Source organism: Oncorhynchus mykiss, chromosome 17, assembly GCF_013265735.2.
Source record: "Oncorhynchus mykiss isolate Arlee chromosome 17, USDA_OmykA_1.1, whole genome shotgun sequence".
Lineage (NCBI taxonomy): Eukaryota > Metazoa > Chordata > Actinopteri > Salmoniformes > Salmonidae > Oncorhynchus > Oncorhynchus mykiss.
In genome coordinates, this window is record NC_048581.1 from 53,672,574 (window position 1) to 53,960,931 (window position 288,358).

The 288,358-nt window shown below is 42.5% G+C and overlaps 5 protein-coding genes across 10 annotated transcripts in view; 3 read left to right on the top strand and 2 right to left on the bottom strand.

Annotated features, from left to right (window-relative positions):
- Positions 1-5,592, top strand: part of LOC110494086 (double-stranded RNA-binding protein Staufen homolog 1) — a 7,857-nt gene extending 2,265 nt beyond the window's left edge. The window contains exons 5-16 of one of the 2 annotated variants that reach the window (XM_036950125.1): positions 162-318; positions 397-571; positions 1,095-1,187; positions 1,349-1,567; positions 1,877-2,020; positions 2,255-2,401; positions 2,577-2,655; positions 2,934-3,091; positions 3,605-3,772; positions 3,883-4,005; positions 4,236-4,330; positions 4,516-5,592. In XM_036950125.1, coding sequence (XP_036806020.1) covers positions 162-318; positions 397-571; positions 1,095-1,187; positions 1,349-1,567; positions 1,877-2,020; positions 2,255-2,401; positions 2,577-2,655; positions 2,934-3,091; positions 3,605-3,772; positions 3,883-4,005; positions 4,236-4,330; positions 4,516-4,612 — 1,655 coding nt within the window. In that variant the 3' untranslated portion in view covers positions 4,613-5,592. The remainder of the gene's footprint in view (positions 1-161; positions 319-396; positions 572-1,094; positions 1,188-1,348; positions 1,568-1,876; positions 2,021-2,254; positions 2,402-2,576; positions 2,656-2,933; positions 3,092-3,604; positions 3,773-3,882; positions 4,006-4,235; positions 4,331-4,515) is intronic. The other variant, XM_036950126.1, reaches the window with a different exon arrangement.
- A 7,994-nt stretch (positions 5,593-13,586) lies between these two features.
- Positions 13,587-23,915, top strand: si:dkey-7k24.5 (somatomedin-B and thrombospondin type-1 domain-containing protein). The gene is made up of 5 exons (XM_021568797.2): positions 13,587-14,070; positions 19,214-19,405; positions 20,590-20,668; positions 22,391-22,573; positions 22,802-23,915. The coding sequence occupies exons 1-5, from the start codon at positions 13,830-13,832 to the stop codon at positions 22,920-22,922; spliced, it is 816 nt and encodes a 271-aa protein (XP_021424472.2). The 5' UTR covers positions 13,587-13,829; the 3' UTR covers positions 22,923-23,915.
- kcnb1 (potassium voltage-gated channel, Shab-related subfamily, member 1) lies at positions 23,329-98,498 on the bottom strand. Its single transcript, XM_021568795.2, has 4 exons — positions 98,178-98,498; positions 95,053-95,711; positions 30,250-30,460; positions 23,329-30,090 (listed from the first exon to the last, which is right to left on the bottom strand). Exons 2-4 carry the CDS (start codon positions 95,626-95,628, stop codon positions 28,250-28,252), a joined length of 2,628 nt encoding a protein of 875 aa, XP_021424470.1. The 5' UTR covers positions 95,629-95,711; positions 98,178-98,498; the 3' UTR covers positions 23,329-28,249.
- A 338-nt stretch (positions 98,499-98,836) lies between these two features.
- Positions 98,837-116,150, bottom strand: ptgis (prostaglandin I2 (prostacyclin) synthase). Its single transcript, XM_021568798.2, has 10 exons — positions 115,952-116,150; positions 114,940-115,063; positions 112,815-112,990; positions 112,396-112,542; positions 112,037-112,164; positions 111,359-111,546; positions 108,429-108,594; positions 104,193-104,374; positions 100,565-100,716; positions 98,837-99,293 (listed from the first exon to the last, which is right to left on the bottom strand). Exons 1-10 carry the CDS (start codon positions 116,020-116,022, stop codon positions 99,143-99,145), a joined length of 1,485 nt encoding a protein of 494 aa, XP_021424473.2. The 5' UTR covers positions 116,023-116,150; the 3' UTR covers positions 98,837-99,142.
- A 5,294-nt stretch (positions 116,151-121,444) lies between these two features.
- LOC110493210 (SLIT-ROBO Rho GTPase-activating protein 3) lies at positions 121,445-188,563 on the top strand. Of its 5 annotated transcripts, none has more exons than XM_036950127.1 (21): positions 121,445-121,949; positions 143,128-143,323; positions 149,519-149,681; positions 151,698-151,760; positions 155,297-155,482; positions 155,815-155,943; positions 156,606-156,827; positions 158,900-159,001; positions 160,732-160,929; positions 163,052-163,136; positions 174,850-174,877; positions 176,246-176,348; positions 178,680-178,740; positions 179,070-179,147; positions 179,685-179,819; positions 179,989-180,121; positions 182,385-182,612; positions 182,854-183,108; positions 186,023-186,196; positions 186,460-186,775; positions 187,774-188,563. In XM_036950127.1, exons 1-21 carry the CDS (start codon positions 121,883-121,885, stop codon positions 188,269-188,271), a joined length of 3,420 nt encoding a protein of 1,139 aa, XP_036806022.1. In that variant the 5' UTR covers positions 121,445-121,882; the 3' UTR covers positions 188,272-188,563. The 5 variants fall into 5 exon arrangements, 4 of the variants coding, with proteins under 4 accessions (XP_036806022.1, XP_036806023.1, XP_036806024.1 ...); XM_036950128.1 differs by having other exon boundaries at positions 180,016-180,121; XM_036950129.1 differs by lacking the exon at positions 176,246-176,348 and adding an exon at positions 177,300-177,330.
- The last annotated feature ends 99,795 nt before the right edge of the window (positions 188,564-288,358 follow it).

A 288,358-nucleotide genomic window follows, 5' to 3' on the forward strand; every position in this document is an offset into this window, starting at 1 on the left:
ATGAAATTGTCATGATTGGGGAAACATTGATAGTCAGTGGCATTAAGTAGTCTACATTCAAAAGAGTTTGATCACCAGGTGTATTAAAGTTTTGGTCCCTATTGTTCTGTAATGTTTGTTTTCTGTTTTGTCTGTGTGTGTGTGTGTGTCCCCTACCACAGTAGATTGCATGACACACACGGTGGAGCTGAATGCCTTCTGTATGAAGCTAGGGGTGAAGCCTATGTACAAGCCCATAGACCCCTACCCTGGGATGAGACCATCCAACTTCAACTACAACATCAGGGCCCCGGGGCCTTACCAACGCTCCATGCAACAGTATGTCCACTCTGGGTGGGGGGTGTCATCTCAGTAAAAGCTATACCTGAGCGTATCCTGTCTTCTCTGTGTGGTCAGGTACTACTACCCGTTTCCCCCGGTGGGGCCGGTGTTGTACCACATGGAGCTGAACATCGGGGGCCAGCAGTTCCACGGGAAGGGGCGCACGCGGCAGCTTGCCAAACATGACGCCGCTGCCAAGGCACTGAAGACTCTACAGAAAGAGCCCATACTGCTGCAGCAGCTGCCTGAGGTCAGAGCTGCCTGGGGTCAGAGCTGCCTGGGGTCAGAGCTGCCTGGGGTCAGAGCTGCCTGGGGTCAGAGCTGCCTGGGGTCAGAGCGGCCTGGGGTCAGAGCGGCCTGGGGTCAGAGCGGCCTGGGGTCAGAGCGGCCTGGGGTCAGAGCGGCCTGGGGTCAGAGCGGCCTGGGGTCAGAGCGGCCTGGGGTCAGCGCTAGGGTTGGAATATTCTGGTAACTTTTCCAAAGTTCCAGGGTTTTTCCAGAAATCCTGGTTGGAAGAGTCCCATTTCTAGGATTCCTTCCTTGCTTATTCCCTTCTGATTTTGTGAATCCTCCAACAGGAATTTTTGGGAAAAATTGGGTGGAACTTTGGGAAAATGTACAGTATTTTACCCATAAGGCAACACCTGCTACATGGATCACTACACCTGTCTGCTTCACAACGTGAAGGAAGGGCACATATGTGACTCAATACTGCCATACAAAGCAACTCCGCTGTAAGACAAATGTTTTGACACAAACTTTGTTGATTTCAGACGAATGGAGAAGACACAGAGAACTTCAATAAATCAGAAATCAGCCAGGTGTTTGAGATCGCACTGAAGAGGAACATGCCTGTCAACTTTGAGGTAGTTAGGCTATAGTCCCGCATTGGCTTAACAGTCATTTAGATTGATCAAGTCCAGTTTGAACAAATCATTTGTCCTCTCAATGACCTACCTTTCCATTGATACGCCTATTTCTAATTTGTTTTGTCTTTCTCTAACGTCGTTCCTCCTCCGACCCACAGGTTCTGAAGGAGGCAGGCCCGCCTCACATGAAGAGCTTCATGGTGTGTGTGGCGGTGGGCGAGTTCTGTGGCGAGGGCGAGGGCAAGAGTAAGAAGATCGCTAAAAAGCTGGCAGCTACAGCCGTGCTGGAGGAACTGAGGAGACTGCCCCAGCTGTCCCCCAGCGTGGAGAAGATTCAGCCAGCACGCATTAAGAAGAAAACCAAGTCCATTATTAAGGTGAAAGGACCAGGGGGATTAGGTCAGGGAGTGTAGAGAGCAGTAAAGCATCTTTGTTATCCCAGATGGTAAATTTGCTAGCTAACAGTGAGTAAAGGTACTGTACATCATAAAAAAAAAGAACAAGTGCTTCTAAGATATTCATTTTTAAAGGGACGTGCAACAGGAGGGAAAGGAGGGGTGATGAGGAAAGCTTTTGTAGAGTTGGAAAATTGTTTCTAAGGAATCTTTGTTCTTGTGTGTAATGCGAAATATCCCTCTTTTTCGCGCTCTCTTTTTCTCCTGGCTCCCCCCCCCCCCCCCCCCCAGCTGCAGACCAGTCCAGAGTATGGGCAGGGCATGAACCCCATCAGCAGACTGGCTCAGATCCAGCAGGCTAAGAAAGAGAAGGAGCCAGAGTATAGCATGATGACGGAGAGGGGGCTGCCCAGACGCAGGGAGTTCGTCATGCAGGTAAAACAGGAGGCTCAAATAGCCTAGCCTGCTCTTGACCAAATCAACCCCATAGTGCCTATTCTCTAGGCCTAGAGCACTAGTGGAGGTCTGAGGGGATTGGACAGGTGTGAACAAATATGGCAAACAAGACACCCATCCTATCAGAGGGCAATTTAGCGCCATATTGCGTATGTCTATCTAGGCTTGGGGGCCAATTTAAATTTTCATTCTGACCTGTTTTGTGGTCATCAGGTGACTGTGTGTGGCCATTGTGCGGAGGGCTTAGGCCCCAGTAAGAAGGTAGCGAAGAGGAACGCAGCAGAGAAGATGCTTGAGCTTCTAGGTTTCAAAGTGCCACCGCCTCAGCCCCACAAACCTGCGCTCAAAACGGACGAAAAGGTACAGTATGTCCCCAAGAGCCACCGGAGGCATACCAGCCAGGCAACTGGTTTAGTTAGACCCTACTCATGTGCTCATCTAGCCAGCAGTACACAGCAGAGTAGTTTGTGTTGACTAGATTGACTGTTGAGCAGCCAACTGACGTGTGCTTTTTCTGTTGATCATGTAACCCAAGGTCCTGCAGAAGAAAAATGGAGACGGGAGGAAAGTGACCTTCTTCGAGCCGGGCTCTGTAGAAGAGAGCCAGTCGCTGGGTGAGTTGACCAGGGGCAGGGTTGGAACTACACATGCTTTGATATGTTCTCAGATTTATGTAGTAGACTTTTCTTTTGGATTTGACTTACTTGACTTAAACCCTTTTGTCTCTTTATGGAGCATAGGTCATTCACAATCTTCTTCCAGCGGGCTTGGTGTTGTGCGGGACGACAGATTTAGGATTTTTTTTTTTAATCAGGGAAGCTTTTACATGGGTGTTCCATTCTCCTTCCCAGTGTTTTACATGTCTGTCTCTCTGTCGCCCCCTATCTCTCAGGCTCCAAGGCAGAGAACTACCGCCAGCCCTACCTCAGCCACCAGCAGCTCCCAGCAGGCATCCTGCCAATGGTGGCAGAGGTGGCCCAGGCTATAGGGGCCAGCCCCAGTCTGGGGCACCAGAACAAGGGTTACGGCCCCCGGACCAACCCTGCCAAGGTGTGTGTGTCAGTGTCTAGTGTGCGTTTTAGTTATCGACGTTATCCTTGATGTTATTTTAGTTCGGTTTCCTTTGTATATATATTTTTTGTCCTTTGATGTTCTGTTTTATGTAAATGTGTCTTGGTATAAAGATACGCAGTATGCAAATAAACATTATTGTTAAAGCTGCAGTATAACGTTTTGGGCAACTTGACCAAATTCACATATAAATTAGTTATAGATCTGTCATTCTTATTGACAGTAAGTGTAAGAAGCAATAGATCTGTTCTATGTTCTCTTTTTCTATATGTCCTGTTAAGTTTAGTTTTTGCGTCTTTTACTTTTGGCTTCAAACAGCTGAAAATACAATGTTTTTGGTTATTTAAAAGATTTCACAGCAGTTTTGATGGTACAATGATTCTCTACACTTGCTTGTTTTGAAAGTAGTAGGCATACTATTAGAATTTTAGCAAGCAGGAAATGGTGGAGAGATCTCTGCTTATTGCACCTTTTTAATGTTATTATATTAAGGCCACCCTGACGGCCATGATCGCCAACGAGCTGCTGTACGCTGGTACCTCCCTGACTGCCGATACCATCCTGAAGAGTCAGAACAGTATGGCTCATCTAGTACCTCACGGACCCCTGACCAGACCCTCCGAACAGCTCAGCTACCTAGCCAACGTACAAGGTCTACAGGTAAACAGACGCAGAGGCGCGCAAGCATGTGCGGACAAACACACCCAGACACAACTTTTTATTCATGTATTTTAGGGTGTTAGTATTAAAAACCCTTTTTTTCTTTGCAGGTGGATTACAAAGACTTCCCCAAAAACAACAAGAATGAATTTGTATCGCTGATCAACTGCTCCTCCCAGCCGCCTCTTATCAGCCACGGCATTGGCAAGGACGTGGAGTCCTGTCACGACATGGTGAGATGCTCTGATGGTTAGACCAGAATCTTGTCCATTAGGACACACCGTAGCTAAACATTTTCATAGATTGGGGGGGGTAGGCATATTGGACATGTTCAGAATATACTTCCCTTTTTCACTTGTACCCTCTGAACACGACCCGGATGCTTTAAATCAGACATATATTGGCACAAGCACTAGGGAAATTATGATCTAGGCTATATCAAATGTTCCAATCCCGTCCACAGGCGGCCTTGAGTGTCCTGAAATTACTGTCAGAGCTGGACCAGCAGCAGCACCAGCAGCAGACCAATGACAGGACAGGGAGCGGACCAACCTCTGGGTAAGACCACGCGTCTGATGTGGACCAGTACGAGAACACTATTACGGTTGAATAATACATTTTTTTTCATAGGGTTGCAAATCTGGAAACCTTTAAAAAGTTTCAGAAATCCTTGTTTCCCTCCAACTGGAGAATTTGGTCTGTATGACTTGGTAATGCTGATCTGTCTTGTGTTGCTTCTGTAGGTGTGGCAAACAGGACATGGACGGCTGCGACTCTCTCATCATCAAACAGGCTAACTCAAGCAACTTGGGACAACAGACTCTGGATGGCACTGTGTAGACAGACGCACACCATTGGTTGTTTGCAAGAAGCACTAAAAGAAAACTCTGACACTGTGTTGTGATAGGCTGTTTTAGAATTCTACAGGAAGCTCAGGGCAACTGTAGGCTCTAAAGCATCACTAGTGTTTATATTAAATGTTCTGAAATGTTAACAGTTAAACAAGATTAATAGAAGAAATTGTTTTAATTTAATTTCCTCCTCCTTAATGTTGTTTAATTGTACACATTTATGATTTTGTTTTGTTGCTTAGTAGAAAAATGTAGCTGCATCGTATCCGATATAATGGCAGTCCGCTCTGTTGAGATGGAATGGGATAATGTTAACTGTGAAAAGAAGCTTTGTTTTTGAGTAGAAGCGTTTTCTCTCTTTTTTTCCCCTTTAATGTTAACAACTTTCTTTCTCTCATTTTTAAATGTTTTATTGTTCTTTAACCCGGGGCCTTGGAATTCCTGGAGGGTTGTTCACAAACATGGCTTCAAAAACATTTCAAATATTTTCAGCGTTTGCTTTAGTCTGACTGGCGTGCCAGATGGACTGGTTTGCAGTTTTGCCACTATTCCATTGGTTCCATTGTGCCAGTCAAGCTCAATCAATCCCAGCTAAAGTATTTGTAATTATTTCAAATGGCTTTTGAACCCAGGTCTACTGTAGTTGTTACAATAGTGTTTACTTGTGAAGTATGTTACCCCATAGAAGGATAGGATGCAGCTAGCAAACCACTGTTGATTTTCCTAGAGTGCTTTATAACAACAACCACCACAAGTGAACAGTGTTTATTTACATTACCATGTAGGACTGGGAAGGTTTTGAGACTAATTGTAGCGTTCGTGCGTGTGATGTTGTCTATCCCCACTGAAAGATGGTGGGGCAGTATAAGTCTGTGTTGATCCCCCCCCCCCTCCCTCGGTGTCAAACCACCTCTCTGCTCCCCATGGAATGTAAGTAAAACTTGTGTGCTGTAAAGCACAAAACCACCAGTTTGTTCATCTTGTGCACATGTGTTCCAAGAGAAAATGGTATGAGGATAGAGGAAGGTAGATACTTTTTGGTTTGTTGTACTCTCTCGACAGACGTGTGTGTTTCTGGTAAAGCATATCTAGCCCTATAGGGCTGTAATATCAGTGACGGAAAAACAAACCCAGTCACTCAGTGTTTTTACTGTGACGGCAGTGGATGTTTAAGCCAAACGAACGGCTGACTTATTATTAATGACCTGTCAAACACATGGTACAACCACCCTGTCCTGCAAGACTTCATTGCTGACCATTACTTCCATTCCATCACATGTAATCAGAGGACCACCAATCACAGGTGTCACACATATAACCTTTTCACACTATTGTGCAGACTCAAGGCATACTGTGCTGGCTCAGATGTTTTCTTTTCACATTGTCCTCCGGGGTTGCTTAAAGCGAGCTGAACAGGACCGATGGCGCCAGCCTGCTTTTAAACCAGTCAAGGGGAATGGTTGGCGATGCCCTTAGTTATTCCCAGGTGGTTTAAGTGTTACAAAAGCAGACTGACCTTATGTTGGGGCCATACTCACAGGAAGGCCAACCGTCACAGTATTACAGTTGGGGTCGGCAGAATAGTTTGGGAGAAGAAGTGTGGTCATTTTATTTCCCCATTATATAGTTGTTATCCCATTTAAGTATTTGTCTATATCCACTCAAGGTTTGTTCCCCGGACACAGTTTAAGCTTCTTCCTGGAATTAAAAAAACATGCTCAATGGAGAATTTTAGTCCAGGACTAGGCTTAATATGTGTGTGAAACTGGCTCTTAGATTTCATCTGTAGAGACTGAATTGACAGGGAGAGTTAGTTAGCGGCAATCAGGGTAGGTCCTCCATTGGTCAGCTTGTTCTTCTTGCTCTTAATGAAGGGGTACATGCATTTGTCTGACCCCATGAACCGATAGGTCACCACGGCAACAGTGCCGGAAGAGGAAGTGTGCAGTATCATGCCGGGGTGTCCTGTACAAACACTACGTTTGATGTGAAGTTGGTAACATGAGCGCAGTCTCGCTTTATTAGCTGGGTGCTCTGCCATATATGACAATAACTTCAAATGAAATCTCAAATTTAAAAACACTGAAATGGTGGCGCTCCAAAATCAAAAAAGAAAAACACGTCACCTCATTTCATCTTTTTATTTTGGGGCTGGCAGGCTAACGCGTTTCGGCAGTTATGCCTTCATCAGAGCACCTGAGCGTGCTGCTGGTGAAAAATCAGCTTTCGGCTCTGGGGATCAATCAATGGTCCGACCAACTGAATTACAACCTGGCCCAGAAGAGGTTGTGGAGAGACAGATGTCGAGACCCTGCACCGCTCCAAGGAGCTGTCGAAGTGAGTGGGTGATCAATAAAGTTTATTCAATCAATATGTGTACTCACACTCGGGAGGTGACAGGCAGGTAGGTGAGGCATGGGATGCAGACCAGGGACTGGTCGATCAGGATGGCGTTCATGGCCTGCTCCACACAGTACTCAGGCTCCAGCGGTGCCAGGAACAGTGCTACCTCATTCCTGAGGGATGCAGCAGAGAGCATAGAGTTTTACAGCATCACATTGTTAAATGTACAACTACAACATTCTGAAACATACTGTAGTAAGCCTATGTTCAGTGTCAAATGATGAACCACTACTGTGTACTATTGTATGAAGTAGGCTTACACCTGCAATGGCAGTCTGATTAACCCAGAACAAAGTAGCCCTTATTCCCTCTTTAGTGCCGCCCTTTCTCCAGCCCATACTTTCTCTCACCGGATCTTGCACCCGTCAAACATGCCCCGTGTCGACAATATGAGGACACACAAGAGTGGTCTTGACTCCATCAAATTCCTCAGCAACTTGTGGGCCAGGGACTCGTGGAAGCCCACCGCCGCAAACTTACTGGCTCAATAATCCTGGTTAGAACAGAAACACCACTGAAACGTCAGGGCCCATATTCATTAAGTGTCAGAGGAAGAGTGCTGATCTAGGATCATGTCCATCCTGTCCATGTAATCTTGTTCAGTATTATCTAAAAGGTTGCATATCAGGGACTCGACTCTGAGATGCTGTGTGAATATGGGTCCAGAACACATTTAGAACATCACAGTAACACATACTGTACATACAGTAGGCTACGTTACAGAGGCTAAGATACTCTACACTTTACCATAGGCTACCCTTTTACCTACAATATGTCACTACACCGTACTAACTGTAGTAATACCATTCTTACGGTAAATAATATTTACGGTAATAGCATTCTCTCTTAGGTGATGTGTCCTCCCTGGTTCACCTCCACACAGGTAGTGCTGAAGAGACCCGGGACGCTTGCGACAGTGATGATGTGTCCATGGTTCTGCTCTTTCATCTGGGGAATGAAGGCCTTTGTCATCTGTGACACACACATATAGGCAGGTCCAAACGCACGCACAGACAGGTACACACACATGCATGCAAGGACAAAACATGGACAGACATGTACACACTAGCGGTTCTGGGGGGGGGGGCAGTGCCCCTGTGACAACAATTTTGGGCCCCCTTGTGGCCCCCCTAAATGTGGGCTATGAAATTATTTTCACATAACACATTTTTGCTATCGTTCTTTTTTTTTTTTTTACATACGTTATTAGACAGAAAAAACAAATCAATTGTTGAATGAATATGAACATGGTATTTTGCCTGCTAATGCCTGCAATGCAGTGAAGAAAAAAATACGACAACAATAACGTCTAATGTAACTGGCCAGTACAGCTGGCCCCAGCTTGGCCCCCCCAGTTGAAATGGTCTAGAACCGCCACTGCTTGTACACACACAGACAGGCAGGCACACACAGGCACGCAAGAACACACAGAGAGACAACACACACGCAGGCATGCAGGGACACAACCAGATGGACAAACACACGCAAACAAAGAGACTGTTATTCGATGAACACAATTACTGACTATCAGGAGTCGCAATAATGAGATTAATATCGAAGTAGTCCATGAACATTTTGAATGAGCAAAATGAGGCAGTATTATTGTACTGCAGTTCTGATTGGAGTTCTGCCTCGCTAAGCTTCTTAAAAAAGTTGCTTAATGTGAAGCAGGCTTACTGTTCCCCACTGTAAGAGGATCAGGGAGGGAATCCCCTAGCCATTTAATTGGCTGTGTGTGTGTGTCACATTAATAGGGTCACTGTATGGGGTGTTGTCGCTCAGCTAAGGGGATAAGAACTTATTAAAGTTGTACATTTCACACGTGTCATGTGGTGCATTAAGAACAATAAACTGCACTGTATACGTCCGACTATAGCTGAGGTATAGGGAGGGATAAAACGGACGCACACAGGGATAAAACGGCTTGGAATTTCTCTTTCGCAATGCAAAGATTTAAGAGTAAAACCTAAACCCTTCATATTTTCCGAGTTACAGTCTGATAGTCTGTTTTCACATACCAGTAGGTTTGTCTTCTTCATGTTACCCATATAGCCCTTGTAACACTATGGCTGCATTTGCACAGGCAGCCCAATTCTGACATTTTTCCCAATTATTGGAAAAATATCTGAAATATCTGATTGGTCAAAAGAAAAATATCAGAATTGGGTTGCCTGTGTAAATGCAGTCTGTAGGATCCTGCTCTGAGAAACATGTGTACATAAAACCTATTACTATTACTAACCTATAACCTATTACTAACTTGACATTGCATATCAAACTTGTGCAAAATGATGCTATTTGCTGGTGATGGGAGCTTGTATATTTATAGATTCCAATAATCCGTCTGATTATCATCAATAACAATCAATCATGGAAACCTCAAGCCCACATCCTAAAGCCTGACTGATAACAGAACTATATGGTACTATATGGACAGAATTAAACATTCCTCATCCCTACAGTGTATCACAGGGTGATTAGTCTCTTGTGACAGACTGTTAAGATGTACAGTATGTCAAACTGAGTAGCTGGCCAGCAAACACCAGATTTGCTTCTGGGTTCTGAGACTACAGTTGGATGATAGCTGCATGCCACCCTCTCCCTAAACCAGCTGATAAGAGTCCCAAGGCCCCGTTCTATAAAGTGTTATCTGGCCCACAGAGTAACAACGGTAGCAGCAGCAGTTTTACCCAGAAGAGGGCGTGACAGTTGACCTTCATGGTCCTCTCCACCAGCTAATCCGGACAGTCCATCAGCCGTTCCCTGCCAACCACCCCGGCGTTGTTCACCAGCATGGTGACATTATGGCCCAGGTCCGTCCCCACCTCGTCCGCCGTGCGGTACACCTCCACCCGGTAGGTCACGTCCACCCTGTAGGGCTGCGCCTTGCCCCCCGCTTCCCTCACTAACCTGACAGTCTACTCGTTGTCGTTAGCGTCGACGTCCCATAGCACCACCTCTGCCCCGTGTTTGGTGAACTCCAGGGCGAAGAGACGTCCCAAGGCGCCCCCTGACCCTGTGATGAGGACAAGCTCAGCCGTCGATGGGCTTGGTGAGCGGCCGGAAGACAATCCGCACGGATCCACGCAGGATAAAGTAGATCACATCCCGGAGCATCATCTGGAGGTACATCAGAAAGATGATCTTCTCTGGTGGTCCTGGGGGATTGATGTCCTGACTGTACAGAGTGTGTGTTATGTTCAAGTATGAAAGCAGCTAGCTAAGGTCTGTTGTGCTCAGATGCAAGGACTTTGTTCTGAACTGTCTCGTTAAATAAAAGGTAGAAAATAAAAGTGTATCTGAGAGTCTACGGAGTATTCTAACTGAGAACGCTAAAGGTGTAGACAGCCAAACGGGCGCATGTTACCCTCTGCTCTACTCTGTGACTCCAGCCTGCCTTCTCACTTTATTTAACCACTCCTTCAGGATTAGGTTAAAAGGAATTATAAATTGGGTGATTCGAGCCCTGAATGCTGATTGGCTGAGAGCCGTGGTAAATCAGACGGTACACCACGGGTTAGACAAAATAGTTATTTTTACTTCTCTAATTACATTGGTAACCAGTTTATAATAGCAATAAGGCACCTCAGGGGTTTGTGGTATATGGCCAATATACAACGGCTAAAGGCTGTATATTCAGCACTCCACGTTGGGTCGTGCTTATGAACAGCCCTTTGCTGTGGTATATTGGCCATATACCACACCCCCTCGGGCCTTATTGCTTAAATACCTCCTTGAGCCCCCTATAAAAAAAACATGTTTGTTGAGAGGGACACCATGTACTGCATATTAATTATTACTTTAGAAAATTGGGCTGAGGAATTCTCAGCCCAATTTTCTTATGTGCAAATAAGAAACACGTTTATTTCACCAGGCAGTTAAGAACATTTTTTTTTTTTTTTAATAAAGGTACCAACACTATTGATTTTGTCAATAAGAAATCATTCAAATAGATATCTGCCATTATGTCTAATAGTTTTATAATGCTTACAGTATCAACATGCACATACACTTTCAACCACATTTGACCCTATCGTCACACACACTTGCAAGATATGACAGCAAATGGCAGGCTTACTGGACTCGTTCAAGGTTATATATTAACAAAAAATATTCTCAATTTATTCTCAACTATTTATCTTCTCACGGTGTTGAGTACTGCAGTATTAGTGTTGAGTACTGTAGTCACTAGCCAGAATGTATGAAATGTGAATGTCATAAGAAGATTATGCAATCATGAACTGTAAACCTTATTATAGATGCTTACATCCTGTCTGCTTACATATGTTTCTAGAAAGTTCCTGCATTGTTTAGGTGAACACTACCTCCATTGTTTAACCTTAAATCTCCTAAGCATCTAACATGAAGTTAAGGTTACAGATACGCATCGACTGACTGAACAAATGGAAATACAAGACACAAACGCAAGCACGTGAATCAGGGTCGGGCAATCTGAATGTAAAGACTGAAGGCTATTTAAGGTAATTACTTTGCAGAGGGTTATGGGAGGGGAACTAGCCTGACAGACGCAACCCACATGACTACACAGTGAAGAGTAAGAGATGGTGTTAGCCAGACTATTCAACAAGGTGTGGTTGAACAAAAGCGAAGGATCATGTCTGAAGTAAACACCTTGAACGACAACTGGCTGGCCCAGTCAGAGAAATAATCATTAACAGACACAGGCCTTCACTTACAGTACTGGAACCAGGTCAACTTTATATGAAACTACAGATTGGCTGGTGTGGCCTGACATCTGTTGGGATAGACTTGAAAACGATGAAAATAACTTATCAAAGCCTCCATTTGCCATAGGTCTAAATCTTGGCTTGTAAATCAGGTGATTTGAATCCAAGGCTCAGGCTGCCTTGTTGGCAAGTAGTGCTGCCTGATGGTGTGCCAACCAGCCAAGTCCTCCTCAGGCCAGTGGGATAGCAGGATAGGCCCTAAAAGCCTGAGTCAGCATTTAATCATTACATATTGCTACATGTGGGGATAATCAAATCAAACCCAGTTTTCCTCAATGCTGTAATCTTGATTTAGGTTTTGTAGTTGATATGTTTTTATATTGTGAGTCAGGATAAGGACTATGATAATACTTTATAATGCAACATGCTTTTAAGAAGCTGGACTATGTAAACATGAGATAATGTAGTATATTACCTAAAAGGAATAGTCAACATACTTGTCAGTCATTAAATGAGGCGAGAGGTGCCCTTAAAAAGAAACCTCTGATACAAACCGCTGATCAACTTACATTATACATTTGGGCCCATATTCGTAAAGTATCTCGGAGAAGGAATGCAGATCTAGGATCAGGTACTCTTATTCATTATGACATAAAAGGCTAAATTGATCCTAGATTGTGTGGTGGGGGTTTCGGCTGGATGGGTGGTGGCGTCTGATTCACCTCCAGGTGTTAATGGTTAACGAGAGAGATCTGATAAGATGCTCGATACAGAAACATGGAGACAAGAACAGAAGTAGTTTGAGAGCGAGTAATTGCAGCTACGCAGATTTCAGAAAAACATACTCTAAGCCACTTTCAGATTGTAAACATTATCCAAGTGTTGATCCAAATAACTTACTTGTGGTTAATTTAACATGTACAACTATCCAGAATACAAATCCTTTAACAGGTACCATGTAGAAACGGACCATTGGATGAGTTTACTATGTGCCATGCTTATCTGAAATGGGGGGACTCCCCAAGTAACATTTGATTGGACTATGAATTGTTTCTGTGGATTGTCTATGACAGTTAGAGCTGATCTGTGTTTATTAGAGCGGTAAATGCAGAGGTTCCCAGACTACACCAGGACAGGGCCCCTCTACGGGGCCGCACTCTAGCTCTGTGTGTGTGTGTGTGTGTGTGTGTGTGTTTTTGTGTGTTTTTGTGTGTCTGTGGAGAGAGGCACTGCAGACAGGTCAATGCCTGGGAAACTGCCCCGCCACGCCCACACGTCCTCAAGCACACACTCAGTACTGAGTAGCTGGGAAATATGTATTTGAGTGGAAGACCCATGCTGCTGCACTGTCCACAGTGTTGTTATTGTTCTGCATGAATGGTCCTGGCCTTAGGAATTTGATCAATCCATTATTTTCACATGTTGAGGCACAAGCGGCCAGGAAAGCTGGCAGCTTCAGCCAACAGGGGTAGAAAGAATGGGCAGTGCAAAGCAAACAAGTTACTCATGCCTCCCACTAATTAATCCAGGGAAAATGGACATGAGGCCACATACTGTCACTGTAGCCTATTTATCATAATAAAACCTTATGGGTTTAAGTAAAGATTCTCGTGACCATTCATTAACATTGTTAAACGCACATCCACATATCATGCAATTATAAAATCACCATATAATAAACAGTAGCCTGCTATTTTAATAACCATGGTATTTTACATTAAGAGCCCCGCAGAAGAGGATATATGCAAATTATGAAAAATATGAACAAGAAGCCTTACTTCGCAGCTGCACTGTTTTCTTTAATTTAGTTTTGAGGCAAATGAGCTTCCTTGTAGGGAGCGCTGTGGTCAGAGAAACGAACTGTCCCTTTAAGAGAGCGAAAGCCATTGCAGTATATTTCCCGATGGCACTTAGAATCCCATTATGGGGATAGTTGCTGAACAAACTCTGTGTCAAAACAATTCAGAATGATAGCCTATCTTTTCTAAAAATCGAAATACTGAGATAAACGAAATCCCCTGGTATCAACTTTGGCGTGTGAACACAGCTCTGCGATTTTACAGGTGTTAGCCGCGGCGCTAAGTCCCACAGAAATACTAGTCTAGGCCAATAGTCATGCACCAGTTCAGTTATACTGTTACCGGCCGCTGGCTCTACTCCTGTGTCGTGCTGCTAGTTTTCCTGGTCGTCCCGAACGAGGCAGGGTGTCAGGACACGGGTTTTTGCTGCACTGGGCACGACCGGTCGTGCGTCAGTAAGGGATGGAGAGCTGACCGTTCGTATGGCACCTGCTATTGCGACCAGGCTTGTACCTCTACTATGGACTGCTGTCATGATTATGAATTCGCCTGTCCAGGTAAGTTTCCCATACACTATACAAAAGTATGTGGACACCCATCAAATGAATCATGCTTCACCATCTGGCAGTCTGACAGACGATTCTTGGTTTGGCAGATGCCAGGAGAACACTACCTGCCCCAATGCATAGTGCCAACTGTCAAGTTTGGTGAAGGAGGAATAATGGTCTGGGGTTGTTTTTCTTGGTTCTGTCTAGGCCCCTTAGTTCCAGTGAAGGGAATATTAATTCTACAGCATACAATGACATTCTAGATGAATCTGTGTTTCCAACTTTGTGGCAACAGTTTGGGGAAGGCAGAGCCGGTCCTGACCTCCCCGGGCCCTAAGAAACATTTACCTGACCCGTGAGCCATGTAAACCATTGCCTCACAGTCACACCTGACACCCCAGTGCTCCCACTACAATCCTCCCTCCTTTAAAACAGTTGGCTCCATCTGTCGGTCTAAGAATAAGTAGACCTTTACCGAACGAGGTATAAACAAAAAATATTTATTGAATATAATCTTTTCTATAGAATCTTAAGATAAGTGAATTATAACATAAATAAGAAATTCTAGAAAATATAAATGTAGAAAATAATCAAATATATTACTGAGCTTTGGCTCAGATGCCTGGTCATTAGTCCAGTCCCCACAATATTATACAATTAGCTTTGTCTATACAATGTAAACATAACCCTGTAGGCTATGACTGCAGCTATATGTCTCAAAATAGTCAAATAAAACTTATACAGCTGTGTGATTAACTTTGGTTCCCTCTACAGCCTGGGCATTTTCAGCACCAGTCTATCTGGACTGTCTGGAAGAAGTTGAGAAAGTATGTCACATAGTTAAGCAGTCACTTACACAAATGCACTTCTGCCATACAATCTTAAATGTTACTAAGTGTGTAAACATTTGAATGTTTGAATTAAAAACTTACCATCAAAATATTCCTCCTCTGCACCTTGAGGCAAAATCATCAATGATGTCATCATAGGACATGTGTTTCCCCACGTCATGATTTATGCTCATGATGGCCAGACCACTCCTACGTTCCTGTGACATGTTTCCCCACGTCATGATTTATGCTCATGTTGGCCAGAACACTCCTACGTTCCTGTGACATGGAAGACCTACGGTAGCTTTTGATGAGCTTTCATTCTGACGATGCTACTGTTACTGGTAGGGTGACTGTAGTTCTTAGGGTCGTCCAAAGGTTAGGATAGAGTTCCTCCAGTGTTTTCTCACAGAGAAAGGAAAGCAGCTCAAAGGCAGTCATCTTATCTGATGGCAGATCTGGTCAATTCTGAATCTCGTGTGCCAGATCCATTCCACTGAGGTCACAGTCTGAAGGTTAGAGTGTTTTCAACTTCCATGCAGTGAGCCTTTAAAGATTCACTGGACATCTGAGAGGCAGTGCTGAAGGTCAGCAGCACTCCATATTTGGTTTTCACCTGGTTGAGTATTTCAAATCTCTCATCCATGGATGTCACAGCAGTCGACCACAATGTTGAAGTAGTTGACTTCAAGGTTTTTCAGTGCCTCAGTCACTGGTTCGTCAGAAGCCTCATAGCTGAAATGCCTCTTGCAGTTTCTCAGGCTCTTCTCTATCAGAACAGCCTCCACATTTATTTCTTCACAAATGTGTTTGGCTGTTGTCTGTCCCTCAGAATACAGTTTGCCAGTATGTAGTGAGGGAGGCCTTTGCATTTGAGATTAAATTCACTACGATATCCAACTGCATTGGGGTGGATTGGAGGAGCTTGTTCACCTTGTTTGTCATTGTCAGTATCTCACACCATATGACACAGCAAATCAAGAAGCGGTAGGACTCAACATCCTCTGCAAGTGCTTGTGCCTCCACTGTCTGGCTTCCAGTAATTCCTCCCGCACCTCCGACGCCAGAAACCGGATTGCATGAACACTTTGGAGCCTACTCTCCCATCTTGTGTCACTCCATGACTTCACAGTTACGTGTTTCTTCAAAACACTCCATCTTTGTGTGCCAGCTGAAAAGGTGAAGAGATTCTACACACGCCCAACACAAAAACAACTGCATCTTTTAAAGATTTGGCAGCATCTGTAATGACAAGGTTTAGTGTATGTGCTCCACGTGGGACGAACACGGCTCTGGGATTTTTTTTGGAGCAGTCTGGTTTGTACTCCTTGCCCTTCATGTTGGCCCCATTATCATAAGCTTGCCCTCTGCCCTCTGCAATCTTCAAATGGGATCTTCAGCTCATTCGGCTTATCTAAGATGACAGTGGACAGATTCAAGCCTGTTGTAAACTCAACAAACTCAACATCAAGCCGAGGAAGTGCTCCTTGATCTCTGACTTTCACTTTAAAAGCCACGCTTCTCAGAATAATGGACATTTGCTCCAGGTGTACAGTCCAAGATAAAGGAGAAGTACTTTGAGTCTCTTACTTGAGTCTCTTACTTGAGTCACTGTTTCTTCCAGAATCTTGTCAATCCCAATCTGTGTCAGCTCATTCTGTGTGCGCTTTTTCAAGGTAATGAGCATGTGTCTCTCCATCTTTAATTTTGCTGAGATGATTTTCCCTAACGGGGTCAAATTTCGCCAGTAATTCAACCTCTTTTAGGAAGTTTCCATTATCTGGTTGGAAGAGTTTGTCTGATGAATCTCTGAATGCTAGGTGATACTTATTAAACATGTAAGGACATCTCTTTCTTTCAGCCTCCAAAAATTGTCATTGGTATCTGGTCAAGAGTCTGTTCGCGACTTAGGTGCAGATCAAGGTCTCTGCACTTAATGACATTGTTTGTGTGTTCAGGACTACACTCATGGGGTTTCAGAATGGCGTTGATATTTGACCTGTCATTCACTCCTTCCTTTATTATTTTGTGGTCTTTTGTAGAAAAGAGCTTACAGCTAAAACAATACACTGTGTTGTTTTTTGATTGGTTATGAAAGCCAGCTCCTGGTAATCTTTTCCCCCATTTGACAGCTGTCTCTGTAATAAGCCTGAATGGAAACCTCCTCTAGACTTGTCTTTAGGGTTTGAAAAATCCATTCCTGGTTTGAATGGACCTCTGCACACTAACTCGGTCCTCATAAAGTCTGTTAAAGACTGGGGGCCAATCTGCTGGGTCATTTGGTGGAGCAGCAACTGTTCTATTAGGGTCTGAGCTGCTTGTATCTGATGCTGGCTGTACACCTCTGGTTGTGCTAGTACTGGCTGAGGCTGCCTGTGCTTCACCTGGGTCTGTGTTAGTACTTGCTGAAGACGGTTATACTATGTCTGTGTTAGTACTTGCTGGAGACAGCTGTACTGGGTCTATGTTAGTACTGGCTGGATGTGGACCAACTGAGTCTGTGCTTGTACTGGCTGATGATCCAGCATATCCTCTACTGACAAACTTAAGCATAGCACCAGTAAATTATAGATAACAATACTATTATACATTTTATCAGCTGCATCAGGCCCATTCAAACTGGCTCCCCCAGATTTATTTTTATACATTTTCAAATCTAAAATACTATTTATACTATGGCTTGGCTGAATACTTGATGGTTATTATTTACTGAGAGATGTGCATCAATATGATTATGCCCAGCTAATCAACATTTAAAATTCAATATATACAGTGGGGCAAAAAAGTATTTAGTCAGCCACCAATTGTGCAAGTTCTCCCACTTAAAAAGATGAGAGGCCTGTAATTTTCATCATAGGTACACTTCAACTATGACAGACAAAATAAGGGGAAAAAAATCCAGAAAATCACATTGTAGGATTTTTAATGAATTTATTTGCAAATTATGGTAAAGAATAAGTTTTTGGTCACCTACAAACAAGCAAGATTTCTGGCTCTCACAGACCTGTAACTTCTTCTTTAAGAGGCTCCTCTGTCCTCCACTCGTTACCTGTGTTAATGGCACCTGTTTGAACTTATCAGTATAAAAGACACCTGTCCACAACCTCAAACAGTCACACTCCAAACTCCACTATGGCCAAGACCAAAGAGCTGTTAAAGGACACCAGAAACAGAATTGTAGACCTGCACCAGGCTGGGAAGACTGTGGGAGCAATTATTAGGAAATGGAAGACATACAAGACCACTGATAATCTCCCTCGATCTGGGGCTCCATGCAAGATCTCACCCCGTGGGGTCAAAATGATCACAAGAACGGTGAGGGGGGGGGCAAACTCCATATTAAGGCCCATGATTTTGTGATGAGATGTTCGACGAGCAGGTGTCCACATACCTTTGGTCATGTAGTGTATAATATGTTACCCAAAGGGTGTCAATTTCTGCAATTTCTGCAACACAAAAAGGCCTGTGTTTGACAACACTGGATATGGTCGTTTTGCCCCAGTTTGGTGCAAAAGTCATTGAGATTCTCCTGAAAGTGTGATGATTAATTGTCATGTGAGCCATATCATTTGTTTGTAATTCATAGAGTATATACCTTGCTTGTAGTTGTATACCAATTTACTTTTTATTTAGCTGTCTAAAAATGCTAAATGCTTTTTCAGTAGCAAATGCATACCGTAGAGGGCACTCTACCATTAGAGTCGTGCTTGTACTTGCTTTCATTTACCCCTGCCATGTTCTCATGCTATCCTGTCCTCAGGGCCCGCTCTAGTCTTTTGGGGTCCCTATGTGAGAGTTAGTAGAAAATTCTACACATTTTGTCACGATTTATGCCATGTTAAAATTATATCTGAGTGAGATTGACTAACAAAATCAATGGGGGCCCCCTCGAGGTCAGAGCCATTACATTTCAGGCATTTAGCAGAAGCTAATAGCCAGAGCGACTTACAGAAGCAATTAGGGTTAAGTACCTTGCTCAAGGGCATGTCAGATTTTTCACCTAGGCAGCACGGGGTTTCAAACCAGTGACCTTTTCGGCTACTGGCCCAATGCTCATAACCTCTAGGGTACCTACAGCTGGCCCCTGGGCATGCTGACTAGACTAACTTACCAATCACATTTTTTGGGGGGGAATGATAATTGGGTGACTTTCATTGACTGACATAACAAAAGCAAAAGTGATGATGCACAACCAAATTTCAAAACTACACCTTGTGTATCCTACTATTCTAACTCTCAACAGTAAGTTGAGAGTTCCAAAAAAAGAATGTATGTTGCTTATGCCTGGAGCTGGCCTTGCCTGTCCTCCCCATCCCTCCTAGTGGTGTCCTGTGTGCTGAGTGAGTGGACTGCGTGGTCTGGCTGTGGTGAGCCCTGCAGGGCCACAGTTCGGATAAGGAGCAGGGAAGTCCTGCAGGAGCCCCGAAATGGGGGGAAACCCTGTCCACACGTGGAGGAGCACGCCGGCTGTGCAGAGTACAGAGAACACCACCGACAGTGCAGCAAATCACTAGGTAAGCACCACAGCCATATACTGAGTGTACCAAACATTTAGAACACCTTCCTTGTATTGAGTTGCACTCCCTTCTACACATTTTGTCGTGACTTATGCCATGTTAAAATTATATCTGAGTGAGATTGACTAACAAAATCAATGGGGGCCCCCTAGAGGTCAGAGCCATTACATTTCAGTCATTTAGCAGAAGCTAATAGCCAGAGCGACTTACAGAAGCAATTAGGGTTAAGTACCTTGCTCAAGGGCATGTCAGATTTTTCACCTAGGCAGCACGGGGTTTCAAACCAGTGACCTTTTCGGTTACTGGCCCAATGCTCTTAACCACTAGGGTACCTACAGCTGGCCCCTGGGCACACTGACTAGACTAACTTACCAATCAAATGTTTTGGGGGGGAATGGTAATTGAGTGACTTTCATTGACTGACATAGCAAAAGTGATGATGCACAACCAAATTTCAAAACTACACCTTGTGTATTCTACTATTCACTCAGATATAATAGAATAGCCTCAATTTGTTGGGCATGGACTACAAGGTGTCAAGCATTTCACAGGGATGCTTCACACAGTTGTGTCAAGTTTCCCGGATGTCCTTTGGGTGGTGGACCATTCTTAATACACACGGGAAACAGTTGAGCTTAACCCAGCAGCGTTGCAGTTCTTGACACACAAACAGGTGCACCGGTCATCAATTACCATACTCTGTTCAAAGTCACTGACATCTTTTGTCTTGCCCGTTCACCCTCTGAATGGCACACATACACAATCCATGTCTCAATTATCTCAAGGCTTAAAAATCCTTCTTTAACCTGTCTCCTCCCCTTCATCTACAATGATTTGAAGTGGATTTAACAGGTGACATCAGTAAGGGCTCATAGCTTTCACCTGGTCAGTCATGGAAAGAGCCGGTGTTCTTAATGTTTTGTACACTCAGTGTATATTGCCTAAGACTATATATCTAAATGCTCTGGTAAGGACCTTAACCCATATGTCTTTAATGCCTCTCGTCTCTGTCGGATATCCCTCTGTCTTCAAGCAAAGGATACATTCCCAGGTCTCCCTTGCAGAATAGGTCTTCTGACCTCAATGGGCCTACCTGGTTAAACAAAAGAATGTGTGTGCGGGGGGGCTAAAGCTATGCTATTTTTGTCATGGTTTTGTCCTTATGGATATTGTCTTTGCAGTCCCGGCTCTCATCACTACCGGTGGCTATGGCAATGCCAGGAAGAAGAGGGATATCCCTGATAACAGTGATGTCAAAGGGTGAGATATCCGGTCTATGTTTTTGTCTTCTTCCATAGTATTCCTGTCGTGTTTTCTGACCACTGTGTGTATATGAATGTGTGTGTACTGCACAGGAGGTTGGTGGCACCTTAAATTGGGGAGGACAGGCTCATGGTAATGACTGGAGTGGAATTGGTGGAATGGTATCAAATACAGCAAACGCATGGTTTGATGCCATTCCATTTGCTCCGTTCCAGCCAGTATTATGAGCTGTCCTCCCCTCAGCAGCCTCCACTGTACTTTGTGTGAGGGTGTACAGTGGCAAGAAAAAGTATGTGAACCCTTTGGAAAAACCTAGATTTCTGCATAAATTGGTCAAAAAATTTGATCTGATCTTCATCTAGGTCACAACAATAGACACACAATTTGCTTAAACTAATAAAACACAAGCAATTATATGTTTTCATGTCTTTATTGAACACACTGTGTAAACATTCACAGTGCAGGGTGGAAAAAATATTCTTGATGTCTGGTGTGAACTGCTCTCCTGAGGTCATGCCACAGCATCTCAATCTGGTTGAGGTCAGGACTCTGACTGGGCCACTCCTTAAGGCATATTTTCTTCTGTTGAAGCCATTCTGTTGTTGATTTACTTCTGTGTTTTGGGTCGTTGTCCTGTTGCATCACCCTACTTCTGTTGAGCTTCAATTGGCGGTCAGATAGCCTTACATTCTTCAGCAAAATGTCTTTATAAACTTGGGAATTCATTTTTCCGTCGATGATGGCAAGCTGTCTACGGCCTGAGGCAGCAAAGCAGCCCCAAACCATGATTCTCCCTCCACCATACTTTACAGTTGTGATGAGGTTTTGATGTTGGTGTGCAGTGCAATTTTTTTGTCCACACAGGGTGTTGTGTGTTCCTTCCAAACAACTCAACTGTAGTTGCACCTGTCCACAGAATATTTTGCGCTGTGGAACATCCAGGTGCTATTTTGCAGCAATGTATTTTTTGGACAGCAGTGGCTTCTTCCGTGGTGTCCTCCCCTGAACACCATTATTTTTTAGTGTTTTAAGTATCGTAGACTCGTCAACAAAGATGAGATTTCTGTAAGTCTTTAGCTGACACTTCTTACCCTCATTGAGCATTCTACGCTGTGCTCTTGCAGTCATCTTTGCAGGACGGCCACTCCTAGGGAGAGTAGCAACAGTGCTGAACTTTCCATTTATAGACCATTTGTCTTACCGTGGATTGATGAACATCAAGGCTTTTAGAGATACTTTTGTAACCCTTTTCAGCTTTATGCAAGTCAACAATTCTTAATCTTAGGTCTTCTGAGATCTCTTTAGTTCGAGGCATGGTCAGGCAATGCCTCTTGTGAATAGCAAACTCAAATTTTGTGATTTTTTTTTATAGGGCAAGGCAGCTCTAACCAACATCTCCAATCTCGTCTCATTGATTGGACTCCAGGTTAGCTGACTCCTGACTCCAATTAGCTTTTGGAGAAGTCATTAGCCTAGGGGTTCGCATACTTTTTCCAAACTACACTGTGGATGTTTAAATTATGTATTCAATATCGACAAGGAAAATACAATCATTTGTATGTTATTAGTTTAAACACATCATTTTTTTGTCTATTGTTGTGACTTAGGTGAAGATCAGATCAAATTTGATGACCAATTTATGTAGAAATCCAGGTAATTCCAAAGGGTTCACATACATTTTCTTGCCACTGTGTGTCTGTAATGTGTATACTTATCCAGGTACTGTGTGCAGTTCCAGCTGACCTCCCTGACCCCTGGGTGCCAGCGTAGTGTGGGGCCACACACCCGCTGGATGCAGTACCTGAGGGAGGGACACCAAGTTTGTGTGGAGTGCCAGCCTCCAGCCCTCGCTGCCGGGCAGACACACTGCTCTGGAGATGGAGATAAGGAGGAGGAGGAGAGGTAAGACATGCAGGGCCCACGAGCAAAGGAGGGGAGGGGAGAGAAGAAAGCTTGAGGCTATACATATGTGGTAAAGATATTAGGACATTCCGTTTAAATCGTGTTTACATTCTAACCCAATGTTGCCATTCTTGTTTGAAGAGTAAGATTTCAGCCACTAGGTGGCAGTCTTAGTCTAGACTAGATAAGTCAACGGCAGTCTTTCTTTGTCCCTCCCCCCTCTTTCAGTGGCAGGCAGTCTCTGCAGTGGCAGGCGGTGGGTAACCCCAGGTGTCGTGGCGTGTGGAGGCGTGTCAGGAGACTAGAATCCTGTTCCTGTCCCACCATCCACAGCTTCCTCTTCATATAACCCTGGGTTACTGTCTAGTCTATAGACCTGAGTCTACAACTTCTTCATGACCATACAGACAGACCGGACAGCACATGGATCAGGCATAATCAAAAGACAACACCGACAGGGCTGCGTGCATCCGTATGGACCTGATCATACCAGTGTCTAACATAACAATTGATATGAAACCTCTGGCAACAATTTAATCGTGTTTATGCGGCTGATTCGGGTCATTTTGTTCTTTGGTTGGCCAGAATATTTCTTCTGAAAAAATACTATTGTAGATTATTTTCTAAGTGTATGTAACTGTCAGTCCAGTTTTTCTTTGTATTAGCGAAAGCCTTCAATAATGCCTGTAACACATGTCAATAACCAAACCTTCAATAATGCCTGTAACACATGTCAATAACCAAAACTCAACCCATTCATTAATTAGACTTTTATTGAATTTTCAGTCATCCAAGGGGAATGTTGCCTTTTTAAAAGAAATAGAAAGATCTTGGGACATTGAGACACTTTTTACAGGACAGTTAAACTGGCGTTGTGCATGTTTCACACCCAGTCACGGCTCCAAAGTTACGACATGCATCGATTGAACAACAGAACATTTATACAGCAACAACTTACAGCATTAGAAAGTCGACAGGTAAAAATATTACAAAACAAACAGTAGCCTGGAGACCTACAAAAACAACAGTAGAAGAAGAGGTGGGGATAGTCTGAAAGTCTGTCAAATCTTTTTTTTCCCCCCTTCAGTTCCCTGGAATTTCTGTATGTTACAATGACTGGTTGGGAATGACTCATTGGGATCTCTTTCAAATCTATTCAATTTCCAAATCCAATTCTCGAATTGAATTCCAATTTACCAAGCATTTCAAATGGACCCTAACCCTGAAATCCCAACATCAATTTCAATGGCATTTGTCTACTTCCTAAATTGTATGTTATTCATATCTTATCAAAATATGATAAATAAAAGGAGTCACTTGATTGTGCTTTCTCATTAAAACATAACACTTACAAATCCTTTGACATCAGAAACCCTTTTGTTCAGGACTACAGTAAAAGTTAAAGCTCTTGTACGCTACAGGACGTTTCGATGTTGGGTGACTCACTCAGAGATGGAGAGAGACTGATGTATAAAGTGCCCTTTAAGAAGAAAAAAAAATACAAAGACTAGCAGCAAATTTACATAAACTTTTTTTAAACACATTGGTCAGTGGTCACAGTATAGCAGTAAACACATTTCACCTTGTCAGAACATTGTCCAGAATCATTCTACCAAAACAAATATGTAAAGGCGATCAGTGGCTATTTCCTTTCTGTAAGTGTCCATGATGTGTTTTCCAGTTAGTCTTTCCAACCGAATACTCTCCACAGGATCATCTCATAGCAATGCTACACTGTATATCATGTCTATTCATGAAGAATTGATTGTCATCTTTCTTTTAAAGAGATATTTTACGTGACAAATCTGTCCCTGACTCCCACTATGTATTCTTGCAGTGAGAGCATAACATGATGCCTGGTTATGTGAAACATGGGACAGCAACACAGCTCCGTATTAGACAGTGCACAAGAAGCCAACGCTATACAGATGACAGCCAATTTAACGAGATGGATTTGAAGTGCGTTGTGAAAATAATGAACATAAAACAGTAACATTGTATGTCCACTCTACAGTTCTAATCATCCATCCCACTGGCACCGACGTCAATTCAACGTCTATTCCACGTTGGTTCAACAAGGTGGGATGTTAACATTAACCAAGTTTCCAGATAAATTTAAAGTACATGTCGGATTTAAAAAAATGTCATGACAGGCCTGATGGAAACAGAAAATGTGTCGGTAAACTTTACAAATGTTGACAAAACAGAATATGCCAGACAAGGTGGGATCTTTTTGTGTTGGTAAAATGAATTATGCAAGAATTGGTTGTGGAAACACTTTATCCTCAAATATTAATAATAACCATAAGATCGAAGTAAATTTAGTCATGCGATATGTTGTGTGGTCCTCCGGTTATGACTCGGGAACGCATGCAGTTTATTAGGCTACGGATGAAATGAATCATGGTGAACTTCACAGGGTTGTGAAGGTGCACGGTGGTGAGCTTCCTTCTTTCCAATACATTTCAAGGGTCTCATTCTGTTGACATGACGATCGATGCTTGGCTGCCGTTTGACAAATAAAAATAATATCGCTCTTATCCATAATATACTCATCATGCAGGTAGGTAGCCTATTGACTAGAGCGCATATGCCAAAACCATAGTGGGCACACTTGCTATTTAACGCAACATTTCGTGTGACAAAGCCATCAGTAGATTTGAAAATGCGATGGAAACCCATTAAACATAGATTTTGTTATTTTTATATTATTATATTATTTATTTTATATTATATATTTATAATATTATTTTTTTGTATGTTCCCTAGGCCTAAATCATCACGCACATGCCTTTATCCGCAACAAGTCAATTTGATGGAAACACATCTCTGGTGGGAAAATGCGCATATTGTTGTTATGTGGATTTTAGAATATTCGTATGAAAATCTGTCGCCAGTTGGCTAGAAACCTAGTTAATGTCTAACAAAGTGGAAGCCTTCGGCTCAGCATCAGTCCCTTTAAACATGACAATAACACACACACATACACAGTGTTTCAGAGGTTATGCCCTTTCTACAGTCATTACTATTCTTTTCACATAGCTCCCCTCGCTCGGATCCAGCTCAGACAGGAATGGGTGCGAAAAATGCGTCTCTGGAGATGCGATGTTCTCACCTTTTCACACGGACTTTTCTCAGAAAGAGGAAGAGAGCCAAGGACGAACACATGGACATGTATGTGGACAGTGTTGTGGGTCTGTCTTTTTTTTTTATAAGCATCTTCAGTGATATCTATGCACTGTGACGTCTATTCTTCAGAATGCATTATCATGCATTTATTCAAAACTATGCAGGGGGGAATGGGTGGTTACAGGATGTTTCTTTGTCTACGTGCACTCCTGTGTAACAACTACTGTATGTTTGAGTGTGCAAACTGTGTGAACCTAAAGAATGCATGCATTTTGATACAATTAGACATTCCCACCCCAATTAGCAGAGCTATGCAGCTCTGGTATCAGCCTTGCCAGGATGGAGCTTGTTACTATGGAAACTGGGCAGGCCTGGAGCTATCTTGTAGATATTGTATACCTGTGTATGGGCTGTCCTTTCAATATGTCTGTATGTCTGTGTGTGGATGAATGCAGATGCACTCAAAAAGACTAGACATGCTATTCAATCAAAACCTGTAACTAGGTTTCCTGGATAAGTGAGAAGTAACACTCTTCCCTCTTTTGAATTAATATGCTGTTCAGACTTATACTGCAACCTAAGGAGTACTGTATGGGGGATCTTTCTCTTTCTCTCGCTCATTCCAACTACAGTTCAAAATGGACCAGTCTTTGGCTCTATGTTGTTGAAAGGAAAATTATGATGATGCATGTTATGGCAGCTTTATCAATGTTTCACTTTAAATCTGAACATATATCATAAATGTTTGCTTGGATTTGGAAATATAGGTTCATAAATCTGTTCACCACATTCTTTATAAAGTACCATAAAAATAAACAGGTCATTTTTCTTTTACACATCTCAGCACATCAGCTGAAGTGACTCTTTTGAACTCTGGGCTCTATTTAATATCTATTGCTTGAAGCGTTAATGAAAGCGCACTTGAAATGTAAATGTAATTTCCTATTGAGCTGACACTTGCAGCGTTTACCATGAATGCATTGTCTGCTAACGCGGAAACATTGCTTTTCAGTTTCAATAACGCAGTTACGCTGAGTTTCCCCGATATGGATTGAATGGAGCCCCTTGTGTCTTGGTGGTATGACTGGGAGGAAGAGGCAGGCTGTTTGGTACATGCATGTCTTGGAGGAGAGCTCTCCTAAATGTGTGTTTGATGCAAAAAAATCTTCAGGGATATTTATGATTCCTGACTTTAATACCAAAAAGATTAGGTTTCTTTCAACTATTCCCCTCTGACTCAAACCCAATGCAATAAAAATAAAACGACACACAATCACGACATTCACAGACAGAAATGTCAGATCAAATGTGGTCCTCTACTCTTACTATGTGATAAAGAAACGGTACCAAGAAGAACAAGACTCTTTTTGACAGACTGTGGTTTTCCCTAAGATGAGTCTGGATTGTAAAACCTACAGCAACTGTAACTTGTCTAGAAATATGTCATACAGAATTACTCAAACAGTTATGGTCATGACACAACAGACTAGCAAATCACAAATGTCTATAGGTAACCTACTTTATTTATATAAAAATAAATATCAGGTGAGACAATCTAAAAGTGTGGATATCTTTTAAACATGTACACGCCAACTCACTCACACACACACACACTCACATATGACTAAGGCCAGGTTTGGGTCTAGGGGGGCACTAGTAAGTAGCTTATTGGCGTCTACCGTAACTCCTCCCTACACTCTTAGAAAAAAAGGTGCTATCTAGAACCTAAAAGGTTGGTTCCAGGTAGAACCCTTCTGTTTCAAAACATAACCATTTTGGGTTCCATGTAGAACCCTTTTCACAGATGGTTCTACATGGAATCCAAACGGTTCTACTTGGAACAAAAAAGGTTTTTATCTGAAGATAAAAATGGTTCTCTTATGGGGACAGCCAAAGAACCCCTTTGGAAAACCTTTTTCTAAGAGTGTAGTTTTCTACAGTGTGAGCTGGGCTGGGGCGGAATGGGACAGTGGTCAGCTGATATATATAGACCTGTGGGAGAATATAGGGGATGACTGTCTTGCTGTTTCCCACCTCACCCCTCATCCTGCCTCTTACCCCATAGCCACTGAAATGGACCACCACAGCCTCAACCAACCAACAGACCATGTCCCTTCCCAGCATGCTCTGCTTTGACCTGCTCCCACGTCTCCCTGTGGGGCCCCTGCTCAGTTGGGTTTGTGGGAGTTTTCTGCCCAGTTCTGTGGTAGCTTGTGTACCGTGGCTAACAGGAAGGGGGGGGAGAAGAGGGAGAGTGTTCTTTATCTGTCCTGCAAGTCTTTTCCCATAGTATTGAACACCACACCACAGCCCAAACGCTGCCCTGAATCGCTCTCCCTTCATGGCCCTTTCTGTCAGTTTGTAAAGGGATTCTGCACAGTGTGTCTCTTTCCTTCACTCTCTTACTTTCTCTTTCTCTATCACTTTCTCTGCCTTCCACACAGTACCTTGTCTGTGTTTCTCTGGATGTCCCTGACATAAGTCTTCCTTGCTCCAGCGCCCTTAACGCTGGCTGTGCTATCCTCTGCTCTGCCCTATAACTGTAGCTCAGAGACTCTTGTCCATGGTACTAGACCTTCCTCTGTCCCCTTTGGACCTGCGGGGCAGCTCTGGAACCACATGGTTCTCCGTGTGGCCCCCGCTCCCCCGCGTCCCCCCATCCAAGCCAGGGAATAGGCAGTTCTGCCCCAGCATCCGCTGGGTGGTGCTTGGTGCCAGGTGGTTGATGCCTCTCTGGTTGTAGCCGCTGTTGATGTTCCTGCTGTGTTTGGGGGGACTGGAGCCGGCCAGCAGGCGCTCCGAGGGGCTGGTGGCCTCCGACATGTCCCGCAGGTGCTCGTCTTCGTCTGTGTCGGCGTCAATGTACTTACTGATGGAGGAGTCGTGGAAAGTGAAAACGGCCGGTGTGGAGGTCAGGGCTGTGGTTAGGGTGGAGCTGTCAGGGGACTTGGTCGGTGTCCTGCTGCTGGCCGTGGTGTAGATGGACGTCTCTGGGCTGAGCAGGGAGCGGTCAGACAGGACGGAACTGTCTGAGAGAGGACCACCGCTGCTGGGGGAAGGGCCTGGGCCTGGTCCTGGCACTGACTCCCCTCCACTGCTCCGGTAGTTCACCTTGTAGGAAAGGCCACCACCCTTTAGAGGGTTGTTAAAGTTACGAGTGTTGCCAGAACCTGCAGGCTTCACAGCAGAGAGTGGATCCAGCAAGGGCTCATGCTCCAGGGTGGTCTGGAGGCCAGGGTTGGTGCTGACCCGCCCAGAGAGGGCCGTGACTGGGTTGATGTGGGAGAAGCGGCTGGTCTCCTGGGCCAGGAGGGCCAGGCCGTAGGCTGGACTATGGGCGTAGACACCACGTGGATTCTCTTGGAAGTCTGCAGCACAGCTGATGTAGCTGTCAATACTAGACAGGCTCTTCATGTCCCCCACCCCCTCTCGACCCCCTAGCATAGGGTCCCCTGGATCCCCAGGGATGGTCCCCAGCTCTATCTCATCCCTATCCCTCTGCCTGCCAGCCCTCGAGCTCTTGTCTTTGGCGTTGAGGTTGGGCTGTGACTGGGTCTTTGCCATTTGGTTATACATCTCCTCCAGCTTCTGTGGGTTGAGCCCCTGAGGACTGGAGGCCCTGGCCTTGCTGGGGGAACCCGTCTGCGACTCCACAGGGTTGAAGGAGTGGGCCGAGCTGGTCTCGGAGGCGGTGGTGGCCCGCTTAGGTGTCCACTTCCAGTGGCTGGGTGACAGGTGGTTGTCTTGCGTCAGCGGCCTCTCACTCTTCTCCACCACCACGTCCATCAGCTCGGCACTGCGGGCAAACGCCTCCTTCATGTTCATGGAGACGATGCTCCCATTGCGTTTCGCCCTCTCCAGTGCTTCCCGCCGCTTCACAGCTTTCTCCTGGCGCTTCTGCTCCTTGTAGAACTCAGAGAAGTTGTTGACAATGATGGGAATGGGCAAGGCTATCACCAGCACCCCTGCGATGCAACAGAGACCACCCACAATCTTACCCAGCAGAGTCTTAGGGTAAATGTCCCCATAACCCACCGTTGTCATAGTAATGGTAGCCCACCAGAAGGAGGCCGGGATGCTTTTGAATTTCGTGTCATCCTCGTCCTTCTCTGCGAAGAAGACGAGGCTGGAGAAGATCATGATGCCCATGGCCAGGAAGAGGATGAGTAGACCCAGCTCATTGTAACTCCTCTTCAGTGTGAAACCTAGAGACTGCAGCCCTGTGGAGTGACGCGCCAACTTCAGAATCCTAAGGATACGCATGATCCGGAAGATCTGCACCACCCTCCGGACGTTCTGGAACTGTAGAACACTCTTGTTGGACTCGGTCAGGAAGATTGTGACGTAGTAAGGAAGGATGGCCAGCAGGTCGATCACGTTCAAGGGACCTTACAGATAAGTTAAGACGGTAGTTTATTCATCCTTATAAGGGGACATTTACTTGCACCAGCTAAAACATACAACACCAATAAATACTGTACATTACAATGGACACAGACACTAAAAGTAGCACATCATGAATGCATGTTAAGAACAAAAGTGTTCACCTTTGATGAACTTCCATTTGGTGGGCGATGAGAGGAAGCGAAGGAGGTACTCCATAGTAAACCAGGCGATGCAGACGGCCTCTACGTGGGCCAGCTGGGGGTTGTCTGAGGCATGTCCAAATTCGTCTGTGTCCTGCAGCTCAGGCAGGGTGTTGAGGGACAGGGCGATGGTGGACAGCCCGATAAACAGGATGGAGATGATGGCTAGGATCTGGAGAAAAAAGAGAGATGTTGTCATTGAGGAGGATCTGCGACACAAAGGCTGAGTTTACACAGGCAGCCCAATTCTAAAATTGTTTCCACTAGTCTTTTAATCAATCACATCAGATCTTTTCACATCAGCTATTTTTCAGAGCTGATCTGATTGGTCAAAAGTCAGCCAGAGACATTGTCTGTGTCCCAAATGTCACCCAATACCTTATACAGAATAGTGCACTGCTTTTGACACTGGCCCATAGGGTGCCAATTGGGAGTATGGGACTCAGTGTCATTATTAAATAGATTATCAGTATCATAATCAGGGCTCTATAGTGCTAATATTTTGCAATGCAAACATTTGTTTTATTTTGGGAGTACTGGACATCTCTGAAAAAAATCTCCCAGTTAATAATTGTTTTGATAATAAGGCTTCGCTGTACCGTTGTTGCCGACTGCAGATTCATTAATGTAAAGGTTTCGCCATTACTGCGGCGAAAACGGCTTGCATCTAACCCAAACAGTTCAAAAGATCTGGGACCTCATCTATAACCGCTGCATACATTTTACACTAAATATCTGCCTGCGCCATTTCTGAAAAGACTGCGCACGCACAAAAATATTGATACATTAACTTGACGTACGCAATGCATACGCATCTTTCCCGTTATAAATCAGACCTATCCTAAAACTGTGTGCGTGTGAACGAGCATTATAACTCCGCCTGAAAAACCATCACCTGTAAACAGATCTTTTGAATTCAATACTGTTTTGCATTTACTTTTTCCCGAACCAATATGCTGCCCTGCATGAAAATTATTCTCGGCATTCTATAAGGTGTCGGAAACGTTCCACAGGGATGTTGGTCCATGCTGATGCGATGGCATCACACAGTTGCTATAGATTGGAAGGCAGAACCTTCTAAAGATGCTCCATTGGGTTGAGGTCTGGGGACTACGCAAACCACGCAGTGAACTGAACTCGTTGTCATGTTCCTGGCAATATTTTTCCACTACTCAATTGTCCAGTGTTGGAAATCATCAAAGTAAGAAAAGGTCAGGAATATATTACGCAATGATCATGGAAATAATAGGAAATTAAATGCCAAAAATTAGATGCCAAATTATTTTAGAATGCAAAGATAAAATAAACCGATTTTCGCGCCTCTGACTAACGGCAAATGATTGAATCTTGTTATTATAGTAAGCTACCTGTTTTTTTTGTTACGAATAAGAGTGTCATCATATATTCCCCATTTGCACAAGTCTACTACTTTTGGCTTCTTTCAATGCAACACTTTAACCACTAGAAACTGTGCGTAGGCCTACGTATGGTCTAAACTGAAGTTGGCAGGAGGTTAAGCACATTCTCAAGTCAAGCTGGCGCATGCATGTTTTTGGTCATATTTTGTGCAAATGCAATGTTTATAAATGAGGCCCCTGACCCATATTACTGGTAGAACAGTTGTATCTTCCTATAGCAGATCACCGGGACTCTCATTTTACATTCAGAAACCATGTCGTGCATAGCTGCTGGAAGTAGGGTTGCCCTGATAAAAAAATAAGTACAAAATAAGTACAAAATAAATAAATAGGCCTTTATTACACATGTATTAGCAGCGAAAAATACTCCTGTTGATTGTGGCATGTGGAATGTTTTCCCAATCCTCTTCAATGGCTGTGCGAAGTGGCTGGAGATCGGTGGGAACTGGAACACGCTGTCGTATATGTCAATCCAGAGCATCCAAAACTTGCTCAATGGGTGACATTTCTGGTGAGTATTGCAGGTCATCGAAGAACTGACATTTTCAGCTTCTAGGAATTGTGTACAGATCCTTGCGACATGGGGCCGTGCATTAACATGCTGAAACATGAGGTGATGGCGGTCGATGAATGGCACAACAATGGGCCTCAGGATCTCGTTACTGTATCTCTGTGCATTCAAATATCATCAATAAAATGCAATTGTGTTCGTTGTCCATAGCTTATGCCTGTCCATACCATAACCCCACCGCCACCATGGGGCACTCTATACACAACGTTGACATCAGCAAACCGCTCACCACAAGACGCCATACACGTGGTCTGCTGTTATGAGGCTGGTTGGATATACTGCCAAAGAGAAATTAACATTACATTCTCTGGCAACCGATCTGGTGGACATTCCTGCACTTAGCATGCCAAATGCACTATCCTTCAAAACTTGAGACATCTGTGGCATGGTGTTATGTGACAAAACTGCACATTTTAAAGGTTTATTTTATTGTCCACAGCACAAGGTTCACCTGTGTAATGAACATGCTGTTTAATCAGCTTCTTGATATGCCACACCTGTCAGATTATGCAAGAGTATGCAAAGCTGTCATCAAGGTAAAGGGTGGCTAAAATATATCTAAATATGTCTATAATATAATATATCTAAAATATATTTGTATTTGTTTAATACTTTTGGTTACTACGTGATTCCATATGTGTTATTTAATAGTTTTGATGTCTTCACTATTATTCTACAATGTAGAAAATAGTAAAAAAAAACTTTTGACTGGTACTGTAAATCAGCTATATGCTGTTTAGCCAACGGTTTCATCCAAAGGGACTTACTGTTAAGTTCAGTGAGTGCATTTCTGAGTGCATTATCAGAAAAAGTATCAGAGCCGAGACAGGTTATGTCAGCACTTTGCATGGCAAAACAACAAACAACTTTATGGTCCAATGTGAATTGGAAAGTTTTCTTTTTCTGTTGTGTGTCTACACATTGTCACATATTTAATTTTCATGTATGATTTATTGATTAGGGAAAAAAATACAACTTCACCCTGCATAGTCAATGTATGTCCAGTGCAAAAAATGCATGCTGTCTTGAAGCCAGTGTGCTGGTTCCAATCAACCACCCCACAATAAAAAGCTGACAAGTCTTTGTGTGTGTTTGGTTGGAAGCTCAGCCTAATGCAGGGGGACTGACTTGGAACAGTTATTAACTCATGACCCACTTATCGGACTACAATTGCCTGCTAGCTATGAGTGAGCGTTAGAGTGTGAGATAATGCTTAGCCAGCAGAATGGCAACAATCTGACAGTTCAACCAAAATACAAAATAGAAAAAGGTCAAACAATGGATGGAAACAGCTTTTAGAGCACAAGGAAGCCCGAAAGTAGAAAAGTCATATTGTTAAATGTAAATTCATGCAAATTATTTTTGGCTTTATAAATGTCATAAGTCTATGTTTAATTTTCTATCTAAAAAGGTTGAATACAAAACCTTTTTTAGAACAAACAAGCCATACGTAACAGTTGCTTTATTCAGAAGTATTCCGACTGTATTCAAATACAAATTAATTCCAATGGTATGATATATATCCCAAGATAGGTCCCAAGGTTACTGTTGTCTTATCTTGATATTATCCAACAACGGTAGTGCTTTAACCTGGGGTTAACTGTAGTAACATTGGATATAATCCATCTCTCCAGAGCATGTATGGAACATGTGTGTATACCAGTGGAGGCTCCTCAGAGGTGGAAGGGGAGGACCGTCCTTCATAAAAAATAGTGAAACATTTAAAAAGCTATCCTTTTTAGATAAAACTATACTAAATATATTCACGTCACCAAATAATTGATGAAAACACACTGTTTTGCAATGAAGGTCTACAGTAGCATCTATAGCACTCTGTAGGGTAGCACCATGGTGTAGCCGGAGTACAGCTAGCCTCCGTCCTCCTCTGGGTACATTGACTTCAACACAAACCCTAGGAGGCTCATTGTTCTCACCCGCTGCCATAGACATACACAGCAATTATGACAACTTCTGGAGGACATCCTCCAACCTATCAGAGCTCTTGCAGCATGAACTGACATGTTGTACACATAATCAAAGAATCAGAGAATGAATATAGTACTGAAATAATAAGATGCAGCTAGCTAGCAATGCAGTGCATAAAATGTGGTGAGTAGTTGGCTCAGAGAGAGGAAGACAATAGCTGAATCGTTTTGAACAAATGTATGTATTCAATGAAAGGAATGAAGAAGAAGCTATAAAATGCAGCTAGCTAGTTTAGCCTACTCAAACACCCGGCTCAAACAAAGGGATGCTATGTTAGATAGCTCGCTATGGCTATCCAACACAACACTGGAACTCTTCCAAGTCAAGGTACATTTTTGGTTTAACCAATTTATATTACCACCGGGGCCCGGCGGTGTAGCTGCTAAACTGCTTACTCACTGTACAATGTACTGCATGATTGTTTACTAACGCGTTAGTTCTATTAGCCACGTTGATTATGATGTTACTTTAGCTAATATGGTGAGAATGATGTAGGCTGTGTGTAGAGGTATGACATGGTTTGGCTTGAAAAGTTTATTTTGCCTGGTCACATACAGATGGAGTGTTGTGCATTGAAGTACACAAGCGAAGGGTTAAGGTGAGAGGAGGAGAGTGCGTAGATACTTCTGTCTCAAACGGAACGAAACGGGGATAAACATACCTGAATTTGTCCAATCGAAACTCTTGCTTGCAACTGTTGGACTAATGATTACACCCTAGATCAGCCAAATGCAGGTAAGAGTGTGCAAGGTGGTATTGAATGTGTAAATGTCTGTCACCTGAAATCTTTCTCTCGACCTGTGTGCACCTTCGTTGTAAACCTTAATGTGGCAACCTCATGATAGGTATAGGGAAAATTAGAGTATCATGTAGTAGCCTAAACCTATTGATGTTACATTGAACTGGCCGAATGGAATATGAATGAGTCATCCAATATGCTGTAATAGAAATATGGACATGCTCATGAAAAACAATTATCGTCCTTCCTCATCTTAAATGGTGTACACTGGTGTATACGGTGTGTGTGTGTGTATGAAACGTTAACTGAAAGTTAGCCTCAGGCTCAGTGTGGCTAGTCCAGTGTGACAGGTCTAAAAAGCTGAGTCTCCCACATCACACACACACACACACACACACACACACACACACACACACACACACACACACACACACACACACACACACACACACACACACACACACACACACACACACACACACACAATGGGGAACACTTTCCGGTCTGTCTGCCTGGCTGACCATTACTCACAGTGACTTATCCATGTTTCCCTCTAGCTGACCATTCAGGATATCACTCTAGCTGGCCCTTCAGTCCTTTTCCATTGACACAAGTATTAGGAGGAGATGATGGAATCAGCACTTCTAAATCCCATAGCCTGAGAGACACAAATCGAGCAGATGCTTCCTCTACATGATCTCCCAGAGCCAGCCCAGACATTACAATACAATAGGCCTCTGTAGTGACTTGACTTAGAAATAATGATTCAGAGAAGCATAAACTGACATGTATGTGCTTTAATACATAGATTTAGATCTATTATAATGATACCATGCTGCTGCTTCTGTTCCAACCACTGTGTGTTTGTTATGATGGGTAATTGCTGTTTGTTTTTAATTTGCTCCCAAGTGTGTGTGTGTGTGTGTGTGTTTGTTTATGTGTGTGTGTGTGCGTTTGTTTGTGTCTCGTAAAACACACACACACACACAACTGTCCCGCCTGCTGTTCAGTCCCGTATAGTCCAGTCCAGGTAGTCCAGAAAATTCCAGCCAATCCAGTCCTATAGTTTCTCGAGTCAGACGACTTGCTTCAGCAATATTTGAATGCCTATAGGCGATGATGAGGAGATGTGATTGGAAGAATAAGTTAAATAAAAAAATAAAAAATGTATTGTAATGTCTGGGCTGGCTCTGGGAGATCATGTAGAGGAAGCATCTGCTCGATTTGTGCCTCTCAGGCTATGGGATTGAGAAGTGCTGATTCCATCATCATCTCCTTTTCTAAAGTCCAGATTTACACCTGTCTCTCTTCTCTCTCACACACTCGGATTAGGCAACAGCTACTCTATGGCCTACTACTCATCAGTAGATTAGGCTACTAGCCAACAAGTCAGCGTTCATTATCCTTAACTCACCCTGACAACATGTCAACTCATCTTTATATTTTTCTATTACCATTTTCTCATTATTTTATTTCACTTACTCTTCCAATTACACCTGCAACCCTGCACATGTGAATATTAAACACTGAATCTGAATCTGAGTCTTACTGAAGACTCATCTCTTCAGTGGGTCATATGATTGAGTGTTATCTGGCCCAGGAGTGGGAAGGTGAACGGAAAGGCTCTGGAGCAACGAACCGCCCTTGCTGTCTCTGCCTGGCCGGTTCCCCTCTTTCCACTGGGATTCTCTGCCTCTAACCCTATTACAGGGGCTTTCATACCGTCCCTGGGGGGGGGGGGGGGGGGGGGGGGGGGGGTGCGTCACTCAATTTGAGTCACTGATGTGATCTTCCTGTCTGGGTTGCCCCCCCCCTCCCCCCCCCCTCCCCTTCCTGTTTGGCCCTGTCCGGGGGTGTCCTCGGATGGGGCCACAGTGTCTCCTGACCCCTCCTGTCTCAGCCTCCAGTATTTATGCTGCAGTAGTTTATGTGTCGGGGGGCTAGGGTCAGTTTGTTATATCTGGAGTACTTCTCCTGTCCTATTCGGTGTCCTGATTTAATTTAAGTGTGCTCTCTCTAATTCTCTCTTTCTTTCTCTCTCTCGGAGGACCTGAGCCCTAGGACCATGCCTCAGGACTACCTGACATGATGATTCCTTGCTGTCCCCAGTCCACCTGGCCGTGCTGCTGCTCCAGTTTCAACTGTTCTGCCTTATTATTATTGGGCTATGCTGGTCATTTATGAACATTTGAACATCTTGGCCATGTTCTGTTATAATCTCCACCCGGCACAGCCAGAAGAGGACTGGCCACCCCACATAGCCTGGTTCCTCTCTAGGTTTCTTCCTAGGTTTTGGCCTTTCTAGGGAGTTTTTCCTAGCCACCGTGCTTCTACACCTGCATTGCTTGCTGTTTGGGGTTTTAGGCTGGGTTTCTGTACAGCACTTTGAGATATCAGCACAGGGGCGTAGCCACGGGTGGGCCTGGGTGGGCTCAGGCCCAACCACTGAGGAGCCAGGCCCCCCCAATCAGATTGAGCAACATACTTGTCAGTGTTCCAAACAGGACATTATTTGTATTTTCCTTTAACACAGTACTTGACTTGGGCAGGAGCTCACCGTAACCAAACTGAACTTTTCTTCTGCTTGAGTTCCTGCATGTCCTATAGAATATTAGGTCAAAAGTATTGAGGAGTTCCTGCACCTAAATATAAACTGTACCGGCATCCATAATGAATACCAACACCTAGTCAGGCCTAAACATGCATACACCATCCAGATTTCATTTAGGCCTGTAATGTAATGAATTTGAATTCTGCTTCATTATTTATCCCCTCCAAAAACAAAACATCTGCTTATCAAGCAAGGTTAATCTGTGTAGGTTTCTCACCATTAACTAGCTAGCTAAGACTCACTAGCCAACGTGGCAAGCAAAAACAAGTAAAATGGCCAAACAAAGCTCACTGTAAAAAAAATTAAAGAGACTGTGCATTTGTCAAGTTATTTGAAATCAGTGATTTTGCCACGAAGGGTCTCCAGTCCCCCTCTATGTAAATCGCTGAATGCATTGAGTGGGGGGGGGGGGCAGATTCTGTTAAGCTAACATACGAAATTGTTTAATAATGTAGACCCCATTAAGGTATCCCCCAAAAATATTTTTGAAAGTATTTGTTGGAACATTGAATTTGGCCATACTGCACCTTAAAATGGTGCTGGAAGAAATTGCTGCAGTTTTACGGGCGCCCAACCAATTGTGCTATTATGTGTTTTTTTTCCGTTATTTGTAACTTATTTTGTACATAATGTTTCTGCAACCGTATCTTAATGCAAAAAAGAGCTTCTGGATATCAGGACAGCGATCACACACCTCGGATTAGACAAATACTTTTTCAACAACAAGCAAAACTCACATGATATTCTCCAAACACCCGGCAGGGCCGACATCCCAGTTATTCGCAAGAGGAAACGAAGCAGGTACAGAGGACGAAGAGCCGGATGCCTCGTCAGGACCCGCAGAAGGCGAGTAGGAAAGCTGCCGTTACCGTCAATATTACTTGCCAACGTGCAATCATTGGACAATAAATTAGACTAGGTACGATCACGAATATCCTACCAATGGGATATCAAAAACTGTAATACCCTATGTTTCACGGAATCGTGGCTGAATGACGACATGGATATTCAGCTAGCGGGATATACTGTACGCTGCACCGGCAGGATAGAACAGCACACTCTGGTAAGACGAGGGGGGGGGGGGGGGGGTCTGTGCATATTTGTAAACAACAACTGAAATCTAAGGAAGTCTCCAGATTTTGCTCGCCTGAAGTAGAGTATATTGTGATAAATTTCAGGCCACAGTACTTGCCTAGACAGTTCTCAGCAATACTTTTCGTGGCTGTTTATTTACCACCACAAACAGATGCTGGCACTAAGACCGCACTTAGGGCCAGACGGATTACCAGGATGTGTGCTCCGGGCATGTGCTGACCATGTCCCTGATTGAGTCTGTAATACCAACATGTTTCAAGCAGACCACCATAGTCCCTGTGCCAAAGAACACAAAGGCAACCTGCCTAAATGACGACAGACCCGTAGCACTCACGTCCGTAGCCATTAAGTGCTTTGAAAGGCTGATAATGGCTCACATCAACACCATTATCCCAGAAACCCTAAACCCACTCCAATTTGCATACCGCCCAAACAGATCCACAGATGATGCCATCTCTATTGCACTCCACACTGCCCTTTCCCACCTGGACAAAAGGAACACCTATGTGAGAAAGCTTTTCATTGACTAAAGCTCAGCGTTCAACACCATAGTTCCCTCAAAGATCATCACTAAGCTAAGGAACCTGGGACTAAACACCTCCCTCTGCAACTGGATCCTGGACTTCTTGACGGGCCGCCCCCAGGTGGTGAGGGTAGGTAGCAACACATCTGCCACGTTGATCCTCAACACTGGAGCTCCCCAGGGGTGCGTGCTCAGTCCCCTCCTCTACTCCCTGTTCACCCACGGCTGCATGGTCAGGCACGACTCCAACACCATCATTACGTTTGCCGACAACACAACAGCCTGATCACCGACAACTACGAGACAGCCTATAGGGAGGAAGTCAAAGAACTGGCCGGGTGGTGCCAGAATAACAACCTATCCCTCAATGTTACCAAGACTAAGGAGAGGATTGTGGACTACAGGAAAAGGAGCTCCGTGCACGCCCCCATTCTCATTGACTGGGCTGTAGTTGAGCAGGTTGAGAGCTTCAAGTTCCTTGGTGTCCACATTAACAACAAACTAGAATGGTCCAAACACACCAAGACAGTCGTGAAGAGGGCACGACAAAGCCTATTCCCCCTCAGGAAACTAAAAAGATTTTGCATGGGTCCTGAGATCCTCAAAAGGTTCTACAGCTGCAACATCGAGAGCATCCTGACCGGTTGCATCACCGCCTGGTACGGCAATTGCTCGGCCTCCGACCGCAAGGCACTTCAGAGGGTTGTGCATACGGCCCAGTACATCACTGGGGCAAATCTGCCTGCCATCCAGGACTTCTACACCAGGCGGTGTCAGAGGAAGGCCCTAACAATTGTCAAAATCCCCAGCCACCCCAGTCATAGACTGTTCTCTCTACTACTGCATGGCAAGCGATACCGGAGTGCCAAGTCTAGGACAAAAAGGCTTCTCAACAGTTTTTACCCCCAAGCCATAAGACTCCTGAACAGGTAACCAGATGGTTACCCGGACTATTTGCATTGTGTGTCCCCCCCACCCCTCTTTTACGCTGCTGCTACTCTCTGTTTTATCATATATGCATAGTCACTTTAACCATACCTACATGTACATACTACCTCAATCAGCCTGACTAACTGGTGTCTGTATATAGCCTTGCTACTGTTATTTTCAAATGTATTTTTACTGTTGTTTTATTTCTTTAATTACCCCCCCCCCCCCACACACACACACACACACACACATCCTTTTTTCACACTATTGGCTAGAGCCTGTAAGTAAGCATTTCACTGTAAGGGTGCACCTGTTGTATTTGGCGCACGTGACAAATAAACTTTGATTTGATTTGCTATGAGCCCATAGAAGCACATTTAATAACAGCTCATACATGGATATACAGATAGTCAACAAAGATTCTAAAGGAAGTTTGTTCTGAAGTGCCTATCCTATATCTGCAAGATATAAGAAAGATCAAGACATTTTTCTTTCTTTCTTTTTACATGTATTTTAACCCTTATTTTAGGCACTAAACTACTTCCATATACAGTGCCTTGCGAAAGTATTCGGCCCCCTTGAACTTTGCGACCTTTTGCCACATTTCAGGCTTCAAACATAAAGATATAAAACTGTATTTTTTTGTGAAGAATCAACAACAAGTGGGACACAATCATGAAGTGGAACGACATTTATTGGATTTTTCAAACTTTTTTAACAAATCAAAAACTGAAAAATTGGGCGTGCAAAATTATTCAGCACCCTTAAGTTAATACTTTGTAGCGCCACCTTTTACTGCGATTGCAGCTGTAAGTCGCTTGGGGTATGTCTCTATCAGTTTTGCACATCGAGAGACTGACATTTTTTCCCATTCCTCCTTGCAAAACAGCTCGAGCTCAGTGAGGTTGGATGGAGAGCATTTGTGAACCGCAGTTTTCAGTTCTTTCCACAGATTCTCGATTGGATTCAGGTCTGGACTTTGACTTGGCCATTCTAACACCTGGATATGTTTATTTTTGAACCATTCCATTGTAGATTTTGCTTTATGTTTTGGATCATTGTCTTGTTGGAAGACAAATCTCGTTCCCAGTCTCAGTTCTTTTGCAGACTCCATCAGGTTTTCTTCCAGAATGGTCCTATATTTGGCTCCATCCATCTTCCCATCAATTTTAACCATCTTCCCTGTCCCTGCTGGAGAAAAGCAGGCCCAAACCATGATGCTGCCACCACCATGTTTGACAGTGGGGATGGTGTGTTGCTTTTACGCCAAACATAACGTTTTGCATTGTTGCCAAAAAGTTCAATTTTGGTTTCATCTGACCAGAGCACCTTCTTCCACATGTTTGGTGTGTCTCCCAGGTGGCTTGTGGCAAACTTTAAACAACACTTTTTATGGATATCTTTAAGAAATGGCTTTCTTCTTGCCACTCTTCCATAAAGGCCAGATTTGTGCAATATACGACTGATTGTTGTCCTATGGACAGAGTCTCCCACCTCAGCTGTAGATCTCTGCAGTTCATCCAGAGTGATCATGGGCCTCTTGGCTGCATCTCTGATCAGTCTTCTCCTTGTATGAGCTGAAAGTTTAGAGGGACGGCCAGGTCTTGGTAGATTTGCAGTGGTCTGATACTCCTTCCATTTCAATATTATCGCTTGCACAGTGCTCCTTGGGATGTTTAAAGCTTGGGAAATATTTTTGTATCCAAATCCGGCATTAAACTTCTTCACAACAGTATCTCGGACCTGCCTGGTGTGTTCCTTGTTCTTCATGATGCTCTCTGCGCTTTTAACGGACCTCTGAGACTATCACAGTGCAGGTGCATTTATACGGAGACTTGATTACACACAGCTGGATTGTATTTATCATCATTAGTCATTTAGGTCAACATTGGATCATTCAGAGATCCTCACTGAACTTCTGGAGAGAGTTTGCTGCACTGAAAGTAAAGGGGCTGAATAATTTTGCACGGCCAATTTTTCAGTTTTTGATTTGTTAAAAAAGTTTGAAATATCCAATAAATGTCGTTCCACTTCATGATTGTGTCCCACTTGTTGTTGATTCTTCACAAAAAAATACAGTTTTATATCTTTATGTTTGAAGCCTGAAATGTGGCAAAAGGTCGCAAAGTTCAAGGGGGCCGAATACTTTCGCAAGGTACTGTATACTTCCATTAATTTTAAAACTTGTACAGGGTTACCTTCAGACAAATCATGTGAGTCTTTGGAGGAAAATGATCCGAACGTGACTACCATACCCTGTTCAAAGGCACTTACATTTTTTGTCTTACCCATTCACCCTCTGAATGGCACACATACACAATCCATGTTTCAATTGTATCAAAGCTTAACAATCCTTCTTTAACCTGTCTCATTCCATTCATCTACATAAATTGAAGTGGATTAGTGACATCAATAAGGGATCATAGCATTCACCTGGTCAGTCTTTATCATGGAAAGAGCAGGTGTTCTTAATGTTTTGTATAATCAGTGTACGTTATTTATAATAAGAGGTAGGCGTACGTGAAGAAAATCAGACCTCTCTTATTATATATAAAAATAGGCAAATGCATGAAACAACATTTATTTCCGGTCAATGTAAATAGCCTATCATTTAAGAATTTAATGTAATTGGAAATAGAACTTTGCCCTGTGCTTCTCTGCCCATGCATTATAGTTAGGCTCTATAGGCTATTGATCATCTTATTGATATCACACAATACAATGTAGGCGAAATTGATCTCCCGCGCCCAGCAGAGAATTGCACTCCGCTTGCATTTTGACTCATAAAGTGATCTCAACTAATCAAAGGTTGGTGTTATACTGTTATGTTCTTAAGTTATGTTGGATCCCACTGCTATGGGCTATTATTATGTGTAATAAAATACTGTTAGGCTATAATTACAATTTCCTTTGATGGTGTTTTATATGCAGCTTGTAACCTAATGCAAACCTGATCTACGATGATATGCTTCCGCGCCAGTGTTTAACACTAGACATGCCTCATTGGACCCCCCTTCGGGCCTGTCACACCATGATCAGTTTCACCTGTCCTCGTTATTGTCTCCACCCCCTCCAGGGGTCGCTTGTTTTTCCCAGTGTATTTATCCCTGTGTTTCCTGTCTCTCTGTACCAGTGTATTTACCCCCGTGTTTCCTGTCTCTCTGTACCACTGTATGTATCCCTCTGTTTCCTGTCTCTCTGTGCCAGTTCGTCTTGTATGTTTCCAAGTCAACCAGCGTATTTCCCGTTCTCCTGCTTTTTGCATTCTCTTTTTTCTAGTCCTCACGGTTTTGACCCTTGCCTGTTTCTGGACTTTGTACCTGCCTACCTGACCATTCTGCCTGCCTTGACCAAGAGCCTGTCTGCCACTCTGTACCTCCTCGACTCTGATCTGGTTTTGACCTTTTTGCCTGTCCACGACCATTCTCTTGCCCACCCCTTTGGATTAATAAACATTGTAAGACTCCAACCATCTGCCTCCTGTGTCTGCATTTGGGTCTCGCCTTGTGCCTTGATAGGGCCAACGACGTGTCTTTTGAAAGTCAACAGGTCTAATAAAAACATTTTATTTATGCTATCGGAACAATAATCATTTGGTTGTGCTTATGAAGGTCTTAGGCAACATTAAAATATGAAAGAAAATGCATTTCAAGGAACACAACAGCATTGTCATTAGTTTGTGTAACACTAGGCTATATGTACAAAATAAAGATAATTAAAACAACACAATTCAAGTGTTACAATCCATTAAAAAACACCACAACTCAGATCATTCATTATTCTTTTGTTATGGTCAGTTATTACGCAATGCATTCATGAATTTAAGACAATGACTTTCAAAAGAACGGAATGGAATATTTTAAGTCTAAATAACACTCTGGTTTGAGTGTTGCGAGAGCACACGGGGAGCGCATGTAATAGCAGTAATTCTGTCAATTGTTATATTTTGAAATAAAGCTTTAAGAGTTGTTTGGCAAGGTTATGTGATTTTGAAACTGCAGAATCTGCTTTTTCTGATACATTATGACCTGTTTGTGACTCGAGGAGAATTTGTCAAAGTCACTTTTTTGGCACTCACTCATCAGAATTTGGTTAATTTAATGTCTTTTATGCTAACCCTATTATGTGTGAAATTAGTTTTGATATACATAGTTTTGATGTATTTCAAACATTAGGAAGATCTTCCTAATATTGAGTTGCCCACACCCTCCTTTTGCCCTCGGAACATCCTCAATTCTTCAGGGCATAGACTCTACAAGGTGTCGAAAGCGTTACATAAGGACTGAAAGAGAGCGCCACCATGTGGTGGTCACCGATAGAGGTGCTGGTTTAGATATAGGTGCAACTGTCCCAGCGTCCCTGTAATAGGATGGAAATGACCAGTAGGAGACAGGGATACAATTCACACTTCATTGCCACACTCAAGACAGGCACACACACACACAGCAGACAGGAAGTTACTATATACTATACTATACTATACTATAGTATACTAATACTGATGGTATTGAATAGTGATTGTGGTTGTCTACAAGAACAGACAAGAGAACAGCATGTATAAATGCGGAAGACACATTTCAGTTGAAGGCATTCAGTTGTACACCGGACTAGGTATCCCCCTTTCCCTTTCCCTTTCCCTTTATTACGTAAGCATTCAGACCCTTTGCTATGAGACTTGAAATTGAGTTCAGGTGCATCCTGTTTCCATTGATTATCCTTGAGATGTTTCCTCAACTTGATTGGAGTCCACCTGTGGTAAATTCATTTGATTGGACATGATTTGGAAAGGCACACACCTGTCTATATAAGGTCCCACAGTTAACAGTGCATATCAGAGCAAAAACCAAGCCATAGGTCGAAGAAATTGTCTGAGACAGGATTGTGTCGAGGCACAGATCTGGGGAAGGGTACCAAAATATTTCTGCAGCATTGAAGGTCCCCAAGAACACAGCGACCTCCATCATTCTTAAATGGAAGAAGTTTGGAACCAAGACTCTTCCTAGAGCTGGCCACCCGGCCAAACTGAGCAATAAGAAGCCTTGGTCAGTGAGGTGACCAAGAACCCGACTCTGATAGAGCTCCAGTGTTCCTTTGTGGAGATGGGAGAAGCTTCCAGAAGGACAACCATCTCTGCAGCACTCCACCGATCAGGCCTTCATGGAGAGTGGCCAGACGGAAGCCACTCCTCAGTAAATGGCACATGACAGCCTGCTTGGAGTTTGTCAAAAGGCACCTAGACTCTCAGACCATGAGAAACAAGATTATCTGTTCTGATGAAACCAAGGTTGAACTCTTTGGCCTGAATGCCAAGCGTCACATCTAGAGGAAATTTGGCACCATCCCTACGGTGAAGCATGGTGGTGGCCGCATCATGCTGTGGGGATGTTTTTCAGTGGCAGGGACTGGGAGACTAGTCAGGATCGAGGGAAAGATGAACGCAGCAAAGTACAGAGAGATCCTCAGACTGGGGAGAAGGGTCTCTTTCCAACAGCACAACGACCCTAAGCACACAGCCAAGACAACGCAGGCTTTGGGACAAGTCTCTGAATGTCCTTGATTGGCCTAGCCAGAGCCCGGACTTGAACCCGATCAAACATCTCTGGAGAGACCTGAAATATATGTGTAGCGATGCTGCCCATCCAACCTGATAAAGCTTGAGAGAATGCAGAGAAGAATGGGAAAAACTCCCCAAATACTGGTGTGCCATGCTTGTAGCGTCACACCCAAGAAGACTCAAGGCTGTAATCACTGCCAAAGGTGCGTCAACAAAGTACTGAGTAAAGGGTCTGAATATTTATGTAAATGTCATTATTTCGTAAAAAGAAAAGCTGTTTTGCTTTGTCATTCTGGGGTATTTCGGGTGTAGATTGATGAGGGGAAAAACGATTTAATACATTTTAGAATAAGGCTGTAACGTAACAAAATGTGGAAAAAGTCAAGGGGTTTGAATACTTTCCGAATGCACTGTAAAGTTAGGCTAGCATAGCATAGGGTAATACACAGGATACAATTAGTGACTAGCATGATTAACAAGGTATAAAAAATAAACTAGCATGATATGCTAGCAGGGCACAGGCTTTGGGTAGTAGCCCAATTGTAAAATGGCGCCTACAGATTGGGCAGCCGTGCTTCTAGCTCCTAGGCAACTTTGCAGTATTTGTTTTTTATGTGTTATTTCTTACATTATTAGCCCAGGAAATTTGTTGTGTTATTACAAACAGCTGGGAAGAACTTTTGGATATCAGAGTGGCACCAACTCACCAGTATTACCAGCATTACGACCAGGAATACAACTTTCTCGAATCGGATCCAGGGCAATTCAACTGATTCCAGAGGCTGATTCAAAACACCTCCGGCAGAGAAGATGTATTCAGATTGGACTTCTAGTCTGACTAAGGAGGTGCGCACCACCCACCGCTTATGAGTATATTATCCGCTAATGTTCAGTCTTTGGATAATAAAGTTGACGAACTCAGGGCGAGGATCTTCTTCCAGAGAGACATCAGGGATTGTAACATACTTTGTTTCATGGAAAACATGGCTCTATCGGGATATACTCATACTCAGTCCGTACAGCAGTTAGGTTCTCAGTTCATCGCTCAGACAGGAAGAAGAAGGGCAGGGGTGTATGTTTCATGATTATCTACTCATGTTGTGACTGTGATAACATACAGGAACTCAAGTCCTTTTGTTCACCCAACCTAGAATACCTCACAATCAAATGCCACTGTATTGCCTCCCAAGATAATTCTCTTCGGTTATGGTCAGAGCCGTGTATATTCCCTCTCAAGCCGATACCACGACGGCCCTCAAAGAATTTCACTGGACTTTATGCAAACTGGAAACCACATATCCTGAGGCCGCATTTATTGTACCTGGGGATTTTAACAAAGCAAATTTGAGGAAAACGCTACTGAAGTTCTATCAACACATTTACTGTAGTACTCACGCTGCTAAAACACTCTACCACTGCTACTCCATCTTCCGCGATGCCTACAAGCTCCTCCCCTGCCCCCCTTCTGCAAATCTGGTCATGACTCCATTTTTCTCCTCCCTTCCTATAGGCAGAAACTCAAACAGGAAGAAACCGTGCTAAGGACTATTCAATGCTGGTCTGACCAATCGGAATCCACGCTTCAAGATTGTTTTGATCACACTGACTGGGATATGTCCCGGGAAGCCTCTATGAATAACATTGACGAATACACTGATACAGTGACTGAGTTTATCAGGACGTGTATAGGAGATGTTGTACCCACTATGACTACTAAAACCTACCCTAACCAGAAACCATGGATAGATGGCAGCATTCGCACAAAACTGAAAGCGTGAAGCACCCATTTAACCATTGCAAGGTGACTGGGAATATGGTCGAATGTAGTTATTCCCTCCATAAGGCAATCAAACAGTCAAAACGTTAGTATAGAAAATGGAGTTGCAATTCAACTGCTCAGACACAAGATGTATTTGGCAGGGCCTACAGACAATCACAGACTACAAAGGGAAAACGAGCCACGTCGCGTACACCAACGTCTTGCTTCCGGACAAGCTAAACACCTTCTTCGACCGCTTTTAAGATAACACAGTGTCACTGACGCGGCCCTCTACCAAGGACTGTGGGATCTCCTTCTCCATGGCTGACGTGAGTAACACATTTAAACGTGTAGACCCTCGCAAGGCTGCCGTCCTCAGAGCATGCGCAGACCAGCTAACTGGAGTGTTTTTCGGACATATTCAATCTCTCCTGATCCCAGTCTGCTGTCCCCACATGTTTCAAGATGTCCACCATTGTTCTTGTACCAAAAAAAGCAAAGGTAACTGAACTAAATGACTATCGCCCAGTAGCAATCACTTCTGTCATCATGAAGTGCTTTGAGAGACTAGTCAAGGATCAAATCACCTCTACCTTACCTTACCTGACACCCTACACCCACTTCAATTTGCTTACCGCCCCAATAGATACACAGACGATACAATCGCTATAGCACTGCACACTGCCCTATCCCATCTGCACAAGAGGAATACCTATGTAAGAATGCTGATCACTAACTATAGCTCAGAATTCAACACTATAGTAACCTCCAAGCTCATCATTAAGCTTTGGGTCCTGGGTCTGAACCCGGCTCTGTGCAATTGGGTCCTGGACTTCCTGATGGGCCGCCCCCAGGTGGTGAAGGTAGGAAACAACACTTCCACTTTGCTGATCCTCAACACAGGGGCTCCACAAGGGTGCGTGCTCAGCCCCTTCCTGTACTCCCTGTTCACCCATGACTGCGTGGCCACACACACCTCCAACTCAATCATCAAGTTTGCAGTCGACACAACAGTACGAGACAGCCTACAGAGAAGAGGTGAGAGCCCTGGGAGTGTGTTGCCAGGAAAACAACCTCTTACTCAACATCAACAAAACAAAGGAGCTTATCGTGGACTTCAGGAAACAGCCGAAGGAGCACCTCCCTATCCACATAGACGGGACCACAGTGGAGAAGGTGGAAAGCTTCAATGGTCCACCCACACAGAGTATGAAGAAATTTGGCTTGGCACCAAAAACATTCACATACTTTTAGAGATTTACTGTTGAGAGCATCCTGTCGGGCTGTATCACCACCTGGTCCGGCAACAGCACCGCCCGCAACCGCAGGGCTCTCCAGAGGGTGGTGCGGTCTGCCCAATGCATCACCAGGAGCAAACTACCTGCCCTCCAGGACACCTACAGCACCCGATGTCACAGGAAGGCCAAAAAGATCATCAAGGACAACAACCACCCGAGCCACTGCCTGTTCACCCCGCCATTATCCAGAAGGCGAGGTCAGTACAGGTGCATCGAAGCCGAGAGATTGAAAAACAGCTTCTATCTCAAATAGATAAATCAGACTGTTGAATAGCCATCACTGGCACCTTAGAGGCTGCTGCCCTATATACATAGACTTGAAATCACTGGTCACTTTAATAATGGAACACTAGTCACTTTAATAATGCATACATATTTTCATTACTAATTTCATATGTATATACTGTATTCTATTCTACTGTATCTTAGTCTATGCTGCTCCGACATTGCTTATTTATATATTTTTAATTCCATTCCTTTACTTTAGATTTGTGTGAATTGTTTGTATTGTCGTGACATTTCTAGATATTACTTGTTAGATATCACTGCACTGTTGGAGCTCGAAACACAAGCATTTCGCTACACCCGCAATAACATGTGCTAAACACGTGTATGTGACCAATAAAATGTGATTTGATTTGATTTAATTTTGATTTGAAAGTGTATGTACAGTGGAGGCTAGCACGCTAGGGTAGTAGTCTCAGGCTATAGGTAATAGCATACATTATATACAGTGCAATAGATACCAGAAAACTAAGCTAGTAGGCCAGGGCTGTAGGCCAGCATGGAGAGCTGTGTAAACCCCATGTGAAATACAGTTAGCGGCTAGTGGGGCTAATTGTTAGCGATAGCATGCTCAGATGCTAAGATGTAAACTGGCCAAAGTTAAGTGGCCATTTTGGATGGAGCTAGGAAGTGACTGAGACGTGATGACATCATAGACAAGCCATTTTGGGTGAGTGTGACCAATGACTGGCTAGCAGCCATTTTGACCCATAGGTGCTAGAGGCGTCACTACAGACCTGGTTCAATTCCAGGCTCTATCACAACCGGCAGTGATTTGGAGTCCCATAGGGCGGCGCATAATTGTCCGGGTTAGGGTTTGGGCGGGGTAGGCCGTCATTATAAATAAAAATTTGTTCTCAACTGACTTGCCTAGTTAAATGAAGGTAAAATAAACTAATCGGGAGAGATTTTACCACATGAACTGAATAGCTAAGACACACAAACTATGCCATGAGGGCATAAACATGGGACAATAACATGTCTAGTACCTAGGCATGAATACCAACATACTAACATCAATAAGGCATGTATACTATGGAGCTTATAACGTACAGACATATTAAACATACATATGAATCATAGCATGTTAGTGACACACTAACACACAGGTAGTAGGTCCAGGATGTAGGGTTGTCCAGGAAGAAAGGTCCAGCTGATGAGTTGGTGTGGAGCCAGGTTTAGAGGATGTGCTCAACCTGGGCTCCAAAATGCAACTGAAGAGTGCAAAGATTGTGTTGTGGGTTCTCCTGGCTAGGCCACTGATTGGCTGGCCAGGTCACATGACACAGGTCAGGAGAGAGTTGCCCCTAGCAACAGAGTTCCCATGGGCCAGAGTTGTGATACTGGGGGATACTAGCCTCTGCTGGGCTGGTGAGTTTCTCTCTCAAGTTTGTGCCTCTGTGTCTTAGGGCCAGAGAGAGGGTTTCCGACAGTACAGCAATATGTAACATGTAATCTAACAATTCTATAACAACTACCTAATACACACAAATCTAAGTAAAGGATTAGAATAAGAATATATACATATAAATATGTGGATGAGCAATGTCAGAGCGGCATTGACAAGGTGTAATAGATGGTAGAAAACGCAGTATATAAATATATGGGATGACAAGATATGTAAACATTATTCAAGTGTCATTATTAAAGTGACTAGTGATCCATTTATTAAAGTGGCCAATTATTTAAAGTCTGTATGTAGGCAGTAGCCTCTCTGCCTCTCTGTGTTAGTGATGGCTGTTTAACAGCCATAACAAGAACCAAATAAACTTCAGTTAGTGCTAAACACGGCTGCTAGAATCTTTAACATTTCTTTATCATATTAATCCAGTGCTAGCCTCTCTACACTGGCTTCCAGATTTCAAGGTTTTACTGCTAAACTACAAAGCATTACATGGGCTTGCTCCTACCTATCTCTCTGATTTGGTCCTACCGCACAACCCTACACGCACGCTATGGTCACAAGACGCAGGTCTCCTTACTGTCCCTATAATTTCTAAGCAAACAGCTGGAGGCAGGGCTTTCTCCTATCGAGCTCCATTTTTATGGAAGGGCCTGCCTATCCATGTGAGAGACGCAAACTCGGTCTCAACCTTTAAGTTTTTATTGAAGACTCATCTCTTCAGTAGGTCCTATGATTGAGTGTAGTCTGGCCCAGGAGTGTGAAGGTGAACAGAAAGGCACTGGAGCAACTAACAGCCCTTGCTGTCTCTGCCTGGCTGGTTCCGCTCTCCACCGGGATTTTCTGCCTCTAACCCTATTATGGGGGCTGAGTCACTGGCTTCCTGGTGCTCTTCCATGCCGTCTCTAGGAGGGGTGCTCCCTTGAGTGGGTTGAGTCACTGGCGTGTCCGGGTTGGCGCCTCCCTCGGGTTCGTGCCATCGGAGAGATCTTCGTGGGCTATACTCAGCCTTGTCTCAGGGTAGTAAGCTGGAGGTTTGAAGACATCCCTCTAGTGATGTGGGGGCTGTGCTTTGGCAAAGTGGGTGGGGTTATATCCTGTCTGGTTGGCCCTGTCCGGGGGTTTCGTTGGACGGGGCCACAGTGTCTCCCGACCTCTCCTGTCTCAGCCTCCAGTATTTATGCTGTAACTGTAACTTTTCATATAGTGAAGGAGAGTCGGACCAAACTGCAGCGTGTCGATTGCGATCCATGTTTATTTAAACAAACGTAAACACGAACACTACAAAACAATAAACGAAACGAAAACCGAAAACAGCCTATACTTGTGTCAACTAACATCAAACAAGGACATCAAGACACTCAGGACAATCACCCACGACAAACTCAAAGAATATGGCTGCCTAAATATGGTTCCCAATCAGAGACAACGATAAACACCTGCCTCTGATTGAGAACCACTCCAGACAGCCATTGACTTTGCTAGATAACCCCACTAGCTACAATCCCAATACATACACACCAAAACCCCAAGACAAAACACACCAGAATACAAAAACCCGATGCCACACCCTGGCCTGACCCAATACATGAAGAAAAACACAAAATACTTAGACCAGGGCGTGACAGTAACAGTTTATGTGTCGGGGGCTAGGGTCAGTCTGTTATATCTGGAGTATTTATCCTGTCTTATCCAGTGTTCTGTGTGAATTTAAGTATGCTCCCTCTAATACTCTCACCCTCCCCTCCCCTCCCGGAGGACCTGAGCCCTGGGACCTTGCCTCAGGACTACCTGACCTCATGACTCCTTGTTGTCCCCAGTCCATCTGGTCATGCTGCAGCTCCGGTTTTAACTGTTCTACCTGCGGCTATGAAACCCTGACCTGTTCACTGGACGTGCTACCTTGTCCCGGACCTGCTGTTTTCGACTCACTCTCTCTACCGCACCTGTTGTCTCTAACTCCGAATGCTCAGCTATGAAAAGCCAACTGACATTTGTGACCCGATTCAGGAAACTAGGCGTATGTCGCAAGTCACGATGTGTTTTTTGGCAGAAATGCCTTCTCGAACATGTGCTTTAATATCAAACTGTAAAGATTAATCCAATTGCTAAATTACGAGCCTAGTTGGTTTAGCCACAGTAAAAGGGAGCAACCTTCCCGCTAGCCATGATTGGCTGAGATAATGAGTGGGCTGGACAAGCCGAGAGACGAGTCAGCATGTTTAGGTAATCGTGTCGAAGGTAACTTTATAAAAAATATTTATTGCGTAGTAAAACTGCATAAACCTAATGTCAAGTTAAAGTGTACTGTTAGCTAGCTGGCTAAACTAGCTAACGTTATGTGTATGCTCTCCACTTTCTGGAGGACCAAGTTTTGAAATCAGTGTAATTTGAGTATGATAGCTAAGGAGATGGAGAAAACACAAGTCTGGATTACATTGTCAAACTAAGGCAACCATGCATGGCATCAGACAGGAGAAGTGTCCAACCGTGATGAATACTGGAAAGATTTTCAGATATTACATGTTTCTAATTTTGACAGAAAGTGGTTTAATTTCAAGTGTACTGTTAGCTAGCTAATGTTAGCTGGCTGGGTCACTAGCTAAAGTTATGTGTATGATCTCATTCTTCGTATCTCAGACACATTTGCTTGACTAGTTATAGCCATAGAACCTGGTTGGTTAGCAGATTCATGCAGGGTAGTAACGTCATGAGTTGTGATTATGGTCCATTGTTTAGCTAGCTAACTACATGTCTTAACAAAAGACCACTCTAAATTTGACAAAGTATTTTCATATCAAGCTAAAGTGTACTGTTAGCTAGCTAGCTAATGTTAGCTGGCTGGCTCGCTAACTAACGTTATGTCATGCATTGGGATTCATTGTTTACCTAGCTAGCTATCTAGCTACATTTCTTAACAAAGGACTTTCGTTGTAGTGTGCCAGAGCACAAAAATATGTTAATGCGAGTGTAGCGAAATGCTTGTGCTTCTAGTTCCGACAGTGCAGTAATATCTAACAAGTAATCTAACAATTCCCCAACAACTACCTAATACACACAAATCTAAAGGGGTTAATGATAATATTTAAATGTAAGTACATGGATGAGCGATGGCCGAGCGGCATAGGCAAGGTGCAATAGATGGTATAAAATACAGTATATACATGTGATATGAGTAATGTAAGATATGTAAACATTATTAAAGTGGCATTATTTAGAGTGTATTGTATAAAGTGACTAGTGGTCCATTTATTAAAGTGGCCAGTAATTGGGTCTCAATGTAGGCAGCAGCCTCTCTGATTGCTGTTTAGCAGTCTGATGGCCTTGAGATAGACTGAAAAACAGCTTCTTGGTCCCAGCTTTGATGCAAAGCATTGAGTGATACGGGCAGTAGTCATTTAGTTCAGTTATCTTTGCCTTCTTGTGTACAGGAACAATGGTAGGCATCTTGAAGCATGTGGGGACAACAGACTGGGATAGGGAGCGATTGAATATGTCCGTAAACACACCAGCCAGTTGGTCTGTGCATGCTTTGAGGACGCGGCTAGGGATGCCGTCTGGGCCAGCAGCCTTGTGAGGGTTAACATGTTAAACTTTTTTACTCACATCAGCCACGGAGAACGGTGCAGTCCTTGTTAACAGTGTATTATCCTCAAAGCGGGCAAAGAAGGTGTTTAGTTTGTCTGGAAGCATGACGTCGGTGTCCGTGACATGGCTGGATTTCTTTTTGTAGTCCGTGATTTCTTGTAGACCCTGCCACATACATACACATACACATACACATACATACACACATTGTGCCATTGAATTGCGACCGCGCCTTGTCCCTGTACTGGCATTTTGCTTGTTTGATTTCCTTGCGGAGGGAATAGCTATACTGTTTGTATTCAGACATATTCCCAGACCTCCTTTCATGGTTAAATGCGGTGGATCGCGTTTTCAGTTCTGCGCGAATGCCAGCATCTATCCACGTTTTTTTGGTTAGGGTAGGTTTTAATAGTCACAGTGGGTACAACATCTCCAATGCACTTATTTATGAATGCACTCACCGAGTCAGCGTATAGGTCGATGTTGTTCTCTGAGGCTGACCGGAACATGTTCCAGTCCGCATAATCAAAACAATCTTGAAGCGTGGCTTCCGATTGGTTGGACCAGCGTTGAATGGTTCTCGTCACTGGTGCATCCTGTTTGAGTTTCTGCCTATAAGCTGGAAGGATCAAGATGGCGTCGTGGTCGGATTTGTAGAAGGGAGGGTGAGGGAGGGCTTTGTATGCATCGCAGAAGTTAGAGTAGCAGTGGTCGAGGGTATTGTGCATGCGCGTAGATCAATCAATATGCTCATAGAATTTAGGTAGCCTTGTTCTCAAATTGGCTTTGTTAAAATCGGCAGTTCCAATAAATGCAGCCTCAGGATGTATGATTTCCAGTTTGCATATAGTCCAGTGAAGTTCCTTGATGGCCATACTGGGGGGGAATGTACACAGCTGTGACTATAACTGACGAGAATTCTCTTGGTAGGTAAAATGGCCGGCACTTGATTGTAAGGAATTATAGATTGTGTGTGCAGAAGGACTTTAGTTCCTGTATGTTGTTATGATTACACCATGAGTCGTTAATCATAAAGCATACACCCGTGGCCCTTCCTTTTCCTAGAGAGGTGTTTATCTCTGTTGACGGATGAACTTAGAATCCAGATGGCTGGACCGACTCCGACAGTATATCCCGTGAGAGCCATGTTTCTGTGAAAGAGTATGTTACAATCCCTGATGTCTCTCTGGAAAGAAACCCTTGCCCTGATCTCGTCAACTTTGTTATCCAGGGACTGAACATCAGTTAGTAATATACTCGGAAGCGGTGGGTGGTGTGTGCGCCTCCTAAGTTGGACTAGAAGACCCCTCCAATTCCCTCTTTTCCACCGCCGTTGTTTTGGGACTGCCTCTGGAATCAGTTAAATTGCTTTGGGTGGTGCGAACAAAGAATTTGCTTCTGGAAAGTCTTATTCCTGGTTGTAATGCTGGTAATGCTGGTGAGTTACCGGGGCTCTGATATCCAATAGTTCTTCCCGGCTGTATGTAAAAACACAAAACATTTTCTGGGCTAACAATGTAAGAAATAATAAAAACAAAATACTGCAAAGTTTCCTAAGAACTAGAAACGAGGCAGCCCACCTCTGTCGGCGCCATCTAAATTATGACTGACTGGCTGTGTAAGATTATACAGTAGTGTCCATTATAAACTGTATGTTGCACATATGTTATTGTGTCTATTACTGTAAAAGTGTGTGTAGGTATGGAGAATGACGATAAAAGAGATCAAAATGACATCCTTGCGTCATGTGTCCACTTAAATATACAATGTGTGTGTTGCATGTGTGTGTTTGTGTCTGTGTGTGTGCATGTGTGTTTGTGTGTGTGTGTGTGTGGGTCCCCTGGAGCGTGACTGTGTGTGTGTGTCTATGCATGTGTGTGTGTGTGGCCCCCGGGAGTGTGGCCTGTGGGGAAGAGGTGTCCGTGTAGGACAAGAAAGGATAGAGCTAATAGGATTGGGAGGCTGCTATAAAAAGGTTGCTAAGACAAGGAGTTTAATGTTGGCACATTGCTGCCTCTGCTGCTGTTGTGGCTATGAGGTCACGTTCCACTATAGGAGGAAAGCCAGTGTTGTGTTGTGTTCCCTCTGGTACCTCCTGCCCTTGTTGCCAACTAACGGGAATTCCCTCTACACATGATGCTCTTTACCTTTCTGTTTTGCTTGGTCTCCTCTCTCTCGCTCTCTCGCTTGCTCTCTCGCTTGCTCTCTCACTCGCTCTCGCTCTCTCTGTCTCTCTGCTCTTGCCCTCTCTCCTCTCTCCTCTCTCTCTCTCTCTCTCTCTTTCTCTTCCTCCTCCTGTCTCTCTCCCTGTCTCTCTCCCTCTCTCTCTCTTTCTCTCTAGGGTGAGGGCCGTGGGTAGTTAGTAATCCCACTGTAATAGACAAACATGACAAAGTCGGGAAGTAAACAACTGCTTCAAGCGGCAAAGCACACACACGCACGCACACACACACACACACACACACACACACACACACACACACACACACACACACACACACACACACACACACACACACACAGAAAGTCATTGGCTGTACTACTGTTTGTGACAGCAGACAGTAAACAACAAGGCAGACTGGTGATATGCACTAACTCTGGACCCTAAGGCAACATGCATGATGAAACTGTCTGTCTAAAAATAGCGGCTATGTAGCCCCAGGTGATCTGTCTAAAATGAGTAAGCGTGAGCCGAGCGCACCAATATTTGTTGCTGTTTGTTTATACTGTATGTATTATGCTGTCTGTGTGTCAATGGGCTATGTGAGTGAATATTGACGAGAGAGAGCGAGAGAGATGGAGGGAGAGAGAGACAGAGCTGAGAGCCAGGGGTTTGGATATGGCTGGCTGTGACACACCAGATTGAAAGCACCTGCAACTCAGAGACTACACACACCCGGAGCCCTCTCGTCAACTGTCATATATCCACCACACCAGGCCCACCACAGCACTCTCATCACACAGTATAGTAGACAGAATGTTCTGTTAGTTCTGTTCCCCAGACATTGTTGGTGGGCGTATCAGTCCAGATAAGCAGACAACACAACACCAAACAGCTCTGAAGGAAGGGGTAGTCTGCCTGCATACAGCCATTAATAGTCACAAATATTGTACTGGTGTACTAAAGCAATGTAATATACTATGTATTATTGTGTCATTGACAAGATGTGCACTTGAGTGATGTTTCCTCGAAACAATGATGACCTAAGCCAAAGGAAATGGGGTGGCAGGTAGCCTAGTGGTTAAAGCGTTGAGCCAGTAACCGAATGGTTTCTAGATCGAATCTCCGAGCTGACAAGGTAAAGATCTGTCATTCTGCTCCGGAACAAGGCAGTTAACCCGCTGTTCCTAGGCCGTTGTTGTAAATAAGAATTTGTTCTTAACTGACTTGCCTAGGTAAATAAAGGTTAAATAAAAAAATGAAATGGAAGCTCATTGAAAGTGTTATTCATGAAACCCTGAAGATCTTTTATGATGATAAGATTCACAGGGTCCCAAATGGAACCCTATTCCCCACATAGTGCACTACTTTCGATCAGAGCCCCATGAGCCCTGATGCACTACATAGGAAACAGGGTGCCAAAATTGTCAAAGACTCCAGTCACCCAAGTCATAGACTGTTCTCTCTGCTACCACACGGCAAGCGGTACCGGAACGCCAAGTCTAGAACCAAAAGCCTCCTTAACAGCTTCGACCCCCAAGCCATAAGACTGCTGAGCAATTAATCAAATGGCCACCCGGTCTATTTACATTGACCCCCCCCCCCCCCCTTTTGTTTTTACACTGCTGCTACTCGCCGTTTGTTATCTAAGCATAGTCACTTTACAAATTCCCTCGACTGACCTGTCACAGTAAGGTCTACACCTGTTGTATTCGGTGCATGTGACAATTTGTTTTTACATTTGATTTGATTGGGGATGCAAACAGAGTTTTCTGTACAGGATGCTCCACTTTGATTGTCTCTAAAAGGCTTCACAGTATAATGGTTCTACAGTGTATTATTACAGGATGTGTACCACTTAACACAACAACTACTTCCTCCTCCAAGATGCTCCTGCATTACACAGAAAAGTAAGCATGCAAACCCTTTTAAAATGAGCTCTTTCTCCCCTGTTAATTCACTCCTTGAGTTCCTGACAACAGTTCGGTTTTCAGTTGCTTCTCTGTTTCTCTCATACAGACTGTGTACTCCCCTCACTCAGGAGATGCCATGCTTGTCGAGTCCCAGTAGCTATGATTCATCCTCTGCTCTATGTGCGTGCGTGTCTGCCTGTACGTGCGTTATTCAGGGTCAGGTGCCTGACTGTCTCTGTCTGCATGTCTCACACACCTCTGAACCACAGCTTTATTGAACTTTGAACCTTGAACCTGGAATATAGAGCTCAAAGTCCTGCTTGTGTGCATTTGTGTGTTTTGAGTGTGCTACAGCTCAGACTGTTCTGATGTACACTCCTGTGTTATACAGGAGTGTACATCCTGGGAAATGTTTTGCCGTCCCAGAGGGCCATGCAACAGGAAGAAACTCCCAGTGCTCAGACTGGCATCCCTCTCATTAGCAGGCCCAGCTGAGTGCTATACGTGTGTGCGTTGTGCTCTAACCAGGCTGTTCCTGAGAATCCCTCCTCCGTCATCGTCACTAAACTCACAGTACACAACAAGGAGCTGTGAGACTACCCAGGGATATCGCTCATGTTGTTTCTCTTTCTGTCTCCCCCTCTCTCTTTCTCTCATGTAGCCTATGGGGCAGAGAGAGTAAAAGAGGAGAAAAAAAACAAGATACTAAGGTTGAGATCAAAATATATTTCCCCCCTTTTTCCCTCTGGTCGACCCCTGACCTCCAGTTTCCCATCATTCCCTAGGCCAGGGATGGCTATGTCGGCCATGGGTACATCATGCCATGCTCTCAGAGGCTGGGGGTCCGGGCTGCCTTCGCCATGACAGCCCCCTTGATGCTCGACAGGAGGTAGCTACTTGGAGCTGATGGTGAAAAGCAAGTTTGACAGTCTCACACACACATACACACGCAAGCATTATCTCTCTCTCTCTCTCTCTCTCTCTCTCTCTCTCTCTCTCTCTCTCTCTCTCTCGCTGCCTTCAGCTCTCTCCTCGCTCTTTCCATTTCACTGCTTTCTCTCTACTCTGTCTTTCTTTGACCTTTCTATTTCCCCCTCTCATTATTTCATTCCTTTCTCAGCTGACACATAAACTAGAGACTCTTTGTTGTTATGGTTACTGTTTAGAAACCTAGAAGGTTAGAAAGTCAGTCAACCTGAACTGGTCTGCGACTGCAAGTTCGATTGAAACAGTTGTATTGATCGTGCCAGTGATATGTTTAGCTGGAGGAACTATCCATCCATGCTCTTCTCCAGACAACAACCCCTCTGAGAGCTCACTGTACAGAGAACTGCCAGCAGCACATGACTCACAAGATTTTTGCAAGCTGCTCCGTGTTTGAACGTCTCATTGTAAAATCACAGCATATGCATTGGGATATGATGATTCATTGCAAATGGCATACTATTCTCATCCAGGTTGCTAGAAGCCATGCAGCGGTTGGCAACATCCGAGTGATACTGTGTAATACTGTTGAGCGTTAGATAATGTGGCGTAATACAACCTCCTAATTGTGAATAGCAGTTTAGGCCTCTCTCTTTCTCCTCCTCCCTTCCTCCCTCCCTTCCTGCCTTTCTGAAAGGGACAGGGTTACCATGGATACGGGAGGAGATCGGGTCTTCCACATTTCCCACAGCGTGATGGCTTGAACGACACACACAGCAACACACACCCAACCACACTCACAAACACACACACACGCAAGCAGACACACACACACACAAATGCATAAACACAGGCACAAACGCACAAGCCAGCCAAGAAGACCAAATACCAGCCAAGACTGGGGCATTGTTGATACAGCTGTGGCCAAATCGCCCCGGACACTACAGGGATAGAATGCAGCTGTGATCACCAAATAATCTGCGTAGGACTCTCACACACATACACACCCACCCTCCAGACTCTCTTTCTCATTCTCCCTCTCTGACACACACCCAGCACAGTATCAGTCAGTATGTCACTAATCAGTGTGTGCGACTGGATAGAAAGCCACTCTGCCTGAACCATTCGTCTCCATCTCCTGAACCATTCATCTCCATCTCCTGAACCATTCCCATTCCATCTCCTTTCTCCTCTCAATTATTCATGCCTGGCAAGATGAGGAGGAGAGTCAAGACGCAGCAGAGGTCTATATTTATACCATTCACGGACTCCCAGCCTGTCACACACACACACACACACACACAAACACGGCGCAAGCCCAGGGGAGTCCTATAAATAGAAGCAGCAGGCAGAGGATCTGGTCCTCTGGTCCTCGCTCCCCCGCTGTGGGTCTGGTCCTCTGGTCCTTGCTCCCCCGGCTGTGGGTCTGGTCCTCTGGTCCTCTGGTCCTTGCTCCCCCCGCTGAAGGTCTGAAGGAGACTGATGTGATCCCATCAGGAAGAGGATGTAGTTAGAACCGTGTGTGTAGGGAGTGGGTGGCGGGGGAGGGGGTTGTGTGTGTGTGTGTGTGTGTGTGTGTGTGTGTGTGTGTGTGTGTGTGTGTGTGTGTGTGTGTGTGTGTGTGTGTGTGTGTGTGTGTACATTCAGCCCCTCCTGCTCCCGCTGATGCTGCTGCTTCTAGGCTGCCTTTAGTAGAAGATCTAAAGTATGAGCTCAAATGTGTTTTTATATGATGCACAACTGATATCCTGACATCATCTCCTTTCTGGCATGGGCCCAAAAATCCCTGTGAATTCACTTACCATGACATGGTAGAGTGGCTTATACAGTGGAGTTGTCGAGCGGAGCTGAAACACTGGGAAATGGATGACTGCTGATGTTTGGCAGATCTACCAACATTTGCTTTAGACCAAAAGTGGGTGACCAACACTAGTTAGGTTTCATGTTAGATTTTTCCAACATTGATATGTTTCCATCAAACTGACTGTGTGTGATGACGTAGTGCACATAAAAAGTACTTTCCCTTGTACTGAAAAACTATACACGTTAAATGGGTTTCCATCGCATTTTCAACTCTACCGATGGTTTCTTCAACAACAACAAAAATTGCGTTATTATAGCAAATATGCCCACTCTGACTTTAGCCAACAGATCGCATATACAGTGCAGGTAGGATAGTCTACATGATGAGATTATTATGGATGAGAGCAAGATTACTTTTATTTGTCAAACAGCAGTCAAGCATTGATCATCATGTCACCAGAATAAGACCCTCAATATTTATTGGAAAGGAGGTTCAAGCTCATCACCGTGCATCTTCACCACCTTGTGAACTTCATCCTACTTGATTTCATCTGTAGCCTAATTACCTGAAATGCATTGCCCAGTCATAGTGGGAGGACCACTACTTAGACATGATGGTTATTATATCAATATTTGCGCATGAAGGCATTTCCATCTGCATTCCTCGCATAATTCCTTTTACAGACACTAAAAGGTTGAACAAACGAATTGTCTGTGGACATTGAAGAAATTGTACCGACATTTCCATTTTCCGTCATTACGTTTTTCATCCACATGAAATGGTTGGATGGAAACCTAGTTAGTGATGGTCCTCCCCTGTTTGGTGAGGATTTCAACTTCCAGGCCAGCTGGCTACAGAGCTTTTCTGCTCTGTCCAACTCTGTCCACCACAAGCAAACCCACACTGGCCAAATCTACCCTCCTATCATACAGTCCAGCTCAGTTGCTTAGAGATCAGTGATAGTCCTCGTGTTTGGTCAGCTGAGGCGTACACCAAAGTTCCTCTGTAGGCCACACTGGCTCCAAACAGGCTGAAATGGAAAATCCCTCTAGCCTAGTCCCAGATCCATTTGCGTAGGAGTGGGTCAGCACAAACAGATCTGTGTCCATGTTACCATCTCCTATCATCCAGTCAGTCATTCAGCTCTCTGTGGAGCTCTGATCATCACCTGCGTGGAGTGTGTGAGTGTGATGTTGGCACACGTCTGACACCTCAAAACAGATTTTGAGATTCAGCCAGGATGTGTGAAGTGATAATGAGTTTTACAGAATCAATGTGACCCTTAGAGACAGATACTGTCTCTAAGACATGTAGAAGAGGTTACTGGCAGATTCTAAACCATAACAAAGACAACCAGAAACGACCAGAGACAAGCTTTATCAACGATATAGACAAACAAAGACGACTGACAGACAGACATATACCTAGACAGACAGGCAGACACACACGCACACGTACACGCACACACACACACACACACACACACACACACACACACACACACACACACACACACACACACACACACACCACACACAGCCGATCCTCAGGTAAGAGGATCGGTAAGAGGATGTGAGTTCAAGCATGGCAGAATCCGACATTTGTCCATAAACTTTAAAGGTTAAGTTTAGGGGTTCATTCTGAATGGTTAAGGTAAGGGTTAAGGTTTGGGATAGGATTAAAACAAAAACAACTTGACGGTTAAGTGAAGGCATTACTTCTGAAAGGTTAAGGTAAGGGTTAGCACTGGGATTAAACAAGCAAATCTCGGAGCCGGCTTGATGGTAATAGTGCTCACTGTTGCCCCTATTGGCCGGTTTTGAAGTAATCTCCTGGGTACCTGGACGGACGTGGAATTTTGCCTTGGATCTTGAGCAACCTGGCTGTGACAGTTGCTATGGGGAGAGTGGTGGAAGGCTTTTTAGCATTGCAGAGATGGCACAGAAAAGGGTGAATGCTGAAGGGGGGGGGGGGGCATTCACAAAAACAAAAGCACAACAAACAAAAGAGGAGATAACCACCTCTACAACTGATGAAACAGAGATGGTTACTCAATCTTTTCACTGACAGGGACCAAAGGCAGCAGAACGTATTAGCTTAAGCACACACAAGTGCACAAATAGAAGCAGTTGGAACAATGCTGAATATGCCTTTGCAATATAAAGATGGAGCTGAGAGTGCTTATGCTCTACATGTTTGACCTGTTGTGTGACAAAGAGGCCATTACAGGATGAAGGAAAAAGGAAACCGCACACTGCTCTTGAGAGGCCATTAAAGAGGCCATTACAGGAAAGCGTGGACATGTCCCATGATGTATAGAATGCTCACATCACATGTAGCATGAGTGATGTACAGAACAGTGTGTTGTGAGCGTAATTCCAGAAACATCCTCCCAGTAAGGGACATTCCCTGATTCCCTGGCAGTTTTCCCTAATCCCATTGAGACAGTAAGGAACACTAAGAGTGTTCAGAGTTTCTGGCACATCCTCCATGATGTTGTAATGTTGTGCAGATGATGTTCAGTGAGGAGCTTCTGTGTCTGTGTTAAAATGATCACAACTCAAACTGCTTCCTGGCTTCAAGTGTTTTGTCATTGACTCCTCACCCTGGCTTGAGTCCTCACCCTGGCCTGAGTCCTCACCCTGGCTTGAGTCCTCACCCTGGCCTCAGTCGCAGCACTGACTGACACTGTGACATTACACTGGCTCTCTGGCGAGCCAATTTATCGGGCCGATAGCCCCTCTACATAACAAAGCTGCTTCTATGTCAGCCGCCACTCACCGCCTGAGCCACTGCACGATGTAGAGGAATGCATTGAGAGCTTCAAGTTCCTTGGCGTCCACATCACCAACAAACCAACAGGGTCCAAGCACACCAAGACAGTCGTGAAGAGGGCACGACAAAACCTATTCCCCCTCAGGAGACTGAAAAGATTTGGCATGGGTCCTCAGATCCTCAAAAGGTTCTACAGCTGCACCATCGAGAGCATCCTGACTGTTTGCATCACTGCCTGGTATGGTAACTGCTCGGCCTCCGACCGCAAAGCACTACAGAGGGTAGTGCGAATGGCCCAGGACATCACAGGGGCCAAGCTTCCTGCCATCCAGGACCTCAGACGAAGGCTCTAAAAATTGTCAAAGACTCCAGCCACCCTAGTCATATACTGTTCTCTCTGCTACCGCATGGCAAGCAGTACCGGAGTGCCAAGTCTATGTCCAAGAGCCTTCTAAACAACTTCAACCCCCAAGCCCTAAGACTCCTGAACACCTAGTCAAATGGCTACCCAGACTATTGCCCCCCCCCCCCCCTTCCCCTCTTTACATCACTGCTACTCACTGTTGTCATCTATGCATAGTCACTTTAATAACTCTTACCTACATGTACATACTACCTCAACTAACCGGTGCCCCCGCACATTGACTCTGTATCGGTACCCCTCGTATATAGTCTCGCTATTGTTATTTTTACTGCTGCTGTTTAATTACTTGTTACTTTTATCTCTTATTCTTATCCATCATTTTGGGAAACTGCATCGTTGCTTTAGGGGCTCGTAAGTAAGTCTTTACTACAGGTCTACGGCTGTATTCGATGCGCATGTGACTAATAACATTTGATTTGATTTGAATGTCTTGCTCGGAAAATCAGCAGCAAGCAAGCAGCTAGCAAGCAGCAAGCTAGCTCATTCTCCAACAGAATAGTGCAGTATTGAGACTGATACAGTGACCAAAATAAAGGTCCTTTTGCAAATATTAGTTTAGTTAATTCACTAGTAATAAGGCTTGAGTCGACCTGCCCGGACATGCTAGCTAGCAAGCTAGCTTACCAGATAACTATGTGACCTGTTAGCAAATATTTTGATAACTTAACCCTTTCATCTGTGGCGTTAGCTCTACTATGCTAGCTAGCTGGCTAGATTAACATGGTGATAAGATATCAGATAGGAGCTCATAGCCAACATAGCTAGCTAACGTTAGCTGGTTATCATTTTGACCTTGCACAATTTTCGTCAGTGAGCCATCTGACTTGCGGTGTAACTTTAGCTATTACTGGTGTGCTGATCTGACCAACCGCAATGGCATCTGTAAATTGACAGTTGATAGTCGAATTAGATGATTGTCGTAATAGGGAGAGAATTAAGTGTTTTAAAATGTCTAAATAAAGGTTGGCAATAGGATTAGCTACCTAAAGCTCTTCCTGCAAGTTTATGGACCAAGAAAACTGTAGATCAATATGCAGGTGTGTGCGTTCTTACTTCTCGAATTATGGGCAGATTTGAGTGATTGACACAGAACATACATCGTTTTTTCAGCTTTTTACCCACCCTTGCTCCCCTTGTTAGATATTATGCATATTTATAGCTTGGTAGGAAATGTCTCCAAATGTCTCCATTGAGAAATGTCTCCATTGAGCTTGTTCTCATATTATCCTTAAACTGCGGCAAGTGATATTGCGCAATGGAGAGACATGCGAGGAGATGTGAAAGAGATCGGAATTACAGCCTCACTCTACCCAATTGTAGCAGTAGGATGAAGTTACAACCTGCCCATTTCTTGACAGATAGCCGAACTAACCAATTGAGTTGTTAACTAATTTCGTCCTGGTAGCTGAGTTGTTTAGAGATGCGTCTTGACAGCTGAAAAACGTTTTTTTTTCTCCCAATCACAGAAAAGGACTACAATTTCATAATCATCCATGATCACAAATCATGACGTTATGTTGGATTCATTTGCATTGAATAGATGTTATTTTATATTCTCAAACTAACAGCAGTGCCTATATCGGGGCTGCCGCAGGATTCCAACATAGGCACAACACCTGACTAACTGAGCTAATTGATCAGTTCAGTGATTGCCTAAATTCAACACACCTGGTCTTTCAGGTCTGTATAATCAAAAACATGAAGTGTCTGCGGCACTCCAGGACTACGGTTTCCTAACCTTGGCCTGTAGGATGTCCTTCCATGCAGGCGTGACATGCTGGAGTGATGGTTCTATGCAAATATGTTGATCAGTAGGCTAATTAAGTCCCAAATGGAAGGTAAACAGATTGTTGGTCATCTGTAGCACCATAGACTCCACTGATCAGCCCAAAAAAGCAAAAAAAAACTCATGGCATGCACACACTCCTATTGAATATGCATTCACCTATATTGTGAGTTGGTCTATGCCATCTTGATTTACCCAGTTTATCAAGAGATTTACCATTCAAATACAAGTATTACCATTATGTTGTCATGTAGTTATTATTGGTAAAAACAAAGTCAAATGTATTGTTTGATTTGAAAATTGATGCATTGATGAATACATGGCTGTCTGGGAAAGTTTGACACCAACATCGGCCTCCTTGACCCCCCAAAATCGTTATTGTTATCGGACCTAAAAATATCCATATCGGTGGTTCTCTAACCAGCTTTACAAGTGTATTAACACAGGAATACAATTACTAGTGCAGCTTGTCTTCAAGGTATCTGTTTTGCTTGACAAAATGATTATTTACTGAAGTATGAATTTATGTTCTGTGTGCCTAGTGTGTGTGTGTGTGTGTGTGTATGCTTGTGTGTGTATGCTTGTGTGTGTATGCTTGTGTGTGTATGCTTGTGTGTGTATGCTTGTGTGTGTGTCACAGGAGGCTGGTGGCACCTTAACTGGGGAGAACAGGCTCATGGTAATGGTTGGAGTGGAATAGTTGGAATGGGTTCAAATACCTCGAACACATGGTTTCCAGGTGTTTGATGCCGTTCTATGCCGTTCCAGACACTATTGTGAGCCGTCCTTCCCTCAGCAGCCTCCACTGGTGTGTGTGTACGTGCATGTCTACCTAGCTGTGTGTGTGTGTGTGCAAGTCTGTGTGTGTGTGTGCTCAAGTCATCCAGTCTGAGTAGCGTTTTGGCAAGGTGGAACTGGGTCTTTGGCAAAAGTCCTCTAGCTCTAACAGTCAAGGCCCCTCTCGATTTTCTCCCCAATCAGACATTTGTTCTCTGGCTTGATGGAGGTTTTCTTCTGGCATCTATTTCTGCCCTGTTTGCCTTCTCTCTTTCCTTAAAGTCATTCATCCACCAATCACGTCTCTAGAACAGCTGCTACCACAAGGATTCCACCAATGAACGAGGCCGTCACACCAAGAAGAGCAGGATTGCTTCCCAAATGGCACCCTATTCCCCATACAGTGCACTACCTTTGACCAGGGCCAATAGGGCTCTGGCCAAATGTAGTGGGCTATATAGGGCAGAGATGAGAACTCCAGTCCTCAGGAGCCTGAATGGTGTCACACTTTTCCCTCAGCCCTATAGCTAACACACCTGATGAAACTAATTGCATTCTAAACTGAAGACAATGATTAGTTGAATGTTGGAGTCAGATGTGTTAGCTGGGGCTGGGGCTGGGGCTGGGGCAACAGTGTGATACCAATCAGGCACCTGAGGACTGGAGTTGCCATTCCCTGATATAGGGAATAAAGATTTATACTAGTCTCTGTATCGTGTGTCTCTTGAGTGTGTTGACCGCTGTGGCCGTGTTAGAGGCCACTCATCATTGTAGTGGTGACATGGCCAATTCTATAGGGCCAGGGCAGAGGGACGATTCAGGTCCACCCTGCCAGCCAATGACAACACACACACACACACACACACACACAAGGGCTGAAAGGACACAGTGTGCAGATGATGTCAGATACACTTGATCATTTATACAATGCCTTGCGAAAGTATTCGGCCCCCTTGAACTTTGTGACCTTTTGCCACATTTCAGGCTTCAAACATAAAGATATAAAACTGTATTTTTTTGTGAAGAATCAACAACAAGTGGGACACAATCATGAAGTGGAACGACATTTATTGGATATTTCTAACTTTTTTAACAAATCAAAAACTGAAAAATTGGGCGTGCAAAATTATTCAGCCCCTTTACTTTCAGTGCAGCAAACTCTCTCCAGAAGTTCAGTGAGGATCTCTGAATGATCCAATGTTGACCTAAATGACTAATGATGATAAATACAATCCACCTGTGTGTAATCAAGTCTCCGTATAAATACACCTGCACTGTGATAGTCTCAGAGGTCCGTTAAAAGCGCAGAGAGCATCATGAAGAACAAGGAACACACCAGGCAGGTCCGAGATACTGTTGTGAAGAAGTTTAAAGCCGGATTTGGATACAAAAAGTAATAAAAAATGGATACAAAAAGTAATAATATTGATAATAATAATAATATTATTGAAATGGAAGGAGTATCAGACCACTGCAAATCTACCAAGACATGGCCGTCCCTCTAAACTTTCAGCTCATACAAGGAGAAGACTGATCAGAGATGCAGCCAAGAGGCCCATGATCACTCTGGATGAACTGCAGAGATCTACAGCTGAGGTGGGAGACTCTGTCCATAGGACAACAATCAGTCGTATATTGCACAAATCTGGCCTTTATGGAAGAGTGGCAAGAAGAAAGCCATTTCTTAAAGATATCCATAAAAAGTGTTGTTTAAAGTTTGCCACAAGCCACCTGGGAGACACACCAAACATGTGGAAGAAGGTGCTCTGGTCAGATGAAACCAAAATTGAACTTTTTGGCAACAATGCAAAACGTTATGTTTGGCGTAAAAGCAACACAGCTCATTACCCTGAACACACCATACCCACTGTCAAACATGGTGGTGGCAGCATCGTGGTTTGGGCCTGCTTTTCTTCAGCAGGGACAGGGAAGATGGTTAAAATTGATGGGAAGATGGATGGAGCCAAATACAGGACCATTCTGGAAGAAAACCTGATGGAGTCTGCAAAAGACATGAGACTGGGACGGAGATTTGTCTTCCAACAAGACAATGATCCAAAACATAAAGCAAAATCTACAATGGAATGGTTAAAAAATAAACATATCCAGGTGTTAGAATGGCCAAGTCAAAGTCCAGACCTGAATCCAATCGAGAATCTGTGGAAAGAACTGAAAACTGCTGTTCACAAATGCTCTCCATCCAACCTCACTGAGCTCGAGCTGTTTTGCAAGGAGGAATGGGAAAAAATTTCAGTCTCTCGATATGCAAAACTGATAGAGACATACCCCAAGCGACTTACAGCTGTAATCGCAGCAAAAGGTGACGCTACAAAGTATTAACTTAAGGGGGCTGAATAATTTTGCACGCCCAATTTTTCAGTTTTTGATTCGTTAAAAAAGTTTGAAATATCCAATAAATGTCGTTCCACTTCATGATTGTGTCCCACTTGTTGTTGATTCTTCACAAAAAAAACAGTTTTATATCTTTATGTTTGAAGCCTGAAATGTGGCAAAAGGTCGCAAAGTTCAAGGGGGCCGAATACTTTCGCAAGGCACTGTACTATTAATCACTTACAGACTTCCTCAAGCAATAACAGTTAGCTGCTTAAAGATTTCTGAATTAATTATACCGAATTGGAGCATGGCTGCAGAATGAATTTCCATTCCGGACAATAAAGTTTTCATTTAATTGAAGTATTGCGTGAATCTGTGGTTCAACACATGACAGGTGTAGTTGCTATTGTGAAACGGCTTAATATAAGGCTAATTCCTCCTGATTCCTCCTCATTCTTCCTTATTTAAGATGGCACCGACAGAGATGGTCGCCTCACTTCGCGTTCTTAGGAAACTATGCAGTATTTAGTTTTTTTATGTATTACTTCTTACCCCAGTCTTATTACATACAGCCGGGACGAACTATTGGATATAAGAGCAACGTCAACTTACCAACATTACGGCCAGGAATACGACTTTCCCAAAGTAGATCCTTTCTTCGGACCACCACCCAGGACAATGGATCTAATCCCAGCAGCTGACTGAAAACAATGGTGACGCAGAAGGGGCAGATGGAGCGGTCTTCTGGTCAGGCTTCGTAAACGTGCATATCGCTCACCCCTCCCAAGTATACTACTTGCCAATGTCCAACAAGGCAGACAAAATTCAAGCAAGGGTTGCCTTCCAGAGAGACATCAGAGATTGTATCATTCTCTGTTTCACAGAAACATGGCTCTCTTGGGATATGTTGTCGGAATCGGTCCAGCCATCGGGTTTCTCCATGCATCGTGCCGACAGAGATAAACACCTCTCTGGGAAGAGGAAGGGCAGGGTGTGTGCTTTATGATTAACAGATCATGGTGCGTTCATAACAACACACCAGAACTCAAGTCCTTCCGCTCACCCGACCTAGAATTCCTTACAATCAAATGCCGGCCATTCTACCTACCAGGAGAATTCTTGTCAGTTATAGTCACAGCTGTGTACATCCCCCCTCAAGCGAACACCAAGATGGCCCTCAAGGAACTTCACTCCACTCTATGTAAACTGGAAACTATATACCACGAGGTTGCATTTATTGTAGCTGGGGATTTTAACATAGCAAATTTGAAATCAATGTTACCTAAATCAGCATTTTGATTGCACGACACGTGGAGATAATACTCTCGACCACTGCTACTCTAACTTCTGCGATGCGTACAAAGCCCTCCCCCACCCTCCCTTCGGAAAATCCGACCACGACGCCATCTTGCTCGTCCCGGCTTATAGGCAGAAACTCAAACAGGATGTATCAGTGACGAGAACCATTCAACGCTGGACCGACCAATTGGAAGCCACGCTCCAAGATTGTTTTGATAACGCGGACTGGAATATGTTCAAGTCAGCCTCAGAGAACGACATACGCTGACTCGGTGAGTGTGTTTATAAATAAGTGCATTGGAGATGTCATAACCACTGTGACTATTAAAACCTACCCTAACCAGATGGATGGCAGCATTCACGAAAAACTGAAAGCGCGATCCACCGCATTTAACCATGGAAAGAGGTCTGGCGATATGGCTGAATATAAACAGTGAAGTTATTCCCTCTGCAAGGCAATCAAACAAGTGAAATGCCGGTACAGGGACAAGGTGGAGTTTCAATTCAACAGCTCAGACATGAGATGTAAGTGGCAGGGTCTACAGGAAATCACGGACTACAAAAACAAAAACAGCCACGTCACGGATACCGATGTCACACTTCCAGACAAACTAAACACCTTCTTTGCCCGCTTTGAGGATAATACAGTGCCACCGTCTGCGCACCCCCCCACATGTTAACCCTCGCAAGGCTACTGGCCCAGGCGGCATCCCTAGCCGCGTCCTTAGAGCATGCGGAGACCAGCTGGCTGGTGTGTTTACAGACATATTTAATCGCTCCCTATCCCAGTCTGTTGTCCCCAGATGCTTCAAGATGGCTACCATTGCTCCTATACCCAAGAAGGCAAAGATAACTGAACTAAATGACTACCGCCACGTAGCACTCACTTCTGTCCTCATGAAGTGCTTTTAGAGACTAGTCAAGGACCATATCACCGCCACTATACCGGCCGCCCTAGACCCACTTCAGTTTGCATACAGTCCCAACAGGCCCACAGATGACGCAATCGCCATCGCACTGCACACTGCCCTATCCCTTCTGGACAAAAATAATACCTATGTAAGAATGATGTTCATTGACTACAGCTCAGCATTCAACACCACAGTACCCTTCAAGCTCATCATCAAGCTGGAGGCCTTGGGTCTCAACCCCGCCCTGTGCAACTGGGTCCTGGACTTTCTGACGGGCCGCCCCCAGGTGGTAAAGGTAGGAAACAACATCTCCACTTCACTGACCCTCAACACTGGGGCCCCACAAGGGTGTGTGCTCAGCCCTCTCCTGTACTCCCTGTTCACCCACGACTGCGTGGCCAAGCACGCCTCCCACTCAATCAACAAGTTTGCAGATGACACAACAGTAGTGGACTTGATCACCAACAATGACGAGACAGTCTACAGGGAGGAGGTGAGGGCACGCGGAGTGTGGTGTCAGGAAAATAACCTCTCACTCAATGTCAACAGAACAAATCAGATGATAGTGGACGTCATGAAACAGCAGAGGGAGCAGCCCCGTATCCACATCAAAGGGTCAGCAGTGGAGATGGTGGAAACATTGAGACCCACATTGAGACCCGATCACTGGACACTTTAATGTCATTCATTACTCATATCACATGTATGTACTGTATTGAGAACCAATCACAGGACACTTTAATAAATGGATCACTAGTCACTTAAAACAATGCCACTTTAAATAATGCCTCTTTAATAATGTTTACATATCTTACATTACTCATATCACATCTATATACTGTATTTAGCTTACTTGCTAGATTTGTATGTATTAGGTAGTTGTTGGGAATTGTTGGATTATTTGTTAGATATTACTGCACTGTTGGAACTAAAAGCACAAGCATTTCGCTACACTCGCATTAACATCTGCTGATCATGTGTATGTGACCAATAACATTTGAAGTGATGTTTTTCATGCTATAATTCCTTTGAAGCTGTTTGGTATTTTTGTATCAGCATTTTCAAGGTTCAAAGTAAGCAAGAAGCATTCCGTGTAAAGGCAACAAACCTTAAGCCATTCAAACGCATGCAATTAACAAGACCTGACCAAACACAAGCACGCACACATGCGCGCACACACACACACACACACGCACAAACACAAACACACCAAACGATTCCCATATCACTAGTTGTCACGGAAACAGAGAAGTTCTTGTTCAAGACTTGGAAGGGGACTTCAATAGTAAACGAGACATCATGTTCCTCTATGATACAGTGAGCTGGATTTGTTCTTTGATCACACTGGTCTTCAGACTAGGCCTTTTACTGATCTCAGCTGACTCGGGGAGAATGAAGTCATGTTTTATCTAATCTCACACTCACATACTTAGAGAGCATGCTAATTCAGTCCAGAGCAATTTCAACTGAATATATTTCACTGCTGGGAGGAAACAGAGAAGTCCTGAACTATGTTCAACCTGGATAGCACCCCTTCTGCAGAGCATATCTGGAAAACATATTAACAAACATATACAGTGGGGCAAAAAAGTATTTAGTCAGCCACCAATTGTGCAAGTTATTTCCCTTAAAAAGATGAGAGAGGCCAGTAATTTTCATCATAGGTACACTTCAACTATGACAGACAAAATGAGGGAAAGAAATCCAGAAAATCACATTGTAGGATTTTTGATGAATTTATTTGCAAATTATGGTGGAAAATAAGTATTTGGTCACCTACAAACAAGCAAGATTTCTGGCTCTCACAGACCTGTAACTTCTTCTTTAAGAGGCTCCTCTGTCCTCCACTCGTTACCTGTATTAATGGCACCTGTTTGAACTTGTTATCAGTATAAAAGACACCTGTCCACAACCTCAAACAGTCAAACTCCAAACTCCACTATGGCCAAGACCAAAGAGCTGTCAAAGGACACCAGAAACAAAATTGTAAACCTGCACCAGGCTGGGAAGACTGAATCTGCAATAGGTAAGCAGCTTGGTTTGAAGAAATCAACTGGGAGCAATTATTAGGAAATGGAAGACATACAAGACCACTGATAATCTCCCTCGATCTGGGGCTCCACGCAAGATCTCACCCCGTGGGGTCAAAATGATCACAAGAACGGTGAGCAAAAATCCCAGAAACACACGGGGGGACCTAGTGAATGACCTGCAGAGAGCTGGGACCAAAGTAACAAAGCCTACCATCAGTAACACACTACGCCGCCAGGAACTCAAATCCTGCAGTGCCAGACGTGTCCCCCTACTTAAGCCAGTACATGTCCAGGCCCGTCTGAAGTTTGCTAGAGAGCATTTGGATGATCCAGAAGAAGATTGGGAGAATGCCACATGGTCAGATGAAACCAAAATATAACTTTTTGGTAAAAACTCAACTCGTCGTGTTTGGAGGACAAAGAATGCTGAGTTGCATCCAAAGAACATCATACCTACTGTGAAGCATGGGAGTGGAAACATCATGCTTTGGGGCTGTTTTTCTGCAAAGGGACCAGGACGACTGATCCGTGTAAAGGAAAGAATGAATGGGGCCATGTATCGTGAGATTTTGAGTGAAAACCTCCTTCCATCAGCATGGGCATTGAAGATGAAACGTGGCTGGGTCTTTCAGCATGACAATGATCCCAAACACACCGCCCGGGCAACGAAGGAGTGGCTTCGTAAGAAGCATTTCAAGGTCCTGGAGTGGCCTAGCCAATCTTCAGATCTCAACCCCATAGAAAATCTTTGGAGGGAGTTGAACGTCCGTGTTGCCCAGCAACAGCCCCAAAACATCACTGCTCTAGAGGAGATCTGCATGGAGGAATGGGCCAAAATACCAGTAACAGTGTGTGGAAACCTTGTGAAGACTTACAGAAAACGTTTGACCTCTGTCATTGCCAACAAAGGGTATATAACAAAGTATTGAGATAAACTTTTGTTATTGACCAAATACTTATTTTCCACCATAATTTGAAATTAAATTCATTAAAAATCCTACAATGTGATTTTCTGGATTTTTTTCCCTCATTTTGTCTGTCATAGTTGAAGTGTACCTATGATGAAAATTACAGGCCTCTCTCATCTTTTTAAGTGGGAGAGCTTACACAATTGGTGGCTGACTAAATACTTTTTTGCCCCACTGTATATCCTGCCTGCTCTGTAATGTAATAACAATAATATAAGCCATTTGATTTTATCCAAATTGACAGCACTTGTATACATTTCTAGTAAGTGTATGTGATCCCTGCGGAAATGTAACTAACAACATTGGCATTGCCAGCTGCACGCTCTTACCAACTGAGCAACACATGACCACATGTACACCCTGCTGCCCACTCTTATCCTTCAGTGCAATCTATACCAACGACTTTTGGATTGGGATTCCAATTTGTGTTCAAAGCAGTTGCTGAAAGAATAATAGCCAGGGATCCTTCCCCAAGATGATAATTTCATCAATGGGTATCTTCAGCTCACTTTGAGCCCACTTCAGTCAAGATGTCTCTCATTGGCACACACACACACACACACACACACACACACACACACACACACACACACACACACACACACACACACACACACACACACACACACACACACACACACACACACACACACACACACACACACACACACACACACACACACACACAGGAGTCAACATGGGAGAGTGGTTTATACTCTGGAACTGTCCAGTGCTGAAACTATGAGCTGCATGAAATAAACATCAGGCTTACAGGATTACATGATAAGTATAGTATAATAGTACTATATATAGTATAAGTAGTGTAATACTACTATCCATAGTATTTATAGTATAAGAATGTACCATTATGTGACAATAAGCTTATAAAGTACATTGATTGAGCTAAGAATATCTAATAAATAGCTGTCAGCAGAGGAAAATGCCTGTATCATGACGTTCAGTGGTACACGTGAGTGGAACCAAGAGCCAGCCAGCCGTCTTAAGTAACTTCATCCTCTCCTCTCCTCTCCTCTCCTCTCCTCTCCTCTCCTCTCCTCTCCTCTCCTCTCCTCTCCTCTCCTCTCCTCTCCTCTCCTCTCCTCTCCTCTCTTCTCTTCTCCTCTCCTCTCCCAGGCAGTCGTGCTAATGGTGATGGCTGGTTGCTCATCGCTCCCTGCCCAACACGACAGATCCACTATGAATAATGGACAGGATGTGGCTAATAAGGATGTGGCCCTACTGTGGCTAAGACAAGTCACCCCCTCCTCAGTCATTACCTCCATTGTCAGGCCCTACCTCCACCCTCTACTCCCTCTGCTCTGCTGTGGCTAACACTCTCTCCCCATTCCCACAGCCAACTCACCCCATTCCATTCCCCCATCATTCTATCTCCATGTCGGCAGGAGCCAACTCAAGAGCCCCACCTCGCAGCTACTGACTGCAGCTACTAAAGACGGAACTGCACACCAGCACCAGGGACTCAACACATCATTAAATCAGGATCATCTTGGCTTTCACACAAGTACCAGCTTCTGGATTCTTTCTGATGGCTTGCTATAGCAAACATAGCAGACTGGAGACCGTAGACTGGTGATATCTGCACCAACCTGGGTGTTAAAGAAGTTAAACAAGATAGGTCATTGGGCACTGGAGAGAGAGAGAGAGAGACCCCAGTGGACAAAATTTGGGTTGGGACTCTGGTGCTATAATTCGCTTTAACATTCATGAATCCTATGTTAGTTAGTTATACAGTAGCTTGCTGACTTTCCTATTTTAGAAAGAGACAGACTCAGCTACTAACTCCCTCTGTTACAGTTGTATCTATTTTCTTCTGTACATGTTGGACCCATTACAAAAATCATCTCCTTTTCTCTTCTGAGGAATCCCAAAATGACACCACAGGAGGACAATCCTCTTGAATGAAGTAAGGAGGCCAGAACATTTTGTTCTAAAAATGTAAGCCTTCTATAGCCCTCCTGTGGTTTGTACTGTCAGACAGCAATAATTGAGGAGGATCTCATATGTGTGTATGTGTGTGTGTGTGGTGTGGGTGTGAGACTGGGGCTATTTATAACCTAGTGATTTAGCATCGTCATACAGATCTATTAGCTCCCAAGATGTCATTTCACTATGTGTGTGTGTGTGTGTGTGAGCATGCTCACTTGAGTGTGGGTATCCATGCGCGCATTTGTGTGTGTGTGTGTGTGTATGTGTGTGTGTGTGAAGTTGCGTTCGTGCATTTGTGTGCGTGAATGCTTGTGTGTGTGTGTGTGTGTGTGTGTGTGTGTGTGTGTGTGTGTAAGTGCGTACTAATACTCTAGTTCTAGTTGTTCTGAGCAATTAACCTACATTTTGGTTATTTTTCGTTTTTTAATAACTAATTGGCCTACATTGGTTCAATTATCTGAATCTCATTTAGTTCGGTTTTATTCTGTGAGCTTGATGCTTGATTTTCTGTAGATGTACATCAGATCAATAACCATAATACATTGCGCGCCCACTTACTTGTCCGGTCTGGGTGGAGCAGACACAGAGACCTGTTTGACAGAGACAGAGAGAAGAGAGAACACGCAAGAGGGATAGAAAGCAGTTGCTTTGCGTGTTATCTCTACCTGAAAATACATGATCTAAGTGATTGATAGTTGGTATTCAGCAGTCATAAAAGTATGTCAGACAGCAAAGGCAGCAGCTCTATAGAGATGAGATGATGACTTGGAATTAAATAATACATTCATAAAATAAAACAAATATTTTATAAAAGTAATGTGAATAAATGATGGTTAATAAGTGATATGCAGTAATGGGCAATCACTAATATTATGGGACTAGTTTTAATTGTTTTATTTGTGTTGTTACAGCATTTAACCCACATCATGCATGGTGCATTTAATGTCAAAAAATATTGTCGAAATCGAAAAAACGTGATAATTGAATCATAATCGAACCAAAACCGAACCGACCTCAAAAAGCACTAATGTCTTAGCACTAAGTTCTAGAATGGGGAAGAAAAAAAAACAGGTCACAGATCAGCCTACTGATCAATTGAAAAGCTGGTCTTTGTCCATGAACCCATACCACTAGAATACTAGAGTGGCTACGACGGAGCAGCACCCAGCAATCAATAGCCAGCAGGAGTCTTTGACTTGTTAAGACACGCTCTGTACACTCTACACATGATCTTCAAATAAAAGACTTAGTAAGAAGTCTGTACATGATACCCTAGGAGTTGCAAAAGAAAATTGTGTTATGGCTTTTAACAATAATGTAATATAACATGTAATGTAATAATAATGTAATAATAATCATCATAATAATAATGAAATAATGTGCACAGTTCAAGTCTCTACATTGAATCAGTCACTATTGACCCGAAGGGGGAGTTAAGGATGCACTTTCTCAGAGGGAAATGTGAGCATCTGGCTGCTTCCAAAATGGCCCCCTTATTCACTATGTGTCCTGGTCAAAAGTAGTGCACTAAATGAGGAATAGGCTGCCATTTGGGACGGAGCCTCTGATTCCAGGCCTGATTTATGGGGCCATGAGAAACCCCATGACAGGCGAGGGGAGAGACGCCACGGGCCGCCCAGCTCCCACGGAAGTAGTGGCAATCGTCCGGGCACGCCATCTTCCTCCTGCACAAACGGAGGCCTGTGTCTGTGTGTGTGTGTGTGAGTTCGTGTGTGTACTAATACTCTAGATCAAGAATGGGAAAAAGTGTGTGTGTGTGCGCGTTTGTGCGTGCGCGTGTGTGCACGTGTGTACGCACGCGGCTCTATGTATGCGTGTTAAACATCGTACGACATGGCTTCTCTCAAGACTTCTTTAGTTCTAAACACATTGATCTGTCACAACACAGTCTACTTTTATAAAGAAACATGCCAAACAACAACAGCATTTGATTTAGAATTCCTCACCTGACACAATGATTACTCATCACAACTCATTCTGTTTGAGTGATAGCTACTCATCACCTGCTCCCTGCTACGCTGATTGTAAATCAACGTCATGGCCCATTGGACTGGTTGTAATTCCACAGCTGTCAGAGATACACACACACACTCATACACATGCATACACACACACAAACAGCCGACTCACGGCTTTGTGTCAGGCCAAGACGTCGGTTGGTGTACATCTGATTCATGAGTGGGAATAAAGACAAACAGATTTCATTTGTCATCTAAAGTACGCATGAGAAAGCCATAATTGGAATTCGTTGCCTGGCCGTCTGACACACAATGACAGTTGACAGCGCTGTCATTTGTAATTTCCCATTGCTAAATTGGACAGGGACAAAACAAAGCAAATGTGGCACTTTTATTCTTTCTGCCTTCACTTTGTTTGTTATGAAGACTGAAGACTTGCCCAGAGCCAAACTCATCTAGATATTGAAATGAATTTCTCAACTTAACATCAGATCCAATTTAGTGTGTCAAAGGGTAGCTGTCTGAAACATCAACAGTTCATTGAATCCTTGACACACGATTAGCAAAAACAAAAAGCAAACACTAAGGTCAATAATTATAGAGAACGTTTATTTATGATACCTTACACACAGACACACACACACACACACACAGACAGACAGACAGACAGACAGACAGACAGACAGACAGACAGACAGACAGACAGACAGACAGACAGACAGACAGACAGACAGACAGACAGACAGACAGACAGACAGACAGACAGACACACACACACACAGACAGACAGAAAGATATTTATACAGTGGGGCAAAAAAGTATTTAGTCAGCCACCAATTGTGCAAGTTCTCCCACTTAAAAAGATGAGAGAGGTGTGTAATTTTCATCATAGGTACACTTCAACTATGAAAGACAAAATGAGAAAAAAAAATCCAGAAAATCACATTGTAGGATTTTTAATTAATTTATTTGCAAATTATGGTGGAAAATAAGTATTTGGTCAATAACAAAAGTTTATCTCAATACTTTGTTATATACCCTTTGTTGGCAATGACAGAGGTCAAACGTTTTCTGTAAGTCTTCACAAGGTTTCCACACACTGTTGCTGGTATTTTGGCCCATTCCTCCATGCAGATCTCCTCTAGAGCAGTGATGTTTTGGGGCTGTTGCTGGGCAACACGGACGTTCAACTCCCTCCAAAGATTTTCTATGGGGTTGAGATCTGGAGACTGGCTAGGCCACTCCAGGACCTTGAAATGCTTCTTACGAAGCCACTCCTTCGTTGCGTTTGGGATCATTGTCATGCTGAAAGACCCAGCCACGTTTCATCTTCAATACCCTTGCTGATGGAAGGAGGTTTTCACTCAAAATCTCACGATACATGGCCCATTCATTCTTTCCATTACACGGATCAGTCGTCCTGGTCCCTTTGCAGAAAAACACCCCCATGCTTCACAGTAGGTATGGTGTTCTTTGGATGCAACTCAGCATTCTTTGTCCTCCAAACACGACGAGTTGAGTTTTTACCAAAAAGTTATATTTTGGTTTCATCTGACCATATGACATTCTCCCAATCTTTCTTCTGGATCATCCAAATGCTATCTAGCAAACTTCAGACGGGCCTGGACATGTACTGGCTTAAGCAGGGGGACACGTCTGGCACTGCAGGATTTGAGTCCCTGGCGGCATAGTGTGTTACTTTGGTCCTAGCACTCTGCAGGTCATTCACTAGGTCCCCCCGTGTGGTTCTGGGATTTTTGCTCACCGTTCTTGTGATCATTTTGACCCCACGGGGTGAGATCTTGCGTGGAGCCCCAGATCGATGGAGATTATCAGTGGTCTTGTATGTCTTCCATTTCCTAATTATTGCTTCCACAGTTGATTTCTTCAAACCAAGCTGCTTACCTATTGCAGATTCAGTCTTCCCAGCCTGGTGCAGGTCTACAATTTTGTTTCTGGTGTCCTTTGACAGCTCTTTGGTCTTGGCCATAGTGGAGTTTGGAGTGTGACTGTTTGAGGTTGTGGACAGGTGTCTTTTATACTGATAACAAGTTCAAACAGGTGCCATTAATACAGGTAACAAGTGGAGGACAGAGGAGCCTCTTAAAGAAGAAGTTACAGGTCTGTGAGAGCCAGAAATCTTGCTTGTTTGTAGGTGACCAAATACTTATTTTCCACTATAATTTGCAAATAAATTCATAAAAAATCCTACAATGCGATTTTCTTGATTTCTTTCTCATTTTGTCTGTCATAGTTGAAGTGTACATATGATGAAAATTACAGGCCTCTCATCTTTTTAAGTGGGAGAACTTGCACAATTGGTGGCTGACTAAATACTTTTTTGCCCCACTGTATATATACTGTATATATATATATATATATATATATATATATATATATATATATATATATGTGTCTGTCTGTCTGTCTGTACGAGTTTTAATGACTCAAACCTAAGTGTATGTAAACTTCCGACTTCAACTGTAAATATATATATATACAGTGAGGAGGACAAGTATATGATACACTGCCGATTTTGCAGGTTTTCCTACTTACAAAGCATGTTGAGGTCTGTCATTTTTATCATAGGTACACTTCAACTGTGAGATACGGAATCTAAAACAAAAATCCAGAAAATCACATTGTATGATTTTTAAGTAAATAATTAGCATTTTATTGCATGACATAAGTATTTAATACATCTGAAAAACAGAACTTAATATTAGGTACAGAAACCTTTGTTTGCAATTACAGAGACCGTAAGTTTCCTGTAGTTCTTGACCAGGTTGGCACACACTGCAGCAGGTATTTTGGCCCACTCCTCCATACAGACCTTCTGCAGATCCTTTACGTTTCGGGGCTGTCGCTGGGCAATACGGACTTTCAGCCCCCTCCAAAGATTTTCTATTGGGTTCACCATCCCAACAGTGAAGCACGGGGGTGGCAGCATCATGTTGTGGGGGTGCTTTGCTGCAGGAAGGACTGGTGCACTTCACAAAATAGATGGCATCATGAGAAAGGAAAATTATCTGGATATATTGAAGTAACATCTCAAGACATCAGTCAGGAAGTTAAAGCTTGGTTGCAAATGGGTCTTCCAAATGGACAATGACCCCAAGCATACTTCCAAAGTTGTGGCAAAATGGCTTAAGGGCAACAAACTCAAGGTATTGGAGTGGTCATCACAAAGCCCTGACCTCAGTCCTGTAGAACATTTGTGGGAAGAACTGAAAATGCGTGTGCGAGCACAGAGTCCTACAAACCTGACTCAGTTACACCAGCTCTGTCAGGAGGAATGGGCCAAAATTCACTCAACTTATTGTGGGAAGCTTGTGGAAGGCAACCCAAAATGTTTAACCAAGTTAAACAATTTAAAGGCAATGCTACCAGATACAAATTGAGTGTACGTAAACTTCTGACCCACTAGGAATGTGATGAAAGAAATAAAAGCTGAAATAAAAAATTCTCTCTAATATTATTCTGACATTTCACATTCTTAAAATAAAGTGGTGATCCTAACTGACCTAAGACCTTTTTACTAGGATTAAATGTCAATTTGTGAATTGTGAAAAACTAAGTTTAAATGTATTTGGCTAAGGTGTATGTAACATTCCGACTTCAACTGTATAGAAATACACTGCTCAAAAAAATAAAGGGAACACTAAAATAATACATCCTAGATCTGAATGAATGAAATATTCTTATTAAATACTTTTTTCTTTACATAGTTGAATGTGGTGACAACAAAATCACACAAAAACTATCAATGGAAATCAAATTTATCAACCCATGGAGGTCTGGATTTGGAGTCACACTCAAAATTAAAGTGGAAAACCACACTACAGGCTGATCCAACTTTGATGTGATGTCCTTAAAACAATTCAAAAAGAGGCTCAGTAGTGTGTGTGGCCTCTGGCGAGCACATGGAGGGCTGTGCGGCCCCCCAAAGAAATGCCACCCCACACCATGACTGACCCACCACAAAACCGGTCATGCTGGAGGATGTTGCAGGCAGCAGAACATTCTCCGCGGCATCTCCAGACTCTGTCACGTCTGTCACATGTGCTCAGTGTGAACCTGCTTTCATCTGTGAAGAGCACAGGGCGCCAGTGGCGAATTTGCCAATCTTGGTGTTCTCTGGCAAATGCCAAACGTCCTGAACGGTATTGGGCTGTAAGCACAACCCCCACCTGTGGACGTCGGGCCCTCATACCACCCTCATGGAGTCTGTTTCTGACCGTTTGAGCAGACACATGCACATTTGTGGCCTGCTGGAGGTCATTTTGCAGGGCTCTGGCAGTGCTCCTCCTGCTCCTCCTTGCACAAAGGCGGAGGTAGCGGTCCTGCTGCTGGGTTGTTGCCCTCCTACGGCCTCCTCCATGTCTCCTGATGTACTGGCCTGTCTCCTGGTAACGCCTCCATGCTCTGGACACTACGCTGACAGACACAGCAAACCTTCTTGCCACAGCTCGCATTGATGTGCCATCCTGGATGAGCTGCACTACCTTAGCCACTTGTGTGGGTTGTAGACTCCGTCTCATGCTACCACTAGAGTGAAAGCACCGCCAGCATTCAAAAGTGACCAAAACATCAGCCAGGAAGCATAGGAACTGAGAAGTGGTCTGTGGTCACCACCTGCAGAACCACTCCTTTATTGGGGGTGTCTTGCTAATTGCCTATAATTTCCACCTGTTGTCTATTCCATTTGCACAACAGCATGTGAAATTTATTGTCAATCAGTGTTGCTTCCTAAGTAGACAGTTTGATTTCACAGAAGTGTGATTGACTTGGAGTTACATTGTGTTGTTTAAGTGTTCCCTTTATTTTTTTGAGCAGTGTATATATATATATATATACACTACTGTTCAAAAGTTTGGGTTCACTTAGAAATGTCCTTGTTTTTGAAAATGTTATGATCATGTTTTTTGTCCATTAAAATAATATCAAATTGATTACAAATACAGTGTAGACATTGTTAATGTTGTAAATCACAATTGTAGCTAGAAACGGCAGATTTTTTATGGAATATCTACATCGGCGTCCATAGGCCCATTATCAGCAACCATCTCTCTTGTGTTCCAATGGCACGTTGTGTTAGCTAATCCAAGCTTATCATTTTAAAAGGATAATTGATCATTAGAAAATCCTTTTGCAATTATGTTAGCACAGCTGAAAATTGTTGCCATGATTAAAGAAGCAATAAATCTGGCCTTCTTTAGTCAAGTTGAGTATCTGGAGCATCAGCATTTGTGGGTTCGATTACAGGCTCAAAATGTCCAGAAACAAATAACTTTCTTCTGAAACTCGTCAGTCTATTCTTGTTCTGAGAAATGAAGGCTATTCCATGTGAGAAATTGCCAAGAAACTGAAAATCTCGTACAACGCTGTGAACAGGGCAAACTGTCTCTAACCAGAAGAGAAAGAGGAGTGGGAGGCCCCGGTGCACAACTGAGAAAGAGGACAACTACATTATAGTGTCTAGTTTGAGAAACAGACGCAGTCGCCTCTTCACTGTAATATAAACATGTACATATTTATACTGTATACTGTATATATTTTCTTTTTAATTCTTACTTAATTCTACTGCTCTAGGGTTATAATTATTGCTTGAATAAACATATTTACTATTATGTATTGATTTCCTTTTCACTCTTTATACAGTGCACACTGCAGAGAACACCGGACCAATTATCACTGAATTATCACAGTGAATTATTGTAATGTTTGTTTATGTGTCAATTAATCCCAAAAGGGATGAGTTGCCAACAGACGATTTGACACGAAAATAAAATGAAATTCATTCATTCATACACAGTCAAAGGTTAGTGATATGGCAGAAGTGTACTGTCTTGAGACCAGTGACAGTCACTGACAGAGACAGTAAGGGGATCTATGTCCCCCTCCTTGGATGGAGGCATACATCAAATCAAATATTTTTTTTGGGGTCACATACACATGGTTAGCAGATGTTAATGCGAGTGTAGCGAAATGATTGTGCTTCTAGTTCCGACCGTGCAGTAATATCTAACAAGTAATCTAACAATTTCACAACAACTACCTTATGTAAACGAATGAATAAGAATATGTACATCAAAATATATGAATGAGTGATGGCCGTGCGGCATAGGCAAGATGCAGTAGATGGTATGGAGTACACTATGTGCATATGAGATGAGTAATATAGGGTGTGTAAACATTATATAAGCATTGTTTAAAGTGACTAGCGATACATTTATTACATCCAATTTTTTTATTATTAAAGTGGCTAGAGATTTGAGTCAGTGTGTTGGCAGCAGCCACTCTATGTTAGTGATGGCTGTCTAACAGTCTGATGGCCTTAGATAGAATCTGTTTTCCAATCTCTCGGTCCCAGCTTTGATGCAACTGTACAGACCTCGCCTTCTGGATGATAGCGGGGTGAACAGGCAACGGCTCGGGTGGTTGTTGTCCTTGATGATCTTTAAGGCCTTCCTGTGACATCGGGGGGTGTAGGTGTCCTGGAGGCCAGGTAGTTTGCCCCCAGTAATGCGTTGTGCAGACCTCACTACCCTCTGGAGAGAATTACGGTTGTGGGCGGTGAAGTTGCCGTACCAGGCAGTGATACAGCCTGACAGGATGCTCTCAATTGTGCATCTGTAAAAGTTTGTGAGTGTTTTCAGTGACAAGCCAAATTTCTTCAGCCTCCTGAGGTTGAAGAGGCGCTGTTGCACCTTCTTCACCATACTGTCTGTGTGGGTGGCCATTTCAGTTTGTCTGTGATGTGTACGTCAAGGAACTTAAAACTTTCCACCTACCCCACTACTGTCCCGTTGATGTGGATAGGGGGGTGCTGTTTCCTGAAGTCCATGATCATCTCCTTTGTTTTGTTGACGTTGAGTGTGAGGTTATTTTCCAGCACACTCCGAGGGCCCTCACCTCCTCCTTGTAGGCCGTCTCGTCGTTGTTGGTAATCAAGCCTACCACTGTTTGCGTCTGCAAACTTGATGATTGAGTTGGAGGCGTGCATGGCCACGCAGTCATGGGTGAACAAGGAGTACAGGAGAGGGCTGAAAACGCACCCTTTTGGGGCCCCAGTGTTGAGGATCAGCAGGTGGAGATGTTGTTTCCTACCCTCACCACCTGGGGTCGGCCCGTCAGAAAGTCCAGGACCCAGTTGCACAGGGCAGGGTCGAGACCCAGGGCTTAATGACGAGTTTGGAGGGTACTATGGTGTTAAATGCTGAGCTGTAATCGATGAACAGCATTCTTACATTGGTATTCCTCTTGTCTTGATGGGTTAGGGCAGTGTGATTGCGATTGCGTCGTCTGTGGACCTATTGGGGCGGTAAGCAAATTGGAGTGGGTCTCGGGTGTCAGGTAGGGTGGAGGTGATATGATCCTTGACGAGTCTCTCAAAGCACTTCATGATGACGGAAGTGAGTGCTACGGGGTGATAGTCGTTTAGCTCAGTTACCTTAGCTTTCTTGTGAACAGGAACAATGGTGGCCTTCTTGAAGCATGTGGCAACAGCAGACTGGGATTGATTGAATATGTCCATAAACACACCAGCCAGCTGGTCTGCGCATGCTCTTAGGACGCAGCTAGGGATGCCGTCTGGGCCGGCAGCCTTGCGAGGGTTAACACATTTAAATGTTTTACTCACGTTGGTTGCGGTGAAGGAGAGCCTGCAGGTTTTGGTAGCGGGCCGTGTCAGTGGCACTGTATTGTCCTCAAAGCGAGCAAAGAAGTTGTTTAGTTTGTCTGGGAGCAAGACGTCGGTGTCCGCAACGGGGCTGGTTTCCTTTTTGTAGCCCGTGATTGACTGTGGACCCTGCCACATACGTCTCATGTCTGAGCTGTTGAAATGCGACTCCACTTTGTCTCTATACTGACGCTTAGCTTGTTTGATTACCTTGCGGAGGAAAAGCTACACTTTTTGTAGTCGGTCATGTTTCCGGTCTCCTTGCCACGATTAAAAGCAGTGGTTTGCTCTTTCAGGTATGACATCACCAATGCACTTGCTAAGATACCCGCTCACCGAATCAGCGTGTACATCAATGTTGTTGTCAGAGTCAATCTAGAACTTGTCCCAGTCCACGTGATCGAAGCAATCTTGAAGCGTGGAATCAGATTGGTCAGACCAGCGTTGAACAGAACTGAGCACGGGCGTTTCCTGTTTAAGTTTCTGTCTATAGGTTGGAAGCAACAAAATGGAGTCGTGGTCCAATTTGCCGAAAGGAGGGCGAGGCAGGGCTTTGTATGACCTTAACGTAACAAAGAGTCACATCTCAGTAGGACACACAGCCAATGATAACTACATTTCATTATCAGATAACAGGTATGAGTCAGACTACATACGATTCCTCTAGAGATCCATGTAGTCACAGCATGTAACATACTCTCTAAGGCTCTAATGGTTACTGCTGTAAGAACCAAACCATGACATGTATTATTGCTCTATTGCATTGAATGCATTAGCTACTCTATCCCGCTAAATGATATGGTTTATTGACATTGCCCTCATATAGTTAGGTTATGTAAATAGAAGTGAATGTAAACAAAAAAAAGCTTGTCTGGCTGGGAGCAGACACAATCTCATTGTATAGTATAGCAGACATAGGGGGGGCTGGGTAGGTAGAAAGAAGAGAGAGAGAGCGAGAGAGAGAGAGAGAGAGAGAACAAGTAAAAGAAAGAAGGAAGCTTCTAATTGGGCCTGGAGACTCATGGAAAATAATGTGACATTTCCCTGACATTTAGCTGAAGGTGTAGCGGAGGAGCCAGAGGAATGAGGGAGTGAGAGAGCAAGAGATAAGGCGAGGGATTGAGGCAGAGATAGGAAGAAGAAGGGAGAAAGGGTGACGAAGGTACAGGGTAAGAAAACCACAGACAGAAATAGCAGACATACCGATGTCATGTCTTCATTGTTGTACTTTTCTCTTCTGTGTACTGACTGTGGACCCATGTCTACAGTATGCATAGAATACTGAAGGTCACAGCACTTCTTCTGCCTTAATGTTTAAAACTCAATAAAACATTGAATCACACAACTTAGTACTTGGCCAGCAGCCACTGGCATGGGATAACCAAGAAATGCAAGATTCTGGATGCACATTTTTTATGTTGTATGTAAGTCTGTAATGTCCATGTTAATGTTTTAAATATATGTCAATTGTTAAGTATTTTCATCTGTAATGTCTTTTTCATTATGTGTCGGACCCCATTGGCATCGCCTAATGGCAATCCTAATAAAAATCATAAAAGTAATAAATTCCCTCTCTCTCTCTCTCTCTCTCTCTCTCTCTCTCTCTCTCTCTCTCTCTCTCTCTCTCTCTCTCTCTCTCTCTCTCTCTCTCTCTCTCACACACACACACACACACGCACATGCGCACACACCCACACACTATAGTAGAATTCTGTAGAATACTGTAGTATACTGTGGAATCCTATACTCCACACTGTAGTATCCCTCGATCGTGTAGTGATTACTATGGACTTTTTTTGTATACTCTAAAATACTACACTAGACACTGTACTATCCCTCATGTATACTTACTTTAGAATGTTGTAGTAAAATGTAGAATACTATACTACACACTTTAGTCATGTAGTGATTATTATATAATTTTGTAGTATACTGTATAATTCTATACTACACACTATAGTATCCCCCTCGGTCATGTAGTGCTTACTTTAGAATTTATAGATCGATTGGCCTGCTAGCTAGCTTTACTGCTAGCTGCTAACTTTGTCAAAGCTGTTTTGATTTGAACGTGCTGTCCTTGGGGAACTCATGCTAGGGATTTCCTCTGAGGTTCCGCCCTCGATTGTACAGTGCTTAGTATAGAATTTTGTAGTATACTGTAGAACACTGTGAACACTACAGTAAAGTCTGCAAGAAGACTACAGTAAATACTGCAGTATACTACAGACCACAATTGGAATACATTTGTAAAGTTGTTGTTGTTGTTGTGTCATTCTCAACAAATTTCAAAACTGTTTTCTCATTCGTGGTTCTATTGTGTTTTTAAATAGTCAAATAAAATCAATCAACCAAGGGATACTACAGTATTGAGGGCACCCTTATTAGGGGAGGACATGCAGGAAAAGTATAAAAGCAGCCCGTAGTCACGTTAACGTCAGAGCTTTGTACCTGGAAGGCCATTTGTGTGTATCGGCTGTATAGCGTTATTGCTGTTTGTTTATTTCTGTGAGCAACCATTTTGTGACCATGCTGTCTTGAAGAAATGTCTGGGGCGTGGTCGATTGTTATGAATGGTATGTGTTGAGTTTGACCATCAGTGAATCTATTCATGTGTGACAACAGTCAAGACGTTCATTATGTAAAGCCACTGCAATAATTTCCTTTTGTTTTCAATTGGATTGTTTGGAGAGGCTTTTCTGGTTTGTGTTTCAGGCAGTTTATTGGCAGTGCCCTGCAATAAGGTGGCTGTCTTGAAGTAGTCATTTTGTATTTCTAAAATATCTACCGTTCATGTAAATTCAGTGGTTCACTGTTCTTTCTTTCCCGCCATCAGAAGTACAGTATCGTTTGTCACAGTTTTTGGTCACCTTGTGAACTTGGTCAGATGCTTTTCTGTGAAAGGACTGTTGTATTTCAGAAAGCCATCTGGTGGAAGTAACAGATCTAAATCCTGTCGCTGTACTCTTGTTGATGTGTGTCGTCTGTATCAAACAAGCAAAACCTAATAAACGTCGCTTATTCTTGATATCTGCTTCTGTACGGTTCCCCCTTCAATGGGCCTAGAACCTGTGTTGAATGTTTACATGTTACAATTGTAATAAACAATTTATATTTTTGTTAGGATGTTGTCTGCTCTGTTGCATTGCTCAGAACTGTTGACCCCAACTCAACCTGTCTTATGTTCAGGTCGAGGCCTTCCCCTCATTAAACCGTAACCGGCGAAGTCTGGTAGTTGTGCCATTTTAACTAACCCTAGTCAGCGAGTATTACTACAATATACTAAACACTACAGTAGTCATAAATACAGTATACTAGCCATGTCTGCAAAAATAATTCAGTAAATACTAGAGTATACAGTCATGTCCACAAAAACACTACAGTGAATACTACAGTAAAGTCTGCAAAAAAAAACCTACATGGAATACTGTAGTATATTACAGTCATGTTGCGGTGACTGTATTACCGCCACGAGTCATGAAGGCAGTCAAATTCCACATGACTATTTAGTTACGGTAATTAGGCTTCTCCAAGTTCTGATGCTACTGCTGGTAATTAGTAGCCTACCAAACGTTCTACCTGCCTGGTACTCAGCACTCTATTGTCCCTCTAATCCAGGCCTGAGCAATTCCAGTCCTCGGGGGCCTGATTGGTGTCACACATTTGCCCCAACCCCAGCTAACACACCTGACTCCAATAATTAACTAATCATGATCTTCAGTTAAAAATTAAATTAGTTTAAATCAGGTGTGTTTCCTAGGGATGGGGGAAAAGTGCGACACCCAATCTGGAGTACGGAAGGTCAATTCCAGTCCTGGGTGACAATATTAGCGAATCACTTGTGAATTATGTATTATCACTTGTAAATGATGCCCAGCATAAAAAACAATGCCTTTTTTGCAACTTTTTCTAATCATAGTCGCACACCTCATGTAGCCTAGCCAATAGGCCTATACGTTTTGATAAGGTTTGTATCACAACTGAAGTGGCCAAATAACTTTAATCCGCTTTACAAGGAGTGTAGAGCCGAACTGGCATACATAAGCAGCGTGTGAGTTTCAAGTTTGGGGAAGATAATTTTCACCATAAAAATGCACCTTTATAATAAAAGCATTACATGCATAATTGCATTTGCGGTGACTTTTGATAGTGGTGTTTTCCGCTAATGGAACATTCACGCTTATAGCCTACTACCATGTGCGCATTGCTGCGCTTATAAAAGAAATAGCCCAATAGCAGCGGTGGAAAAAGTACCCAATTGTCTTACTTGAGTAAAAGTAAAGATACACTGTACCTAAATAGAAAAGGACTCAAGTAAAAGTGAAAGTCACCCAGTAAAATCCTACTTGAGTAAAAGTCTATAAGTATTTGGTTTTAAATATACTTAAGTATCAAAAGTATTTAAGTATTTCAAATTCATTTTTTAGTTTTTTTTACATTTACGGATAGCTAAGGTTACGCTCCAACAATCAGACATAATTTACAAACTAAGCATGTGAGTAGTGAGTCCGCCATAACAGAGGCAGAGGCGTCGCCCCATGGGCCTCCCTGTTAAGCATTCAAAATGTAATGAGAGTCAGGGAAATTGTATGGAGTAAAAAGTACATCATTTTCTTTAGGAATATAGTGAATTACAAGTAAAAGTACTTTACACCACTGCCTAATAGTTCATCAACATTTTAAGCTAAATGTTCTGATCTACTGCGTCAACCACACTGCGTAAAAAATGATTTTTTTTTGGTGCTGGTGGTTGTATTCATTTGACATCTATCGCGTCCCACAACTGTCCCAGACTAAGTTTTGGAATAGTAAATTGATATGGCCTAGGGCTTTTGCTGTTCGTTAGGCCTACTCATCTTGTTGGCTGATGAAAAGTAATTGTGGACAGTTCTTCAAATATCTTCAATATGCACCTCGGAATTGGATAAGGACGGATGCAGTTGCATCCCCGATGTGTCTGTCTTCACTTTTAGCCTGTGAGAAAGACCCAATCATGCAATGGAGAGCCATGTGGGTGAGAGGTGATTTCGGAGCACACAGCACTCAGGGAGAAGGGCACAACGGCCACTGGCCGCAAAAGGCATGACTTTTTTAGGGTGCATTACGGCCACACAAAGGGGATGCCGCTGTGAAATTCTTGTCATTCTCAAGTGCTTGTCAAATTTTGAATCACTGACTGATGTAGTGTGTACAGCCTGCGAAAAAAAACACCAAAGAATAGCTCATGACTTTCAAGCAACTTTTTTCAAATCATAATTTGAGTCGCATCACGCAGCCTTACAATGTATCAAAACATACAGTGGGGCAAAAAAGTATTTTGTCAGCCACCAATTGTGCAAGTTCTCCCACTTAAAAAGATGAGAGAGGCCTGTAAAAAAAATCCAGAAAATGACATTGTAGCATTTTTTATGAATTTATTTGCAAATTATGGTGGAAAATAAGTATTTGGGCACCTACAAACAAGCAACATTTCTGGCTCTCACAGACCTGTAACTCCTCTGTCCTCCACCTGTTTGAACTTGTTATCAATATAAAAGGCACCTGTCCACAACCTCAAACAGTCACACTCCAAACTCCACTATGGCCAAGACCAAAGAGCTGTCAAAGGACACCAGAAACCAAATTGTAGACCTGCACCAGGCTGGGAGGACTGAATCTGCAATAGGTAAGCAGCTTGGGTTGAAAAAAATCAACCTATGGATCAATTATTATGAAATGGAAGACATACAAGACCACTGATAATCTCCCTCGATCTGGGGCTCCACGCAAGATCTCACCCCGTGGGGTCAAAATGATCACAAGAACGGTGAGCAAAAATCCCAGAACCACACGGGGGGACCTAGTGAATGACCTGCAGAGAGCTGGGACCAAAGTAACAAAGCCTACCATCAGTAACACACTACGTCGCCAAGGACTCAAATCCTGCAGTGCCAGACATGTCCCCCTGCTTAAGCCAATACATGTCCAGGTCCGTCTGAAGTTTGCTAGAGAGCATTTGGATGATCCAGAAGAAGATTGGGAGAATGTCATAAGGTCAGATCAAACCAAAATATAATATTTTGGTAAAAACTAAACTCGTCGTGTTTGGAGGACAAAGAATGCTGAGCATCCAAAGAACACCATACCTACTGTGAAGCATGGGGGTGGAAACATCATGCTTTGGGGATGTTTTTCTGCAAAGGGACCAGGACGACTGATCCGTGTGAAGGAAAGAATGAATGGGGCCATGTATCGTGAGATTTTGAGAGAAAACCTCCTTCCATCAGCAAGGGCATTGAAGATGAAACGTGGCTGGGTCTTTCAGCATGACAATGATCCCAAACACAATGCCCGGGCAGCGAAGGAGTGGCTTCGTAAGAAGCATTTCAAGGTCCTGGAGTGGCCTAGCCAGTCTCCAGATCTCAACCCCATAGAACATCTTTGGACGGAGTTGAAAGTCCGTGTTGCCCAGCAACAGCCCCAAAACATCACTGCTCTAGAGGAGATCTGCATGGAGGACTGGGCCAAAATACCAGCAACAGTGTGTGAAAACTTGGTGAAGACTTACAGAAAACGTTTTACCTCTGTCATTGCCAACAAAGGGTATATAACAAAGTATTGAGATAAACTTTTGTTATTGACCAAATACTTATTTTCCACCATAATTTGCAAATAAATTCATTAAAAATCCTACAATGTGATTTTCTGGATTTCTTTTCTCATTTTGTCTGTCATAGTTGAAGTGTACCTGTGAAAAATTACAGGCCTCTCTCATCTTTTTAAGTGGGAGAACTTGCACAATTGGTGGCTAAATACTTTTTTGCCCCACTGTGTAGCCCAACGTATGTAGAACAACTGAAGTTACACTAAATGAAGCATATAAGAATACCTATTTCTTTGTTAACAGCTAAACACAGAATAGCCGCATGTGCGCACTCCCTCAAATCGTTTGGAGAAAATATCCTTTCTATTTCATTCAGCTTTGTTCAATTGTATTCTTTGTACTATAAAATAATGCCACACAATTCGAAGCAAATCTTGTCTGCTAAATTAACTAGTGTAGCCCACAGCCATTTGGCATACCCCGATCAGGACCTAAAATAAGTATAACTCAGAGTAGGCTATTCTGTTCTTCTGAAATAGACTTCATTATCTTCATATCATGTTTCTTTAGTCCTGTCTAAAATAAGTAATGGATGTATTGAAAGGGTGTAGGCTGTATTACATGGATTTATTAGACTTTTTAAATGTAGATGTTCTGAAGGTCTGCGTCAGTGGCTTGTAGGAATCCAGGAGATGCTAAATGTGTTTATGTTATTTAGAGGTCAATTACAGTGAAACCGACAGTTATTTGCCTGACAATCACCGGCTGACAAAATTCCGTGACCGCCACAGGCCTAGTCATGTCCTCAAAAACACGACAGGGAATACTTTAGTATACTACACTCACGTCCGCAAAAACACGACAGTGAATACTATAGTATATAAATGTATATGGATTTGATCAATGACCATCTGTTGATGGGTTATTGTGTGTGTGTGTGGGTTTGTTTGTTTGTTCGTTTGTTCGATGATCCCAATATTAGCCAAGGAGACAGGTGGGTACACAGGGACCCAGCTTAAGATGTTGGTAAGACTCAATTCAACATGCACCAGCTGTATTATTAATGCTTTTAGTAGTTTGGCTTTGTGGTTTTACATTGGCCTTCTAAGCTAAATTAGGAATTGATAAACACTCCCACAATTATGTAGAGGCTGCTCTTTTTCCTGTCACATACACTACAAGTCTACAGACACAAGACTTTTATTGACTCCACTCAGAGGAGTGACATAAATGTACAGTGTGGCCAAACAGCTATCTGACCGGCAGCACTGCAGCCAGACATTACGTCAAGACATTACCGTACGTTAATGGCTTGTTAACTACACGGTGACCGAGCCGACTAAACTCAACTCCACGATTTACGATGGAGTTGAGCGGCGACTAGTGTGTGCGGACTGGAGCTCCGACCTCACATAAAATCACACTGTCGGTGTAATTGCGTGCTGAAATCTGTCATTTTTTGATAAAAAACGTAATTTGATGTGACGCTCGAGCTACAGTCCGCCCACACTAGCGGGCTACAAAGTGACCTTGCCTTGATGGAAGCACTGGTGTAGGAAAAATCATTTGTCTTATGATAGAAGCTTCAATAGTTCCAGTATCAATAACTTACAAGATATCAGTAACTTCAAATTGATATTTGGTTGGGAATTTGATCAGCCTGAAGTTTCAACATTGACTTATTCATTGAAGAGACGTGATTGAAGAGAGGCCAATTGCCAATATCAGAATAACTAAGACAGAATGGTATAATATCAACCCACCTACAGTGAGAGCCTGGATTTGTACAATCTTACAGTAGCACTACAACAAAACTTCAAGTTAACCTGATAAACATTGATTGTGCATCTCATTGATGCCTGTGTGAAGGAGCCATTATGCTGACACACTGGACGTACTAATCTCATCTACTCCACAGCCTGATTGTAAAGCACTGGCAGCTCTCACATATACAGTATCTCTCCACAGCCTGTGTGTGTGTCTGTGTGTGTGTGCGTGTGCGTGTGTGTGTAGTATCTCTCCACAGCCTGTTGGTTAAGTAATGACAGCTCTCACATACAGTACCATAGCTACTTCCTATAAAGCTTCAGAAGCTGTTATCAACTCCTGGTCTAATTCCATTTCCGAGAAGAGGCAAGAACAGCTACAGCTGAACAACAAAGCATTGTGTGCTCTCTCTCTTTCTCTCTCTCTCTCTCTCTCTCTCTCTCTCTCTCTCTCTCTCTCTCTCTCTCTCTCTCTCTCTCTCTCTATCTCTCTCTCTGAGCAGTGTAAAGGTATGGATGTGATCTAGCTCTAGCTGACCCATCCTGACATTGCCTTAGAGGAAGAAGTAATGAGCAGTACTGACTGAGCTCATCCATTCCACACCTGATCACATAACTACTGGGGCTCACGGTTGGGATTATGTTGAGATAACAACACAGCAAAGGAACAGTGGTTGTATTTCAGCAGGCCTGATAAGGTCCTAATATAACTTAACCCATCGTGATCATACAGAAGCTGACTGTTATGCTGAATTCTGATCGAATCATTGATCTATTAGTAGTCGCACATGTTGCATTCATCAAATCTCTCTCTCTCTCTCTCTCTCTCTCTCTCTCTCTCTCTCTCTCTCTCTCTATACATATCTATAAATTATGAAAGGAAGTCATCATTAACAAGTTAAATGAATTCTGTCCACATATGACATTTGGAATGAAAGGTTACCTTGGCTGCGACGGATGAACTAGGCTTTTCTAAAAGGTCCCAGAGTTTCTTTCGTTTGTCGGCACAACATGTGTTGTCGAACTCTTCTCCCTCTCTGTCGTTTAAGGTGTCTTGCTCTCTTTTGAGCTCCTCGTTCATCTGTTCTTTCTTCTGGTGGTATCTGGCCTGGCAGCAGGACTCCAGGTAGATCTCATCTATGCCCCAGTAGTCCAGCTCCTGACTGAACGACAGGGCGCACATCTCCTCCATCATGTGGAGCTTGCCGGTCCGGTAGAAGTTCAGAATGGACGTGAACGCCCCTGGGTGCCTGTCGAAAAAGTACTCGTTCTCGTCCAAGTTGTAGTCGTCACATACCTCCATGAGCGAGTCATGGGTGTTGCAGTCTCGTAGTTTCCCTAACCGGGTGCGCGGTAACCTATCCAACGTTCTCCAGAGGACCTCGTGTGGAAGTCCCCCAACGTTGAGCCGTACTCGGCGGTAACATGACTTGCTGCGGATGATGTCCACCGGTTCTGGGGGGAGAGATGCGGTCGACCGCGAGCCAGTCTTAGTCAACCCCATTGAGGATTTCTCCATTTTCAACTGTCAAGAGTTCCACCGAGTTCAACAGGCAAGATCCAGGCGGGGGTAAGTTACGGACTACATTTACGCTTGTGAATCTGGGAGGGGGGGGGAGTAGAGAAGGAGAGGGATAAAAGAGAGGAAAATAGGAATAATGTTAATGACAAGAGTCTCAAATGGAGCCAGTAGCCCAGGCATTCACAATGACCTACTCAGAACATTCCTCGAGCCATGCCACAGACTCATCGCCGACTCAGAGGAGTGAATACAAAGATGATGGTACACTCTTTTTTTGGGGGGGGGGGGGGGGGGGGGGGGGGTTCTAGATAGAACCTCTTGGTTCTTTGGACGAGATTAAAGAACCCTTTACTAAAAAAGGTTCTAAACATACACCCAGTAAAGGCAAAGGGGAGAGGAGGGGGAGATTACATTAGTATTTTGCAATATTTTTTGCAGAGTTCGGAGTGGCAAACAGCAAGGTTCATACAAATCATGTGAACAATTCCACGTGACATTTTTTTGGTGCAATAATCAGCGAAAAATGTCAGAGGATAATAAAAAAAACTATAATCACGTGAAATTTTCACAAGTCAGACATGAGGTTTTTGGACACATGCATGATGTTTCACATGACTTTTTCCTGTGAATAAATCACACGTGAAAAACATATAATATATTTTTCATTTGTTCATTTTTCTCAGCACTCAGACACATGTGGTTTCCCAACATTCCACATGTGATATTATACATTTCACGTGTGTTTTTGTAACTTCTCCCACCGAAGAAGCCGACATCTTGACCATTCAACCAAGAGGCTACTGCAACATATTAACACCACATTTTCACATGTGAGCAGAACACTATTTCACCATCACATGTGAAATTGCGATTCCAGATGTTAAAATTGTATTTTCACGTATGATTCGTTTTCACATGTGAAATTGCAATTACACTTGTGAAAGTGAGAGTTTCTCATGTGAATTTTTACATGTGAAACAGCAATATTTCACGTGCAACTGCAATTTACATGTAAGAATTCACACTGAAAAAGTGGTGTTAACATGTGAACTCTAAATGTAATACATGTGAAAATGTGATTTCATGTGTGAAATTTAAGCTCAACACATTTTACGTTGTTATATTGTTGTAAGGGTAGCTAGACAGGAAAAAATGTTACTTTAATCAACCACTTTACAAGCTAGCTAACTCTTAAAGAAATGTAAACTTATTTTCTAAGAGCGTAATCTGCTCTGAGATCGAGGGTGCTGTCCTGTCCATGAATCCATTCTGAATAATGGGTCGGGACTCGGCAGCAGCTCAGGTGAGCGCTGTCCACTCTGCACTGGTGCTGAAACGACAGCGGGCGCTTTTCACCCGACTGTGAACTGAACTCGGGCGAGTTCCCTTGGGCAGGAAAGCATGCTTCGAAATATTTAATGCTGTTCAAATTGCTGTATAACACCTAGCAAAGCAGGTCATAAGTGATAGAGCCATCATGACACCCGAACGCTGCACTCAAGTAAACCCATTTTACCTTGAATAAATAATGAACTAGAGACGTTTGCGACTGAGGAGGCCATTTTAAAACATTCTGAAGAAATGAATGCATAAGGCTTATGTCACAACCATAAAGCTACTGATGCAGTACTTTCATAAATCAGGTGTTTTACCTGGTGTCTCTCTACAACTCAGACCAATGCGTTTTATCTCACCGTTCAAGATGAGTTCCCAAATCAGAACAAACCATCACCACCCATCCTTCTCTTACAGTACCCTACGGAACGCTTTGGACGATCACCGATCCATACAGTAGCAGGTGAAGGATCCTCCACAGTGTCAGTTGAATATTAATGTTGCAGCATGCTCTGTCCCACCCTCATTGATGAACCAGTTGCATGCATTTGCATTCAAAATAAGCTTTCAAAATCAAAGTAGCAAACCGTCTTGATTATATAAACATTTTGTATTTTCCATTCCTGACAATCAAATACTGTTGTGTCAACCAAGTTACAAAACTTACTTTCTCTCCACAGTATACGGTATAGCCTTGAGCTAAATTGCTGTGGTGGGCCAAATATAAAATGATAACTTGATATCGTTTTCTCCGTGGCCATTTTTTTGTCAATGAAGTCAATATTGTGGATTAATCAACCGTTATTAGAAACAGAAATAACACCATTTATCTGCCACGGTCTATCGATCTGGCTATGTGACGGTTGTACAGGCTACAAAACGTCCGAACGCACATCTTCAAAAAGCTGGAATTTTAACGTCAATGTAGGAACCTACCAACTCCCCTGCGATCCCCCGTGCTATGAACAACAATTCGTCAATGTTGTTTTGCATTTATTTTTTTGGCACATTTAAGAGGTTTAATTGTTGCTCATTTGTCATGCTGTGTGTAAATGTCTATTCATGTAGAGCAGGCCTATATGACTGTATTAAAAACTATGATATTAAATAAATAACAACAGCAATTTAACCATCTAGCAATACTTGCTTTATAAAGGAGACCAACAAATATAACCTGTTATTTGACTATTCGGAACAAGCCTCCCACATACCTTAACTTCAGGCTGGCTCATCCGACGGCAGAGAGAGGCATATATGAAAACATTCAATCGAAGAGGAAAAAGGAGGAAACGTCATTGGTTTATTAGCCTATTCCTGGGAACGGTTTCTGACCCATTCGGTTTCAAGCGGTGTTGCCTCGGTGGCACGTTGGATCTCCTCCGCCTTGGACATGGTTAGATAAGGGATCCTATACACTGATTTAGTCCGCCTACTATGTTACCCGCCCACTTTACTGGAAATAATCAACAATTATGTATATTGTGAATGCACACGGTTTTCTGCTCCGGGGTCTTCCCCCGTCCGCTGTCTGTGAGAAGGGCGGCGCGACTGGTAGCTGCGCAGGTTGATCCGTAGCGCGGCAGGCAGTTTCATCGCCCGGCTTCACATTGAGGCTTTTAACCCTTACATTACAGAACTAAGGACCTGCAATCTTATTCGCCACATGGAGTACTAATTCCCCCCCAATTCATCCAGACAGATATAATATAACTGCACTGAATTCTATCATCTAAACCCCCCTCATTCTCGTTGTGATTCAAAGCCTATTTGTTGTAATGTGTGCACTTCGCCATATGGGTGAGGTTATGATGATGTGCAGTTCATTCAAGGCATTTGGTCTTGAGAGACAAGCAACACAAGCAAATAATTCAGATACATTATTTATTATTCAGAGATATACAGTACAAGTGATATAGTTTGAATGTAAAAACAACATTGAAAAAAAAACTATAAATAAAAACATGAAACTGATTTGTATTGAGTGCAGTCAGTATCAGGAGGATGTAGGAGGAAGTCATGTCCTAGCCTGGTCCCATATTTGGTTGGGCTGTCTTGCCAACTCCTAATGTCATTGTCATGCCAAACATGGCTATACAACACAAACAGATCTGGGACCAGGCTAATCATGTCCTAGTTCTAGTGCAGGATGCAGGAGTCAGAGGTTAGGGGTCGTGTCCTACTGCAGAGTCTTGAGTCTGTAGCGGACCTCCAGGTCTCCGTCGGGCTGGAGCATTCCGAAACCATAGCGACCAGGATTGACCGGAGGGACGATGGCGGTTGGGTCACACAGCTCCAGGTCCAGCCGGGAGAGGACCATGAACACAAACCTGAGAATCACATAGAAAGGAGAGTAAGGTTAGTTAAGTCAATCCTCTTGGCCCCCGTTGGGAGTATAGGACGTCTAGCATGGTTCTGGAGGCACGAAGAACACTAGCTAGCAGAAGAATAATGACAGGCGACCTCATGTTATATAACTGTCTGTAACAATATCAATCACCCAGCATGCATTGAAAGGGTTAAAGAACAATGTACACAATGCCTGTAGAAATAAATCTGGATGTAGTCGGCCATGTAATACACTATTTGCATATCACACATATGGTAAAGCCTAGAGGTTGCGAGCACATACTGTATGTGCACAGCTGTTCTACCGTCTTCCCATATTATCATCTGGCCTCTTACTCTCACTGTGGATAACTAGGACTTTACCTTTGAACTACTGATATCTGGCACAGAAAGACACTGACATCAGCACTTTGTGATTTTCTTCAAGGACCCTCTACCCCTCTCCAACTGTGCATACAGTACATACCAGATGAGGCTAGTGTTAACCTAGTCAAGGGCTTTATGATCAGTTGACGACTGGAATAGAGTGTGCTAGCTCTAGAACAGTTCAAATACATGGAATGGCTGGGCGCCCCCGAGGCAAGGTTTGAAAACCACTGCCTTAGGCTATGTTTGTAGCGTGTAGTATGTCACATGAAACAACTAAGAAAATCCACTTCTCAGATCAGCCCTTTATCTATATTGATCGTTCTGTCTGCTTAGCTGTTCTGATGTATAGTATCTCTATTGAGTTAAAATGTTGGCTTGAATTATTGAAATGGCCGTTAACGACTGTGTGTGTGTGTGTGCTACAGTAATGGTATTGTGTCTCAGAGGACAGGCTCATTGTAATGGCTGGAATGGAATCAATGGAACGGAGTCCAACAGGGGTTTCCATGTGTTTGATGTGTTTGGTACCATTCCATTGATTGCATTCCAGCCACGGCAATAAGCCCATCCTCCTATAGCTCCTCCCACCCGGAGATGTTTGAAAGCAACTGGCCTTAGGCAGCGATCTTCAGGTGATTGTAAATGCTTCATGAATCATTAATACCTTGCTAATGAACTGATTCATTGGGGGAAACGATGTATGAACAACGTGGGGTGGTTTAGATGTAATTAGGTGAGAGGTAGCCTAATTGTACTGTCTTGCCAACTCCTATGGTCATTGTCACGTGACAATAACAACAGAAGTTGGCAAGACAACACAAACAGAAGTGGGACCAGGCTATGTGTGAGGGAGACCAGGTGGAGAAAGTCATATCACACTCACTGTTTGATGCCACTGACTGCAAAGTGTCTCCCCACACACATGTTGTTGCCTGCACCCCATGGCATGGTGTAATACTTTAGTCTCTCCCCGCCCTTATAGAACTTCTTCTTCTCTGTCCCGTCTGCATTTAGGAAGCGGTCATATTGAAATGTCTGTAAAGCAGAGAAGAAGAAAAAACCCAAGTTATGGTGATAGATAGATGCCACAGTACATTAAGTAGCTCCAGTGATGCTGCATGCAAACACACACTCACTCACTCACACACTCACACACTCACACACTCACACACTTACACACACACACACACACACACACACACACACACACACACACACACGCACACACACGCACAAATTACAGCCTTTAACCAGCTAATCCCCATCGGATCTCCTTTCTTAGCCCTTTAACCTTTCCACCATGTAATCGTGGCGCCATTTAAACACTGCGTAGTACAACACTGTGTATGAGACACGCACTCACACCAGATGAGGCTGGTGGAAGGAGCTATAGAAGGACGGGCTCGTTGTAATGGCTGGAATGGATTAAATGGAACGGTATCAAACACATACGGAAACCACATTTGACTCTGTTCTGTCGATTCCATTCCAGCCATTACATTACAATGAGCCCTCCTACAGCGTCATTCTATTCAAATCATTCTATTAGAGTCGTTCTATTAGAGTCATTGTATTAGAGTCATTGTATTAGAGCCATTCTATTAGAGTCATTGTATTAGAGTCATTGTATTAGAGTCATTGTATTAGAGTCATTGTATTAGAGTCATTCTATTAGAGTCATTGTATTAGCTCAGCAGACAAAGCCTGATTCAGTAGTACTATACTCAGTACTCAGTACTATACTCAGAAATACTTTCCCCCTCACCATGTTTGTGTATTTTTTAATAATATTTTTTTATTTAACAAGGTAAGTCAGTTAAGAAAAACATATTATTTTCCAATGACATTATTGACTTTAGTAATTCAACAGGTTGCTGTAATGTATTGCATTGAGAGGTTGTTTCAAGTTTTAATGTCACACGCACAGGTAGAATGAAATGCCTGTCTTGCAAGCTCCTAACTCAACAATGCAGTAATCAATATCAATAGCTAGTTTCCATCCACTTGTCGACAGATTTTAATGCCAAGGATCATTTAGCTATTTGAGAAGGAATTTGGAAAGATAAAAAAATATATAAAACAACTTTTGGCCCATACAAACACATTAAATAACAGATTCATCACATGGAACAATAGATAGTCCCACAAAAACGATCTAAAGGAAGTTAGTTCTGAAGTGTCTGTCCTTTACAGTGCATTCAGAAAGTATTCAAACCCCTTGACTTTTTCCACATTTTGTTACATTACAGCCTTATTGTAAAATTGATTCAATTAAATGTTTTCCACATCAATCGACACAGAATACCCCATAATGAAAAAGTGAAAACAGCTTTTTTTTGAGAAATGTTTGCAAATGTATTAAAGATAAAAAAAAACAGAAATAACTTGTTTAAATAAGTATTCAGACCCTTTGCTTGGAGACTCGAAATTGAGCTCAGTTACATCCTGTTTCCATTGATCATACTTGAGATGTTTCTACAACCTGATTGGAGTCCACCTGTGGTAAATTCAATTGATTGGACATGATTTGGAAAGACACACACACAGTTGACAGTTGACAGTGCATGTCAGTGCAAAAACCAAGTCATGAGGTCGAATGAATTGTCCGTAGGCTCCGAGACAGGATTGTGTCTAGGCATAGATCTATGGAAGGGTACCAAAACATTTCTGCAGCATTGAAAGTCCCTAGGAACACAGTGACCTCCATCATTCTTAAATGGAAGAAGTTTGGAACCACCAAGACTATTCCTAGAGCTGGCTGCTCGGCCAAACTGAGCAATCGAGGGAGAAGGGCCTTGGTCAGGGAGGTGATCAAGAACCCGATGGTCACTCTGACATAGCTCCAGAGTTCCTCTGTGGAGATGGAAGAACCTTCCAGAAGGACAACCATCTCTGCAGTACTCCACCAATCAGGCCTTTATGGTAGAGTGGCCAGACGGAAGCCACTCCTCAGTAAAAGGCATATGACAACCCCCTTGGAGTTTGCCAAAAGGCACCTGGAGGACAAGATTCTCTGGTCAGATGAAACCAAGATTGAACTCTTTGGCCTAAATCCCCAGCGTCACGTCTGGAGGAAACCTGGCACCATCCCCACGGTGAAGCATGGTGGTGACAGCATCATGCTGTGGGGATGTTTTTCAGTGGCAGAGACTGGGAGACTAGTCAGGATAGACGGAAAGATGAACGGAACAAAGTACAGAGAGATCCTTGAGGATCTCAGACTGGGGTGAAGGTTCACCTTCCAACAGGACAATGACCCTAAATACACAGCCAAGACAACGCAGGAGTGGCTTTGGGACAAGTCTCTAAATGTCTTTGAATGGCCCAGCCAGAGCCCGGAAATGAACATCTCTGGAGAGGCCTGAAAATAGCTGTGCAGCGACGCTCCCCCTCCAACCTGACAGAACTTGAAAGGATCTGCAGAGAAGAATGGGAGAAACTTCCCAAATACAGGTGTGCCAAGCTTGTAGCATCATACATAAGAAGACTCAAGGCTATAATCGCTGCCAAAGGTGTTTCAGCAAAGTACTGGGTAAACTGTCGGAATACTTATGTAAATGTAATATTCCTGTTTTTTTTGTTGCAAAAATGGTTTTTGCTTTGTCATTATGGGGTATTTTGTGTAGATTGATGAAGGAAAAACTATTGAATCCATTTCTGAATAAGGCTGTAACATAACAAATGGCTTCCTGCCATCCAGGACCTCTATACCTGTTGGCATTTATAAAATTGTACCGTAACTTCCTGTTTCCATTACAGCAGTCTTGATTTTTTTTAAATACGTTTGCTCGCATGAAAACTTTGGATGGAAAAGTGGTTAGTGTAGTACTAAAAATAGCAAATTAGAACAAAATCACACAAAAAAAATAAAAATAAGAAATAAGAATAACAGGAGAAAGTAAGTAAGCTATTAACAGGGTCAGTTACAGCGTCAGTTCCAGTACCACATTGACAATGTGCAGGGATACTGGAGTGAGAAGAGGTAGAAACGTATAGGGGCAAGGTGACTCGGCAACAGGATATATAATAAACAGAGCAGCAGCATCCTAAATTAGGAATGTACGTGAGTGTGTGCGTGCGTGTGTGTGTTGAGTCAGTATAAATGTGTGTGCATGTTATGTTTGTGTTGGAGTGTCAGTGTGCGTGAGTGTGTATATTCCTGTGAGTGTGCATAGAGACAGTGCAAAAATAAAAAATACAACGGTCAATTCAGATAGTCTGTGTGGCCATTTTGTTAGCTAATTATCAGTCTTATGGCTCGGGATAGAAGCTGTTCAGGAGCCTGTTGGTGTCAGACTTCCTGCGCGGAAGCAGAGAGAACAGTCTATGGCTTGTAGGCACACATTCGTAAAAGCCTTTGTCCCAGGTGCTGGATTAGACTGAACAGTAATCTAAAACTAAAATAAATCTGTACACTGGCATGCTGTACACTGACATGTGTTCCATTTATTCAGACAATATTTCAACACCAACTGGGTCTTTGTCAGGTAACCCGTATTGTGTTGTATTACCTGTGGATCGTGGTGTATCTGGGGGTCCATCTGAGGGCTGAGGAAGGGGAACATACACACCCTGTCCCCCTGTCTGAGGTGGTATGCCTGTCCACTGGCCAGACAAAGGGTCTTATCCTGAACCACCTCTCTGGTGATGAGGGCAGCAGCGGTCAGACGCAGGGTCTCACTCAGAACACTGTCTGTGATTGGAGGGAGGGACAATAAGTATGATGTCAGAGGGGTGGCTGCCGGGTGAATGTGAATAATCCTGTGAATAATCATTCACATTCAATAATCAGAATCATTACCTTTGTCCCAGATCTGTTGGTGTTGTAAAGCCAACTCCAATGGTTGACAGCTGGTCAACATTCACAAGGTCGTGGGGCCAGACGGATTACCAGGACGTGTACTCTGAGCACACGCTGACCAACTGGCAATTGTCTTCACTGACATTTTCAACCTGTCCCTGTCTGAGTCTGTAATACCAACATGTTTCAAGCAGACCACCATAGTCCCTGTGCACAAGAACGCTGAGGTAACCTGCCTAAACTACCGACCCATAGCACTCACGTCTGTAGCCATGAAGTGCTTTGAAAGGATGGTCAATGCTCAGATCAACACCATTATCCCAGAAAACCTAGACCCAATCAAATTTGCATACCGCCCCAACAGATCCACAGATGACACAATCTCTATTTCACTCCACACTGCCCTTTCACACCTGGACAAAAGGAGCACCTATGTGAGAATGCTATTCGTTGCTCAGCGTTCAACACCATACTGCCCTCAAAGCTCATCACTAAGCTAAGGACCCTGGGACTAAACACCTCCCTCTGCAACTGGATCCTGAACTTCCTGACGGGCCGCCCCCAGGTGGTAAGGGTAAGTAACAACACATCCTCCACGCTGATCCTCAACACCGGGGCCCCTCAGAGTTCCTGCTCAGTCCTATGCTGTAATCCCTGTTCACTCATGACTGCACGGCCAGGCACGACTCCAACACCATCATTAAGTTTGCCGATGACACAACAGTGGTAGGCCTGATCACCAACAACGACGAGACAGGCTATAGGGAGGAGATTAGAGACCTGGCTGGGTGGTGCAAGGACAACAACCTCTCCCTCAACGTGATCAAGACAAAGAAGATTATTGTGGACTACAGGAAAAGGAGGGCCGAGCACGCCCCCATTCGCATCGATAGGGCTGTAGTGGAGCAGATTGAGAGCTTCAAGTTCCTTGGCGTCCACATCACCAACAAACTAACATGGTCCAAGCACACCTAAACAGTCGTAAAGAGGGCATGACAAAACCTATTCCCACTCAGGAGACTGAAAAGATTTGGCATGGGTCCTCAGATCCTCAAAAGGTTCTTCAGCTACACCATCGAGAGCATCCTGACGGGTTGCATCACTGCCTGGTATGGCAACTACTCGGCCTACAGAGGGTAGTGCGAACGGCCCAGTACATCACCGAGGCCAAGCTTCCTGCCATCCAGGACCTCTATACCAGGTGGTGTCAGAGGAAGGCCCTAAGATTTGTCAAAGACTCCAGCCACCCTAGTCATAGACTGTTCTCTATGCTACAGCGCGCCAAGTCTAGGTCCATGAGGCTTCTAAACAGCTTCTACCCCCAAGCCATAAGACTCCTGAACATCTAATCAAATGGCTACCCAGACTATTTTCAGTACCCCCCCCCCCCCCCCCTCTTTTACGCTGCAGCTACTCTCTGTGATTATCTATGCATAGTCACCTTAATAATTCTACCTACATGTAAATGTTTCCTCAATTACCTCGACTAACCGGTGCCCCTGCATATTGACTCTGTACCGGTATCTCCTGTATATAGCCTCCACATTGACTCTGTACCAGTACCCCCTGTATAAAGCCTCCACATGGACTCTTTCCCGGTACCCCCTGTATATATCCTCCACATTGACTCTGTACCGGTACCCCCTGTATATAGCCTCCACATTGACTCTGTACCGGTACCCCCTGTATATAGCCTCCACATTGACTCTGTACCAGTACCCCCTGTATATAACCTCCACATTGACTCTGTACCAGTACCCCCTGTATATAACCTCCACATTGACTCTGTACCGGTACCCCCTGTATATAGCCTCCACATTGACTCTGTACCGGTACCCCCTGTATATAGCCTCCACATTGACTCTGTACCGGTACCCCTGTATATAGCCTCCACATTGACTCTGTACCGGTACCCCCTGTATATAGCCTCCACATTGACTCTGTACCGGTACCCCCTGTATATAGCCTCCACATTGACTCTGTAACGGTACCCCCTGTATATAACCTCCACATTGACTCTGTACCGGTACCCCCTGTATATAGCCTCCACATTGACTCTGTACCGGTACCCCCTGTATATAGCCTCCACATTGACTCTGTACCGGTACCCCTGTATATAGCCTCCACATTGACTCTGTACCGGTACCCCCTGTATATAGCCTCCACATTGACTCTGTACCGGTACCCCCTGTATATAGCCTCCACATTGACTCTGTAACGGTACCCCCTGTATATAACCTCCACATTGACTCTGTACCGGTACCCCCTGTATATAACCTCCACATTGACTCTGTACCGGTACCCTCTGTATATAACCTCCACATTGACTCTGTACCGGTACCCCCTGTATATAGCCTCCACATTGACTCTGTACTGGTACCCCCTGTATATAGCCTCCACATTGACTCTGTACCGGTACCCCCTGTATATAACCTCCACATTGACTCTGTACCGGTACCCCCTGTATATAACCTCCACATTGACTCTGTACCGGTACCCCCTGTATATAGCCTCCACATTGACTCTGTACTGATACCCCCTGTATATAACCTCCACATTGACTCTGTACTGGTACCCCCTGTATATAGCCTCCACATTGACTCTGTACCGGTACCCCCTGTATATAACCTCCACATTGACTCTGTACTGGTACCCCCTGTATATAGCCTCCACATTGACTCTGTGCTGGTACCCCCTGTATATAGCCTCCACATTGACTCTGTACTGGTACCCCCTGTATATAGCCTCCACATTGACTCTGTACTGGTACCCCCTGTATATAACCTCCACATTGACTCTGTACTGGTACCCCCTGTATATAACCTCCACATTGACTCTGTACTGGTACCCCCTGTATATAGCCTCCACATTGACTCTGTACTGGTACCCCCTGTATATAACCTCCACATTGACTCTGTACTGGTACCCCCTGTATATAACCTCCACATTGACTCTGTACCGGTACCCCCTGTATATAACCTCTACATTGACTCTGCACCGGTACCCCCTGTATATAACCTCCACATTGACTCTGTACTGGTACCCCCTGTATATAGCCTCCACATTGACTCTGTACTGGTACCCCCTGTATATAGCCTCCACATTGACTCTGTACTGGTACCCCCTGTATATCGCTTCCACATTGACTCTGTACTGGTACCCCCTGTATATAACCTCCACATTGACTCTGTACTGGTACCCCCTGTATATAACCTCCACATTGACTCTGTACTGGTACCCCCTGTGTATAACCTCCACATTGACTCTGTACCGGTACCCCCTGTATATATCCTCCACATTGACTCTGTACTGGTACCCCCTGTATATAACCTCCACATTGACTCTGTACCGGTACCCCCTGTATATAGCCTCCACATTGACTATGTACTGGTACCCCCTGTATATAGCTCCTCTATTGTTATTTTACCGCTGTTCTATAATTATTTGATATTTTTATTTTGATTTATTTGTACTTTTTTTGTTGTTAAAACTGCATTGTTGGTTAAGGTCTTGTAAGTAAGCATTTCACTGTCAGGTCTACACCTGTTGTATTCGGCGCATGTGCCAAATAACATTTGATTTGATTTGAACAACCGTAGGCGTTATACAGCACAAACTGATCTGCCACCAGACTACACAATCATACAACTATAGGTATGTCCTTCTGGAATGCTATGGATCACAAGAATATGTTCTAATATCACCCTGTGGCAAGCAAACGTTAACCTTAATCAACCATAGCTAAAAAAAAATATATATATTTATCAATCTTTACTCATTCAGCTCTCTGAATCTTTCATTTTTTCACTCTGTTGTTCCACACAGTTCAGACGAGCTTCCGTTCAATATTTCACTGCATGTCTTTGGCTGGACAGGCAGAGCCTGGAGAGCCCTGAGGTGGAAGAGAGTGTGAGTGAATAATAGAGGAGGTTGCTTGAGCTCTTACCGAACACAGGTGTGCTGTGGTGCTCCAGTGTGTCCAGAGGGTGTCGCTGTAGAGAGCCGTCCTCCTGTAGACGCAGGCCTCTGATCTCCTTCCTCACAGCTCTCATGGCCTCGGGGTGCGTGAGCAGGAAACTCAGAAGCCAGAAAGCAGCAGGCCCAGCGTTACCCTAGAATGGAACAACACAACATCGACTCACAGTCCGTTCAGAAACTGTTTGGCAGTTACAGAGTACACAAGGCTCACTCTCAGTCCGTCAAAGACAGTGAACGCATTACCAAGCATGATGAGGTAGATACCTTGCAGTTATAGACAAATCCACAACAGGTACTGTACAGTGTGAACACGCTGCAAGAAGCCCCCAGGGGAAAATGGAAGCGGGTTTAGACACATCTAAATCTCTCTTTCTTTCAGTCTCACTTTACTTTTATTTTCTCTCTCTTTCTTTCAGTCTCACTTTACTTTAATTTTCTCTCTCTTTTTTTGTATCCCACCCTGCATCGTGATACTGCTGTACTGTACTGTAGTGATCTGAGGAGCAGTGAGGAGCCATCAGAGCTGTCAGGGCTGTGTAGACAGGGCTGAGAGACGTCTGTCTGAACCTGTCAGCCAGTAATTGCTGTGGGCTCAGGGAGCTTCTCTCCTCGCCCCCTTGCAGGCCAGGTCTTCACCGATCGACTGACAACCAGGGCTAATGCAAGATGAAGACCAGGTCCAATGGATCTCTGGTTGACTCCCCGGCCTCCCCACAGATCCGTTACGACAGACACTAGGCTACACAAACTGTGTGAGGCTTCATCTCTTGTGGTCCCAGTTTGCTGGGTTACAGTCGAAGTGTTGCAGTAGAAATAGCCATTTCAAATGCTGCACGTTCTTACTTTTTAAATCAGATTGAGACACTTTGAATTGCCATTGAAATCACTATTAGACGTGTACACGGTAAGGAACTTTACCTCCTCCTCCACTCCTCTGAGTGTGTACACTGTGTACTGGTGTAGTTGTGTTGAAAGCAGAGCCGCAGTCAGGTGTGTGATGGGCTGAATGTGACACAGGCTCCCTGGGGTCCATCATAGGCATATTGACATTGGACTGGAGCCTCACTGACAGGCTGTTTCAGAGATTCACTGAACTGTGGAACTGCCTCCACTCCAATCCCCAACAACAACACACACAGAGCCAGAAACATAACTTTCTCATAACTTTCTTGCAATATCTAGCGATTGTGTCTGTTGTATGTAGACAGCATGGAACTAAACATCTGCGATGGAAAAATTGTATTTGGCATGTTTGACTTCAGTGACATCTCTGATTCACTCAGTATTGTGTTGTTACTGAGGAAGCCCACAGTACCTCTGTACGACTGGTGGTGACAGAGACAACAACCAGAAGATATTCTCCGTGGCACTTCCTTATACTCAGCCTCAGTTCTAATATGTTTCAGTGGTGATTGGCTCTGTCTGATTGTCTGTGACTGGAACAGTGAGTCTCTGTTCCAGAAAATACATTAATACGCAGGGAACAGTGATGCTAAGGGACTAGCTGCACTCTCCTATCCTAGCCTGGCAGATGAGCCAAGGTCCCCAGAGGGAGAGGCTCCATCTTGGCGAAGGACTCTCTCCCTGCTCCCCTGGTCTGAGTGGGCCGACTAGGCCTCCAATGCTCCAGGCTGAAAGTAGCAGCCAAAGTCCCAGGGGGAGCAGAGAAGGCCTGGTACAGATGACACCTGTGACTCTATTATTTTCTGAGGCTGGTGGTGAAGGCAGGTACCAGACAGACAGACATTACACTAGCTCCCCCATCTGGCCACACAGTGCAACAGCAGCTCATTCATAACAATTTGTTGGGATTGGTTTGAGACAGGAAGCTACAAGGAGCCTGCTATTAAACTGCCTCTGGAGCTCATAAATATAGAGTTAGATAATGCTTCATTGCTGTGATCTATATTGGATTTTGACATCAATATTCATTGATGTCTATTACAGATGATACATCTTCATCAGTGGAGGCTGCTTAGGGGAGGGCGGCTCATAATAATGGCCAGACCGGAGAAATGGAATGGCATCAAACACATGGAAACCATGTGTTTCATGTATTTGATAGCATACCACTTCCTTCTAAATCGTCCTACAATTTGTGTACTGTAGGCCTAACGTTTGATCTAATTCTGAAATTAGGCAGGTTGGTTTGGGCGACCTGCCAACTCTTCTTTTTTCAATAATGTTCTGGAATGTGTGGACCCATTGTCCCAGATCAGTTTACACAGAACTCCAAACAAGCCCAGGTGCCATGACACATTCATAGAAACTCATGTCACATTCCTAACAATCATTACTTCTCACATAATGACATAACGGGTCAACTGTGCCAACAAGGAAGTCATGAGTCACTGGGAGAGAAGAATCCTGTGAACTTATTCATGCCAGGGCCACAGGTCTCAAAGAGGACACAGGAAGAGAAGGTATGAGAGTGATATCCAGGTGTGGCAGAACACTGTGAAAGCATTGGTCTTGGTTCTCTGTAATTTTGTGTGTGTGTGTATGTGTGTGTGTGTGTGTGTGTGTGTGTGTGTGTGTGTGTGTGTGTGTGTGTGTGTGTGTGTGTGTGTGTGTGTGTGTGTGTGTGTGTGTGTGTGTGCGTGCTTGTATGCCTGTGCTTGCATGTGTTTTTTTTTGTGTGTGTGTGTGTGTGTGTGTGTGTGTGTGTGTGTGTGTGTGTGTGTGTGTGTGTGTGTGTGTGTGTGTGTGCGCATGTGCGTGCATGTGTGCGTGCTTGTATGCCTGTGCTTGCATGTGTTTTTTGTGTGTGAATTTGTATGCTTGTGTGTGTGTGTGTGTGTGTGTGTGTGTGTGTGTGTGTGTGTGTGTGTGTGTGCATGCTCTTACATGCTCTTGCATCTGTGCGTGTGAGTGTGTGTTCTTGACTTTCCCACTTACCTGGGTGGCCCAGAGCTGAAGCAGCATGGCTCGTCTCTGCATCTCCGTTTCCACTCCTTCCGTCTGTAGATGGCTGAGGTAACTCTGCTGCCAGGAGCTGCTCTCTGACCCCTTTCCTCTGCTCAGCCACGCTGGGGACAGCAGCTCCCACAGTCTCTCCTGGGACAGGCTTGCTGTCCTCTTCTCCTCTAGCAACATAGAGAGAGAGACAGGTTAGAGAGGAAAGATCACCCAGAGAGAGACAGGTACACTCTTAGAAAAAAGGGTTCAAAAGGGTTCTTCGGCTGTCCCCATAGGAGAACCCTTTTTGATTCCAGTTAGAACCCTTTTTGGTTCCGGGTAGAACTCTTTAGGGTTCCATGTAGAACCCTCTGTGGAAAGGGTTTTACATGGAACCCAAAAGGCTTCTACCTGGAACTAAACGGGTTCTACCTGGAACCATAAAGGTTATTCAAAGGGTTATCCTATGGGGACAGCCGAAGAATCCTTATAGATTCTAGATAGCACCAGAGTGACAGGAACACCGAGACACAGGCACACACAGAGACACGCACATGAACACAGAGAAACAGGTACAGAGAGACAGAAACGTATTGTATGAATAGATCCATTCTGTATTGATATAAGTGACGTACGACCACGTGCATTAGATGAAACTCGGTATACGTCTATATGTACCTTGCTTGAGGGTTGAACGTGCCAGTTTTGCGAGGAGACCATCAAACGTGCGGAACTCTTTGTAGACAGTAGCGAGTGCGGTGACATCGTTGCTGTTCTCTGCACCGAACAGTGTGAGATACCCAGCCCTACGAGGACAGAAAGAAGCATTAACTCTAGAGTAAGAGTACGTCTTCCCTCTTGTGTAAGAGTTATGCAATTTTCTCCAGGTGTGATAGTGTCATTTGAGCCTAAATCATCCCCCGGACCAGTGACCCAGAGAAATGTCTGATGTAACCTGAAGAGCAGGATGACTATTAAACACACGAACAGTAGCTGGCCAGTCCAGACAGAATTTGTTTCTGGGTTCTGGCTCTTACCCGAAGAGCAAGCTGTAACAGAGGCTGAAGAGGCCATCCTGCCTCCAGTCTGCTGGGCTACACCTCCTCTCCTCATCCCGTAGCAGTGTCTGGAGGTGGAGGTGCATGGTGCTGCTTAATCTGGCCAGGCTAGGGCCCTGGAAGTGCCTGGACAGGGATTTCATGGAGAGGTCGAATTATTGCTACAACATGTTACCTCAGGGAATTCAATGAATTTGCAAGTAATCTATTCTGGTGGAAAATTATGTCTCATCGCAATACCATTTACAGTAATAGAAAAGAATAGAATAGAAACGGTATGGTCCTTGACAAGGACAGGTAGATGCAGCGGAATTGGATTAAGATGGTGTGTGTGTACAGGTGTGGATGTGTGTGAGGTCAGGCATGAGGTCATGTGGATACAGGTCTAGAACACCTACTGTTCCATCCAGGCCCTCTCTGTTTCTGGGTTGTGATTGGGTAGTCTCAGGTTGAAGATCCTTTGCATCAGGACCTGGGCGTAGCGACTGAAGTCCAGAGAAACTTTGTCATCGAGGACCGCGTCATAGGAGTTAGGATCCAGCAGCACAGTGATGTAACGACCACAAACACGCACCTGGGAGACATTATTTGAAACGGTAAAGCCACGGCCATGTCTGTACACGTCTGTCATAGTCACATTACACATTACAAGTGTTTGAGATTGTTTGAGAAAGCTAAATGAGTAGTGAGTAGGAGATGCACATAGCACTACTCTACAAAGACAAAATAAACTTTTGAAAAATAACCTATCCAGGTTCACAGCAACCTGTAATATCTCAGTCACAAAGACATAAAGAATGTGTTGAAGATTGATGAGGAACTCAGGTACAGATACAGTATAGTATCGGCTGCTAGAATCTTGACTTAGAACCAAAGAAATTGATCATATTACTCCAGTGCTAGCCTCTCTATACTAGCTTCCTGTTAAGGCAAGGGCTGATTTCAAGGTTTTACTGCTAACCTACAAAGCATTACATGGGCTTGCGCCTACCTATCTTTCCGATTTTGTCCTGCCATACATACCTACACGTACGCTACGGTCACAAGACGCAGGCCTCCTTACTGTCCCTAGAATATCTAAGCAAACTGCTGGAGGCAGGGCTTTCTCCTATAGAGCTCCATTTTTATGGAATGATCTGCCTATCCATGTGAGAGACGCAGACTCGGTCTCAACCTTTAAGTCTTTATTGAAGACTCATCTCTTCAGTAGGTCATATGATTGAGTGTAGTATGGCCCAGGAGTGTGAAGGTGACGGAAAAGCACTGGAGCAACGAACCGCCCTTGCTGTCTCTGCCTGGCCGGTTCCCTGCTCTCCACTGGGATTCTCTGCCTCTAACCCTATTACAGGGGCTGAGTCACTGGCTTACTGGTGCTCTTCCATGCCGTCCCTAGGAGGGGTGCGTCACTTGAGTGGGTTGAGTCACTAACGTGATCTTCCTGTCCGGGTTGGCACCCCCCCCTTGGGTTGTGCCGTGGCGGAGATCTTTGTGGGCTACACTCGGCCTTGTCTCAGGATGGTAAGTTGGTGGTTGAAGATATTCCTCTAGTGATGTGGGGGCTGTGCTTTGGTAAAGTGGGTGGGGTTATATCCTGCCTGTTTGGCCCTGTCCGGGGGTATCGTCGGACGGGGCCACAGTGTCTCCCGACCCCTCCTGTCTCAGCCTCCAGTATTTATGCTGCAGTCGTTTATGTGTCGGGGGGCTAGGGTCAGTCTGTTATATCTGGAGTATTTCTCCTGTCTCATCCAGTGTCCTGTGTGAATTTAAGTATGCTCTTTCTAATTCTCTCTTTCTCTTTTTCTCTATTTCTTTCTTTCTCTCTCTCTCTCTATCGGAGGACCTGAGCCCTAGGACCATGCCTCAGGACTACCTGGCCTGATGACTCCTTGCTGTCCCCAGTCCACCTGGGGACACCTGCTGCTCCATTTTCAACTGTTCTGCCTGTAGCTATGGAACCCTGACCTTTTCACCAGACGTGCTACCTGTCCCAGGCCTGCTGTTAACTCTCTAGAGACAGCAGGAGCGGTAGAGATACTCGGAATGATTGGCTATGAAAAGCCAACTGACATTTACTCCTGAGGTGCTGACCTGTTGCACCCTCGACAACCACTTAGGTTGTGGCCTTTCTAGGGAGTTTTTCCTAGCCACCATGCTTCTACACCTGCATTGCTTGCTGTTTGGGGTTTTAGGCTGGGTACAGCGCTTTGTGACATCAGCTGATGTAAGTAGGGCTTTATAAATACATTTGATTGATTGATCTTAATTTGATCACCCTGTTGCAGACAAACTTTCTTGCGATGCAGAATTGTTTTAACTTGTAGTGTATTTGAGGTTTAAAACGGCTCGTAATTTCCACTTTGAAATTTTGGACTTGTGTTTGTTTCCCTTTGGAAAAATCTATCAACCCCTACAGAAATGTCCATGAATTATAATTCCACATAACTTACATTCCCTGTTGCTGCAGGGATATTTTTCTGCTTTAGCAAACTGGCTTGTACAAAAAAACGCATAAAGAACTCCTACCGTAAAAATGTCACCATGTTTTTGTTTCATCCGTGTTAGAAACTTTGCAGCATCTTTTCCAAACTCCAGGGCATGACCTAGCCACGGAATGAAGCCTTTGTCTAATGGTGGTTCATTTTTTTGTCTGGTAGAAACAGACAGAAAAAGCAAACACTAAGGTCAATAATCATAGAGAAAGTTTATTTATGATACCTTACACACAGACACACACACACACACACACACACACACACACACACACACACACACACACACACACACACACACACACACACATACACACACACACACACACACACACACACACACACACACACACACACACACACACACACACACACACACACACACACACACACACACACACACAGACAGACAGACAGACAGACAGACAGACAGACAGACAGACAGACAGACAGACAGACAGACAGACAGACAGACAGACAGAATAAAAGGAGTTAAATCACTTCATCTCCCAAACTAAACCAACTGGTTGTAGCTCTACAGTTGGCATAAGGACATGCCCTAAAGCAGTCAACTGTGTGAGCTGATGTATACAGACATAACGTAGACTAGTAATACACTGTGGAAATAGGAAGTAGGGCATAATCAATGTGTACCGTATAAGAAATGGTCTGCGTTTGAATGGTTTGAATGGTCTAGGGAAAGGTTACATGAAGAATAGCATAATCCAGGTTAATGGTCTAGCCTGCACGTTCAGCGATGCTGTGTGTTTAGTAAGGCATTTTTTACCCTGACATTTTTTTCATGAATTGATTTCTGTATAGAAAGTACATTTCTTTGTAAATGATTAAGTAAACAACATGTGAGACGTTGGTTAATCTTTTCACCAAGATGTTCAATATCAGAGAGAGAAACTAAATTATAGCAAACGACATTGACTTCATCCTTGAAATATTGCAGGCTATCCTTTTTAAACTCAAATAATGTCCTTTATTTACAATTTCTTGTTTAACAATCCAAATCAAACAGAAATATGAAGAACGTTTACCTTGAGCGGGAAGAGTAAAGAATGACGAGAGCGAGCAGACCATTGAGCAGTAAAAATATAGTCCATAACATTTTACCCGTTAAAGAGAGAGCTTGACAGTGAAATGAGTTCCTCTGGAGCTGTGGGCTTTATTGTCAAGTGGCTGCCCTACAGTAGATCTGAGGTGTGGGTTGGAGATGGGTGGGGATTGTGACAGGTGTGTGTCATCTTAGATTCTATCTGTCACAGAACAGACACTGGGAGCACTGCCAACAAGTTTTCTGCATGACAAAAAGGGAACTGAAATTAAAATCTCACGATGAGTTTGTCAATAATGATTTTTTTTCTTCTATTTTAATATTTGTTAAGGCGGCGTTGGTTCTTCTCTGCAGTTATTCCTCGCAGAAAAGTTCCATGAATTAAGCATCTCCACACAGTGTGTGAACAATGGGAATTCAAAGTCCTCTATGAGTGTTTCTCAATCATTATCTTTATGAAATCCCAGTTAGTCCTATAATTATAGGTCTTTGTGGTCTTTCTATTGCACTTGTTCCTGATAATGAAACTACCCAATCTGAAGCATCTCTCCTCTGTTGACTTATTCTGTTGAATAGGCTACATATAGTACATAGTATCACTCGGTCACCAGAGTAAGAACATTCCATTAGAATGAGAGAACCTAAGTAAATGGACTCTTCTTACTGTTGTAGAGTTCTTGTAAAGACATGCCTCCCTTTCTACTCGGCTGTTTACCTTTTTTCCCCCCACCCTCATTTTCAGCAATAAATCTTTGCAGCAAGGATTTCCACTGTCTTGAGAACAGAGTTATTTCCTGTCAGTTATTTCCTGTCTGTTTGACAAATGGATGTTTATTTCGCTCACACCTTGTTGATGATTAAGCTGGCATTGAACACCACACCAACCACAGGTGTTTATTTTTGTCACATGCATGTTGATTAAACTGACATCCCACACAAAAATGGAACTAGCACTGTTAAAATTACGCAATAATGAATTTCCCCTGAAATTTTTACCACCACAGCTATTCACCATAGAAACGTACCTATAGGTGTAGAATCTTAATTTGAGGCAGTTTGCTACAGCAGAAAAATGATCCTGCAGCAACATGAAATGTGAAATAATTTTTTTTTGTAGGAGTTAATACATTATTCTTAAGGACAAATCAAGCCTGACATTTTAAAGTGGAAATGACAATCGTTAGAAGCCTTTTTAAACCTTCAATACACTATACGTTTGCATTTCCTGCAATGAGGGAACATACCAAGAAACAAAATAGTGACCAAATTAAGATGCTACATCTGTAGTTTCACTTCCCTAATACACTTGCAAGTTTGAAAATTGATATCTGTTTACATATACAGTAGGCCTAATCCTGCTAACTACTCAGCAGCATAAACATGGACACGTCTTCTCAACTCAAACACACATATAGATGAGTTTGAATATGTGAAAAGCAACATTATTTACATAGCGTGGGAGAAATCCTCTTTAGACTCCTTGGCTGAGGTTCTGTTTTCAGCTGAGTGTACTGTGGTGTGTACTGTGGTATGTACTGTGGTATGTTCTGCCACTGGCCTGTGTGCTGTGTGCATTTGTCATGCAGAAGTTTCCACATAAAGCATATTCTGTGAGTGTATTCTCCCCTCAGCAGAGGGCTGACTGATAATGGCTGGCTATGTAAGCACGTACAGCACTGACATACAGTAGGGCACTGGGAAATGTCTTGCTTTTTAACCACATCAATAATTTCCCCAAATCAATATCAGGAAATCAATTACATACGCTGATGAAAAACATGTGTATGATAAAGACTACTGTATGTAGAGGGAAGTGAGGGATTCATAGATAGCCTAAACCTATAGCAAGGCAGGGACTTAGACATGTGATAATACGGTGATATAATAGAGTCTACTATTCCCACAAGACAACACCCCATTCCTTTGTTCTTTGGAGCAATCACAGCAAACGCAAAAAAAAAGTACATTGCAAAAAGTACAGTGGGATTCTAAAATGTTATATTTTTAGAACTTCTTATTTTTGAAACATCTTCAAACAGTCGAGTCAATGAAGCACTAATACAATAGGGAGAGCTATTTAAAATGTAACCGAGTTGACTTTGAGGCCGGTTGCCACTGAGACATAGTATTACACTTTGCTAAGAGATTCCCGAGATAACACTGTCAGTGAAGAAGAATACTACTGTCACTCAATGCGGTTAGGTGCAGTCATGGAAAGGGGTGGACTCATAAGAGCAGAACATGTGTCTGTGTCTGCAGTGAACCGTTGCTGTTCAATGTAGTGTGTTTGGTATAATGTGCATTGTGCACACTGTATTCAACTCTGAACGTAGCACAGCAAGAGGAGGTTACTATACACCTAGGAAAATGTATACGCCCAGCAAATGTTCGGCAATCTGCTGTTGTAGAATTGTTTTGATTGTGTCCTAAGCTTAATATTTCCTACGAGGAAATCCAAGTAATAAAGTTATCACTACAAAATCTTGATTGAAAAGTTATTGACTTCAATCTCAATAATACCGTGGATAGATCAGCATCAAATCAGTGCTACAGTAACGTTAATGTAAACGTGACAGATTCTACCCCATACTGAAAGGTCTTTGTCATAGTTTTTCAACCTAAAGTGATCTACATTCATTATCTGGCAGTGTTTCCGTTTGTCTAATCTATCACTGTGTTACTGTCCCAGGGGTCAGTTCAGGGTCAGTCATTAAAAGCCTGGGTGTCTCTCCTCCACCAATGGCCCATCTCAGGGGTCAAAGGTTGTCATATTACTCGAGCCTGGCTGTAATTGAAAAAATTACTAGCTGTCAAATTCTTGCTTAATCTGTCCTTGTTGTTGTCTGCTCCTGAGCAAGGCAGTTAATCCACTGAAGACGTGGATGTTGGCAGCCCCCCGCACCTCTCTGATCCAGAGGGGTTGTTGGGTTACATGTGGAAGACACATTTCAGTTGAATACATTCAGTTTGACAACTGACTAGGTACCCCCCTCTCCCTTTCCATTGTTCCCTAAATCCAGGCTGTATCACAACAGGGCGTAATTGGGAGTCCCATAGAGAGGCACACAACTGGCCCATGATCGTCCGGGTTTGGCCGGTGTAGGCAGTCATTGTAAATAAGAATGTGTTCTTAACTGACTTGCCTAGTTAAATAAAGGTTAAATGTAAAAAAAATAAATAATAATAATAATAATTCTAATTTGAATTTACAAAAATTGTCTCACCTCCCTCTCAAAGCTCATTGGTGGAGAGTCATACCTAATGTAAAAGTAAAGATACCTTAATAGAAAATGACTCGAGTGAAAGTGGAAGTCAACCAGTAAAATACTACTTGAGTAAAAGTCTAAAAGTATTTTGTTTTAAATATACTTAATTATCAAAAGTAAGTGGAATTGCTAATATGTATTTAAGTATCAAAAGTAAAAGTATCAATCATTTCAACTTTCTTATATTAAGCAAACCAGACGGCCCAATTGTTTTCATACTTTTTATTGACGGATAGCCAGGGGCACACTCCAACACTGAGACATAATTTACAAACAAAGCATTTATTGTTAGTGAGTCTGCCAGATCAAAGGCAGTAGGGATGACCAGGGATGTTTGAATTGGTTAAAAAGCCACTTTTGGGTGTCAGGGAAAATGTATAGAGTAAAAAGTACATTATTTTCTTTTGGAATGTAAGGAAGTAAAACTAAAAGTTGCTAAAAATACAAAAAGTAAAGAAAAGTATAGATATCCCCCAAAAAACAACTTTAGTAGTAAATTAAAGTATTTTTTACTTAAGTACTTTACATCACTGGTCTTAAAACACTTGTTACAGTAGAGGTTGACCAGCATTGCTCCCAAAGAGGCCCATGAATGAATGAATTACTCAGAATGCGTCCCAAATAGCACCCTAATCCCAATAGTGCACTATGTTTGACCAGAGTCCTATGGGTCTTGGTTAAAGGTACTGTAGTGCACAAAATACGGAATAGGTTGCCTTTTGGATGCAGCCACTGAATGGGAAATGGACAATGGAGCCTTGTTGGGCCTCAAGAACAGTGATGATGCTATCATTTCCCAGGCTCCTTCGCTGCAATGCCTTTGGGATCAGAGTTTGTGTTAGAAGAGTTTGGGGGTTCCCCCGGTTTGGAAAAGAGAAGATTCTCCTTCAAGAGTCGCAAAAATGGTATTTGCAAATGCATGGTGATACATCTTGCATCTTGGCTAAGTTCAAAGTCCTGTTGATGGCTGCCACAGGCTAATATCTGTTTCCAAGTGTCTGAAAGAATTCTCTTCTAAAAATACCACTCTGGAACCATACGGTTTCATACAGTATACAGTGCCACTGTCAACGTAGCATTCTGATTTCGATCCTTTCCTTTGCTGTGAAACCCTTCAGTGCATTAATGTTTATTTTGGATGATATTAAAAACAAGACTTAAAAAAAAAAATATATATAAAAAAAATATTTATATTTATATATATATATATATATATATATATATATATATATTGTCATTTAGCAGAAACTCTTATCCAGAGCGACTTACAGGAGCAATTAGGGTGAAGTGCCTTGCTTAAGGGCACATTGACAGAGCCTTGGCAGCTCGGTGATTCTAACCAGCAACCTTTCAGTTACTGGCCCGACGCTCTAACCGCTAGGCTACCTGCCACCTACCGTGAATAACTTTACCCGAAGTAAGATATTATACCATGCAGGAATGCAATTCTAGCAAACTCCACATATTATCAGTAGACACAAAGCTTCAGACAATACAAATATGTTAAACATGTCTGTACACATATATCCACATATGATCCTGTGCACGAGGTTTTGACAATCAGCAATGGTCAAAAAAAGAACACCTCATGACACAGAATTGGGAAAGTGCAAAGTAATATTGCTTTAACTGGTAAATCTAATCTCCAAACTCTGCCTTTAGAATGAAGGCTACTAAGAAATGTGAGTCATTCAGCCACAATGAAGGCTCATGCTTGGCTTGCTGAATAATACCTTCCAGCAGAGAGACAAGAAAAACCTTTAATCTTTCCGTTTAGTCATAGCAATAATAATAACATTTATTCTGTGTCATCGACAATGTTTGTTATGTTATGACTGCCAAGGCTGTTGAATTATGAAACATACAAATAACATCCAACATTTAAACAATGTTGATATTATAATTAGCCTACAACAGTATAGCTCTCTCTTCTGTTATCAGGGCTGTATTCAGAGGGCTGCATTGGGGGTCTATAAAGCAGCCTGCAAATGTAGGTTATTTTACGCCATCATTTCCAGGTCACCGGTGTCTGTGCTAACGATGATGTGCCTCTTTCAATCTCCTCATTTTCAAATCTGTCACCATATATCAGCAACACCCCTAAATTGCTTTGTCACCACGTGCATAACCGCTGTACTGTAATGATCCTTTGCATGTGTGTAAGTGTGGGAGTGTGTGTGAGGGGAGGGGTGTGTGGGAGGAGTCTGAGATCACTTTTGCATCCAACTCTTGCTGCAGCAGAGACCTCGCAAGAAAAAGGGTGGCTGGAAAGGCGTATGGAAAATTGCACGATGCGATTCTTGCTCATGCACCCCACTGCAAGGCAGTGTTTATATTGAAACATATAATTTACCAAATGTAGTATATACGGATTCTTGATATTGTGTTGTTGTTGGGACATTCAAAAATGTTATGTTGAGGAAAGAGGGGAGTTGTCCAGATCTGTTTGGCACTTTTAACCAGTTCAACGTCGCCTTGATCGCTGTGCAACCTCAAGTGCATTTTGAGACCCTGGAAATCTCTGAAACGCATGTAGCCCTCCCTGCTTCACGCATTTGACGGTTTTTGCCGAAGAGATTTGTAGGCTAGGATACTTTGGTGTCGCGAGGCGAGGTGTATAGGTTTCCGTCATCTATTCCTAAAGAATCATGTCATCTCATACGAGAGTCAAGAAGGACAAGGAGATTATTGGGGATTACGAGACTCAAGTGAAAGGTTGGTATTTCCTAATCTAATTGCTTGTGTTTTGGTCTTCATTCAAAATGCTTGAAAACGGCTCTTCATTCAAAATGTTTGAAAATCGACCTAGAACCATGAAAAACTGCAAAGCTCTCATTTAAAACCCCCAAAGTAGGCTACGATTATGTCAGATCGTGATATGCATGTTCAAATACTTTTTTTTTTACCTGGCCAAAGTATTATATTGCCTGGGGAAGTAAGAATTTTCTATGCACTGCAAAAATGAACGTGGACCAGAATGACGTGCTCTCGCTACTATTTATTGTTTCTGCTGCGAGGAATCACCATATTCAGAGAATGATTTAGATTTATTTGCAGATAATCGTTTTTAAACAACACAAAAAAACAGTAACAGTATGCAAATCAGGGAGCCAAATGAACGGCTCTTTATGTGATTCACCAAAAAGATCCGTTCTTTCGCGAACGACCCATCGCTAGAGTAGACACTTGCATAACTTGTAATTCGAGAGTGAATTACATTAATGGCATCAACAGCATGTTTTTAGTTTATCTTGAACAGAGGCATTTCTTATGCGAATATTTTGGGCCGTTTTTTGTGTATATATATATATATATATATATGGTCAGGAGGTCCCAGTAGCCAAATAAACATACATTTCCAACAGATAACTCTTATTCAACAGAATTTGGGTAAAATCTCCGCACAATGCACTTTACGTGAGTAGGTCTACTGATGTATGGATACTTCAGACATTCCGACAGCATAGTGAAAATGTATAACACCACATTATGCAGCATTAACATGTTAAACAATATGTGACGAAAGTTATTGTGAATGTATCCTTAACAAGGGAAATATTATAACGTGTGTGAGAGAGGTTAAGGACAGCAGCACGGCTCATTCAGATAGCTAGTCTCTCAAACCAAGGCCAGGTTGTCTTCATTGTAGAGAATGTGATACATTGAGATAGGCAGCCAAATTCTGATATATTTTTCACTAACTGGTATTTTGACCAATCAGACCAGGTCGATATGAGCGGATGTGATTGCTGCGTTCATAACCAAGCTGGACGGTGGTAATTACCAGCTGTTACGTCGTAAATACCAGTTGGATGCATTCAAGTGCTTTGAACTCGTTGATAAACGCCAATTGTCAACTAGCCCCGTCAACCATAAACTAAAAGTACAGCTGTGATGCTTATGAACAAATTAAGGTGTTCAAAAACCATATTAGTAGATTGCGTTTTGTAAATAATGTTTTACATTTAACTGCCAAAAACGCTGCAATCGAGGTCATTTCCGAAGAAGGTGACGTCAGAGGTCAGCATGTGGGAGAAGAACCTCGAATGACAGATGAGTTTCCCACTAGTAATTACGAGTTGGAGGGGGCGTTCAAGTTGATTTTTCAGAGTTGTATGTGGTAAATATCACCTTCCACTTGGTTATGAAGACCGCATTAGTGTCTCAGAGACTAAAGGTCATGCCCTCTGACCAATGCAGTGGATCATCATGAGGATGCATCACCACCTTTTCACTTTAGGGTCATTTCAGGAGGATAATTACTCTATTAATGAGGTTGTTCCATATGATTTCAGTCACTTTCTGACTGCACCCCTTTTGATTCAATCAAAACCTTCCATACCTGTTGGCCCAAGGTTGAAATGATCAGAAAGTGACTTTTTGGACCTGAATGCCAAAACATTCAGGAGATAGAGATGCTCTTTATTTAAAGTTTATTAACAGGGTTATCAAAATATTCTCATATCGGGATTTTTTTGAAAAAAATTGTTCATTTTTTTTTTTTACCGTTATTAACATCAATTATCTAAAAAAAAAGTTTTGTTGGGCCTGTCATCGGTTGAGACACAGCATGCTCTAGAATACAGGGTGGGTATCATTTCAATTATATAAATATAATTCATAGAATTAACCTCTCTCTTCAGACAACTGCGTTTTGGCTGGCACACCATTTAAATATAAATTCAATTGAACATTTAATTCCCAATTACTATCAGAAACATGGCCACTGGTCCATCCACTGTCAAATGTCCAATTGAATGTCTATTGTATTACCTAAACTGTACAAAAATATAAACACAACATGTAAAGTGTTGGTCCTATGTTTCATGAGCTGATATAAAAGATCCTTGAAAGTTTCCATAAGCACAAAAAGCTTATTTCTCTCAAATTTTGTGCACACATTTATTTACACCCCTGTTAGTGAGCATTTCTCATTTGCCAAGATAATCCATCCACCTGACAGGTGTGGTATATCAAGAAGCTGATTAAACAAAACAAGCATTACACAGGTGCACCTTGTGCTGGGGACAATAAAAGGCCACTCCAAAATGTGCAGTTTTGTCACACAGCACAATGCCATAGATGTCTTAAGTTTTGAAGGAGCATGCAATTGGCATGCTGACTGCAGGAATGTCCACCCGAGCTTTTGCCAGATGTTGGATGTTCATTTCTCTACCATAAGCTGCCTCCAACATGGGTTTTAGAGAATTTGGCAGTATGTCCAACCAGCCTCACAACCACAGACCACGTTTATAGGGTCGTATGGGCAAGCGGTTTGTTGATGTCAATGTTGTGAACAGAGTGCCCCATGGTGGCGGTGGGATTATGGTATTGGCAGGCATAAGCTATGGACAACAAACCAATTGTATTTTATCGGTCGCAGTTTGAATGCACAGCGATACCGTGACAAGATCCTGAGGCCCATCATCGTGCCATTCATCCGCTGCCATCAGCTCATGTTTCAGCATGATAATACACGGGCCCATGTCGCAAGGATCTGTACACAATTCCTGGAAGCTGAAAATGTCCCAGTTCTTCCATCGCCTGCACACTCCAAACATGTCACCCATTGAGCATGTTTGGGATGCTCTGGATCAACATGTATGACAGCGTGTTCCAGTTCCCGCCAATATCCAACAACTTTTGCACAGCCATTGAAGAGGATTTGGGACAAAATTCCACAGGCCACAATCAACAACCAGATCAACTCTATGCAAAGGAGATGTGTTGCACTGTATGAGGCAAATGGTGGTCACAGCAGATACTGACCAAAAAACTACAGTATCTGTGACCAACAGATGCATATCTGTATCAACAGTCGTGTGAAATCCATAGATTAGGACCTAATTTATTTATTTCAATTGACTGATTTCCTTATATGAACTGTAATTCAGTAAAATCTTTGAAATTGTTGTATGTTGCTTTTTATACATTTGTTCAGTATAGATTGCTAGGATTTCAATAATTTATGGAGGATTGACAGTTTGTTATAAATTAATGGGTTTTCCCACTTAAAGACGCAATGTGCAGAAATCCCTCCATTTCCTGGTTGCTGAAGTTCGAATAGTCAGTATATGTGACAAAACAAGCAAGCACAGTGTAGAGCCTTCAAATTTTTTTCTCTGGACCTCGAAGCCAGTTCCATTGCATATTTTTCATTGTTTCCCTGTAATCAAGGACTGATTTAGACCTGAGACATCAGGTGTGTCCAATTAATTATCAGGTAGAACAGAAAACCAGCAGGCTCTGGACCGCATAGGGTAAGAGTTCAATACCTCTGGTGAAGAGAATCATTGTACCATCTAAACGGCTGTGAAATATCTTTTCCATAACTCAACATATTGTATTTTCAATTGTTTGAAGCTGGTGTACAAAACCGAAAGTAAAAGATGCAAAAACTACATTTAATAAACGGGAAGCATAAAATTTGCGGAAATAGAATAGATCTGCTGCTTCTCAGACTTGCTTTCAATGAGACTGACAAATCTATAACTCACATTTCCATGGAAGTTACATATTGCAGCTCTAAGTCAACATTCTGTGATGTGTGGACCCCCAACCATCTTTGTGGTACCATTTGAAAGTAGACATTTGTATCTAATTGTATTCACATGTTAGTAAATTTCTCAGCAAAAACATGATACCCACCCTGTATTCAAGAGTATGCTGTGTCTCAACCGATGGTGGGCACAAGACAAACACCTCAGATTTTGTAAAATATGTTTTTTTCTACAACATATTTGATCATGAAAAATATCTGAGTTTAGATTTTTAGATAATTTACTTTAAACACACAAAAAATAAAATTTTGTGTTAACCTTTTTTCTCATTTGATGACCCAGTTTGTAAGTTATAAATAATTTGAAAGCGTAACTGTTTATATTTTCCAGTGATGAAGACAGATGTCTCATGAAGGGGTAAGGTATGCAACATGGGTCAATCTTGAGCACCTCTATCTCCTGAATATTTTGGCGTTTAGGTCCAAAAAGTCACTTTCTGACCACTTCTACCATGGGCAAACATATATGGAAAGTTCGTTCAAATCAAAAGGGGTAGTATCAGAAAGTGATTGAAGTCATATGGAACGACTCAATGTCCATCTTTTCAAATGCTATTTGTCACATGCGCTGAATACAGGTGTAGTAGACCTTACAGTAAAATGCTTATTTACAAGACCTTAACCAACAATGCAGTTTTAAGAAAAATCAGTGTTAAGTAAAAAATGGAGAATTAAAAGTAACAAATAGACAGCAGCGGTAAAATAACAATAGCGAGGCTATATGCAGGGGGTACAGAGTCAATGTGTGGGGGCACCGGTTAGTCAAGGTAATATGTACATGGAGGTAGAGTTATTAAGGTGAGTATGCATAGATAATAATAGAGGGTAGCAGCAGCATAAAAGAGGGGTCTGGGTAGCCCGTTGATTAGCTGTTATAGAGTCTTATGGCTTGGGGATAGAAGCTGTTAAGAAGCCTTTTGGACCTAGACTTGGTGCTCCGGTACCCCATGCTGTGTGGTAGCATAGAGAACAGTCCATGACTAGGGTGTCTGGAGTCTTTGACCATTTTTAGGGCCTTGCTCTGACACCGCCTGGTATAGAGGTCCTGGATGGCAGGAAGCTTGGCCCCAGTGATGTACTGGGCCGTACGCACTACCCCCTGCTTTATGGTCGGAGGCCGAGCAATTGCCATACCAGGCAGTGATGCAACCAGTCAGGATGCTCTCGATGGTGCAACTGTAGAAACTTTTGAGGATCTGAGGACCTATGCCAAATCTTTTCAGTCTCCTGAGTGGGAATAGGCTTTGTCGTGTCCTCTTCACGACTGTTTTAGTGTGTTTGGACCATGTTAGTTTGTTGGTGATGTGGACACCAAGGAACTTGATGCGCTCAACCTGCTCCACTACAGCCCCGTAGATTAGAATGGGGGTGTGCTCGGTCCTCCTTTTCCTGTAGTCCACAATCATCTCCTTTGTCTTGTTCACATTGAGGGAGAGATGGTTGTCCTGGCACCACACGGCCAGGTTTCTGACCTCCTCCCTAAAGGCTGTCTCGTTGTTGGTGATCAGGCCTACCACTGTTGTGTCATCGGCAAACTTGATGATGGTGTTGGTGTCGTGCCTGGCCGTGCAGTCATGAGTGAACAGGAAGTACAGGAGGGGACTGAGCATGCACCCCTGAGGGGCTCCAGTGTTGAGGATCAGCGTGGCAGATGTGTTGTTACCTACCCTCACCACCTGGGGGCGGCCCGTCAGGAGGTCCAGGATCCAGTTGCAGAGGGAGGTGTTTAGTCCCAGGGTCCTTAGCTTAGTGATGCACTTTGAGAACACTATGGTGTTGACCGCAGAGCTGTAGTTAATGAATAGCATTCTCATGTAGGTGTTCCTTTTGTCCAGGTGGGAAAGGGCTGTGTGGAGTGCAGTAGAGATTGCATCATCTGTGGATCTGTTTGGGTGGTATGCAAATTGGAGTGGGTCTAGGGTTTCTGGTTAAGGTGTTAATGTGAGCCATGACCAGCCTTCCAAAGCACTTCATGGCTATGTGAGTGCTATGTGTCGGTAGTAATGTAGGCAGGTTAGCTTAGTGTTCTTGGGCACAGGGACTATGGTGGTACTACAGACTTGGACAGGGAGAGGTTGAAAATGTCAGTGAAGACACTTGCCAGTTGGTCAGCGCATGCTCAGAGTACACGTCCTGGTAATCCATCGGGTCCTGCGGTCTTGTGGTCTTGTGAATGTTGACCTGTTTAAAGTTCTTACTCACATCGGCTGCGGGGAGAGTGTTCACACAGTCGTCCGGAACAGCTGATGCTCTCATGCATGTTTCAGTGTTGCTTGCCTCGAAGCGATGAGAAGAGAGCTTTCGGCGAGATGTCTTGAGGAGACAGTGAAAGAACCAGGGATGTCCTTTTTAATCAATAACGTTGTATAATGTTTGGCCCCGGAGTAAGTTCATTTTACATCATCTTCTTTAATTTTCAGACACTCATAAATAAAAATGTGTTAGTGCTGGAACCATAGAGGGTCTGACTGGGGAATCTCTCTCTCTCTCCCAGCAAACAGTTCAGAAACGCCATAAATAATGTATGTTGTCAGCATGAATTATGGAACCATGAAATGGTTTTAGTGTCTCTCTGCTGATGCTAAATACAGTATGTGAATGCATCCCAAATGGCACCCTATTCCCTACATAATGCACTATTTTAGGGTGTCATTTGGGATGTAACCTGTGACTGTAGAAGATGGGAACACCAAAACCCATGGACGAGATTGAGAGAGAACTAGTACGTGTGTATTAGAGTTCGACCGATTTTATGATTTTACATCGCCGATACCGATTATTGGAGGACCAAAAAATGCAGATACCGATTTATTTGGCAGATTTTTCTGCAACAAATTAACTTACAACCTTGGCATTGCTATAGCCATGCTTTTGCCAACCAAGCCGCACCGGACCACATGTACAATCCTCTACCCTCCAACCTGCTTGTAGAAGAAACAGAAAAGGCAGGCAATATAGCCCTCAAGACAAGTGGCTGATGAATTCCACAACTAAATAGTCTGATACATGCCACAATGGGGCCCCTCTCTGTTAGACATGTTCCAAACAAACAACATCCCACACACTTTTTGTCAGGCTACCAACTACCTTGTAGTGTACACTACCTTGTACTGAAGTAAGAAATGCAGTGATCTTTGCTCACAACTCAAGGGTACGATGCTGTGTCAAGCAGATGCCAGACACGTGTATTATCCTACTTAGATTGAAATATTATAACTCATTTTAGACTGTACTTGCAGCAAAGAGCAAACACTGAAACCCTTTCATCCCCCTGGAGCAGGCTATGACCATAGTGCATCATGAAGAAACGAAGCTGCTCTCACTGCTTTTTAATGAGAAATGGAGCTACACGCTGCGGCATGTTGCTGTCGTCTGCGGAAGTCTTGGTTGGCTCTTTGTGTGCGTGTGTGTGTGTGCGTGCGTGTGTGTTCACGGCAGTGCGTGTGTTGACTGCGATAGGGCCATCACAGCTGAGAGGACGTCTCAGTTTCAGGAAAAGCTTTTAAGCTGACAGTTTAAGCTCATTTGCAAGGCTGTCTGGGATCAGTTCAGTTGGGAGTTATAAGGGCTATACTCTGGCATCGGGGTCTAATAGTGCTGAGTAGGTAGCTGACTAAACAACATTTACTGTGGTGCAGTCAGCCAGCAGCCCTTTATTGCTGTCTATTTCCAGACCTGCAGCAGATTTCTGGACATAGATTCTTTCTTGGTTGCCTGGTCTCAGATCTGTTTGTGCCGTCTTGCCAACTCCTTCGGTCAGTGTCACGGATCCAACATTGACCGTATGAGTTGGAGAGAGAGATCTGGAACCAGGCTACTTTCTTGGGAGAATTTGACTTGAACATACAACAGGGCGGCGCACAATTGGCCCGGCGGCGTCCAGGTTAGGGGAGGGTTTGGCCGAGGTGGACCATCATTGTAAATAAGAATTTGTTCTTAACCGACGTGCCTAGTTAAATAAAGGTTAACATAAAAAATAAAACAATTGTGGTGGGGAGTCGACTCCAAAATAACCAATTCCTCGACTCCTTGCCTGTCGACTCCCATTTCTGGGTGTCAAGCATCAGTATTTTTGCAATTGAGAAAGCTAGTTGCCGTAGGCTACTTGCGAGAGTTAGTATTCTCTGAACTTTTACAGCAAAGAGAGAGCTAGCGAGGGGGGGGGGAGGGGCATCGGTAGGCATGTCTGCTACCAGGCAGGCAGTTAGAACCGTGCATTGGTAATCAAAATATGTATAGGCTATTGCAATGCTGTATCTCTCAATTTCTTGGCTTGCAATGTTTCGCACAAGTTCACTAAAGTACGGGCTATCAATGAACTTTTTGGAAATGGTAAGGTTCCCTTTATCATCCATAAACGCATGTTAAATGCAAATGCAGTTCAGCAGCTCAAATCAGCAGGATGGGGGCATTGTTATTAGGAGGGACGTCTACCATGGATCGCTAAAATTATGATCACACTTCATCAATTTAAATATTAATGGGGACTCCTATACATTTGTTAGCCAAGCTCGAGTTATCAGTGTATGGCCTATTATTATCATTTTGACATGACTGTGAGTGCGCGGTATCATCCAATGGGATCTGTCAAGGTTGCGCACAGCGGAAATATCACTGAAATATTCTCGTTCCTACAGATCACCTTCTATATTCAAACAAAATTAGGCCTTCTGTAGGCTAAGTTGATGAGGAAATGGGCAGCATCATGCTCATGTCAGACTCTAAAACGCAAATGTAGTCTTCCTAGTAGGAGACTGCAATAATGAGGTGGTGTGTATGTATCCATTTCAGCGTGTTTTGGTCGTCAAGCAAGAGTCCTGGAGTCATGCACCACTACTTGAACAGAGTGTTGAAGGACCAACCAACTTTCCGTAACCATGACGAAGAGTCAATGCTGTTAAACCTATAATAACTGCGCTGACAGGTCGTGACCGATGACATCATTATTTACCTTGTCGTGACACTGGCTGTGGTGTGTGTGGTATGTTGTCCAACCGCTCATTTAACCTAGTCACTTCCTATGAAGGATGTGTCAACTATTGGTATGTGTCAGAATTAACCGAAACGAACCTCCATTAATGGTGTCATGTGTGAAAAATGTTAATGAAGAAGAGTTCACAAGTCTCACCACTACCTTTATACACCTGCCCATGATCCTTTACACAGACAATCACATTTACCCATGAAATGATCAAAACGTGTTAAAATGTCTTTAGTCCTTGAAGCATCGTGGCGATTTTATTACAGTAGATTTATTAGAATAATATTACCAATTATTTTTTATTTCCAGATGGGTATTTTTAATAACCTTTTATTTAACTAGGCAAGTCAAATTCTTATTTACAATGATGGCCTACCCCGACGACGCTGGGCCAATTGTGCGCCGCTCTATGGGACTCCCAATCACAGCCGGATGTGATACAGCCTAGGATTCAAACCAGGGACCGTAGTGACGCCTCTTGCACTGAGATGCAGTGCCTTAGACTGCTGTGCCACTCGGGAGCCCTAATATACAGTATAGTACAGTACAGTGTGATTTATCCAGCAGGTAAAGAGGTCAGACTGGAATAGACCACAGTTCTTTGTTCTGTGCATAGCTACTGATGTCTTTGTATGAGCGTATGTATGGTTGACACTGTGCATGAATGTTTATTGAATTACTCAGCCTGTTTTCATATTCATGTCTAATAGTAGCTGGCTATACTAGCCAGACTTGAGAAAACAGTTTCTGATGTGTTTGCAGCTGGGTTCCACTTCAATCTGTTAACTGACCTTGGTTTGCATCCATACACATATTTCCATGCGTTTGAAAGAATCTCAGTGGATCAGCTCGACTACAACTCAGTCACAGGCCATTTAACAAACCTCTAGATGCACTGCAGCAAGGCACTGCTGTTCACCCTCTTCTACCCCTTCTACCCTCCATTCCTTCTCAACTGGAAAGTAAAACCCACTGAATGAGGTTTGATTGACCTGGATCGTGGACCATTTTCCCTCCCTCTGTCATTAGACTCATTTGGAGTTTAGGTCTTATGCTTAAATGCTTCATTTGATTTGATCTAATTTGATGCATAAACAATTATTAGCCAGATAGTGATAATTGTGTGCAAAAAAAACAAACAAGTTAGACAGACCCACAGGCCTTAAAATGGACCAGCCCATCTGGCATTTGTCTGAAATGCCAGATGTCTAGTCCGTCCCTGTATGGCATTGAAGTATGGTACGCAATGTGTTAGTAAGTGAAGGTATGCTAGCCTATTATTTACAGTAGTCACAGAGGAAGACATTATTCCAGTTTAATTTCATCTGATCAGTCTAGGAGGACAAGCATGAGAAGGTGTGTGTGTGTGTGTGTAGCTTGTGTTCCTCCTCTCTGTCTCCACTGTAAAATACATTTATTGCAGTAGATCTGCATTCCATTCAGTATTCATCATGAAGAAAAAATGCTTTGACCTTTCACTGTCATGCGATCATGACAATAATGTAGCCTGATTCCTAGATCTGTTTTTTGTCTGTCTTGTAAACACCTGTGGTGTTTGGCGTGACAATTACCATAGAAGTTGGCAAGACTGCACAAAGAGATCTTGGACCAGGCTAATAATAATAATGCCCCAACCCCCTCACCCCATGTTCCACCCACCCTGTGTGATATCCTTTCACCCCTCTCCCTTTTCTCTCTCCCCTTCTGCACTTTCTGCATTTGTCTTCTATGGTAATAACAACAACGCTTATTGCAAAAATCAGCTACAGATTAAGACAGAATTGTGTGTCGAGACACATCTAGACATAGGAAATCGATGTGAGGTGATTGTTATGGCCATCATAGCTGAGCCCAGTCTGTCTGTCGCCACCCTTTCCTCCTGTCGACCTCTATCTCTGTCTCTGCCCCTGTCACTGGCTGGATGCTGATGCCCTCATTAAAGCCATTTGTTTCCACAGAGTGAGAGACATTGGAGGATTACAGCGAGACATAGAGATGCATTTGTGAATTCAACCAAAGGGTGTGTAAAGACATGCCATAGCAATTACGGCTCACCCGAGACGAGCGTTCACAGGAAACTGCCTTGCTTTGTGCCAACTGATGTCGGAGTGTGCGCCTGTGTAAGGTGGCATGTGACCAGCCACGCGTGGATAACAGCAGAGAGAGAGAGACAAGCCCAGAGACAGTGCCCCCCCTGTCCAGAATCAGGGAACATCCCGCGAGAGGGGAGGGAGAGGTGCATTATAATAATAATAACAGTCCCCGCTCTAAATGCATCTGCTACCTACCTAATGGACAGTGTTACAGAGGGGAATGAAACACTGAACTGACTGAATAGGTGTCTGCTATTACAGTAATATATATATTTATAGAGACACTGGTTATGGCCATTGTGATAGAAATGACCTCCTAATTGGGAAAATGTCTCGGTATATGTTAGGACATTTTCCCGTAGCTGTATATCTACACTATAGCACCCCTGCTGCAGTAGCACCTGCATTGCGTAAAATAATACATGTAACTATATCCACACAAATCCCAACTGCGTGTGTCTGTGCGCCTTTGTGTGTGTGATGTGAATCAACAACTGTACATATCCATGAACTTAGCTGGCTAACTCATTGATCCTGCTTTGTGCTAACTTTGATAAGCAACCAGAAATAACTATTGATTTTATGCTTCATTAAAAAAAGCTAAACAAAAGGGAATTTCACACTAAAATGGTTTGTTGCATTTCTTTTCGGAACTCTGGTGCATTTACCCCTTAGTTCGGTTTGTTCTATCTGCACTAAACAAATCACTGTGGTTCGCTCAAAAAGCGTGGTCTCTCTCCGACTTAAATTATTTTCATGGTGCTGTTCGCTGCCAGTGAGAATGCAGTCTGGACCAAACAGGAACATAACCAGAGTTGCACATTATTATTTGTTGTTTGACTGTGAACATTTGATGAAATCATAACTTGAGAGCTCTGAAACATTCTGTGACTAGCAGCACATTTAGCATTTAGCGGGTAGTGTTGCTCTGCCTTGCATGCTACCTCAGTGACGCCCCATGCGAGTCTCAGGCTCAGCTGGCTCCGGTTGACAGCACCCGGTTAGGGCCCCCAACCAAGGTTATGGGAAAATTTAGGGTAGACTGGGCTCTCAAACCCTGGCAGGCAGTCAGTCTAGGAGATGGACAAATCCAATTACGAAGCCACACGTCCTCAAAGGCTGACCAAGCAGATACAGGAGTCCCATCTCCCAAATGTCTGGAATGGCGGATGAAGGCGGCAACTGATAACTGGTGAAATTGTATGCACTCACTACTGTAAATGTCTCTTGTGCGGTCTTGCTAAAATGTGAATTTATGAGTGCATCCTATGCAGATTAGGGGAGATGGGGACTATACCAGGGATATAGGCTACTGAATATAGCCTATTCACATCGCAGTCAGAGGCTATTGCGCAGTTTTCTCAAACATGTTGGAAGACCAAAGCGAAGGTAATATGTGACTCCTTTCAGGAAACTAGACATATGTCGCGCGTCACTACTTAACAGGCGAGGCATTTCAACATAAACATTTTTAAAAATCAAAATGCATTTTTTGGGGGCAGAAATGCCTTCTGGAACATGTGAACATTTAATGTACCTTTAATTAAAAAAAACTTGTATACTATCTGTAAATACAAATGAGCCTAGTTGGTTTAGCCTTGGAAAAAGTTAGGAACTTTCCCGCTAGCCATGATTGACTGTGATAATTGATGGGCTGGACATGCCAAGAGATGAGTTTGGATTGGTCTGCCATGTAGCATGCTTCTGTCTATAACATAAGCTGCTCAGTATGTGTAGGTCATGCTTTCTAACGTGGCTTTTTTAATGATATCATGAACTGCATGATATGAAGTGTTGCTAATGCTCTCGACTTTCTGGAGAACTGAGTTTTGAAATCAGTGGAATGCCCGGTGGAAGCAGAGTATGATTTCTAAGGAGATGGAGAAAATTCAGCCTTTTACAAATATGCAGATGGATATGCAGATGGCTGTTGTATTAAACAGCTGTCTCCGGATTACATCTTCAAACTAAGAGCAACCATGGTATCTGTGACAGAGAGGGAGAAGCACTCATCCATGTATACGGACGGGTAAGAGAATATAGCCAACAACATTTTCAGATGTTATAAGTTTCTAACTTTGTTAGTCGTTTTTCATTGCAAGTTAAAGCGTACTGCTAGCTAGCTAAAGTTAGCTGGCTGTGTAGTAATATTATTTGTATCTTAGAGCCATTTGCACTGCTAGTATTATAGCCTAAAGTTAGCTAGCTAGCTAACATTGAACCTAGTTGGTTAGCTTTAGCAACCTGCAGATTCATGCGGGGTAGTAACGTTATGAGTTTGGATTATGGTTCATTGTTTAGCTAGCTACATGTCTAAACAAAATACTATGCCAGTAACCATTTCACTGTACCGTTTACACCTTTTCTATCCTGTGCATGTGACAAATGCACTTTGATTTTATTTGATATAGTGTGTGTTTACCAGAGACTGTAACGTGAAGAACAACATGACCTGCACTAAAGTCAAATTGGGATATAACTTTAGCCCAACGAGACAGTGTCTAAGTTCTACATTTCTCCGGTAGAATGCCCTGCTTTTATTTTGTCACACTCACAACCATCAGCTGTTTTCTGTAATTAGCTCACCTTTAACTTGTAAAAAAGGATCTTGTTGAGAGTTTATTTTCTTGTAATAAGGAATACAAATGAGCTAAAGTTAAGGTGTTGTCAGCTATATGACATGGTCATTATTTGAACTGGCTAACCAGCTAACTTAACGTTAGCTAGCTAATAAGCTAGAATCTAACCAAAACATTGTTTAGAAAGTTGCCCGGTTTGCTAGATTGAATTTTTTTAAACGGATGGGTTTGTTAGTGTTAAAATACATAAGTTATGCTATTTTGGACCACCAGGCTGCTGTGTTTTTGTGTTTTATAGTTTTTCACAAAGACAAGTTTGATGTTGGACAACAATAGAATGTTCACGATGTCATTGTGACAAGCTTTATAGACATGTCGAACCAGCGTTTAGTCTTGAAATCTTTGGTTGTTTAGTACTCTACCGTACTCACTCTGTTTAGCACATGGCTTCACTTGAATACTTAAAGAGATGGATGGAATCCTTAATAAAGAGGGTGTGAATGATTCTGAATGTGTGTAGACAAATAAGAGCTCTCCAGTAGGTGTACCAAAACATTCAGGGGCCATTTTCTCAAAAGTTGATCAACTTTCAAAGCAGGGCCTCCCGGGTGGCGCAGAGATTCTGGGTTCTAGCCCAGGCTCTGTCGCAGCCGGCCGCTACCGGGAGGCCCATGGGGCGGCGCACAATTGGCCCAGCGTCGTCCGGGTTGGGGAGGGTTTGGCCGGCAGGGATATCCTTGTCTCATCGCGCACTAGCGACTCCTGTGCCAGGCCCGGGCGCAGCACACGCTGACCAGGTTGCCAGGTGTACGGTGTTTCCTCCGACACATTGGTGCGGCTGGCTTCCGGGTTGGATGTGCATTGTGTCAAGAAGCAGTGCAGCTTGGTTGGGTTGTGTTTCGGAGGACGCATGGCTCTCGACCTTTGCCTCTCCCGAGTCCGTACTGGAGTTGCAGCAATGAGACAAGACTGTAACTACTACCAATTGGATCCCATGAAATTGGGGGTAAAAAAAAAAAAAAAACTTTCAAAGCAGAATTATTTTCCCATTGTTCCTCAACTGATATACAATTTTCTAGCTCTAACCCTACTTTCATTTTTAAATTTTGCTGCATAAGACTGAATCGAGCCAATCAGTCACATATGAACATTGGGACACACAAGCTTCATGATAATAATAAATTGATTTATCCTTAGTGTCATTGTCCAACAAACAAATAACTTGCATGGACACGTGGTTTTTGTTTAGGAATTTTGGTTCGTTTGACATTTGACAATATGAAACCAACTGAACCAAATGAAAAAATACAATGTAACAAATAGTCTAACTCAAACTATAGCTCAAAATGATGTTTGAAAACGACATTCAATGTCTTTCCTTTTGTTAAATCAATAAGACCATGCCCATTTCTAGCTTATCTTTCTACAAAATACATTTTTTTTATCAGAATATTTTAGAAAAGTGAGCTGGCTAACTTCACTTTTTGGTATACCCCTCTGAGGCTTTCTTTTTTGTTTTTCATATTTCTCTGTGGTTTTAAACCGGTTTCTGGGGGTAATTCATATTTGGGTCCAGAGCTGTAGCCACTGAGCTTTTATTGAGGATAACAAACACCTGGCCCAGCATTCAACAGCAGATGGGTTAATTGACATCTCACTGACTGTGCTATGGGCTCTGGAACATCTGAGTCATTTTGGCAAAATACATTAGCTACCAATTTAAAATAAAAAAAAACTCTAAACTACAGTAATGCCTGACATGACTAAACTAAACAGAGCACATGTTTAATTCTAAGATGGAAACATCGAGCCATACATGCTTATGACAAGTAATTTGTACAATACATTATACCTGCAGGCTTGAAGTAAAGTCAATGTTACCAAAATATAGCTATTTATTCACATTTCCTACAGGTCTACAGTAGCCTCAACAGCATTCTGTAGGGTAGCACCATGGTGTAGCCGGAGGACAGCTGGTTTCCGTCCTTCTCTGGGTACATTGACTTCAATACAAAACCAAGGAGGCTCATGGTTCTCACACCATTCCATAGACTTAAACAGTAATTATAACAACTTCCGGAGGTACAACCTGTGCATCGATTCTGTATGGGTTTCAAGGGCTGTCCTGTAACTCTGTAGAGGCCTGCAGCATCCAGAGAACCGTGCACAAACTGCACATAGAGTACCATCCTTCCATAGCCTTTACTGATCCATAAATAACCAGAGCTAGGGCTCTAGGAAGAGAAGGCAAACCTCATGAGGCTATTATCTTGATCACACTGATCACATTATAATATCAAACAGTCATTTTGATCCTCTCATAGAGTGAATTCTAAATGGCACCCTACCTATATGCACCTTGGTCAAAAGTGTTGCACTATGTGGGTGATCCCAAGCCAACGGCAAAATATTTTTGTTATCTCAGATTGTTCTCGCAATTATTACATAGACACCTCACTGAGAGGAAGGATGTTTGAAATGCTTTTTGGGCATTTCCATGATAACAGAATTACGCTTTTACTCTATTTTTACACTTTTTAAATTGTATGCCAAACAAAAAACATTTCAAATTTAACAAACCATACAACTCTATGTACAAGGACTACTTTTAACATTCCCACTGACATTTTTTACAAAAACTAATTTAGTAGAACAGTGCAGATGCAAACTTTGGTAACAGAATTATGGTAAATTATGGTTTTCCCAAAACTTAAATATCGGCTCCATTTCTTGTTAACAAACTACAGTTTTGGAAGGTTTGTTAGGACATCCACTTTGTGGATGACACAAGTAATTTTTCCAACAATTGTTTAGACAGATTATGTCACTTATAATTCACTATCACAATTCCAGTGGGTCAGAAGTTTACATACACTAAGTTGACTGTGCCTTTTAAACAGCTTGGAAAATTCCTGAAAATGATGTCATGGCTTTAAAGCTTCTAATAGGCTAATTGACATCATTTGAGTCAATTGGAGGTGTACCTGTGGATGTATTTCAAGGCCTACCTTCAAACTCAGTGCCTCTTTGCTTGACATAATGGGAAAATCAAAAGAAATCAGCCATGACCTCAGAAAAAAAACCTCCACAAGTTGGTTCATCCTTGGGAGCAATTTCCAAATGCCTGAAGGTACCACGTTCATCTGTACAAACAATAGTATGCAAGTATAAACACCATGGGACCACGCAGCCAGACGCCCTGTCTCGTAGTGATGAACGTACTTTGGTGCGAAAAGTGCAAATCAATCGCAGAACAACAGCAAAGGACCTTGTGAAGATTCTGGAGGAAACGGGTACAAAAGTATTTATATCCACAGTAAAACGAGTCTCATATCGGCATAACCTGAAAGGCCGCTCGGGCAAGGAAGAAGCCACTGCTCCTAACCGCCATAAAAAAGCCAGACTACGGTTTGCAACTGCATATGGGGACAAAGATCATACATTTTGGAGAAATGACCTCTGGTCTGATTAATCAAAAAATTGAACTGTTTAGCCATAACGGCCATTTTTATGTTTGGAGGAAAAAGGGGGGGCTTGCAAGCCGAAGAACACCACCCCCATGCTTCACGGTTGGGATGGCAGCATCATGTTGTGGGGGTGCTTTGCTGCAGGAGGGACTGGTGCACTTCACAAACTAGATGGCATCATGTGGCAGGAAAATGTAGGTATTTTGAAGCAACATCTCAAGACATCAGTCAGAAGTTAAAGCTTGGTCGCAAATGGGTCTTCCATATGGACAATGAGAAAATTTGTGGGCAGAACTGAATAAGCGTGTGCGAGCAAGGGGACCTACAAACCTGACTCAGTTACACCAGCTCTGTCAGGAGGAAAGGGCCAAAATTCACCCAACTTGTTGTGGGCAGCTTGTGGAAGGCTACCCAAAACGTTTGATCCAAGTTAAACAATTTAAAGGCAATGCTTCCAAATACCAATTGAGGGTATGCAAACTTCTGACCCACTAGGAATGTGATGAAAGAAATAAAAGCTGAAATAAATCATTCACTCTACTATTATTCTGACATTTCAAATTCTTAATATATTGGTGATCCTAACTGACCTAAGACAGGGAATCTTTACTAGGATTAAATGTCAGGAATTGTGAAAAAACTGAGTTTAAATGTGTTTGGCTAAGGTGTATGTAAACTTCCGACTTCAACTGCATATGCATAGTCACTTTAACTATACATTCGTGAACATACTACCTCAATTGACCCGACTAACCAGTTCCCCTGCACATTGGCTAACCAGGCTATCTGCATTGTGTCCCGCCATTTACCACCCGTCAACCCCTTTTAAGCTACTCTGTTTATTAAATATGCATCGTTACTTTAACCATGTCTACATGTACATACTACCTCAATCAGCCCGACTAACCGGTGCCTGTATGTGGCCTCGCTACTGTATATAACCTCGCTACTGTTATTTTTCACTGTTGTATTCTGTGTGTGACAAACTTTGATTTGAAAATGGATTCAAAGGGAACTCCCTCTGCTGGTGACTTGCTGAATATGCAATTCTAAAGGAGGGCTGTGATTGGTTTTCAGTGTTAAAAAGAGTCATATCATTAAAAGTGCAGAGCCCCCTCTGGAAATTTGAAGTGTTTGAAGAGTATATTTTTATAAACAATATGCCAAAAAATAAGCAAAATCTAACAGGGTAGTTTTGCGAGATGAATATTTGTAATGTTGAATAAACGTGTGTAATGTGTATTTTATAATATAGATATACTCCGTATTTGAGAGAACGCTATAAAGAGTATAATAACACCAAGATGTTGTCTGTACCTGTTCATAAGGTCTTACAGGAAACATGTATAGGTCTAAAAGGGACCTAAAATGTGATACAAATGTAAAAAGCATATTGAACATCCTTCCTCCCAATGTAGATCCAATATGAGAATTGCCAGAACAATTTGAGATTCCAAAAATGTTCCACTCCCACTGGTTTGGAATGCACCCATTGATTACCCTCCATTATTTGATTTTCCACTTAGATGTTCATTTATTATAAATTACCCATAAACTGATAGTTGGATGCGGGTAGTATTACTTTTACATAATAAGAGGAAATCATGTTGTTTGATGCTCTATTTTTACACATGGGGTAGTGAAGCTGGCTGGCAGCAGGACCGTCATTTTTCCCCACTGACCCTCCTTTCAGCAGCACATACAGTTGAAGTCGGAAGTTTACATACACCTTAGCCAAGACTATTAATTGTTTATTGAGAGACTCAGATGGTGGTCCAAATGGCACCCTATTCCCTATGTGGTGCACTACTTTTGACCAGCGCACTACATAGGGAATAGGTTGCCATTTGGAATATGGTGCCATTTGAGACGCAACCTCAAAGTTGCCCTTGTCCCAGCCCATTATGCTAATAAACAGAAGGGCTGCTGGGAGGGAATGGAACGCAGAAGTGGAACACAGAAGTGGAACTCTGGGCCAGGCTAGTGGAGATGCATCCAGGGTTCCTTATCCAGGCAGCCATGGAGACCACGAGGGATACATTTCCAACAAGCTGGCCAAGAAATAGAAGGCACACACTTTTACTAACACACACACACACACTCTTGCTATTTTTGTGCTGCTTTATTCATCAATACAAAAACCCCATTGAGAAGTAAACAAAAGTGCCTTTTATATGCAAGGGGCAGTATAATCTGGTTCATTGATGCGTTTTCTAAAGACTTCCTGTCTGTTTGCTGGGTAGTGCATGATGGGTAAAGGCTGCCAAGCTGGAGACTTGGAGGGGTTCAATCATGATCTCCATATTGCTTAATCACTTGGACTGGTTCTGTTAAGGGAATCAAGAGAAAAGATCAGTTCATCACCACATTATGGAAATGCTGTGGACCATCTGTTCATCTACAGAATCTAAAATCTCGAATACTGTTGTTTTTTTTTACATTATTATTTGGATATTTGTATTGTGCTACTAACTGCACTGTAAGTGAGTCATTGGATTTTACAGAGCTGCATGTGTGTCTCTCTGTCTGCATGCGTGTGAGTGAATGTCAGTCTCTCTGAGTGTGTGTGTGTGTGTGTGTTTATAGCTGCAGTAGGAGCCTTTAGACGCGAGATGCATGTCTGACTGATTTAGGCAGACAGGATGGAGAATAGGATGTAGGTCAGGGCAGCCTTCTGAGATCGACACATTGTTCTGCAAGTTTGTCATTTTAAAATGGCACACATTCTTTGAGCTACAAGCTTTCGGCGGTTTCCAAACTATGCTCGTATTCGAAGTCAAAGAATGGGTGAAAATTCCAATCATTTTTGGTCAGCATTCTTCAATTATAATCAAAATACCTCTTGAGTGGAATAATGAGTTAATGGCGTATGGCTAAATTTAACCTTAAAATAACACGCAATGTAGAACCCTTTGCAGTCTCACATTGCCATTGATTTAAGTGTATCTTTTAAGCAGCATATCAAACTAGGGTTGGGCGCTATCCAGATTTTCATATCGTCATAACTTTAAGCAAAACTTTAGGAAATGTAGCTGGCTACATTATGTCAATGTTAAACATTGAAATATAATGGCCATGCATTGGTTTTACAAAAAAAGATCTTGCTTTTTCATTGTAAACTCATTTACTTGTGTGGCTGCCAGCCAAATACTGTTGCGCTTCTGTTGTCTTCTGATGAAAATGAAGCATTTCTTTCTCCCGAATGTGTTGCACTAATGTATTTCCTGTGAAGGAAAACTATAGTTGCACATCCCTGATTTACTCTATTGAAAAAAAAAAAAAACCCCACAGACTTTAGATATAAAACGCGACCCCTGTCAATACACAGCTGGTCTCACCTGCTCCCGTTTCTGCTGTTGTACTATTTGCAAACAAACACATGACTGGCTCCACTGTTCTGAGGAACTGCGGTAAGCTTCATAATGTAAAATAATGTGACAGGTGAAATGAAGAACATCATCTGCTTTATCTCCTAACGTATTGCACAAGTTGACTGCAGGTATTTATTTAAGCAGCTAAAAAATATACATTTATTGAAAAACTTCAAATAAATAGTTTCAACGGTATTTCCAAATACCCCGGTATACGGTGTATTTGGTGTACCGCCCAAAGCCTATACTATACCCTATAATATTTGAAGAGGTTACCAATAGGAATATTAACACAGCTTTGCATAGTAATCATCAATAGTTATGTACTACTTATGTGTAGCTACTGAACGCCTGTATCTCCAAAGCCCTCACATCAGCAGAGTTACCAGTGCCACAGTGGCTTACTGTGACTTGAGTCTCTAAAAGATGATTTAATGTAATGAGGCTTGTGATCTATATGGGCTGACACAGTGTGAGGGGGGGATGCTGATATAGTCGGCTCTCTATCTCGCTGTGCTGGCTTCTGGCTCACAACCCTGGCCTGAGCAGGCCAGCACCTTAGCTACAGTATTCAACAGCAAGCATGGAGAGCCCAGCATAACACATTATAGACAGTGACACCCCAGCAGGAAGCATAGAGCACTCTCCATAGGCAGAGGACAGCAAGATCCAACACGTGCACGGCACACACTTTAAACATTTATTTGGAGAAATGAGTTTTTGTTTGTTCTCTTGTATGTACCTTTGCCTCCTGCCTGCCCACCCTTACAACCGCAAGACACGTTTACCTTTTTCACACTGCCCCTCTTTTGAAGGTGTGCTTTCCTCCTTTCTAATTGGCAGAGATCCGTAACCAGTTGGTGGAGCAGTTCCGATGTCTTGAGCAGCAGTCGGAGTCCCGGCTACAGCTTCTGCAGGACCTACAGGAATTCTTCCGCCGCAAGGCCGAGCTGCAGTTGGAGTACTCCAGAGGCCTGGACAAACTGGCCGAGCGCTTCTCCGGCAAGATACGCTCCTCCAGGGAACATCAGCACTTTAAGTGAGTATTGTTGTGTTGTGTGTACGGTCTGTCTGGTAACCCTGTAATTGTGCTATTGTCTTATCGTAGGACTGTATGATAAACAGAAATGATATATACTTGACAAAAATATAAACGCAACGTGTAAAGTGTTGGTCCCATGTTTCATGAGTTGAAATAAAAGGTCCCAGAAATTTGCCATATGCAAGAAAGGTGTATTTCTCAACAATTTTGGGCACAAATTTGTTTAAATCCCTGTTAGTGAGCATTTCTCCTTTGCCAAGATAATCCATCCACCTGACAGGTGTGGAAAATCAAGAAGCTGATTAAACAGCAGGATCATTACACAGATGCACCTTGTGCTGGGGACAATAAAAGGCCTCTCTAAAATGCCACAGATGTCTTGAGAGCGTGCGCAATTGGCATGCTGACTGCAGGAATGTCCACCAGAGCTGTTGCCAGATAATGTTAATTTCTCTACCAATGTCGTTTTTGAGAATTTGGCAGTATGTCCAACCGGCCTCACAACCACAGCCCAGGACCTCCACATCCGGCTTCTTCACCTGCGAGATTGTCTGAGACCAGCCACCCGGATAGCTTATGAAACAGAGTAGTATTTTGGTCTGTAATAAAGCCCTTTTGTGTGGTAAAACTCATTCAGATTGGCTGGGCCTGGCTCCCCAGTAGGTGGGACTGGATCCCCAGTGAGTGGGCCTATATATACATACACACACACACACACACACACAGAGAGAGACACATATATATATTAATATACAGTGCCTTGCGAAAGTATTCGGCCCCCTTGAACTTTGCGACCTTTTGCCACATTTCAGGCTTCAAACAAAAAGATATAAAACTGTATTTTTTTGTGAAGAATCAACAACAAGTGAGACACAATCATGAAGTGGAACGACATTTATTGGATATTTCAAACTTTTTTAACAAATCAAAAACTGAAAAATTGGGCGTGCAAAATTATTCAGCCCCTTTACTTTCAGTGCAGCAAACTCTCTCCAGAAGTTCAGTGAGGATCTCTGAATGATCCAATGTTGACCTAAATGACTAATGATGATAAATACAATCCACCTGTGTGTAATCAAGTCTCCGTATAAATGCACCTGCACTGTGATAGTCTCAGAGGTCCGTTAAAAGCGCAGAGAGCATCATGAAGAACAAGGAACACACCAGGCAGGTCCGAGATACTGTTGTGAAGACGTTTAAAGCCGGATTTGGATACAAAAATATTTCCCAAGCTTTAAACATCCCAAGGAGCACTGTGCAAGCGATAATATTGAAATGGAAGGAGTATCAGGCCACTGCAAATCTACCAAGACCTGGGCGTCCCTCTAAACTTTCAGCTCATACAAGGAGAAGACTGATCAGAGATGCAGCCAAGAGGCCCATGATCACTCTGGATGAACTGCAGAGATCTACAGCTGAGGTGGGAGACTCTGTCCATAGGACAACAATCAGTCGTATATTGCACAAATCTGGCCTTTATGGAAGAGTGGCAAGAAAGCCATTTCGTAAACATATCCATAAAAAGTGTTGTTTAAAGTTTGCCACAAGCCACCTGGGAGACACACCAAACATGTGGAAGAAGGTGCTCTGGTCAGATGAAACCAAAATTGAACTTTTTGGCAACAATGCAAAACGTAATGTTTGGCGTAAAAGCAACACAGCTGAACACACCATCCCCACTGTCAAACATGGTGGTGGCAGCATCATGGTTTGGGCCTGCTTTTCTTCAGCAGGGACAGGGAAGTTGGTTAAAATTGATGGGAAGATGGATGGAGCCAAATACAGGACCATTCTGGAAGAAAACCTGATGGAGTCTGCAAAAGACCTGAGACTGGGACGAAGATTTGTCTTCCAACAAGACAATGATCCAAAACATAAAGCAAAATCTACAATGGAATGGTTCAAAAATAAACATATCCAGGTGTTAGAATGGCCAAGTCAAAGTCCAGACCTGAATCCAATCGAGAATCTGTGGAAAGAACTGAAAACTGCTGTTCACAAATGCTCTCCATCCAACCTCACTGAGCTCAAGCTGTTTTGCAAGGAGGAATGGGAAAAAATTTCAGTCTCTCGATGTGCAAAACTGATAGAGACATACCCCAAGCGACTTACAGCTGTAATCGCAGCAAAAGGTGGCGCTACAAAGTATTAACTTAAGGGGGCTGAATAATTTTGCACGGCCAATTTTTCAGTTTTTGATTTGTTAAAAAAGTTTGAAATATCCAATAAATGTCGTTCCACTTCATGATTGTGTCCCACTTGTTGTTGATTCTTCACAAAACAATACAGTTTTATATCTTTATGTTTGAAGCCTGAAATGTGGCAAAAGGTCGCAAAGTTCAAGGGGGCCGAATACTTTCGCAAGGCACTGTATATATGAATGTATATACACTGCTCAAAAAAATAAAGGGAACACTTAAACAACACAATGTAACTCCAAGTCAATCACACTTCTGTGAAATCAAACTGTCCACTTAGGAAGCAACACTGATTTACAGCTCATCCAGGATGGCACATCAATGCGAGCTGTGGCAAGAAGGTTTGCTGTGTCTGTCAGCATAGTATCCAGAGCATGGAGGCGCTACCAGGAGACAGGCCAGTACATCAGGAGACGTGGAGGAGGCCGTAGGAGGGCAACAACCCAGCAGCAGGACCGCTACCTCCGCCTTTGTGCAAGGAGGAGCAGGAGGAGCACTGCCAGAGCCCTGCAAAATGACCTCCAGCAGGATTCAGGTCTGGGGAACGGGCGGGCCAGTCCTTAGCATCAATGCCTTCCTCTTGCAGGAACTGCTGACACACTCCAGCCACATGAGGTCTATCATTGTCTTGCATTAGGAGGAACCCTGGGCCAACCGCACGAGCATATGGTCTCACAAGGGGTCTGAGGATCTCATCTCGGTACCTAATGGCAGTCTATAAATGTGCATGTGTCTGCTCAAACGGTCAGAAACAGACTCCATGAGGGTGGTATGAGGGCCCGACGTCCACAGGTGGGGGTTGTGCTTACAGCCCAACACCGTGCAGCATTTGCCAGAGAACACCAAGATTGGAAAATTCGCCACTGGCGCCCTATGGTCTTCACAGAGGAAAGCAGGTTCACACTGAACACATGTGACAGACGTGACAGTCTGGAGACGCCGTGGAGAACGTTCTGCTGCCTGCAACATCCTCCAGCATGACCGGTTTAGCAGTGGGTCAGTCATGGTGTGGGGTGGCATTTCTTTGGGGGGCCACACAGCCCTCCATGTGCTCGCCAGAGGTAGCCTGACTGCCATTAGGTACCGAGATGAGATCCTCAGACCCCTTGTGAGACCAAATGCTTGTGCGGTTGGCCCAGGGTTCCTCCTAATGCAAGACAATGCTAGACCTCATGTGGCTGGAGTGTGTCAGCAGTTCCTGCAAGAGGAAGGCATTGATGCTAAGGACTGGCCCGCCCGTTCCCCAGACCTGAATCCAATTGAGCACATCTGGGACACCATGTCTCGCTCCATCCACCAACGCCACGTTGCACCACAGACTGTCCAGGAGTTGGCGGACGCTTTAGTCCAGTTCTGGGAGGAGATCCCTCAGGAGACCATCCGCCACCTCATCAGGAGCATGCCCAGGCGTTGTAGGGAGGTCATACAGGCACGTGGAGGCCACACGCACTACTGAGCCTCATTTGGACTTGTTTTAAGGACATTACATCAAAGTTGGATCAGCCTGTAGTGTGGTTTTCCACTTTAATTTTGAGTGTGACTCCAAATCCAGACCTCCATGGGTTGATAAATTTGATCTCCATTGATCATTTTTGTGTGATTTTGTTGTCAGCACATTCAACTATGAAAAAAAAAAAGTATTTAATAATAATATTTCATTCATTCAGATCTAGGATGTGTTATTTTAGTGTTCCCTTTATTTTTTTGAGCAGTGTGTGTGTGTGTGTATGTATATATATATATATATATATATATATATATATATATATTTATTTATTTATTTATTTATTTATTTATTTATTTATTTATTTATTTATTTATTTATTTATTTATTTTATATAATATATAATATATAATATATAATATATATAATATATATAATATATATATATATTATATATATAATATATATATATATATATATATCACACACGCGCGCAGAGAGAGAGAGAGAGACACACACACAGAGACAGACATGTCCTTATTTACTCTTGCACTTGACTTGACTATGCATCCCCTTGCTTGACATCCTCATTGGCTTTTTGAGTAGCTTCCTCTATGGTCAATTGGTTTTAGTCTACACGGTATCTCATCCATATAGATTCCACTATCAGAGAATACATCGATCATTCTCCCCTCTTTCTCTATTCTCCTCTCCTTCTCAATTTTCTTATCTTTCTCTATTATCCTCTCTCGACACCCAATTGTCCCAGTTGCACCCTCCTCACATTAAATGGCAATCATTATTTCTGTCTTTCAAAGGTGTGATTCAGAACTCACCGAGTGCTGCACTCACTTGGCTGCTAGAATCTCCATGTTTAATAATTCCATCCATGCCTCCCTCTTCTCCCGCCCTCGCTCCAGAGCGCGCTCTCTTTTTATTTCCTCAAACCTTCAGTGGTCTCCTTCCCTTTTTATCAGTTTTGATCTTTTGATATTTCCAGGTTTTCATTTCAGTGTCAAACTCAATAAAAGAAGAGGCGCATGGACAAACAGAAAAAAGTTTTCAAGTTGCTCGAGAAGAATGCATGCATGGGGAAAAGGGTCATTATACCATCTCCAGTTCCGTGCAGTGCAGATCACTGCACGTGTTGGTCCCCTGCTGGTAGTGGTCTGTTATCTGCAATGGACAGCTCAGAGATAGCTCTTAGAGTATATAACCTCTATAAGAACTTCTTAGACTATAATTCTGCCAAGATAGTTTACTTTGATTCAGTGCAGAGCTACTTGCTGGGTCGGGCCCCAATTGAGTTCCTGAAAGCCGACTGTATGTCCAGGATCAATCATTCACATCCTCCACCATAGATAGGGAAGCTATGGGGACTTTCTATTCAAAGGATGCTGGATAAAAAGGAAGGACCTGACGAGAGCCCCAGAGGTGTGGGCTGTGGAGTAGCCTAGGCTACCCGGAGCAACATATTAAAGCTAGTCTCTTTTAACTATCCACGCCAGGAACTTCTTTCCTTATTCTTTTTATGGTCTGTTTTGACATCTTTTCACTTGTATGGTTGGAGAGACTGGAGTCAGGAGCCCCCAGAGTGGGAAAGATTTTGAGCAGGGTTTGAGTCAATTTGAAATGGAAGGCAGTCAATTCAGGAAGTAAATTCTCATACAATAATACAAAAACAAGTTTTGCAATCACTTCTCTATACACTGAAAAGTAATTGCAATTTAAAAAAATTATATGTAATATATATTTATTATTATTTGTTATTATTTTTAATTCAAATCCGTTCTTGAATTGACTGCCTTCAATTGTAATTGACCCCAACCCTGACTTGGAGAGACTGACTGAGATCAAGACTCTGCTCCTGTGGAAGACTCTGATATGCATTATGATGTGTCAGTAATAATTAAGGAGAGGAACCTCGAACTGTACACTATCGTTTCATTTTAAAAATGACATCGCATTAAAGAAAAGGGCGAACCGTTCTCTTGAAGCAATGTCATGCAGTTTATTCTGAGTGGTGTAATGCTATATGACTGGTTAGCTTGCTGTCGTTGTGCAGACTCCTCCTAAGTCACTTGTTCATTACTCAACCTGTGGTTATTGATGGGTTTGTAGAAAATACTAGAGGTTCCTTCAAATAGGCTTTTGATTGTGATATGCAGAGCGGTGCATGCTTAGCAAAATGTCATAATATAAAAGATATCTCCCCCCTCACACAATGTTACTTCAGTCAGCATGCTCAGCTGAAGACGTCTATCTGACTGTGGTGGTGAGACTTAGCTTCCTTCTTTCACTGTGTGCTACTTCCTTTTCCTCCTCTACAGGAAATGAAGAGAATGTGATAAACGTATATCTCATCTCCACATCAAAGCTTCATCTCACCTACAGGCTTTCATTTAACAACACCTCACTTTCTCTGCTGTTAATTTCCACACTAGTATCTGCTAAACTACACTGGTAGATTCCAATAGCTAAACGATAGTGGGGACAAGCAATAATGTTGGTTGCATTAACACCCCCCCCCCCCCCCCCCGTTATTTCCAGGAAGGACCAGAACCTGCTGTCGACAGTGAACTGTTGGTACTTGGTTCTGAACCAGACAAGGAGAGAGAGCAGAGATCATGCTACCCTCAGTGACCTCTACAACAACAACGTCATCTTCCGCCTGGCACACGTCGGAGAGGATGTCATCAGACTTTTCAAAAAGGTCAGGATCCCCCCCCCCCCCCCCACTCACACACCACAAGCACACACCACAAGCACATGCACACAGAAGCTGGAGGAGGACGCAGGTGATACAGGGAAAGGAAAGGAATTTGAAGGAGGGAAAGATGAAGTGGAAGCACATAGGGGTGATTACACACACACGCCTGGGATATTAACCTACAGTATGTGCTGTCAGGCTGGGCTAGTACCAACCCTGTCTACCTCTGGATGGCAGACCTACAGCTGAGAGATGTGTTCCCCACCTTCAAATGTCTTTTCTTCCCTTTCTCTGTGTCACCTGCTCCCTCCTCCAGCGTTTCCTGTTCTTCACAACATCTTTGTCTTTCTAAAGTGGTAAAGAAACTACATCTGGTAAACAAACTACAAGTATAATCTCAGCTTCTATCCTGCAATTTTCATGTCATTAAATGACTGAAGGATACATTGCTGCATGAAATGTCCCTGTTAATCTTCACCTAAGTATACACATTAGCTATAGCCTAGGACCCATCAGAGCTATAAAGCATGTCTCAGAGAGAGAGTTAGAGCAGAGAGTGGCCATGGTTCAGGGACTACAGTATGATGGAACGGTCTGGCTGGGGGAAGCACAGATCAGTATCGATCCACAGCAACCGGCTGAGGTCTCACATGATTTATGTCCTCTGGGAATGGATATGCTGTCAGGGGGAGCCGTGATGAGGCTGGGTTACTCTTTCCTGGTGGGTTGTTCCTGCCTGGTGGGCTGAGTTGTTCCTGCCTAATGGGCTGAGTTGTTCCTGCCTAATGGGCTGAGTTGTTCCTGCCTGGTGGGCTGAGTTGTTCCTGCCTGGTGGGCTGAGTTGTTCCTGCCTGGTGGGCTGAGTTGTTCCTGCCTGGTGGGCTGAGTTGTTCCTGCCTGGTGGGCTGAGTTGTTGCTGCCTGGTGGGCAGCTCAGAGACAGGCGGCTGAGTAATTTCCTGTTGAAAAATGATAAAATCTCTCCCACTGCTGTTGAGTTGTGGTGTAAAGTCTGTTACAATGTCAAGGATGATAGCAGTAGCACCATCTATGCCAGGGTTCCCCAACTGATGGATTTGGCCCACAGGTGGTATTATTTGGCCCCTCACATTTTCTGATATTTTTTTTTGTTTTGTCATGGTTGCACCTAAGTGCAACCAACCATCTAAGGGCAGTCACATGGCCGTGACTGTAAAAACACCAGGAAATCAGCTCCAAAGTTATTTTAATTTTGCAAATCTGTCCTCAGGTATTCCCACACTAAGAGACCAATGTTAGCATGGTTTGAAATGGTTATTTTAGTCATATGTTATATCTGTGTGGGCTTTTTGAGGTCAATTTTCAGTCTACAAACGATTTGTAATTGTTCCGGCCCGCCGATCATCCGCTCAAGAAAAAAATCGTCCTGGGCTGATCCCTGATCTATGCATTCCATACCACATACCATCCGGGTTCAATGTAGAAGCAAATATTGTGCAACATGAATATACTAAACTAAAAATAATGCTAATGAATACTGTTTAAGTTGTTCTTATATGCATAAATGTAGTGTTGCTGCCATAGCACCAATCTCTGAGGAAAGTGGAGTTCATTAGGCCTAACTCACTGCTGCTGGGCATAACAACCCATGGCCGTGACAACCTACCACCACTGACGCCTAAATACTGCTCTTTTAACCAGTAACACACTCTGTAGTGTATTACTGAAGAGGAATACCGTTCCTACTCGTACAGGATTATTTAAACCACTCTGCCTTCCATACTTCCTCGTCTATTAGCTGCCTGCCTGTACACAGCCTTTTTCATAAATAGAGAGAAACAACATGTCGTGGTGTTCAGTCATCTTTCCCATACAGACACGTCAAAGGGAAACGCGTCTCTTCCATACAGACACATAATCCCGGGGAAAGCGATGTATTCATGCCTCAGGGAAACAACCAGGTCTGTTAATGGTAAACATGTTCTTCCTGTCACCTGTGAGATTGATTTGCACACTTCATGCTTCCTCTGCTTCTTTTCAGAGCAAAGACATCGGGGTGCAGATGCACGAGGAGTTGGTAAAAGTCACGAATGAGCTCTACACTGTGAGTAAACATGTCACTCTCTCGCTCGTCCCTCTTTCTTTCTGTCTCTCTCTCTGTTGCCTCTCTCGCCCCTCTTTCTTTCTCTCGCTCTCTCTCGCCCCTCTTTCTTTCTTTCTGTCTGTCTCTCTCTCTTGCCGCTCTCTCTCTCTCTCTTTCCCCTCTTTCTTTCTCACGCTCTCGGCCTTGCTCTTTTTTCTCTCTCTCTCTCTCCTTCCTTTTCTCTTCCGCAATCTCTTTGTACTGTAAAGTGTCTCCTTCCATCCACTCCCCATGTTTGTTAGTTAGCCTCCTGAAGCTTACGCCATTCCGCTAGACCCACCTCAGACCCTCTGACTCTCTGCTCTGTTGTCTCTGGGTTGCCCAGGATCTGCCCAGAGCAGAATAGCGTTATCAGCACTCCAGCAGCACAGCCTTGCTGCACAGGTCATTTCTTTCTGCCCTGGAGGACATTAAGAATTAGCATTTTTCCTCCCGCTGTGAGAGAAGTTGTAGTTGAAGGAGAAACTGTACTTGCCATTGGCTCTGCTCCAAGCCGACTCAGCAGTTTCCACTGCAGTGGAGGTCTGCTCGCTGCCAAGGTGCGTCGTCACATATTTACATATTCAGCCCGTGCTACACAGGATCAAACACAGATCTGTTGTTAAAGTTAATTGGCATCCTTCTCTTCTGTCTGTGAATTGAATGTGTACATGAAGAGTATGCATAAGAAAATGCACACAATCATGAATGCGCAAAGACACCTTTCCCAGGTTATGTTTCAGTTTGATTTGATGAAACCAAATCAAATTGCATTTGTCTCATGCGCCGAATACAACAAGTGTAGACTTTACACTTTACACTCACAAGCCCTTTCCCAACAATGCAGTTAAAAAGTAAGAACATTACAAATGGATTAAAAGAAAATAGTAACACAATAAAATAACAATAGCGAGGCTATATATAAGTTATATACAAGGAGTACCAGTACCGAGTCGTGTACTGGGGTACGAAGTAGTTGGGGTGATGGATTTAGGTAATATGTACGTGTAGGTTTGGTTAGGTGATTGATTGATTTGAAGTACAATGTACATGTAGGTAGGTGTTTAATTAACTGTTCAACAGTCTTATGGCTTTGGGGTAGTCCACGATCAGCTTCTTTTGTCTTCCTGACGTTGTGTGATTTGATGTGTGTGCTTGTGCATGCGTGAATGTGTGTTTGTGACAGGAAGGCACTCATTTGTGAAATGTGATGCCTATTTCTGGCATGCCAGGGCATTGCTCTGTAACACAGACAGTATGGACTCTATCGGCTGTTTAGCCAGAGTCCTGGATTACAATCAATATGTAGAGAATGACATTGTCCACCAGCCAGACAGCTAAACCAGCAGCCACGTTACAGAGGCTGGTATTATATCAATTGTATTAGAATGTTGATCCTGTTCGTTTGTTTTGGTTGGAACACTGTGTTGAAATGGACATAGAGTGGCTGTGACTGACTCGTGTCGACACATGCAGTGTCTGTCCATTCACATCCCTCAGATAGATATTTAAGTGTTGTAGGCAGGCCAGTGAGCATTGGTAAAATAACACGACCACAATGTGCAGCAGCAAGCATGCAACCAATTGAAAATGCCTGGGCTTTAAATGCACTAAATGGCCGCATGAAGAATGATTCTGCATGACATACAACAGAATGATGCAGATTTTCATTGATTTTGCTTTTTATCATATGTACGCCTCATTATACGTTCACCTGCACGCAGTCGGTGACATAGTTAATAGCTAGTACTTGTACATACTGGTACATGTTTTATGTACAGTGTTGATGCATAATGCACAATTGAGCGCCAGCTCGGCTTCAACACGTCCCCAGCTTGATCTAACTTCAAGTCAGAACCAAAGGCTCCTCTCTTGTTTCACACCCAGCAGCAGCCAGAGGAATGAGGAAAGGTTCTCTGTGACTCTGCTCGAGAAAAAGATCTCTGTAACCTTGGCTACAACAATCTTCCTGCTGGTTTCACTTGCGCTCTCCTCATCATCGATTACCTCAGTCAGAGTTGCTAGGAGACGTGTAAGAGAGAGGGTGAGTTTGTAGTGCGTGAGGGGAGGGAAACAGAACAGAAGTAACCTAATTTTAGCACCCGGTCACAAATCCTTAACAGATTTGACAGTAGCTGCCTTTCTGTGTTCTCATTCCGTTTACAGGACACGCGGATTAGTATGCCGAATCCTAACTTTAGATATGCACGTCTAACCAATCTCCCGTTGACGTTGTCTGTTACACGCTTATCGTGATGTTTTAGTGTATTGCCTCGTTACTCCGTTGAGTTAGTCTCGTGACCAATGTCAACTTCCAGACCACGAGCCTTGACGTGAACTTCGTGTACATGTAGTTGATTTTTAATGTTCTGTACGATGTCCTGTTTTAATGTGCTGTACGATGTCCTGTTTTATTGTTCTGTACGATGTCCTGTTTTATTGTTCTGTACGATGTCCTGTTTTAATGTGCTGTACGATGTCCTGTTTTATTGTGCTGTACGATGTCCTGTTTTATTGTTCTGTACGATGTCCTGTTTTATTGTTCTGTACGATGTCCTGTTTTAATGTGCTGTACGATGTCCTGTTTTATTGTGCTGTACGATGTCCTGTTTTATTGTGCTGTACGATGTCCTGTTTTATTGTGCTGTACGATGTCCTGTTTTATTGTGCTGTACGATGTCCTGTTTTATTGTGCTGTACGATGTCCTGTTTTATTGTGCTGTACGATGTCCTGTTTTATTGTGCTGTACAATGTCCTGTTTTATTGTTCTGTACGATGTCCTGTTTTAATGTGCTGTACGATGTCCTGTTTTATTGTGCTGTACGATGTCCTGTTTTATTGTGCTGTACGATGTCCTGTTTTATTGTGCTGTACGATGTCCTGTTTTATTGTGCTGTACGATGTCCTGTTTTATTGTGCTGTACGATGTCCTGTTTTATTGTGCTGTACGATGTCCTGTTTTATTGTGCTGTACAATGTCCTGTTTTATTGTTCTGTACAATGTCCTGTTTTTTTGTTCTGTACGATGTCCTGTTTTATTGTTCTGTACGATGTCCTGTTTTATTGTTCTGTACGATGTCCTGTTTTATTGTTCTGTACGATGTCCTGTTTTATTGTTTTGTACGATGTCCTGTTTTAATGTGCTGTACGATGTCCTGTTTTATTGTGCTGTACGATGTCCTGTTTTATTGTGCTGTACGATGTCCTGTTTTATTGTGCTGTACGATGTCCTGTTTTATTGTGCTGTACGATGTCCTGTTTTATTGTTCTGTACGATGTCCTGTTTTATTGTTCTGTACGATGTCCTGTTTTAATGTGCTGTACGATGTCCTGTTTTATTGTTCTGTACGATGTCCTGTTTTAATGTGCAGTACGATGTCCTGTTTTATTGTTCTGTACGATGTCCTGTTTTAATGTGCTGTACGATGTCCTGTTTTAATGTGCTGTACGATGTCCTGTTTTAATGTTCACACTGACACACCGCTCTAACCCTTGTCGTCCTCCTGTCCCTGGGTAGGTGATGAAGACCTACCACATGTACCACGCCGAGAGCGTCAGCGCCGAGAGCAAGCTGAAGGAGGCGGAGAAACAGGAAGAGAAGCAGATTGGCAAGGCCAATGAGGTCAGCACCAGCCTCATGCGCCACGACGACCGCCCACAGCGACGCAGCTCCGTCAAGAAGATGGAGAAGATGAAGGAGAAGGTGTGGCTTGGGCTGAGTGTGTGTGTGTGTGTGTGTTCTCCCAATTGTCTGTAAAAGCTCTGAGGACTTGGATGCATTAGCCTCTGACATTTAATCAGTTAATGTACAGTATATACTAATGACCAGAAACATTAACTGGTTTTGTTGCCGTGGTGAGACTCGACCTCTTGTTTCATATGTCGCATGTAAATTATTTTGATCAGATTAGACTTCCATAGATGGAACAAAATGTTTTACACCCTTGGTATAAGAATCCTTTTAGAGAGAGATCATCTATGGTTTACTGATTTTTGTCTCTCTGTCTCCCTCTCTTCTTCTCCCTCTCTCCCCAGAGACAAGCCAAATACTCTGAAAACAAGCTGAAGTGCACTAAAGCCCGGAACGACTATTTGTTGAACCTGGCCGCGACCAATGCTCTGGTGGCCAAATATTACATCCACGATGTCTCTGACATGATAGATGTGAGTGGGTGGTACAGGACATGCTGATTACAACAACATGAGAATGGTAGAATCCATTTGGTACACAAAAGCCCAGTAGCATCTTGTAAAACAGGGTATTTTATTCAAAGTTAGCGTTCTATTGATTGCAATGAATAATAGATACAATAGTTTGATTGATTGAAGCAGAGTAGCATCTGACACAGTATCTCCTATTTTGTTTGAAGTTAGCATTTTATTGATTGCAATGGATTTAATGAATAATTGATACAGTAAGATAGTTTGATAGATGGAAGCATAATAGCGTCTCGTGACACAGTATCTCTCCCCATTGGTTTGGGAAATAACATTATGTGCTTCCCAATGGTGGTAACCATAGAAATATAATTACTAGAACAGACATTTCCATTGTAGTAGTTCTAATTCTATGGTAATGACAGTATTTGGTATACATATTTAGTAGACATTTGAGGAACGATTGTCAGGTTCTAGATGGAAAAAAAACAATGATTGTGAATGTGACTTTTATGACTGGGTAGTTTTCCTACTCATCCCAACCTGGGTGAGGTTTATGGTTATTGCTGTCATAATGACTGTGTATTTTCCCTGTCTGTGACCTGGGGAAAGGGTTAGTTATTTCTATGGTAATGACTGTGTGTCGTGTTGTCCATGCCTCCCCCCAGTGCTGTGACATGGGCTACCATGCCAGCCTGGCGCGGACCCTGAGGACCTACCTGTCTGCAGAGTACAGCCTGGAGACATCCCGCCACGAGGGGCTGGACCAGCTGGAGGGGGCCGTGGATGCCATGGATGTCAGAGGGGACAAACACAGGGTCATGGACATGCACAGTCAGATCTTCTGCCCGCCCACACGCTTCGACTACCAGCCACACATGGGCGATGAGGTGAGGGAGGCGGAGGGTGCGTGATTGGAGGGGTGATTGTAACAGCAATGCCAGGGTCGAAAATATACTGCTGAAAGTTCTGTTTTTTTTTCAAGCAGATTTTCTCTCTACTCAGCCTCTCTGGCTCCTTTTGTCTGTCTTGACTTGAGGTTTCAAGTGCAACATTGTATCAAATCAATCAACTGGGTCTGGCCTGAAGCTGTCTCTAGTGAACTTTGCAACATTCTATCAACTCGCCTATTCCAGGCCTTCAAGGTTCCCCATGCCAGTGAGCTTGGGTCAGACAGCTGTTTTTGTGCAAGGGAAAGGTATTTTATGACTTTTCCACTGGATATATGGCATCATCAGATCATGGTATTTTGCTCTTTCACACCGAGGCTTGGTTATTATTGAGGAGGAGATTGCTGGAAATCATTTTCAAATAGGAACTATTAGGCTATCATCTGCAAAGATGTTTTTTTTTTTTTAAAACAAGACTTCATTGACTTACTCTTACTGTGTGGGGTGAAGAAATAATGACTGAAAAGCTCAGCTTATTAGTGGTAGATATGGTGAGTTAAGACCAGCAGAAAACATCCCCAAATGGGCACTTTCCTACATATGTGCGCAGCAGGCCAGGTAGGCTACTTCTGTGCTTGCTCCCTCAACATGAACAAGACAGAGAAACCAGACCCATGCTCATTGCTCACATGGAGCACTCCAAACAAAAGATGATGAAAAATATTGGCAAAACTCGTAAATGATAAATACGAAATTAACCTAAACTTGTTTCTCACAAGTGTAGCAGGTTGTGAACTCTGCAAAACGCATTTCCACCCCAAGAATGAGAATGGTAAATGACTGTAGGCCTAATTAGTAATACAATGCATTAACAGAAATGAATGTAACCAAATGACGGGCATTAACGGTACATTTTACTACTGGTGACGTACAGTATGTCATGGGAATGGATCATGATGAACAATCAAAGGGCAAATAAAACAATGAATGTTCAAAATAATTGGTGGGAGACAGTTGAGTGCGTTCTGGAGAGAGACGCGCCTGTAGTCTTATTTTCGTCCCTTGTCTCAACATTTAAAAATATACACATCTTCACACATATGCTTTTTCACTGACAGCTGCAACTCAATAATCAACTAGGCCTTTTGCCACCTGGGCTGCCTATGAAAGACTTCCTCATATGCCATTTCTCTCCTGTTCTATTGGTTTTCATATCAACTTTCTTTTGTTGTCCAGAAGCCAAAGGCACAATCCTAGTCATATTAGCAACCCGTCCTAGTCTTTCTAAGTAGATTTTCATCTCTGTCATATACCGCTGGCATCAGGTTCACTGTTTAGAATCCCGCAAATGATTGAAAATTACGTTTTATTGGCTGCTTTATTGCAGGAGTTGCATGTTCTGTTAAAATGAATTACCATAATGTTGTTAGGTTCTGATTAGAGTAATAACTCAACGGACACTGTGAAAGCTTAAACCCAAGTTTATTCTTCCCAAAGGAACGAACAGCTGAATCGATGAAAACATATTCACCCAAGCACTATTGTTTAACTCTTTCTCCTATGCTGTGTCTCCTCCTACCCATCTGAACAACCAATGTATCTCTGTTGCTAGACAGAACCTTAGTGATATCTGTTCTTCCTCACTTCATCTGACCTGGCCTCTACCCCAAAGTGCTCACTCCTCACCAACGCAAGGCTGTCATGGTGACTGGCACCAGACTGTCTCTCTTCTCCTCCCATAGGATCCCTGATGGCTAACAATAACATATCCTGAAATAATGTAAACGTTATACATTACCCTCTCTCTCTCTCTCTCTCTCTCTCAGTGATATGAAAAAGTATATTTCCTATTCTCAGAACCCAACCATGTAAATGTTATTTCTGTCATTCTGAGCAACGGGGGTAGACGCCCTAATGGGTTACGACCCCAATGCATATGGGTCCTGTAAATTTCTCAAATGGCCAGTCAATTTAAATCTTTAAATCACCTTGTCCGGCGCCACATGTTCTTAACGGAAACCCTGATCTCTATCTACAGTATCCATACATCTAATCTAATCAATCTTCACCAGGTGTGTCAGGTGAGTGCCCAGCAGCCGGTGCAGACGGAGCTCCTGATGCGTCACCACCAGCTCCAGTCCCGCCTGGGCACGCTCAAGATAGAGAACGAGGAGGTGAGCTCTAACCCTAACATGGTCACATGGTCAGAGTCAGCAAACTTACCACCTGGGCCATGTTCAGTAGGTAAAACTTGTGGAACATTGTAGATAGGAATGCCATGAGTATTGTCCTTATTGTACATGTCAGAGAATGTTACAAAAAGGTACCACATCGTTGATTCTTAATAGACAGAAATTAGCAAGTGAGAAGGATAAATTATACATGTCTATGTTTTTTAAATGTTAAACCCACAAACTTAGTCAATCCCCCAAAAACCGAAGTCCAATGGTCACTTTATGGACGCTATAGTCTCGTTTTAATCCGATGTCTAGACTAGGTAGGCACAGAAAATACTCTTAAAACTCAATTGCTAATAACCCTGTTAAAAAGTCCGGTAACGGCCGGACGGCTCATGATGAAAGGCGAGGAGTGTGTTGTGTACCTCCAAGTTGCTTTGCGATTTTTCATCTAGATTGGTATCATATTGGCTTAGATATGATAGTAGGGAGATTTGAATTTAACATTGAGCTTCATCCAATACCGATACTATTGTGTGTTACTCAAGTTGTGTCCTGCTGAACATTATAGGGAAAAACATGCATACAGGATATGGAAACATTCAGTATGTTAAAACTGATATACTGTCAGTCTTTTCTTGTCTCTTCAGAAATCCATCTAGGCAGAGGCCTATAGGCAAACATTGTGACTCATGTTTAGATGCACATCATGAATACTCAAACAGACAGGCTTATATCCACTCAGGGCCAACAGATGACCTCAGCAGCTCTGGTGAACCACACACTGACTGCATTACTGTACTGTTGACCATGCTCATGTCGGCTGGAGGCGTTCTCCTACTCACACTATAATGAAGCGCGCGCGTACACACTCTCACACACACACACACACACAGTCCCTCCCTCTCACAAACATTCACACACACAATAATGCATTCACACACACTCTCTCTCACAAGCAAAGTGTAGCCCCTGGGATCGCCTCTCATCTAACAAGCGGGCAGGGGAGCCCCTACTTTATGAGGACTGTCACCCAAGCAGTGTTCATGCACAATACATCTTCTAAACTGACGAAGGTGTGGCCCTAGGGTTGACTCTCATCTTCCATCTCTTCCCCGTCGCCCACCAAACCAGGCAGGCAGCCAGGCCCTAGCAATGAGCACTACATCCAGGCCTCCAGCTTCAGAGCCTGTCTGCCTGCCTGCTGGCTTCATGCTGCTGCAGTGATTCAGACAGATGTGTGTAAAGGTCACCATATTTGTGCTATGCGTTCAGCTTATCTCCTATGAATATGGAGGTGCTCCCTCTGCTCAGTTCCTCTCCCTCTCACACAGACAGAACACCAGTTATCTTCCTAATTATCTTCACACGGTCACACACTCACACCAGAAAACATGTCCCCTACCGGGCTGACTGAACTTTACATTATATATTATGCAAGCGGTTGTAGGATGTAGTACTGTGATCAAGATGGTGTCTGCAGAAGTCATACTAGTGTAGATGTGGGACATTTTGTTTTTTAATTTTACATTTAGCTCTTAAAGGAAAAATCGACTCAAACTATCTTTTGGTATTTGTTTCATTAGTCCACTGTTGATACAGTCCCATACAGATTTAAGAGCATTATACAATTCCAATTGAAGTCTCATTGTGTGCAAGGAAAACACTGTGAATATTGATGTTGTGACACCGTTTAATAATGACTCTTCCCTTTTTGTATTTCTTAGGTAAGAAAGACCCTGGATGCCACCATGCAGACGCTACAGGACATGCTGACGGTCGAGGACTTTGATGTGTCTGAGGCTTTCCAGCACAGCCAGTCTACTGAGTCGGTCAAGTCTGCCTCGTCCGACTCCTACATGAGCAAGGTCAACGTTGCTAAGAGACGAGCCAACCAGCAGGAGACGGAGGGCTTCTACTTCACTGTGAGTGGCTCTGATAAGTCACTTGACTTAAGACTTCACTGTGATTGGCTTTGACAACTAACTACGCTTACAAAGCATTTTTTCTTCTCATTTGTATGAATGTTTCCTGGTACAGTACCTTGCAAAAGTTTTCATCCCCCTTGGCGTTTTTTGTATTTTGTTTAAATAGATTTTTATTTGGATTTCATGTAATGGACATACACAAAATAGTCCAAATTGGTGAAGTGAAATGAAAAAAAATGGAAAAAACCGGAAATGAGGTGCGCGCATGTGTATTCACCCCCTTTGCTATGTATATGTATTCACCCCCTTTGCCCCTAAATAAGATGCAACCAATTACCTTCCGAAGTCACATAATTAGTTATATAAAGTCCATCTGTGTGCAATCTGTTTGTCACATGATCTGTCACATGATCTCAGTATATATACACTTGTTCTGAAAGGCCTCAGAGTCTGCAACACCACCAAGCAAGGGGCAATACCAAGCAAGCGGCACCATGAAGACCAAGGAGCTCTCCAAACAGGTCAGGGACAAAGTTGTGGAGAAGTACAGATCAGGGTTGGGTTATAAAAAAAATATCATAAACTTTGAATGTCCCACGGAGCACCATTAAATCCATTATTAAAACATGGAAAGAATATGGCAACACCACAAACCTGCCAAGAGTGGGCCGCCCACCAGAACTCACAGACCAGGCAAGGAGGGCATTAATCAGAGAGGCAACAAAGAGACCAAAGATAACCCTGAAGGAGCTGCAAAGCTCCACAGCTGAGATTGGAGTATCTGTCCATAGGACCACTTTAAGCCGTACACTCCACAGAGCTGGGCTTTACGGAAGAGTGGCCAGAAAAAAGCAAGCAAACACTTTTGGTGTTTGCCAAAAGGCATGTGGGAGACTCCCCAAACATATGGAAGAAAGTACTCTGGTCAGATAAGACTAAAATGTAGCTTTTCTGGCCATCAAGGAAAACCCTATGTCTGGCGCAAACCCAACACCTTGCATCACCCCGAGAACACCATCCCATGCTGTGGGGATGTTTTTCATCGGCAGGGACTGGGAAACTGGTCAGAATTGAAACCATGATGGATGGCGCTAAATACATGGAAATTCTTGAGGGAAACCTGTTTCAGTCATCCAGAGATTTGAGACTAGGACGGAGATTCACCTTCCAGCAGGACAATGACCCTAAGCATACTGATAAAGCAACACTCAGGTGGTTCAAGGGGAAACATTTAAATGTCTTGGAATGGCCTAGTCAAAGCCCAGACCTCAATCCAATTCAGAATCTGTGGTATGACTTAGTTTGTTGTACACCAGTGGAACTCATCCAACTTGAAAGTGCTGGAGCAGTTTTGCTTTGAAGAATGGGAAAAAAATCCCAGTGGCTAGATGTGCCAAGCTTATAGAGACATACCCCAAGAGACTTGCATTTGTAATTGTGTCAATGTAGGTATGTGTGAGGTAGGTATGTAGGTATGTGATGGCAGGGAGCTCAGCCCAGCTTGGCCCCAGAACATTGTCATCATGGGTTCAATTCCCACAGGGATCACATAAGTTACTTTACAAAAAGTATAATAGTGTCATACATTATTATTATTGTATTAACACAACTTACAGTGCATTAGAAATGCTTTTTTCATCTTTCTTAATTAATTACATACTGATATTAGAGTACTTATGCTACTCAAGTTTAGTGACTTTCTCCAGTGTTCATCATTATGCAGCGTTATGCCCTGTGGAATTCAGACAGGCAACCATCTGGTTGTGAATTCATTTGACTGGTATTATCGTCAGGCTTTGCTGATACAAGTCATGCAAATTAAATATGAAATTAACCTTTGCTGTAATGCAGCACTGACTGTAGCCTACAGTTGCAAGTGTGGTCCTGTGTGACTCAGTTTGTAAGAGTGTGGCATTAGCTAGGATTGCCACGGTCGCAGGTTCAATTCCTGCAAGGATTACATATTAAACATTAATTCACTTACTGTACTACTTACTATAAATTGCTTTGGATAAAAGTGTCCCCTAAATGTCATATTACACATTGTAAAATTATTTTCTCTCTCTCTCTCTCTCTTTCTCTCTCTCTTTGCATTCTCTGTCTCTCTCTGCCTGTATAGAAATTTAAAGAGTACCTGAATGGCAGCAACCTTATAGTTAAACTACAGGCCAAGCATGATCTACTGAAGCAGACGCTAGGAGAAGGTGAGAACAACTCTCCTGTTACAATGTTGTTGTGCCACTTCTGGATCACAATGCCGTTCATTGGGCCTTCACCGCCCTTTTAAAGCGCTAGCAGCAGCTTGCCAGTCATCTTATGGAGCAAACATTGTTGTTTTATTAAATAAACTTAACTGCAATCAGCTACCAGTAAGAGAACCATATTGTATACACTCCCCTACGTATTTATTTGGACAGTGAGCTAAAACTTAACATTTTGGTCTATACTCCAGCATTTTGGATTTGAGATCAAATGTTTAATATGAGGCAACAGTACAGAATGTCACCTTTTTTTTGAGGGTATTTTCATATCTGTTTTACTGTTTAGAAATGAAAGCATTTTATGTATCTTGTTCTCCCATTTGAAGGTGTCATAAGTATTTGGACAAGTTCAATCATATGATAATGAATTAAATGGTTAATAATTATGACTGACATGCTAACTTTTCACCATTACCAATAACATGAGAGGTTTTCATTTTATTAGGAGGGGAAGTTTATGATATTTATGCCTATTAACTTTCTCACTCATCAATATAAACGATTCAGTCATGATTATCCATAATCATGGTAGTATCCACAGTAATGTAGAAGTGCTCAGAAACATATATTCCTATTTACAATAAAAGTCACTCAAATGCAAATGTTATTTACCATTTATTTCTATTGGTCACAACATAATCTGAAACACAACCCCAACAAACTGCAAATGCCCCCAAAAGGTGTGTAGAGTCACAAGCTTGATGTAGTCATTGCATGCTAGAAATATTGGACCAAATACTAAATACTTTTGACACCTTTTAAGTTGATACAAGATACATAAAGTGCTTTCATTTCTAAACGGTGAAAGAAATGTGTATGAAAATACCCTCAAATAAAAGGTGAAATTCTGTACTGTCGCTTCATATAAAACATTTGATCTCAAATCCAAAATGCTGTGGTTTAGAGCCAAAATAAAAGTTTTATCCTATCTAACATTTAGGATTTGGCACATTTTTCAATATATAGTTGAACATAATATACTCTACGGGCATATCAAAGTTCCAGAGTGGGATCTCTGCTAATTCTTGGAAGTCCAACAAATATCGCTATCTAGTTGTAAATCACAGATGGCCTTGTATATTGTTGGCTTCCTTCAGCAATTCAGTATGTACTGTTTCAGTTTCAATGACTAAATATTTTTTTTGGGAAAATTGATGAATGTAGCTAACTAAGGCTGGGAATGCCAATACAATCAGACGAGCATGGGGAATGATCACAAGTCAGTCATAACGTGGCTAATATGCTAGCTTATCTATTTATGTAGATATTTATTTGGCAAGCTAAAACCAGAGAGCCTAACATTAGCTAGCTAGCCAACTGCTGGGAGGATGTTATGTCATTGGATGAGTGGGTGTGTGGTCGACTCCCCCCCCCCCCCCCCCATATAATTTTTCTCTGGCTACAGGTAGAGATGCAGGCAGGGCCGGGACCAGACCTAATCAATTGGACGGGCATTTCATTTCTATAGGCGGGCCCGTTTCCTTCACCGGACCCCCTGCGTGCACGCGCTTTCTCAAGTTTGTTTTATAATAAACAACCATTAAGACCCTAGGCAGCTTGAGGCTTACAATGTATCCGACCATTTCTATCGATCTGCGTGCCAGTTATAATTATTGTTATATGTGCATTTTTGTGGAACAGTTTTATTCCAATAATAACGTTTTCGTTTCTCAAAATGATTTTCACGTGGTTAATCATAAAAATCTGAATGAAAATTATACAAATCTAAAAGTTAAAACGCAACTAATGCAAGAGCACCAGCCTTTGCCATATGGACACATTGATACACCGTGTTCCATTGGACGCAAAAAAATTGCACTTGGAACTCAGAGAGAGCCTGCCTATAGGCCAGTGGTCCCCAACCGGTCGATCGCGATCGATCGCATTCCTAGTCGGTCACCAAGAGTTTCTGTATTAAAAAATTTAAAAAAGAACATAAATCCTTGCGTTCCTGTTTTTTGTATTTGTTTCATTGTGTTGCCGGTAGATGCACTTGATTCTGCAGCCCTAGCGCCAGGTAAGGCAAAACGTTCCCATTTTGAACCATTTCATGTGTCTGAAGTTAGAACTCCACCTTCCTGACAAGCCCAGAGAGCAAATCAAGTGCACATATAGTCCTACCGCTGTCCAATCGGATAGCTCAGATCACCGTGTCTGCACAGTTTCCTCGAGCCATAGGCTGGAAAAAGAAGCCTTGAACGCACAGCAAAGTTGATACTGAGATTTCAAAACTAGAGAGAGACAATTGAGTGAGACTCTCTCCATGACTAGAGAGAGACAATTGAGTGAGACTCTCTCCATGACTAGAGAGAGACAATTGAGTGAGACTCTCTCCATGACTAGAGAGAGACTCAATGAATGTAGCAAAGAGCTGCTGCAAAGAGCTGCTGTTTTTATGTGCAAGTTCCTGTTTGTTGTTATTCCGTACTGTTAACACTTTTTTATAAGCCATAAAATATGCGTTCTCCTTACTTCCACATGTTACAACCAGCACTGCAGCTGCTATGAATGAGTATAGCAAAGTGCTCCAATAATTTTACTTTATTATTAGCGTCTTGTATCTTTTTAATATTCAGGAATACTTCATAGGAGTAACAGCATGGTTTGCTGCATTAGGCAGAAATAATGCAGTGCGACTTGAGTTTCAGCTGGAAGACTGTCCCCTTTTCTCAGCGGAGGGAAGGAGGGCGGAGGACGGTGAGTCGGGTGAGAGGAGGGAAGGAGGGCGGGGGACAGTGAGTCGGGTGAGAGGAGGGAAGGAGGGCGGGGGACGGTGAGTCGGGTGAGAGGAGGGAAGGAGGGCGGGGGACGGTGAGTCGGGTGAGAGGAGGGAAGGAGGGCGGGGGACAGTGAGTCGGGTGAGAGGAGGGCGGGGGACGGTGAGTCGGGTGAGAGGAGGGAAGGAGGGCGGGGGACGGTGAGTCGGGTGAGAGGAGGGAAGGAGGGCGGGGGACGGTGAGTCGGGTGAGAGGAGGGAAGGAGGGCGGGGGACGGTGAGTCGGGTGAGAGGAGGGAAGGAGGGCGGGGGACGGTGAGTCGGGTGAGAGGAGGGAAGGAGGGCGGGGGACGGTGAGTCGGGTGAGAGGAGGGAAGGAGGGCGGGGGACGGTGAGTCGGGTGAGAGGAGGGAAGGAGGGCGGGGGACGGTGAGTCGGGTGAGAGGAGGGAAGGAGGGCGGGGGACGGTGAGTCGGGTGAGAGGAGGGAAGGAGGGCGGGGGACGGTAAGGAGGGCGGGGGACGGTGAGTCGGGTGAGAGGAGGGAAGGAGGGCGGGGGACGGTGAGTCGGGTGAGAGGAGGGAAGGAGGGCGGGGGACGGTGAGTCGGGTGAGAGGAGGGAAGGAGGGCGGGGGACGGTGAGTCGGGTGAGAGGAGGGAAGGAGGGCGGGGGACGGTGAGTCGGGTGAGAGGAGGGCGGGGGACGGTGAGTCGGGCGAGAGGAGGGAAGGAGGGCGGGGGACGGTGAGTCGGGCGAGAGGAGGGAAGGAGGGCGGGGGACGGTGTGTCGGGCGAGAGGAGGGAAGGAGGGCGGGGGACGGTGAGTCGGGCGAGAGGAGGGAAGGAGGGCGGGGGACGGTGAGTCGGGTGAGAGGAGGGAAGGAGGGCGGGGGACGGTGAGTCGGGTGAGAGGAGGGAAGGAGGGCGGGGGACAGTGAGTCGGTGAGAGGAGGGAAGGAGGGCGGGGGACGGTGAGTCGGGTGAGAGGAGGGAAAGAGGGCGGGGGACGGTGAGAGGAGGGAAGGAGGGCGGGGGACGGTGAGTCGGGTGAGAGGAGGGCGGGGGACGGTGAGTCGGGCGAGAGGAGGGAAGGAGGGCGGGGGACGGTGAGTCGGGCGAGAGGAGGGAAGGAGGGCGGGGGACGGTGTGTCGGGCGAGAGGAGGGAAGGAGGGCGGGGGACGGTGAGTCGGGTGAGAGGAGGGAAGGAGGGCGGGGGACGGTGAGTCAGGTGAAAGGAGGGCGGGGGACGGTGAGTCGGGTGAGAGGAGGGAAGGAGGGCGGGGGACGGTGAGTCGGGTGAGAGGAGGGAAGGAGGGCGGGGGACGGTGAGTCGGGTGAGAGGAGGGAAGGAGGGCGGGGGACGGTGAGTCGGGTGAGAGGAGGGAAGGAGGGCGGGGGACGGTGAGTCGGGTGAGAGGAGGGAAGGAGGGCGGGGGACGGTGAGTCGGGTGAAAGGAGGGCGGGGGACGGTGAGTCGGGTGAGAGGAGGGAAGGAGGGCGGGGGACGGTGAGTCGGGTGAGAGGCAGCCTCACCGCTGCTCCCTCCCTCCCCCTCAGACTGACCATCAGATTCAGTCCAGTAAAAATAAGCACATTATTATGCTCACTTAGCTGTGCCTCCACAAGTAATACAACAAATTATCCTTTACGAGTGTGATCATAAACCGGAAAAAAAATTAAGTATAATTTCAAAATGGTCTGCGAAGAACAACATTTGTATGGCAATTCAAGCTTAGCCTATATGCAGTGATAATGTATTGGGCCTATAGCCTACTGTACAAACCTCATTGCTACACAACTGTTTTTAATTGGTCAATGTTACATAGGCTTATGTGTTTTAAGTCATGTTTAAAAAAAAAAAATCTGAGCGTTAGATCTCGGCTTGCATTTTGACTCAGTGATCTTTACTTACTCAGAAAAGGTTGACGACCACTGCTAAAGACCAATGCAGTAGTAGGCCTATAACTTCCATTGCCAACTAAGTAAAATACATAGACCTAAAGCCGAGCAAAATAAAAACAGTAGAAAATAACCTGATAAATTCAGGTTCTTTCAATCACATTAATATATATACTCCGCCTGTCTGCATCCCTTTATATCTGTCTTGACTTGAGCTATCGCTAGTGAAGTGCAACATTGTATCAACTCAGCAGTGTTCAGGCATGAACACTCCTAAATGATGGTTCTAAAATAATCCAAAACCTGTTTCTCACAAGTGTAACAGGTCGTGAACAATGCAAACAACGTTTCCACTCCGAGAGTGAGAACAGTAGATGACTGTAATAACCTTTATTTAACTTGGTAAGTCAGTTAAGAACAAATTCTTATTTACAATGAAGGCCTACCAAAAGGCAAAAGGCCTCATGCGGGGGACTGGGATGAAAAAATAAATAGAATATAAATATAGGACAAAACACTCACAACACTACATAAAGAGAGACCTAAGATGACAACATAGCAAGGCGACAACACAACTTGGTAGCAACACAACATGGTAGCAGCACAAAACATGGTACAAACATTATTGGGCACAGACAACAGCACAAAGGGGAAGAAGGTAGAGACAACAATACATCACACAAAGCAGCCACAACTGTCAGTAAGAGTGTCCATGAGTCTTTGAATGAAGAGATTGAGATAAAACTGTCTAGTTTGAGTGTTTGTTGCAGTCACTAGCTGCAGCGAACTGAAAAGAGGAGCGACCCAGGGATGTGTGTGCTTTGGGGACTTTTAACAGAATGTGACTGGCAGAACGAGTGTTGTATGTAGAGGATGAGGGCTGCAGTAGATATCTCAGATAGGGGGGAGTGAGGCCTAAGAGGGTTTTATAAATAAGCATCAACCAGTGGGTCTTGCGATGGGTATACAGAGATGACCAGTTTACAGAGGAGTATAGAGTGCAGTAATGTGTCCTTTTAGGAGCATTAGTGGCACATCTGATGGCCGAATGGTAAAGAACATCTAGACGCTCGAGAGCACCCTTACCTGCCGAACTATAAATGATGTCTCCGTAATCTAGCGTGGGTAGGATGGTCATCTGAATCAGGGTTAGTTTGGCAGCTGGGGTGAAAGAGGAGCAATTACGATACAGGAAACAAAGTCTAGATTTAACTTCAGCCTGCAGCTTTGATATGTGCTGAGAGAAGGACAGTGTACCGTCTAGCCATACACCCAAGTTCTTGTAATGAGGTGACTACCTCAAGCTCTAAACCCTCATAAGTAGCAATCACACCTGTGGGGAGAGGGGCATTCTTCTTACCAAGCCACATGACCTTTGTTTTGGAGGTGTTCAGAACAAGGTTAAGGGTAGAGAAAGCTTGTTGGACATTAAGAAAGCTTTGTTGTAGAGCATTTAACCTCTAGGGTATGTGGGATGCTAGCGTCCCACCTAGCCAACATCCAGTGAGATTGCAGAGCGCCAAATTCAAATAGAGAAATACTCATTATAAAAATTCAGAAAATATACAACTATTTTACATTGGTTTAAAGATTAACTTCTTGTGAATCCAACCACGGATTTTAAAAATGCTTTACGGCGAAAGCATACGTTACAATTATTTGAGAACGTAGCCCAGCAGACAAATCATTACAAACAGTAACCAGCCAAGTAGAAGTTACACAAGTCAGAAATAGAGATAAAATTAATCACTTACCTTTGATGATCTTCACATGTTTGCACTCAGAAGACATTCATTTATTCAATAAATGTTGCTTTTGTTCGATAGTCTCTTTATATCCGAAAACCTCCATTTTGTTCGCGTGTTTTCTTCAGTAATCCACAGGCTCAAACGCAGTCACAACAGGCAGACAAAAAATCCAAATTGTATCCGTAAAGTTCATAGAAACATGTCAAACAATGTTCATATTCAATCCTCAGTTTGTTTTTAGCCTAAATAATTGATAATATTTCAACCGGACAATAACGTTGTCAATATAAAAGGTAAACAAGAAAGGCACTCTCTCTGGTCGCACGCATGAAAAAGCTCTGTGACACGGCAGGGTCCACTCATTCAGACTGCTCTTACTCCCTAATTTTTAAGAATACAAGCCTAGTATACATCTAGTGGAAGGCATAGGAACTGCCATTTCAGTCCAAAGTCAATGGATACTGTAATGGCATTGAATAGAAAACTACAAAAATAGATCCTACTTCCTGAATGGATTTTTCTCATATTTTCGCCAGCCAAATCAGTTCTGTTATACTCACATACATTATTTTAACAGTTTTGGAAACTTTAGAGTGTTTTCTATCCAAATCTCCTAATTATATGCATATCCTATCTTCTGGGCCTGAGTAGAAGGCAGTTTAATTTGGGCATGCTTTTCATCCAAAATTCCAAATGCTGCCCGCTACCCTACAGAAGTTAACACAATATCCAGGGAGGGGCCAGCTTGAGTATAAGACTGTATCATCTGCATATAAATGGATGAGTGAGCTACCTACTGCCTGAGCTATGTTAATGTAATTTGAGAAGAGGGATCGAGCCATGGAGTACTCCCTTGGTGACGGGAAGTGGCTGAGACGGCAGATTTTCTGACGTTAATTAGCAAACCAGGCCAAAGTCCCCTCAGAGACACCAATACTCCTTAGCCAGCCTACAAGAATGGAATGGTCTACCGTATCATAAGCTTTGGCCAAGTCAATAAAAATAGCAGCACAATATTGCTTAGAATCAAGAGCAATGGTGACATCATTGAGGACTTTTAGGTTATGGATGTGTCACTGCAAACTTGAGGGGAAACCAGATTGCATACCCAAGATAATACTATAGACATCAAGAAAGCCAGTCAGTTGATTATTGACAAGTTTTTCCAACACTTTTGATTAACTTCTTGATGCACCCATCCCGTTAGCGGGATCATTTTCGTCAACATCCGCTGAATTGCAGAGCGCCAAATTCAAATGAAATTACTAAAAATATTTAATTTTCATGAAATCACAAGTGCAATATAGCAAAACACAGCTTAGCTTGTTGTCAATCCACCTGGCGTGTCAGATTTCAAAAAAGCCTTTCGGCGAAAGCATACCAAGCATTTATGTAAGGACGTCTCTCTCAGCAGACAAAACATTACAAACCACTAGCAGCAAAGTAGATTGGTCACGAAAGTCAGAAAAACAATCAAATGAATCACTTACCTTTGCTCTTCAGATGTTTGCACTCACACGACTCCCAGTTACACAATAAATGTTCCTTTTGTTCCATAAAGATTATTTTTATATCCAAAATACCTCCATTTGGTTGGCGCGTTATGTTCAGAAATCCACAGGCTCGAGCGGTCATTGCGGAGCAGACGAAAATTCCAAATAGTATCCATAAAGTTCGTGGAAACATGTCAACATTTTTTTAGAATCAATCCTCAGGTTGTTTTTACAATATATAATCGATAATATTTCAACCGGACAGTAGCTTCTTCAATAGCAGAGAGAAAGAAAATGGCTGCTCCACTCTGTTGCGCATGCAAAACTACTGGCACCCAGCCATCCCCTGACACGATGTGATCTTTCTCGCTAATTTTTCTAAATAAAGCCTGAAACTATGTCCAAAGACTGTTCAAACCATGTGTAAGCCATAGGAAAATGAATCTGGTTGATACCCCTTTAAATGGAGGCAAGGCTTGCAATGGAACATGGTGCTTTCAAAATAGAAGCCACTTCCTGGTTGGATTTTCCTCATGTTTTCACCTGCAATATCAGTTCTGTTATACTCACAGACAATATTTTGACAGTTTTGGAAACTTTAGAGTGTTTTCTATTCTAATCTGACAATTATATGCATATTATAGATTCTGGGCTGAGAAATTGGCAGTTTCATTTGGGGAAGTTTTTCATCCAAACATCAAAATACTGCCCTCTACACTCAACAGGTTAACGGGGCAAAATAGAAATAGGCCTATAACAGTTAGGATCAGCTTGATCTCCCCTTTTAAATAAAGGATGAACTGTGGCTGCCTTCCAAGCAATTGGAACATCCCCAGAAAGGAGAGACAGGCTTGGTGATGATAGGGGAAGCAACCTTAAAGAAGAAAGGGTCTAAACCATCTGACCCAGATTATTTTTTGGGTTCAAGTTTAAGGTGCTCCTTTAGCAACTCGGACTCAGTGACTGTCTGCAGGGAGAAACTTGGCATCGGGGCAGGGGAAAAAGAGCGAGAAGCTTCAGGGATAGTCGCATTAGAAGGGGTGGGAGATGAGGAATTATTGGACGGGCAAGGAGGCATGGCTGAGTCAAATAGGAATCCTGACTTCATGAAGTGGTGATTAGAGTTCAGCCACGTGCCAGTAACAATCACATCATCAACATTTAAGGGACATGCGCAGCTGTGAGGAGGAGGGTTTATTCTCCAGGTCTTTAACCATGTTCCACATCTTGGGGTTAGACCCACAGAGAGAGAACTGCTTCTTAAAGTAACTAACTTTGGCCTTCCTGACAGCCTGAGTGCACTTATTTCTCATTTGCCTGAACGAGAGCCAGTCAGCCTGAGTATGCGTGTGCCGAGCCTTTTGCCAAATGCAATTCTTGAGGTGGAGTAACTCTGCAAGATCACGGTTGAACCAGGGGCTGAACCTGTTTTTAATTCTATATAATGATAAGATGCTCATGTCTCACCCCTAACAATGCGAGTCACTGTCCCAAAGGCGGGAATGCAGGCGACAAGCTTAGGTCTGCATATTATGCCCGTAAAATTCAGGACAGATTCCTTCAGAGTCCTCTCGCTTAGCCTCTTCCTCTCTGCTGAAACTAGTGAGTGAAACAGCACCAGAAAAGTATGACATGTCATGCTCCCTTTTGTCCAGACAGCATCAGATACACGGTCTACACATATGGCGACAGAGGGACGCTGTTTCGCTCGATCGGATTCTTGATCTGAGATTGAGGCGTCTTTTATGACGGCGCGCATCTTGGTCAAATAAATTAGCAATATTTCTATATTTTATTTGGACGGGAACGGAGGTACGGTAGGGCGGGCCAGGTCCCCTAGGGCTCTCACTTAACGCTGGCCATGGATGCAGGTGTCATTTGGTTAGTTAGCAAGAAATGTGAGTCACTTTGCTTGCTAGCTATGCTGAACTTGAACTGTTAACCGCAGTTAGCATATCTCCTTAGTTTTCAATCAAATGTTTTTGTCATCGATCAAATGGGCGTGCAGGGAGGAAAGTTCCCATCCAGTTGTCAAAACGTGTGTTGGGACAAGCATGCATTGGCAGGCAAGCTGCAGAAGGGCAAGCAGGCTGCTATTCCCCATCGTTTATCAGTGCAATTTTGACGGCCAACTACAAGGTGAAAAAGGTTTGACATGGTTTATCTACTGTTCCCCCGAATTTAGCTCATCTCGATTTGGCTAGCATTAGTTGTTGATCTTGTTGTTTTTGATGTGCATATATGATAGCCTACCTTTTTATGGTCGTTTGATCAATAGGACTGTAACGTTCCCAAATGTAAGAGGACTCCTGTGGTATTTACATATTTGCAGAAATCCATTCAGGTGTATATTGTGGCTTTTGGAGAATGCTTTCTATTGATCTAAAGTCCCACTGTTGCTACTGCCTGTAAACACAGTCCAGTTCAAAATGAATGATGGCAGGCCCATGCGGCAAATCGCTTATTTGCATATATGTATATATACACTATATATGCTATATATATATATATATATATACTATATATATGTATATATATACTGTAGCTCTGATTGGCTATGGCGCACCGGCTTGTATTTACTACAGTGTCTCTCAATTGTAAAAACGCATGGCTGCTTTCACACTGTTTATTGCTATAGAACTTTCACAAATGCCTTACTCTTATTTAATTCCCAAACATTCTATGAATATATGAAAACGAGAAAATGAGCATATGTAAGTACTCGCTTTATAAGATTTAATGTCGCTAAAACGCTGTCATTTCCACTTTATAGGAGGCTTGGGTGAAGTCAATGTCACAAATGTTCCTACTTCAATGAATTATTTCTCAATTATGCTTTAAGATACACATATCAAATATATGTCAACAATCCTTTCTCAGAAGGACCTTTCTATGAATTCAATTTCGTTATTTCTAAATCCTGTTTCGTGAGGAATCACCCATGTCCTATGTTTTTTTTAAATACAATTTTACAAGAAGCTCATATGATACCCCATAAGCAGCCAAACCGCTGGCTCCAGTATTTCCAGGATTTAGTTGTGTTTGGTCAAATAGACAGACAGAAGACCGACAGAGTGCTTGTTGCTGGAAGCTGCTTTATTTCACACGAGCCCTGAAATCAACAATACGAGTCTCTGATCACAGAGTGTTATCATGCTATGGGATATCATGTCATCTTGTATTCTTGTTACTTAACCTTGTTGCAAACCCCCCTGTTTCCTGGGATAACTAGATGAACAAAACCGGACTGTAAGTGATTCAGTAATTCAGCAAAAAATGTTTGATTTAGAGAAATCTGTTCCCAAGTATTCCTATAAATAAATAAAAAGGAGATGTGATCATGTCAAAGTAATCAAGGTATGAATTTGTTCCCCCCCCCCCCCCCCCCCAAAAAAAACACTGCCTTCCTCACACTTCCCTCCTCCCCGTTGCCCCTGGATACGCTAGCTTCCATTGACATTCTGCTCTGAGCTGGCAGGGTCCGCCCCCTCCGTCTCTCTGTCTATGGTTTCTAGGGCGACCACTGAATGGCCGCTGCCTGACTGAGTCAGAGAGGCGGTCATGGCACCCGCACTGTTGAGCCCGTTTGAATAGGTGCCCGTTTCCTCATCCCTCTGCCCAATCTGCCAGCTCTGTAGACAACCAGGTCTGGCTCCAAATGCACTCAACCTTGCCATTAATGCGTTGTTTTTTTCTTTCTCTCAGAGACACATGCACGCAAGCGCGTGCAGACACACACTCATTTTCTCTCTCTTGCTCCCTCTCTTCTGCTCTCCCTTTATCCATTCCTTTCTTTTAGGAGAAAGGGCTGAATATGGAACAACAAGGTAAGAAAAGAGGTTCAAAAGAGGAGGAAGGAAAGTGTGTCAAACACTTCCTGTGTTCCTGGAAGTGGCAGAGATGACGTCATGTTTAAATGAAAAGCAGTTTGGTCCCGAGGCTCTCTGATAAGTCAGGGGTGGGATTCCAAATAGGGAGAGCGGACGTTTGTCTGGTGATTTAATTAATCAACTTCTGCGCAAACTCGAGTGTACAATGAAGCAGTCATGGGTAGATGAGCTGGCTGTAAGACCATCTGTCACCCATCAGTCACTACGGTGGTCATACGGAGCCTTGTTAAACACTACAATATAGCACAGGCATCTGGTAAACAGAGCACTGCTGTATATTAAGCGCAGACATGACTTAGTCTTACATCAGTGAGTTGAGAAGAAGGAACAGTAGCGCAGCAGTCCAGAGTTAAGAGACATTAAGATTTGATATCTCCTCTCAGCTCCCATGCCTATTACACTATTTAAATGTCATTCTATGTCAGTCTCACATTAATCATGTGCTTTGACTGTAATCATGTTTTTATGAACTGATTTGTTTGACTAGTGGCCCAGAGTCATTAGTCGGGTTATTGAGGGTTTAGCTGAAACAGTTGGGATGATAGTGTAAGCATACGTCCTCTGTGACTGCACTTGTGTGTTAAAATAATGTTTTGTACTGGTTTGTACTGCAACAAGAGGAGAAAGAATAGGACATGCAAAGCTATCCAGAGCTATCCAAGCATGCATACACTGAGTGTACAAAACATTAGGAACATCTGCTCTTTCCATTACATTGACTGACCAGGTGAAAGCTATGATCTCTTATTGATTCCAACTGTTAAATCCACTTCAATCAGTGTAGATGAAGGGAATGAGCCAGGTTAGAGACGATTGGGACATGGATTATGTATATGTACCATTCAGAGGGTGAAAGGGCAAGACAAAATATTTAAGTGTCTTTGAACAGGGTATAGTAGTAGGTGCCAGGCGCACCGGTTTGAGTGTGTGAAGAACTGCAACGTTGCTGGGTTTTTCACACTCAACAGTTTTCCATGTGGATCAAGAATGGGAAGCATTGGATTCAACATGGGCCAGAATCCCTGTGGAATGCTTTCGACACCTTGTAGATTCCTTTCCCCGACGATTTGAGGCTGTTCTGAGGGCAAAGGGGGGTCCATCTCGATATTAGGAAAATATTCCTAATGTTTTGTACACTCAGTGCATATAGTGGCTCTATATATGGCACTGAATATATCTAGAAAAACATTGTCCCACTGACTATACAGTGTAAAATACATGTTTCAGTCCTTATTGTTTTATCGTAGTTTATGTGTATCTGCCCCCCCCCCCCCCCCCCCTCTCCTTAACCTCCTTCACCATCAGGCCCCCCACTCTTCCCCCTAAACCCGGGAGAATGCGGAAGCCTAGACCTCGCTCCATTTTTAATCATAAACTCTTTAATGGCAATATGGAGGCCTTCATCAAGGTACTGACTGCCCCTTATTTGGCCCCCATGTGGTCTCTCTGTGTGTAAGCTGTCTTTACTAACAGTTCTGGGGGTTCTACCTCCCTGTCCTGTCTTTGACTGCTTTTCTGTCTCACTTCAGCACAGCTCACTGACTTGCCCTTCCTTCATAGCCCTGTGCTGGGCACAACCGCTGTCTAAATAAATTGACTCAATGCCGAGACCCCTCTATTCAATCCTATAGGGAATTCTTGGACTGGACAGTCCATTGGCTTGACAGTTGGGAAAGGTAGTGTTTGTCTCTCTGGTCTGGAGAAGAGTACTCAATTCTACAAATCTTGGCTTTTGAGGTTGTTTAAGTACAGAACGTAGACAGACTCTGGTCATATAAGGTTTGGTTTTGACGTTCTTGCCCATGTTTTAGCACTTGAACTCTGGCCTCTAGATGTTAAACACATTTTGGCGAATGGCCATTTGGCCCAGCACTAAGCATGTCAGGCTATGAAAATAAACACACAAGGTCATATATCCTCTGTGTAAGCCAGGATCCAACACTAGCACAGACAGAAAGAGTGTGTACGGCACAGCAGTGGAGGCCCGTGGGGCTGTTAGTGTCAGACTGTCATGGTTCTATGGCCTTGCCTCCTAGCGTCTCCTCATAATCAATCGAATTGTCCCAGTCAACCTTGTTGTAAAAACTGAGCCACAGTCCCAGCATCCTACAACCCCCCCCTATTCTCCACCATAGCCACCCACCCTCATCCCACATGGCCTCCCCAAGCTTGGGTCTCCCCCGTCCTCTACCTCGCCCCATCTCCACAGCATTCGGGCTTTTCTCTCAGGCTTGAACTCTGACCTCTCTCTGGACGCACTTTTCCCCTGTGCTTCTCTAATCCTGTTGTGGTTCTTCTTGCCTCTCTTCCTCTCTGTTCTGTTCATCCTGCTGCTGCCACTGTTTTCTGCCTGCTCCAGGGGAAGACGGAATGCCCGCGCCCGCAGCCAGGTATTCTGACGTTCATCAGTAGCCTGGTTCCAGATCTGTTTGTGCTGTCTGCCAATGCCGATATGAGTTGGCAAGACGGCATCAACAGATCTAAGAATCAGGCTAGGGGTAAATGGGTTTGGGTTTAATGTGTAAACTAACTAACCAACATCTCTCTGCCTGCCTGGTAACTCTGTCCTTTGTCATCTGATAACCAATGAATGATGTACAGTCACTCGTGAAAGTCTACACACACAACTTGTACAGTCTTCACATTTTTCTGCCTTAAAATTAAATCTAAAAAGGAGAGGTTTTATTAATTAGGAAAATGTTCTAGAATTTTCTTTCACTTAGAAAATGTGGAGTAGGTTGTGTAGAGCTGTAGAAAATAGCATCTAATTTAATTCCTTTTTCGATTGAAATTTAAGGCAGCAAAATTTGAAGACTGCAAGGGGTGTGTAGACTTTCACTAGGCACTTAATATATGAATATATATAGTATGTATATGACTATATTGGTAACCTTGTGAGAAAACGGGGGGTATGGGAAGAACACCACAATCTCCTATTGCCTCTGCAGACCATATATGAATGTTCAGTCAGTTGAAAGTCTTTCAGCTAATATTTAAATAATGTAAATTACCTTATGTAATGGTTATATGATAATGTACTTATCCCTGGTAATTATTCATGCAGTTAATAAAATAATAACTCATTTTACACATAATTAAATAGAACACGATGATGATAGACTATCGATTTTTATTCAGTTGATGTACTTATGTTTGTCATGATTACACACGGAGTGTACAAAACATTAAGAACACCTGCTCTTTCCATTAGACTGACCAGGTGAATCCAGGTAAAGGCTATGATCCCATATTGATGTCACTTGTTAAATCCACTTCGATCAGTTTAGATGAAGCGGAGGAGAAAGGTTAAAGAAGGATTTTTAAGCCTTGAGACAATTGAGACATGGATTGTGTATGCGTGATATTTGAGGGTGAATGGGCAAGACAAAAAATGTAAGTCCCTTTGAATGGGGTATGGTAGTACATGCCAGGCGCACAGGTTTGTGTCAAGAACTGCATCGCTGCTGGGTTTTTCACGCTCAACAGTTTCCCGTATCCAGCCAACTTGACACAACGCACCCCTACCCCTGTCCTGACGAACTGAGGCTGTTCTGATGGCAAAATGGGGGGTTCCAACTCAATACAAGGAAGGTGTTCTTAATGTTTTGTATGCTCATTGTACATTAGTCATTGTCTGTGCACAGTCAGATAATGAATGTATTAATGTGCTGTGTTCACACTCATAACCTGTGGCGAGTCACCTTACCTCTCTCTACACCCCTGTATGCCTCTCTGTTAGGACTCAGGGCAGGCCATACCAGTGGTGGTTGAGAGCTGTGTACGCTACATCAATCTATATGGTAAGAGGAACACAGTAATGAATTGATAGATACTGTATGTAGTCCATAGATTTGAATATACTACAGTAAATGCTCCATTTTGGATCTCTGTGATGTAGTTTCTCATCTTGTAATTTTGAATATGGAAACTAGCATGTAGTGGACAGACTGAGATTATGTTACTAATGGTTGTTTAGGCTATGGACATATTACACTTTTTTGGTGAATATAAATGTTTCCATTTAGTTGTGTGTTTGTGTGTGTCTCTGTCTTTGTGTCTCTGTCTATGTGTCTGTGTTGCCAGATTTGTTTCCATCTAAGTGCTGACTTGGGTTTCTCTGCTCCAACAGGCCTTCAGCAGCAGGGCATATTCAGGATTCCCGGCTCACAGGTCGAAGTCAACGATATAAAAAATTCATTTGAGAGAGGTCGGTCCGAGCGAGGCCCCATATCCTGCTTGATCGTTTTTTTATTGCGTTTAGTCTGCCTCGGAATGCCACAGCCCCTCCCTCTAGGACCATAAAGTGCAGATGGATACATAGACAGCACATATGTCATGCGTGACACTGTAACGGACATGAAAAGCTAGTTTAGATGTATAGCAGCGGTAGCTACCACATTCTGAACAGAAATGCTAGTTGGGCGAAAATACTGTACTGACAAATATACAAATTTATCTTTGTTCTTTTTGTTGGCTAGCTAATGTGTGTCGTGGACTATCTAATATCTATCTATAGAGAAAGCCGAGACATTTTCCTAAGACTAGTTAATGAGGTGTTATATTGTATTACATGACGGCTGACAAGTGTTTTTACAAGCTTAATGCATTTCTTTAACAAAACATTCGGTTTACTAAGCAGAGATTAACTTTTTCACACAAGCATGACTTGGGTTATATAGATGAAAAAAAGTCACAGTTGAATATCCAGCAAGACAGCTTGTGACAGCTTGTGTGATGCCTCTAGGTGAGGACCCATTGGTGGATGATCAGAGTGACCATGACATCATGGCGGTGGCAGGGGTTCTGAAGCTGTACTTCAGGGGGTTGGAGACCCCACTGTTCCCCAAAGAACGCTTCCTCGACCTCATGTCTACCATCAGTAAGTATTACCATTGTACTGCTGATGTACAATGACCTCATAGCAACCATCAGTAAGGACTGGACTAGTGTACTCCACTGGGGCGGATGCGGGATTTAGAATTTTTTATTTTTTATTATTAATAATTGTTTGGATTGATATAGTAAATATGTTTACTATAGTAAAGTAGATATGCCCCTCTCCCTGTCTTTCTCAGAACTAGACTCTGGTGCAGAGAGAGCTCATCACCTTCAGCAGATCGTTGTAACTCTTTCTCGCCCCGTCATCATCGTCATGAGATACCTGTTTGCATTCCTCAACCAGTAAGTCCATATATCAGTTGCTAAGTCTATATATCAACCAGTAAGTCCATATATCAGTTGCTAAGTCTATATATCAACCAGTAAGTTACAACGGTGATGGAGCCAGAGAGGATGGCTGCCGTTTTATTGGCTCTTAACCAACCATGCTATTTTGTTAGTTTTTTCACATTGTTTGTAACTTATTTTCTACATAATGTTGCTGCTACCGTCTCTTATGACCGAAAAGAGCTTCTAGACATTAGAACAGCGATTACGCTTCTCGAATTGGACGCATAATTTTTCTTTAATGAGTCAGACGAGAAGGATATACTCCAAACACAAACAGGCCCTCATCCTGGAAAAAGAGACAGAGATTTTGCAGAAAGAGATCGGGATGCCTTGTGAGGATCAGGCGACCAGTGGCTAATCTGCCTTTGCCATCCGTACTGTTAGCCAACATTCAATTGCTGAAAAATGAATGGGACGAACTGAAAGCATGTATATCCTACCAACGGGACATTAAAAACTGTACTATCTTATGTTTCATGAGTCGTGGCTGAATGACAACATTAATAACATACAGCTGGCGGGTTATACACTATATCGGCAGGATAGAACAGCAGCCTCTGGTAAGACACGGGGCGGCGGCCTATGTATATTTGTAAACAACAACTGGTGCACGATATCTAAGGAAGTCTCGAGGATTTGCTCGCCTGATGTGACACAAGCCTACCAGTCGAGCTAAATTACTTCTATGCTCGCTTCGAGACAAGTAACACTGAAACATGCATGAGAGCATCAAATGTTCCAGACGACTGTGTGATCACGTTCTCCGCAGTCGATGTGAGTAAGACCTTTTAAACAGGTCAACATTCACAAGGCTGCAGGGCCAGACTGATTACCAGGAAGTGTACTCCGAGCATGCGCTGACCAACTGGCAAGTGTCTTCACTGACATTTTCAACCTCTCCCTGTCCGAGTCTGTAATACCAACATGTTTCAAGCAGACCACCATAGTCCCTGTGTCCCCAAGAACACTAAGGTAACCTGCCTAAATTACTACTGACCTGTAGCACTCACGTCTGTAGCCATGAAGTGCTTTGAAAGGCTGGTCAATGCTCAGATCAACACCATTGTCCCAGAAACCCTAGACCCACTCCAATTTGCATACCGCCCCAACAGATCCACAGATGATGCAATCTCTATTGCACTCCACACTGCCCTTTCACACCTGGACAAAAGGAGCACCTATGTGAGAATGCTATTGATTGACTACACCTCAGCGCTCAACACCATAGTGCCCACAAAGCTCATCACTAAGCTAAGGACCCTGGGACTAAACACCTCCCTCTGCAACTGGATCTTGGACTTCCTGATGGGGCCGCCCCCCCAGGTGGTAAGGGTAGGTAACAACACATCTGCCATGCTGTTCCTTAACACAGGAGCCCCTCAGGAGACTGAAAAGATTTGGCATGGGTCCTCAGATCCTCAAATGGTTTTGCAGCTGCACCATCGAGAGCATCCGGACAGGTTGTATCACTGCCTGGTATGGCAACAGCTCAGCCTCCAACTGCGAGGCACTACGGAGGGTAGTGCATATGGCCCAGTACATCACGGGGGTCAAGCTTCCTGCCATCCAGGACCTCTTACCGCACGGCAAGTGGTACCGGAGTGCCAAGTCTAGGTCCAAGAGGCTTCTAAACAGCTTCTACTCCCAAGCCATAAGACTCCTGAACATCTACTCAAATGGCTTCCCAGACTATTTGCATTGCCCCCCCCCCCTCTACGCTGCTGCTATTATCTATGCATAGTCACTTTAAAAACTCTACCTACATGTACGTATTACCTCAACATTGGTGCCCCCGCACATTGACTCTGTACCTGTAACCCCTGTATATATCCCCACTATTGTTATTTTACTGCTGCTCTTGAATTATTTGTTATTTTTATCACTTTTTTGGGGGGTATTTTCTTGAAACTACATGGTTGGTTAAGGGCTTGTAAGTAAGCATTTTACTGTAAGGTGTAACCTGTTGTATTCGGCGCATGTGACAAATAACAGGTGATTTGATCACCATAATAATGTTATATGTTTTAGGGAGAAAGAGGAGGGCAGTCCTCATTAAATGAGGAAAAATGAAAATAAACCGTATAAAAAAGAAAAAATGTTCAGTCAAAGTGTTGTCATTATAAAAACATGTGTTTATGAACAAACCCAATAAATATACCCATACTATATTATGGATAATTGTTTTGTTTGTTAAATCCCCATTGTTTCTCTACAGTCTATCCCAATACAGTGATGAGAACATGATGGATCCCTATAACCTGGCTACCTGCTTCGGCCCGACTCTGATGCCCATACCTGATGACCATGATCCTGTGGCCTGCCAGACGCACGTTAATGAGGTCATCAAGACCATCATCATCCACAACGAGGTCATCTTCCCGAGTCACCGTGAGCTGGACGGACCAGTCTATGAGAAGTGCATGGCTGGAGGAGAGGAGTACTGGTTAGTGATGTCATATTATTATGCGCCTTGGTTCTGATTGGATGGGAGAGAGGATGGAGAATAACCAATGGAGAAAAGGACGTAAGGTCACTGGATCCAGTTCTGCATTTCAAAAGACTTGACCGTCTTGTTGTTGTAGTTTAGCCCAAAGCACTACACTGTGTCGTTCTTTATCATTATCCAAATCTATGAATCAATGTATGCATTTTTTTTTTCTCCATCTCTCTCCCACACCATTCAGTGACAGTCCCCATAGTGAGCCAGGTGCCATTGATGAAGTGGACAATGGTACAGGACCTCCCACCAGTGATGATGAACTGGAGCAAATCGAGGCCATTGCTAAGTTCGACTACGTGGGGCGAACTCCCAGAGAGCTTTCCTTTAAGAAGGGGGCATCCCTGCTGTTGTACCTGAGAGCCTCTGATGACTGGTGGGAGGGACGACACAACGGAGTGGATGGACTCATCCCACATCAGTATATCGTGGTGCAGGACATGTAAGTACAGAATGAGCACTTCATATGTCACATTTCTATTTAAGTGCTCGAATGCTACCAACTACTCCAATGCTACACGCTTTTGTTTAGGATAAAAACATATATTGTAATTCTGAGTCGACCAGAGACAGACTCTGCACCAGGACACTGTGGTCCTCCAGGTTATGTGAGTCCATGTGCACTGTCCCATCCACCAGCTGTATTTGGTCAATAACAGTTAACAGATGAACTGTGCCCAAAGGGCATTAGTCTGTTACTGTCGGAGTCGGGATATATTGTCTGAGTTGGTCCAGCCATCTGGATTCTCAGTTCATTGCGCCAACAGGAATAAACATCTCTCCGGGAAGAAGAAGGGCGGGGGTGTATGTTTCATGATGAATGACTCATGGTGTAATTGTGATAACATACAGGAACTCAAGTCCTTTTGTTCACCCGACCTAGAATACCTCACGATCAAATGCCGACCGTATTATCGCTCAAGAGAATTCTCTTCGATTATAGTCACAGCCTTGTATATCCCCCCTCAAGCCGATACCACGACTGCCCCTCAAAGAACGTCACTGGACTTTATGCAAACTGGAAACCACATATCCTGAGGCTGCATTTATTGATTTTAACAAAGCAAATTTGAAGAAAAGGCTGCCTAAATTCTATCAGCATATCGACTGTAGTACTCACGCTGCTAAAACACTAGAGCACTGTTACTCCAACTTCCGGGATGCATACAAGGCACTCCCCTGCCCTCCTTTTGGCAAATCTGACCACGACTCCATTTTGCTCCTCCCTTTCTATAAGCAGAAACTCAAACGGGAAGTACACGTGCTAAGGACTATTCAACGCTGGTCCGACCAATCGGAATCAACGCTTCATTGTTTTTGATTGATTGTTTTGATCATGCAGACTGGGATATGTTCCGGGTAGCTTCCGAGAATAATATTGACAAATATACCAAAACGGTAACTGATTTTATCAGGGAGTGTATAGGAGATGTTGTGCCCACTGTGACTATCAAAACCTACCCTAAACAGAAACCCTGGATAGATGGCAGCATTGGCGCAAAACTGAAAGCGTGAACGACCGCATTTAAACATGGCAAGGTGACTGGGAATATGGCAGAATACAAACAGAGTAGTCATTCCCTCTGCAAGGCAACCAAACAGGCACAACGTCAGTATAGAGACAAAGTAGAGTCGCAATTCAACGGCTCAGACACGAGGCGTATGTGGCAGGGTTTACAGACAATCACGGACTACAAAAGGAAAACCAGCCACGTCGCGGACACTGACGTTTTGCTTCTTTGCTCTTTGCTTGCTTTGAGGATAACATAGTGCCGTTGACGCGGCCTGCTACCAAGGACTGTTGGCTCTCCTTCTCCGTGGCTGATGTGAGTAAGATATTTAAACGTGTTAACCCTCGCAAGGCTGCCGGGCCAGACGGCATCCCTAGCCACATCCTCAGAGCGTGCGCTGATCAGCTGGCTGGTGTGTTTACGAACATATTCAATCTTTCCCTATCCCAGTCTGCTGTTCCCACATGCTTCAAGAGAGCCACCATTGTTCCTGTACCCAAAAAAAGCGAAGGTAACTGAACTAAATGACTATCGCCCCGTAGAACTCACCTCTGTCATAATGAAGTACTTTGAGAGACTGAGAATTTGACAGAGGTAATAAACTGCCCATTGATCAGCACAGCAATTGAGAAAACCACCATGTTTGCAAAACAAGATGTCAGTATTACACAGATAAGATAACGGTTATCAGAAATCAGGCGGACAGGCTCTATGGACCTCTAGGTATGAGTGACCGTGTCCAACACACCACCACCTGGTGTTATGTTGGGCACCTACTGACCCCCAAAAAGATTATACGAAATAAAACAAAATTCTCAACGACATGCATTACTAAATAAAAAGGTTTTAAGGAAATACAGGCAGGCACTACATTACTACAAGCCTTAACAGCTCGCTCAATCTGGCATGATGGTCTTTTAAGTATAAAAGAAAAGCTTGTTTTCAAATCATTTAAAACGTTTAAAAAGCTAGTGGAATGGGATTAGTGTGTGGTGTGTGAAGAATCCAATACGTTAACTTGCATATGGTACACGTCACATTATTGTGCGAGCACCTCCTCGTAGAGTATGATTTAGGCTGTTTGAGAAGGTTTGAATCCTAAGCAACCTGCAGACACATTGTTTGAAGTAGAATAGACCATACTGTAACATGTCAAAAATATCTGCTGGAAAACCTTGGTAGAGCATGGGTGGAGTAGGCATTGTGGTGCTCGTGAATTTTATTTTTTTCAGCTTCAGACCAATGCCTACCTCTCACTTAAAACATTTTTTTGTTTTTATAATAAGTATAAGAGCCTCTCCTCATTCTCCGGAGGCAACACCTACTCATGACAAAGATGGAACGTTAAGGTCACTCTATAACTGGTCATTTATCCTTCCAGAACTCTGCCCGACAGCCAATCACCATCCATCACTGTGAGACGGCAAAATTACACCCTAATTAGGGAGAAGAAACAGGATGTATCCCAAATGGCAACCTATTGCCTTTTTAGTGCACTACTTCTGTTCCAAGCCCTGGTCAAAAGTAGTGCACTAAAAAGAATAGGGTGCCATTTGAGATGCATACACACTCATCTCCAGCTGATCCTCAGGCCTATCGATTCACGTCACAAGGGGGCCCAGGGTAACCAGGGAATGGGTGTTGTGCTTGTTAACGATGCCTTGAAGTCATCTGGCAGCAGATGACATTGACATTCATTATGAGTTAGATTATGATTCTGAAGGACCTTTTATTGTGTTTGTTGAGATGTTAGTTGAGGAAAGTCTTTGGTGTAAGGGTGTCCAGCAAAGTCCTGATCATTTGAATAAACCCTGTGTCCTCCTCTCTGTCTCTCCTTTACCTCAGGGACGATGCATTCTCAGACAGTCTGAGTGGGAAGCCTGAGAGTGAAGCCAGTAGTGGACCCCACCAGGAGGACAGAGACAAGACCTCATCCATGAACCAAGACCATGACCGCAGCTCCCCCTGCGAACACACACAGCATACCCCTGATCACCGCTATGGAGCTGCTTTGGGAAGGTAGCATTAAATTTGACTTGATTGATTCATCCTCACCGTTCACAGAATCTGAAGAAATGCAGATTTAATAGAGGTTTTCTTGACACATGCAGGATTAAATGTTTTCCCTCCATGAGGAGTCTATATAATAATGGTTCATTTAGTGTAGTTTTATTGAATTAACTATATTTTATATCTGCACCATGCCTAAACTCTGTCTAGTCCTGTCGTTGCTATGATGCTGTCCTGATTGTCTGTCTGCTCTGTGTGTTGTGGCTCAACAGGGTGAGGGTTCGTTCAGATGGTGCTGCTATCCCTCACCGCAGGAGCACAGCCGACACCCACAGCCCCACCAGAGGTATGGACATGCCCCCTAGGGTCATACCTCGCCCCTGCAGCCCTCACAAGATGTCCGTCAGCAGGGGCCGCATGGACAGTCCAGAGAAGCACCATCTCAGCACGTTTGGCAGCGCTGGAAGTATCAACCACCCAGACAGGAAGTGCTTCCCCGATGGCTCCGTCCTCAGACCATCCACCGGCTCCACCCGCCATGGTAGCCTTGGTGACCACAAATCACTGGAGGCTGAGGCCCTGGCAGAGGTGAGAGTCTATAAAGTAAAGCAATAAATAACTCACAACAGCCAAAAGGTGAGGTGCTGACTAACGGATGATAAACTAACCTATTGAAGAAAGAATGTTGCTCCTTGCTTGTGGATTAATTTAACCAACGTTTTGGCTAAAGGGCCTTTTTCAGGGTATGCAGAAGTGAGACTCTAATCACTGCAATAAAGACTTGACAATTTAACAAATATAACGGGGGCTAGCTAAAAGCAACTGATTCAGTGGGTGAAGTCAGGCAAGACCAAACGTCCCTTTATTATTCATAATACATAGCGGCTGTTCTTTTCATTTGACCTATTTCCTGCCAAGGCAGCCAGGTTTAGAGTTGTTCAGTGGAAAGCTAATGAGGATATTCTCCTGTCTGTGGTTCAGAGACAGAGAGAGGCATACAGACTCTTAGGGAGAGCCAGACAGACAGACAGACAGACAGACAGACAGACAGACAGACAGACAGACAGACAGACAGACAGACAGACAGACAGACAGACAGACAGAGAGACAGAGAGACAGAGAGAGAGATGTATTCTCAGAATGTGTCCAGTACATTCTATGGATCCTAGGGAGGACACAGAAGAACAAAGTCAAAGGCAGCAGCGGGAAGGATATCTGAGAGAGAGGCTCATTCTTTGACCCGTGTTTCTCATTTCCTAATTACTGTTCAGTCTGTTAGCTGCTGCTATCTCCCCATTTAAATATGGCTCCCTTTGTGTGCTTCATTAGAGAGAGAATATTGGAACCGTTTGTGAGGTGTTAATTTGTCCATTTATCCCTGCTTTCAATAAGAAAACCGTTTAGTTTTTATTCTGAAGAGTTGGTACGTCAGTGTTTTGTTTGAGAATTAACAATACGTCAGCAGATGTCTGAATGGGCCATTCCTTTTTGTATTTTTTTTTTAATGGTGTCTAATACACTACACTACGATGGACAGCCAAGATGTTGCATAATATCAATATTTAGTGAAACTGTGTGTGTTACAGGACATAGAAAAGACCATGAACACCGCCCTGCATGAGCTACGTGAGCTGGAGCGTCAGAACGTGGCCAAGCACGCTCCCGATGTGGTCCTGGACACCTTGGAGCCCCTGAAGCAGCAGCAACCCTCCTCCTCCGGGTCCAGACCACCCTCTGAGCCCCCCGGCAGCCCCCTCCACACTAACACCATGGCCATCCGGGACCCTGACGCTGCCCTACGCCGTAGCAGCTGTTCCTCGTCCTCCGAGACCATGAGCACCTTCAAACCGACTGCACGGAGGCCCATCGCCCCCCTGAGGCCACCGCCGATCAGACCACTCCGGCCTGCCCCCATCCACCCGGGACATGGCCATGGACAGGGGCAGCACAGGTCCAGTAGTTCCAGCTCCTCAGGCATGGGTAGTCCAGCCTCTATCACCCCCACAGACAGGGTGTTCCCCAAGGCACCATCCCCATCCCCCTCCACTTCCTCTTCGTCCTCAGACAAACAGGGTAACATGTAGCCTGGCTGAGCAGGCTGCAGCAGTCCCAGACAGAGCCCAGGAACTGTAGTATGGAACTGACTGAGCTGGCTGCAGCATAGCCCTATATAGGACACATATGTGCATCCACGCATATGGCTGTCCTAGAAGGCTAAAATGTGGAGCCTGGAAAATAACTGGCTAAATGTTTTAGGGGGTTCGTGTTTCTGAAAATCCTGCTACTGAAGGCATATCTATATTCTGTAACTCCTTGTTCGTCCATACTGATAGTATAATGTGTGGATATCTGTAAAAAAAAAAAAAAAAAAAAAAACGGTCAGAGACTAACTTTTCTCCAAACCGGCAGCGTCTTCTTCATTTCCGCTGGCTGTGACAAAAGAAACACATTGAGGCCTTGTCTCTGTGGGAACAATATCGACCACTAACCAGTAGGAAGTTGGATTCAACATGTAGGATGAGGGCTGATTTAATTGATTTATTGACAGCTGAACATCCACCAGTATTGACTGTGTGCTTGTCGGTGGAGATTATGAATCACTCAGCAGAAACATGTACCCTACTTTGATAATCATTATAAATGATGTTTCTACTCTCCCCATGTGGCACATAACTGCCACAGAACAAACCTGATCAAAGGGATGCACTGGATAACTCTTTGTTTACTGTTCTAGCCATAGAGAGAGAACTGTGGTTTGTTTTTCAGAATAACAAACCCTCTCAAATGGAAGCTTGGTGTTTGTGAGCTGGGAGTCTGAGACTAGCATTTATTACTCTGCAGATAGGAATACTTATTACAATCTTTCTTTCTCCCTTTCGCCCTCTTTTTCTTTCTCTCTCTCTCTCTCTCTCTCTCTCGGTCTCTCTTTCTCCCTCTCTTTTTCTCTCACTGTCTCTGTCTCTCTCTCTCTCCAGTTTGAGATTAGCGGTGGTACCTCAAGAAAAGAGCAAACACCTTGTCATGACCAGACCCAGTCTACTAAAGAGAATAATGCACTGATTTGATTTGGTCATTCTCTGTGAGCCTGAACTGGTTGATCCTGTATACTGTATGTACAGTATATTGATACAGTTATGTGTATGAAGACAAAAGAGCATCAGTGTATGTAACAAGGTTAGTTGTGCTGTTACATGTGGACCGGATCTCTTACTTGGTGAAGTAGATTGCACACTTACCACTGTTTTCTTGTAGGCCTACTTTGGACTTGTACAGTATATAGATGGACTTGCTTGCTTGGTGGTACGTGTTCCTGTATGTATTATATGAGGGATCATTAATCAGCAAAACACATGTTAAAAGTGTTATAGATACATTTCAAATGGAAAATAATATGCATAAAGTTGAAAACTACCTGTATGTATGAATAACATGGTATGATAGACACAGGATATATATAATCATTATATAGTAAGTAGATTTTGTAACTCTTAACCTTGCACAGGCATTAACAGAACAAGAAAATAAATGAGGAATCTGTATCTCAAATGGCCTTTTGGTACTCTTTTGTTGAAATTATACCACACTGACCCTTGGTGGTGAAAAGTTGCAAATACACATGTTTTACAATACAGAAGAGTCAGATTGGTAATTTGGTTTGTTGTGCCACTTAGTGGCGAAGATAGAAACAACACTTCCACTTTAGTGTGGGCAAAGATTATATGATGTATTGACAAAATATTCCACTGACCGCAAGACAATAGAAATACATGCCCTCAACGATGGAAAGCAGGTGAGATCAGGTGGAAACATTTGAGCCAATGAGAAGGCTGATACGTGTGTGAACAACAGGGACAACTAAGTTGTTTTTCTCAAAGTTGACAGAATGCAAAGTGCATTCACTTATCAGTACATTTAGTATTTATTTGGGTCCTGGGGGTCCACACAAAACATAATACAGAACATTAATAGACCACAACAGCTCAAGGACAGAACTACATACATTTAAAAAATGGCGCACACAGCCTACAGTGCATCTGGAAAGTTTAAAAGAAAAATGTAACTAGGCAAGTCGGTTAAGAACAAATTCTTATTTACAATGACGGCATACCGGGGAACAGTGGGTTAGTTGCCTTGTTCAGGGGAAGAACGACAGCGCCTTCTGTTCAAACTATAAAACACGTAGTTACGTTCTAGCTGCTGGTCCAGTTCTGACATTATGTGTAGGCCTAGCTGAGGCGAATGCACTTAATTGGTGTTGAAAATCCACATTTTCCGGGCGTTGCTATGGGGTCCTTGAATGAGCTATCGGACAGAAACGTTAGGGTCCGTCTCTATGGGCCAAGGCGGTTTCAATGCACCTAGTCTTGCGACTCTGGGACATTTCTAAATGTCGTCATTTTCGTGATGTCAAAATTAATTTAAGTTGAATTTAAGCCCCGCACTGTGTCACTCCATCCTTTATGTGTGTGCGTGTGAGAGGTTTTTCTTTGACATCTGTTGGGAGAAATGACTGATTTACAGTTCATGAGAGTTGCCTAGTCACACATATGAAGTTTTGGAAAGATGTGACTTTTTTAACATTTCGAAACAGACACTGTGACCCCAATTAAAGGCACTTTCGGTTGGCACAGGAAGCTTAAAGTAAACACATCCTCATTGGGGTAGGCTTTTACAGAATCCTGAGTTTAAAGTCGTTACATTAAGAACTGACTGATTTACACAGTTGAATGAGTGTGTGTTATTTCAGAAAATTACAGAAAATCAAAGAAATCTCGCAGTGCTCCGAAACACACTTAAAAAAGATTTGTCTGAACACGCTGCAACTGGATCTAACTTTTTTTGGGGAAAAAACACCTTTTTATGAACATCACCAATTGTACATTGTACGATTTCTCTTAAATTACCATAGATAAATGGCTGGTTATTTTTTTCCTGACACCGTAGGTTCATGTACTTTGACGTGAAGCGGTCAAATTAGCACTCTATTTTCGTTTTTGACCTTTAATCCCAGAAAAATGGCCATAACTCAAAAAGCGTTGAGGTCTCGACGCCATCTTGTTCGGGGCCAACTGTCCATTATGCCAAACCTATGCTCACCAAGTGTCGTCTTCGAAGTCTTTTCCGTTTAGGAGAAAAGGCCACGTCATGATTAGGGATGTTTTGTACATTTGCAATATGATTCCATTCGCCCTCTGGTCGGATTTACAGCAGCAGAAAAATTAGACTTCGTTCGATGACTTCCCGGAAGATCTGGCCCAGCTGCACGGCCCGCCGCCGTCCGCAAAAACCAAGTCATGAGGTCGAATACATTTTCCGTAGAGCTCTAAGCCAGGATTGTGTCGAGGCACAGATCTGGGGAAGTCTACCAAAAAATGCATTGAAGGTCCCCAAGAACAGTGGCCTCATCCTTCTTCACATCAAATCAAATTGCATGTGTCACATGCAACAAGTGTAGACCTTACCGTGAAATGCTACAAGCCCTTAACCAACAGTGCAGTTCAAGAAATACAATAAATACAATATTTACTAAATAAACTAAAGTAAAAGATAAAAAGTAACACAATAAAATAACAAAAATGAGGCTATATTAAGGGGGTCCCGGTACTGAGTCAATGTGCGGGGGGTACAGGTTAGTTGAGGTAATTTGTACATGTAGGTAGGAGTAAAGTGACTATGTATAGATAATAAACAGCGTGTAGCAGCAGTGTAAAAATGAAGGGGGGGGGGGTCAATGTAAATAGCCTGGGTGGCCATTTGATTAATTGTTCAGGAGTCTTACGGCTTCGGGGTAGAAACTGTTAAGGGGCCTTTTGGACTTAGACTTGGCACTCCAGTACTGCTTGCCGTGCGGAAGCAGAGAGAACAGTCTATGACTTGGGTGACTGGAGTCTTTGAAAATGTTTTGGGCCTTCCTCTGAAATTGCCTAGTACATAGGTCCTGGATGGCAGGAAGCTTGGGTCCAATGATGTACCAGGCTGTACGCACTACCCTCTCTAGCGCCTTACGGATGCAGAGTCGATGTAATCGGTCAGGATGCTCTCAATAGTGCAGCTGTATAACTTTTTGAGAATCTGGCGACCCATGCCAAATCTCCTGAGGTGGAAAATGCATTTTCGTGCCCTCATCACTTCTTCCTTGGTGTGTCATGATAGTTTGTTGGTGATGTGGACACCAAGGAACTTGAAACTCTTGACCTACTCCACTACAATCCCATCTATGTGAATGGGGGTGTGTTCAGCCCTCCTTTTCCTGTAGTCCACAATCATCTCTTTTGTCTTGCTCACATTGAGGTTTTTGTCCTGGCACCACATTGCCAGGTCTCTGACCTCCTCCCTAAAGGCTGTCTCACTGTTGTCCGTGATCAGGCCTACCCCCATTGTGTCGTCAGCAAGCTTAATGATGGTGTTGGAGTCGTGCTTGGCCAAGCAGTCATGGTTGAACAGGGAGTACAGGAGGGTACTAAGCATGCAGCCCTGAGGGGCCCCCTTGTTAAGGATCAGCTTGGCAGATGTGTTGTTGCCTACCCTTACCACCTGGGGATGGCCCGTCAGGAAGTCCAGGATCCAGTTGCAAGGGAGGTGTTTAGTCCCAAGGTCCTTAGCTTAGTGATGAGCTTTGTGGGCACTATAGTGTTGAGCGCTGAGGTGTAGTCGATGAACAGAATTCTTACATAGGCGTTCCTTTTGTCCGAGTGGGAAAGGGCATTGTGGAATGCAATAGAGATTGCGCCATCTGTGGACCTGTTGAGGCGGTATGCGAATTGGAGTGGGTCTAGGGTTTCCGGGATGATGGTGTTGATGTGAGCCATGACCAGCCTTTCAAAACACTTCATGGCTACCGACGTGAGTGCTACGAGACAGTAGTCATTTAGGCAGGTTACCTTCACTTTCTTTGGCACAGGGACTATCTGCTTGAAACAAGTAGGTATTACAGATTTGGTCAGGGAGAGGTTGAAAATGTCCAGTTGGTCAGTGCGTGCTCTGAGTACACATCCTGGTAATCCGTCTGTATCCATGGCCTTGTGAATGTTGACCTGTTTAAATGGTTACATCAGCTACGGAGAGCGTGATCACACAGTCATCCGGAACAGCTGTGGTGATCTCATCCATGCTTCAGTGTTGCTTGCCTCGAAGTGAGCATAAAAGGCATTTAGCCCGTCAGGTAGCCTCGCATCACTGGGCAGCTCGTAGCTGGGTTTCCCTTTCTAGTCCGTAATAGTTTGCAAGTCCTGCCACATCCGACGGGCGTCAGAGCCGGTGTTGTAGGATTGATCTTAGTCCTGTATTGAAACTTTGCCTTTTTTACGGTTCGTCTGAGGGCATAGTGGGATTTCTTATAAGCGTCCGCATTAGTGTCCTGCTCCTTGAAAGCGGCAGCTCTAGCCTTTAGCTCGGTGCGGATGTTGCCTGTAATACATGGCTTCTGGTTGGGATATGTAGGTACGGTCACTGTGGGAATGATGTAGTCGATGCACTTACTGATGAAGCTGTTGACTGAGGTGTTATACTCCTCAATGCCAATGGATGAATACCAGAACATATTCCACTCTGTGCTAGCAAAACAGTCCTATAGCGTAGCATCCGCGTCATCTGACCACTTCCGTATTGAGCGTGTCACTGGTACTTCCTGCTTTAGTTTTTGAATCGGGAGGATATAATTATGGTAAGATTTGCCAAATGGAGGGCGAGGGAGAACTTTGTCTGTGTCTCTGTGTGTGGAGTAAAGGTAGTCTAGAGTTTATTTTCTCCTCTGGTTGCACATGTGACATGCTGGTGGAAATTAGGTAAAACGGATTTAAGTTTGCCTGCATTTAAGTCCCTGGCCACTAGGAGCGACGCTTCTGGATGTGCAATTTATTGTTTGCTTATGTTTGCTTATGGCCTTTTACAGAATCGGTTTGCGTTGATAAATAGATGGCTACGAAAAATAGATAGTGTGGTCTACTGTACAGCCTATCATGAGGTACTCTACCTCAGTTGAGCAATACCTCAAGACTTCCATAATATTAGACATTGCACACCAGCTGTTATTGACAAATAGACACACCACCTCGTCTTGCCGGACGTAGCTGTTCTGTCTTACTGATGCACTGAAACCCAGCCAATTGTATATTATCCGTGTTGTCGTTCAGCCATGACTCTGTGAAACATAAGATAATGCAGCTTTTAATGTCCCGTTGGTAGGATAGTCTCGAATGGAGCTCATCCAGTTTATTCTCCAGGGATTGCATGTTGGCCAATAGAACGGATGGTAGAGGCGGGTTACCCGCTTGCCGACTAAGTCTCACAATGCACCCCGATCTCCGCCCCCTGTACCTCCGTATTTTCTTCATGCAAATGACAGGAATCTGGGCCTGGTCTCAGAGAAACAGTATATCCTTTGCGTCAGACTCTTTTAAAGAAAAAAACTTAGTCCAGTTCGAGGTGAGTACGTGCCTTTCTTATCCAGAAGCTCTTTTCGGTCATAGTAGCAGCAATATTATATACAAAATCACACAGAATAGCACAGTTGGTTAGGAGCCCGTAAAAATGGAAGCCACCCCCTCTGGCGTCATTATCATTCTTAAATGGAAGAAGTTTGGAACCACCATGACTCTTCCCAGAGCTGGCCTCCCGGCCAAACTGAGCAGTCACAGAGAGAAGGGCCTTGGTCAGGGAGGTGACCAAGAACCTGATGGTCACTCTGACAGAGCTCAAGAGTTCCTCTATGGAGATGGGAGAACCTTCCAGTAGGACAACCATCTCTGCAGCACTCCACTAATCAGGCCTTTATGGTAGTGGCCAGACAGAAGTCACTCCTCAGTAAAAGGCACGACAGCCCCCTTGGAGTTTGCTCATTTCCTGTCACTGTTCCTTTACATTTTGGAGATTGTTGTCATGGTAACAGCAGGTCCTGTGCAAAAAAATACAATTTCAGAACAAACAAAAAAATCTGATATGTTTACAGGAAACAGTGCCATTTTCACTTCATTTCCCCCCACTTGGGCCAGCCCCCTAGCAATTTGAGTTCCAGCCGATGGGATTCAGCCCCTCACCATTTGAGTGACAGTTAGCAAGATGCACACACAGCAGCGTGAGAGAGAGTGAGCAATGACGTGATGCACATATGTGACGTAGTACTCAATTTTTGGGGACCACTTTAGGCTTGTGAGTGCTACTTTCAGAACTACGTACTAAAAAGTCTACAAAATTACCGTAGAATCTCTTTAAGTAAAACAGATGCAATGCTCACACTACTATCAAGGTAAATTAACTTACATACTAGCAAGATTGTTGCTTGCATGCAGGGTCAGGCATACATAGATTAGACAAAGGAGATGCTCAAAATCCTGGTAGTTCTCGATTTTTGGACTATTGTCTTTATTTTGTTTTATCATTGACTTAAGGAAGACAAGCTACCTAAATACTGTACTGAAAAGGACATGTTTTTGAGTTAAGGTTTTTAGCCCAAAACCTTGTATTTAAGCAAAACAACTTAAGGTAGGCAACTTCTTCAGCCTGACTGGCTTTCATTTAAATGCTAGCGTTAGCTGCGCTAGCTTGCGATTAGCATTGAGACAGAAAAGCTCACATAAAGCAAAATTTGCTAGTGACGACCTTGTAAAACCTTTGCTAACATCTAACGTTACATGTCAGCTTTCGAACAGAGTAGACTTTAATGTACACGTTCACTTCTTGAATATTTATTTCCATCTAAGCTTATTAGGGTAAAATAACTTCAGGCATACACCCGGTACTGCTTCAAAGGAATAGGGCTCCCATTCCTTCCGCTTTATTTTCACACAATTGTGTCTTGCAGAAGGGAACCATGAAGAGGAGCTTGGAGTGGGCAAGGGGGAGGCTGATGAAGCAGCAGAGAAGACCTGATTCATCAAGTATCAATTGATTTTGGTGATTCTCACCTGGTTGGCAGGCATGCACAACACAAGGTATGCTTCTACACTTGTATTGCTTGCTGTTTGGGGTTTTAGGCTGGGTTTCTGTACAGCACTTTGAGATATCAGCAGATGTAAGAAGGGCTTTATAAATACATTTTATTTGTATGCAACATTAAGCCCAATGAAATATCCAATGTTATTAAAACATGTATCCCAGTTTACAGTCGAGCAACGTTTGTCAATTGTGTTAATGTTATGAACTTTGTTATTTTTATTTCACCTTTATTTAACCAGGTAGGCTAGTTGAGAACAAGTTCTCATTTACAACTGCGACCTGGTCAAGATAAAGCATAGCAGTGTGAACAGACAACACATGGAGTAAACAACTAACAAGTCAGTAACACAGTAGAAAAAAAAGAGAGTCTATATACATTGTGTGCAAAAGGCATGAGGAGGTAGGCGAATCATTACAATTTTGCAGATTAACACTGGAGTGATAAATGATCAGATGGTCATGTACTGGTAGAGATACTGGTGTGCAGAAAAGTAAATACATATAAACAGTATGGGGATGAGGTAGGTAAAATTGGGTGGGCTATTTACCGATAGACTATGTACAGCTGCAGCGATCAGTTAGCTGTTCAGATAGCAGATGTTTGAAGATGGTGAGGGAGATAAAAGTCTCTAACTTCAGCGATTTTTGCAATTCGTTCCAGTCACAGGCAGCAGAGAACTGGAACGAAAGGCGGCCAAATGAGGTGTTGGCCGAAGTCGAGGATCGGTAGGATAGTCCGTTTTACTAGGGTAAGTTTGGAGGCGTGAGTGAAGGAGGCTTTGTTACGAAATAGAAAGCCGACTCTAGATTTGATTTTAGATTGGAGATGTTTGATATGAGTCTGGAAGGAGAGTTTACAGTCTAGCCAGACACCTAGGTACTTATAGATGTCCACATATTCTAGGTCGGATTCATCCAGGGTGATGATGCTAGTCGGGCGTGCGGGTGCAGGCAGCGAACGGTTGAAAAGCATGCATTTGGTTTTACTAGCGTTTAAGAGCAGTTGGAGGCCACGGAAGGAGTGTTGTATGGCATTGAAGCTCGTTTGGAGGTTAGATAGCACAGTGTCCAAGGAAGGGCCGGAAGTATACAGAATGGTGTCGTCTGCGTAGAGGTGGATCAGGGAATCGCCCGCAGCAAGAGCAACATCATTGCATAACCATTGGGTTTACTTGATAGCTACCTACACAAATAGCTAGCTAGAACAAAGTGTTAAGATATTCATTTAAAAAGATTAAAAGCAATACAAATAAATTATCCAGTAGGCATCTACTGAGCAGAGCAAAGAGTCGGCTCGAGGATTGAACCCTGTGGCACGCCCATAGAGACTGCCAGAGGTCCGGACAACAGGCCCTCCGATTTGAAACACTGAACTCTATCAGAGAAGTAGTTGGTAAAACAGGCGAGGCAATCATTTGAGAAACCAAGGCTGTCAAGTCTGCCAATAAGAATGTGGTGATTGACAGAGTCGAAAGCCTTGGCCAGGTTGATGAATACGGCTGCACAGTAATGTCTCTTATCGATGGCGGTTATGATGTTGTTTAGGACCTTGAGCGTGGCTGAGGTGCACCCATGACCAGCTCTGAAACCAGATTGCATAGCGGAGAAGGTACGGTGGGATTCGAAATGGTCGGTAATCTGTTTGTTAACTTGGCTTTCGAAGACCTTAGAAAGACAGGGTAGGATAGATATAGGTCTGTAGCAGTTTGGGTCTAGAGTGTCACCCCTTTTGAAGAGGGGATGACCGCGGCAGCTTTCCAATCTTTGGGAGTCTCAGACAATTCGAAAGAGAGGTTGAACAGGCTAGTAATAGGGGTTGCAACAATTTCGGCAGATAATTTTAGAAAGAGAGGGTCCAGATTGTCTAGCCCGGATGATTTGTAGGGGTCCAGATTTTGCAACTCTTTCAGAACATCAGCTATCTGGATTTGGGTAATGGGGGCTTTGGCGGGTTGCTGGGGAAGGGGAAGCCAGGTGGAGAGCATGGCCAGCTGTAGATAATTAATTAATAATTAATTAAGTATTTATAATTATCAGTTATAGTGGATTTATCAGTAGTGACAGTGTTTCCTAGACTCAGAGCAGTGGGCAGCTGGGAGGAGGTGCTCTAATTCTCCATGGACTTTACAGTGTCCCAGAACTTTTTGAGTTAGTACTACAGTATGCACATTTCTGTTTGAAAAAGCTAGCCTTAGCTATTCGCTGAAAAGTTGCATATCACGGGGGCTATTCGATGCTAATGCAGAACGCCACCGGATGTTTTTGTGTTGGAAAGGGCAGACAGGTTTGGAGTGAAGCAAGGACTATATCTATTCCTAGTTCTAAATTTTTTGAATGGTGCATGCTTATTTAAGATGGTGAGGAAGGCACTTTTAAAGAATAGCCAGGCATCATCTACTGATGGGATGAGGTCAATGTCACTGATTGACCTCTGATTGAAGCAAGATGCTTTTTGGGACAAACACTCACACAGTTCTGGGTTGCTCATCTGCAGCAGGAAGCAATATCCTGCCTGACTGAGAAAGCAGTAGATGTTCAGATCCAGTTTGGCACCACATACTTATGCAAGTCAGGGTTCTCAAATACAGAAACAGTGTCAATGCTGTTCAAGGTGGCGCCGGAGGAGATGGCCGCCGTTTTACGGTCTCCTAACCAATTGTGCTATTATGTGGGGTTTTTTTTGCGATATTTGTAAATTATTTTGAGCATAATGTTTCTGCAACCGTATCTTACGGTAGAAAAGAGCTTCTGGATATTAGGACAGCGATCACTCACCTCGGATTAGACAAAGATTTCTTCAACAACAACAGCAGCAAGCAGGACTCACACGATATTCTCCAAACAACCCACAGGAAGCGACGCAGAGGATGAAGAGCCGGATGCCTCGTCCGGACCCGCAGAAGACAACTAGGAAAGCTGCCGTTACCATCAATATTACTCGTCAACGTGTAATCACTGGACAATAAACTAGAAGAGGTAAGATTACGAATATCCTACCAACGGGACATAAAAAACTGTAATATCCTATGCTTCACGGAATCGTGGCTGAATGGGGGGGGGTTTGTGCATATTTGTAAACAACAGCTGGTGCACAAAATCTAAGGAAGTCTCTAGATTTTGCTCGCCTGAAGTTGAGTATATTGTGATAAACTGCAGGCCACAATACTTGCCTAGAGAGTTCTCAGCTATACTTTTTGTGGCTGTTTATTTACCACCACAGACAGATGCTGGCACTAAGACCGCACTTAATCAGCTGTATGAGGAAATAAGGAAACCACTCATCCAGAAGCGGCGCTCCGGCTAGTGGCCGGAGACTTTAATGCAGGGAAACTTAAATCAGTTCTACCAAATCTCTATCAACATGTTAAATGTGCAACCAGAGGAAAACAAATTCTAGATCACCTGTACTCCACACACAGAGACGCATACCACGCTCTCCCTCACCCTCCATTTGGTAAATCCGACCACAACTCTATCCTCCTGATTCCTGCTTACAGGCAAAAATGAAAGCAGGAAGCACCAGTGACTCGGTCTATAAAAAAATGGTCAGATGAAGCAGATGCTAAACTACAGGACTGCTTTGCTATCACAGACTGGAACATGTTCCGGGATTCTTCCGATGACATTGAGGAATACACCACATCAGTCACTGGCTTTATCAATAAGTGCATAAAGGACGTCGTCCCCACAGTGACTGTATGTACATACCCCAACCAGAAGACATGGATTACAGGCAACATTCTCACTGAGCTTAAGGGTAGAGCTGCTGCTTTCAAGGTGCGGGACCCGGAAGCTTACAAGAAATCCCGCTATGCCCTGCCATGAAACAGGCAAAGCGTCAATACAGGGCTAAGATTGAATCATACTACACCGGCTCTAACGCTCGTCGGATGTGGCAGGGTTTGCAAACTATTACAGACTACAAAGGGAAGCACAGCCGCGAGCTGCCCAGTGCCACGAGCCTACCAGATGAGCTAAATCACTTCTATGCTCGCTTCGAGGCAAGCAACACTGAGGCATGCATGAGAGCATCAGCTGTTCCGGACGACTGTGTGATCACGCTCTTCGTAGCCGACGTAAGACCGTTAGACAGGTCAACATACACAAGGCTGCGGGGCCAGACGGATTACCAGGACGTGTGCTCCGGGCATGTGCTGGCCAAATGGCAGGTGTCTTCACTGACATTTTCAACATGTCCCTTATTGAGTCTGTAATACCAACATGCTTCAAGCAGACCACCATAGTCCCTGTGCCCAAGAACACAAAGGCAACCTGCCTAAATGACTACAGACCCATAGCACTCACGTCCGTAGCCATGAAGTGCTTTGAAAGGCGGGTAATGGCTCACATCAACACCATTATCCCAGAAACCCTAGACCCACTCAAATTTGCATACCGCCCAAACAGATCCACAGATGATCCACAGATGATGCAATCTCTAATGCACTCCACAATGCCCTTTCCCACCTGGACCAAAGGAACACCTATGTGAGAAAGCTGTTCATTGACTTCAGCTCAGCGTTCAGCATAAAGGACCTATATAGCCTTGCTACTCTTTTTTCAAATGTCTTTCTACTGTTGTTTTATTTCTTTACTTACCTACACACACACACACATACCTTTTTTTTGGCACCATTGGTTAGAGCCTGTAATGTCACTGTAAGGTCTATTCTGCGCACGTGACAAACTTTGATTTGATTTGCTGAGCATGACCTCAGTGTTGCACTGTCAAAAACTGAGCCCAGAATAGACATGCTTGTTGAAAACTTCAACCAGCCACACACCTCTCATTAGAACTGTGTGTCTGTGTGTATGTTTTCTGGTCTACATCTGTGTGACGTGATCAATCAGTTTATTCCAGTTCAGAATAAAGAATATGCATTTTAACAGCAGCAGTTCCAACCAAGACTTTCTATCAACAATAATTCATACAGTAAGATGTACAGTAGGCCTGACATTTTTTTTTTTTTTATCTGTACTGTTACTTAGGTTAGCACGATCAAAAAACCTGTGTGTGTTCTGTTTTACATCTCTGTTTATTCCAGTTCAGAATAAAATTCTTTATTCTAATTTATCCACAACAGTTCCAACCTAGACAGGTATGTAAGAGTGTTTTTAATGGTGAAAAATAAACATGAAAAGACGTATGGGTATTTCATTGTTATTTGTTTGTATTGCATTTTCTTTAGGCATAAGGGCAATGAAATGTACCAATATTTACATATAGTTGCATATTTTCCTAAGCCAGGCTGAAAAAGTTTAAGAACCCCTGTTCTTGGATGTTTTGCTGCTAAAGCTCCCTCTGCACTTCCCTTGCATGTCGGATCAATCCACTAGTCAAACCGCCTGAAGGCTACATTTTATTCTGCACTTGCAGATGTTCAATTCTGTCTCGCTGGCATTACTTTCAGTGAAGCTCTGCTACACAACCAACATGTTTTGAATTAATAAAATTAGGTAAGTCCACCCTACCGGTAGCTCAAAAGTTGGGGCCAGTTGTGTTACCGTAGGCCTACTGTTTGCATTTCAAGGTCACGTGTAGCTTTCAGTATCAGCATAAACAATATCAATGGCGATTTTATCATGTAAATCTTGGTGGGAAAAAAAAGTGGGATGCATGTCAGCAAAGCCACTACATAACACAACACTAAACAATACATGAATGGCACTATAACGATGACAAATGGTGCCCACAGACTGTTAGGGCCTACATAGAGTCCCAACAGCAGTCCCAACACCTTACCACTGCTACACCTGGCAGACAGTGGAACCTTGTCTGGCAGCAAAACACTTCATTCAGCCACATTTACTGCCTTTAAAAAAAACATAGACGATATGGCTGACTTGCTTAAACAAATGTGGTTTCTACTGACAATTGAGATGTACAAACTATAGCATAAGGGAACGGCAGGCAGAAAAGAGGCAATGCGTAATTTGGATGGAGACATTAATGAGCAAGCTAGGCCATATAACTATTTGTTCAGCACTTTTGAAATATACAGCGACAGAATTCAGAACATGGGCCATTCTTAGTGATCTCCTTGTACACCAAGTCAGAACCGTAAGATAAATAAAGGGGACATATAAGCAGACAATGAAAGCTTTTACAATATTTGATGATTACATTTCTCAATAAACAGTTATACATGTGCACAACCAAGTCAGGACAGTAGATGAAATTAAGAGGTGAAAATAGACCATTATTAGGGTGAGGCACGTGGGCTACTAACAGCTTACTACACAATATACACTTAGTATTACTTTTTTAGCTACAGTACACATATCATAATTGATCTGTTTCTTGCAGAAATGTATCCCGAGGAACGGGAGTGTGATTCGGAGGAAAATATCGGTAACAGGGTTCCTGCTATGAACCCTAGGCAGACTCAAGTAAATGCTCAAAGTATTAGATTTTTTAAGCATTTGAATCCAGGTATGGTTAGGAATCACTAATACGATTGGCTGCGCCCGATGACTTCTCAGTCATGAGGTTCTGGTGGTGCATGGCCATGCCATGGGATTCTGATTTTTTAATCAACTGTCAACTCAAATACTTCCATCGGGGACACGCTGCTTTGCAAATAAATTATACACACTTCTGAAGGCATGGTGCAGAAAAATAACCCTATATCTTAAATTGATTAAATTTATATCTTAAATTAATTTCAGACAAATTAATCTTTACAGAGCCATCCTCAGATCAAGATACCCATGCCACTTTAAATGATAATGAACTGATACATTGTATTTTTTCTCTGTATGAAACATTCCTAGGGGGATTGGGGGGGATCGATTTGGCAACCTTGTTTAGACAACACATGGCAGACATAACCATGTGAATGCCAGTGAGGGAGGTGTCATTATTGATATTTTAATTGAATCAAAATGCATATGTATTTACAGATTGCTTAGTGAATACCAAACCTCTGATGTGTCTTATTGAATTGTGGTCCCATCCTCGTGAGCTGTTTTGAAAAGCCTGTTTTGAAAGCACAAGAATCAGTAGATGTTTCGCGCAAAGCGAAGATATTGAGAATTCTATGTTTCCTGTTTCAGCTGAACCACAAGTGTCATATTTTGTTGCCATCTACAACATTCCTCTCTCTAGAAAGTCAATTTTATATTTGAGGATAGATCCCAGCACTTGGGGACAAGTGCACCTATACTGTATATCACATTCTCTACCCCTTCTAAAGCTGCAGTATTTTTCACCCTTTCACAGCGTGACTGCCCTCTATGTCCTCCCTACTACACTGTCCCAGGGCTGTTTGGCTCCAGGGGCCTCGCCTCACTGTTTGCTCCTCCTCTTCCTATTTTTCTCTTCTTCGTCCTCCTCCTCCCCCACCACCACCACTCCCCTTCCTCCTCCACCAGCTCCACCACCACCACTCCCCTTCCTCCTGCCTTGTTAGAAATTGTTTATGTAATTAATTGATAAGGATCTTATTAAAACAGGTCTGGCAGGCAGCAGTAAACTTCAAACTTCTTGATGCATTATTTACTTATGACATTGCATTTATATGACCATTAGATCTGAGACTCGTCAGGACTAGGGAGTGTGAGTTATTCACTACCATAAGACTAATTAGAGACTGGAATTTCAGCTTTTAAATAGAAAGTCTGGCCTCGGAACAACAAGCTGTGATGGGAGTTAGGCTTGGGCAGTGTACCGTAAATACCGTATACTGGGGTATTTGGAAAAAGCCACGGGATGTTTTTTCAATACCGTCAATACCATTAAAACTTTGATGTTTTTTAATAAATGTGAATATTTGTAGCTACTTTTTAAGTAAATACCTGCAGTCACCTTGTGGAATAAAAATAAAAATTATTTAATCTTTATTTAACTAGGCAAGTCAACTTGGCAAATCCAATCCAAAATTAAATCTAGAATCGGCTTCCTATTTCGCAACAAAGCATCCTTCACTCATGCTGCCAAACATACCCTCGTAAAACTGACTATCCTACCGATCCTTGACTTCGGCGATGTCAATTACAAAATCGGTCACCATCACTGGTCACCATAGCAGCATCCACCCGTAGCATTCGTCCCAGCAGGTATATTTCACTGGTCACCCCCAAAGCCAATTCCTCCTTTGACTGCCTTTCCTTCCAATTCCCTGCTGCCAATGACTGGAACGAATTGCAAAAATCACTGAAGCTGGAGACTCATAACTCCCTCACTAACTTTAAGCACCAGCTGTCAGAGCAGCTCACATATCACTGCACCTGTACATAGCCCGTCTGTAAATAGCCCATCCAACTACCTCATCCCCATACTGTTTTTTTTTTTGCTCCTGTGCACCCCATTATCTACTTGCACATTCATCTTCTGCACATCTATCACTCCATTGTTTAATTGCTAAATTGTAATTATTTCGCCACTATGGCCTATTTATTGCCTTACCTCCCTTATCTTACTTCATTTGCACACACTGTATATGGACTTTTTTCTATTGTGTTATTGACTGTATTTTAACAACTATGGGTTTATAAGAGCGGATAACGACTTTGCCGCTCGAGCATGCTTTTGCGGCACAGTCGGTAGCGCGCAGGACCTCGGACTAGAAGGTCGAGAGCTCCAGACCTGCTCCCTGCTGTTTCATCACACTGGTGTCAGAAGTGATCGGACCTTGAATTGACGACAGTGCGTGTGCTTGGCCGGTGAGTGCATTCCTGTAAGACGTAGAGTCGCAAGCTAGCGCAAGGACTCGCTCGTTGAAAGCAGGGAGCAGATCTCGAGCCCTCGTCCTTCAAGCCCGAGGTCCGGCGCACTATCGACTAGGGTCGTTACAGTATGTTTGTTTATTCCATGTGTAACTCTTGTGTTGTTGTTTGTGTCGCACTGCTTTGCTTTATCTTGGCCAGGTCGCAGTTGTAAATGAGAACTTGTTCTCAACTGTCCTACCTAGTTAAATAAAGGTGAAATAAAATAATTAAGAAGAAATTCTTATTTACATTGAAGGCCTACCGGGAAACAGTGGGTTAACTGCCTTGTTCAAGGGTAGAACGACATATGTTTACCTTGTCAGCTCAAGGACTCGATCCAGCAACCTTTCGGTTACCGGCGCAACGCTCAAACCACTAGGCTACCTGCCGCTCCAAAACATTGCATTCTTAATTTCTTCTGTCACATTAATATGCAGTTTACTGTAGTCCTCAGTCACACGTCACAACGACTGGAGCCCTGTGAGTCACTCACGGTTGTGAGTGCAGCATGCGCCATGTGATCTAATTACTGTATGGAATTCACAACTAAATGTTTGCCAGCTATAGTAGATATCTTATAGCTGTTAAGTGAACTGTCTAAGATGTGCTAAATGCTCTGCTGTTGTGCATTTGGTGTGCTAATTTAGTAGCTAGTTAACTATCTAGCTAAGCTTCTTAAAAATTCTAGCATTTTCTTGGTAACAGCAGAGAATCACCTTCTGGATCAAGAGCCTTGCTGGTTAATATTTGTTTTCTGTGTGCAGCAAACTGTGAGTAGCATTTTTTTATTTACTTGTAGAGATAAGATCAGAAACTGTACAAGTTCGCAATGTGCTCGTTAGCATTTAGTTAGTATTCTCCGAGGATTCTTCAGTACTTGTTAGCATTTTGATAAGTGACGTTTTTTGGGCTTTGAATAGTAGTACTTTTTAAATAAATACCTGCAGTCAACTTGTGCACTAGGTAATAGATAACGCATGTCGCGTTCATCATTTTGCCCATTAGATCGTTTTTAATTATGAAGCTTTTTAAATATAAAACTTACCGGTACTAGTTTCCCAAAACAGCGGTTTGATCCAGTAACGTGTGTTTGTTTACAAAGAAGCAAAATGGGAGCTTCTGTGAAGCGAGTCACTCCTGCAGCGCAACTTAAGTGAGGTGATCAATTTACACTTATATGAAATTCACTACTAATGTTTACCAACTATATATCTTATAACTATTAAGTTATAACTATTAACTATCGAAGATGTGACAAAGAAATTCTCTCCAGCTGGGTTTTGCTAACTTGCTAAGTGGCTACCGTTAGCTTGCTAGATCAAACTTCTTGGAAACAGCAGCAGAGACAAGCCTAATATTTGTTTTGTGTGTGCTGCAAACTGAGTTTTGAGATACTTGCATAACTTTATAACATTAACAATGTCTACACTGTATTTCTGATCAATTTGTTGTTATTTTAATGGACAAAAAAACTTGCTTTTGTTTCAAAAGCAAGGACATTTCTAGGTGACCACAAACTTTCGATATATATATATATATATATATATATATATATATATATATATATATATATATATATATTTAAAAAGTATTATTTATTTGTTTACCCCTTTTTTCGTGGTATCCAATTGGTAGTAGTTACTGTCTTGTCTCATCGCTGCAACTCCCGTACGGACTCTGGAGAGGCGAAGGTCGAGAGCCATGCATCCTTTGAAACACAACCCAACTAAGCCGCACTGCTTCTTGACACAATGCACATCAACCCGGAAGCCAGCCGCACCAATGTGTCGGAGGAAACACCATACACCTGGCGACCTGGTCAGCGTGCACTGCGCCCAGCCCGCCATAGGAGTCGCTAGTGCGCGATGAGACAAGGATAGCCCTGCCGGCCAAACCCTCCCTAACCCAGACAACGCTGGGCCAATTGTGCGCCGCCCCATGGGCCGGCTGCGACAGAGCCTAGGCTCCAACCCAGAATCTCTGGTGGCACAGCTAGCACTGTGATGCAATGCCTTAGACCACTGCGCCACCTGGGAGGCCTATATATATATATATATTTTTTTAAGGAAAAAGTCAAAACTGTATCTCGGCCACTCAGGAACATTCACTTTCTTCTTTGTAAGCAACTTCAGTGTAGAGATGGCCTTGTGTTTTATGTTATTGTCTTGCGAAAGGTAACTGAATCTCCCAGTGTCCGGTGGAAAGCAGACTGAACCAGGTTTTCCTATAGGATTTTGTTTGTGCTTAGCTCCATTCCGTTTATTTTTAATACTGAAAAACTCCCCAGTCCTTAATGATTACAAGCGTACCCATAACATGATGCAGCCACCACTGTGTTTGAAAATATGGAGTGTTACTCAGTAATGTATTGGATTTGACCCAAACATAACATTCAGGACATAAAGTGAATTGCTTTGCCACGTTTTGCAGTATTACTTTAGTGCCTTGTTGCAAAGAGGATGCATGTTTGGAGTATTTGTATTTTCTACAGTCTTCCTTCTTTTCACTTTGTCAATTAGGTTAGTGTTGTTGAGTAACTACAGTGTTGTCAGCTTTTCATTTTTAATACATTTGTAAAAATGTCAAGGAACAAAATTCCACTTTGACATTATGAGGTATTGTGTGTAGGCTAGTGACCAACAATCTAAATGTAATCAATTTTAAATTCAGGCTGTAACACAACACAATGTGGAAAAAGTCAACGGGTGTGAATACTTTCTGAATGCACTGTAGGCGGCGCACAATTGGCCCATCGTCGTTTGAGTTTGGCCGGGGTAGGCCGTCATTGTAAATAAGAATTTGTTCTTAACTGACTTGCCTAGTTAAATAAAGGTTCAATTTAAAAAATAATTTAAAAAACATCCTGTTCTGTGTAGGAACCTGGTTCAGGTTTGATATTTGATACGGACAAAGTTTCACATGTAGTTCTGCTCCCTCCCTGCAAGTGGCGCCAAGCCTCAATGTCACCATGTCATAGTGATGGGAAAGTCCCCAGCATCTCGTCAATTTCATGTGAATCATCTGTCCCTGCCATTTCATATCAAATGCAGATGGGAGATTATATCCCTTTTCCCACATTTTATTTGGGAATTCCATCGGGTTTATGAAAGAGTTTGGAGATGTTTGTTTGTCCTCTGCTGTGTCCTCTTCCTGTGTATTTTTGTGACAGTGGCCTAGTTGTGGTGTATGTTTAGTGGTAGCCTGGTGACAGATCTGTTTATGTTGTATATAACCACCTCCTATATGGCCATTCCTCTATATGTTTGGCATGACAATGGTGATATAAGATTTGAAAAGACATCACAAACAGATCTGAGACAAGACTAGTGTGGGCGAGCCGCCGGGAGAATGGAAGGAGAGGAGGGTTGACAGTGGGGTTGAGGTATTAGAGGTCAGAATATGTTTACACACACTTAGTCCCATTACACTCTGAACCTTGACCCCTATGACCTATACTGACCCATACCCACTTCTTCTCAGGAATCTACTCCAGGCTTGTGCAACAACAACAAACTAAATATTTGTGTTTCCCTATTACAACCATTTATACTTTTTTGAGATGTTAATAAAGTATTATTTTAAGAAGTCTTGAAGTGTCCATGATTGAACTGTTTGGCTTTGCAACTGCTTTCACAGAAGTCTGTTACACTTTTTCTGAAATATTTTATGAATATATGCAAATTAGGAAATACCTAATTAAATATGGGCATATTTGCATACCATGCAAATAAATTTTTCTGGATACTGGATGAAGTCAGCCTAAATATTCTTGTTTCATTTTATTAAGACACTCCAGGACCGGACTCGTCCAGAGCAGATTGTGGAAAAATACTTATTTCATCTTTCAATCTGTAAAATACTTAAGAACTGCATTTTTTGCGAATTTCTACAAAAAAAATGTTCTCTAGAATAAAAAATGTAAAAATTACCAACTTCGGTTCAATTATTTGGATTCCATTCGTTTTTTTGTTTTATAGTTGTTCTCAATGCGCACATTGGGTTGCAGTTTCTCTATAAATACATCAGATCATGCCTAAACTGTGCGAAGTAGTAGGGAGTTGTAGTTTCCAACAGGCTAATGTCCTGCATAGTTTAGCGCAAAAAACATGATAATTAACTAAAATGACCATAATTCGTTGTGTGCCTACTTGTCCGGTCCGTGTTTCTTTTATGCCTGCTACATAAGAGACAGAAGCATGCGCGATCAAGAGGGGAGTCATCAAAGCAGTCATAAAAGTATGATCAATAAATCAAATGTATTTATAAAGCCCTTCTTACATCAGCTGATGTCACAAAGTGCTGTACAGAAACCCAGCCTAAAACCCCAAACAGCAAGCAATGCAGGTGTAGAAGCACGGTGGCTAGGAAAAACTCCCTCTCTAGGAAGAAACCTAGAGAGGAACCAGGCTATGAGGGGTGGCCAGTCCTCTTCTGGCTTTGAAGGGTGGAGATTATAACAGAACATGGCCAAGATGTTCAAATGTTCATAGATGACGAGCAGGGTCAAATAATAATAATAATCACAGTGGTTGTCGAGGGTGCAACAGGTCAGCACCTCAGGTGTAAATGTCAGTTGGCTTTTCATAGCCGATCATTCAGAGTATCTCTACCGCTCCTGCTGTCTATAGAGTGTTGAAAACAGCAGGCCTGGGATAGGTAGCACGTCTGGTGAACAGGTCAGGGTTCCATAGCCGCAGCAGAACAGTTGAAACTGGAGCAGCAGCACGGCCAGGTGGACTGGGGACAGCAAGGAGTCATCAGGCCAGGTAGTCCTGAGGCATGGTCCTAGGGCTCAGGTCCTCAGAGAGAGAATGAAAGAAAGAAAAAGAGGAATTAGAGAGAGCATACTTAAATTCACACAGGAGAACACAGGCTATAACAGACTGACATGACTATTAAGATTACATGGCTATTAAGGCCAGATTGTTCTTCAAGATCTTCAAACGTTCATAGATGATCAAATAATGGTCAAATAATAATCACAGTGGTTGTAGAGGGGGCAAAAGGTCAGTACCTCAGGAGTATATGTCAGTTGGCTTTTCATAGACGAGTATGCCTTATTTACTTTGAAGAACTACTAAAATAGTGATTTTAAGAACTACTAAAATAATGATTTTGCAAAACAGCATAGGCAGCAGCTCTGAAGAGATGAGATGATGACTTGAATGAAATGATTAAGTTATCAAATAAAACAAAAGTAATGTGCACAACAACTGCAATATTTTACAACATACAACATGTGTAGACTTTACCATGAAATGCTTACTTACTAGCCCTTTCCCAACCATGCAGTTAAAAAGTAAGAAAATTAACAAATAGATCAAAATAAAATTGTATCAATCAAATATCACAATAAATGAACAATACGAGGCTATATATAGGCCATTTAAAAGGAGTACCGCTACCGAGTCAGGGTATTTGGTTACGAGGTAGTTGGGGTGATTGATTGAGGTAATATATACATGTAGGTTTGGTTAGGTGATTGATTGAAGTACTATCTACATGTGGGTAGGCAGTGAAAAGTATAAAGTCTGGGTAGCCATTTAATGAACTTTTCAAAAGTCTTGTGGCTTTAGGGTAGAAGCTGTTCTGGAGCCTTATGGTCCCAGATATGGTGTTCTGGTACCACTTGCCGTGTGGTAGCAATGAGAACAGACTTTGACCTGGGTGGCTGGAGTCTTTGACAATTTTTAGGGTCTTCTTTTGTTATAGTGGTCCTGGATGACAGGGAGCTTGGCACCAATGATGTACTGGGCCGTACGCACTGCCCTCTGTAGCGCCTTGCAGTCGGATGCCGAACAGTTGCCATACCAAGTGATGATGCAGCCAGTCAAGATGCTCTCAATGGTGCAGCTTTAATAATTTCACCGAAACCGATCCGATCTCGAAAAGAACTAATCGCTGAGCACAACTTCAGTGTAAGATACTAAATGTAGTCCAGTTTGTAACATGTATTATGAAATGGGCTTTGAAATGATGTATTTACTATATGCCCATTTTAAAGTGGTTAAAATGAATTAAAATGTTGATGACGGTATTATGATAAACTGAAAAATATATACATTTTCATTAAGTTTTTGACATTTTTATGCTTACTTTTTGAAAATACTAACATTAATGGTCGAAAATACCAACAAGTCTCAAAATTGATAGGTAGATGAAACATTTTCATTTCAGCCTTAATATTCTGACTCAGATGTATTTTATAAAGTATGTTCATAATAGGTGAACTGAACTTTCAGTGAACGGAAAATTAAAAAAGCAGACTTTTTTTTTATGGACGAAGTATCCCGCCGCCATCAAAACCTTTGAGTTGCCCATTAATCGGCCCTTGCTCAAGTCTTGCATTATTTCGCTGCACCTTTTATATCTGCTATAAAATGTGCATGAGATGAATACAGTTTGATTTGAACTTTCAAATAGTTTCTTCCAAATAAACTTTACCCAATTCCACTGACACTAATCGAACTTGTCAAGTGTAACAAATACATAGCCAAAAATCTATCCAAACAAGAGCCTGAAACAAAAAAGAACAAGTTGTGCCTTCTTTACACTAGAGAATCCCTGTATTTTCAGTATGTCCTTGTTTGAACAATGACATAAATTATAACAGGTGTCTGTGTCTGGTAAGGTATGCCGAATTGGAGCTTTGATTGTCAGGTGAGGGAGGTAAATTACCTCTCCCAGAGACAAACCAATGAAACAAGGTGTGGGGTAACAAGGCGAGACGGCTCATCCGTTGCAAAATGGTACGTGTTTGTGACTTTACCTGTCTGTTGGAATTGAATCATGTACAGTATAGTATATCTATGACTATCTCACGGTCATATAAAGATGAGTCACAAGAGTGTGAGAGAACACATCACCTGTAACTGTCACGCCCTGGTCTTAGTATTTTGTGTTTTCTTTATTAATTTGGTCAGGCCAGGGTGTGACATGGGTTTTGTATGTGGTGTGTTTTGTCTTGGGGTTTTTGTTAGGCTGTCTGGAGTGGTTCTCAATCAGAGGCAGGTGTTTATCGTTGTCTCTGATTGGGAACCATATTTAGGCAGCCATATTCTTTGAGTGTTTCGTGGGTGATTGTTCCTGTCTCTGTGTTTGTTTGCACCAGATAGGCTGTATAGGTTTTCATGTTACGTTTGTTGTTTTTGTATTGTTCATTTTTTCATCGTCATTAAACATGTATCAAGAATACCACGCTGCATTTTGGTCCGACTCTCCTTCACCGCAAGAAAACTGTTACAGTAACCCTTGACTCCTGGTCTTAACCTGTGATCACTTGACCTTTGTGACCTCTCCATCACCTAGCACCTACTCCTACTCACCCAATTAACGCCATCCCATCCCATAAATAATCCAAGATCAAACCCCTTTTATCAATAACACTACATTCCACTTACCGGCTTCTTGAACCACTTACATTACTTACATCCAGTGTTGCATTGGGTGTCTGCTAGTGTTCAAATGAACTGCTGCTTTATTACGCACATGGTAATCTACATTTTAGACCCCAGGAGGCCATCTCTATAGGAGCTTATCAGTGAAGCAGCAAAGAGCACACCACAGTGGGGGTATCATCATGGCTGGGATGGGCCAGGCCAGACGTCATTCCCTGATAGACAGGTAGCCTGGAAGATTGAGCACTATGATCATGAGATTGTATCAGTTTAGGAACAGTATATTAGGACAGATCGAGAAACAGCAGGAAAATATCTGTGGAAGAACAGTCTAGAGTTCAAGGGCTCCCTCTAGCATATTTTATTGGACAGCAGCAATTAACATAATCCTGTCATTTCATTCCATACCCTTTGCTTGGAATGCATATGGACTTTTCTCGGCCTCTATCCATCTCCCTACAGCACATCTCTCTCCATCTCCCGACATCTCTTTCTCTCTCTGGTTTGTATGGGTTGTGTATCAAGTGGTTTTAATAACCATAGGAGCCCCCCCCCCTCTCTCGCCTCTTATATAAGTCTGTTTAACAGTAGTTTGAGACCTGTTACCAGTGATACTGTCCAATGTTGTGGCTACAGCCCCAGAACCATATTGCTCTAATGTAGTAGAGATTTTTCACAAACATAACATGACACGTAGTGAAACAGACCATGGGTGCATCCAAAATGGCACGCTATTCTGTACATAGTGGGCTACTTTTGACCAGAGCCTTATGGGCTGGTGCACTATAAATAGGGTGCAATTTGGACTGCCACCCATGTCCATGGTCAGGCCCACCAAAGCGAACCTACTTCAAGGCTTCAAAGCTTCCATTGTACTGGTTCAAGGCAGAGGCAGCTCACAGAGGTACCTGTGTAGAGCAGAAAGAGCAGGGAGAGACTCAGGGTCTGTAGGTCTGGTATTACACATCACAGGAAGCTAAAGAATATAAGCCGTCCAAGCACAACAGACTGTGTTGCTCTGGAAGGTAGCCCGCCAGTTCAAAACTTACGTTTCCTGATTATCAAGTATTTTCTGTTAGAGAAAAATTCTGTTTAATTAGCTTTTAGACTAGTTCATATGTAAAGAACAAGACTGGAATACTAAACAAACTATAACCTCATGCGGCACAATGTATTTGGCTTCGCTCTGCCAAAACAATACAACTCAATTCATATTTGATCTTTTCTAAGAAACCTCCTGCTAGCCGTGTAATGGATTGGACACGGATTCTTAGGGAGTAACACGCTAGCTTTGCATCTCATTTCTCTCTCACACTATAGTTTAGTTTAGGTTTAAATAGAGTTAAAGCTACGTACGTGTGATGTGAGTCAGGGAACACTCTATATACAGTTAACGGGAGATACTTCTCTCTGTAAAACTATTTGAAGAATGTGATTCATATCAAATCAATTCCAGTTTCCCAAACACTTCATTCCTTTGACATAATCTGTAGCACATAGTTAATTCACAAGAAAACCCCCTACAGTAAAGTTACATTTTCTTTCCATGATTACAGCATGTGACTGACCAGGTGCAGTATTTTTTTATATATATTTTTTATTTAACTAGGCAAGTTAGTTAAGAACAAATTCTTATTTACAATGACAGCCTACTGGGGAAAAGTGGGTTAACTGCCTTGTTCAGGGGCAGAACGACAGATTTGTATCTTGTCAGCTCTGGGATTAGTGGTTAGGCTCAATGGTCTAACCACTAAGATACCTGCCGCCCCAAGTACAGTAGAGTAAGCTCATCAGATGTACAGTAAGGGGGAGAGAGAAGGGGTTAACTGGTGCGGATTATGGACACACTCAGGTGCAAAATGGTGTGTGCTTACCAGAGGTGGGACCAGTCATTGTTTTACAAGTCACAAGTAAGTCTCTATTCTTAGCACTCAAGTCCCAAGTCAAGTCCCAAGTCAAGACAGGCAAGTCCAAGTCAAGTCTCAAGTCAAGTCTCAAGTCCTAAACTTTGAGTCTTCATGTCCTAAACAGGTCATAATGTGCTCTTCACCAAATGTAATACCATTTCACATTTTTAGTAATAGTTAGTATATTACATTCATGCAAATCATGAATGCTTTAAAAAAATTTATTACTTTCCAAATAAACTCTATATTTCCATGAAAATACATGGGTAGCCATGAGAAAGACCCGCCCCCATAGCGATCGACTATCGAGGACCGCTATGGGGCGCAATCGGGCGATGTAGGCTTGTACACAATCGCCCAACCTTAACACACACACACACACACCCACCCACCCCCACACACTCTGTGTGGTTACAGTAGGCTAACATATGCCAATGGTTTTAAGAACAGCAGTAACATCAGTCAGGATTTAGGCTACCAACTGCCTAGCCAGTTGTAGCTCAATCTTGGGTGCAATGATCACATTCCTGCACTGACGGACTGTGTGGAGGCTCATTGATTTAACGTTACGTTAGCCTAAATGCTACACTAGCAAAGTTATAAATTATATAGCTGGCGGCCACGACTTATTGTTCTTTGTGCAGCTTCAAACGTCGAACAAAGTTGGAAGTTGTTGCGACTCCATCTGTCATTTTCTTCCGCATGTTTTGCAAGTTGCAATCCATTTTTTGTTGATACAGCGTAGTCTTTATATCTGAAAATAATAATTTGGGGTATTATCTTTCCAAGGGCTCCATCTGAATTCACTCTTCCGACGTTCCTCTGCACTGCCACGCGCAACTTTTTCTCAGCTGGCACAATTTGATTGGCTGCTGTCCGATTCAAACTGCAATCCGTTAAATTAAGAGTTGATGCGCTGCACACTTTTTTATATTTGGGCTTGGGGAGGGTATCAAGTCAGTTCGAGTCAAAAGGCTCAAGTCCAAGTTGGTGTTAAAGTCAAAGTCGAGTTGCAAGTCATCATATTTGTGACTCGAGTCTGACTCGAGTCCAAGTCATGTGACTCGAGTCCACACCTCTGGTGTTTACAGTACAGACTTCCACCACTTAATTGCGTCCTACCTGGCTGTATGTGAAGTCAATATGTGAAGCATGGCACTGGCATCCTGACCATGCCTGGAACTCTGGAACGCTCTGCTGCGTCCAAAATCTATTCCCTAGATTTTGTACTACTTTTGACCAGAGCCCTATTGGCCCTTGTTAAAAGTAGTACACTACATAGGGAATAGGGTTCCGGTCGGGACCCTGGAACGTCCCGGCATCAAGTCAGCATCTGGAGGAGATGTAGATGATAAATGAGGGTTATTATTTAATTTCTCTCAGATATGCTTCTGACTCAAACAGAAGCTCATGTTTCTGCAGCCTCAGCCCTCTTTCTCTCCTGCACCCTTCCTCTCCATCAATTTTAATCTCTAGCAGTGTCAACTTGGAGGGAGAATCTCTAGCAGTGTGGAGGGGAGGGGGGATGGACACCACATACCACCTGGCATCATAGGGACGGTCTGAACGCCAACAGAGCTGTGTAATTAAAATGAGGAAATCATCCTTCAAAAACGTGTAGTGTCCTGAGTTCTCCTGAACTCGAGATTAGGCAGACACTCCTTTCAAGACGTTTACTCTGACCATTGACAAATGTAAGGCCTTCTCACTCCTGCTCCAGGTTAAAGATCACGACCCAGGTATCAAATCAAAGAACATTTTCAAGATGGAAAAGAAAATGCTTTCAACAATGTGATTTCAATTTGTTCAATACTTATCTAACATACATAGTGATGAAAAATTGACACATCCCAGTACCCTGAGTACCCTAGATTAAAGGACCACAGAACAACTTCAGATACTGTATGACTTCATCCATTACAGTATTATACATGTAAATACTCCTCCCCATGTCAAACTATTTGCAGGAAATGCTCAACACATTACAGATATAAACACAGATTACAGTTGTTATAATATTGTGGGAAAGCTGTTGAGTACACACTGCCTGTCAAACAGGGTTATGGATAACCTCATCACGTTGGTTTGATTAATGACAAGAACATATTTAGATGAGTGGAGACAGAGCTGATCGTAGACTTGATAATCAGTCTGACAGTGATCTATTAGTGTGTCAGACTTGGAAAAACACTAACCTCAAAGTGTAGTCAAGCAACAGTGCTCAACATTTTACTAGTTCTACAGCACTAGGTTATTATGATCTCACAGGAAGTGTAAACATTCTCATATTCACAAAACGACAAAGGGCTGGATTCAATCCGTATCGCAGGAGTAGAGCGGAGACTGCGCTCACGGTAAATGCTGCATATGTCGGCAAAATGTTGATGGGAATTTTCCACGATACGGATGGAATCTAGCTCTAATATTTATATGCAAGTGCGAGAAGGCATGCTAGCGAGTGGGGAGGGGTTAGGGCAGGGTGAAGCCCGCACCAGCCAAACTTGGCCCTTGACAATATTTGGTTTGGCCTGCCAAAGGCTTCCAGAAGAATCTTAGGTATTTATGAACAAGCCCCCCAGAAGGTTTGAATACACAATTATGTCAAAACAAAAACATTCCAAAGTTCTAACAACAACAAAGTTATGAAATATTATCAATTCAATATTGTCCCCAACAAGTTCCAATTCCAATTAAATTCCTTTAGGCTTTCAGTCTGATCGTGCCACTTTCAGACAGCCTAGTTACACTGGAAATATAGAAAAACAAATAATTTCAGTAAAATTGTTATACTAAGAGCATTAATTCCATCAACTGTGAAATGTACACATATTGAATTCCAATTCAATTCCAAAGCTTAAACATTTTTACAATTAAAATTCAATTCCAATTCAAAAAGTCCAAACAGTCTAATTCCAAATCAATTCCATAACTTGAATATAGTTGAAATTCAAATTGAAATCAATGTAAATGATCCACTTCATGAGTGAATTCAATAATTGAATTGGAATTTCAAATGAAATTGATCCCAACCCTGGTGCATATAACAATGAACTGGTTCAAATGTTCTGTAAGGCTGGGGTAAGGAATGATTATCCACGGACTTGTGACTTCAGATAAAGACTCAAGGTTTAATTAGAGCAAGCTGCAAAACTTCAGGAACAAATAAAATATAAGGATGAAATAATATGAGTAGAGCTGGCACCGGCTATGGCACCAAACTCTAAAATACAGCTATCCCAGCAACCCCTGCTCTTTGTAGCCCAGAGCCCCAGCATCCAGTATCAAAATAAAACTCCTCCAATTACGCTCCCACACTTTACCAAACTGAAGACTCTAAAGATGTCTAGAAGCAGACTATCATAATATCACATAGTATTCAGAGGCCTTTTCAATGAAACCGGTATATATTTTCAATACGAGATATCCCATTACACAAAATAATACATTGATCAAATGACAACTCGTGGGAAAAGAGGGTACGTGCTTCTCGAGCAACCGCGGGTATACCTACACATGTCTGCACCATCGAAGACGTGCACCATCGAAGTTTCGACGATGCGGCAACAAACACCAGACAAACTCTGGTGTAAGCACCGGAAATAAATTCACCAACTAAAGTTGAATAACTTCACTCAAATAACACAGATAACTGGGGCATTTGCTAGCAATAAGGGCAGTATTTACTGTAAGGTTGTGTGTACACTTATTACCATGAAATTACAGTGCCTTGCGAAAGTATTCGGCCCCCTTGAACTTTGCGACCTTTTGCCACATTTCAGGCTTCAAACATAAAGATATAAAACTGTATTTTTTTTGTGAAGAATCAACAAGTGGGACACAATCATGAAGTGGAACGACATTTATTGGATATTTCAAACTTTTTTAACAAATCAAAAACTGAAAAATTGGGCGTGCAAAATTATTCAGCCCCTTTGCTTTCAGTGCAGCAAACTCTCTCCAGAAGTTCAGTGAGGATCTCTGAATGATCCAATGTTGACCTAAATGACTAATGATGATAAATACAATCCACCTGTGTGTAATCAAGTCTCCGTATAAATGCACCTGCACTGTGATAGTCTCAGAGGTCCGTTAAAAGCGCAGAGAGCATCATGAAGAACAAGGAACACACCAGGCAGGTCCGAGATACTGTTGTGAAGAAGTTTAAAGCCGGATTTGGATACAAAAATATTTCCCAAGCTTTAAACATCCCAAGGAGCACTGTGCAAGCGATAATATTGAAATGGAAGGAGTATCAGACCACTGCAAATCTACCAAGACCTGGCCGTCCCTCTAAACTTTCAGCTCATACAAGGAGAAGACTGATCAGAGATGCAGCCAAGAGGCCCATGATCACTCTGGATGAACTGCAGAGATCTACAGCTGAGGTGGGAGACTCTGTCCATAGGACAACAATCAGTCGTATATTGCACAAATCTGGCCTTTATGGAAGAGCGGCAAGAAGAAAGCCATTTCTTAAAGATATCCATAAAATGTGTCGTTTAAAGTTTGCCACAAGCCACCTGGGAGACACACCAAACATGTGGAAGAAGGTGCTCTGGTCAGATGAACCCAAAATTGAACTTTTTGGCAACAATGCAAAACGTTATGTTTGGCGTAAAAGCAACACAGCTGAACACACCATCCCCACTGTCAAACATGGTGGTGGCAGCATCATGGTTTGGGCCTGCTTTTCTTCAGCAGGGACAGGGAAGATGGTTAAAATTGATGGGAAGATGGATGGAGCCAAATACAGGACCATTCTGGAAGAACCTGATGGAGTCTGCAAAAGACCTGAGACTGGGACGGAGATTTGTCTTCCAACAAGACAATGATCCAAAACATAAAGCAAAATCTACAATGGAATGGTTCAAAAATAAACATACCCAGGTGTTAGAATGGCCAAGTCAAAGTCCAGACCTGAATCCAATCGAGAATCTGTGGAAAGAACTGAAAACTGCTGTTCACAAATGCTCTCCATCCAACCTCACTGAGCTCGAGCTGTTTTGCAAGGAGGAATGGGAAAAAATTTCAGTCTCTCGATGTGCAAAACTGATAGAGACAAACCCCAAGCGACTTACAGCTGTAATCGCAGCAAAAGGTGGCGCTACAAAGTATTAACTTAAGGGGGCTGAATAATTTTGCACGCCCAATTTTTCAGTTTTTGATTTGTTAAAAAAGTTTGAAATATCCAATAAATGTCGTTCCACTTCATGATTGTGTCCCACTTGTTGTTGATTCTTCACAAAAAAATACAGTTTTATATCTTTATGTTTGAAGCCTGAAATGTGGCAAAAGGTTGCAAAGTTCAAGGCCGAATACTTTCGCAAGGCACTGTATTAATGGGGCACCAGTCCTTTTCAAATCTTCTAAGACACAAATTTGAATAATAGTAAAATATTGATTAATCTGAAGATATGAGTTAAATACGTTCTCTGTGCGATCAACATTTAATAACGCTAATCAAAATGTACAGACATAATGAGAGTGATCATTAAAAGGTAGGAAATATATTGAAAGACAAGACGAGCGACCTCTAATATATTTGAATATTATGAGTGTTATACTCAGTCTGTGGGCAAAGTCTTTGATACTTGAACTTGCTGGGTTCCTTGTTGCTCTTTTTGTTGGATTTTTCTTTGAGTTGCAGAGGTTGTGCTTTAAAGTTTCTTCATCTTTTCTTGAAGAAGGTGAGCTTAAAGGTACAGTTCAGGCTACACTGAGACTGTTTAGTATATGGGCTCTTCTGTTCCAATTCCCATACTGAATAAGTACTACTTCCCTAAAAAAGTACTTTCCCTAACTTCTGAGAAATAGCTGAGCCCAGCGCAGGGCAGAGAGGACAAGGAGAAGAGAGGCTAAAGGCGTTTGGAACAGTTTGTGCATATATTATGATGATATTTTGTGAAGTTTTTGTTCGTTTTGGTCTTCGGCTGTTCGTGCACACATTTATTTCAGAGGCAAGCTGAAGTCGGTAGCCGAAGTCTACGCCCCTTCATTGGTGATAGGTCAACAGTAGGGATTCTTAAATGTAGTGTTTGTTGTCATTCAGTGAGAGACAAATCGTTTTCATGGAGATTTTGTCCGTTGAGAAATACTGCACCAAACGTCTTTGTTAAATGTAAAATTGCGTGACTAAACGTCAAAATGTCAGTCTTATTTTGGAACTTGTGTTATTTCACTTTTGTTTATACATTTCACTTGCTTTGGCAATGTAAACATACGTTTCCCATGTCAATAAAGCCCCTTGAATTGAACTGAGAGAGAGAGTCCTGTGAGGTCACGTGATATCTAGGTGCGAACAGCAACTTTCATGACCCCTATATATTAAAAAACACATCGCTACACAGTAATATTGACATGTCATAATTAATTCAAGAGCACACAGTGGAGATTTGACTTGAGTGAGATGCGCACAGGTCAGGCACGCCTTTTGCCTCCGTCTCCCATTAGATTTGCTATCTGTACACACTGTATGGGTTCCATCTCCATCACTCGGTCGCATCGTTGCTATCAACGTTCTACAGATGCTGCAGCCATGTTGATGCTCAAAAGAAGACTGGGGGCTAATGACTGTTTCGTCTAAATTACCCAAATAGTTACTTGGAAATACGATGACATTGCTAACGTAGGCAAATATTTAGTAGGAAACAGCTTTGCCATTATCATCACGTCGTCAAATTAGTAATAACAACAACATAGTCTTTCTGACAAGTTATTGTCTAGGCAGATGTGTGGAAGCCTGCATCAGTCAGCTCTTACTATGTCACAAAATGTTTACCCAGTAAAAATTCCCAGATTACTTTTATGAATGCTTTGAAAACGTCAATGGCAATTTATGTCTGTGCTGGTCCTGATCTCTCCACACAGCCTTATCAGACTCAACCAGCTAGCCTCGCTAGTGCTAAGTCAATTTTGTATGCCCTATGTTGGGTTGAGGATGTTCAAACTGGCATTGACGATGGGGTACCCTGCCTAGAATATCCTCTGCTATCTCCTCCTGCTGTAAACATGTAATGAATGGGGGTGGCAAGGCAACAATACAGTCAGAGAGATAAGCCTCAGCCTCACTCTCTCCTCATCCAGGAACAATTTTGACAGGCGTGAAGTCTATTATCTGAAACAGAAAGCCCCAACCCTATGGAAAGCCATTTTAACATACAGTACCAGTCAAACGTTTTGGACATACTTACTCATTCAAGGGTTTTTCTTTATTTTGACTATTTTATTCAATGCATAATAATAGTGAAGACATCAAAACTATGAAATAACACATATGGAATCATGTAATAACCAAAAAAGTGTTAAACAAATATATTTTAGATGCTTTAAAGTAGCCACCCTTGATGACAGATTTGCACACTATTGGCCTTCTCTCAACCACCTTCACCTGGAATTATTTTCCAACAGTGTTGAAGGAGTTCCCACATTGGCTGAGCACTTGGTGGCTGCTTTTTCTTCACTCTGCGGTCCAACTCATCCCGAACCATCTCAATTGGGTTGAGGTTGGGTTATCTGATGCAGCACCATCACTCTCCTTGGTCAAATAGTCCTTACACAGTCTGTTGGGCCATTGTCCTGTTGAAAAACAAATTATAGTCCCACTAAGCTCAAACCAGATGGGATGGCGTATTGCTGTAGAATACTGTGGTAGCCATGCTGGTTAAGTTTGCCTTGGAATTCTAAATAAATCACTGACAGTGTCACCAACAAAGCACCCCCATACCATCACACTTCCTCCGCCATGCTTCACGGTGGAAACCACACATGGGGAGATAATCCGTTCACCCACTCTGCATCTCACAAAGACACAGCGGTTGGAACCAAAAATCTCAGATTTGGACTCATCAGACAGATTTCCACCGGTCTAATGTCCATTGTTCGTGTTTCTTGAACCAAGCAAGTCTCTTTTTCTTATTGGTGTCCTTCAGTAGTGGTTTATTTGCAGTAATGCGACCATGAAGCCTTGATTCAGGCAGTCTCCTCTGAACAGTTGATGCTGAGATTTGTCTGTTACTTGAACTCAGTGAAGCATTTATTTGGGCTGCAATTTCTGAGGCTGATAACTCTAATGAACTTATCCTCTTCAGCAGAGGTAACTCCGGGTCTTCCTTTCCTGTGGCGGTCCTCCTGAGAGCCAGTTTCATCATAGCGCTTGATGGTTTTTGCACCTGCACTTGAAGAAACTTTCAAAGTTCTTTAAGTAATGATGGATTATCATTTATCTTTGCTTATTTGAGCTGTTCTTGCCATAAAATGGACTTGTTTTTTTACCAAATAGGGCCATATTCTGTATACCACCCCTACCTTGTCACAACACAACTGATTGGCTCAAACACATTAAGAAGGAAAGAAATTCAACAAATTAATTTTAACAAGGCAGACCTGTTCATTTAAATGCATTCCAGGTGACTACCTCATGAAGCTGGTTGAGAGAATGCCAAGAGCGTGCAAAGTTGTCAAAGGCAAAGGGTGGCTACTTTGAGGAATGTAGAAAATAGTAATAATAAAGAAAAACCTTGGAATGAGTAGGTGTGTCCAAACTTTTGACTGGTACTGTATATTCATTTAATATTTTATATCAATAATTGTATTTTATATGTCAATAATGTAATATTTTATATCAATAATTCTAAAAACAAGGATTTGAGACGAGCATCAGAGGGGGGAAAAACTATGTGATTAAAAAGGGACGAATATGTAACCCGATTCAGGAAACTAAGCGTATGTTGCAAGTCACGACTTCACAGGAGAACCGTTTGAACATAATAATATGCCTTCTCGAACATATGAACTTTCCTGTGCCTTAATAACAAACTTGTATGTCATCTGTAAATATGAATACAATTATTAAATTACGAGACTTGTTGGTTAACTCAGCCACGCCTCACAAGTCCTCTACTGGCAGCTTCATGAAATAGTACCCGCAAAACACCAGTCTCAACGTCAACAGTGAAGAAGCGACTCCGGGATACGGGCTTTCTAGGCAGAGTTCCAGTGCCTGTGTTCTTTTGTCCATCTTAATGGGTTTTTTTTAATTGGCAACTCTGCCTAGAAGGCCAGCATCCCAGAGTTGCATCTTCACTGTTGATGTTGAGACTGGTGTTTTGTGGGTACTATTTAATGAAGCTGCCAGTTGAGGACTTGTGAGGAGTCTGTTTCTCAAGCTAGACACTCTGATGTACACAGCATTGGAATAGCCTTCATTTCTCAGAACAAGAATAGACTGACGAGTTTCAGAAGAAAGTTCTTTGTTTCTGGCCATTTCGAACCCAAAAATGCTCATGCTCCAGATACTCAACTAGTCTAAAGAAGGCCAGTTTTATTGCTTCTTTAATCAGATCAACAGTTTTCAGCTGTGCTAACATAATTGCAAAGTGTTTTCTAATGATCAATTAGCCTTTTAAAATGATTAACTTGGATTAGCTAACACAACGTACCATTGGAACACAGGAGTTATGGTTGCTGATAATGGGCCTCTGTACGCCTATGTAGATATTCCATTAAAAATAGGCCGTTGTCACGCTGGTGTAAAGGATTTGGAAACAGGAACAGGGATACATCTGGGTTTTTAGTACACCCAATACAAACACATATACAAAATCTGGCGATTTACCCAAACAAAAGAGCGAGGGTAAACTTCGTAAAACGACATGGGACGTTTGTCGCCATTATCGTGCAATTAATGTATTGTTTAGTGTTGATGCTGGCATGCATCAAAAAAATTGTGGGGGGGGGGGGGGGGACTTTGGAATTAGCAAACTTGAGAATGAAATGGCAGTGAGTAAAGTGAAGATCACTTGGCTGAGGGAAATATTAAGTGAGTGACAGTAAGTGACAATCAGGAGCCTACTGAGAAACTGTCTGGATTTGTTGGAAACAGTTTGATGAAAGTATTGAGCAGTGGAGCTCACATACAGAAACGTTTGAATATGTTTTTATTACAATTAACATTGATGTGGACAAAATTGTGCCTACATTTTTTGGTTTTATGGTGCCAAAGACATTTAATTTACTACACAGCCGGCTACAGCCAGACAAGCCAGTTAATTAAACATATATTGTGGAAATACTGAAGGACACTTTTCACCAAAACCACTAGTTACTGCCGAAAGGTTTAGAAATCAGGTAGAGGGAGAATCATTGACAATGTTTGCTGCTGTAGTAGCCTTTTCCTGCAGGAACTAGTGGCCTCATGGGTGGAATGTTATTAATATTTTTCATAATTTCATAAATAATAAACATTATTTCAAAAGGTTTGGTTATATTTCAGTCTTCTGTGAGGTACAGTATATAAAGTGTAATATTGGGATGCAAACTCAAATGTAATACATTTCAACTCGGTACAGCACTTAGATTTATCAGCTGATGTAAGAAGGGCTATATAAATACATTTGATTTGATGATTTGATTTGATATCTGACATGGTACAGCTGTCTTCTTTTTTTAAGCCCATAATCGTGTGCGAGGTGTATACTTTAGTTTCAAAGTAGTTTGTTTAAGACTACCCAGAAACACTGTGTGACCCTGACTTACCCCACAGCAGTGACAGGTAAAAAAAAATATCAGAGCACTGTGAGTTTTATCGACACCATTAGAGACGGACTTGTATGTAAGCTATGGAGTAAAGCTACACAAAAGAGACTATTGAATGAGAGTAATCTAACCTTGGCAAGGGCCATTGAAGTCAGTATGGCAGCTAAAGATGCCCAGCAGTGGAATTCATCAGGAAAAGTTGCGACTGAAAATCAGAGACAGGGAAATCAAGGCACATGCTTCCACTGTGGCAAAGCGGGACATCAGGCGCCTGCCTACATGCTGGTTTAAGGACCAAAAAAAAGGCAGAAAAATGAGCTCAGAGAAAACGTCAAAGATTTAAAAGAAAGAGACTTTCCAATGAAATAAAAAGTGACATGCACTCTAAAAAGAAAAGGTACCTGGAGTATCCTTTAGGGGTACCTCAAATTGAAACTGTGGGGAACCCCTATAAGTTCTTCAAAGAACCCCTTTTAATGGATCATTGAATAACATTTTGAAGAACCTTTTGGGGTACATTTCCAGTGCTAAGGTTCTTCGAAGAACTTTGAGGATCTTAGAAACAACTCTTGTTGAACCCCTCATTTTAGTGTGTTCACACTGGTGAGCAGGAGAACACTGAGGTGAGTGACTCATCAGATGAGAAAGTCACACCGAATATACTGTTGCTGGGGGGGCCGCACAGCTACTATGTGTCTCCCTTGCTCGAGGGGCAGCCCATGCATATGGAGATTGACACAGGGGCAGCTGTGTCTCTTGTGTCAGACACAGTCACTGAAACACCTTCCACTTCAACCAGTACACATCATAAGCATAGCAGACAGCAAACCAACGTTTCTGAATGCACAACCTGTACCTTATGCTATCAGACCAAAAGTTGAGACTGACTTGGATGCTTTAGTCAAGAACAAATTACTGGAGCCGGTCACAGTGAATGAATAGTACCAGTGAGGGAATTGTACCAGTCCTTAAGATGGATGGTGGAATCAGGATATGTGAAGGCTTTAAAGTCACAGTTAACCCTGTGTTTTTTCCGTGGGAGCAGTATCTGTTACCACACATCGACGACCTTTGCACAAAATTGTTCTCTGCCAAGTCTACTTGCAGAGTGGATGAAAACATGGATGAAAAGTCAAAGGAGTTGCTGACCGTCTTTACACACAAGGAGCTCTTCTAGGTACTGTTGTCTATCTTTTGGAATTACAAGTGTGCCAGCTCTATGTCCCGAGGGCGATGAACCAGATCTTTAGTGATTGCCAGATGTACAATGCTGCTTGGATGACATCCTCATTACTGGAAAGGACGAAGAGGAGCATCTCTTGAACTTGGATGCAACCTAACAGAGATTGAAGGACTACAGACTGCGAGTTTATATCGATAAATGTGCATTTTTCCAATCAGTGGTTGAATACCTCGGACACGTCATCAACGCTACGGGCCTACACAAGGCTCTGTCCAAGGTCAAGGCCAACTGCATTGTGATGCTACTGTAGTTCCTATGGTGTGGGAGCAATCATGTCCCATATCATGGCTTCCGGTTAAGAGAAGCCAATCACTTTCGCATTGAGGACCTTGAACAAAGCAGAAAGTAACTACAGATACAGCAAGAAACCCTAGGAATTGTTTGTGGAGTATGTAAGTTTCACCAGTATATGTATGAGAGGAAGTTCACCCTTAATACAGATCATCGTCCACTGACAAGCATCTTTGGACCGCATACTGGGATTCCGTCACTTGCTGCAAGTATTTATTTAGTTCGGAATGCAACTCCAACTTATTGGTGACAATGGACCACAGCTAGTGTCTCAAGAAATTGCTACGTTCCTACAGGTAGGGTGACCACATATCCCAGATTGTGCGGGACAGTCACGCATTTTAGACCTTTTTCCCGCGCCGCGCAACCAAAAAAATCATGTCCCGCATTTTATCAACAAATTCAAACACCACCAATTTAGAAAAAAAAGGTTGATTTGTCACGTTTCAGGCAGACATTCCAACCTGTCTCTTGCAGTCACGTTGCCCTTATGCAAATATATATATCATAAGGGTGTGTTAGCCTGAGCCTGATGGTGATGTTAAACACTTCTCTAATCGTTGTTGAGATCTGATATTCTGCACAATAAGCCAATGTCATAGGCCTATCGTCAACCAATGTTTCTCAAATCCTTTCGGGCCTAAATTCCTGCTAAACTTGGAGAGGACAGTTAGGCCTCCAAACTACATACAAGAACTATGCTTCTGATGACGAGCTATAAAAGTAAGTAAATAACCATATCAGACTGAAAGACAAAGTGATTTTGTCAGCCTTGTGAGGCTGTCCATGCTCATTGCTCATTCAACATATTTGCTGCTTCTGCACTCAATTCCATCCTAACTGTTTTACAATCCCTGAGACAAACCAGAAATGTTCTCTTGGTCAAATATTCCCAGATGTTCATAAAACAGCCACACATGAGGTCTCCTTTTTCTGCATCACCAAACTTTGAATAGCTGAATAGTCCCATGCGGCCAAAACTCAATTGCGCGAGCGACTAGGCAGAATGTGCTTTGATTGAAACAAAAATACAGGAAGGTTATATAGTTTGTTAACACCATCTGCTCTAATTTATTTGCTAACAGTAAACAGTAATTCAATAAGAACTAAATGTATATTCCCATGAATCTGATTGAGATTAAATGATTGGCATGCAGATGCAGTTTGGATATTTCACTGGCAAAACATGAAGAATGAACATTCACGGTTGACAGTGATGATGCCACAGCCTATTTTAAAATTAGGTATGCCTAACTTGATATTTGAGCATAGTAAAAATAGAAAATGTTCTTCAGACAATAGGCAGACGGTGCAATTTTATGCATATTCTGTAATGATATTCAATAGGCCTATCTGTCAGTACAGACTTTGAGAAAAGATAACATCATTTAAATTTGTATTGCTCTCCGGCATCTTAAACAATGTGCACTACACCATGAGAGATTTGTGTGTATGTGTGTGTGTGTTGGGGGATGGTGCAGACATCAGGTCTGAACCATATCATCCATCTATCGACAGGCTGGCGGAGAGGTTTGTACAGACCATATCTTCAGGAGACAGCCGAAAGAGCACACCCCCATTCACATCGATGGGGCCGCAGTGGAGCGGGTGAAAGCTTGAAGTTCATTGGCATGCACATCACTGACAACCTGAAATGGTCCATCCACACACAGTCTTAGCCACCCAAGCCATGGCTTGTTCACCGCGCTACTATCCAGAAGGTGGAGACAGTACAGTTGTACCAAAGCTGGGACCGAGAGACTGAAAAATAGCTTCTATCTCCAGGTCATCAGACTGTTAAATAGGCACCAGTAGCCGGCCTCCACCCAGTACCCTACCTGAACTTGAGTTACTGTTACTAGCCATCTATCACCCGGTACTCAACCCTACGCCTTAGAGACTGCTGCCCTATGTAAATGGTCATTAAACACTGGTCACTTTAATAATGCTTACATACTGTTTTACCCACTTCATATGTATATACTGTATTCTTGTCAAGGCTCATCCTATATATGTAACAGCATTCCTCCTCCTCCTCTGAGGAGGAGAAGCGAGAAGGATCAGAGGACCAATGCGCAGCGTGGTAAGTGTCCATAATGTTTTTAATAAAGACAAATGAACACTCGAACAAAAACGATAAATCTACAAAAACCGAACCAGTACCGTGTGGCGACAAACATTCACAAGGAAACAAACACCCACAAACCAACAGTGAAACCCAGGCTACCTAAGTATGATTCTCAATCAAAGACAACTAACGACACCTGCCTCTGATTGAGAACCATACTAGGCCGAAACAGAAACCAAACATAGAAAAACAAACAGACTGCCCACCCCAACTCACGCCCTGACCATACTAAATAAAGACAAAACAAAGGAAATAAAGGAAATAATATAACTACTGCTGTACAAACCTTTTCTATTCATATACTGTCCATAATGTACATACATACCATCATATACATACAGTACCAGTAAAAAGTTTAGACACACCTACTCATTCAAGGGTTTTTCTTGATTTTACTATTTTCTACATTGTAGAATAATAGTGAAGACATCAAAACTATGAAATAACACATATGGAATCATGTAGTAACCAAAAAAGTGTTAAACATATCAAAATATATTTTAGATTTTAGATTCTTCAAAGTAGCCACCCTTTGCCTTGATGATAGCTTTGCACACTCTTGGCATTCTCTCAACCAGCTTCATGAGGTAGTCACCTGAAATGTATTTCAATTAACAGGTCTACCTTGTTAAAAGTTAATTTGTGGAAACTTCTTAATGTGTTTGAGCCAATCAGTTGTGTTGTGACAAGGTAGGGGTTGTATATAGAAGATGGCCCTATTTGGTATAAGACCAAGTCCGTATTATGTTAACTTCTTGGTGACAGGGGGGCAGTATTGAGTAGCTTGGATGAATAAGGTGCCCAGAGTAAACTGCCTGCTACTCTGTCCCAGATGCTAATATATGCATAGTATTAGTAGTATTGGATAGAAAACACTCTGAAGTTTCTCAAACTGTTTGAATGATGTCTGTGAGTATAACAGAACTCATATGGCAGGCGAAAACCTGAGACAAATCCAACCAGGAAGTGGGAAATCTGAGGTTTGTAGTTTCATTTAAGTGATTGCCTATCCAATATGCTGTGTCTATGGGGCCAGATTGCACTTCCCAAGGCTTCCAGCAGATGTCAACAGTCTTTAGAAAGCTGTTTGAGGCTTCTATTGTGGAAGGGTGTCGATTAAGAGCTGTTTCAGCAAGTGGACTAGGCTGAGGCCAACAGTTGTTTACTACACGGTCACGCGGGCGCACCGGTCCCTCTTTTTCCTCTGTAATGAATACGCTATTGTCTGGTTGGAATATTGTTGAAGATTTATTATAAAAAGACCCTAAGGATTGATTGTAAACATCGTTTGACATGTTTCTACAAACTGTAATGGAACACTTTTCACTTTTCGTCTGGATTTTGACCTCGATTAGTGAACTAAACGCGCAAACAAAACTGAGGTATTTGGACATGAATATGGATGTAATCGAACAAAACAAACATTTCTTGTGGAAGTGGGAGTCCTGGGAGTGAATTCCGACGAAGATCAGCAAAGGTAAGTGAAGATTTATAATGCAATTTATGACTTTTGTTGACTCCACAATTTGGCGGGTAACTGTATGGCTTGCTTTTGTGGCTGAACCTGTTCTCAGATGATTGAATATTGTGCTTTTGCCGTAAATCTTTTTTTGAAATCTGACACAGCGGTTGCATTAAGAACAAGTTCATCTTTAATTCTATGTAAAACATAGTATCTTTCATCAAAGTTTATGATAAATATTTCTGTTATTTGATGTGGCTCTCTGAAATTTCTCCGGATGTTTTGGAGGCATTGCTGAACATGTCGCCAATGTAAACTGAGGTTTTTGGATATGAATATGAACTTGATCGAACAAAACATACATGTATTGTGTAATATTGAGTCCTGGGAGTGTCATCTGATGAAGATCGTCAAAGGTTAGTGATTAATTCTATCTATATTTCTGCTTTTTGTGACACCTCTCTTTGGTTAGAAAATGGCTGAATGCTTTCTGTGACTAGTTGCTGACCTAACATAATGATATGTTTTGCTTTCACTGAAAAGCCTTTTTGAAATCGGACACTGTGGTTGGATTAACGAGAAGAGTATCTTTAAAATGGTGTAAAATACTTGTATGGTTGAGGAATTTGAATTATGATATTTCTGTTGTTTTGAATTTGGCGCCCTGTACTTTCACTGGCTGTTGGCGAGGTGGGACGCTAGCGAGCCTCAGAAATTACAGCCCAAATAAATGCTTCAGAGTTCAAATAACAGACACATCTCAACAGGAACTGTTCAGAGGAGACTGCATGAGTCAGGCCTTCATGGTCGAATTGCTGCAAAGAAACCACTACTAAAGCACACCAATAATAAGAGACGTATTATTGGACATTAGACTGGTGGAAATCTGTTTTTTGGTCTGATGAATCCAAATTTGAGATTTTTGGTTCCAAATGCCTTGTCTTTGTGAGACGCAGAGTAGGTGGTTCACACCGTAAAGCATGGAGGCGGGGGGATAGTGTGGGGGTGCTTTGCTGGTGACACTGTCAGTGATTAATTTAGAATTCACGGCACACTTAACCAGCATGGCTACCACAGCATTCTACAATGATACGCCATCCCATCTAGTTTGAGCTTAACGGGATAATGGCCTTGAATAGAAAACTACAAACATAAAAAAATCCCACTTCCTGGATGGTGAGGTTTTCGCCTGCCAAATCAAATCTGTTATACTCACAGACATTATTTTAACAGTTTTGGTAACTTTAGAGTGTTTTCTATCCAAATCGACCAATTATATGCATATCCTAGCTTCTGAGCCTGAGTAGCAGACAGATTACTTTGGGAATGCTTTTCATCCGGAAGTGAAAATAATCCCCCCTACCCTAGTGAGGTTAAATGACCTGGCCTCCATAATCACCCGATTATGGTTTGGGATGAGTTGTACCACAGAGTGAAGAAAAAGCAGCCTACAAGTGCTCAGCATACTCAACTCCTTCAAGACTTGGAAAATAATTCCTCATGAAGCTGGTTGAGGGAATACCAAGAGTTTGCAAAGATTCTACTTTAAAGAATGTCAAATATAAAATATACTGTATTTATATTTGTTTAACACTTTTTTGGTTACTACATGATTCCATATGTGTTATTTAATAGTTTTGATGTCTTCACTATTATTCTACAATGTAGAAAATAGTAAAACAAAAGAAAAACCCTTGAATGAGTAGGTGTGTCCAAACTTTTGACTGGTACTGTATATATTTATATTCTGTACTCTGACATTGCTTGTTCTAATATTTCGGTATTTCTTAGTTCCTTTATTTCATTTTTGGGGATATGCTTTTATTATTTTGTATTGTTAGTTATTACTGCACTGTTGTAGCTAGGACCATAAGCATTTCGCTACACCCGCAATAACATCTACAAAATATGTGTATGCGACCAATAACATTTGATTTGATTTGAAACATGCCTTAAAGAGTTTCAGGATCAAGGGACATTGCACCAAACCTTGAACAGCTTCCTGCTGTCCTACAGGAACAGGCCGCATGCAACCAACAAGGCTTCCCCTGTATCGCTACTCATGAACACACGCTTCGACCTACTCGAGCGGCATACGATGTCAACAGGAGAGTCAGGTTAAACTGAGAGCAAAGAACAGAGATTTCAGTTCAGGACAAACTGTCTTAGCTTGGAACTACCTCAACGGACCAAAGTGGGTTCCTGCTACACTAATTTCTAAGACTGGTCCTGTGTTTTACACTGTCCAGACTGTAGAGGACGTCATCTGGAAAAGGCACACAGATCAGTTACTGTTGAGTAAAGCAACACAGAGAGAACCACCAGTCAGTCGTGAGTGGGCCAGGGCCTCGTTTCCCGGGTGCGAGGTAATTCATTGTTATTTAAGGGCCAACTTTTCCTAGAGAGATATTACCACCGATGGCTGTAAATAAGCTATTGAGGCAGCTTATTATGCTTACCCAATAATAATAATGCACTAAATCACAGATTGGACACATCACTGCACACATTTAAAAAAATAAAAAATAACCGACAGAAGCCTAGTCGCAAAATAGAACTCAACTGATTGAACATTAAATATATATTTTGTGATGATTTAAACAGTCTACATAGGACCATGTAGCCTATGTATCTTTTAATGTAGTCATCTCGGTTTTCATTTATGCACAACTTTATTCTTCACTTGTTTGTAACAATTGCAAATACTTTGGCAACTTTGTATTTGTAGGCAACTTTGTTCTGAAGTTATCGGCAGTCAGTCAGACAGATAGCCTAAAAATCTTGATTCTATGTTTAGCGGCGATCTTCTGTGAATAAAGTGATGTGGAAGGGCAAAAAAGCATCTGACGATGCACTTTGGCTGCTCTAAGAGTGGATGTGCAAAGGTTTTTAAGAGCTGCGTTACTAATGAAGACTCTGGGAATCATCTTGGCTACTAAAGTACATTGTGAGAATGTTTGAGCGATGATCTTAGCGCTACAAAGGCTCTGGAAAACTAGGCCCAGAACTGTTACCGAGTGACACCCTGACCAGGCAGTTGTCACCTAGGGGCTCACAGTCACCTTCTCAGGACATTGAGACTGACGAGACTGTGACACAGGCTACTCACATGCCTAACACCTTTGTCAACACCACAGTCTAGAGACGTTGTTAAGAGTCAGGTTGACCTCCATTACCTTATGAGAGATAGGCTGGCACCTAGACAGACGCTTTCACTTTTAGAACAGTTACTGTTGTTTATAATGGGAACAATTTAAGTAGGAGGGGAGGAGATGTGGTGTATTGGGGTTGTGCCACAGAGCATCATGGGGGTTGTATGTGTTGGGATGAGCAAGTTCATATAAATGGTTTAACTGAATCCCTGTCTCCCGTCTCATCATTATTTAAATGTCATGAAGACGTGGTCATGAAACACATTAGATTTTGTCAAAATATAGTGTTTCTCCAAGACAAGTTGAGCTTGTGTATTCCACTGCTGTAAGCTATTTGTGATTCAGTAAAATCGCTTGAGTGCAGTCCACTGCTTTCAGCTGGTCTCCAGAGATGAGTCATCCTTCCAGGTTAGAATTTATTTATATGTTGACCTAAGGATGTCCTGAATGCGATATCTCCCTAAACCACAAACAAACAAATAATCTAATGTGAATGACACGTAGTACCCGCATTACAATATCTTACTCAATACAGTATTCTTGAGTTTGAATCAATTGCTCATCTCATCTTTGACTGAATGAGGACAATGTCTAAAACCTTTCATACAGCAAAAAAAAGCGAGGAGTAAATACTGTACAGAATGCTGACATGCACCATGTTGACATGCCATGGAAGTGTAGCAGAGAATGTTGGCATGTAGAGGACACTGTTGAACTCAATCACTTCCTATTGTTGTTCTCTGCTCTCTCCCCTGGGGAGAGAGTCTGGCAAAGTGACAATTGTATCCCTCAATTATGTGTAGTACTTACTATAGAATTTAGTAGTATACTGTAGAATACTATAGTCAATAGTTGTATACTACAGATCGCAAAAATTACAGCTACTTCATCTACAGTAAAAACTACAGTATTGTCTGCCAAAACACTAGTCTGCAAAAACACTACAGTAATTACTATAGTATATTATACTATAGTATTTAATTTGCAAATACCCTTCCACATATCCCAATTTGTGCCACCCATACTTGAGAAACCTTCATGCCAAGTAAAGACTATACCCTCAGAAAGTATTCACACCCCTTGACTAAAATATTTAAATAACAAGCCTAAATAAGTTCAAGAGTAAAAATGTGTTTAACAAGTTACACAATAAATTGCATGGAATGTGTGTGCAATAATAGTGTTTGACATGATTTTTGAATGACTACCTCATCTCTGTACCCCACACATAAAATGATCTGTAAGGAAACTCAGTCAAGTGGTGATTTTTTTCAAGGGCTCGCAAAGAAGGGCACCTTTTGGTAAGGGGGTAAAAATGAAAATAAACTTAAAATGAACATCCCTTTGAGCATGGTGAAGTTATTAATTACACTTCAATACTCCCAGTCACTACGAAGATACTCGTTCCTCCTAACTCCGTTGCCAGAGAGGAAGGTTAAGGGATTTCACCATGTTGCCAATGGTGACTTAAATGGCTGTGATAGGAGAAACTGAAGATGGATCAACATTGTGGTTACTCCACATGTCACACCCTAATCTGTTTCACCTGTCTTGTGCTTGTCTTCACCCCCCACCAGGTGTCATCTATTTCCCCATTATCCTCTGTGTATTTATACTTGAACTTTCTGTCTGTCTGTTGCCAGTTCGTATTGTTTTGTCAGGTCTTACCAGCGTGTTTCCCGGTTCTCTAGTTCTTGTTTTCTAGTCTTCCCGGGTTCCGATCTTTCTGCCTGCCCTGAGCCTGCCTGCCGTTCTGTCCCTTTTTGACTCTGCCTTTGACTACGAACCTCTGCCTGCCCTTTTCCCTGCCCCTTTGTTATAATAAATATTCTGAGAACCTAAACATCCCTGTGTCTGTATCTGGGTCATATCCTGAGTCGTGATACAACAATACTATCCTAAATGACAGAGTGAAAAGAAGGAACATGTATCCTGTTTGCAATAAAGCACTAAAGTAAAACTGCAAAAAATGTGGCAAAGAAATTAACTTTGTGTCCTGAATACAAAGCATTATGTTTGGGGCAAATCCAACACAACACATTACTGAATACCACTCTTTATATTTTCAAGCACGGTGGTGGCTGCGTCATGTTATGGGTATGCTTGTCATATCGGCACGTACTAGGGAGTTTTTTTGAATAAAAATTAATGGAATAGACCCAAGCACAGGCTAAATCCTAGATGTAAACCTGGTTCCAACAGACACTGGGAGACATATTTACCATTCAGCTGGACAAAAACCTAAAAAACAAGGCAAAATACAATGTACACTGTAATTGCTTACCATGACAACATTGAATGTTCCTGAGTTACAGTTTTGACTTAAAATCGTCTTGAAAATATATGGCAAGACTTGAAAATGTCTGTCTAACAATGATCAACAAACAACTTGACAGAGCTTGAAAAACAAACAAAGATTAATTTGCAAATATTGTACAATCCAGGTGTGCAAAGCTCTTAGTGACTTACCCAGAAAGTCTCATAGCTGTAATCGCTGCCAATGGTGATTCTAACATGTATTGATTCTGGGGTGTGAAATGTATGGGATATTTCTGTATTTCATTTTCAATACATTTCTAAAAACATGTTTCACTTTGTTATTATTGGATATTATGTGTAGATGGTGAAAAATAAATGTAGGTTGCTCTGAGTATTTGTCCAATAAGTTATATCAAGGAGAAATCCACTGCTTAATCAAAAATAATAAAACATAAGCAATATAGTAAATACTACAAAAATGTCTGCAAAAACACTACAGTAAATACTACAGTCCACAAAAACACTACAGTAATTACTATAGTATATACTTCCATTTTTTATGACAATATTAAACTATAGTAAACTGTAAATACAGTCATGTCCGTAACACTACAGTATAGTCTGCAAAAACATTTAATGTGGTTAAGGCACTAGAGAAACCTTTCTCCTTTCCCATCAAACCCTTCCAACTCTATCTTTCTTCATAGACCAGGAATTGGTGTCCTCTCAGTACCTGTCATAAGCTTTCATGATCAATGACCCTGTCAGATAAAAGCTCTATTACTGCTAATTAATTATCCTTTGTCCCTGAGCCCTGGTACCCTAACCCTTGGGTACCCTATGCCCTAATTGAACACCATTAAGAGAGACACATCAGACCCCACGGTAAAGCTAGTTCCCCCTTTTCATTATGGTGATTTAGAGAAAAACTAAAAAACGTGTTTTTCTCATCAGTCACATGATCAGTTAAATGGTCCAGTGAAAATGCTTGCTGAATTAGGGACAATTAGTCACACCTGTGACAATATTACTATAATGGATGTACTATTATGCAGAACATTGGCAATTAACTTGTTGACACTTTTCTATAAATTAACACATTGGTCACAAATGATGTACTGTGTATTATTTTTCCATTAAGCTTGTTAGATGCCTTGTTTATCACTGCATTACTAGTCATTGCAATACTTATAACCTGAAACTCTTTTTGTTTCTCATGATCCATAAGTTATATCCATAAATTACTGTAGGTGTACGGGAGTCTTATATTGGGACAACATTTCCACTCTGGCCAGGGCTTTCATGTGTCCTTTCCTAATCCACCACACTGGCTTTGAGTTGTGACGTGAACTATGTGAACGAACCCCCAGACACACACAAATTATCTCCCTGTTTACCACTGAATCAACAGCTACAAGCTCTGTGTTTTACTGTATGTCCATTGACTAAAGACAATACACAACACATCCACTTGCTATATTGAGCTTACTCATTAAATCTCACTGTAAAGATATTAGGCCTACAGCCTACAGAATATCCTCACAATCTCATACTTTCTTCTACAAATCCCTGACAATGTCAGTTCAATTTAATATTTGCATCGAGGTGACAAGGTCTCCATAAGTTCAAGTCTCATGCTATAATTTAGTGCTTAGGCTTTACTGTATGCTATACTATAGTTGATCCCCAGTATCTCAAATCAAATTTTATTGGTCACATACACATATTTAGTAGATAGTTATTGCTAAAACTGAGCTGTCAGTGTTCAGTTATGTGCTTTTCTTGTTCAAAGAAAACTAATTTGGATGAGCCATGAGAGAAGAGTATACAGTACTGCATGTTCTCTTGAAACTCTAGAAAAAAATGTTTTTGCCAGAGCTGGTTGTAATTGCAAATACTTTCCATGTGGATTGTTCAGTGAGAGCAAAACAACGAGGTCATCTGATATAGAACATATTTGTTTTCTGTTGAGTCATAGGTAAATTTCAGCTGATAGTTTTCACGGTCACATGTATTCTCATCAACATAGTGCCTCACTACCACCCTCAAAACTACTTTACAGATTCGATCATACTATGTTTGTCTCAGAAGTACAGATAAGACTGTCTGGAATTTTAATGATGCAGTACTCACAAGTTTAATTTGGTATGATGAACTCCATATAGCACTTCTATATGCTAAACAAGCATTACATTGTTAGGGATTTACTCATGCACCCCATACACTAAAACATTAGTTCTGATTTCATTATGTCGTGACGTGACTACCATTAATGCGATGGCGGCTATTCATCGAAAAATTACATGCCACATTCAATTATTACGCAATTCAATTAATCATATAACTAATTAAGTAGTAATCTGGGGCACCACGGGAAAAGTTTATTTAACGAGTTACCGTTTCCCGATTTAACTCAAGAATATCAGAATATCTCGATATACTATCCATCATCCATCGATCATTTGCTCCTATTTCAGTCTCAATCTGAACGTCAGAACATCCTACAAATCTGCACAAACCCTAGTCTCCATGATGAATCAGCTTACACAAATTTGCTTAGTAAATAAATAATTATCTAATGATATAAGCATACAGAAATACATAAACACACACACGGGATATATTATACGTTGATTACTAACAATGCAGTAAAAAGTCCCTAGTGGACTAACCAGATATGACGGCTTGGTACACAATGAAAATGGGTGGGAAAGAAAGAGCGGGAGAAGGAGAGACGGGAATTCAACTATCATACATACAGTTGAATAATACGCTCATTGTAAATGTGGATATTTAGCACCCTAACAACCGCTCATTTGGATTTAGAATTTTACATATTTATGCTTGTATGTCTTTGTTGTCTCACTCTGTTGAAATCGTCCGATCAGTCTGTGACGAATAGTTCTACAGAATGTCTCTGGTTACGTAAGTCTCTGGTTGTCCACCAGAGGTCACCATGTCCTTTGTAGTCATAGCTGTCCTTCACTCTGTTTGTTTAGAATAGATACCCTAGAGATACCTATAGTGGTGAGAGGAAATTATTCTTTGTCTCTCTCGTCTTCGGTCAAGTTTCCTAGGCTTCCTAGTTTCCTAGTGCATAAACAGCTGCAGACAACCATTTTCTGGTATTGTAGTCTTTAATTTAAATCATTTTACATGCCAGTAGCAACCCGGCCATTGTCTGGTCTAAATGATTGATTATTCAGGGTACAGATAAGATCACTGTCCACACCAGCAGCAACCCGGCATGTTTTGGTCTGTAGGTCTGTAGAGATGATCCTCACGTTCTATGGTCTAATGTACGTTTCGTTATATAAACACTCAAGTAAAAAGGGCATCCCCCCCTTTTGTCAAAATGTCCGTGCTCACGTGGGCGTGGTTACTGACTGGGTAAAACTTTACATGAAAGACAATTCTCATTTAGAAGGCTAAAATCACATTTCATCTTCTCACAAATAGTTTCAAATGTAATCTTGTAATTTCCACAATATTTAGATGTAAATCTGATAACTGGAACATATACATTTCTATAGTTACGGTTATACCGTCTTTAATGATATCACAAAACAATAACTTATTTGACATGATTATTGTTTAGAGCCCCACCAACCATTTCCTCCATTATTTACATTAGAAATATTGTTTCAATGTCCAACCTTTTGATGTTACCGTTTTGGCCAAGTGTCTCTCTGTTGTAACACTCAGGCATTCCATTTTCAATACTGCAGAGCCAAAGGCAGGGTTTCTGCAAGGTATATACGATCCGGTTGTTAAGTCATTAAACCTTGCCAACTTCATCCCTCTCCCCCTCTGCGGGAGGGAGAGGGCACTGTAGAGTTGACCCACTGTAACCTGATCCTTCGGATCTTCACAGGAGAGTCACGACAATTATTTGATTTGGGTCTGATTTCCCGACAGACCCTACCAGTTAGCCTAGTCATTATTCTAGGTGAGGAATGCTCCACTATGACTGATGCATACAGTTGTTCCTGATTTCCAGCTCTCTCCCTCTCTCTTATTATAACTTTCATTCTCTCTCACACTCTCTCTTTCTCTCTTTCTGATAATCTGTTGAAAGGCTTCGAATCTGAGTAAATAGAACAAAAACGAAGTTGAAGGTTAATCTAATACTGATTGAAATCAAGTGCCACGTATGACTTAATTTCTTTCCTCTCACACCTTGCTTCACAGCATGCCACACAATCTATTTTGCTTTTTGATACAGATTTAGGATGCAAAACTGCTGTGTTATTTCATTCATATTAGTTAACAAAGTAGTAGACAGGAGGGCAGCAAGCAATTCTTCAAAGTTCCTCAAGCTCTTTTGCATTTAACGTTCTCCTCCACTGTCCCTGCTTTTGGCAGAACTTATAAATGATCTCTTACTTTGTCCCCGCTCCCAACTAATGTTGAAAATACTACAGTAATGTCTGAAAAAAACCCTACAGTTTTTTAAAGGTAGACTCAGCGAAATTATGTTTCCACGAGCAGCACCACAGATATTGAGGTGAGCTATATGAAAGACTCACACAGACACACACAGTATCTGCTCATGGGCACAGGTTGTCTACATGCTGTTACAGATGTAGGATCTTAACTTGATGATTCATTTGTTGCAGCAAATTTTTCCTGATGCGTCAGTTTCCCAAAGACTCCAACCGCCTTAGTCATAGACTGTTCTCTCTGCAACCACAAGGCAAGCGGTACCAGAGCACCAAGTCTAGGTCCAAAAGGCTTCTTAACAGCTTCTATCCCCAAGCCATAAGACTACTGAACAGCTAATCAAATGGCTACCCAGACTATTTGCATTGACTCCCCCCCCACTCCCTTCTACCCCTATGTAATATTACCTCAGTTACCTCGACTAAGATGGCACTGTAAGATGGCTGACAGAGATGGTAGCCTAGCATGAAGTCCTTAGGAAACTATGCAGTATTTAGTTTTTTTTATGTATTACTTCTTACATTGTTATCCCAGAAAATATTAAGTATTATTACATACAGCCGGGAAGAACTATTGGACATAAGAGCGACGTCAACTTACCAACATTATGACCAGGAATACGACTTTCCCAAAGCTGATCCTTTGTTCAGACCACCACCCAGGACAGTGGATGCAAGCCCAGAAGCCAACAGAAAACAACGTCGCCGCAGAAGAGGCAGACGGAGTGGCCTCCTGGTCAGGCTCCATAGGTGTGCACACCGCCCACTGTTTCAGAGTATACTGATCGCCAATGTCCAGTCTCTTGACAACAAGATAGACAAAATTAGAGCAAGGGTTGCCTTCCAGAGAGACATCAGAGATGGTAACATTCTCTGTTTCACAGAAACACGTCTCTCGGGATACATTGTCGGGGTTGATTCAGCCAACCGGCTTCTTCATGTGTCACGCCGAAAGAGATCAACACCTCTCGGGGAAGAAGAAGGGCGGAGTGTATGCCTCATGGTGTAATCATAACAACATCCAGGAACTCAAGTCCTTCTGCTCACCCAACATAGAATTCCTTAAAACGAAATATCGGCCATATTATCTCCCAAGAGAATTCTCGTCAGTTATCATCACAGCTGTGTATATACCCCCTCAAGCAGACACCGTGACGGCCCTCAAGGAAGTTCACTGGACTCTATGTAAACTGGAAACCATATATCCTTAGGCTGCCTTTATTACAGATGAAGATTTTAAAAATCAAATTTGAGAACAAGGCTACCTAAATTCTATCAGCATATTGATTGCAGCACTCGAGCGGGCAATACACTCGATTACTGCTACTCTAACTTCCACGATGCATACAATGCCCTCCCTCGCCCTCCCTTCGGCAAATCCGAACACTACTCCATCTTACTCCTACCATCTTATAGGCAGAAACTCAAACAGGATGTACCCGTAACTAGAACCATTCAACGCTGGTCTGACCAATCGGAATCCACGCTTCAAGAATGTTTTGATCACGCGGCCTGGGAAATGTTCCGGGCAGCCTCAGAGATAACATCAATCTATACGCTGACTCGGTGAGTGAGTTTATAAGGAAGTGCATTGGAGATGTTGTACCCACTGTGCTTATTAAAACCTACCCTAACCATAAACTGTGGATGGATAGCGGCATCCGTGCAAAATCAAGGTACGCTTTTGGATTTATACATTTATTCTCACCAGGACCTGCCGCTGTAACTGCTAAACTGCTTATGCAGCTAGCTAGTTTAGCCTACTCAAACACCCGGCTCAAACAGAGAGGGATGCTATGTTAACTAGCTGGCTATGGCTATCCAACACTGGACTTCTTCCAAGTCAAGGTAAGATTTTGGTTTTATGAATTTATTGCCACCGGGGCCCGCTGGTGTAAATGCTTTCTAGCTGTACACTGTATTGCATGATTGTAGCGGGTTTACTAATGCGTTAGTTCTAGTAGTTCCAGTTGACTATGATGTGACAACAATGTAGGCTGTGTGTAGCGGTTAGCGGTTATTATATGAAGGTTTGGCTTGCAAAGGTTTTTCGTCTAGTCACAGACAGCTGATGTGTTGTGCACAGAAGTCCACAAACGAAAGGAAAAGGTTAGAGGAGGAGAGCGCATAGATATTTGCGAGAAGGAATTATATATACAATCATCAAAGTGATCTGTTTTTATGTGGCTGCTATAAAAATGATTGTCTGTGATCAGGGGTGTATTCATTCCGCCTATTCTGTTGAAACCGTTTCTTAAACGGAAGCAAACGGAACGAAACGGGGATAAACAATACCTGAATTTGTCCAATAGAAACTCTCATTTGCACCAAGGATTACACCTTAGACCAGCTTGATGCAGGCAAGAGTGTGCAAGACAGTATTGAATGTGTCACTGTCTGTCACCTTGATTACTCAAAATGTTCTCGACCTGTGCACCTACGTTGTAAACTTTCCTCCATAGGCTACATTTGAGGAACATTTGAGAATCTTGTAGTAGCCTAAACCTACAGATGTTAAATTGAGCTGGGTGAATGGAATATGAATGACAGTCATCCAATATGCTGTAATAGGAATAAGGCCAAGCAAATATAAATAATAATAATCCCCACTCATCTTAAACGGCACCGACCGCCACTGCTATACACTTCTGGAATTGAGGGTGTTCGTCTGTCTAGAGAATGAGATCTAGTCTACCTCATATGGACCTAGAACAGAGACAGGTGTTAAGTTAGAAAGCACCTCTATATGTTAATGGTTGACAGCATGATGCTGCTAGCTGCTCCTCTTACAGCTGCTCTGTAAGCGTTGTCAGTATGTTTGGCATGCAGAACATGCATCATCATGTTAGCATGAGTATGCTAATCCACAGCAAGCCATCATGGATTCAATGAAATAGTACAAAATGATTGTGTGTGCACATAACCAGATGGAGGGACCACTTGCAATTTATGTTAAAATCAGGCTACAAACATTTAAATATGGTTGAGCAAGATAGCTTTACTTGTCTGTGGGATTCATTCTCATTCATTACCAAAACATATCACACAATGAGGAAAACTTCCCCTAAACCATTTGCTGTTCTGTTTTAATTTATTTATCCTGTATCGAACATGTCTTTTGTATCTCAATGATGAAATAATCATGTCAGAATGAATCCCAGGTCTTGTCAGTCGTTATATGGAAAACGTCCTATAAGTCATTATACACAGAAATGCATACCATGCTCTCCCTCTCCCTCCTTTTGGCAAATATGACCATAACACTAACCTCCTGATTCCTGCTTACAAGCAAAAATTCAAACAGGAAGTACCAGTGACGCTCTCAATACAGAAGTAGTCAGCTGAAGTGGATGCTAAGCCACGGGACTGTTTCGCTAGCATAGACTGGAATATGTCCCGGGATTCATCCGATAACATTGAAGAGTTTACCACATCATTCACCGGAATCATTAATAAACATATAATAAATAAACATATCGACAACTGTGACCGTACATACATATCCTAACCAGAAGCCATGGATTACAGACACATAAGTTGGAGCCGTACTGTATGGCCGCCGATTTGCGAGCGCTGACTCAACTTTGCTATTTTGTGATTCTTTTGGCATTTATAAAAAAACAATCACAAAATGTATCCACTATAATTTCTTCTAACCGACAATAACTTTTGAACATCAGATCAGCAGTTACTTACCTCAATTTCAACTTCGACTCATCTGCCATGGACTTTTTCGGGTATCCAAGAGGAAACACTGGCTTAACAGAGGGAAAAGAGGAGGAGTCCTGGTGAGATTAAGGCGAAGGCAGAACCGGCCACCTTTTTGGCCAAGTCACTTGATAATAAGATGGATGACCTCCAATCGCGGATTTGCTACCAACTGGACTCTAGTAACTGCAATATCCTCTGCTTTTCTGAAACATGGCTTTTGGATAAGATACGCCCCATGGCTATCGAACTCACTGTATTCTCCATTCACCGAGCAGACAGGACATTGGGAGTCAGGGAAATTGTGAGGGGCTTGCCTCTTCATTAACAAGAAATGGTGTGCTGAATCGAGTGCAATGGAAGTCTCAATCCAATGTTCACGCATCTTGAAATACCTGATGCTCAGATGCCGACCCTTCTACCCCCAAAGGGAGCTTTCAGCTGTTATGGTGACTGTTGTATACATTCTACCTCAGGACCCCAAAAAATAACAAGCTGGCACTTAACGAACTGTACAAGGCTATAAACAAGAAGCAGGAAAACGTTCACCTGGAGGCTGCTTTTCTTGTTGCCAGCATGCGTCATTAAGACAGGAAGTACCCGTGACTTGCTCTGTTGAGAAATGTCCACCAGAATAAGAGATTGTGCTACAGAACTGCTTTACTAGCTCTAATTGGAATATGTTCAGAGACTCCACCTACAACATCGACGAGCTAACCACCTCAATCTCCGGCTTCATCATGAAATGCATCGGTGACGTTGCCCCATCAGGGAAGGTTCGCTGCTTCCTCAATAGAAAGCCCTGGATTAACAGCGAGCTTGGCACTAAGATAAAGGACAGGGCTACTGCACAAAGAGCTATCACAGAGGCTATGGCCAAAGACAGGAACAAGTACAAGAAGTCCCACTATGACCTCTGCAGAGTCATGAAACGAGCAAAAGGAACATATAGGAATAAGGTGGAATCATATTACACAGGCTCCAAAGTCCGACACATGTGGCAGGGGCTACAATCTATTACGGATTACAAAGGAAGATCCAGCCATGATCTGCCCAACGATGCCTCTCTACCAGACAAACTCACTTTGGCAATAACAACACTGTGCTTTGCGTGAGGGTCTCCCACCGACCCAGAGGACTGGATGATCTCACTCTCCAAGGCCGACATGAGTAAGGTCTTTAATCAGGTCAACACTCGCAAGGCCACGGTGTTGGACAGTATTCCCGGGCGCGTTCTCAGAGCATTCAATGAACAGCTGGCAGGCATATTCACAGTCTCCTTGTCCCTTTCTGTTATCCCCATGTCTTAAACTGACCACCATCATTCCTGTTCCCAAAAAGTCGAAGGCTTCATGCCATAATGACTACAGCCCTGTAGCACTCACATCTGTAATCATGAAGTGCTTTGAAAAGCTGCTAATGGCACACATCAACTCCATCATCCCAGACACCCTAGACCCACTCCAATTTGCAAATCACCCCAACAGATTCAAAGACGACGCAATCTCAATTGCACTCCAGACTGCCCTCGCCCACCTTGAGAAGTAATACGTATGTGAGAATCCTGTTCATTGACTACAGCTCGGCGTTTAACATCATTGTCCCCTCCAAGCTAGTCACCAAGCAGTGACCTGGCAGTGTGGTGCGAAGACAACAACCTTTTCCTAAACATTTGAAAGATAAAAGAGCTGATCGTGGACTACAGGAAAGGCAGAGTAAGCACCCGCCTACATCGATGGGGCTGTAGTGGAGCGGGTCGAGAGTTTCACATTTATCTGTGTCCGCATTACTGAGCAATTATCATGTTCCACACACACCAACACAGTCGTAAAGAAGGTACGACAACGACCCTTCCCCCTCGGGAGGCTGAAAATATTTGGCATGGGCCCTCAGATCCCGAAAAAGTTCTACAGCTGCACCATTGAGAGCATCTTGACTGCCTGCATCACCGCTTGGTATGGCAACTGCATGGCATCCAACCACAAAGCGCTAGAGAGGGTAGTCCCTGCTGCCCAGTACATCCCTGGGGCCGAGCTCCCTGCCATCCAGGACCTAGCCACCCAAGTCATATACTGTTTTCTCTGTTACCACAGATGCACCAAGTGCGGAACCATAAGGACCCTGAACAGCTTCTACCCCCAAGAAATAAGACTGTCATCAAGGCAAAGGGTGGATTTTTGAAGAATCTCAAATATAAAGCACATTTTGATTTGTTTAACACTTTTATGGTTACTACATGATTCCATATGTGTTATTTCATAGTTTTGATGTCTTCACTGTTGTTCTACAATGTAGAAAATAGTAAAAATGAAGAAAACCCCTTGAATGAGTAGGCGTTCTAAAACGTTTGATCGGTAGTGTACATGTTCAATCAGAGAAATACTGTTTTAATCCTACTTGCAATGTAGTCATTTAGTTCGAACAGGAAGTGATGTAGGGAAATTGAAAGTGTGCATTAAGCGTAGGCTACCACTCTTACTTACGTCTTGATTACTGTTGATTGAAATCCTCCCATTAATGAAGTAGACTGTGATTACAGTAAGTAGCAAGAGGTTCTAAATGGTAAATTTAGTTTCAAACAGGAAGTGAAGTAGGAAATTGAAAGTGTGCATTAGGCGTAGGCTACCACTCTTACTTACGTCTTGATTACTGTTCATTGAAATCCTCCATATTAATGAAATAGACTGTGATTACAGTAAGTAGCAAGAGGTTCTAAATGGTAAACACCACAGCTTATTTAGAGCAAAGTCATGATCTCAATAATCAAAGTGCCTAGTTGGAGTGATTGGTTTATTTGGTTATCAAGACTCTGGGAGAACCATCTCTTCTCTGTCCTCCTATAGGCTGACATGCAGATGGGAAATACAGTCATTTGGTTTTACAAACAAACGTAACTTTTGGACAAGTATGACTGCTCTAGAGAAATATATCATGGGAAAGGTAGGAATTTCATACATTTGGATAAAGGACATTTCTAAGTTGCTATTTCCCTAAAGTTTATTAACAGTTGCAAAACATTTTAAAATGTATTTATTCCAAAAAAGAGGCCATCCCTTGACAACTTCTCACAGTCAGTATTCTATTTTGAGTATTCTCTCCATGGAAGGATTGGGAGTTGTTGGCCGGAAACAACACCTCCGAACCAAATGCACGGGTCAGTGGTTGTTAGCACCAGAGAGTGACACTATCTATAACGGATGGAATAATAAAAACAGAGGGGCCTGGTGGTTTTATCTTCATGCTGATCAAATCTCTCTTTGACTGACAGGTTTGATATTGCAGTCGGCAGGCAAGTTAATCGGCACCATCTTCACTCAAAAACCTAAATCGTTATATTGTAATGATCAAAATCTGTTTTTATCACTTTTGTTTTCATTTCTGCACTTGAAGCAAAACTACCTTTCAAACAAGATAGAATGGAGTTTTTCTTATTCTTTGAGCTGACCATATTTTTTATTGTTGTTAATGAGAGTGATTTGCCTTGTGTCTGCATGACTTAGTGCTGGTTTATATATTGCTTACATGTCAATGATTGATCACCGGCGCAGAGGCTGTTAACACAGCACACTTAAATTCACTCCCTCATACCTCATGAAATCACCACTTACACTCTTTGAAATAGATGTTTTAAATGGTTATATGATGATTATAATTAAATGACGGATTGGTGGTAACACACAAATGCATTGGTTTTAATAAAACAAAGTTAAACCTGTCATTTCGAAGTCTACATCCGTAGTCCTCCAAGAAAGGGGATAGTCTGCTCTTCTATTCACCGAAGTCGGATGAAGAGTGAGGTAGTGAAGCAAAGATTTCAGCTAACACCTGAATGTGCAAGCATTCACTACAGCATTACAAGTTGGAGCATGACATACGTGAAGAACAGGTATGTAAGACATGAAGAAAACAAAATGGAGGCTGAAGATTAATTGATAGCAGGGCTAAAACATGACTAGGATGATGTGATCACTACAATAGCATACAATACAAAAGCATACGATAGTGACTATGCAGACACTAGAATAGTACTACTAGAATGCAAGATACAGTCGGTAGTCCCTCCCTGTCGGTCTATGTGAAACTCACTCATGATAGTAACATGGCTAATAAATCAGCCTAACCTAATGCTGCAGATAAGATTAAGTAAATATATCTATGTGACTAAAATTATACTGTAAAATGTATGTTAATAGGGTGACTCAATGCAACAGTATGCACTAACGAGCTTGCAAATCTTCTGGTTTCTCAGGGCATTTCTCTACACTCGCATTAACATCTACTAACCCTGTGCATGTGACCAATAAACATTTGATTTGATTTGATTAGGAATTTGGTTCCAAGACAATGACCATGAGTCAGATAATTTGAGATTTAAAGTGTGACTGCCGGCGCAAGTTACATTAACTAATGTGATTGAAATTACACCATAAAATGTATCACTGATAAGAGTGTCTTGCAACGGTCTCGTGAGCTGCGCAACACGTATCTCCTTGCACGTCATTCAAGACAACATTGCTACTTACTGTATATTGACGCATAGGGCTGTATCGCTAGCCTAGTATAGCTTCCTTGTACGGACGAGGGATGATTCTCTGTGATGGGGTGTATGTTAACCAAGAGCACAGACTCTGCTTGAAAGCTGGCATTGGGAACAAACAAATAGGCTACTCCCGAGACAATTTCCACTTAGCTAGCTAGCTGGCTATTGACTGACAACAGTTGTCAGTAGAGCAGCAACATGGCTGATCCTCGCAATCAATGACAGCCTCACAGCAGCCCAAACATTGCAACATAAGCAAGCGAGCAAGGTTCAAATAACTAGCGAGCATTTGCAAAGAAAGTTAAAATAAGAAACAGCGAACATAGGGAATAACAGCTAGTTACAGCAGCACAGCAGCAAGAGACACCAGCACATGCTAGTGAGTGACATTCGGTATTGAAAAAGAATGTGAAGAACTGGTCAATTTAAATAGACTGCATGTAATTAGTTTGTGAATCCAATTTGTGCAATATCCTCTGATGCCACCACACTCGTTTCCCTTCTGATCTGGCCACGCTTTATTTAAGTGTCCTCCATTACTCTGATGTGGGATTGGTGTCTGGCCACTGCCTCAGCCTTCTGTAACAGCTCCTGATATGGTAGGAGGGTTCCCACGACACTGCTGAACAACAAATCCACCAGATTTTGTAGGTAGCCTGTGAATGAAATATAATATATAATCACTCAATAAACACATAGTGAGAAAAATAACTAATCTCTAGTTTGGAAGTAATTGATATGCTAATACAGGGACTGTAACTACAGAATAGATTTAGGTCGGTGATGCTGACACTGTTACTATGCAACCAGATATATGCGTTAGTGGATGCTTGCTGATACGTTTTGCCATTTACTGCAAAAGCCATAGCTATATTTGTAGTAGACAAACATCATCCTTCATTTATTTTTGCCCTAGAAAATACACAATAAACTTTTATGAGAACAAACATTTTGTTTTGGCAGACGAAGCCCTCGAATACTAACTAGCTAGCTACCTAACTTGCAAATCCGTGTTAGTTTTTCTTTGTCCGAGTTGAGATGAGTTCGCTAGCTAGTTAACGTTAGCTAGCCAGTTCAAGTTGAAACATTATTGAAAGCAGCCTATAATGATATAGCAAGCTAGTATCCAAGTCTCTGCCATGACATGTTACATCACATTACAATTTAGCTTCATGCATTTAGCTAGCTACATTAGCATTCCCCTTTCATCTGTGGTATCATAGCGAGCCTTTGTCGCAACCATTATTAATGTGGCTGGGCTTGCAAACTATTACGGACTACAAATGGAAACACAGCCGCAAGCTGCCCAGTGACATGAGCCTACCAGACGGCTAAATGCCTTTTATGCTCGCTTCGGGGCAAGCAACACTGAAGCATGCATGAGAGCATCAGCTGTTCCAGACGATTGTGTGATCACGCTCTCCGTAGCCGATGTGAGCAAGACCTTTAAACAGGTCAGCGTTCACAAGGCCATGGGGCCAGATGAATTACAAGGACGTGTACTCAGCGCATGCGCGGACCAATTGGCAAGTGTCTTCACTGACATTTTCAACCTCTCCCTGACCGAGTCCAGAAAACCGACATGTTTCAGGCAGACCACCAAAGTCCCTGTGCCCAACAAATCTGATCTTCAACATGGGGACCCCCTGTTCACCCACGACTGTGTGGCCAAGCACGACTCCAAAGTCATCATTAAGTTTGCTGACGACACAACAGTGATCACCGACAGCGATGAGACAGCCTACAGGGAGGAGGTCAGAGGCTTGGCAGTGTGATGCTTTGGCAACAACCTCTGCCTCAACGTCAGTAAAACCAAGGTGCTGATCGTGGACTACAGGAGAAAGAGGAGAGAGCACACCCCCATCCACGTCGACAGGGCTATACAATATTGGAGCGGGTCAAGAGCTTCAAGTTTCTTGGCATCCACATTACTAAAGACTTAACATGGCCCACACACACCCGCACAGTTGTCACACTTGTACACTGCTCAAAAAAATAAAGGGAACACTTAAACAACACAATGTAACTCCAAGTCAATCACACTTCTGTGAAATCAAACTGTCCCCTTAGGAAGCAACACTGATTGAAAATAAATTTCACATGCTGTTGTGCAAATGGAATAGACAACAGGTGGAAATTATAGGCAATTAGCAAGACACCCCCAATAAAGGAGTGGTTATGCAGGTGGTGACCACAGACCACTTCTCAGTTCCTATGCTTCCTGGCTGATGTTTTGGTCACTTTGTAATGCTGGCGGTGCTTTCACTCTAGTGGTAGCATGAGACGGAGTCTACAACCCACACAAGTGGCTCAGGTAGTGCAGCTCATCCAGGGTGGCACATCAATGCGAGCTGTGGCAAGAAGGTTTGCTGTGTCATACAGGCACGTGGAGGCCACACACACTACTGAGCCTCATTTTGACTTGTTTTAAGGACATTTCCATTGATAATTTGTGTGTGATTTTGTTGTCAGCACATTCAACTATGTAAAGAAAAAAGTATTTAATAAGAATATTTCATTCATTCAGATCTAGGATGTGTTATTTTAGTGTTCCCTTTATTTTTTTGAGCAGTGTATATAGCCAGGTAATCGTTACTGATTGTGTATTTATTCCTTGTGTTAATATTTTTCTATATTTTACATGTGACAAATAAAGTGTGATTTGATGTGCCCATTTATTTTTTTATTTTTTTTAGAGAGAATGGTGTGGGAGTATTTTGTCTTGTGTCATCTCTAGTCTTTGAGCTAGCTCCCGTTGAGTAAAAGAGTAAAGAGACAGCTAAGAAGGCATACACGATACATGGTGTTCAGCTTCACTTATCAATGTCAATACTTTTTAATACAGTGCCCCTAAGGGGCAAAGCAGCTAAACCACTTCCCATATTCACTTGTTTTTCTAAATGTTTTTTAACATTGCCTGCTGTGTTGAAATATGTAATCTAATGTTTTGCTTTATAACCATATTAGGATGTTGAGGGATTAAGTTTTCAGAGTTGATTCCATCTCAAAGTAATTTGGGGGATTTAGCCACTTATTGCTTCCAAGCTAGCAGCGATCTGACAATCTGCCTTGCTATTCTCCGAGGCTAGTCTTGTCCTCCAGCATGACAGTTTATCTGACAGGACCCAAATGGAAAACATCTGGTATGGATCGGTGCTCTTGTTTTCAGTCACTTTGTCCAATCTAATACCCTCTGCTATTTCTCTAAACTCTCATCGACTGTGATGGAGACAGTATAGGATAGTATTCACCGGTAGGTTGATTAATAAATAGTGTTTTACCTTGGGAGTTGAGACTAAGCTACCGGATGTTCTTTGTCACAGCATCCCCATACAAAAAAAGTTTCAAACAGCTATTAGTTACAAATGAAAGTACCTACTTTATGTATCACCATTATTTTAGGTATTGACGTCAACAAGTATTCATTTAAAAAAGAATGAATCACAACGTCAAGGTTTTACTGAAAAATTCCAACATCTATCATTTATTTTTCTTTAAGTTTCTCTTCTTAATTCATTCTGCTAACTGTCATCCCATACTGAACACAAATATAAACGCAACAACAATTTTACTGAGTTAGTTCATATAAGGAAATCAGTCAATTTAAATAAATGCATTAGGCCATAATCTATTGATTTCACATGACTGGGTAGGGGAGCAGCCATGGGTAGGCTTGGGAGGGCATACGCCCACCCACTTGGGAGCCAGGCCCAGCCACACAGAATTAGTTTTTCCCCACAAAAGGGCTTTTTTACAGACAAAGTTTCATCAGCTGTCAGGGTGGCTGGTCTCAGACGATCCCGCAGCTACTGTAAAGTAACCGGAAGTGCAGGTCCTGGGCTAGCCTGGCACTTTTATTTTAGCTCATGAAACATGGGACCAACACTATACATGTTGCGTTTATATTTTTGTTCAGTATGTGACCCTTGTGCTCAGGCCACCCAGTCGTGGTCAGATTATGGGAAAAGGAAATCAGTCTCCTGTGAAATGTCTCAATTCCCAGTGATTTGCGAAGACCCACCTCGGCATGCTCTCCAAACTCCCATCAGTTGAGAGCGCTATGTTCCCTAATCAAAATGTTTGTTGTTGCTTTCACAAGTTAAAATGCATCTTTGTTAAATCGATATACCATATTATTCTACAACAGTTGCTAGCATTTCACCATTTCCACACCGTTGATTGCAGCATTTGACATCAGGTTACATTTTCATTTGCGTTTTCTCACCTTTTGATTGGGTGCGATGTTTATAGTGCACATGCATTTTTGCACGACTCACGAGGTAGAAGTTGATATGATCATTAGCTTTCAAAAAAGCATTTGTTTGCCGATTTGCTTCTTAGTCTGTATTAAATGTCCGGTACCAGTCAGACATGTGTCCACGCGTTAGCACATTCCCATAGAGATAAAGCCTTCCTGCGAGGATGCCAATATTATTAATGAGTTTACTATGAGCAGTGATTTAAATTATATACGTACGTTACTTTTATGATCAGGTTCTGATTACACTGTTTTGGGCTTCTTGTGCAAATTTGGTTTGGTAATTGTGAGAAGAGGCTGATGGAAGCCTGTGACACTCCTAGCCTGGTGGATTAGACAGGTTTGCCTGCTACTTTTCATTGAAGTGAGAACTTTGTAAATACCTGTGTGTATATATATATATATTCTTAATGATTTTGTAAATATTGCTCATTGCACAACTGGACCACCTGATTAATCTGTATATAAAAAGTATTACATTTACACCTGATTCTGCCTGCCTGTTGAAAAAATGTTTGCAATTACAACTGCTAAAAGGTCCCCATTGTCACGTTCTGACCTTAGTTCCTTTGTTTTGTCTTGTTTTGTCTTGTTTTGTTTTAGTATGGTCAGGGCGTGAGTTTGGTGGGTTGTCTATGTTAGTTTGTCTATGATTTTCTATTTCTGTGTTTGGCCTGGTATGGTTCTCAATCAGAGGCAGCTGTCAACCGTTGTCCCTGATTGAGAACCATATTTAGGTAGCCTGTTTTCCATTGTGTTTTGTGGGTGGTTGTTTCCTGTTTAGTGTTTTTGTTTCACCTATCAGGACTGTTTGTTTGTCGTGTTTGTTGTTTTGTCTAGTGTTGCATATTTCATTAAATAATATGAACACTTACCACGCTGTACCTTGGTCCTCCTCTCCTTCCCCAGACGACAAGCGTTACACCCATTTTACAAAGTGTACAAACATCATCCACAGCCACAGGAATGTGAACATAGGAAAATACAGGTCACAGATACTCTTCCTGGGGTCCAGCTAAATTAAGGCAGTTTATACAATAAAAAAAAATGACAATACATTCACAGATTGCACAACAAACACACTGTGTGCCCTCAAGCCCCTACCACATATCTACAGTACTAAATACGTGTACAGTTGGAGTCAGAAGTTTACATACACTTTAGGTTGGAGTCAAGCATTTCGCTACACTCACATTAACATCTGCTAACCACATGTATGTGAAAATGAAATTTGATTTTGAGTAATTAAAACTATTTTTTCAACCACTCCACAAATTTCTTCTTAAAACAAACTATAGTTTTGGCAAGTCGGTTAGGACATCTACTTTGTGCATGACACAAGTCATTTTTCCATTTTTCAATTGTTTACAGAGTTTACAGAGAGACATTTATAATTCACTGTATCACAGTGCCTTTTAACCTCTTGAAGCTAGGGGGCACTATTTTTATTTTTGGAAAAATAACTTTCCCAAAGTAAACTTCCTATTTCTCAGGACCAGATGCTAGAATATGCACATAATTGACAGCTTAGGATAGAAAACACTAAAGTTTCCAAAACTGTAAAAATATTGTCTGTGAGTATAACAGAACTGATATCGCAGGCGAAATCCTGAGAAAAATCCAATCAGGAAGTGACTCATATTTTGAAACCCCTGTCTTTCTATGCATCCCTATTGCCCATTGAAAGGGACATCAACCAGATTCCTTTTTCTGTGGCTTCCCTAAGGTGTCTACAGCCTTTAGACGTAGTTTCAGGCCTTTATTTTGAAGAATGAGCATAAACGTCCACATTGCGTAAGTGGTCTGTTGTTGGCTCTCAGTGTGATTTTTGCGCAAAACAGAGAGGTAGCCATTTTTCCTCCGGTCCTAGTGAAAAGCCAACTGTCCCGGTTGATATACTATCGAATAGATATTTGAAAAACACCTTGAGGATTGATTATAAAAAAACGTTTGCCATGTTTCTGTCGATATTATGGATATAATTTGGAATTTTTGTCTGCGTTGTCGTGACCGCTATTTCCGGTGGTTTCCTAGGCATAAAGCATCAAACTAACGGGGGTATTTGGATATAAAAAATATTTTTAAATGGACAAAAGAAACATTTGCTGTCTAACTGGGAGTCTCGTGAGTGAAAGCATCCGAAGCTCATCAAAGGTAAACGATTAATTTGATTGTTTTTCTGATTTTCGTGACCAAGTTACCTGACGCTAGGTATACATAATGTTTTTTTATTATATCGATAAACTTACACAAACGCTTGTATTGTTTTTGCTGTAAAGCATAATTTAAAAATCTGAGACGACAAGGTGATTAACAAAAGGCTAAGCTGTGTTTCGCTATATTTCACTTGTGATTTCATGAATATGAACATGGGTGGTTGCCTTTTAAACAGCTTGGAAAATTCCAGAAAATGATGTCATGGCTTTAGAAACTTCTGATACTCAAATGATGTAGGTGAACCTGTGGATGTATTTCAAGGCCTACCTTCAAACTCAGTGCCTCTTTGCTTGGCATCATGGGAAAATCAAAAGAAATCAGCCAAGACCTCAGAACATTTTTTTGTAGACCTCCACAAGTCTGATTCATCCTTGGGAGCAATTTCCAAACACCTGAAGGTACGACGTTCATCTGTACAAACAATAGTACGCAAGTATAAACACCATGGGACCACGCAGCCGTCATACCGCTCAGGAAGGAGACGTGTTCTGTCTCCTAGAGATTAACGTACTTTGGTGAGAAAAATGGAAATCAATCCCAGAACAACAGTAAAGGACCTTGTGAAGATGCTGGAGGAAACAGGTACAAAAGTATCTATAGCCACAGTAATACGAGTCCTATATCGACATAACCTGAAAGGCAGTTCAGCAAGGAAGAAGCCACTGCTCCAAAACCGCCATAAAAATCCAGACTACGATTTGCAACTGCACATGGGGACAAAGATCGTACTTTTTGGAGAAATGTACTCTGGTCTGATGAAACAAAAATAGAACTGTTTGGTCATAACATCGTTATGTTTGGAGGAAAAAGGGGGAGGCTTGCAAGCCGAAGAACACCATCCCAACCGTGAAGCACGGGGGTGGCAGCATCATGTTGTGGGGGTGCTTTGCTGCAGTAGGGACTGGTGCACTTCACAAAATAGATGGCAACATGAGAAAGGAAAATTATGTGCATATATTGACGCAACATCGTAAGACATCAGTCAGGAAGATAAGCTTGGTCGCAAATGGGTCTTCTAAATGGACAATGACCCCAAGCATACTTCCAAAGTTGTGGCAAAATGGCTTAAGGACAACAAAGTCAAGGTATTGGAGTGCCCATCACAAAGCCCTGACCTCCATCCTATAGAAAATTTGTGGGCAGAACTGAAAAAGCTTGTGCGAGCAAGGAGGCCTACAAACCTGACTCAGTTACACCAGCTCTGTCAGGAGGAATGGGCCAATATTCACCCAACTTATTGTGGGAAGCTTGTGGAAGGCTACCTGAAATGTTTGACCCTAGTTAAACAATTTAAAGGCAATGCTACCAAATATTAATTGAGTGTATGTAAACTTCTGACCCACTGGGAATGTGATGAAAGAAATAGAAGCTGAAATAAATAATTATCTCTACTACTACTCTGACATTTCACATTCTTAAAATAAAGTGGTGATCCTAACTGGCCCAAGACAGCATTTGTACTAGTATTAAATGTCAGGAATTGTGAAAAATAGTTTAAATGTATTTGGCTAAGGTGGATGTAATCTTCCGACTTCAACTGTATGTATAGTGTGTGTGTGTGTGTGTGTGTATGCATGTGTCTGTGCCAATGTTCGTGTTGCTTCACAGTCCCCGCTGTTCCATAAGGTGTTTTTTTAATCTGTTTTTTAAATCTAATTTTACTGCTTGCGTCAGTTACTTGATGTGGAATAGGGTTCCATGTAGTCATGGCTCTATGTAGTACAGTCTGTCCTGGTCTTGGGGACTATGAAGAGACCCCTGGTGGCATGTCTTGTGGGGTATGCATGGGTGTCCGAGCTGTGTGCCAGTAGTTTAGACAGACAGCTCGGTGCATTCAGCATGTCAATATCTCTCATAAATAAAAGTAGTGATGAAGTCAATCTCTCCTCCACTTTCTGCCAGGAGAGATTGACATGCATATTATTAATATTAGCTCTCTGTGTAAAACCAAGGTTCAGCCGTCCTTTTTTGTGGCATCTGACCACACGACTGAACAGTAGTCCAGATATGACAAAGTACAGCCTATAGGACCTTCCTTATTGATAGTGTTGTTAAGAAGGCAGAGCATCGCTTTATTATAGACAGGCTTATCCCCATTTTAGCTACTACCGCCTCAAGGATAACAGTGCAGTGTTGTTAATATAGCTGTCCAGTAGGTTCCCACCACTTTTCCCAGTAGAAGAGAGTGGGGTATGTTCAGCCATGGTTTCTAGGAAACCATACAATAAAAATAAAAAAAATTGACCAAATATTTAAGAAGAGGTCATAATTTCATGGAATCTGCGAAGGAAGAAAGCACATGGAAACAGTGGTAATGTAACGATCATTGTCCTCCTCGGATGAGGAATAGGAAGGATCAGACCAATACGCAGCGTGGTAAGTGTCCATGTTAATTTGAATAATTAAACTGAACACTGCAATAACCAAAAAAACAACAAAGAGAGAGCGTGACCGAAACGAAACAGTTCTGTAAGGTGAAGAAACACAAAACAGAAAACAACTACCCACAAACACAGGTGGGAACAGGCTACCTAAGTATGGTTCTCAATCAGAGACAATGATAGACAGCTGCCTCTGATTGGGAACCATACCAGGCCAAACACAGAAATACAAAACATAGAACAAAAACATAGAATGCCCACCCCAACTCACGCCCTGACCAAACCAAAAATAGAGACATAAAAAAGGAACCAAGGTCAGGACATGACAGGTAAGCAAGTTAGGTCCAGAAAACTGTTTTCACCAAGCCAAATTAACTTGTGTTAGAGGTTTCATGATGCTTGTATCTAAACCAAAGTAGGCAATTTTAAGATTGTTCTATACATCATATGGGTTTCTCTATAATCTTCAATATGTGGGCCTAAAGCTATCATCAAAGTGCATCGTTGTAGCTCTGTGGGCTAATATATTATCAACATGTTTTCCTTTGCGCCAATGGCAAGTTGAGCAAATTGAAGTGTTTTCTTTCAAGATGTAATGCAATGCATTATGTTAAAAGTGTTCAAAAAATGTAAAGACAAAAAAGTGATAATTGTGTTGAAGTTGAATTGTGTTTGGGAATAAAGCGGTAATATTTAATTCAGTACATACATTTGTAGGTTGCTTAGCTTACCCTGTCCCGCGGCTCAACTTACTCCATACCCACTGTAAATTGCAATGAGAGACCAGTTTCTTTTTAACAAGCCATGGCTTAAAAACTAATGTGTACATGAATTATGATTACAGTGCATTTGGAAAGGATTCAGACCCCTTGACTTACCACATGTTGTAACGTTACAGCCTTATTCTAAAATGTATTCAATAGTTTTTCCCCCTCAGTCTACACACAATACCCCATAATGGCAAAGCAAAAAGAGGTTGTTCGGCCAAAGAGTTAATCCTTGGTTTCATCAGACCAGAGAATCAGGTTCGGAAAAAGTGTTCAGACCCCTTGACTTTGTTGCATTACAGCCTAATTATAAATTGGATACAAAACAAATAAAATAATCCTCAATCTAGACACAATGCCCCTTGATGACAAATCAAAAATAGGTTTTTAGAAATTATAAAAAATACAAAACTGAAATATCACTTACACTACCGTTCAAAAGTTTGGGGTCACTTAGAAATGTCTTTGATTTTTAAAGAAAATCCCATTTGTCTTTTTTTTCTTTGTTTCTGGACATTTTGAGCCTGTAGCGGAACCCACAAATGCTGATACTCCAGATACTCAACTAGTATAAAGAAGGACAGTTTTATTGCTTCTTTAGTCAGAACAACGGTTTTCACCTGTGCTAACATAATTTCATAAGGGTTTTCTAATGATCAATTAGCCTTTTAAAATGATAAACTTGGATTAGCTAACACAACGTGCCATTGGAACACAGAAGTGATGGTTGCTGATAATGGGCCTCTTTACGCCTGTGTAGATATTCCATAAAAAATTAAATCATCCGTTTCCAGCTACAATAGTCATTCACAACATTAACAATGTCAACACTGTATTTCTGATCAATTTGATGTTATTTTAAATGGACACATTTATTTGGCTTTTCTTTCAAAAACAAGGACATTTATAAGTGACCCCAAACATTTGAACGGTACTGTAAGTATTCAGACCCTTTACTCAGTACTTGTTGAAGCACCTCTGGCAGCGATTACAGCCTTGAGTCTTCTTGGGTATGATGCTACAATCTTGACACACCTGTGTTTGGGGAGTTTCCCCCATCCTTTTCTGCAGGTTGGATTGGGAGCGTCGCTGAACAGCTATTTTCATGTCTCTCCAGAGATGTCCAATCAGGTACAAGTCTGGGCTCTGGCTGGGCCACTCAAGGATATTCAGAGGCTTGTCCTGAAGCCACTCCTACTTTGTCTTGACTGTGTACTTAGGGCTGTTGTACTGTTGGAAGGTGAACTTTCACCCCAGTCTGAGGTCCTGAGCGCTCTGGCGTATGTTTTTAATCAAGGATCTCTGTACTTTGCATTTCAAATGGTAGTTTAACTCTCACCCTTTTTACATGCATACACAAATATTTAAAGTTCGTAGATACATTTTTATTTTATTTCAAGAAATAGTATCTATAATGAAAATATAATATTTAATTCAAGATTCTTACCACATGCCATATCTTGCAGTCAAGGTGAAATTGGAGGAAAGTGGAGATGTTGGATAACTCACAGTGGAGTAGTTAATTGAATTTGGTTGAGTTTTATTAAGCGTGACAGTAGATTCTCCCCCGATTGCTCAGTTTGGCCGGGCGGCCAGCTCTTGGAAGAGTCTTTGTGGTTCCAAACTTCGTCCATTTAAGAATAATGGAGGCCACTGTGTTCTTGGGGACCTTCAATGCTGCAGACATGTTTTGGTACCCTTCCCCAGATCTGTGGTTCGACACAATCCTGTCTAGGAGCTCTACGGATAATTAATTCGACCTCATAGCTTGGTTTTGCTCTGACATGCATTGTCAACTGTGGGACCTTATACAGACAGGCATGTGCCTTTTCAAATCATGTCCAATCAATTGAATTTACCACAGGTGTACTCTAATCAAGTTGTAGAAACGTCTCAAAGATGATCAATGGAAACAGGATGCATCGGAGGTCAATTTCGAGTCTCATAACAAATGGTCTGAATATGTTATTTATTTGTAAGAAATTTGCAAACATTTCTTAAAACCTGTTTTCTCTTTGCCATTATGCAATATTGTGTGTAGATTGGTATTTTTTTTTATTGAATACATTTTAGAATAAGGCTGTAACGTAACAAAATGTGGAGAAAGGGAAGGGGTCTGAATACTTTCTGAATGCACTATATATATAGGAATGTTGTGTTAATATTTTCACTCCTTTTCTCAGCCTGCCAATACTTAATCACTGCTTATCACAACTCTTTCCCTGTCAATCAATCAAATGTATTTTTAAAGCCCTTTTTTACATCAGTAGATGTCACAAAGTGCTTATACAGAAACCCAGCCTAGGACCCCAAACAGCAAGCAATGCAAATGTAGAAGCATGGAGGCAAGGAAAATCCAAACTGATATGTTCCATTTGTGAAGTAAAATGATGGTGAAACATAATAGAATATCAGTTTGGATTACCCAGAACCTGTATTCATTTGTAACACTGGCTTATACCTGGCTAGACCTGATCTTCCAAGTTAACATTCATTTCCTGTTAGTGCCTTAAAACATCAAGCAACTGTTTCAACTTGATCTTGAAACAGTGTTAACTATAATATTGATGTTTGAGGTGTATAGCAAACCTCCTACAGAAACCCTATACTTAGACATTGTGATGTGTGGGAATGGACTGGCTGAGGCGCTACTACATGCTTCTTCACTACCTCCTCAGTCTTTTACAGCCTATCCCCATTCTGCAGACAGCTAATATTTTCAGTATATACTGTTCAGATGTCTCCTCTGTTGTTTATCAAAGTGTCAAAAGTCACATTCAAACCACTGACATACTGTTAGAATTTGAAAAAGCATGAAACAGAAACATCAAGGCTAATCAGTAATCAACAACTCACTGGCTAATCAATGATGTTTACAGACACAGTGAATGTTGGAAGCTTATTTCAAACACCATCAATAAACATTTATTCATGTATGCATTTATTTATCCATGTATCTATTAAATTTAGTCCCCCAGAAGCACTTGATCAATCAAACGGTCCAGTGAGTTTGGATTTGCTTATTTACCTGAAGTAATGAGATCAAATGTCATGTTCATTCAGCCATTCAATGCATTTTAAAATCGTAGTTTAACTCTCACCCTTTTTTACATGCATACACAAGTATTTCTTAAGTTCCTAAGTAACTTAACAATTAAAAAAACGTAAATCTTAAAAAATATATATATTTAATTTAATTCAAGATTCTTACCACATGCCATATCCTGCAGTCAAAGTGAAAGTGGAGATTTTTGTTGGATAACTCACAGTGGAGTAGTTAATTGAATTTGGTTGAGTTTTGTTAAGCGTGACATAGTAGATTCCTCTGAGCCCCCTACTGATGGAATAAGCCAGATAAAGGGAGATAGGAAAAAAATACATGGATGAGAAAGAGCACAGTCTGTTACCAGTCTACAGTATGTACGATCTAATAACTCTAGACCAAAACCAGTTTAATGCAAAGCAACATGAAAACAGAGAGATTATACATTCAAGGTAAAACAGAAAGGCATTATCAGCTCTTAGTAAGAAACCCTAATGATATCAATATGCCTTGATCTCTTGTTTTATATATTTTATCATTTCCCCTGAGCTGTAGGCACTAAGCAATCCATGGTAAAACAAATACAGGAGAAACTAACTGAATGGGTCTGTGAAATGGAATAAAATGGTCGAAATAATCCCCTTGTCCTCTCTTTGAAGTATAGGTCAGGGGTCATGGTAGAAGTGATGTGGCTTGCCTTGTAGAAAACCTTTTAGGAGTACTTTTAGCACTCTACCCTTCGTGAGCATGGTTTCTGTGCATCAGAGGGATATGCCAGTGAGGGTTGTGAGAACACGCACACACAGGGTTGTGAGAACCGGAAAGAGATAATAAGTTATGGTTTCAACTTCAACTAGGCATTGTACAACTGGCAGCATCAACCTGAAATGGAAGTACAATTTTAAACTGAAGCACTAAAGAAAATATTACACTAAAGCACAATAAACAAAAGCAGGTCATGGCCAATTAATGAAAGATGAAAGTATCTAGGAATGTTCATCATCTGTGGGAAGTTGGCTTGAGCAGAGCTGTGGAGCAGGTCTTGAGCAGAACTTTCTGTTGGGCAGTTTGCTTGAGTGGACAAGGTCATTGATGTTACGGCCAAGAGAAACTCAGTCTGACAGACAGGTGCCCAGGAGCTCGCCTTGCTGTTTTGGTCATTCACAGTTCCTCTGTAGGAGGTGCTCCTCCATAAGTATCTAGTCCACCATGGCCTAAGCGTAGCACCCACCTGTCACACATCAGCCATGGTCCAGGAAAGTCCCCAGCAGCCTCAGCCATCACTTTTCCGCACACAGTCCTTATCCTTCCAGGAACCGGCAGGGGAAACCAAAAACCAGGGGTTGTCCGGGTGAAATTTGAATAAAAACATTAGCCAGCTAGTTAACCGGACCAAAAAACAGACCTGCCGTCACTGTCCTGCAACTGAATTAGTCGAGATCGCAGGTTATATGTGGTCAAAACTCTGATAGAATTGTTTTATTTGAAAAAATGCACACAAAAAAACCTGCAAATAATTTTGTACGAAATATACCGACTCTTGTCCTAGGCAGCTTGAGGATCCAACATTCCAGGATGATCAAAAATTGAAGTAACCAGCTCAAGGTTGAACTGCCTTTAGAAAAATTGTACTAAAATGCAGTAAGAGAGTGCAGCACACAGCAATGTTCCATCACAATAGAGCTCCAATAGAACATACACTGGCAAGAAAAAGTATGTGAACCCTTTGGAATGACCTGAATTTCTGCATAAATTGGTCATAAAATTTCATCTGATCTTCGTATAAGTCACAACAATAGACAAACAGTGTGCCTAAACTAATAACACACATTATTGTATTTTTCTTGTCTATATTCAATATATCATCTACAGTGTATATTGGGAAAAGTATGTGAACCTCTAGGCTAATGACCTCTCCAAAAACTAATTGGAGTCAGCTAACCTGGAGTCCAATCAATGAGGCAGGATTAGAGATGTTGGTTAGAGCTGTGTTGCCCTATAAAAAACACTCACAAGATGTGAGTTTGCGATTCACAAGAAGCATTGCCTGATGTGAACCATGCCTTGAACAAAAGAGATCGCAGAAGACCTAATATTAAGAATTGTTGACTTGCATGACACTGGAAAGGGTTACAAAATTATCTCTAAAAGCCATGATGTTCATCAGTAAGACAAATTGTCTATAAATGGAGAAAGTTCAGGACGGTTGCTACTCTTCCTAGGAGTGGCCATCCTGCAAAGATGACTGCAAATGCACAGCTCAGAATGCTGAATGAGGTTAAGAAGAATCCTAGAGTGTCAGCTAAAGACTTACAGAAATCTCAGGAACATCTCTGACGAGTCTACGATTCGTAAAACATTAAACAAGAATGGTGTTCATGGGAGGACACCACAGAAGAAAAAATAATGTCAGAACAGTACAAACCTGTGATCGTGTGTGATGAAGCTGGCTGTTTCTTGTCGTTTTTCAAAAGTAGACTCAAAATCCTGAGTTTTAGTACCAATAAATACTCAGACATAAAACATGCACGTTATAATAGCTAAAACAAGAATAAAAGGTCAAACGAATAGGTGTAAAAATGTGCAAACACTACTTTAATCCTTTTATTCCCTGAAACAATGTACCTCCCCAAACATTTATCCACCTGCATTTAATCAGCAGGCCAAATTGGTGGGATGTCTTTAAATTAACAGCATTAGCCTGTGTCTCTATGTGTGAGAGGTGAGGGTTTTTCTGCAGTAAATGGAACACACAGTATTGGTGAGCAGCAGGTTCCAGTGTTTTTTTTTACCCTTATTTTACCAGGTAAGTTGACTGAGAACACATTCTCATTTACAGCAACTACCTTGGAAATAGTTACAGAACATTGTGAATGTATGCCCCGGGCGATAGCGTCGCATCAGCAGCTGAGGCCAATTAGGTTTGCATGCAAGGCTGTGCTGAGTGCTGTGCCGAAAGAACAGGCAGACTAAGGCTGCATTTAGACAGGCAGCTCAATGCTGATATTTTTTTCCCCTAATTGGTCTTTGACCAATCACATCAGATCTTTTTCAGAGCCGATCTGATTGTTCAAATTAGTGAAACATAGATCAGAATTGGGTTTCCTAAGGGCTGGATTCAATCCGTGTCGCAGAAGTATCGCGGAAGATCTGTGTTATAGCTCGATTGAAATGTAAAGGCAATGTTTCCGCATTCGTGGAGACTGCATACACGGTAAACGCTGCATATGTCGGCTCAATCAGAAATGACCTTTACATTTTAACCTTGATCTTTCACAACACTTTTGCGATACAAATTGAATCCAGACCTAAATGTGTAGCCAGTTACAGGGCTAGGGATGCCTTTGAGCTCTCTTAACCCTGTATAAACATACAGAGAAAATTGGAGCTCAGAGAATACTAGACTGTACTGTAGAAAAATACTGGAGCTTCAATGTCAAAGTGGAAATATCATAACAGGTTTACCAATTTCTCAATAAAACGTGGGTTTAGCTTTTAAATGTGGTGTCTTGGATGATTCATATGACAGTACTGTACCATTTCTACTGTAGACATTCTATGACTGTTCACCTGGCAAGTGAGGGAAATGGGCAATAACAGATTCAACTGTCAGACTACTATTTCAAAGCAATCAGCAAGACCTGGACATAGTTCTAAAAGTCCAGGAACTTATTTCATAGAACTGTTCAACTATACCACGAGGTGATTGTGCTTTGTGAAGTCATTGGATAATAACACAGGATTGCGTATGAGTAGCATGTGATCACATCAGTGGAGGCTGGTGGTAGGAGCTATAGGAGGACAGGCTCATTGTAATGGCTGGAATGGAATAAATGGAATGGTATCAAACACATCTAACATATGGAAACCACGTTTGACTCCGTTACTTCTATGCCATAGGGAGATGACAATAAATGAATCATATGCCTTTTATCGCCAAAGCCATGCAAGCATGCACTGCACATATTGCTGAACAATTCAACCATTTTGTTACTGTCATTGATATATGGAAATTCACATACAATATTCAGTTCATAAACATTGACTATAATACCTCTCGGGTCCTGTGGTGAAACGACTGCTGATATGCCCTGGTCTGTCCATCTGAAATGCAACAACACCAAAAACATGAATAATAAGAATGATCCTAGTCAGTCAATAACTGAGTAACTAATGAAACACTAATGTAAATGTGCACAAGCCTACTCAGCCACATTTGACCAAAACAACAAAAGCTCCAGTATTTGCTGTAACAATCAAGAGGGGCATGTTTTAGAGGGGCATGACAACTATTTTAGTCACTAATGCATCAATAAATAGGCAGGAGAACAAAATATTTTCACCAAAAAATGTCAATAGTCAGTAACCAGTCTTTAAAATATATAGAAAATACAGCAACTGCGAGTATATAGTTGTTATTTTCTAGAAATCTAGCTACAGTCCACTTAGCTAGCTAGGTAAGATGGTGAACTCAGAGACTGATGGTAGGAGTTAGATAGCTTTCCCCCAGCAGTTGAAATCTAGCTAGCTATATATACAGTGGGGCAAAAAAGTATTTAGTCAGCCACCAATTGTGCAAGTTCTCCCACTTAAAAAGATGAGAGTCCTTGTAGGATTTTTAATGAATTTATTTGCAAATTATGGTGGAAAATAAGTATTTGGTCACCTACAAACAAGCAAGATTTCTGGCTCTCACAGACCTGTAACTTCGTCTTTAAGAGCCTCCTCTGTCCTCCACTCGTTACCTGTATTAATGGCACCTGTTTGAACTTGTTATCAGTATAAAATACACCTGTCCACAACCTCAAACAGTCACACTCCAAACTCCACTATGGCCAAGACCAAAGAGCTGTCAAAGGACACCAGAAACAAAATTGTAGACCTGCACCAGGCTGGGAAGACTGAATCTGCAATAGGTAAGCAGCTTGGTTTGAAGAAATCAACTGTGGGAGCAATTATTAGGAAATGGAAGACATAAAAGACCACTGATAATCTCCCTCGATCTGGGGCTCCACACAAGATCTCACCCCGTGGGGTCAAAATTATCACAAGAACGGTGAGCAAAAATCCCAGAACCACACGGGGGGACCTAGTGAATGACCTGTAGAGAGCTGGGACCAAAGTAACAAAGCCTACCATCAGTAACACACTACGCCGCCAAGGACTCAAATCCTGCAGTGCCAGACGTGTCCCCCTGCTTAAGCCAGTACATGTCCAGGCCCGTCTGAAGTTTGCTAGAGAGCATTTGGATGATCCAGAAGAATATTGGGAGAATGTCATATGGTCAGATGAAACCAAAATATAACTTTTTGGTAAAAACTCAACTCGTCGTGTTTGGAGGACAAAGAATGCTGAGTTGCATCCAAAGAACACCATACCTGTGAAGCATGGGGGTGGAAATATTATGATTTTGGCTGTTTTTCTGCAAAGGGACCAGGATGACAGATCCGTGTAAAGGAAAGAATGAATGGGGCCATGTATCGTGAGATTTTGAGTGAAAACCTCCTTCCATCAGCAAGGGCATTGAAGATGAAACGTGGCTGGGTCTTTCAGCATGACAATGATCCCAAACACACCGCCCGGGCAACGAAGGAGTGGCTTCGTAAGAAGCATTTTAAGGTCCTGGAGTGGCCTAGCCAGTCTCCAAATCTCAACCCCATAGAAAATCTTTGGAGGGAGTTGAAAGTCCGTGTTGCCCAGCAACAGCCCCAAAACATCACTGCTCTAGAGGAGATCTGCATGGAGGAATGGGCCAAAATATCAACAGTGTGTGAAAACCTTGTGAAGACTTACAGAAAACGTTTGACCTCTGTCATTGCCAACAAAGGGTAGTATTGAGATAAACTTTTGTTATTGACCAAATACTTATTTTCCACCATAATTTGCAAATAAATTCATAAAAAATCCTACAATGTGATTTTCCAGATTTTTTTTCTCATTTTGTATGTCATAGATGAAGTGTACCTATGATGAAAATTACAGGCCTCTCATCTTTTTAAGTGGGAGAACTTGCACAATTGGTGGCTGACTAAATACTTTTTTGCCCCACTGTATATATATATACAGTGCCTTGCGAAAGTATTCGGCCCCCTTGAACTTTGCGACCTTTTGCCACATTTCAGGCTTCAAACATAAAGATATAAAACTGTATTTTTTTGTGAAGAATCAACAACAAGTGGGACACAATCATGAAGTGGAACGACATTTATTGGATATTTCAAACTTTTTTAACAAATCAAAAACTGAAAAATTGGGCGTGCAAAATTATTCAGCCCCCTTAAGTTAATACTTTGTAGTGCCACCTTTTGCTGCGATTACAGCTGTAAGTCGCTTGGGGTATGTCTCTATCAGTTTTGCACATCGAGAGACTGAAATTTTTTCCCATTCCTCCTTGCAAAACAGCTCGTACTCAGTGAGGTTGGATGGAGAGCATTTGTGAACAGCAGTTTTCAGTTCTTTCCACAGATTCTCGATTGGATTCAGGTCTGGACTTTGACTTGGCCATTCTAACACCTGGATATGTTTATTTTTGAACCATTCCATTGTAGATTTTGCTTTATGTTTTGGATCATTGTCTTGTTGGAAGACAAATCTCCGTCCCAGTCTCAGGTCTTTTGCAGACTCCATCAGGTTTTCTTCCAGAATGGTCCTGTATTTGGCTCCATCCATCTTCCCATCAATTTTAACCATCTTCCCTGTCCCTGCTGAAGAAAAGCAGGCCCAAACCATGATGCTGCCACCACCATGTTTGACAGTGGCGATGGTGTGTTCAGGGTGATGAGCTGTGTTGCTTTTACGCCAAACATAACGTTTTGCATTGTTGCCAAAAAGTTCAATTTTGGTTTCATCTGACCAGAGCACCTTCTTCCACATGTTTGGTGTGTCTCCCAGGTGGCTTGTGGCAAACTTTAAACAACACTTTTTATGGATATCTTTACGAAATGGCTTTCTTCTTGCCACTCTTCCATAAAGGCCAGATTTGTGCAATATACGACTGATTGTTGTCCTATGGACAGAGTCTCCCACCTCAGCTGTAGATCTCTGCAGTTCATCCAGAGTGATCATGGGCCTCTTGGCTGCATCTCTGATCAGTCTTCTCCTTGTATGAGCTGAAAGTTTAGAGGGACGGCCAGGTCTTGGTAGATTAGCAGTGGTCTGATACTCCTTCCATTTCAATATTATCGCTCCTTGGGATGTTCAAAGCTTGGGAAATATTTTTGTATCCAAATCCGGCTTTAAACTTCTTCACAACAGTATCTTGGACCTGCCTGGTGTGTTCCTTGTTCTTCATGATGCTCTCTGCGCTTTTGACGGACCTCTGAGACTATCACAGTGCAGGTGCATTTATACGGAGACTTGATTACACACAGGTGGATTGTATTTATCATCATTAGTCATTTAGGGCAACATTGGATCATTCAGAGATCCTCACTGAACTTCTGGAGAGAGTTTGCTGCACTGAAAGTAAAGGGGCTGAATAATAAGTTTATTTCCATCTACAAGGGGTGTATATTCTAGCTTTATTGGCAAATGTAACTTGTAACATGGCCTTTAAGTGATGATAGCTGAATGGGCATAGTCTAACGGCTGCAAGCTACACAGACATTGTCTGACTGGATACATCGTCTTTGATTCATTGCTACCAAATATCCCCACAAGTTCTGTCTCTGACAAAATCCAGATAACAAATTGGTTGAGACCGTACATCTTAAGTGAGGCTCCCATTCACTCGATTAATGAGCACCAACGTAAAGTATCCAAGATTTATACGCTGCCATTTGTTTTAGAACAAAGGATAGACAATGTTTGTTTCAACAGTATCTCTGTGATTTAATTGACCCTACCATTCCTAGACTCTCTCTCTTCCTTTTCTCTCTCTCTCTCTCTCTTCCTTTTCTCTATCTCTCTCTCTTCCTTCTCTCTCTCCTTCTCTCTCTCTCTCTCTTTCTTTTTTCTCTCCCTCTCTCTCTCTCTCTCTTCCTTTTTTTTCTCTCTCTCCCTTTTCTCTCTCTCATATATATATATATATATATATATATATCACACACACACATACATACCTGGATGAGACCCACGTCTGCACCTTTCTGACTAAAATATAACTTCTGTTGCCAAAAGTGCCTGTTGATAAATCACTGTGGCTCTATGGAAAAACTCCTCCACTGATTACCACTGTATGCCAGACCAGCTAAGAGCTGTTAGAAACCTGTCTCAGGATGGACCAAGAGCCATTAACCAAATTCTGTTTATTATCCCAGCAGCTGGCCAAGCATACAAAAACTCAGTCATTACAAACAACTTGGGTGAAGAAGTACAAGGACAAATGGTTGATGGTTGACTCAAGCTGCCTGATTATTCTAGAAAGGTGTTTTTGGAACCAGAAGAAGAGTCATTTAGGGATTTATGGGTTGGTAGATTGCATGGAGAAGGATCAAACGTTTGGAGTTTAATGCCTGGGATATCATATCCATTATATACCTCTATATGTACCAGAAGACTGAAGGGGATTTGAGGGGTAACAGGGCATTGGCAGTTCATTGAGGTACTAAGAGAGGACATCAACTGACTGTTTTTCATGTCTCTGGAAGGAGATAGAGCCTCCCAAATATAACTGAGATCAGATCTTCATAACACTTCAGATTCATACCTTTATTTAACTAGGCAAGTCACTTAAGTCAGTTAATAACACATTCTTATTTTCAATGAGGGCCTAGGAACAGTGGGCTAACTGCCAACGCTCTAACCACTAGGCTACCCTGCCGCCCCACATATGGTGTGTGTAGGAATGAATTAAAAAGCACATCAATAAATTAAGAGTGTTAAAGTGAATGCCATTATACTAGATGTTTTGAATGGTATTTTTAGGAGCCAGAGAGAGTTAGGGACAGAGAGAAGTTGCATGGTGTTTTCTGGCTAGTTCCTATAAATGTGTGCTATATAACAGACTAGTCCTGATCAGGTCACCCCCGTCCCTCCCATCAATTTGTACAGACAGATCTGTTCTCTCTTCCTCAGTTGTTTTTGTTATTCTCTTCATGCAGTCTTCCCCACTCTAACAATCAACTGCCACTGGAACACTGGTTCAACATCTGAGCTGTTTATCGTATGAAACACTCATCGTTCTCCAGAGGAGTAACAGTGTCTTACCACTGAACTCTGGCTCACATTCACACACACTAGAGATGAACACTGTGTATGACATGCTCTGTATCCATTGCGAGTAGCCTTTAGATGTGGGTAATTTCCACCAGACGAGGCACTCTATCTACCAAATTGTTTGACATTTTATGTTGCAATATACCTTGACAGTGTTGGTGTCACAAATTTTCGTCAGGGAAATGACCGGACCAAGGTGCAGCGTGGAGAGCGCACATTTTCCTTTATTTAGAATGTCGCCTACAAAACAAGGAACACCAAAAACCAACCATACAGGTATACAGGCCACTAACAAAGACAACTACCCACAACTAAGGTGGAAAAACAGGCTGCCTAAGTATGATTCCCAATCAGAGACAACTATAGCCTCTTATTGGGAACCACACTCGGCCAAACACACAGAAATACAAAACATAGAATGCCCACCCCACAGCAAACCCTAACCTAACCAAATAGAGAAATAAAACGGCTCTCTATGGTCAGGGCGTGACAGTTGGCTCACATTAGCTTCCTCATCATCCAAGGTACTATGGAGATCACATTTTATTGGTATACATCAATAAACAACACACTGTAAAAACGTATCAAATGTCCTTAGCTAATATCCAAGTTGGCTGGAGTCCGACTTTGGGAAATTGTTGAACTGATATGGAAGACTCCATGAACCCAGTGATTTTTGCTCAACGTGAGTTGAATTTGAAAAACAATGTTGAGTGAACTGAAATGTTGAAGTTTACCTTTGCCACACAAATAGCTGAGGATCACACAAGTTTAGTTGTTTGCTGCAATGTAAAATACTGTGTTGGCTTAAATACATGTGTCTCATTAACATATTACCCAGTGTGCCTTTTGGCAAGTTATATTTTAATTTATTTTAGTCAATTTATTTCAGAGGCTGAAATACTGTATAATGCACTAAACCAGATATAGCAAGAAAAGTATGTGGATTTGTTCTACCAATTAGTCTAGTAATTAGTAATTATATTGTTTTACCTGGTCTGGTCTGTGGTTAGTCAGACCAGATTTGAAAGAATCCACTGTCTGGTCCATTAATTGGATCATCAATGAAACTGGAAAGGAGTGAAATGGGACTAAGTACAACATTAATCTACTTGTCTGAACCAATAAATAAATAAGAACTTCCGTATTTAAGCAAACATCTATATTACAGTTCATCCAACTTTGGAACTCTTGGCATAATGGCTCAGGTGTTGGGTTGACAGGTGCTGGACCTGGGTTTGAGTCCCGGTCGGGGTTTCCCCCCCGAATTCACTACGTTGGTCCATGGAGTTGAATTAGGCTGACAAAATCCTTAAATTGAGAGGACTTGCAATCAAAAGTGGAGTCAACCTAAAAAATCAAGGCAACCATCGGTAAGACTTCAATTTGGCAAATGTGTTGAGACAATTCAGCAATGTATGTTAGCAGACATTTTCTGCTCCAAAGTTGAGTGAACTAGAAATCATATTGCAGCTGGTTGCCTTGATTTTTTTAATTGACTCCACTTGACTCCAGTATAGCCTAATCCCAGATCCATTTGTGCTGTCTTGTCCCACTGGTGTTTGTTTTTATTTAGAAAATAAAGCAGCAGTTTATTCAACTTCAATTGGCCTCCAAAAGTTTCAGAATGTTAACATCACACCCCTTATGGTCAGCCATTCTAACAACGACTATAGGAGTTGACTATTTACGCAGAAACAATCTGAGACCAGGCTAACGTCACACTGGATGTCTTCTCGTGTTTTGATGGACACCAGCGTCCCAGCATTCGTCGCAGTCACACTCTCTATAGGTTGATCTTATTCTGTCGTTGAGATGAGAGTGTGACCTAAAGGCACAGGAACATGTTGCTTTATGTGATGTTTCTTTATGATCAAAATCATTGGATTCTTCGGCTCCCGAGTGGGGCAGCAGTCTAAGGCACTGCATCTCAGTGCTAGAGGCGTCACTACAGACCCTGATTCGATTCCAGGCTGTATCACAACTACAGACTCTGATTTGTATCCAGGCTGTATTGGGAGTCCCATAGGGCGGCGCACAATTGGCCCAGTGTTGTCCGGGTTAGTGTTTGGCCAGTGTAGGCCATCATTGTAAATAAGAATTAGTTCTTAACTGACTTGCCTGGTTAAATAAAATATAAATGTGTGATCCACTGGAGGCTTGTCGGATGAGCTATAGGAGGACGGGCTCGTTGTAATAGCTGGAATGGAATAGAAGTGTGACATAGGCCTGGATGGTGACACACATCTTCTTCAAGCTGCCTGACTGAATACTGGGGCCTTCAGTAGTACGGGAAGCAAGTGCCTTACCTGGGAATACAGCAACAGTCTCTGTCTCTCAGACATTCTGTCAACATGCATTGTATGTAACCACTCAAATTCATACAAACTGCTACATATCCAAACACGGACTTATTTTCACTTTGTCTAAACATTAGGAACTCCTGCTCGTTCCATGACATTAACTGACCAGGTGAAAGCTATGATCCCTTATTGATGTCGCCTGTTAAATCCACTTCAATCAGTGATGAAGGGGAGGAGGCTGGTGAAAACAAAAGTATGCCTTGAGATAATTGAGACATGGATTGTGACTGTGTGCCATTCAGAGGGTGAATAGGCAAGACAAAAGATTGAAATGCCTTTGAACGGGATATGATAGTAGTTGCCAGGCGCACTGGTTTGAGAGAGTCAAGAACTGCAACGCTGCTGCGTTTTTCACACTCAACAGTTTCCTATGTGTATCAAGAATGGTACACCACCCCAAAGGACATCCAGCCAACTTGACACAACTGCGGGAAGCATTGGAATCAACATGGGTCAGCATTTCTGTGGATGCCGTTGACACCTTGTAGTCCATTCCCCGACAATTTGAAGCTGTTCATAAGGCAAAATGGGGTTGCAAGTCAATATTAGGAAGGTGTTCCTAACGTTTTGTAAACTCTGTGTATATTTCAGTTGATACACCTGTGATGTGTCTGATATACATAACTAAAAATGTATTCCCTCTGGATCTTTTCAGTCAAAAGCTCTAGGTGTATTTGTCTTGATGTTTAAGTTACGAATTTGAAGACCAACGTGACAAACATGCTACGAAAAAGTTATTGTTTTGTAATATTACCATAAAAAAATGAAATGAGTTGTTTTTAGCAAAACTTTATTGCATTTGGGTACCCCAAAATGTGGCCATTGAAAAAACCTTGATAGTTGCATAGCCCAGCAGACTCACCTGGGGATATGACATGTTAGTTTTTATTAAAGGGAGACATGCACAGGGAGGAGAGGGCATGAGTGTTAGAGTGAGTACAGTAAATACAATAGAATCATAGGCCCTAGATAATATGCTATGTCATCATCACACAGACAGACTGACATAGTGAAAGAGGTTTAAATAGTGCAACAAGTCTTCTATTCGAAAGAGGAAGAGCCTCACCCCTGACCTAGCGCTGGCCCAGGGTCTCCTGCCTAACCCTCTAATCACAGTCTCACCGACAGGACTTTGCTCAAGGAGTGGACAGGTGTATGGTGCATAGGGCTTCTCCACTCATATGAGTGGAATATTAGCTCCTAAAATGGTATCATGCAATGTAATGGAAAAAATAATATCATGACTTACTGACACAGAGTGCTCCATGTTCCTGCTGGTAGCAAGCCTCAACCTGGATGCAGATAAATGTCCTGTCTTACATGGAACCCAAACGGGCTGCGTGCGTGTGTGCGCCATTTTATCCCCCTACACCAAACGTGATCACAACACGCAGGTTAAAATATCAAAACAAACTCTGAACCAATTACATTAATTTGGGAACAGGTCGAAAAGCGTTAAACATTTATGGCAATTTAGCGAGTTAGCTTGCACTTGCTAGCTAATTTGTCCTATTTAGCGATCTTGCTGTTGCTAGCTAATTTGTCCTGGGATATAAACATTGAGTTGTTATTTTACCTGAAATGCACAAGGTCCTCTACTCCGACAATTAATCCACACATAAAACGGACAAACGAATCGTTTCTAGTCATCTCTCCTCCTTCCATGCCTTTTAATCTTTGAACTTATATGGTGATTGGTATCTAAACTTTCATAGTATTACTACACTGACCGGCAACACAGTTTGTCTTTCAATCACCCACGTGGGTATAACCAATGAGGAGATGGCACGTGGGTACCTGCTTCTATTAACCAATGAGGAGATGGGAGAGGCAGGCAGGACTTGCAGCGCGATCTACTTCAGAAATAGACGCAGACGCTCGTTGACCCGCCCGAGCAGTGTGGGTACAATAATTGAATAAAATAGATTTCTACATTTATTTTGCAACACTCGCGCATGCGATGCGAGTGGTGTGATCAGCCTATTAGAGTATGGTTGCATCTATCTCCACCAGGCTCCAACCTGCAGAGACGAACTAAAGAAAATGTTACCTGTATTTCAGTGTCAGCCAGTACAAAAGGTTGCTACAACCTACCCTATGAATGAAAGTTTACAACGTAGTGACACATGGGCAGACAGTGACACATTCAATATCGACTTGTACATTCTTGCCTGCATCTAGCTGATCTAGGGCGTAATCATTAGTCCAACAGCTGCAAACGAGAATTTATATTGGACTAATTCCGATGTGTTTATAACCGTTTCGTTCTGTTTACTTCCTTATAAAAGTTTTTCAACAGAATCAACTTTCATACCCACATATAAACAGCTTGTTGTATTCCTTCTCGCGTCTGTGCACTCTCCTCCTCTCACCTTGTCCCTTTGCTTGTGGACTTCAAAGCACAACACATCAGCTGTCTGTGACCAGGCGAAAAAACCTTTCCAGGCCAAACCTTCATATGATAACCTCTACCCACAGCCCACATTGTTGTCACCATATTAGCTAAAGTAACATCATAGTCAACCTCCACAGCCCACATTGTTGTCACCATATTAGCTAAAGTAACATCATAGTCAACATAGCTATTAGAACTAATGTGTTAGTAAACCCGCCACAATCATGCAATACAGTGTACAGCCAATAAACAGTTTAGCAGTTACACCGATGGGCCCTGGTGGCAATAAATGAGTAAAACCAAAAGCTTTCCTTGACTTGGAAGAGTTCCAGTGTTGGATAGTCATAGCCAGCTAGCTAACATATCATCCCTCTATTTGACCTGGGTGTTTGAGTAGGCTAAACTAGCTAGCTGCATTTGCTAGCTAAGTAAATGAAAGTGAAAAAAAAGAAAGAAATATAGCTACACTACATGACCAAAAGTATGTGGTCACCTGCTCGTCAAACATCTCAATCCAAAATCTTGGGCATCGGGCACTGATGTTGTCCGATTAGGCCTGGCTCGCAGTTGGCATTCCAGTTCATCCCATAGGGGTTTGATGGGGTTGAGGCCATGGCTCTGTGTAGGCCAGTCAAGTTCTTCCATACCAATCTCGACAAACCATTTCTGCAAGGACCTTGCTTTGTACACAGGGGCATTGTCATGCTGAAACAGGAAAGGAACTTCCCCATACTGTTGCCACATAGTTGGAAGCACAGCATTGTCTAGAATGTCACGGTATGCTGAGGCGTTAGCGGGCCCAGCCCGAACCACTTGTCCGTGGGACTGCCAGATGGTGAAGCGTAATTCATCACTCGAGAGAACGCATTTGCACTGCTCCAGAGTCCAATGGCGGTGAGCTTTACACCACTCCAGCCGACGCTGGCCTTGTGCATGGTGATCTTAGGCTTGTTTGCGGTTGCTGGGCCATGGGAACACATTTCATGAAGCTCCTGACAAACAGTTATTGTGCTGATGTTGCTTGCAGAGTCAGTTTGGAACTTGGTAGTGAGTGTTGCAACCGAGGACAGATGATTTTTACAGGCTACACGCTTCAACACTCGGTGGTCCCATTCTGTGAGCTGAACATTTGTTGCTCCTAGATGTTTCCACTTCACAGAAAGCAGCACTTACAGTTGACCGTGGCTGCAGTTGACCACCCTATGACAGTGCCACATTGAAAGTCACTGAGCTTTTCAGTAAGGCCATTCTACTGCCAATGTTTGTCTATGGAGATTGCATGGCTGTGTGCTCGAATTTATACATCTGTCAGCAACGGGTGTGGCTGAAATAGCCGAATCCACTCATTTGAAGGTGTCCACATACTTTTGTATATATATAGTGTAGCACTCACTCTTGCTCCTCCTTCATTTTGGAAGAAATCTATTTGTTCAAAAATTGTCTTTCTCTCTCTTTGAGTCATCTACTCACCACATGTTATGCACCACAGTGCTAGCTAACTGTAGCTTATCCTTTCAGTACTAGATTCATTCTCTGATCCTTTGATTGGGTGGACAACATGTCAGTACATGCTGCAAGAGCTCTGATAGGTTGGAGGATGTCCTTCCGGAAGTTGTCATAATTACTGTGTAAGTCTATGGAAGTGGGTGAGAACCATGAGCCTCATCAGTTTTGTATTGAAGTCAATGTACCCAGAGGAGGATGGAAGCTAGCTGTCTTCCGGCTACACCATGGTGCTACCCTACAGAGTGCTGTTGAGGCTGCATAGAATAAGTTGAGGTAACAGTTGTTAGTGAGTTTAGACGTGCTGCCATAATATAAATAATAGCTTAGCTATAAATTCACATGGATGCCATTACCTTTTTTGAAAAATTATTTGGTGATGTTAATGTATTTTTTTTTGTTTGAATTGTTACCCCTTTTTTGACCTGGGTGTTTGAGTAGGCTAAACTAGCTAGCTGCATTTGCTAGCTAAGTAAATGAAAGTGAAAAAAAAGAAAGAAATATAGCTACACTACATGACGATGATGATTTTACCCCTGTAGCGATGAGACAAGATAGTAGCTACTACACAATTGGATACTACAAAATTGGGGAGAAAAAGGGGCACTAGCGTACACTGCGCCCAGCCCGCCATGAGACAAGGACACACACCCGAGCGACGCTAGGCCAATTGTGCGTCGCCCCACGGACCTCCTGGTCGCGGCTGGTTACAACAGAGCCTGGGCGCGAACCCAGGACTCTGATGGCACAGCTGGCGCTGCAGTACAGCGCCCTTAACCACTGCGCCACCCGGGAGGCCCCTTGTTAATGTATTTTTTATAGTTTTATCAAAAAGGATAACTTTTTAAATGTTTAACTAAATTTAAAAATGATCACATTCACTGAGGAGGTATTCAGTGAGGAGTCTTGTCCTCCCCTTCCTCCTCTGAGGAGCCTCCACTGCTGTATTTAAGATTCATGTATCAGTTTGCGTACTTCATGATTCATGTCTTTAAATGGCAAGAATAGAGCTGAAAACAAATATTCATGCCATTTTGTGGCTATGACAAATGACATGGCATCCATGTGAATTTATAGCTAAGCTATTATTTATATTATGGCAGCACGTCTAAACTCACTAACAACTGTTACCTCAACTTATTCTATCATGACACCATGCTCCATATTTGACTGTGGTTTATCTGCTAGCTACCTTAGCTAGCTGCCTGTGATTGTTGAGGGCTAATTTTGCAGCCCAACTAATTAAAATATGGTGATTAGCCTAGGTAGCTAGCTAGCTAACTACATGACAGCTCTGATAATTCTTGGGTAGGTACAACAGACAGTAAGACAAAAAAAAAGTACATGAGTTTGACAGAGAGGACTAACTGATGTCTCCAAGTAGCCACACACCTCTCCAAAGTGTGCACGGTTCCTAAGCAATTTCAATGCACTTTCTTCAAAGAAGAGTCTTCATCGATAAGGTCATTATTTAAGCTTTCCTAGCTGTGCCGTTGAGGAACTAGAGCAAGCACACTTAGTGTGCTAGTAGTTATTTAATTTGGAACACAACGCTGCATCCCCACCATCACACAATTACTGTTGCTGTTTATCCAAAAGCGATCCATTAGAAATTGTGTCAGCTGGGCATGATTTGAAAGCTTGTTCTATTGTCAACATGACTAGCTAAGTTACACTATAAAATTCAATCTTACAGTGTTAGGCTTTCACAAGGCAATTCAGAGAAACATATCGTAATTTTAGTGCTCATAGAATGGAGTCATGATGGTTGCATTCAGGTGCATGTGACTGTCAAATTTTCTTTGCAATAAACAAACATAGGCTCATTCTGTTCAAAACAACCCAGTGTATGACACCATGTCATCTTGTAACTGTACTTCAAACGTACTGATCATAAATGTTGACACTGTATATGACATGAGTTTTATGATTTGGAAATGTGAAGTGCTTGCTTGTATGACATTAAAGCAGTACGCATTATAATACTCAACATCTTTCAAAATGCAAGGAGTCATCTTAATTTGCAGCATTTACCTCACTCAGAACCCAGAAAAAGTTCAAAAGTTGCCAAATTACCACGAGGGATGTGGGCAACTTCTTGTCACCCGTGGTGCTCATTTTCAGAACATCTGTCAGAAAAATCCATATAGCACTGTGAAGCACAGAGCCAGAGCTCTGACGAGTGTTACGGCTGCTGAAGAGGAGGTCATTACTTCAGATGTATGAGAGAGAGGTGCTCATCTGAATGTTAAGAACCCTGAATAGAATCTCAGTCAAACAGCAAAGGGACATTCAGTGATGCCCTCTCTTTCTCTCTCTCGCTCTCTATCCAGTGATCACTCACTTTCACATCTGTTCCCATAAGGCGTTGAAAAGCTTTAAGCCTTCAGTAGGTGTAGGAAAGAGACCATTAATCAACCTGGGCTCCTGGGGTCCGGTGTGGCTCCGTTGGTAAAGCATTTCACTTGCAACGCCAGGGTTGTGGGTTCCAGTTCGAAAAAGGACAAATTCTATATGCACTCCCTGTCGCTCTGGAAAAGAGTGTCTGGTAAATTACTTAAATGTATATGTAACCTTCTAAAGGACCACTAAAAGCTCTGTTTTTTTTCCTTCTGGCACCTGTTACGTTTGCAGTGACCCGTAGGACAGTGGTATTAAACAGCTGAGAAATCGAACAGTCTTGACATACTGTTTAGCATATTAACACTGCTGTTTTTTTTATAACAGCATTACCAGAGATCTGTGTGTTAGTGTTAGGCTTAGACTAAAATCTGTGAATATAGAGGGCTTTTCCCAAAAATTGTTGCTACTTCACTACTTCACTGGAGCGCCATTTGAAATGCCTTCTGGAACATGTGAACGTTCATGTGCCTTAATAACAAACGAATACACTTGTTAAATTACGAGCCTAGTTGGTTTAGCCACGGAAAAGGGAGCAACCTTCCAGCTAACCATGATAGGCTGAGATAATGAGTCTGTCTATAACATGAGCTGGTCTGTATGTGTAGGTATTCCTTTCTAGCAAGGCTTTTTTGAAAGATATCAGATAGTAGAACTGCGTAAGTGTTGCTCTCCACTCTCCGAGTTTTGGAATTAGAGTATGATAAAATATTGTAATCAGACTACAGATACTTTTGAAAAACTAGATTACTTCGAGAATTACTTTTAAATTCAGAAAGGATGTTTGTGGAAAAAATGTCATTCAAATCAGCATTGAAAAAAGGAGCAAGTTAAACATTTTCTAACCACCATTTATTTAACCAGGAAAATCAGTTAAGAACAAATTCTTATTTACAATGAAAGCCTACCCTGGCCAAACCCAGACAATGCTAGCCTAATTGTGCACCACCCTATGGGACTCCCAATCACAGCCAGATGTGATACAGCCTGGATTTGAACCAGGGACTGTAGTGATGCCTCTTGCACTGAGATGCAGTGCCTTAGACCAATGTGCCACTCGGGAGCCTGAGTCAGAGACCACTATGATGACACCACCAAAAGTGTTTGATGGATCATGGGAAAAGAGCAGGAATAGACTTTTGTCTTCCAATGGTGCAACTGCTGTCGGCATTCCAAAAATTATCCAACTTGAATAAACACTTGGAGGTAAGGATGACAGCAGTGCTGTATTCTATGGCCATACGGATATCACTTATTATTGATATCTACACGGCGCATTGATGTGAATCACACTGCTGCTCTCTCATTTAGCTATTTGCGCCTACGGATTGTGGTTGTTGTGGATGGCTGTTCACAAATCTAAATGTGTATTTGAACCCAATAATGGTTGAATTCAAGAAGTTTAAGCTGCCTATCAATCATTGTTTTTGAAAGCAGTGGACAGCCAGTGAAAAATGGGCTATTGCAACAGCTGCATAGTGCGATCCCAGCCTGTGGAATAAAAGTGGGGATCAATATATTGATCAAATTATTTAATTTTCTAATAATCTAATTATTGTTCAATCTAATTCATGTTGATTAAAAATAAATCCATCGGCCTAACGGACACATGCTTAAACTCTCACACTTTTGATAGACTTAAAGAGGCAACCTGTAGTTGCTACATCCATTTTTGGATATATATATATATATATATATATATATATATCTATCCACTGATTCTTGATGGACTCCATGAGAACCCAACATATAAGCTTGTTTTTCTCTATTGTAAATGTAAATAAACACTGTATAGCCTCATAACATGGTTAAAACTATACTTTTGATATCATGGATGGTCAGTCCTTGCATCCATAGCTCTGTCTAATAATCTGAGAGTGGTAACATTTCTCCAGGCCCATCCATCAGCTTTTTACCAAAACAGAGGCGGGGCAGCTGTTTTGTTATTGTTTCATCTGTGGATTTGCTCTTTAAACAGCTGCATATTATCAAGATATCAAAGTGTCACCAACAAAAAGGTAAACAATAGGCCTATAGCAAATGCAGCATATGGCTTTCATTTTTCACATGTAAATAGCACTTTTCAGTAGTTCTCAAAGCATGACATTCTATGAGCGCAGCATTTATTTTTCAACTGGAATCAATGAGCCCAATCAGTATTCCATGTCGACAAAATCATAAAGAACTACTCTGTAGTTAATAAGTCCTAAACAACTACTCTGTAGTTAATAAATCCTTAGTTTTGGGGTTAAGCTCGGGTAAAATAATTTGGCTAATCTATACTCCCATATTTCCAAGTCCTATTCTTGAAGATCAAGGGGTATAACATTTACTGGAATGACTGGAATTCTGATAGACTTTGGTTTTTAATGTAAAAATATAATTGAATTGTATTATTATATGTAGTAGAAAGCGATAGTTTAGAAGAAGCCTACATAACCAATCCATAAAGTAACATTTTACATCCATGTGTGGCCAGCTATGTAAACTTTAACATTAATTTATCCTGCAATAGATGTGGTTCAATTGGTAACATACATTTTTGCCTTCTTCTAATGCCTCTTAAGGGGAAAGTAATCTAAAGGGAACTGAATGTAATCAGATTACGTTTGGGTTTGGGTAATCCAAAAGTTACATTACTGCTAACAATTTTGGACAAGTAACTAGCAACCGTAATGGATTACATTTAGAAAGTAACCTACCTAGCCCTGTTGTTTAGCCAGCTAGCTACATGTCTAAACAAAAGACTCCACAAGTAAATATTTCAATAGAATGTTTATGATGTCACCGCGACAACTGTCGATAGACGTAGCTTGTAAATCTACTAGGATTTCAGAGCACTCTCATCTGGGTGTGCCAGAGCGCAGAATAATTGACGAATTTACAAACGCTCAACACCCGTTGAATGTGGCCGGTATCAGTAAATGTTGACAAAAAAACATAATTAAATTGTTGCCAGCAGCACAGTTGCAGTCACCAACGCTCTGGATAACATAAAAACAGCCTCACCGGCTCTGCTAGGGCGAGTAAAATGGTCAGAGTGAGCTGTTATCTCACTTGTGTCTGGAAGTAGCTAGCAAGCTAGCCAAAGTTAGACACTTAACTTGGGTGCTTGACTGCTGTTGCTAGGTCAGAATGCTCGGATCAACCCTACCCCTCAGTCAGAGCGCCCAGTGTGGGCTCTGAACACTCTTGAGAGCGAAATGCTCTGAATTTACGAACAGACAATCTGACAAAGTTTACAAACGCCCAGAGCACACTCTGGCACTCCAGATTAAATTTACGAACACACCCGTAATATAAACCAGCCTTTAGTCTGGTCTTTAGACATGTGAATCCTTAAAGAGAGGGGCTAAAGTTTAAGAGGGTGTGAACGGTGCTGAATGGGTGTTGACAAAGAAGAGCTCTCCAGTAGGTACCAAAACATTCAAGGGCCATTTTCTCAAAAGTAAGGTTACAAGTTTATCAACTTTCAAAGCAGAATTACTTTCATTGTTCCTCAACTGTAGTGTACAATATACCATTTTTTTTGCTCTGAGTCCAATGTAAAAAACACAATTTCAAATTTTGCTACATAAGACCGAATCGAGCAGGTTGGTCACATATTAAGTAGTGGAATAGTACAGTATGCCCACCGGGCAAAACCTGGCTGAATCAATTTTGTTTCCACGTAATTCAAAAAAAGAATACCAATGTGATGACATTCAATCAACGTGGAAAACTGATTGGATTTGAAAAAGTCATCAACGTTAGGGAGATTTCATTTTATTTCACCCAACGTTTTACCTAAATCCAGTGACAACGCGCAATTCTTTGTTGATTTCACATTAGTTGACAACTCAACCAAATGTAAATCAAAACTAGACGTTGGAATGACGTCTGTGTCCAGTGAGTAGGTTCACATGGATTTGGATATGATAAGTTCCCACAAGAGTACAGACTACAGCCTCATTATCGTGGGAAAGGCTCCATTCTCCATATAATCTTCCCACGGAGTAATAAGCAGAAATAAATGGGATTAAAATGTGATCATTTTTCTAATCCAATTTCATTCCAACTGGAGAAATCTGTGTCCAATTGACTGAAACTTCTCATCAAAAGTCTTAACTAAATTCCCATCTCTTCCAATCAGTTTGTTTCTGTGGTTAGTTGTCACCACTTTGTGTACTATTCTTCCCATTGTCAGTCCATGGGAAGCTCACTGTCTCTGCACGGAATAATTAAAAGGCGCTTGAACTTCATGCAACAAGCCTCTCAACATCCGTATCATCAAATCCCACATGCCAACTCACTGAAACCACTTCTGTAATTCTATCTCACTGTTAAAGCCCCAGAAAGAATGTAAAACAACATACAAGGGAACTGCCAGAATCCATTTGGACTGGATATGATATTATGTAACCTTTTATGGAACACATCCTTTCCAACATGGCCGCTATTGCCCCTGTCACAGCTGGTGTGCGTCCGAAATGGCACCCTATTCCTTTTATAGTGCACTACTTTTGACAAGAGCCCATGGCTCTATATAAGGAATAGGGTGCCATTTGGGACACAACCCTGAAGATCCCATGACTTGAGCACGGGGACCTTGTCAAGCACCAGGAACTAACAGGGTTCTACATGGAACAGGAAATTCCTCCCGTGAGCCCTGTCCACACCCTGGCCCAGTTTAGCTATCAAGATGTTGAAGGATTTAATTCACCCTCACCACGTTACCCCATTCTCCTGACTCAGATCCATGTATTTAGCTTGTTGATGTTAGCTAGCTAGCTAAAAGCTAGCTAAAACGCTTGGCGTTGTCACTACGCTAACCGGCTATCTAGCTAGCTTAATTCCTAACTTGCTTGCCATGGCATTGGCTATTAGCTAGCTAGCTAACCAAGCAAACCAGAATACAGGTTTGATATGATGTAGCTGCTAGCTAGCTTTCAAAACGACTTGGCCAGATAAAATTCCTGCTAGCTAGCTAGTTTGTTTCAACTCTGATTTGCTAGCTAACGTTAGGTAGCTAGCATTTGAGGGCTGACTGTTCTCATTACAGTTTATTGTGGGGTGCAAAAATAAATGAAGGATCCAGCTATGGTGGTAATTCATGTCATGTCTGACTACTAAGCTAGCATATGGAATTGCTGATGGTCATAACTTCAACAATTTAGCTTGATTTCAAATTTTAGGATCCCTTTAGTTATCAAATAAAATATAGGATTTTTTGGGGATAAAATATTGAATTTGGCCTTTACTACTATAGCCCATAGAAACACATTGAATAACACATTCATTACTGTTTTGAAGAGTCTGTCTTATATTTAGGTGATATAAGAAAGTTCAAGACACATATTTAACCTCTTATTTTTGTTGACACAAAACTACCTCCATACTTCCATTCGTTTGTTTGGGTTCCATAGAGTGGTCCTAATTTCTAGGCCAAACCGTTCAGACTTTACAGACATTTTCGTGAGAAGACCGATTTTCAGGATGTCTCATGGTCTGACAAACATTGCTGGAGCTGGGCTACCTTCCACCGTAGATGCACTGATATCTCTAGCTTAAACTGACAGATTTTGATGGGGATTCTTTTATTATGTTACTTAGATTGACATTTAAGGATTAATTAAGAGTGTCACTGTTTTATATTTTATCCAATCACCACAGGGGAGAGAGTAATTTGATTTGTGTAGCAAGCAAGTCAACAGCCGAGCACTAGCTAGCCAGGGCGTAAAAACAGGTGATTACTCCTCAACTCTACAAGCCATTCCCTGTCAGAATCAATTATACCTTTTCTTAACTTTGTTATCTTTTCATCAATCAGTTTATATGGTTGTAAGATTTCCAACTCAATATAGAAGTGATGCATACAGTATCTAGGTTTTGACTGTCTAAAAGCATGCAAGTGTTATATTTTTACAAGACGGATAGATTATATGGTTATTAGAAATAAATTATAAACCAAGATCTGACAGCAGACGTTATTTCCGAACTCTATTCTAGCAAATCTGAGATAAAATCCTATCTCAGGAGGATACATTTGTCTGTTTCACATTAATAAAAATGTGTTACATTGTCTTTTATGGCAGCTGGTATAATGACACTAGGTGAGACCCAAATGCAGACACAGGAGGCAGATGGTTGGAGTTTAAGATGTTTAATAAATCCAAAGGGAATAGGCAAGAGAATGGTCATGGACAGACAAAAAGTCATAACCAGATCAGAGTCCAGGAGGTACAGAGTGGCAGGCTGGCTCGAGGTCAGGGCAGGCAGAAAGGTCAGGCAGGCGGGTACAGAGTCCAGAACAAGCAATGGTCAAAACCCGAAGGACTAGACAAAGGAGAAGGTAAAGCAGGAAAACGGGAAAAACCGCTGGTAGGCATATACTGTAAGACGAACTGGCACAGAGAGACAGGAAACACAGGGATAAATACACTGGGGAAAACAAGCGACACCTGGAGGGGGTGGAGACAATAACGAGAACAAGTGAACAGATCAGGGTGTGACAGCTGGCCCTGTTATTATTATGGTTGAACACATTCAATCCAAGCTTGGCCTAAGACGATGAGATTCCAGCAAAGCTCCCTCCCATCTTGTCCAAATAGTTGACTCAAGTTTGTCAAAAAGCACCTGGGTGATCATCAAGACTCTTGAAAGAATGTTCTATGGACAGATGAGTCACATGTCTAACTTTTTGGATGACACGGGTCCCATTATGCCTACCGAAAACCAAACACTGCATTCAGCAGTAAGAACCATTTACCAACGGTCAAGCATGGTGGTTGTAGTGTGATGGTTTCGGGATGCTTTGCTGCCTCAGGACCTGGACGTCTTGCCTTAATTAAAGGAACAATGAAGTCTGCTCTGAAGCTGAATCCCAGCTGGGTCATGCAGCAAGACAATGATCCAAAACACAATCAAGTCTACATGAAAATAGCTAAAAAGCAACACATTTGAAGTTTTCGAATGGCCTAGTTAAAGTCCAGACCTAATCCCAATTGAGATGTTGTGGCAGGACTTAAAATGAGCAATTCATACTTGAAAACCCACAAATGTCAATGTTGAAGCAGTTCTGCATGGAAGAGTCAGCCAAAGTTCCTCCACAGCGACGTGAGAGACTGATCAACAACTACAGCAAGCGTTTGGTGGGAGTTGTTGCAGCTAAATGTGGCACAACCAGCTATTGAGTGTAAGGTGGCAATTACTTTTTCACACGGGGGCATTGGGTGTTGCATAACTTTGTATCTGAAATAAATGAAATAAGTATATAATTGTTGTGTTATTTGTATACTCAGGTTCCCTTTATCTAATATTAGGTTTGGTTGAATATCTGATAACATTCAATATCAAAAATATGCAAAAGTAGAGAAAATTAGAAAGGTGGCAAATACTTATCACAGCACTGTATTTTCGTATCTAAGCCGTTGAATTGACTCCCCTTTGTCTCTGTACTGACGTTTTGTCTCTTTGATTGCCTTACGGAGGGCATAACTAGACTGTTTGTACTCAACCATATTCCTCGTCACATTGCCATGGTTAAATGCGATGGTTTGCGCTTTCAGTTGAATGAATGTTGGCATCTATCCACGGTTTTTGGTTTGGATATGTTTTTATTGTCACAGTGGGAACAACTTCCCCTATACACTTCCTGATTAAATCAGTCACTGTGTCAGTGTACACGTCAATGTTATTCTCAGAGGCAACCCAGAACATAACATATCCCTGTCTGTGTGATCAAAACCATCTTGAAGCATGGATTCCAATTGGTCAGACCAGTTTTGAACAGTCCTTACCACAGGAACTTCCTGTTTGAGTTTCTGCCTATAGGAAGGGAAGAGCAGAATAGAGGCGTGATCTGATTTGCCGAAGGGAGGGCTGGGGAGGGCCTCAGGATTTATTAAAGTCCCAAGCCATCGTGGTATTGGCTTTAGAGAGAATATACACAGCTGTAACGATGACTGGAGAGAATTTTCTCAGGAGGTAATGCGGTCGGCATTTGATTGACAGTTTAATAATTATTCCTAAAATCAACAATAATTTACTCAACAGTCAATTTACTATTTTCTTATTCTGAATGGGGGTCGAGCTCAAGAATCCAATCGCTCGTTAAGGACTTCAATGCAACAACGGATTTAGTTCAACGTTTTATTACTAAAGAATGAGGTAGGTACAGTTGTCTTAACTCTTGAGAACCCATTTCGGTCGTTTTCTTTAAATTACTATGGCGAGCACGAACAGCCTTGTTTTTCTAAAAAATAATATCTGTGTCAATATCGCACAATTAACTTACTAACAACCTGCTGTGTATTCACGTGACAGTTGTCATCAACCAGAAACCGGAAACAGGGAACGCTGTCATTTGACTTTTAAATGTTTTTTTTAACTTCATTACTCAAAATGACTGCACCGAAGTGGACACGAGTTTTCACTGTGAAAGAGGCTGTATCTATGTTAGTTGGTGATACGGATTCGGAGACATCCTTGCACTTTGAAAAGTGATGATTTCAAGGCAAGTGAAATAAGTAAACAGCAGATACAGTGACTTGCAAAAGTATTCACCTGCTTGGTATTTCTGCTATTTTGTTGCCTTTCAACCTGGATTTTTTATTTATTTTTTTTTTGGGGGGGGGGGTTGTATCATTTGATTTACACAACATGCCTACCACTTTGAAGATGAAAAATATTTTTTATTGTGAAACAAACAATAAATAACAAAAAAAAAACAGAAAACTTGGGTGCGCATAAGTATTCACCCCCCCCCAAAGTCAATACTTTGTAGAGCCACCTTTTGCAGCAATTACAGCTGCAAGTCTCTTGGGGTATGTCTCTATAAGCTTGGCACATCAAGCCACAGGGATGTTTGTCCATTCTTCAAGGCAAAACTGCTTCAGCTCCTTCAAGTTGGATGGGTTCCGCTGGTGTACAGCAATCTGTAAGTCATACAAAAGATTCTCAATTGGATTGAGATCTGGGATTTGACTAGGCCATTCCAAGACATTGAAATGTTTCCCCTTAAACCACTCGAGTGGTGCTTTAGCAGTATGCTTAGGGTAATTGTCCTGCTGGAAGGTGAACCTCCGTCCCAGTCTCAAATCTCTGGAAGACTGAAACATGTTTCGCTCAAGAATTTCCCTGTATTTAGCACCATCTATCATTCCTTCAATTCTGACCAGTTTCCCAGTCCCTGCTGATGAAAAACATCCCCACAGCATGGTGTGTTCTAGGGGTAATTATAGTTGTTGGGTTTGCGCCAGACAAAGCATTTTCCTTGATAGCCAAAAAGCTACATTTTAGTCTTATCTGACCAGAGTACCTTCTTCCATATGTTTGGGGAGTCTCCCACATGCCTTTTGGTAAACACCAAACATTTACTTATTGTTTATTTTCTTTAAGCAATGGCTTTTTTTTCTGGCCACTTTTCCATAAAGTCCAGCTCTGTGGAGTGTACGGCTTAAAGTGGTCCTATGGACAGATACTCCAATCTTCACTGTGGAGCTTTGCAGTTCTTTCGGGTTATCTTTGGTCTCTTTATTGCCTCTCTGATTAATGCCCTCCTTGCCTGGTCCATGAGTTTTGGTGGGCGGGCCACTCTTGGCAGGTTTGTTGTGGTGCCATATTCTTTCCATTTTTTAAATAATGGATTTAATGGTGCTCTATGGGATGTTCAAAGTTTCTGAATTTTTTTTATAACCCAACCTTGATCTGTACTTCTCCACAACTTTGTCCCTGACCCGTTTGGTCTTCATGGTGCCACTTGCTTGGTGGGGCCCCTTGCTTAGTGGTGTTGCAGACTCTGGGGCCTTTCAGAACAGGTGCATACTGTATACAGTGGGGCAAGTGCAAGCAAACTAGCTAAATTGCCATAAATGTTTAACGCTTGTCGACCTGTTCCCAAATTAATGTAATTGGTTCAGAGTTTGTTTTGATATTTTAACCTGCGTGTTGTGATCACGTTTGGTGTAGGGGGATAAAATGGCGCACGCACACAGCCCGTTTGCG

Coding starts and splice junctions, on each gene's coding strand:
- si:dkey-7k24.5 (XM_021568797.2), top strand. CDS start 13,830: ATGCACCAGTTCAGTTATACTGTTACCGGCCGCTGGCTCTACTCCTGT. Junction 14,071..19,213: donor TTATGAATTCGCCTGTCCAG/GTAAGTTTCCCA, acceptor CATCCCTCCTAG/TGGTGTCCTGTGTGCTGAGT. Junction 19,406..20,589: donor ACAGTGCAGCAAATCACTAG/GTAAGCACCACA, acceptor TTGTCTTTGCAG/TCCCGGCTCTCATCACTACC.
- kcnb1 (XM_021568795.2), bottom strand. CDS start 95,628: ATGGAGAAATCCTCAATGGGGTTGACTAAGACTGGCTCGCGGTCGACC. Junction 30,461..95,052: donor GTTCATCCGTCGCAGCCAAG/GTAACCTTTCAT, acceptor TTTTTTCTCCAG/ATCCTAGCCATCATCTCCAT. Junction 30,091..30,249: donor CAAATGGAAGTTCATCAAAG/GTGAACACTTTT, acceptor CTTATCTGTAAG/GTCCCTTGAACGTGATCGAC.
- ptgis (XM_021568798.2), bottom strand. CDS start 116,022: ATGTTATGGACTATATTTTTACTGCTCAATGGTCTGCTCGCTCTCGTC. Junction 115,064..115,951: donor CTTTACTCTTCCCGCTCAAG/GTAAACGTTCTT, acceptor TGTTTCTACCAG/ACAAAAAAATGAACCACCAT. Junction 99,294..100,564: donor GCAGTCAGTGGCATCAAACA/GTGAGTGTGATA, acceptor TGTGATTCTCAG/GTTTGTGTTCATGGTCCTCT.
- LOC110493210 (XM_036950127.1), top strand. CDS start 121,883: ATGTCATCTCATACGAGAGTCAAGAAGGACAAGGAGATTATTGGGGAT. Junction 155,483..155,814: donor TGGAGAAGATGAAGGAGAAG/GTGTGGCTTGGG, acceptor CTCTCTCCCCAG/AGACAAGCCAAATACTCTGA. Junction 186,776..187,773: donor AGGCTGAGGCCCTGGCAGAG/GTGAGAGTCTAT, acceptor TGTGTGTTACAG/GACATAGAAAAGACCATGAA.